A 288,358-nucleotide genomic window follows, 5' to 3' on the forward strand; every position below is an offset into this window, starting at 1 on the left:
AGGAGACAGACACTATCTCTACTTTCAAGATTAGGCTTCAAACTTTCCTTTTTGCTAAAGCATATAGTTAGGGCTGGACCAGGTGACCCTGAATCCTCCCTTAGTTATGCTGCAATAGACGTAGGCTGCCGGGGGATTCCCATAATGCATTGAGTTTTTCCTTTCCAGTCACCTTTCTCACTCACTATGTGTTAATAGACCTCTCTGCATTGAATCATATCTGTTATTAATCTCTGTCTCTCTTCCACAGCATGTCTTTATCCTGTCTTCCTTCTCTCACCCCAACCAATCACAGCAGATGGCCCCGCCCCTCCCTGAGCCTGGTTCTGCTGGAGGTTTCTTCCTGTTAAAAGGGAGTTTTTCCTTCCCACTGTCGCCAAAGTGCTGCTCATAGGGGGTCATATGATTGTTGGGCTTTTCTCTGCATCTACTGTACAATATAAAGTGCCTTGAGGCGACTGTTGTTGTGATTTGGTGCTATATAAATAAAACTGAATTGAATTATTTTGTTGTTGGAATCATTTGTATGCAATTTCTGTTTATAGCTATTGGTTATGATAATGAAGCAACTTGGTAATCAGAAACAGCAAACATCTGGTGATTTATGCACATCTAAAGCCAACAAGAAGTGATTGTTTTAGCATTTTTTGATAAGCAAATGGGTCATTACAACATCTGATATGTACAAGTAACTGTGTCCAATTTATTCTTGATTTGTCCTGGAATTGCATAATGAGATGTTTTCTAATAGCAGTGATATTTTTTCTACTCCATTAGTGTCTGGTTGTGCATACTGTCCAGAGTTTTTCCAAAATAAATAAGAGATGTGTCACGACCTGCGGGATCAGCAAGGCGCTGATCATCATATCCTGCTCCTGGCTCTCTTTTTCTCTCTATCTCTCTCTCCTGTTTTGCCGGGGCGAAACTCATGGTGGGTTCACGCCCTCGGCCCACGCCTTCCTGGATTGGGAACACCTGGGCCTCATCAGACCAGCTGGTAGTTAAGAGGGAGGAGGTCAGCTGTTCGACGCTGGATTGTTGTGAAGACTCTCGTCAGTACAAGTCTAGCCGATAGTTCCCGTGCCGACATACCAGACGTTAACGTGTGTTTCTGTGTCTCTAGATTCCCCGGACCCGTCCCCGTGTTTCCGTGTGGGGTGTGGAGAGAGGTCGGAGTGGACGTTTGTGTGATTTCCCTGTTGCCCTGGAACCCTGCCCTCACGTCTTGTAAATAGCACAATCCCAGCACTGCCAGTAAATACAACCCGTGACAAGATGGCTGAACACAAACACAAGCTCACCAGAACCACCTGAACACTTTTTGTAAATGCTAACGTATTTCTGTGGGGACTGAGCAGATCGTGTATCTGAAGTGGAACTATTGCACCAGGAGCTGGGACTGTTCACTGCACCGAGACTCACATCTTGGTTGGATCTGTTTTTCACTTTAATCCGTGTAAATAAACTCACTGTCACTGTTCAGAAAAGTCCTGCGATTGGGTCCTGTGTTTCTGACATCTAGCAAACCTGACAGAGCAATCCAGCCACTAATGGACCCAGCGGACTCCAGCCTGGGGGATCAGCGAGACGCTGATCGGCCTTTTCTTCCTTTTCTCTCTCTCGCTCTCTCTCCTCTCTGTCACCGGGGCGGAGCTCACTGTGGGTTCACGCCCTCAGCCCACGCCCACGGAAGGGGAACACACCTGATGCCCATCAAGATGAACGGCATTTAAGCCAGGAGGAGACTGCTGGTCTTCGCTGGATCGTTGTCTACCACGCGGCAGAGTCAAGCTACAGCGCAAGCGTCCATTTGTGAATATTGTTATTCATTCTTGTTTGAAGTGTGAAGAGAGGAACTGCAGTCGTGTATGTGGAAAGCTGGAGAGCGAGTGATTTCCCCTTTTGGATTTCCCCGGAGCCCCGTCCCTCACATTATTGTATATAGCACTGCCCTGCACTTCCTGCATATACACCTGGTGAACTCTGTGAATAAATCTTTGTGCTCAGCTGACTCAGGAGTCCCCCGCATTGAACCTTAACAAGGAAGATCAGCTGGATCTGCATGAAGAGGCCCAGGCTTCAATGATTCAGCATGTCACCGACATCAAAGGTATGCTAAGATCTTATAATCCCAATGTCGCCCAGGTTCCATCTCCTCCTTTTCCCCCAAACCCTGCCGCCGCCTTCCCACTTCCTCCTTCGCTGCTGGTAGAGCCTCGGGACCACCCACTACCCACCCCCTCACCCCTGTGGTGAGTTGGATAAAAGCAGGGATTTTCTCACCCAGTCTGCTCATGTTTTCCACCAACAAAGTCAGACCTATTCTACAAACTGTGCTAAAATCTCCTGGATGGTGGAGTTATTGAGAGGGCGTGCTCTAAAGCCGACGTAAGCTGTCCTGAAGACTAACCCCGAGCTGTCTTATGAGGCGTTTTTGGCAAAATCTTGTTGTGTTTTTGGTACGAGATCACATTCTGACACTCACTCTTGCCCTGATTGACTCCAGAGCCGAACAGAGTTTCATCAACCAAACACTAGCTAAGGAACTCGGCCTTCTGCTAATCACCTTGAAGGCAGGCTCTTCTCTCTCCTGCCTCTGCAGCCTGAGCCTTAACGCAGGCTCTTCTCTCTCCTGTCTCAAAACTCAGTCGTTGCAGCTTCTCTGTTCTGTCAGCCATCAGTGGCTCTGCACCATTGCAGCTCTTGCCTCTCGCATTTTTAGCCTTTACAGGCTCTCCGTTCTTTTGGAAATCAGCAGTCTATTCCCAGCTCGTCTCCTCTCTGTATCTTTCAGCATTCTCTGCCTTTTGCTCTCTGGTGGTCATCTATGGCCCCGAGCCTTAAACCAAGCTCTACCTCTCCTGGCCTTTGCCATCCCTCAGCCCTTTGCTGTCTCTGTTTTCATTTCCCAGTTTCTTATCCTTCTCGGTTCTTATGCTTGTTCTGCCTTGCCTATGCCATGCATTACTCCTAACGTGCATGTCGACGTAGGCCAGAACTCCTCTGGTGTAAGATCGTTTTTTTCTTTGGGGTCCTGCTCTAATCCCTTTCACAGCTGTGGTTCAGTTCTGCCAGACAGGCCATCAGAGTCTAACTGCCAAACATCTGTATTCTGTTCATCAATAAATCCTCTTCATGCTTTTTAATGGTCTTTCCTTATTGGAATACAGTTAGCATAATATCAATATAGACCCCCAAATTTTGATGCTACCATCTAAATCTTGTAGCATAATTCTACTTTTCGATCAACACTTTTGACATCAGTGGCAGTCAGTGGTTGGGAGAATGGACACATTTATCATAAATATGATACAAAGTAAAGTTGAACACTAACCCAAAGAGACTTCAAAGTGACTGGTGCTGTGACTCTATTGTAGAAACATGTACAGACAAACATGAAAGCCCCAATGCAGAGCTAGAGTCTCAGCAGGATACATTCATATATACTCAACCCTAACATCACTGTCTTTGCTAGTTTTGTGTTAGCATGCTGTTCAAGCTTGCAAAGAGTCGATGTTGTGTCAGCCTGTCTTGAATGCAGTTTGAACTTCACCATCGCACACTTGTCTTTTTATGCAATCAAATAAAAGTACATGTCTGCATCACCGATGACTGATTCATCAGTGTCCTTGCACTGAGCAAAGCCTCTGACAACACTCATCAAACCTCGTGGCGTCAAATCAAATCTCCTTCTTTTGAGAGCGTCATTAACTGAAATCAGCTGACTGCAGGACACCAGTGCAGGACGAAAAAGTTCATTTGTCAAAACATTTACATGAAACTGTGACGCACAAATTTATGTCTCAGGATGGAGAGTAACAATACTTTTTATCACCTTGATTTTTATTTTAACAGTAGTTACCTGACGGCTGTGTATTTGGCATTTATTTAGGTTTAAGACCATACCTGTAAATCTAATGATTCATTTCAACCTCTTCAGTGTTTTGTGTTGATGCTTTTTTAAAAACTCGCACTAAATGCATAAATGCTCACATACAGCAGACAGATGAAACCTCATATTTAACCCAGTACCACTGAGCTCAGTGCATTGATCTTTCTGGTACATAATTCGGTTTAACTTTCAAATTCTTCAGTTCAAGTAAGAGCATTTTATCACTTAGTTGTTGTGATAATGGACAAACTAGGATAGCTTGTCCTCAGATTTAAGACGTTGTTCCATTTTTGGACTGGACAGACTGCCTGACTCCACTGGCAGATGAGAAAGTGCTGGGTAAGGCTGGGCCACCCCAAACTCTCATCAATAGGCTGTGGTGTGTCAGCCAAGCAGCAGTAAGACAGGATGGCTGTCGCTGCCTCACTGATTAAAACAGAGGATATGCTAAGAGGACAGCAGGATCCCTTACACGGTTCCTCTGTTTCCCTCTGACTTCTCTGTCCTCCGTCTCTCACCCAAATGAAAAAGTGCAGACTGGATGCGATCACATTTCCTATAATATCAATACTATCAGCTTTGTGGCCGTGCTGTGATCCTGTCACACGTGGCCTTGTAACCTTGTTCTACACACAAAGCTCTTACTGGAAACACTGAAGAAGTATAATAACGAATAAATATAATATTTAATCTTATTATAAGCAAGGATCGCTTCTTTCATGCTACATTGGCCGAAGGTTGGAAATCACAGTTCTGATATGGTGTCTAGATCAAGGTTTGAGTGAATGCCCATTGCTTAAGAGCTTCTCGGCAGGCAACAGCTAACTTAATTTTAAAGTATAAGATTCAGAGTAAAGTGCTGTAATGAATATTTGCTATAAAGCTGCATTTCAATGAGTAAAACACTCGAGACTAACTCAGTCGCTCTTGTGTTGTTTCATATCGACTGATGAGGATCTTTAATCTGCACTATAGAAACTGAGCTGTTATTTCAAAAACCAACAATGGGTATGCTTTATTAACTAGTTTCATCATTTTATTATGGAATTAGGTAACATAGTATAAAGCCAAATAAAAATGTTCCAAATTTATTATAAAGTTATCTTATTTGTTTTGTATCTGATCTACAAAGTAAATTATGTTAGTGCTTTGTTTTATGAACATCTCATTGAATCTTTCTGATGTAGATATTACTGGTAACAGGTGATCAAACTTGCAAGAAACTGAATGTCAAAATAACAATTAAATACATCAATAAATCGATACAGATACTCATCAGTTACAGCTGATGTCAACATGCTTAAATGATTGCATCATACATCACTGCAGGACCCTTTTTGATCTCTGGCCCACTTGAGCTCCTGTTTCTTTGAGCTCCTCCCAAAATAGTCCAATCAGAAACTCACCCGTGGGTGGTGGGCCATTTAAAATGACTCATTTTTATCTTTTTAGATACTGGCAGCTACCAGTTAATCAGCCTAATTAGTAGGTTTGTTCAAAAACCCGATAACATAATGTGAAGAATTAAATTTTTTTTCTTAAGAATTGACAATTGGGTCTGTGCATTGTACTATGTAGCATGATTTCAGGAAAGATCACATTGTTGTTGACATGTTTTGGGCATAAGATACACTATGGCAAACCTCATATAACAAAACAAGCGGCCCAGGGCTGATATCAAATAAGTCTGATCCCAAAGGGATTTCTAAGGACTAGTTCAAAATTTAAAGACTATCAAAATCACAAAATAGCTATAAAACTAGTGTTTGTATAATACTGTTGTGATATAATGTGACAGACATAAGCATCAGAGAGCTAGGATTTATTCTTTTTTAGGAACATAAAATTAGCTTGAATCAATAGATTTCAATCAATAGTCTACAACAGCTAACATTCGTCTCTGGAAAGATGTGGGAAGGAAACAGAAACGGGTGAAGCTGGACAAATAGGCATCACTAGGGCACATGTGTACATGGTTACTTTGGGATAAGCACTGTGGAAGCTAAGATTGCTGTCGTAAAAACAACCATAGTGAATTTCAAGGAGATCAAAGCAGCACTGACAGTCAGAGCAATGGGCACAACAGTTAATGTTAATAGCATTAGACTGCTAATACACCACAAGGTCTTTCATGCAACTTGGCAACATTATCTCCAAACCATAGTATATATGTATGAGATCTCACTACTGGCACAGCTGAAACTCATTTCAATTCAATTTTATTTAAATAGCACTAAATCACAACAACAGTCACCTCAAGGTGCTTTATAATGTAAGGTAGATCCTACAATAATACATGCAGAGGAAAACCCAACAATCATATGACCCCCTATGAGCAGCACTTTGGCGACAGTGGGAAGAAAAAACTCCCTTTTAACAGGAAGAAACCTCCGGCAGAACCAGGCTCAGGGAGGGGCGGGGCCATCTGCTGTGATTGGTTGGGGTGAGAGAAGGAAGACAGGATAAAGACATGCTGTGGAAGAGAGACAGATGTTAATAACAGATATGATTCAATGCAGAGAGGTCTGTTAATACATAGTGAGTGAGAAAGGTGACTGGAAAGGAAAAACTCAATGCATCATGGGAATCCCCCGGCAGCCTACGTCTATTGCAGCATAACTAAGGGAGGATTCAGGGTCACCTGGTCCAGCCCTAACTATATGCTTTAGCAAAATGGAAAGTTTGAAGCCTAATCTTGAAAGTAGAGATAGTGTCTGTCTCCTGAATCCAAACTGGAAGCTGGTTCCACAGAAGAGGGGCCTGAAAACTGAAGGCTCTGCCTCCCATTCTACTTTTAAATACTCTAGGAACAACAAGTAGGCCTGCAGAGCGAGAGCGAAGCGCTCTAATAGGGTGGTATGGTACTACAAGGTCATTAAGATAAGATGGGGCCTGATTATTTAAGACCTTGTATGTGAGGAGCAGGATTTTGAATTCTGGATTTAACAGGAAGCCAAAACAGGAGAAATCTGCTCTCTCTTTCTAGTCCCTGTCAGGACTCTTGCTGCAGCATTTTGGATTAGCTGAAGGCTTTTCAGGGAGTTTTTAGGACTTCCCGATAATAATGAATTACAGTCGTCCAGCCTGGAAGTAATAAATGCATGAATTTATGTGCGTTGAAGGACATGTCCTGGTCAAAAATGACTCCAAGGTTCCTCACAGTGTTACTGGAGGCCGAGGTAATGCCATCCAGAGGAAGAATCTGCTCTCTTTCTTTTGTTTGTTTCAAAGTTAGGCAGATACAACTGGAAGCTGTTTGCTGATGAACTCACCAATGTGCAGTTAGCCATCACATATTTGCTTCCTAAGGCTGAATCTCAGTTGTCACTGAATCATTGCACTTACTGCACTAGTGTTGTTCGGCTGCATGTTTTGTGTTGTTTCTCTGGACCACTGGAACATTTTTGCCAAGACTAACAAGTTCTCCTCTGTGCAGACTTCCTCAGCGGGCTCAGAGGATCCCTGTGAGGTAAGGACAAAGTTACGTGACTGTGGATTTATCGGGGTTAAACTCTATGAAAATCTCTCCCAAGCCATCCACTAGCTCTGTTCTTTTACAACTGCCGAACTCATTTCCACTATGAACCTGTTGAACTTTCATTATTGTGCCGGCCTCCTTCAGCACAGCAGCTGTACTTTCACAGTCATCTGGTAACTGTTCTCTCCTACACAGAGCCCGTCTTATCTCCTTCCTCAAGTACTGTATGTCCAACATTCTTCCTTCTTCCACTTGCGCCACTTAATCATTGCCTCTGCCTTCACCTGCTCATCCTTCAGACTGCCGTCAGCTGCTGTTACCTGCACTCTACCCTGCCCCCCTTTGCAGACTCTTCCAGACTGCATTGTAAGCTACCTGTGAGCACCTTCCTCTCCTATTATACATCACCCAATTTTCATTGCTCTTTTATGAAATATGTGTTCTCTATAGCAATTTCCATCCTTGTTGTAAAATCTGCTACCGTCTGGCCTTCTTAATTTCTCACCTACCTAACACTTCATTACCTCTGTTCCTTCAAGTACATTTTTACTGAAATATGTTCCAGTCACTCTCTCTCTCCTGCCTCAGGACGCTCCACCACATCCTCCAGTTTACTCCTCGATTCCTCTCCCTCTCCCTCTCTCTCTGTCTTTCTTCTTCCTAAAAACTAAAAAACTACACGTGTCATAGCTGCAATATTTCTGTAAAACCCTAAAATGTTATGTACATCAAGGGCAAGACAAAATAAAGCATATTACCAGTGTGCAGGTTGTATAGCAAGTGGCAAGTTTCACTTCAGAAATGTCAAATTTCATGTTTTTGCATGCCGTGTTTACTGCCATCATCAGGCTTGTGTCACTCTATGCAATGACTATTCGGCTCTTTAAGTAAAATGGTTATGCACTGGTTCTTTCATAGCACTTTTCTACTCCGATCACTCAAAATACTTTAGACATCTTATTCACCCAAGCCCTTTTGTCTATGTTTCTATGACCTCCTCGACCTTCTACAGCCAACCCATCAAAGAAAGTTTACACACAGCATCATGATTTCTCATCATATTCATATTTATGACTCCACAATTCTTCTAGCAACTTGATATTAAATGTTTTCAGTGCCCATAACGATTAACTATTGAACCCTCTCTTATGGGAATGTTTGAAATGGCAGAAGGTCATATATTCAGATTTCCAGTAAGCATTTTATTTCAGTAAACACTTAATCCATACGTGGATTTGGATTTCTATAGCTCTGGGAAAACTGAGAACTTTAAAATATAACTGTCTCACGCGACGACTACTACAGGCTGGTTCTGGACACAGTTTCTGGAAGTATCCTCACTTGCAGAGCAGACGTTTTACCGACCACTTTAAGACTAAACGTGTCAGAAAAAGAAATACTACCAAGTACCATGGTATTCCTGATTTTAGGTCTTTACTTTTCCTCAACTGAAAATCTTGTATTTGCTCTTTGACTAGAGACAAGCTGGGTGACTTTATTCTGCAGCTGCTCTGATCTCAAATAATAATGAAACCACTTTATGTCATTTGACAGTTAAATGCGTGTCTAATATATGTTAAGATTCCAAATAGATGGAAAAGAGAGTTTCTACTGTTTATAATATTTATAATGCAGAAATAAATTAAAGCTGCTATGAAGTTGAAAATTCCTGCTGCTGCTGAACCTGTAGGTGATAAAATGTGAATCTATCATGTAAAATCTTCTTCAACATCGCCTGTAGGAAGGTCAGGCAGTAATTGTTGATAACCGAAGCAGAGTGTTGATATAAGAAAACAAAATCTCACCTTAGAGGGCCCTTCACTCTTAAAACTTCTGACCCACAGCCAACAATCGAAATGACCAACACACAACATACACACATCCATGTGTGCGTAGATCAGAAAAGGTCAGATGCAGCACTTCCCCAAACCTTTTGTGTGTGGGTGGGTGGGTGGGTGGGTGGGGGGCTGCTTTGCCACTGGGAGAGCTGCATGTTGAGGGACTGACAGAATTATGAGGATTCTGCCAACACAGAGGTGTGTAACCTTTACTCTCTTGGCCTTGAGGAGTACCACCCTTCTCACCTTAACATTGTTTTAAAGGCCATGTGTACTATTTACACGCTACATTTACCCTTTAGGTTACTGTCTTCTCAGCTGGAGCTATGAACAGCATTTTTATAAGCAACCTGAGAGCCCGTATGAAACAGATTAGATGATATATAGTTAAGCATGCTGAAGTACCACAAAGGAGGAAGAAAAAAAACAACCTTTAAATCAATATGGTGTGATTGAGCATTGTGTTATTGTCTGTATCTGAGTAAAGACATGCTTGGCAGACATTGATATTTATTGAGTCAAAACAACTTTCATTCAGTATGAGTTCAGTTCTGCAACTTATCCATTAAACTGCTGCGTGACTTTTATAAACGCACAGCTTATTACAGTACAACGGAGCATCCCACTAGCTTCTCCAATCTACCACTAACCTTGCTGAATTTCTATATGTATAAAAATTCCCCTCTCGCCCCTGCAGACGGTCTATCCTTCAAACTGAGGTCCTCTACCAGAGGCCTGGGAGCTTCAGGATCCTGCAGTATCTTAGCTTTTCCTAGGACCGCGCTCTTCTGTACTAGTACTCCGATTATCACTGGGACCACCGTCACCTTCACCCTCCACATCCTCTCGAGCTCTTCTCTGAGCTCTTGGTGTTTCTCCAGCTTCTCGTGTTCCTTCTTCCTGATGTTGCTGTCATTCGGAACCGCTACATCGATCACTACGGCCGTCTTCTTCTGTTTGTCTACCACCACTATGTCCGGTTGGTTAGCCACCACCATTTTGTCCGTCTGTATCTGGAAGTCCCACAGGATCTTAGCTCGGTCATTCTGAACTCTTCGGTTCATCACACAGGATCTTTGTACACCGTCGAGTAGGTGAAAGTGCCACAGTGTGTGGCATCACCTGTCAAACTTGGAGGAGGAAGTGTGATGGTCTGGGGCTGTTTGCTGGATCCAGGGTCGGTGACTGGTACAGAATGAGAGGCTCCCTAAACCAAAGCAGCTACCACAGCATTCTGCAGCTCCATGCAGGACCCTCTGGTATGGACCTAGTTGGTCAGGGCTTCATCCTACAGCAAGATAATGACCCAAAACATAAGACAAAGCTGTGCCAGAACTACCTCAGGAAAAAAGAACAAGATGGTGAGCTTGAAAACACGGAGTGTCCAGCACAGTCTCCAGACTTAAACCCCATCGAGCTGATTTGGGATGAACTGGACAGAAGAGTGAAAGCAAAGCAACTCCAAGGTCCACATTTATGGAACTTCTGCTACAGGTATGGGAGAGGATTTGATTTCTGTTGTAGACAGAATCCACAGCTGTGTTCAGCTGTTATATCTATGAATTGATTTAAAAAAAAAAGAAATAATGGAATCAATTTATAACTTAGTTGCTGATTTGTAAATACTTTCATTTCAGAGTGCAAAGAGACATAAAGCTGTGTAACTTTCAATAAAAAACTGGAAAGATTGGTGTTCTAAAACTTTTGACAAGGTGTGTGTGTGTGTGTGTGTGTGTGTGTGTCTGTGCGTCTGTGCGTCTGTGTGTCTGTGTGTGTGTGTGTGTGTGTGTGTGTGTGTGTGTCTGATTATCTGATTATTTGTCCCCAGTAGGAAGTATATTTCTTAGCTGTAATGCATATGTTGTCCACACTGGCTTGAATTGGCCTATTTCATGAACTTTGTAACACAGATAAAGGGAATTTCTTTCAATTCAGTTTTATTTCTACAGCACCAAATCACAACAAAGGTCACCTCAAGGCACTTTATATTGTACAGTAGACCCTACAATAATAGATACAGAGAAACCCAACAATCAACTCCCTTTTAACAGGAAGAAACCTCCAGCAGAACCAGGCTCAGGGAGGGGCGGGGCCATCTGCTGTGATTGGTTGGGGTGAGAGAAGGAAGACAGGATAAAGACATGCTGTGGAAGAGAGACAGAGGTTAATAACAGATATGATTCAATGCAGAGAGGTCTGTTAACACATAGTGAGTGAGAAAGGTGACTGGAAAGGAAAAACTCAGTGCATCATGGGAATCCCCGGCAGCATAACTAAGGGAGGATTCAGGGTCACCTGGTCCAGCCCTAACTATATGCTTTAGCAAAAAGGAAAGTTTGAAGCCCATTCTTAACCTCCTAGGACCTGGCGTCCACATATGAAGTTTGAAGCCTAATCTTGAAAGTAGAGATAGTGTCTGTCTCCTGAATCCAAACTGGAAGCTGGTTCCACAGAAGAGGGGCCTGAAAACTGAAGGCTCTGCCTCCCATTCTACTTTTAAATACTCTAGGAACAACAAGTAGGCCTGCAGAGCGAGAGCGAAGTGCTCTAATAGGGTGATATGGTACTACAAGGTCATTAAGATAAGATGGGGCCTGATTATTTAAGACCTTGTATGTGAGGAGCAGGATTTTGAATTCTGGATTTAACAGGAAGCCAAAACAGGAGAAATCTGCTCTCTCTTTCTAGTCCCTGTCAGGACTCTTGCTGCAGCATTTTGGATTAACTGAAGGCTTTTCAGGGAGTTTTTAGGACTTCCTGATAATAATGAATTACAGTCGTCCAGCCTGGAAGTAATAAATGCATGAACTAGTTTTTCAGCGTCACTCTGAGACAGGATATTTCTAACTTTAGAGATGTTGCACAAATGGAAGAACGCAGTCTTACATATTTGTTTAATATGTGCGTTGAAGGACATGTCCTGGTCAAACATGACTCCAAGGTTCCTCACAGTGTTACTGGAGGCCAAGGTAATGCCATCCAGAGTAAGAATCTGGTTAGAGACCATATTTCTAAGCTTTTCAGGGCCGAGTACAATAACCTCAGTTTGATCTGAATTAAGAAGCAGAAAGTTAGCGGCCATCCAGGTCTTTATGTCTTTAGGACAAATGGTAGCTCTGCAACTGCTTCTGGTTATTATGGAGTTCTTTATAAATGTCTTGATTTTGTGTGGGTGTGTGACAAGGGAAATTTACAATCATACATTAAAAGAATTGCCCAAGTACTAAAGGATAAATGAATAATAATACATGAATATTTTTTAAAATAGAAATCATAAAGCTAATTTTGATGCAGTCAGATTGCTTCTGGGTTTGCCCCATGAGAGCATTTCCTTACATGATATCTTCAGTAAATTATCCACTTTACTCGTCATTCCCGCTCTTTCCATGATCTTTAATGAATAGTAAAGCATGTTACATTACATCTTTTACAGACAGGCAAAGTCACGTCATGTCCTATCATACCAGCTCCAGATCAGAATACTTTATTTATCCCAAAGGAAATGATGTTGGTTACAGCTGCTCCAAGACAGTAACTATTTAAATCGTGCAATATGTTACAGAGTTTACAAATTTAAGAAATAGCACTAATATATACAAATCACTCCATTATACATATCAAGATTATGACAGAGATATTACAGATGGTCATTGATGGGCCACTGCTTTAGTTATATTGAAAGGTCCGTATCAGCAGAGTGATGAATGGCTCCAGCTCTAGTTTAGGTGGCCCTGCCGGTGGCTCTTTTGGAAGAGGAGCTGCATACAGAGTCCAATCCCATCTGTCTGCAGCAGAGTTGAGAGTCAATGCTGGTGCCACAAACAGTCATCCGTGACATTTGCAGTCGGCTCTGAGACACAAATCATCCTGTGGGGAATTAGGAGTGTTTTGCATGATTTAATCCATCAAGAGTAGAAAACGAAAAATATCCACAAGGTATAATTATGGGTGTCGTGATTTTCTGTTACCGTATCCAGAATTCACTCAAGTGGGAGAGGGGAGGGGGGTGAACTTAAAGTCTCTCTGCCCACAATGAAACATGAATGATCACGTAGGGTGGTCCCAGCTCACACCGTGCCCCGAGCCAGTGCCATAGGCAAGGCATTCCTCTGCCTGCTTTCTGTACAACATCCCTCCAGCCAAGAGCCTTTGCCTTTTCAAGTGTGTTACACAGAGTGGAAATGTTGAATATGAGCAGGAAGGAGGATTGCACAAACAGATACATGAATCATGGGAGGGGATACGCACACCTAAATTAAGAAAAGCTTGGTATTTCATTCATTGCCGATTTTATACTGAGCATATATCACACGTTAACAATTCAACAAATTCTCCTCTCTGACACATTCGATCCAACACGTAGGGGTACATTTTCACATCCATTTTTTTTCTAAAGTATCTTTGCTAACATTAGATCTCAACTTTCTTTTAGTGCCCTCGGGGCTTTTAATTCATAATTTAATCATTAATTCCTCCAAGGTGACAGAGGACTTACACCAGTCTGCGCTTTGCTTTGGTAATGTAATTAGCCATTAAACAGACACTGAGACATTTTAAAGGTGACATGATCTATCTATGTCAGACTTCATCACATCCACCCTCAAGGCGTTCAATCAAATGAGGATATGTCCAAGTCAAATTATACAGATTACCAGTGTAATCACGGGCAGTGTGGTGGTGGCAGTGCTGTCAATCAGCAGTCTGTAATAAAGGCTGTCATCAGGTGGTTATATTAATCTCCAGTTGCTCTTAGAGCACATGAGAACTGAATAAACAGTGCAGCTGTTAATTAAAGCTGTGACATTATATCATAAATATGAGAAACGTAGTTGGGATGAAATAAGCATCATGTAATTATCACAACTAGATTTAATTTCATGCTTTGCAGAAAATGAATTGAAAATGGTGGAAGGTGTGTGTGTGTGTGTGTGTGTGTGTGTGTGTGTGTGTGTGTGTGTCTGTGTGTGTGTGTGTGTGTGTGTGTGTGTGTCTGTGTGTGTCTGTGTGTGTGTGTGTGTGTGTGTGTGTGGGGTCAGGGCCATTACAGTTTACTGAGCTTGTAGCCATCCTCTACCAGTGCTAACAGACAGAAGCCAAATCCAATTTCACCTCTCGTGTCACACGTCTGTCCACTCAGTCATCCTTCAGACTTTTGTCACCCTCTTCATCATCATCCTCACTGCAAATTTACCCACTGTGAATGAGCGGGGATCTCTAGGATGCCCGGGGAGGCACCTGGCAGGCCAGCATCTCCTGGTTTGTCACTTTACCTACAGATGCTCGATTTATTCACCTACACTTCAACGTCAAGGTCTTTGTCTGTGAGTTTAATACACTTTTTAAATGACCACGAGGGTATGTAAATGTGTCGATATTATAGCTGTTTAAAAAAAAAAAAACTTACCACATTTTGTTTAATTCAGACAAATGATGAGCTTAACCACAAACAGTGAGCAAGAGGAAATGCTAAGATGAAGGCTGATTGCTGATTTGCTTGTGGAGGGGTTAGGCTTCTATGAAGTAGGTTCACAGGTATGAACAAGCCAAACATCTAAGGAGGCTTTGAAGTACTCCTCAAGGAACCCCAATAATGGCAAGTGGGAGAGGACCACATGAAGAACAGACACAGTGGTCACACTGAGCCAAGAGGTGAAATTTCCTTCCTGTATTGCAGGAGCGAATGATTCAATTCAATTTTATTTATACACCAAATCACAACAACAGTCACCTCAAGGTGCTTTATATTGTAAGGTAGACCCTGCAATAATACATGCAGAGAAAAGCCCAACAATCATATGACCCCCTATGAGCAGCACTTTGGTGACAGTGGGAAGGAAAAACTCCCTTTTAACAGGAAGAAACCTCCGACAGAACCAGGCTCAGGGAGGGGCGGGGCCATCTGCTGTGATTGGTTGGGGTGAGAGAGGAAGACAGGATAAAGACATGCTGTGGAAGAGAGACAGAGATTAATAACAGATATGATTCAATGCAGAGAGGTCTGTTAATACATAGTGAGTGAAGAAGAAACACCCAATGCATCATGGGAATCCCCCAGCAGTCCACACCTATTGCAGCATAACTAAGGGAGGATTCAGGGTCACCTGGTCCAGCACTAACTATATGCTTTAGCAAAAAGGAAAGTTTGAAGCCCATTCTTAACCTCCTAGGACCTGCGTCCACATATGAAGACATCACATTTTGGGTTATTTAGACCAAAATACTCAATTTTGCTCTACAAGGGCCTGATATCCACTTACGAGGACTTTATATTGCTACTGTTCTATCAAAATTTTAAATGAATCCTCATATGTGGCTCTCACTTTTCTTAGAAACAAAAATTAAGTAAAAAAAAAATATCTGGTAATTCTTTGTTTTTACATTCATCAGGTCCCAATCAGCCCAAATATCAAAGAGAAATTAAAAATGCCGTGGAAGAGTTCAGGTCTTAGGAGGTTAAAAGTAGAGATAGTGTCTGTCTCCTGAATCCAAACTGGAAGCTGGTTCCACAGAAGAGGGGCCTGAAAACTGAAGCCTCTGCCTCCCATTCTACTTTTAAATACTCTAGGAACAACAAGTATCCTGATCATTGTGCATGGGCTGAACCTTCAGAGAAACAGACTCAGTTAAAAGTCAGTATTTTCTAGCTTGTCTGTTGTGGCTATGATCACCATATAGTCTGATGACCAGGACAGTGACCTAATCTTTATACGTGTTTAATTCCTCGAGTTTTTTATTTTGCTGAATGTCTTCCTGCCAAATGTGCTTCATCACATCAAAAATACATTTATAAAAAGGTGGAACAAGAAGTATGCTGAGTCATTTTTGGCTTTATTTTCAACAATCCTGAATCAAGAGAAAAGGGTGAATGAGAGCACTCATGTATGTAAGTATACTCACTCTTTACCATGACACTCAAAGTTGTGCTCAAGTGCATCCTGTTTCTGACACATCATTGCCAGATGTTTCTACAACTTAACTGGAGTCGACCTGTGAGCACAGTAAATTTATCTGTAAGTGGAAAGTTTGAAACCACCAGGACTCTTCCTACAGCCAACTCTGAGAAGTCGGGATAGAAGGGCCTTTTCATGCTCAACCACCTGTTTGACCCGCTGCCCTGTGGTCGGGGCCTCAAGTGAATCAGGTCCCACACCTCCAGACTCACCAACAGCTTCTTCCTCTAGGCCATTTGGACTATTAGCAAACACTATCCCCCCCACACCCCACCGCTGTCCAACCATCCCACCAATCTGAGCCATGGTCTGAGTAATGGTCAGATGGTCATTCACAGTGGACATATTTCACTCCTCTTTCAAACTATCTGTCTACTCAGTCCAAAATGTGTCCTTGATCCAACACAGCTGATTTAAATGGCTAAACAACCTCCTCAGCGTGTCTTGAAGTTCTCCAGAGGCCTGGTAATGAACTAACCATGTGATTCAGGTGTGTTGACCCAGGGTGAGATCTCAAACCTGCAGGACACTGGCCCTCAAGCCTGGAGTTGGACACCCCGGTACAGCTGAGTCTTGTTTTCTTTCTCCTCAATGTGCACGGCACAGTCCAGGAATGGCAAACAGTTATCCTTTGTGTCTTCCCTGTTGAATGTTTCTATCCACTGAGCTGATGTGAGCAGTGAAGGACTCTACTTCTTGGGTTTCGACTTGTCATTATGGGGATATTGTATGTAAAATTTTCAGGTGAAAAATGAATTTTATCAATTTTTGGATAAGGCTGTTGAAAGGTTCTGAATAAAATGTGGAACAAGGGCTGTGAACACTTTTTGCACTGTATGAATAAGAATTTAATGATGTCAGATCAAATACAGGGAGTGCAGAATTATTAGGCAAATGAGTATTTTGTCCACATCATCCTCTTCATGCATGTTGTCTTACTCCAAGCTGTATAGGCTCGAAAGCCTACTACCAATTAAGCATATTAGGTGATGTGCATCTCTGTAATGAGAAGGGGTGTGGTCTAATGACATCAACACCCTATATCAGGTGTGCATAATTATTAGGCAACGTCCTTTCCTTTGGCAAAATGGGTCAAAAGAAGGACTTGACAGGCTCAGAAAAGTCAAAAATAGTGCGATATCTTGCAGAGGGATGCAGCAGTCTCAAAATTGCAAAGCTTCTGAAGCGTGATCATCGAACAATCAAGCGTTTCATTCAAAGTAGTCAACAGGGTCGCAAGAAGCGTGTGGAAAAACCAAGGCGCAAAATAACTGCCCATGAACTGAGAAAAGTCAAGCGTGCAGCTGCCAAGATGCCACTTGCCACCAGTTTGGCCATATTTCAGAGCTGCAACATCACTGGAGTGCCCAAAAGCACAAGGTGTGCAATACTCAGAGACATGGCCAAGGTAAGAAAGGCTGAAAGACGACCACCACTGAACAAGACACACAAGCTGAAACGTCAAGACTGGGCCAAGAAATATCTCAAGACTGATTTTTCTAAGGTTTTATGGACTGATGAAATGAGAGTGAGTCTTGATGGGCCAGATGGATGGGCCCGTGGCTGGATTGGTAAAGGGCAGAGAGCTCCAGTCCCGACTCAGACGCCAGCAAGGTGGAGGTGGAGTACTGGTTTGGGCTGGTATCATCAAAGATGAGCTTGTGGGGCCTTTTCGGGTTGAGGATGGAGTCAAGCTCAACTGCCAGTCCTACTGCCAGTTTCTGGAAGACACCTTCTTCAAGCAGTGGTACAGGAAGAAGTCTGCATCCTTCAAGAAAAACATGATTTTCATGCAGGACAATGCTCCATCACACGCAGTCCAAGTACTCCACAGCGTGGCTGGCAAGAAAGGGTATAAAAGAAGAAAAACTAATGACATGGCCATCCTTGTTCACCTGATCTGAACCCCATTGAGAACCTGTGGTCCATCATCAAATGTGAGATTTCCAAGGAGGGAAAACAGTACACCTCTCTGAACAGTGTCTGGGAGGCTGTGGTTGCTGCTGCACGCAATGTTGATGGTGAACAGATCAAAACACTGACAGAATCCATGGATGGCAGGCTTTTGAGTGTCCTTGCAAAGAAAGGTGGCTATATTGGTCGCTGATTTGTTTTGTTTTGTTTTGAATGTCAGAGATGTATATTTGTGAATGTGGAGATGTTATATTGGTTTCACTGGTAAAAATAAATAATTGAAATGGGTATATATTTGTTTTTTGTTAAGTTGCCTAATAATTATGCACAGTAATAGTCACCTGCACACACAGATATCCCCCTAAAATAGCTAAAACTAAAAACAGACTACAAACTACTTCCAAAAACATTCAGCTTTGATATTAATGAGTTTTTTGGGTTCATTGAGAACATGGTTGTTGTTCAATAATAACATTATTCCTCAAAAATACAACTTGCCTAATAATTCTGCACTCCCTGTATAATCATTGAGGACAAAGTCTTGTTTTTGTTTGTTTGTTTTCTGTTGAGTTTTTTGTTATTTGCAAAAGTAATGATAAATTAAATTCCCAATATCCATTAAAATCAATCAAAAACTTGTTAATAATTAGAATATTTGTAAAAATGACAATTCATGTTTGTTTTTATTTTCTGTTCTTGCGAGCCTGCAATTTGTTTTTTATTGTGTCGTATTAATTTCCCCTGGAGACGCATTCTCGGAGGAGCCGAACAGATGGAAATCTAGGAGTGTCCTGGAAAAATTCATCGTGAAAAATCCATCCGACACCTGTGTAATTTGCCTAATCATCTTTTCCTAATAAGCTCCCTCTATTAATTATGCACGACTTCTACAATGCAGTCAAGATAAAAGTAAATCTGATGACTTAATACCCTTCAAAATAATTACCCACATCCTTCCTCTTTCACTCTCTCACAGACACCTCCCTCCTCCCATTATCCCACCACACACCCATCTCTGGGACAGCTTTTGATACCCCAACCCCCACCCTGATTAGACCCCCACCCCCCACACCAGCCTTCTCCTTCCTTATTAGACAAAAGGAAATATCACATGTAACGTGTTGTTTGCTTCAGTGTAGAATTCACTACAAAATAAAACTGACTCCAAATCCCAGGATGCTTTAGTCAGCACAAACATCCATCTGCACTTTTGTTTTTTAAATTTGGGATTAAGATGTTCATTTTCCAATTTCTAATTTCTAATGTGTTTTTTGGACTTTTAATTTCTGTTTGTAATTAATAATTAATTACAAATTAATGTGCAGTTTCATTCTTAGTTTTGCTTACTGTGGAGCTGTTTTTTATTCTTTGTATTTATCTCTCTTTTACTGGTGTTGATTGTTTTATATTAGCTTGGAGGTTGTCCTCCCCCAACCAGATCCTCAGGGAGCCACAGGAACAGGGGAGACATGATTAGATGATCGTTATCAGCTGTGCCAAGCAGCCTCCACTGGCTCTGCCCTGAACCCACTGCACTCAACCTGGGAAGGTTGAGGTAGCCATTTCTAAACAACAGCAGATTCCAGATCATCAGTTCAAACAATTGTCCATTTTGCCAGGTTATGTTTTAATTTCCAGTTTTGACCCTCAAATGAGAGGAAACATAAACTTCACAGTAAATAATTACTATTTTTTACAATAAATGACTATGAATTTAAAATAAATTGTAAAATTGTTTATGGGTAATTCATGTGAAAACCACAGACATTCCGTTAACCTGATTAAAGTCTTACTTCGTTAAATATAGTGAAACTGTATCAAATAATACGGTATCATAGTAAAAAGTTGAATATTACAGTAAAATACTGGCAGCTGTGGTTGCCAGAATTTCACCGTGGAAAATATAGTGATAATGTAGAATATATAAATGTAAAATTCACAGTGAACTTTGGTTTTTGTGCAAAAATTACATTGAAATAAAAAACTAATATAAAGTAAACCAGTTAAAATACATTTTTAAGAAGCTTGATTGCCGTCTCCTGTTGACAAAGCACAGAAGAGCTGTATAATACAAAACATGTCTTTTTATTCAAAAGTTCATATTTACAGTAAATTATTGTCAGCTGTTGCAGCCAGAATGTCGTCTAAAACATTAAGGCCCAACAAACGAGGTAATAAACACGACAGGGCTGATTGGCATAAAACTTACATTCTTTGACTTTTTGTCAGAAGAAACTAATCGATTATTAAATACAGTCCCGATCAAAAGCTTTAGACCACTTGAAAAATGGCAAAAAAATCATCTTTTGCATGGTTGGATCTTAACAAGGTTCCAACAACATGCAACAAGCAGAAATGGGAGGTAAACAAAGCATTTAACTTACATTTAACAAACTTAAACTGGGACAGGCTGTTTTACAGCTGATCAAATGTTTAGGACCACTTGCCTTTAAAAGGCCAAATCTGTGCAGAACTGTGCATTCATTGTCATTTTCTGTCAGACTGTCAGGATGTTCTGATGGCAAAAGCAAAAAAGCTTTCCTTTTTGAACATGGTCGGCTTGTTGAACTGCATAAGCAGGGTCTCTCACAGCGCGCCATCACTGCTGAGGTGGGACGCAGTTAAGACTAGGGATGGGTATTGATAAGATTTTCACGATTCCGATTCCATTTTCGATTCTGTTTAACGATTCGATTCTTTATCGATTCTTTTTAAAAAAGGAGAACACTAAGGTCGATTAGCTCAGAAGTTTGTTTTATATCTTCTCTTTGAACAAGATAGAAATTTAGGAGTAACATGGCCTTACAAACCCAGCAGTGAGATCTTACGAGGTCCACAGCCTCTTCAATGGGTCACAGGGTCCCCAGGAAAAACATTGTAAATGTAAAATAATAAAATAAATATTCTTCTGTAGCAATAACAAAGTATAACATAAATTATTCTGTAGCAATTACACAAGAATATCCAGTAATGTCCCTGCCTACAATTAAACACATTCACTTACTGAAAATCATCTGCTGTGGCAAACGGGTGCAAGCCTTTGACCACAAACTGAGTCTCTGCTCGGTGACGTTCGTCTATCCTGGCCTGAAAGGAGACGCTACCGGCAGACTGCAGCGAGAACTGCCAGCATCTGAGCCAGACTCTGTCTGTCTCATCATGGTCACTAAATGCACAGTAATGGCAGGTTTGTAATAAGGCAGATCGCGCTAACATAATATGCACTGTTAGTTGATTATTTACCTGCCGCACTAACGGGAGAGGACGTGCAAACCAGGGGCAATTCTAGGATCAGAGCTTTGGGGGTGCTGAGCACCCAGAGAGCTGCCCAGCCACCCAAGATACACTTTACTCATCACAATGAGACTTCTTCCCTGTCTCTTTCGGTCCCTGCATCCTCCCTGTCCTCATCGTCTGTTGTCTTCATCTCCGTTATCAGTCATCATAATAACTTTTAATGTGTATGTATAATACAATACAGATACATAAAAAACACTCCCGAAACATAATAAATTATTACAAATAAATTATTAAAAAATATTTTAAAAAAAGAATATAAAAATGGAGGACACTTTGCCTGTGGTAGAATATATACAATGCATGAAAAAATCTTTACTGCAGATACTAATTTTGTGTTGTAAGATTTATGAGTTTCATGCTTTCATAGTGGTGCTTAGGAGAGCTTGACATTTTTCTCAGGTGGGACACACTGTAAAAAGTTTGAGAAACACTGATAAGTGTCTGTGTGCTTTTGGAAAACATTTAAAGCTGCAGTACAGAACCTTTGAAACAAGCTTAAAACATTTTTAGAATAGAAACAGAGCTTCTGCATTAATATAAAAAAATACTTTTAAGATCACTAACAAAAAGTCCTCTCAGTGTACTTTCAACCAAAAGGCAAATAACCAAACCACATGAACATCTAATAAAAGATATAAACATTGAAACACTGATCCAACATTATTCTTGATTGACGGATCATTTGATTTTACACTTTTACCTGAATGTGGCTCCTTTTTTTGAAAAAACTTCCTCATATCCATTATGAACCTGGCTGTCTCTGTATACACACACACACACACACACACACACACACACACACACACACACACACACACACACACACACACACACACCGGGAGTTATAAGGTTAATGGGCATCCAGTCAGTTAGCTAGTTAGTATCTATTTCAAACAGGACAGTGGTAACAACAGCAGGCTGCGGACAATTATAAGTTTTAGATTTTAAATAGGCTGTATACATTTCAATGGGAGCAACAGGACGGTCAAATGTTGCTGATTTTACTACAGAGCAGGACGGATTGTAGGGCGGCAAACATCGACGGAAAAGTTTTCAACACTGCAGGTTACCTGGTGTAATGTTTTTCAGCTACAAAGAAACATGGCCTGACTCCTACCAACTATATAAAGAGTAACTGAAGGTTAAATGCAGCCAACATGTCCTGTTTTAAGCCAGGCACTTACACCTCCGCTCAGCTGCGTCTCAGCCACCATCGCTCTGGCAGCAAGGGCGCTAGAGCCAGAGCAGGGGAGAGCTGGAACAAACCATTTTGGGAGGGGAGGAGGTTATCTATACTTTTGTTGCTAAAGTGTTACTCTCAACCAAGTACTGTATGCTTATTATATTTTTAGCGTTTCCTCCCTTAAATGAAATATCTGCTTTTCAAGTATTGCAAGTTGCCCTGTTGTCATCCGTTCTCGTAAAGTAAAACCAAACTTTTGAGCGTTTGAGCTGCTTAGGTACCATGTTTCCTGCCAGGTAAATGACGCTCCGCAACGTGGTGATGTCATTCGGGGCGACTGGAATCGATAAGGGAATCGTTTGTAAAAATGGCAAACAATCCCAAGGAATTGAAACAGTGGGAACCGGTTCTCAAAAAGAACCGGGTTTCGATACCCATCCCTAGTTAAGACGGTCATTTCTTAAATAATCCTGGGGGCTATGGAACAAAAACATGAAGTGGAAGACCTAAAAAATCCTCAACCCTAAATTAAGGCCATCAGTGGTGCCGACTGCACCCCCATAACCATCAAACAGCATCTGAGACTGAAGGGCTTCAAAAACAAATTCTCTGATGAGAAAAAAATATAACCTTTTTTTTTTCTCCTGTAAAAAAATGTAACCTTGATGATCCTGATGGTTTCCAACCTTCCTGGCATGACAAGCAGATCCACCCTGAGATGTTGTCTGTGCTCCACAGTGGAGGGGGCGCCATAATGGTCTGGGGTGCCTTTTCCTTCAGTGGAACTATGGAGCTTCAGGAGGTGCAGGGGCGTCAAACGGCTGCTGGTTATGTCCAGATGTTGCAGAGAGCGTCCCTCATGACTGAGGGCCCTCGTCTGTGTGGTAACGACTGGGTTTTTCAACAGGACAACTCTACAGGGTGGCCAATTATATGGATACACCGTAATAACATGGGAATGGTTGGTGATATTAAAGTCCTGTTTGTGGAACATTAGTTAGAAAGTGGATTGGTCGTCGTGGGCCAGTTGAATGGCCCCCAAGGTCTCCCGATCTGACCCCCTTAGACTTTTATCTTTGGGGTCATCTGAAGGCAACTGTCTATGGTGTGAAGATACGAGATGTGCAGCACCTGAAACTACGGATACTGGATGCCTGTGCTGGCATTTCTCCTGCGGTGTTGCTATCAGTGTGTGAAGAGTGGGAGAAGAGGGTTGCATTGACAATCCAACACAATGGGCAGCACATTGGACACATTTTATAAGTGGTCAGAAACTTGTAAATAACTCATGAAAGAATAAAGTTACATTGAAACCAAGCACACCATTGTTTTTCTTGTGACATTATCAATAAGTCTGATGTGTCACATGACCCTCTTCCTATTGAAAAAACAAAAGTTGTATCCAAGATGGCCGACTTCTAAATGGCCACCATGGTCACCACCCATCTTGAGGAGAATAACATCACTCTTTTGGACCATCCTGATGAGATGATGAGATGAGATAGCCTTTATTTGTCAGTTGCAGGTCTTTTGCCCACAATCGAGATGACAGACCTTGCCCACCGTACATACAATACACAAACATCACATTGGGGAGACAGGTCAGGCTAGGTAGCGAGGAAAAAAACATCGAAATGTGTAACACAGAAGGATAATACAGGAATGCACAGATATCAACAATAAACACAGGCAGCAACATGGGAAAGAGTCCCAGTGTGTACATCTGATCTGGGACCGCTGCAATCTTTGACTGCGCCTCCAACTGACCCGATGTCCACATCATGGGGGAGGTAAGCGTTGGAGGTGGCGTTGGATCCAGGATAGGGAGGGTGATGCGTCAGTGAGTGTTTATCATTATATGTATGTGTGTGCGTGTCCATAGTTCAGCTGAGACAGTGTCCTTCGCCCTGCCAGGCTAAGTAAACAGTCTTCCAGCCAACCCAGGTGGCCTTGCATGGACTAAACACAGTCGTTATCAGGGTGTTGTTGTTCGGCTCCAGCCTTGAGCCCACAGCTGGCGCCGAAAGGGTAGCCGCATTATGATGGTGATTTTTCTTTTGCCACAACTCATGAGAATTTCAATACACTCTTTGACTGCTCTTGACTTTGCAAACTACACCAATTATTTTATTAACATTATTTCATTATTTTTTTGTATTTCATTTTGATCAATTAATTTTAATTTCAGCAGGTGGTATCACACTCAAACAGATCGAACACGGACTGAACAGTGGTAGAGCCATGATTTAAACCTCGCTATGCCACAATTTTTTTTTCATTGGAATTAGCTGCGGTATACTTGGAGAGACTGTAGAACTTAAAGAAATATACATATTTTTTTAATTTTTAGTAATTGATTGTATTTACTGTTAAGATATACTCTTTTATCAAACAGCCTGAGCTTGTTAACATTAAAACAATTTCACCCTAATTTTCACAATAATTCTAACAATGTTTTGACATTTTGTTAAAATTAAAAGTACAGTATGTTTTGAGTAGTCTAAGGAGCTTGGAAAGAAAAGCGTCTGGACTTCTTTAAGTTGCTTGAAGACGTTTCACATTAATATATTTTCAACATATTAGCAGTGTAAAAATAAAAGCAAAGCGCCGTTTTTTAATTTACAGAAATTTAATATACATATTACAATCATTTACTCTTTTTGATTTAATGGTAATTTACCGTTGCCATTTTACAGTTATTTACCGTAAGTGTTTTACGTACATTTCAGCGTTCCTGGAGTCCTGGTTGACAAGCTGATACCAGGGCATAATGCAGTGGGCGAGGACACTTTCTGTGGTGCTGCGGTAAAAAGCTACCAACAGTTTCTTATCAGATAGGTCCTCAGCATCCCTAGGAAGTGGAGTTATACAGTCCAGATCAAAATGGCAACAAATCCTATTTGCATGGTTGGATCTTAACAAGGTTGCAGTAGAGCTTCTATATGCCACAAAAAGAAATGGGAATGACACTAAGCATTTTTTTAGTGTGCAATATTTGAAAACAACGCTTAAACTGAAATATATGGAGCGGGTGTGATGCGCTCTTCAGTTTGCTGAGGAAGTAGAGTCGCTGTTGGGTTTTACTGACCAGTGATGCCGATTCTTTGACCAGGAGAGATTCCTTCTCTCACTGAGCGGGTCGTGGTAAAGGGGAAACATGTAAACAAGAGGAGGAGACGAACACACAGCGAGAGAGAGGGACACGAAGGGAGACAAAGACATCACTGAGACACACAAAGGGCCAGGGAGACTTAAACACAGGGGACATGACAGACTCGCACACTGAAGGCACGACGCTATAACCAATATAGCGAGAAAGACACAGACGTGGGAGGAAGCTAAACAGACAAGAACAAATGGGAAAACATAGAGAACTCAAACAGAACAAATCCAAGCTTAAACCATATAAAGTAGAACATCATGATACAAAAGGGACATGAAACCCAACATGCTGGGTCAAAAGACCCGGAACCATGACACACTTATAGCCAGTTACTTTTGAACAACACTTTGAGGGGTTTTTTTTGTTGTTGTTGTTTTTCTTACTCAAAATAAAATGTGCATAAAGTTCCTGTTTCGTGTGTTCTTGTAGAACCAATAACACACGTCCACATTTGAACAAACTGGAAAAGATTTGCTGGACAAAGCTATGTTAGACTTCTATTCTAAAGAACTGTGTGTTTAAAGAGTTCATCACAGCTCATGAGACTTTACTTTAAAGAGTTATCAGACAATTGCATGAAAGCCCCAAATACAGTACATTTTAATAGCTACAATTATGTACTTGTGAGCTGCCCAGAAGTGTCAACACTTGATGCTATGATTACCGTTTGATAAAAACATTGTTAATTACAACCCAGAAGTTAAGTGAAGAGCTGGCACTGAAGCATTAGGACATAAATTAAGCCTTTGCCCCTCTTCAACAAAGGTAGATAATGGGATTCCACGTCAGTAAACACTAAAGAGATTTTTTTCACATCAAGCACCAGCATCCTGTGGAAAAACTGCTATTGGACAGTAATATCCCTCCAGTTCTCCCTGAAGACATCTCTGTCTAACATTGCTCCTATTTTTATTCAATTTATTTACTTTATGTTGTTGTTGTTTGTTTGTGTTTTCTTTTTGTGCCAGCTCATTTGATATCACTTGGTGTTGCAACCTTGTTTCATATAACGTCTTCCAGCTAAGGTAGCCTTGCCTCCTGTGCGTTGAATAATTCATGACTTGCAATTCAATACTATTGGATTGGGGAGAAGGGGGACTCAAAAGTTGAATTACAAAACATCACCATCTTTCATCTCATAAAGTTTTTTAAAAATATTTTTACAAAGTGCAGAGGTCAATTATGAGTCTATAGGCTACAGCAGCTATGAATAACACAAAAACACTCCAAAACCTTGGGAGAGTTCCTCCACTTGGTAGATTATTGATGCTTTTACTTTTTTCCCCGTCCTCAGGTAAAAACCAGCAGAGCCTTTGTCTGTGGTCTCCTGCACGGTTTATGCCTTCATCGCCTCGAGGCAAAAGAAGCCTAATTTGCCCAGGTCTGTTTTGGAGCCAATTATTATAATACCAAATGTGCTGAAAACACAATATAATTTAAAACAATAAAGAGCCTACCAAAATCATGCATTTTAATAATCTCTCCATTAAAGATGCATTTCATCTGTTCAGCAATTTGAAGCATTTCAGCTCACTATCTTATTTTAAGACCACAGTACCTGCAGAACATGAGCATCCTGCGCAAAGTTGCTGGGAGAAAACCATAAAAACCATGGATTGAATGAAAATGACATGAACAATAATACTACAATAAATCGTTTTCTGACAGTATCCTCTGGTTGTAGTTTTCCAGTCATAAGAGAGACCACACGAGTTCCATCTGGATCCAGTGTAAGTTTGTGGGACCTTGTTGATCAAGTCAGGAGTTTACTTGCATTTTTCCGAGTCACCTTTCGGTGGCCGATGTGTTGAAGTGAGGACCTAAATGCAGACAAACCAGATGAGAACGTGGGACCTCAACGAAAAGCGAGATGATTTATTGGCTGATACGAAAATAAGACACAAAGGTAGGCGGACACTAAAGCAACACTAACATGAACTAAACTGGAAAAACTAGAAACGTTAAACACTAGGGATAAGAAACAAAAAATCTGAAACATGGAAAAACCTGAATATGACGTGATGAGGAAACACAGCGAGTGGGAACACGGCGCCAGAGCTAACATCACAATATAAACACACACACAGAGGGCAGCTACACGAGGGGAACCTAGTAAATACACAGTGAACTAAACAGAGAATACAGGAAACCTAAACTACAAAACTGGACCCTATGGAATAAACTAAGATTAACAAAGAGAACCTGAGACATCAATCATAATACAAAATCCCAAAGACACAAGGAACACAAAACGAGAGACCCGGGATCCTGACTCAGGCTAAAACAGCCCAGCTCAGACACAGCTTGGCTGATAATCATCATGGGTTAGTTCTTCTCTGACAGCTGCTTGTGAATATTTCAACATCACATGAAGTGTCCTGTGACACTTGAAGACAACGTGACAGCTGAAGAACTTTTCTTTACTACAAACGTATGTAGTAATATCCAGCTGTGTGTGAAAAGTGATGTGATTCAATAAAAGCTGTCAACAAAGTGAAACTTTAAAAGTAAATTCAAAACATAAAGGATGCAGTAGTTGTGATGCAGGGAAGAAGTCTGTTGATATTTTTCAATGAGACAGAAACTTCTGTGATAGATAAAAAAAACTATAACTTTTATCTATTACTTAACTGCTTTGGTGTACGGATGGATGGCAAAGCAGATGGAGTCTTTCACTAAAGAACAAGCTATCAAACATGCACAAGCACACCTAACAGCTCAAAATCAAAACCCCCACACTGGCTCATTCTGTGCTTTGGGCCTTATGTTTGACACCCCTAATCTGCAGAGTTTATCTAAACCAGGGGACACGTTTCATATGTCAGCTGTTAGTTGGTATATGGGAGCCAGCCCGCAGGCAGGGGTGGGACTTTATTTTAACGTGCACACCATGCGGCCAATCACATGCAAAGACAGACTGGGATCATACCAGTATGTGAAAGAAGGAAGGGGTCAGACGTCCGAGATCAGCAAGTGTATTGGTACAGGCCAGGTACACAAAGACACGTGGAGACAGATTTAAATGCAAAGCTCAAATGAGCAGCATCTGGCTGGACTTCAATGATGCCGGACACTGAAAAGCTGAATATTGAATTTATAAAATCAGGAGCTGGATAAAGTCATACCTGTTTTGAGTTTTTAGCTATTTTCCACCGTGGAGGACAAACAGCTGTACAGGACCTTAAACATCATGTGTGTTCTCACTAAATGCATAAAAATAAGTTTGTTATGAAAACACTGAATAAAAAAATCGCTAAAAAAGATTCATTTCACAGTTCAGTATTAAACATTACATAAACTGCAAAAGTGTGTTTGAATGGCAGAGATTCACAGTGTTGGGAAGGTTACTTTTAAAATGTATTCAACTACAGATTACAGATTACATGCCCCAAAATGTATTTTGTAACGTATTCCGTTACTCAATGAGAGTAATGTATTCTGAATACTTTGGATTACTTAATATATTATCGTGCTTTTTACAACTACATGAATGAACTATTGCTGTGTGATTCATTACTGAAGGTTACTCTCCACACCAACACCAGCTAGATGTTTAAGTCTTAATATAAATGAGTAACAGTAGGTGGACATTAGGTAAGGCTGCACTTTTTGCACCGATCTTGTATAGAAAGCCTGTAACACTCTGCCTATTGCCTTCATATTAAATCATTTTAAAAAATATTTCTTCACGTCATTATGAGATTGAGACACAGGCATTAGAGCCTCTTAATGCGTGTTTTGTTTGGGTTTCCACCGGAAATTACCAAAAATAGAGAGGGGACAGCCTAACATATGAAACAGGAAAAAACTGTAGTGTAATCCCTTTACTTTAGCAAAGTAACTGTATTCTGAATACCACCTTTTTAAACGGTAACTGTAACGGAATACAGTTACTCATATTTTGTATTTTAAATATGTAACGGTATGCACATGTATTCCGTTACTCCCCAACACTGGAGATGTAGAAATGTGTGCATGTAGCACAGAGTCATGGCTCAGTGTGTAAATGAGTCTCACAGGCCTGATTGTGCTGCTCACCCCAAACAAGCATAAGCAGACATTTTGGACTTATATTAACTACTTATATAGTTTTACAGCTTCCTACTCCTCTTTTATGACCATTCACGCTACATAAAGTAATTGGGAAATAAACAATGAAATGACAGAAAACTTTCTGTTTCTCTTTCTGACACAAAAAAATCTGTTTGTTTGTTTTTTACAACTACAGTTGAGAAAAAACTGGACAGTCTGGGCAATGATGGAGCCTTCTGTGTAACTTCACACATTTATTTCTCACAATTGAAGTCCAAAGAGTTGTGCAGTCAGATTTATTTCTTTGTCACAGCAGCTTTTTCTTCATCATGCAGAAAACCAGTTAAATATGTAACTTCCTCTACACCGACAGAAAGGGTTCCGGCCCACTAAAGGTCACAGTGGGCTGTATGTGTAAAAGCAGTTTGACACTGCTGATGTAAACTGATCTTAGCTGCAATGTTCAGGACAAGCACCATCTTATTTAAACCAAGTGTTAAACTTGACATATGTTAATATATTTATTTAGTACAGCGCTGACGACCTGTTCTGTTTATTTAAACATCTGTTTTATACTGTAAACAGTTGGTTTAACTTTGGAATCGTTAAAACTACTTCCGCTGAGAACGGGGTGCTTCCTGTAGTTCGCTTGTGGAGCAGCCAATCAGCGTGTGGAACAAAGGTCATTGCTCACACAGACCGGAAAGAGGAAGCAGAATCTCCAAAAGAGCGCCTTGATTGAAAATAGAGACGTTACAGAAAGGTAAGCCTAGTGTCGCTTTACCGTCAAACAAACCATAAAAACAAATTAATCTCTGTAAAGTAATTAACTTCTCATTCAAAGACGTTTTGTTGCGACAATAAATTCGCTGAAAAAAAGTTTTGACAAGTTTTTTCGTCCTCATAACCGGTAGAAACGGTCTCGACAGCTGATGTACATCTCGTTCATGAAATGTTCTAGAAACATCTGAAAGACTGAGTGACTCAAATGGAAACAGATGTTGGAGCATTTAGTCTGAAACTGAATGAAACATTTCGACAAATGTCAGTAACATCAAACTCAACGGAAAACTTTGTGTTCTGGGATTCATGTAATAACTGGACAACACGAGAAGTATTTACTTGCTTACGTTGAAATGTTACTTCTTTAAGATGTAGAATGGAACTCGCCTTGAGGTGACTGTTGTGATTTGGTGCTAAAATTGAATTGAATTCGGGTGTTTCCAGTCCCATTTTCTACCTGTCTCAGGTAGGAAGTCAAGCATGCATCTAGTTCTGCAGTCTGCTGATTATTCTAAAGAGCTTACTGAACAGTAATCTCTTTAATGATACTGCAGCAGATGCTACTGTTGCAAACAGTCAATTTGTGAAATGTCTTCCCTCTGAGATAGTCCATGACCAGGCGATGCTGCAAAGTGGAAGCGTTTAGAAACCGTAGCAGCTCAGCTTTGAAATGGTATACCATGTAAGGTTTCAGGGCAGGTTACTGACTGCTGAGGCACATGGTGCATAAAAGTCATAAATCCTCTATTGATTCAATAACCGCAGCCTCCCAAACATCCTCTGGGATTATTCTCAACACAGTGGGAGCTTCATGGAATGGGCTTCAATGGCCAAGCACCACCTGTAGGAGTTCTGTGTTGGTGGCCTAGTAACTTTATCCATGTAGTGTGTTTTGCTTTCATTTATGGTTCAAGATTGGAACTTGATATTTATCAGACAAAACAACAAAGAATTGTAATAATGTGTCATTCTTGTTTTGCACTTAATTTTAAAGATGTTTTTTCCTCCAAAGCTGAACTCTGCAGATGCGTGTTATGCTTGGAAGTTACCGTTTTCTGAGAGGGCAGAAGCACATGCTCCACCATATCAAGCAAATTATTTAGAAACAAACAAAACTCAATTCATCTGTCCACAAATATTCAGTCATTTAGGAAAGCGTTACATCTTTTACCTCTAGTGGTCTGCTTTCCTTTACTGTGGAAGATAATTCACTTTGGTTGTGTTTCTGTTCTGTCCTTGTCACAGTGAGGATGAGTTTCTTGCCTCGCCCTTTGGATCCTCTTGGGTGCAGCAGTGTCCAGGAGCAGAGGGACTTGTGGCAAAGAAAATTCTGTCGAATAGCCAAAGAAATGGTGCAAACAGAACAACGCTACTGCCAAAAGCTGGAACTGGTCACCACCGTATGTACTACAGCATATTTGACCTATTCATGGTCTTAAAATCATACGACATCATATTTCATAATGTAATATGATTTATGTGTCTGAATACTTAAGTGCTAGTACTAATGTCGGTCTTTTGATGCTAGGGTTACCCACATACTGTTTGACTTTTGTCTTTATTGGATAGTTACAGTGCAGTCAGGAAATGTGAATGACATGCAGTAAAGGTTTTATAGGCCGAGAATTGTCTTGAGGGCTCGTCTGAGGTAATCTGTGAATTTTGCTTAAACCGTTTTCCATTAGCTATCCTGGCTATATTTAGGGTCCGAGCACTAAAAGTGGGGTAGCCCTATTGTGTCTCTATTTACTGTATGATGAATGAAGCTTTATCTGCTCCATTTATTATTTTGGCAAATTAATTGCCTAAACGTGGTCAAAAACTCATGAAATTCTGCACACACATCAGGTCTGGTGAAAATGTACAGATCTTATTGGTTTCACGTATGTAAATATAATAATAACCACTGCAGCCAAACATAGTGCCTGACGAGCCCAGCTGTAAGTAAGCTGTTAAGACTCGACTGTACGCTGTGTTCGTGTTTTCCTCTGAAACAATAAGTTTTGTTGCAGCAGCCTTTCAACGCCTCTCTCTGTCTCTCGCTAACAAAGTTGACCCAGACAACAAAGTAAAGCTAGTTTTCGGCTACGAGCCCGACACGAACCAGACGTATTAGCCAGAGGTCCCTTTACTACGGTTCGGCGCCGCGGACCTGTTTTATATACGCGCTGAATAGTTTTCTATACGAGATCACTGCAAAAAGTGCAGCCTTACCTAATGTCCACCTACTGTTACTCATTTATATTAAGATTTAAACATCTAGCTGGTGTTGGTGTGGAGAGTAACCTTCAGTAATAGTAATAAATCACAGCAATAGGACATTCATGTAGTTGTAAAAAGCATGATAATATAATATGTAATCCAAAGTATTCAGAATACGTTACTGTCATTGAGTAACTTAACAGAATACGTTACAAAATACATTTAATCTGTAATCTGTAGTGGAGTACATTTTAAAAGTAACCTTCTAAACACTGCTAATGAAGCAATTGCGAATAGGTAACTAGTATCTTCTTCAAGGGTTTTTAGCAGCTGTAGCTTGAGGTGGGGATAACGTAAGACAAAGACCCTACACTAATACATATAGGACACCCTGATAATAATGAATTACAGTCGTCCAGCCTGGAAGTAATAAATGCATGAACTAGTTTTTCAGCGTCACTCTGAGACAGGATATTTCTAACTTTAGAGATGTTGCACAAGTGGAAGAACGCAGTCTTACATATTTGTTTAATATGTGCGTTGAAGGACATGTCCTGGTCCAAAATGACTCCAAGGTTCCTCACAGTGTTACTGGAGGCCAAGGTAATGCCATCCAGAGTAAGAATCTGGTTAGATACCATATTTCTAAGCTTTTCAGGGCCGAGTACAATAACCTCAGTTTGATCTGAATTAAGAAGCAGAAAGTTAGCGGCCATCCAGGTCTTTATGTCTTTAAGACATTCCTGCAGTTTAACTCATTGGTGTGTGTTATCTGGCTTCATGGACAGATAGAGCTGGGTGTCATCTGCATAGCAGTGTAAATGTATGCTATGTCTTCTAATGATGCTGCCTAAGGGAAGCATGTATAATGTAAACAGAATTGGTCCTAGCACTGGACCCTGTGGAACTCCATAATTAACCTCAGTGTGTGAAGAGGACTCTCCATTTACATGCACAAACTGGAGTCTATTAGATAGATATGATACAAACCACTGCAGCACAGTACCTGTAATACCTACAGCATGTTCTAATCGCTCTAATAGGATATTATGGTCGACAGTATCGAACGCTGCACTGAGGTCTAGCAGGACAAGCACAGAGATGAGTCCACTGTCAGAGGCCATAAGAAGATCATTTGTAACCTTCACTAAAGCTGTTTCTGTGCTGTGATGAGCTCTGAAACCTGACTGAAACTCTTCAAATAAACCATTCCTCTGCAGATGATCTGTTAGCTGTTTGACAACTACTCTTTCAAGGATGTTTGATATGAAAGGAAGGTTGGAGATTGGCCTATAATTAGCTAAGACTGCTGGGTCTAGAGATGCTTTTTGAGTAAAGGTGTAACTACAGCCAGCTTGAAGGCCTGTGCTACATAGCTGATCATTAGAGATAGGTTGATCATATTTAAGATCGAAGCATTAAACTCATCTAACACTTTGAAACTGAACCATCTCCCATTGATTTTGTTATTACCAGAGCAGGGCGATATGACCAAAAATATTTATCACGCTATACATTTTAAAATTTGCGATAACGATATAACTGACGATATAATTGACACGAGACAAAATATTTTACAACTCCTCAACTTTATTAGTGCAAAAAACCCATCAATGTATTTTCACTTAAACAAGCAGCTGTTTTTTAAGTGCATTAAAGTTATATAAAAATGTAACAGTGCAAATTCGTTGGTGACAGTTTAACCAAAAGGCATTTCCAGTGGAAACTGGCCGACATATCCTCAGCATAACCATGTATAATATCCACACAACTTAAAAAGAGGTTATACACACACAATACGGTAACATTATGTTGAAGCACAGCACGTATCACTCCGCGAGGCTCCGCCTACGATAGCCGTAATGCTCTGACAATCCATCAAGCGGTGCGGCTTCGTAGCTTAGTAAAGTCGTACTGAAACATTTGACAGATTTTCGAGCGCCGTGCACATAAAATAGTTTCCAGGTCAGTAAACACAACCAGAGTTCATACATAAGGCACACGGGATTATAAGGGGCTCTGTCGACTTTCAGAAAAATCAAAGGATTGATTTTAAGTGCGCCGTATTTTCCAAACAACACGGTAATAACGACGGCCCGCTAGCATGCGCTACCAAAAATAGTGCTTTGTTGTGTATCTGACGGACGAAAGCCAAACCAGTTCCACACCACTGAAGCTGCAGCATTTTTACAAACCAGTTCAGGTTCATCTGTTTCATTCAACGATCCACTTTCACTCTTCTCATTCTGCGTCGCCGCCATGTGCGTATGTAAACAAAGGCACTGCGCATGTGCGTTTTACCCATATTCTATCGCCATATCGTGTCACTACCCGATCCGTACCGGAAACCCCCTGTGCACGAGAAAATGCTAACTTCCTGGTTTGAGACCGGATGTGGGGTTGTACATTTCCGGTAGCTTTACTTTGCGGTCAATCGCTACTGCGAAGATATACTCCAAAATCATGTCCAAAACTCGAAAACGGAAAGATGGCGTTAAGTTACAAAGAGCAGAAGGTGGGAACACTCACCGCTGTTGTGTCATAAAAAAATCTAATGATCAATTTTGACGTTTAAAGAGTTTAGATCGATCAGTTGTTTACATCACTCAACACAAGCAGAACTGCATCACTGCAGCAGAAGACACATCGTCCACATTCAGAAGCACATCTCTGTATAGTGACTGGTCTCATGATTTAAACAGGCAAATGTTCAGCATTCAAACTACAGGTGAACAACAGTCAAACCAGATGTTTCCCCGTTATGTCGAGATCAGCTAGTCAAGTACGCACCTACACAGCATGTTAACAAACCGTGAAAAAAGCCACACAAAAAATGAATGATTGGTGGTAACGGTTTCTATACATTAGTATTTACGAAGGGTATGTTGTGACTTACCTTCAAAATTACAGCGGTCCCTCACTAATAACGCGGTTCACCTTTCACCTCGCTGTTTCACAGATTGCAAGTTTGCATGCTTATTTTTAACATCACATTGTGTCCTGCGTCCTGATCGCTGCAGACGATCTCCTCCGTGACGTCTCTCCTGTACAGTACAGAATCGCTGCATCGATGCTAGCAGTGTGACTCTGAAGTGCAGCGCTGTATGTCCACGATGTCCACCAAACGTTTTGCACCGTCAAAAAATAAAATTGGCTACTTGATTTCACCTGTCGCCGGTTATTTTTAGAACATAACACCCGCGATAAACGAGGGACAGCTGAGAAATATAACATTTGAATCCCTTTTCTCTTTTGCTCTGAGGCGCGGGGGAAAAATATCGACAAGTCGATGAACATCATTTACAGATATATTGGGTAAATGCCCGAGACATCTATAGAAATGTAAATCGCCGCTTGATTCATTCATTTGCTTAACTTGTTTTGGACCGTAAACCAGGCGCGAATAGGACACCGGAAACAAAGCTCCCCACAGGAGTTTCCGCACCGGAAGTAGCATATGCTAACGTGCACATAGTCTATTTCATTTTCTTATTGTTGTCCAACATTATACCGGTATCACTGTGAACGGTATGATATGGCCCAGCCCTAGTTATTACCAACCAGCTTCTGTTCAGCAGCTGCTGTTGTGTCCTCATGTCTCCATTCTGTCGCTGCCTGCAGGTGAAGGGGAGAGGGACATTTAGTGAGGGAGAGAGGTGGGGCAGAGGCAAATGTGGACAAGAGAGGGGCGAACTAGCAGCTTCACACGTCGAATTGTAATGTAACATAAACTGTATCGATATAAATGTATTTTGACCCCATCTTAATTTATACTTATTTAGAAAATTCTTTAGTTAGGGCAGTTGAAGTAATGTATAATAAAATGTTTAAAAATATTTCCTATAATTGTCATTGTTGGAGTGGAGCTGAATCAGTGTCTTGGGGAACGTGGGCCTCTGCCCGTGTGTTAGTGGTGCAGTGGGTGGTGAAGATCATCCAGGATGCATACGGGTTTGATCAGTCACCTCTGCTCCATCGCGCCTTTGAAAGTTGCTCTCTTAGTAACTTGTCATAATTCAAGGAAACAAGAACACTTTGATAGCATGAGAACCCATCTATAAAGATCTGATCGGCTCGTCTGTGGAGGTTGTTCCAGACCCGAGGTGGAATCATATTTGCCTCAAAGAGAGAACAGACTTTTTCTGCTCACTGCTGCTGCCCAGTTTCTACACAATTATTCACCCCCCCCATCCGTTCACTCCAATTAGGAGTCATTTTAGGCCTAATGCACATTCAATTTGCTAATCCCATTTTCACTTCAAATGACTTGAGACCAGCACAGCTGTCGCTTTATTGTCAGTGCTGTGGTACGACAGTGTCCCTCTGCATTTGTGCTTCAAATGGGCTCTTCCAAAATAATCATAGCAGTCAGAAAGTGGCTGTAGGGCAGCAACACCCCAGCCTTATAGTACCTGCTGCTGTTAAATGTCCTGTTTTTCTGTGTAGCTTTACTTTTAGGGTTGTCAGCAATAAAAGCACCTGCTTATCAAAAAAAATCCAATGGGAGACAACCGAGTAACACAAATGCTGGAAGATAATGTCCCTTTGTCTCTCTCTGCTCTGTTTCTTTGCAGTTCTTTGTGGACATTTTGAAGGCCAAAGGAACCCTGAGGTCGGACATTAGAGAAGACATTTTCTGTTCAATTAAAGCTATTCTATCAGTAAACCAGTAAGTATTCTCTGAATAATTTAAAGAATATCCATGCTCTGGGGATTGTGGTGAGAGCCCGCGTACAGATAGGCATGCTTAGTTTGTCTGTTCTGCAAGAATGCAGCGTAGATAAACTCTTAGTTTACCAAAGCACAGTCCTTATCTTCACATTAGCAAAGGTTAGTGTTATTGTACTGCAGTGCACAGTAGTTCTCTTCCTCAGTAGATGTATATCACAAATGAACAGCATTATTATTATCGCAGAATATTAATGCACTTTCTCGCTAATGACCAATTCTGAGACAAACTGATCTCACCGCATGTCTAGACATCAATTGATTCGTTTGTGTTGATGCTGTAAAATTCAGATCCTGAGTCCGCACGAATGACTTAAAATAAACGGGTTGAGGTTTGAAGTTGGAACATGTGTGCATGTTGAGGCCCTGGACTTAGCTCTGCAATCCATAAATCAATATGGTAGAGAAACGAGCTCAAAATGGGTTTTGGAAGCTGACAGGAAAACTGATATTTTCATTTCAAAGCATTTCAAGCTACGACTGGTCCAAATATGGGTCATTCCTACTGTTCCGTTTCAGATTGTAATATCATTTTTAAAAATTCCAATTTGCCATGATTTTGTCACTACATTTAAAAGAAAAGTTGCTATAAAATATATTGGTGAAGCTCATGATATTATGCTGTAACAATAAGAATATTTTCCACACATGGCACAACTTGTTATAGGACAGGGTCATCTCTGTTACTGTTTTAAATGTTTCAAGAGCTAAACAGTCCCTGCTTTTGATCTGTAAATGTATTTTTAAAGGGTGTTAATATTTTCTAATAAAAAGACCAAGATGGTAAACTGGACAGAAGAGTGAAAGGAAAACAGCCTACATGTGCCACACACTTATGGGAAGAACCAGCTGTTATATCTGCCAAAGGTGGCCACTCTGATGAGTCAGACATTTGGAATATATTTTGGTCCATAAACTAACGCCATGTTTTACTTTTTTAACTCCAGTTGCTTATTTGTACCATGCTTTCATTTCAGAGTGCAGTGAGACATTAAACTGCAACAATTACAGTAGAAAAACGGTCGTATTCTAAAACATTAGAACGATAGTGTAGATGTATATGAAATAAATAAATAATAAGGCATGGCCTTAGCGGTGTGAGTGCGAATGGTTGTCTGTGTCTATGTCTTAGCCCTGCGACAGACTGGTGACCTGTCCAGGGTATACCTGCCTCTTGCCCTAAGACAGCTGGGATAGGCTCCACCCACCCGCGACCCTGACAAGGATAAGCAGAAGAGAATGGATGGATAAACTCAAGTATGCTGATAGCTCTCTTTGAAGTCGTATCTGTAATTCATGTTGGCTTATAAGTCTAAAGTAGGAAGTGTCGGTGTTTTTTCTTATTCATGTGAGAAAGATTGCTCCTAGCCCATAGTTCATTATCAGACTGCACAGAACGGGAAACTGTGGAGCAGGGGCTTCGGAGACCGCTGATTGGGAATTCCATTTCCGAGCTAAATAATGAGTTGTACGAGTTCCCCAAGGCCTCTATCCCCTGCAGACTGACGGGCTTTCTCATTGAGATTGCCGCAATGAAGATTGAGGTATGCATTACACAGTCTGATGTGTTGGATAAATGGTTTTGCAGTTCACATACTGTTTATCTTCATTATGAAGTCCTTATTTAATCAGTGATGTGAATATAACGACAAGCTCTCGAGATAAAACGGGCCATGGAGATCCAGTGCCGCAGTGATTCACCACTAGGAAATGATTCAATATGTATGTGAAACTTCAAGTAATGTAATCATCACTCAGTTCAGCAACAGGAAATAGGAATGCAAATGTTGCTGTTTTCCTCTAATGTGTAATATGCATTTAGATCCATATATATTTGGGCACTGCCACAAATGTAGTTACTATTACTGCTTACCAAAATAAGAGTGTTGGCTTATTAACGTGCAGACTTATTTATAGTATATTTGTGTAAAGTTCCAAGATGGCGCCAGTGTTCACGGCAAGCTGTCTCCTCCGCTGTTGTTTGTCGTCCTTCTGTCTATGTGCTGCCCTGATGTCGCCACGTTACTTGCCTATGATCGCCAAACTCTTGAATCTCCGGCCTTTGGACTACCAGACACAAGATTTTAAATGGAGACCTGAGAATCCTCCTCCGCTTTCGAAGGACTTTCCTGATTATCTCCGCCACTTACCATCTACCTTCTCTCAAAGGAAACGTTCACGGAGACGGGGTAAACGTGTTCGTATCAAGGCCTTTTTAAAGTCCTATGTTGGGACAAATGATCGCTATTCTATAAACATCTTGTCATCTATTCCTGCCCTCTGGGACCATGCTAACTTCAGACTGTTCTGTCATCGCTGGATTCGCCCTGTCGGACCTTATGGTTACCTGGACCTCCCAGCTGATCTTCCACCCGCTCGGTGCTGGGTGCGGTCCTCCAGAGGAGGTGCGAATCTCAACCTTCGCCTGCTGCGCCGTTCTCCTACCAGTAACAGTGTGACCACTCTCCGTATGGCCTTGCTAAATACAAGGTCACTGGCGAATAAGACTTTTATTTTAAATGATCTTATTCTATCGTCGGGACTGGCGGAAACTTGGCTTCGCCCCGGCGAACTTTTTCCCTTCTCGGAGCTGCTCCCACCTGACTACGCTTTTATTAGCTCACCCCGGACCACTGGAAGAGGTGGAGGGCTAGCTTCAGTTTTTAAAGACAAACTTCGATGTCGGCAGCTGCCACCTGTTCTGTACCCCAGTTTCGAGGTGCAGTTATTGGAAGTGAACTGCGTCCCCTCCATCCTCTGCGCTGTGGTGTATCGCCCCCGAAACTTATCAAGGATTTTCTTCCAGAATTTGCTGATCTACTGGGGAGCCTTCTGCTACGTTATGACCGTATACTAATTGTTGGTGACTTCAACATTCATGTTTTCTGTGAGGACAGTTTGCTAGCTAAGGATTTCCTCGCTCTTATTAGCACCCTCAATCTCACCCAGTGGGTAAGTGAACCAACTCACACTAAAGGTCATATACTTGATTTGGTCTTATGGTCTGGATATTTGCATCACGGACATAGAGGACTCTGGGATTTCTGATCACTTCCCGGTTTTGTTTGATACTGTAGCGAGCGATGTGGATGTGAACAGTGATGGTCCTGTGCGGCAAACGTGCACAATTAACTCCCAGTCAATCGCCCACTTCATTGATGCTTTCCTTGACTGTCCCCTCTCTGATGCTAACTGTAATGGGGTTTTATCAGTGGATGAGCTTGCTAACCTCTTTTATACTACATGCGCTGACATTCTTAACTCTGTGGCACCTCTGAGGATTAAACAACCCTGGCTAAATGATGCTACTCGTGCCCTCAGGCGTGAATGTCGTCGTGCTGAAAGAAAATGGAGGAAAGACAAACTCCACGTCTCTCTGGACATCCTCCATAATTGTCTAAGTATCAAAAGTCTGTTAAAGCTGCCAAATCTGCCTTTTTGTCTAGCATTATTATGACTAATAGGCACAACCCCCGAGCTCTTTTTAATACTTTTAACTCTGTGATAAACCCTTGCACTACCACTTATAGGGATGCTTCCCCTGCTCTTTGTGATAAATTCTTAAAGTATTTCTCTGATAAAATCTCAGCTCTAAGGGCTTCTCATCCATCTCATCCATCATCAGTTTTAGACCCAGTTCCAGCCTCTGAATGCTTGACTGTCTTCCAACAGTTTGAGCCAGTGTCTTATTCTGCTTTAAAAGATATAATTGATCATCTCAAAATCTCTGGTTCCCCGCATGATATTCTTCCTTCTCGTTTCTTTAAGGAAGCTTTACATGTTATTGGTCCTTGTATCTTATCTCTGCTGAATGCATCATTGTCATCAGGTTGTGTACCGTCTCTCTAAGCATGCTGTTGTGCAACCTATTATGAAAAAGAAAAATCTTGACCCTAATGGTCTCACTAACTACAGGCCGATCTCCAAACTCCCTTTTATTTCCAAAATATTGGAAAAGGTAGTTTTAAAACAACTTCAGGCCTTTTTAGATGCAAATGGTATTAATGACAAGTTTCAGTCTGGTTTGAAACCTCGCCCCAGCACAGAGACAGCCTTACTTAGAGTTGTTAATGATCTTCTTTTAACTGTTGACTGTGGTTTTAGTTTTACTTGACTTGACTGCTGCTTTTGACACGTTTAACCACAACATTCTTCTATCAAGACTGGAACATGTTGTTGGTCTCAAAGGTACGGTTTAACTTGGTTTAAATCCTACCTCTCAGAGAGGTCGTTCTCTGTTGCTATGGGGCAACACTCCTCAGCTTCTGCCCCTATTTATTGTGGTGTGCCTCAAGGGTCCGCGCTCGGTCCTGCTCTTTTCTCTTTGTACATGTTGCCGTTGGGATTAATTTTTAGAAATTACAACATCTCCTTTCACTGTTATGCTGATGATATCCAGATTTATTCACCTCTGAAATCAGGTGTGTCTGCTTCTTTGCAACCTCTGTTCAACTGTTTGCATGAAGTTAAAATTTGGTTATCACATAATTTTCTTACACTGAACGAGAATAAGACCGAAATCATAGTCTTTGGTAGTCACACTCAGTTAGCTGATGCCCTAGGCCCTCTCACTAGCCATCTCTCGCTCACTGTAAGGAACCTGTGAGTGTTCCTGGATGGCTCTTTTAAACTTCAGAAACAGGTCTCCACTGTGGTAAAAAACAGCTTTTACCAGTTGCGTCAGATATCCAAAGCAAAGCCATTCCTTCCTTTAAAGGACCTTGAAAAGCTTGTCCACGCATTTATCACATCCAGACTGGACTACTGTCTTCTGCCATTCTTCAGTTAATTCAAAATGCAGCTGGGCATCTTTTAACAGGTACGAGAATCTATGAACGCATAACTCCAACTTTAGCCAAACTACATTGGCTCCCTGTCAAATATCGCAAAGATTTTAAAATTCTTTTGTTCACTTTTAAAATTCTGAATAATTGGGCGCCCAGCTATCTTTATGAACTCCTCCACTTATACAATCCCAACAGAGCACTTAGATCGTCCAATCACAGGCTCCTAGCACAACCTAGGTCTCGAATGAAGTTGAGCGGTGACCGGGCCTTTGCATCCGTGGCACCCAGAATAACCTCCCTGTTCATTTTCGTACTGCCGAGCCGATCCAGTCTTTTAAATCACGTCTTAAAACTTATCTTTTTACTTTGGCCTTTGATTCTAACTAGTTGGCTGTTCTAGCTTGTTGTGTTGTTACCTATTGTTTGTTGTCCTGTTTTATTGTTTGTTTTAATTGTCTCATGCTTTTACTGACTGTGAAGCACTATGGTCAACACTGTTGTTTTAATATGTGCTCTATAAATACATTTTGATTTGATTTGTACTCATTCAGGTTAGAGGAATCACTCAGGACTGACGTCTCTATAATATGTAATCCCTGTAATGCCTTTTTAAATGGTCCAAATGTAATTAGACAGTTATAAACAAACTGCTGTGCAATAATTATTTTGTATGTCTTTGTAGATTAAGTAAAATGTTGACATTTGCATTGATTTTATGTCTCTTTCCATTAAATTGAAATGACCATAGCAGTGAGCAGACTTACAAATTCAACAGTGGATCAAATAATGATTTCCCTCACTGTGTAGAGCTGTTACTGCTGGTACTGGTGATGCCAGTCTGGAGTTTTTAAAAATAAACAAGTCAGTAAACTTGTCGGGCCAATAGATGATTCATTTTATTTAATGGCAAAATACTCAGAAACAGCTGAAATAAATGTTAAAGCATAACGAAAGGAAGACAGCTGCTGCTTGGCAATGCCCACATTTGTTTGGTGATGTCCCATCTTCACGTTGTCATTTCCTCCCAGGAATCCATAATAAAATATTTAAAATTATCAGTGGAGAGTAGGCAAATATCTATAAAGGTGGTAATACCTGAGAAGTTTATATGACATTTGGATAAAAGATTTCATTCAACTTAAATGAAGGTGATGGGGCGGTTGGGGAAGGAAGTTAGTGTGCAGCACTGGTCCAGAATGCTGTGTGGACCAAGCACAAAGCAGAGGTGAGGTTGTCATTAAAGAACTGGAGTGTAGGATGGAGCTCAGACACTGTGTGGGTAAAAACGGCTGACATCACATTGTGTTGTTTTTTTGAGAGCAACAAAATGCTGGTTTAATGCTTTAGTGTTAGCGAACTGTTTATTCCATTTATAGTTTCTCATGTTTCATCCTGTGTTTTGAGAGTTGCCGTTCATCTGTTGAGCCTTCTCCAAGTAATGGTGACGTGGCCTGAATTGTTTGGGTTCAGTCGTATCATCCACGATGCCGCAACTGCTTGGAATTAATGCGGATGACACGCATGGAATGCTAATGTCATCTCCACCTTGGTGCTGATGGTCGGACAATTTAATTGCTGTGGAAATTAAAAAAAAAAAAAAATGTAATCCATAATTTCATATTTATCATAATAGTCTCTGTCAGAAAGGGAAAGAAATGGAAATACATTTTTTCCTGCCCTTTGCTCTCGTTAGAACCCTCTCGGCTTCTCCTGCACCTCCCGATTATGAACAGAGCCTACCTTTGCCGGCAACTTCATTAAAATCTATTTAAATCAACTTCAACAGTAAAGTGCTCCTTCTCACAGCTTGTATGAGCAGCAGTCTCTGGGAACATCATTAGAGAATGTGTGTGCGTGAATATGTGGTACTTCCTCCAAGTTCAAATAACAAGCTCCTTCACAAGTGTCAACACCCCCAACCAATTGCTTAAGTTCGGCAGGCGTGTTCTTACTACAAAGTAGCCCTGGGTGCTCTGAAGGTACATCTGTCGTCTGGGTCCCAGTAAATGCGTCACCCATGGGGGAAGAAACACTACAGAACCTTGACTGCTAAATCTCTCATTAACAGGGAAGCAATCCTCTGAACTCTGCTCAGCCTCCTCGCTTTCTCTAAATGTGTATGCCTTTGTTGAAAATGATGCTTCAGATGCGATCTAACCTCACATGAGCTCCTTCTCAGGGAGCGTGGCACTGATGCAAAGAAGCAGTGCCGTCTCAGACAATAATGCACAATAACTCAACTTGAGGCTAAATGTTTGCTAGGAGAGTAAACTTTAACACGAACGTCTCAAAGGCCTGTGATGCACAAAAAATGTGCCACGTATATTAAAATAGTTCTTGATACCATGTCCTGTGGATTTGTTAAGGACGTTGTGACTCAGGAGTAACATGCCACACACATGGCTTACTTGCACTGCCCGTAAAATAAGCGACAATGATCCAGTGAAAGTGACTACCGTAGCATGTTCTAAATATATGTATGGGGTCTTTGATTTAACAGACTGGTTTACAAAACCAAAGAAAAAGACAGAAAAGCAAATATTAATACACATTTTGCTTTGTACTAATGCAGGATTTAATGTTTGCTAAAATTGATACCATTTGTTATTATACATAAATGTTATGGATCATGTTAGCTGATTAATTGATTTAATGAATTTCAAAGCAAAAAGAGACAAAGAGAACTAGGGAAAGTTTTTTTTTTTTTTTTAATAACCTGGCTTTTCAAACATTGGCAACAAAAGCATGCAACACATGGAAAAACAACGTGCAATAGATCATGTTTAAACTTGTGTGTGTGTGTGTGTGTGTGTGTGTGTGTGTGTGTGTGTTTTTCTCCTCTCAGGACTCTACTTGTTCATTTGGAGAATGGCTACTTTGGCAAAGGCCTTGACCAGTTCTCCACCCGTATGCACCATTACTACACATATGTGGATAACATTTATAAAGCCCAGAAAGTGCTTCAGGTATGAACATTATATTTGAACTTGGTTCAGACTGTTAGTCGATCTTTTTTTGTCACTGATGTCAGTTTTTCTGTTTTTATCTATTTACTGATTTCTTGTTACATTGAATAGCAAAGCACAGCAATTTTATCAGATCAAATTTATTATGTAGTTTTACTGTGAACTTCAAGAATGCAAGTTTTTGCAGAATCTAACAATTTTCTACATGTTGATAGATGTAAAGAAACATGCTGCTGCGTCTTCATTCGGCCGCTCTCTTTAGCAGTAGCCAAAGTGGATAATCTGTCTCCATCTTAACCGAACATTTGCATCATACCAAACCTTTGCATATGCTCCTTCATTACATCCATGAGTTTTCTCTCTGGTCTGCTCCATAATCAACTATCTTCATTTTTAATCCTTCAACTCGGCCTTTAGTCTTTTTGTCAGTGATAGCCTTCTAACCATACACACAGTTAGATCCATATATATTTGGACACTGACATAAGTTTTTGTTGTTGTTGTTTTTACCTGTTTACTGAAAAATATTCCAATTATAGTTACAGTGGGGCAAAAAAGTATTTAGTCAGCCACCGATTGTGCAAGTTCCCCCACTTAAAATGATGACAGAGGTCAGTAATTTGCACCAGAGGTACACTTCAACTGTGAGAGACAGAATGTGAAAAAAAATCCATGAATTCACATGGTAGGATTTGTAAAGAATTTATTCGTAAATTAGGGTGGAAAATAAGTATTTGGTCACCTCAAACAAGGAAAATCTCTGGCTCTCACAGACCTGTAACGTCTTCTGTAAGAAGCTTTTCTGTCCCCCACTCGTTACCTGTATGAATGGCACCTGTTTGAACTCATCATCTGTATAAAAGACACCTGTCCACAGCCTCAAACAGTCAGACTCCAAACTCCGCCATGGCCAAGACCAAAGAGCTTTCGAAGGACACCAGGAAAAGTATTGTAGACCTGCACCAGACTGGGAAGAGTGAATCTACAATAGGCAAGCAGCTTGGTGTGAAACAATCAACTGTGGGAGCAATCATCAGAAAATGGAAGACATACAAGACCACTGATAATCTCCCTCGATCTGGGGCTCCACGCAAGATCTCATCCCGTGGGGTCAAAATGATCATGAGAACGGTGAGCAAAGATCCCAGAACCACACGGGGGGACCTGGTGAATGACCTGCAGAGAGCTGGGACCAAAGTAACAAAGGTCACCATCAGTAACACACTACAACGGCAGGGAATCAAATCCCGCAGTGCCAGACGTGTTCCGCTGCTGAAGCCAGTGCATGTCCAGGCCCGTCTGAAGTTTGCCAGAGAGCACATGGATGATACAGCAGAGGATTGGGAGAATGTCATGTGGTCAGATGAAACCAAAGTAGAACTTTTTGGTATAAACTCAACTCGTCGTGTTTGGAGGAAGAAGAATACTGAGTTGCATCCCAAGAACACCATACCTACTGTGAAGCATGGGGGTGGAAACATCATGCTATGGGGCTGTTTTTCTGCCAAGGGGACAGGACGACTGATCCGTGTTAAGGACAGAATGAATGGGGCCATGTATCGTGAGATTTTGAGCCAAAACCTCCTTCCATCAGTGAGAACTTTGAAGATGAAACGAGGCTGGGTCTTCCAACATGACAATGATCCAAAACACACCGCCCGGGCAACAAAGGAGTGGCTCCGTAAGAAGCATTTGAAAGTCCTGGAGTGGCCTAGCCAGTCTCCAGGCCTCAACCCCATAGAAAATCTGTGGCGGGAGTTGAAAGTCCGTGTTGCTCGGCGACAGCCCCAAAACATCACTGCTCTCGAGAAGATCTGCATGGAGGAATGGGCCAAAATACCAGCTACTGTGTGTGCAAACCTGGTAAAGACCTATAGTAAACGTTTGACCTCTGTTATTGCCAACAAAGGTTATGTACAAGTATTGAGCTTATTTTTGTTATGACCATACTATTTCCACCCTGATTTCAAAATTCTTTACAATCCTACCATGTGGTTTATGGATTTTTTTTTTTTTTCACATTCTGCTCTGACATAGTTCCTCTGGTGTTACGACCTTGTCATTTTTTGGGGAACTTGCACTGTGGCGACTAAATCCTTTTTTCCATGTTACAATGGACATAATGTGCAGACTCTCAGCTTTCATTTGAGGGTTGGCTGAAGATTCAATTGGACGAAGGGTTTAAGAGTTTCAGCTTCTTGACATGTGACATCTAGTTACAAAAGTAATTGGACAATTGAGTCAAAGGTTATTTCATGGGCAGATGTGGGCAATTCCTTTGATATTGATAATTAAGTAGCTAAAGGGCCTGGAGTTGATTTGAGGTGTGATGATTGCATTTGGAAGATTTTGCTGTGAACAGACAATATGCAGTCAAAGGAGCTCTCCATGCAGGTGAAACAAGCCATCCGTAAGCTGCAAAAACAGGAACAAAACATCAGAGAAATTGCTGCAGTCTTAGGAGTGGCAAAATCTTTAGTCCATCCTGAGGAAAAAGAAGGCATTGGTGACCTCAGCAATGCAAAACGACCTGGACGTCCACAGGCAACAGTAGTGGATGATCTCAGAATCATGGTGATGAGAAAACCCTTCACACCAGCCAATCGTGAACAACATTCTTGGATAAATATCCAAGTCTACCATAAAGAGAAGACTACTGTTCCACTGAAGGAAAAAGTACCCTAGACCATTATGGCGCCCCTTCCACTGTGGGGTGGAAAACACCTCAGGTGGGATCTGCTTGTCATGCCAGCAACGTTGGAAACCATCAGGACCATCGAGGTTACTTTTGTTCTCCTCAGAGAATTAAACTTTCTTCCACCTTTCAGTGTCCCATGTTTGGTGCTCTGTAGCAAAGTCCAAACGGTCAGTTCTGTGGCGTTCAAGGAGACGAGACGTTTTTTTGTTCTTGAAGACTTTCAGCCTCAAATGGCTTCAGATGGTTATGGGGCTGCAGTCGGCACCAGTAACGGCCTTAATTTGGGTCAAGCATCGTCCAGTGTCTTGACGGACAGCCAGTTGGATCCTCCGACTCAGTGCTGGGGACATTTTTTGGGTCTTCCACTTGAGTTTTTGTTCCATAACCCTCCGGATCATTTAGGAAATATATCAAATGACCGTCTTACTGCGTCCCACCTCAGCAGCGATGGCGTGCTGTGAGAGATCCTGCTTATGCAGTTCAACAACCCGACCACGTTCAGCAAGGGAAGGTTTGTTTTCCTTTGTCAACAGAGCATCATGACAGTGAAATGACAGAAAATGACAATGAATCCACATTTTTGCACAGATTTGGCCTTTCAAAGGCAAGTGGTCCTAAACTTTTGATCAGCTGTAAAACAGCCTGTTTCGGTTTAAGTGTTATTTTCAATAAATTGCTCAAAAAAATGTTTTGTCTCACTCCCATTTCTTCTTGTTGCATGTTGAAGCTCGACTTGGAACCTTGTTAAGCTCCAACCATGTCATTTTTCATCAAGTGGTCTTAAACTTTTGATCAGGATTGTATTAATGATTTTGTTTCTCATCTGTTCCTGAGTGTCTTTAGATTGTGGCGTGATTGCTTTTTGATATGTTTTAGCCCAATTTGCATTGTCAGACAGGTTCCATCTGAGTGAGTTCTTGATTTAAGAGGTCTGGCAGTAATCAGGCCTGGGTGTGGCTAGTGAAAATGAACCTAGCTTTCCGTAAAATGTGTTTAATCACATGACCACTGCAAGTAAGAATGGGCTCAGAGGTCAGAGCTGACCTCTAACCTCTAACCACTCCTGCCTCGACCTTCTCACTCCTACTGGACACCTTGATACTCTCCTGGTGACTTCATACACGTCCTCCACCACCCTCATACTTCTCTGGCACTCAGACTCAGTGAACGCCTTCTGACCTTTTCTATACTGTACATCAATGCTCTGAAAGCAAACCTCACATGTGTAGTACTCTTTCTCAGCATGAAAGCATACTATTACTCGCTGATTGTCATTTCTAGGGATGGGTACCGGTATCCGGTGCCATGATGGCACCGGTTCTGATATAAACGGTAGTAACCAGACCAAAAAGCAGCGCACATTTCGGTGCTTTATTTCGGTGCTTTTTTTTCCCGAGCTGTGATACACTTTAGATTCTAGCCAATCATTTTACGTTTCCGAGGATAGTAGGCGGGTCCAGGTACATACGTTCTTTTAGAGAAGAGCTACAGATTAAAAATGACCAAGGCGAAGCGGTCAAAAGTCTGGCTGTACTTCACAGCAAAAGATGCAAACTCAGCAGCAACAAGTGCTTTAAGGTGATACTGTGATACTGTCAAAGGAGGTAACTCCTCGAATCCGATGAAACACCTGGCGACGTATAGCATTTTGTTAAAGCCAAGAAATGCGCCGTATTTGATAGCTTGCTGCGAGACCTCACACCGAGCACATCTACTGCGGGTGTGGTGCCTGTTATCGGACCCGGAGTTAGCAACATCCCCCAAAAACCCGAAGAGGAGAGTCCTGGCCCCTAGCCCTGCCAGTGTAGCAGAAATGATGAGGATGATGATGGCAGCAGCAGCCGTTCTTCTCTGTGTGAGTAGCTTAATGTTGTTCGTGTGTAATTTACGTTGAGTAGGCTAACCACGTTATTACATTAATGCATGTAAGGTGAACTAGCAAACATCATCATAGCTACATGCGGCTGTCTTCTTGTTTGATGGCAGATGCTCCCTTCACCCTGGCCAAAAAGGCTAAAATGACCAAAGAAAAAGTGGAAAACAGTTAAACATGAGAGGTTTTTGGACATAGTTTGTGTTTTTTTTTTTCCCATTGTTTAAGCACTGCTTCCAGCCAAGAGTGATAACCATATATGCCCCATAGCTGCAGAAAAGGCTAACATTGTTATCTTTTTACAAAAAAACAGCTGAACATGAGGTTTTTGGACCAATTTTGTGTTCTCCATTCTTTAAGCACCGGTTTGAGCACCGTTTAAGCACCGGCACCGTTTCAAAAGTACCGGTTTGGCACCGGTATCGGATAAAACCTAAACGATACCCATCCCTAGTCATTTCTCTTCTTAACATACCTTCAGCAACCCTTTCCTATATCTTCATTTTATTGCTCATCAATGTTATTCCTCTGTAGTTACTACTGCTCTGCACATCACAATCATGAAATCTGGTCCCAGTACACTTCTTATAAATTCAGAAGCTACGTCTTGTAAATGTTTCTGAATAATCTCCCAGTGTCATGTGTCCATTTTCAGATGCAGCTTAAGAAAAACAAGGCCTTCAGACGGTTCAAAAAACTGCAGGAATCCCGCCCAGAATTCAACAACCAGAAGCTGGAGGACTTGCTCCAACTCCCCCTGCAGCGGATTGATCAGTGAGATTATATATTATTATATTATATATGATCTTAATAAGGTTTTAAAAGTGTGGGGACATAGGGCTTCAGCAAATCAGACAAATATGCAGGTGCCAGACCATTTAAGGATTTAAAAACCAATAAAAGAACTTTAAAATGAATCCTAAATTCAATTGGAAGCCAGTGCAGGGAGGCCAGAACCAGAGTAATGTGCTCAAATGTCCTTCTACCAGATAAAAACCGTGTCGCAGCATTCTGGACTAGTTGCAGGCGTGTCAGAGTGCCCAGTCCAACCCCTATTTAAAAGGGAGTTGCAATAATCCAAGCGTGAGGTTATAAAAGCGTGGATACCAGTCTCCAAGTCACGCCTTGAAAGAAAAGGTTTAACCTTCGACAGACGCCTGAGATGATAGAATGATGAATTCACCACCCCATTCATGTGGCCATCAAGAGTAAGTGCAGAGTCGATTTTTAACCCAAGATTGGTAATCGAGCTCTTCAGGTGAGGGGTCAGAGCAGCAAGGTCAACATCAGGGATATCAGAGGAACGATTCGGCCCAAACAGAATTGCTTCCGTTTTACGTTCATTAAAATTTAAAAAGTTTAGAGCCATCCATGACTTAACATCAATAAGGCAATCAAGCAGGAGTCTAAGTGGGGAGCTATCAGAACGACTGAAAGGAAAATAAAGCTGGCAATCATCAGCATATAGATGAAATGAGACTTTGTGTTTACGAAAGATCGCACCCAGTGGCAGGAGATGAAAACAGTAATGGCCCAAGAATAGATCCCTGTGGGACACCCCATGGCAGAGGGGCCACAGAGGACGATGACGAGCCCAACTTAACACAGAAGCTCCTGTTTGACAGATATGATTTTATCCACAGGAGTGCCAAGCCAGAAATGCCCACACAAAGCTGTAATCGAAAGATCAGCAGGTCGTGATCCACTGTGTCGAATGCAGCAGTCATATCTAGTAGTATAAGCACTACATGTTTACCACAGTCTGTCGTTACCAGAATATCGTTCATAACCTTTATGAGAGCTGTCTCTGTGCTATGAAACGGCTTAAAGTCAGAATGAAAAACTTCAAACATCTGAGAGTTGTTTAGATAATCCATCAGCTGAGTGTGAACAACCTTTTCCAAGGTCTTACTCAGAAAAGGAAGTTTAGAGATGGGTCTACAGTTTGACTGAACTGAAATATCCGAGCCTGGCTTCTTAAGTAAGGATGAATAACTGCATGCTTAAACTCGCTTGGTACTTGACCTGACAAGAGGCTGGTATTAATTAGGTTCAGAATATGTGGTCCAACAGTAGGAAACACCTTTTTTAGAAAATGGGGATGAGCGACATCATTCGGAGAACCACACGGGTTAGCAGTTAACACAAGCTTCTCGAGTTCAGGTAGAACAATTGGTTGGAAAGCAATAAGCAAATTTAAACAGGGAACATGCACAGCCGGGTCAACAGAAGATAAAGTGGAGGGTCTCAAACTGGCAACCTTATCCACAAAGAAATTAAGAAACTTATTACACATAACCTCAGAAGACTGCAAAAGAACATGATCCTCTGCATTCAGTACAAAATTTATGGTATTATACAGAACACGAGGGTTATGTGAATTAACAGCAATAAGTTGAGAAAAATAGGAGTTTTTGGCAGTCTTTGCTGCCCTCTGATAAGCTTTCCAGCTCGTCTTAAGAGTTTCCAGAGAGATGTACAGTCTGTCCTTTTTCCATCACCTTTCACATCTCCTACAGTCTCTTCTAATCGCTCAAGTAAAATCGGTTAGCCAAGGACTGGCCTTGGGTTTACACTGCCTGAGTCTTAGAGGTGCAACAACATCAAGGGCAGATTTACAGAGTCCAGATGAGAGAGTAATCCATCTACGGAGGACGACTCAGAGGGACTGGACACAAGTTGTTCAAATAGTGTTGAAAAACGCTCAGGAGTATCTGAGCCGAAGGCTCGATAGCATCGCATAGGTGCAGCCGTTTAACAACAGGACTAAGAGCAACAACGTCAAATACAATGGGCATATGGTCACAGAATACAGCATCCTCCACATGTAAGTTACAGACAGATAACCCATATGATAACACCAAGTCCAATGTGTGACCATGTTCTTGAGTGGCACCTTTAACAGACTGAACAAGATTAAAAGAGTTCACCAGGTCCATGAAGTCCTTAGCCAGTGGCTTTCCTGGGCAACAGACGTGTATATTAAAATCACTGAGCAGCAGGACCTGGTCATACCGGGATGCACAGTCAGTGAGAAACTCTGAAAACTCAGATTAAAACTCCTTGTCATATTTAGGAGGCCAATAAACTATTGCACACAGCAACGAAGGCGAGTGGCCCAGTTCACACAAACAAAGTTCAAAGCTGCTGTGGCGTGTCCATGAGGATAGTTGCTTAAACTCAAAGTGTGCTTTAAAAACAGCTAACCCCCCGCCACGACCAGAAGCTCTCAGAGCGCTAAAATAAGCACAGCCAGCGGGCAGCAGTTCAGAAAAGGCGCTTAACTCACCGGGTGAACTCCAGGTTTCAGTCAAACAGGAAATCCAAAGCATGGGAAGAACAGAAATCCTTCAGGATGAAGGTCTTATTCGCCACCGATCTGGCATTTATTAAACCCAACCTGAGGGGAGCTGGTTCGGAGACCTCCGCGGCAGTGACAACCAGATCCACCGGTCTAAGGTCTGATCGGTCCATTCGCCTCCAACGCAGATGCCAAAGAGGGAAGGATTTCACAGGGCTTCTCCCGATATAGCCGACAACGGGAACCAACCAGGAATCCACAGGATCCAGAGCACGCGGTGGTACCAAGAGTCGTGGAAAAGATTGAAGAACGGAGCGAAGATTGTGAGGAAGGTAAGAAATCTGGATTCTCAGCTTAACGAGGCGACCTCCACGAGTACCCCGTCTCCTGCGTCGCTTCTTCATATCTGGTGGCAGTGGTAGGGGATGCCAGCGCAATGGTACTGCTTCCAGGTAGGGAGGCAGAAAACCCTGGCTTTACCAAACCAAACTGAAACTTTGGTGGATGAGCTGATTTTCAATAAGGTCTGGCGATCATACGACAGTATTGAACTGACATGTTGCACAACGTTACCTAAAAACAATAAAATCAGACAGATAAAAAAGAGCGGTTGACGGCGTGCCAAACACACAGGCACCATCTTGCATCTTGTTTACAACAGCAGGGTGCAAGATGCTAGCAGGCAGGGCATACATGGAACAACATAACCAAGTGGCCGGCATAGTGTACAGGAACATCTGTGCTGTGCATGGCCTGGAAGTCCTTAGGTCAAAGTGGGAGATTCCCCCGAGGGTGGTGGAGAATGACCGAGCTAAGATCCTGTGGGACTTCCAGATACAGACGGACAAAATGGTGGTGGCTAACCAACCGGACATAGTGGTGGTAGAGAAGCAGAAGAAGACGGCCGTAGTGATCGATGTAGCGGTTCCCAATGACAGCAACATCAGGAAGAAGGAACACGAGAAGCTGGAGAAATACCAAGGGCTCAGAGAAGAGCTGGAGAAGATGAGGAGGGTGAAGGTAACAGTGGTCCCAGTGGTAATCGGAGCACTCGGTGCAGTGACTCCCAGGCTCAGCGAGTGGCTCCTGTCAGGCTTGTCTTTATGTTTTAAAGCAAAATCCTCATCCACACATTTAATGGTGTCAGTGGTGTGTCAATGAAGTTCTCCTGGGCCTCCAGTGGAGCCTTGCAGCCAGACAGCTGACTAATCAAAAGTCACCTTATATGACTAGACTTAAGTTTTAACCTATGTGATACCACCTTAGGTATTTCCAGTTTGTCGAATAATAAACTCCATCTGCTGGAGAGAAGGCCATTAAGTGCAGATGAAAGTTTGGTCAAAGACTAACCTGGTTAAGTGGTTTCATCTTGCTGCAAAATGAATTTATAGAATCTGAATAAAGAAGGAAATGGATCTGTGATGAATCACTGAAGGATCTGTTGTTAGAGGAAGAGCAAAAGAATAGAAACACAGTCCACTTCAAATAAAAAAAAAAAAAACAGGCAACAAATTAAATCACTTTCGACGCTCCTCCCCAAATAGACAAAAAGTCCTGTCTTCTTGTCTTTTCTTGTAATAACAAATACATTACAGCCATTATTAGCAATGGTCACTGTTAGCAGGAAGTGGAAATGAAAATCTAATTAAACAAACAGTATAACACAAAGGAAACACTAATGAGCATTATTAGGCACATTTCAAATAATGTAAACCGAACACTCTCATTTAGCCATCTTGTCCTGTTCATTAGCAGCAAACCAAAGAAAATATAATGAGACAACAACATAATCCTGACCATTTTCATAGTTCTGATATTCTAATGAAGAATGGAGCTGTACAAAACATGAAGTGGTAAAGAAGATATGCTTTCTGCTCTTGCAGCAGGAGTTGCAAATGGCTTTGCTGATGATAATACACACTTTTTTCTCACTCTGTTTGGCAGACATACCGGGTCATTTGGGCATTTGCACATCAGTAAATATAGAAGACAAATTAAATTTCTAATTATTTTGCATGCATGCATTAAGGGTTTGAATTTGTAATTAAGAGACGAGGTGTCAGCAGGCGCCTTTCTGGATGAGTGGACATAACACGGACTTATTGGTGATTACTACACTTTAATAGCTTAAAAGAGAAGAAGCGCTGGTAAATATAGAAGTCTAGAGCATGTGCATTGTGTAAATTAGAACTATAAGCGACCTATAATCGACTTTGTCTCATCGTTCCTTTAAAAGGTAACTAACAGTGATTTATTCATAGAGTGAAGAACTTTAAGTGTGAATATTATGAAACCTGTTCGAACTGTCCTCTGAATTATTATTAACTATGTTTCCACAAAGATCTGAGCAGTGGAGACAAGATGAAATGGCAACAAGTGTGAGCCATCAGTGTACTAATAAAGAGAAATGGCCACATGTGAACCTAACCAGGCTAACAAAATCAGTTTCTTTTACTCTAACAAACCAAATTAGTGGTGTATATCCATTTTTTTCTTACTTTGATATTATTCTACTGACATCTAAGTCACCACTGATGACACTAACCCCATGCTACCAAAATATATCATTTTAAGTCTTTTAAAAATATTCTTTCAAGTTGTAGTAATCAGAGGACAAAGAACAATTATTGTAAGTGACATGCATACAAAATAATTTAATATTTTTCAATTGATAAAATTTTAAACATTTTTAAAGATGCATTTCTGACATCAAATAATCTGTCACCTGTGTGGCTTGCAATACAGCCCTCACTCTGACAAGCCCAGTACCTGAACTATAGTTGTGCCATATCATATCATCCACACTGATGCCAGGATAAATTCTTACGTAATATCAACGTGTCGTATTCATTGTTAGAGCAACACTGTGCATTTATGTTCCTTTGTGCATACGAGACACACCCAGAATCTAGCAGCTGGTCATGTGAAACCCCTATGCAAGTAAATGACTCTATCGTTGGAGCGCACTGTAAGATAGGAAAAGCAAATGGTAGATGGAAATTACTGACGTAGTTACATGGTGGAAAAGCAGGATACAGAAAAAGCAAGGTATAGCATCTCAGGCAGAAATAATTCTAATTATATGGAAACATAGTGCAGGCTCCTACTAAGTTACTTTAGTTAATTAAGTGTTAAGTTACATTATGTCAATAACGGACATGATATGGACACCATGTGGTTCGGAGGTAACCCCCGAGCCAGATGGTGGACACCAGAGTTGAAGGGAGCCACCAGGCTGAAGAAGAAGTCCTATCGGGCTTGATTAACCCGTGGGACTTCGGTCGCAGCTGATAGGTACCGACAGGCAAAGTGGAACTTGGGCAAAAACTCGGGCAACTCAGGAGGGCAAAGCAGCGCTTTTTTTGTATAGTGCAGGTGGAGCGCTGCTGACTTCAACTGAGAACATTATCGGGTGGTGGAAGGAGTAGTTCGAGGACCTCCTTAATCCCACTAGCATGTGTTCTATGGAGGAGGCAGAGTCTGCGGACGAGGGGGACAATTCGTCTATCTTCAGGGGTGAGGTCACTGAGGCAGTTAAACAAATCCTTGGTGACAGGGTCACTGGGGTAGAAGGGGTTCGGCCCGAGTTCTCTTTCCCTCCTACCTTCGTCGACATGAGGTCATGCTGAGGTACTTGGTGCACAGAGGTTCCCAACTTTCTGCAGAGTCGATAGCTACAAACCTCCAGACTTAATGTGGCGTTCAGATTACCTCAAAAACGGTGTGTAGAGATCTGCTGCCTGAGATTACCCAGCACAATAGAAAGCATTAGATGCAGCGGTGTAAAGCATGGCGCTACTGGACTCTAGAGAAGTGGAGATTTGTTCTCTGGATTGTCTAATAGACGAGTCTGGGTTTGGCGGTTGTAAGGAAAATAGTACTTTTCTAACTGCACTGCGCCAAGTGTAACGTTTAGGGGAAGGGGGATTACGGTGTTTAGTTGGCCCCTTATTTCCATTGAAAGGAACTCTTAACGCTTCAGCATACCAAGAAGAGTTTGGGGGATGGCCCCTTCCTGATCCAACATGACTGCATAACAGTGTACAAAGCAAGGTGTGGGCTGCACAGAGTCCTAACCTCAACCCATTTAGAAGACCTCGGGGGTGAATTAGAGCACAGACTGTGAGCCAGGCCGTCTTGTCCAACACCAGTGTCTGACCTCACAAATGCTCTTCCAGAAGGATGTTCGAATATTCCCATGAACACATCCCTGTACCTTGTGGAAAGCTTTCCCATAGAGTTGAAGCCCTCTACACTAGATTTCCATGTTTGTTTTCATGTTTCAGTAAATTCCTGAACCCAGTTTTTCAAGCAAAATACTAATAAATGAGGTATGGTGCTATAGTTCTCACAGTGCTGTGTTTTTCAAATAGTACTTGCACTATTACACTGCATCGTTGGTGCTCTGTAACATCCCTTATTAAACTCATTCCACCAAATGGACCAGAAGCAATGATTTGCAGGGTGCTAGCATTACAACTTGCCTCATTCACTGGCACCACTTTGTCTCTATAACAAGCCCAGACTAAAAAAAAAAAGGGAAGACTGCAAAGGCAGAGACGAGCACAGTGGAAATCAATGTCAGCTGTCAATGCACTTCAAGGTCACATCGTCCTAGTAAAAAGGAGCATGGATTTCTCTTCACAACTGTTGTCTTAGGCAGAGGCTTAAACTTGATAGAATCTCTATGAATTTGTGTGGAATTGAATCTGAACATATTTAAACTGAATTTGAACTTTTTTTTTTAAATTTTGCTTTTTGCTATTTTACATTAAGTCAAGTTTAAATAACTTAAAAAAATTCATTTTTTATATATATAGACATAAAACCCAAATTAAAAATGTTTAAGAGATAGTTATACTACTTTATATTGCTGGTGATTTTCCTTTGATTCTGAATAATTTAATCTTTAGCAATCGGGGGAAAACCCCTAAGCATGTGGCTTATTATTACTCATTTGTTTTTAGAGGCATCCTTGACCTATGAGTCAGAATCTGAATCACCTTTATTGCCAAGTTGGTACTCACACAATTTGTTGTTGAATAATTATAATTTTTGTTGGTGTGGTCCTGTGTCAGTTTAGCTTTTTGAAAAAAAGACAACACTCTTAAGTGGTGGACTTGAATTGCACTGGGGTCTCCTATGGTCAGGCACCTACAGTGGAAAGTTGACAGTATTCACCTTTCAGTATTATCTGGGGGTAAACAAAATACAGCTGACGGCAAAAATCTGACCTGCACTCACATGTTCTCTAAAGTGAGCCAGATATCACCATAAATATATACAAATAAGCATCTTGGAATTATTCCGGATTAGCGTCGTGCCACATCATACCATTCTTTATAAAACTGTTAAAATGTTTAGGTGATTCAGAAAGTGTCATGTCATCCTGTTAGTGATCACATACATTAGTTCTGTAGCGCACACAATGAGACCAGGCATGTCTAACAGCCCGCCGGTCTCGATGATGATTTACTACCTAAAAAGTGAGCAGCTTTAACAACCTGCAACAAAGCATAAATACTGTTTTGTATAAAACACAAAATAATTCAATCATTTCTCTCTTTTCTCCACATTGTAGGGTTTTTACCTTTTAATGTAAAGTGCCTTGAGGCAACTGTTGTTATGATTTGGTGCTTTAACCTCCTGAGAACTGAGGATAAAAAGTTTCTTTCAGTTTACCTTTTTTTGTCCACTACAGAGGACATAATGAATAGGCTGGATCTCAAGAGGATATAAATTGAATAAGAACGTCTCCAGGACAGTCTCCAGGAGAGAGGCCATTAACAAGAGGAGAGCTAGACTGGACTGTAGAAAGGGCATCAACCCAGCAGCACGACTCGTATGTGCTCCTGTGTGTGAGGAGAAACCAGGGGTGGCTTTTATAGCCTCAAAATCATATCACATTATTTAAAAAATTGCATTGCTTATATTTATGACAACATAGAAAAATACTGAACATGTTATCTGTGACTGTAGCTTGCACGCACCGACATTTATTACTGCAACCAAAATAAGTAACGTTTATTTATTAAGCGCTCTAATTCTCTATAGGTTTCTTTTGTTCACGTGTGTCTTTAATAAAATTAAAGTTGCAGTGTAAACTGTGCAACTGCATCGACTTATTGTTCCAGGTTTTATTCACACATACAGAAAATGCCATTTAGTTGTTTCTGGGGGGCTTTAATTCAAACATCATTTCTAATCTGCACCTGGAGTAAAAGTCAGGATTTATAGTCAGTATTTCATTTGTTCACTATGAGAAGGATACAATCAAACCAGTGCAGCTCTCCATCTCATCAGGGTACTGCTGTATCTGTCTGTCGTCATCTCGGGCAAAAATACTTCAAAGTAAAACTCGATCTTTCCATCTGAGTTAGTCGGGACAGTTCGCACATTTCTTTGGCTCGTTAGGCTTTTTTGACACTGCTGCTGTTTGAATGTAACCAGTCCACAATTACAGAGCCAAGAGTATCCTGTTCAACAGTGGCTATAACTCTGAGAATGGGGAAACTACGTGACCGTTTCTATTGTCAGGTAATATTGTGACCTTATTTCTTTTCTGTCTTCTCACAGGTATAAACATTTCCTGCAGGATCTGACAGCCAACATCAGTGTAGACCACCCAGAGTATGAACAGCTTTTAAGTAAGTGTCTTTGCTGCCGTCTGTAGTAATTAGAGCAGGGCGATATGACCAAAATATTTATCACCATATACATTTGAAAATTTGCGATAACAATATAACTGACGATATAATTGACACTAGACAAAATACTTTACAACTCCTCAACTTTATTAGTGCAAAAAACCCATCAATGTATTTTCACTTAAACAAGCAGCTGTTTTTTTATCTGCATTAAAGTTATTTAAAAATGTAACAGTGCAAATGCAAATTTCTCGCTGACAGTTTAACCAAAAGGCATTTCCAGTGGAAACTGGGCGACATATCCTCAGCATAACCATGTATAATATCCACAGAACTTAAAAAGAGGTTACACACACACAGTACGGTAACATTATGTTGAAGCACAGCACGTATCACTCCGCGAGGCTCCGCCTACGATAGCCGTAATGCTCCGACAATCCATCAAGCGGTGCGGCTTCGTAGCTTAGCAAAGTCGTACTGAAACATTTGACAGATTTTCGAGCGCCGTGCACATAAAATCATTTCCAGGTCAGTAAACACAACCAGAGTTCATACATAAGGCACACGGGGTTATAAGGGGCTCTGTCGACTTTCAGAAAAATCAAAGGATTGATTTTAAGTGCGCCGTATTTTCCAAACAACACGGTAATAACGACGGCCCGCTAGCATGCGCTACCAAAAATAGTGCTTTGTTGTGTATCTGACGGACGAAAGCTAAACCAGTTCCACACCAGTGAAGCTGCAGCATTTTTACAAACCAGTTCAGATTAATCTGTTTCATTCAACGATCCGCTTTAACTCTTCTCATTCTGCGTCGCCGCCATGCTTTTTCTGCCATGTGCATATGAAAAGAAAGGCACTGCGCATGCGTGTTTTACCCATATTCTATCGCCATATTTCATTTTCTTATCATTGCCCAACATTATACCGGTATCACCGTGAACGGTATGATATGGCCCAGCCCCAGCAGTAATGTTGTCTACAGGTCGACTGTGATTTTTTTTGTTATAGAACGATGTGTACAAGCTGTAGAAGAAGGTTAATATTACTGAAAAATGTCTTTCTGTTTCACAGTGTGAACATCGTTAGTTTGTCAAACACAAAAGCTCACTCTCACTGCGATTTACATGTGACGAAGCACTTTCTAGAATGTAGAGCTAGTTTCCCATCAGCAGGAAAACAGACTGAGGAGAAAAACCCGAAACAAAACAACCTGTTAAAAACCTTCATCATAGCAGACTGGCTCGTATTCAGACAGCCCTCATTATTTTATCTGAGCAAAAATAAGAGCAGTGTTTAGCTTTCATTTGTGTTTCTTTGTCGTAGCGCTCGACTAGAAGAGAAATAAAAGGCAAAGCTTGGTATTTGTGTAAGTTCTAGTTTGATGTGGATTTTGACTTAATTAATTGGGAACGGATCAGAGGATATTAAGGGGCGAGCTTTATTAATAAATAAAATCTTCAACATCAACACGAATCTCGATAATGACTATTTTCAATCGTCAAATAAACAGCAAATCTGACTCAAGTGCGAATATACACAAAGAATTATTTATGTGTATCAATTAAAATCCCATTGCTGGTGTGCTGCCTTTGCTTACAAATTAAAACAGCCTCCGACTCTAAGATGAGGGAACATATCTAACTTTACCTCACCATGACTTTTTCCTCTTCTCATTAGATCTGTTTTTAAACTCTGCTGCTTTTCAGTGTGTGTGTGTGTGAGCGTGTGTGTGTGTGTGTGTGTGAGCGTGTGTGTGTGTGTGAGGTGTGTGTGTGTGTGTGTGTCAGCCTGCCTGGATTGAAAAGGGAATTGTTTAAAAAAAGAATCTCGTATGAAATTAAGCAGACTAACAAATATCACATGAGACTTTGTTGTTCATTTCTTGTGTCCATTTGCTTTTCCTGTTCTTTGTTACTTTTTGCTGTGGTGCTCCAGTGTCTGACTCGTATAGTAACCAAGTCTGACCGGACTAGCAGCAGCTCTCCAATCCTCCTGTTGTGGTCAAACACTATCTAAAGAGAAAATAAGTAGAATAAAGAGCTGTGAGGAGTGTGGATGTCTTTAGAGTGTCTAATTCATGTATTATTAATGCGTCGTCCAGAACTCAGCACAAGAACATGCTAATTAGTAGGTGTTGTTATTGTAAAGCAGGAAATGAAAAAGATTCCAAACATGCACAACAAAGAGAAAACATCTACACGGATGCCTTGTTTGGTTTATACTTTAATTGTTGTGAAGTTAAGTGAGCCAATTAGGCTGTGATTATTTCAGTGTAGACAAGTTGCCCTGAGGATCAGGTTCATCTGCTGAGGTTCAGCGTTCATAATGAAAGCAGCAAAGTTGAGCTTGAAATAAAAATCCATCTGTTTGTTGTTATTTTGGACATGCTAATGATGTGGTTCTAAATGTTTGCAGCAATTATTATAGCTGGCACACAGTAATTGGATGCTTCTGTCTGTTTTGATGATTTGCTTATTTGTTCTGGGGCAAATATTTTAAAGCTTTGCACAAGAAAGTAAAGCAAGTTTTTTTTGTTTCTTTTTAACATGCAAGTCAGTTTGTGATGATTCGCTCATCCTAGTCATGGACATAACTAAGGTTTAGACATGAGGTCCAGTGAGGTCGAGGTTTTTTCTTTCAGTCTATCATATTTAATGTGTATTTCTGTGTTTTAATGAAAAAAAGAAATGGTGATGCTTATGAAAACAGAACAGCTGTTTAATGTTATTGTACACATACAATACAACTGTAGGCGCACCAACGATGTTACCTGCACATATGTAAATAGTAACACAACAGGTTTAAATAACAGACAAGAGGCTGACACGCACGGCAGAGATGTTTGAAGGGGCAGGTTCAAAGTTAAAAAGGTGCACGTAGAACCAGGCTGTGCTCTTTTTAACCCAGCTGTGTGACAGATCCACTGCCTCACACAGCTGCTTCTGTCTGAGGGTGTTCCTGTGTCCAGCCTGTCAAACCTGGCGTAGAAGGTGTTAGGCTGTCTGGGAGGGTGGCATCTCGGTTGTCTGTGGTAGTTGTGGTTCTCCTGTAGTTTGTGAAAGATTTGATTCCCAGACTAGACTTTTGCAACTTCAGGTCAGGTGTAAACACACCTGACTGTGAAGGGCTTTGTCTGGAGCCTTTTGTCATAAACTGAGGCGGATCACTAGGTGATCAGACTTTTCAAAGTGTCTTTGGTTCAGCTGAAAAGGTATTTCTGATGTTGCTGGTAGAGCAGGGCGACCAAAAGTATTTATCACCATATACATTTGAAAATTTGCGATAACGATATGGAAACTGGCCGACATATCCTCAGCATAACCATGTATAATATCCACAAAACTTAAAAAGAGGTTATACACACACAATACGGTAACATTATGTTGAAGCACAGTACGTATCACTCCGCGAGGCTCCGCCTACGATAGCCGTAATGCTCCGACAATCCATCGAGCGGTGCGGCTTCGTAGCTTAGCAAAGTCGTACTGAAACATTTGACAGATTTTCGAGCGCCGTGCACATAAAATCGTTTCCAGGTCAGTAAACACAACCAGAGTTCATACATAAGGCACACGGGATTATAAGGGGCTCTGTCGACTTTCAGACAAATCAAAGGATTGATTTTAAGCGCGCCGTATTTTCCAAACAACACGGTAATAACGACGGCCCGCTAGCACGCGCTACCAAAAATAGTGCTTTGTTGTGTGTCTGACGGACGAAAGCTAAACCAGTTCCACACCAGTGAAGCTGCAGCATTTTTACAAACCAGTTCAGATTCATCTGTTTCATTCAATGATCCGCTTTCGCTCTTCTCATTCTGCGTCGCCGCCATGCTTTTTCCGCCATGCGCGTATGTAAACAAAGGCACTGCGCATGCGTGTTTTGCCCATATTCTATTGTGATATTTCATTTTCTTATCGTTGCCCAACATTACACCGGTATCACTGTGAACGGTATGATATGGCCCAGCTCTGGTTGCTGGAGCAGTGGTCCAGTGTTTATTTCTCCTGGTGGGGAAGGTCACAAACTAATGTGGTTTGAGCATGTTTTTCCCATGATTGCAGTGGTTAAAATCTCCCAGAATGATAACAGCGGCATCAGGATATGTGTTTTCATATTCATTAATCCTGGTGTTGGCCAGAGGGGCCGATAGTGCGATATGGCAGCCTGGCTTCTGTCAGTCTGTCCCAGGGCAGCTGTGGCTGCAACTGTAGCTGCCTCCACCAGTGTGTGAATGTGAGAGTGGATGAATAGTGGAATTGTAAAGCGCTATATAAATGCAATCCATTATTATTATTATTATTAATCATGTCATGTAGCTCCTTTAATGCAGCCTCCTCCTCAGTGCAGGGGGTATGTACACAACACTCACAGTGATGCATTGCAATTCTCTGGGCAGGTACAATGGCGTTAGCTTCAGGGTCAAATGATCTTACAGTGAGTACACCATGATTGTCTGAGGAGGGCAGCAGTTCCTGCACCAGGAGTCTTACCGCTATCCGCAGCACATCGGTCCTTCCTGAAGACTGTGTAGCCGTCTGTTGTTAGTGTCTCGTCAGGTGTCCTTTCCCCCAGCCAGGTTTCGCAGAAACACAATATGGAACAATCCTGAATCTCCTTCTGTGTAGAAATCCAGGCCTGGAGTCGTCCATTTTATTTTCCAGGGACTGAACAGTATGACCGGGAGGGTTAGCCTTTCGTTGCTAACCAAAGGGCGGAGCTTCTGGTCAGCAGCTCCCCGACTGCCTCGCCTCTGCTTCGGCCTGTTGCTAGGAGGGCTCCCAGTCAGGGGCCGGCTTAGCGTCGAGTCAGTACAGCCTGATAGCTCAGGGTAGGATTCCAGCAAGGACTGCGCTCTCTCAGTTGTGATAAGGTCGTCCGATCATAGCGAACTTTTGTATAGTGTGTCTTAACACTATACAAGGGTTGGCAGTTCGTCTTGTAATCGGAAGGTTGCCGGTTCGAGCCCCGGCTCCGACAGTCTCTGTCGTTGTGTCCTTGGGCGAGACACTTCACCCGTTGCCTACTGGTGGTGGTCAGAGGGGCCGATGGCGCCAGTGTCTGGCAGCCTCGCCTCTGTCAGTGCGCCCCAGGGTGGCTGTGGCTACAATGTAGCTGCCATCACCAGTGTGTGGATGTGTGTGTGAATGGGTGGATGACTGGGTGGGTGACTGTAGTGGAAAGCGCTTTGGGGTCCTTAGGGACCAAGTAAAGCGCTTTACAAATACGGGCCATTTACCATTTAACTCTGTACAAAAAAAAGTAACTTGACTCGGAGAGCTCCACAATGTCGCCCTCTGGGGGGCACCACTTTGGTTAATCTATCAAGAACAATGTCTCTCTTCCCCCGCTCTCTCCGATGAGCTGACCACCAAGAGTGGAGTTATACTGGGTGGTTCAATTCCCTGGAATTGTTAGCCTGTTTGCCCATTGATTCACCTTATTGATCCCACTTGAACTACAATCAGCTGATTTCAGTTTGTGTGCCAGAGCACACGCTTTTATTTTCATTGCATAAGATGGATAAGAGCGCAATGTTACACTGGAAGCTGCATCAGGATAGAAACAACTGCATTATACTGCAAGCAAACCTTTGGCTCGTTGCAAGTATCTGCACAGACAGCCTGCTAACACTAAGCTAGCCAAGAATGTTAAAGCTGAGTGCTGAACCCGGCCCAGCAGCCACAGCCTGACCTTCAGCAGCAATGAGCCTCCATCTCTACCTGTTCATATTTTCCCAACAACTGTGGCAATTCTAACAAAATCTACTCGTGCAAATTCTCAAGTCTGGACTGTCAAAATGAAAGTAAGCATTGCTTTATGAACTCATAGTGTTAAATTTGAACATGTCTGTTTTTTTCAGTTGATTTCTTTTTTTGAGAGTATGCAGGTCAGGTGTTATGACTGGGAAATACTTACATTTCTATAGGTGTATTATATATGTGTATTTATTAACAGCCGGCAGTATGTTTTAAAGTGTTACAGTACTGAACATAGCTGTAAATAGTCAAACTCTTGGATGTGCACATTTCTGACAAAATTCATATTCGAACAGGCTCACACGAAATGAGATGTTCAGTAGGAGTTCCCTTTTACTTATTATTTTCTGTGAGGAACCCCACAAATCACCATACTTCATCATCATCATATTATTATTATAATTATTATTGTGCTTTATGAGCCAAAATGGTCACTCTGGTGCACCTGCCACTAAGACTTCCATCTTTTTAAAACACTGTAATAAAAAACATTGTGCTGCAGTCATTTTCACACTAATAGCTTTTATTCGTCACTGTTCTTTACGACCATCATTGTAATATTTGCAAATATACCAATGAATGTTTTTGCTGTTCTTTGTCAGTCTTTAGATTTATTTTCCAGACCATGACACATGCGCTACAAAATAACACGCTGTGACTTTGTTTTTACTTCTTTTAGCCAGACATATTATATTATATAAAGCAGTTACACTGAAAAAACTGTTTGTGTTTTAGGAGCAGTGACTGTCGTGTGTGAGGTGTCCCAGCGTATTGACGACAATACCCGGCACCATGAGAACCACTTGGAGCTTTGCCGTGTGCAGAAACTGCTGAAAGGGAGAAAGATGAAGGTGTTGGCTCCAGGTTAGATCCTCTCATTAAATATTCTTTTGATCTCCTTCAAGAACTACCTCTATACATCTTCTCTGTTGCTGCATCTATTGCATGCATGCATCTATGCCTTCTGGGACACACTGGGGGAGAGAGGAAAACCAGACCAGCACACATAAACTAAAGGGGAAGTGAGGTCATTAAGAAGAAACTCATCCGTATTGTTCAAAATTCATAAATAGCAGAGCATTATTTAGAAGTGTGCAACAAGTCCAATCGTGAGATTTCCTCATTACTAAATATTCTACAGCTGTTTGTGGAAAACTGGGAAAGACGGCAACTCGGCCACAAAGTGGGAGGCCGTGTAAGATCACAGCGTCAGAGAAGGCTGCGGCACATTGAGTAGAGGTCACTAAGTTTCAATAAAGTCAGTCACTACAGACCTCCAAACTCCATGTGACCTCTTGGTTTCCATGGCTGAGCAGCTGCATCCAAGTTTCACTAACCACAATGCAAAGCGTCGTGTGTGGTGGCACGCCGCCACTGGAAGTGGAGATGTGGTCTCTGTGACGGCGTTTCTTTGCCCGGCGATCCGATGGATGAGTCTTGGTTTAGCAGTTGTCAGGGGAATGGTGCTGCTTGCACTGTGCCCAGGATGGTGGAGGTGGGATTTTAGTCTGAGGCCCCTTAGTTCCAGTGACAGGAACTCGTAATGCTGGAGCAAAGACATTTTGGACCATTTCATGCTCCCAACTTTGTGGGAACAATTTTAAGGATGGCCCCTTCCTGAGCTTGGTGTGGAAGATCTTGACCAGCCGGAGTCCTTCCCCACAGCCTCCTTCATCAGTTTTTGACCTCACAAGTGCTTCTGGAATAATGGTCAACCTTCATGGGTCGCATTCACAGAAGAGTTGAAGCTGTGGGCCGGCATATTAAACTCTTTGGATTAAAGCAAATGATCAGTATAGTGTATGCTACACATCATATCAATAATAATTAGTGAATCATCAGGTTCTGTTATTTCCCCACGGCCCTGTGCTTCCAGCCACTCCACGCCCTGCTGGTTTTTGTCCTGGATGTCGCTGCTGCCACTGTCCCCCACGACCAGTCATCTCGTGGACTCGAAGTTAAAAAGGAAGCCAAAATGTGTTGTCTGTGGGAGTGTGTGCTGGATTTGAGGAAATACATGTATGCATGATGTCCTGAGTCTGTGTTTGTGTGCTTGGATATGAAGGCGTGTTTTCTGTGAGTATGTGTGGCTGTTTGTGTTGTACGGGCTGGAAGTGGCGGCTGAATAGCAGCTCTTCTTTCTAATGCCGATGTGGGCATTAGTTTCAAAAGCTTTCTCTCATCCAAGTTCTCAGGCCCTCAAAACTCTGCTGTCAGCTTCCTTTCCAGCCAATAAAGCTCTGGTCCCACCAGGCAGACTTCAGAGCTGCAGGAGTACCACCTCACCCCGCAACCCCACACCGACTCATTCTCCTTCCTCCCCACCAATGCCACCTCTAATGTGGGTAAAAGAAAAGCTGCCTTTGACAGATGAGAAGCATTGGAGCCCCTCAAACATATTAAGTAGCTCTGTAGGAGATGGGGGGGGGTGTTTGTGCGCCACAAAGCCTGAATCAATGGGACATCAGTGCAGCAGGCAGCAGCCTCTTTCCCTGGGAGGCCACAGCTTTATGTCTGCCTGTCTGTTCCTTTATTTTAAAACAAAGATGTCTCACATTTTATATCGTGCTTCACATGGATTCTCCCCTTGTGTCCTTTATGTTATTGATAGTTTCACACAAGTTTCCTTATGCATCATCTACCATTTCTCTGTCTGTTTTTTCTAATCACATTACATTATGATTAATACAAGCTTCAATAAATAGAAAGTAGAAGTTATTCTGTACAAAAATCATACATTTCTTTTATATTGAGTTCAATATAACAGCTATTACGTTATATTATACACAGATATTCTAACAAGAAGAGGATTTCTTAATCTCTCAGTTGATGATTAGTTGAACTCAACGGGGAGTCGAGTCAAAGTTAAATCATTTACGTGAAAAAGTGAACGCTCATCTCTGAACCAAGGAGAAGGCTAGATGACATATTTTAACGTCTTACGATGCTGCAGCCACCCCCCGCTCTCTGTGAACGGGACTTGTGGCTGTTGATCATGGCAGTGACATTTTGCATATTATTGATCATGAAACTGACCTCATGGCTCATTGTTGGTCAGTGTTTTAGGCAGGCAGATATACCGTGTAAAAGGTTAAGACAAACTGCAGCCAGCTGAGACTGACGAAGTCACTTTAAGAGAGTGATGAAATAGTTCTAGCACAGAAAACGCTGTCCATGTATGCATGTGAGCACGAGTGGTTGTCTGTCTCCGTGTTGGACACAAAGAAAATGAGTGGATGGTTGTTAAAAATATGATTTTTCTGCTCATTCTTTATCAATATCCATTGTTATACAAAAATACATGTTATGAGTTATATCTGCGATTTGATTGATTACTTTGATATTTTACTGACTTGACAGCTGTAGTATTGTTCAATCTTTCTACTCTTGCATTCAACAATTCAGTAGATTTCAGTGGAGCTTAGTACAACGCCCCCAACACTGGCCACTCCCAAACAATGAGGATGAAGTACCTGCGGACTCGACACACCCACCAACACTAACCCTGACTTACCCTCAGTCTGCTGGATCTGTTATTCTCCTGGCCTCGGACACGTCCGATGACCAGGATACTAGGGTTGGGCGATTGGACAAATTTATCAGCTATCGATGATAGGCTGAGGCTTTCATCGATCGTTATTACAGGGACGATTTATTTGTTTGCCCATGAGTAAGTTTGCTAATAATGACGGAGCTAATAGAAGCAGTCAACAGAATTTTTTTTAATTTTTTTTTAGTGCTGTCAGCATCAACGCGCCGTCATCAAGACTAACGCGATTAACAATGAACCCATCTGTGCGCAGACTGAGTCAAAATCCCTGAAATGTCTCTCAATGCATTTCAGCAGTTTGTCCAAAGTTTGTTACTCTGCGCTCCAGATGAGTCGGCGCGTTAAAGATTTTAATTGCATTTAAGCTGCATAAACACTGACAGCGTTTTGTTTGTTTGTTTGTTTGTTTTTTGTGGGGAAATTAGTTCGTCCATGTTCGGACTCCTTCTGTGTTGTAATCGCGCAAATCAGTCCGTGCATGATCACATTGCCCCGCCCATCAAAAAGTCTGCGAATGAGCGAGTATACCGCCCATCGTCCATTACTGGACTGACGATTGTCGGCTGGAAAATTTTTACACATCGCCCGACCCTACAGGATACAGTTTCAGCATGAGGGACACTGGTTACACATGACTGCCTAAGCACGAACACTGACATGTTATGCATTTACTAAGTTGTGCTAAAAGCTTCATAACAGGGTGTGACTACGAAATGGCAAAAAGAATAATCTCATGACCAGTTCTAATTTTACGTGAAACAGGTCAACTTCTTCAATTCAATTTTTTAATATAGCGCCAAGCCACAACAACTGTCACCTCAGTGCTTTATGTTTTCAGATCCTACAATAATACTTCGAACACTAAAAGTCAGGCCGAGCCAAGCTGGGCCAAGTGGCTGCTTGTGGAAAAGACGCGTTAGAACAGGTGCGGGAAGGACAACTGCCAGGAAGACTCCACCCCAAGGTGGGGCGAGAATGTCAAGCCAGCCTGGCAGATCGATCCGCGAATGATTATGATTGATGATTATAAGGGACAAAGAAGAAGAACCAAGAACAACAAACCCCAGCCCCAAAATGCCGAACCCTGCCAGTTCTCTGCTTATGGCTGCTGGAAAATAGACCTGTACCGTCCACTTTACCACATGGAGAAAGAGTCCAGCATCTGTGAGTTCATTTATTTTAGAGATCTGAGGCGGAGAATGAGTCTGTTTTGCTGATACACATTAAAGGGATTATTTGCACTAGAACAAATGTTTTGGGAGAAAGACCTGGGCTGGTTTGATATGTGGGTTTTTATTTTTCCCTCCAGAGCACGTTTGTTCTTGTCCTTCTTTGCTCTTTCTTCTTTTTTCTTAGATTGTTTTCTGAGTGAATGCTGCTAAAGTCAGTTATTGTTTTTGTAATCAGCTGTTTCCGTTTGTTATAATTCTGCTGATTTTCTTTGTTAAACTTATTAAAATGATTCTATTGTTTTCAGTTATGTTATGTATAAGATTTTATTTAAATTAGATTTAATCTCCGGGCTTCACACAACACCACAAAGTGTCACAGCATGTGTCTTGACTGTTTTTCTGTTTGAGAGGCATTTTAAAAGCAATTTGATCCCCACTCGGCCCAGCCACTTAATCTCACTGGACTTGTCTGTAGCTGAAAATGTCCTCTCCGAGCCCCAGAGGCACAGCTTCGGCCACTCGGGCTCACTGCAATCACAGGCTATTTGCTCGGGCAATTACAAAAACGCCCTGGACTCAGGATAAATTTTAATCTTATATATCCAAATGTCAGCCCTGCTTGCTTATTAGCTATCAGCATCCTGCTGCCAATCACAGTGAAAGAGATGAGTTTTCCTCAGCGACCACACCGAAATACTAGAAATTACTACTTCTCGTTGTAGAAGGCAAAATATTGTTGTAGTTTTCTTTCTAAGATTACGGGGTCTTTACACTACAATATAAAGTGCCTTGAATTTCAATTTCAGTTTATCTACTTAAGAGGGACAATGCAGTTTAACATGGTTCCAATAGCATGAAATTGATGTGCTGCACAGAGTTTGAGGCTTCAGGTGACGGTTGTTGTGATTGGCACTATATACATGCAATTGAATCGAAATGGGGATAACTTCACAGTGTTCAAAGATCACTAAATGTTTGACAAAGTAGTATTTATTATTATTTTTATTATTAAAAGTAGTCAGAGCAGTCTTAATGGATGTCACAGAGTAAAACCAGTGGTGGGCAATTATTTTTCCAAGTGGCCGTATGAGAAACTGGGCCTGTTATGAACAGCTGCACCAATAAATACTAATAAACTCCTCCTGGTAACACAATGAGCCAATGAAGCTGTGAAAAAGACTCAGTAAAAACATTTATTTTTACTATTTTCAGTGTTTTATCAGGATATAATCAACATTCTGAAAAACAATTGGAAACTAAATGTGGATGTGAGAAGTCTGAAAGTGTTTTTGCTGTCTTGCTTGTAGTTTAACTTCTTCATCAGCAGCTTTTCAGTTTATTTGGTTTTTAGGAAGAAATCTAGTGTGCTTTACCTTTGAGTTTATTACAGGTTCAGTGTCTGAGGTGGAAATAAAGAGGATGACACGAGAGAGGATCTGTATGCGGACTCGTTCACCCCTGAGAATATTTGTGAATCCAAATAGTGCCAACATCTCAGTAACGCTACCACTACTCTACTGCAATAGAGTTCGAAATGCAAAAAATCTGTGATTGTGTGAGCAAGCACTTTGGCGACAGTGGGAAGGAAAAACTCCCTTTTAACAGGAAGAAACCTCCGGCAGAACCAGGCTCAGGGAGGGGCGGGGCCATCTGCTGCGACTGGTTGGGGCCGAGCACATGGCCCCGCCCCTCCCGTCCAACATGTTTTTCCATTACAGATTTGGACGCCCATGATTGTAACACCTTAGTGTATATTAGAATGGCAAAGGCCACCACATTAGGCTCTGATGGAGAGTTTTTAAGAATAGTTTACTGGTTTTTGTTATTTTATGTGAAATCACAAAGTTGGTTTTGACGTCATCGCTGGGTGGTAAGCACATTGGTAAGCAAAGGTTCAGATGTCTGTTCTCGGTCTGCGTTGGTCAGTATTTCGCTGCATGTTTAGTTCATAATGGCGATTCAGATTTCTTGTGCGCTGTCCATCTCTTTAGCTGGTTGACCCAGGTGTTTAAACTGGTCTAGTTTCTCTGCCTCTGTTCTTGCATGCCTGTTGTTAAACCCGTCTCCCCGTTCACACACATATCCTGTCTTGCTGCTTCTGACTTTCATTCCTCTTCTCTTCAGAGCAAACCTCCACATCTTCAGGCGCTCTTCAATCTGCTCCCTACAGTCTCATCTGCAGTTGTCATAGGCCACTAAGACTCCTGCCTGACCTCATCTGCCAATCCGTGCATCGCCACTGCAAACAGACCCAGAGTAGATCCCTGATGTAATCTCGCCCCACGTTGAACCCGGCTGTCTCAACTCCTCCTTGAGCTTTTGCCATTTAATCCTCGACTCCGCCTTCACTTCCTCTTCTTGATTTCTGCAGTCATCCTAAAAACGTCCGGTGCTGTCTACCTGCCACCACTTTCTAGTCTTATATCTCTCTCAGTTTGGCCTTTCTGCATAAGATATAATCCACCTTTGTGCACCTCCCTTTGCTGTTATATGTCACCTATGTTCTTCCCGCTTCTTAAAATGTCTTGACCACAAGTATTTCCATCCTTTTCAAAAATCCATTACCATGTAATCCATGTCCTTGTCCTGCATTTCTCTCCTTAGCACCGTGGCCACCCAACACCTGATTATCACCTCTGTTCCCTTTATCTACATGTCCACTGAAGTCTGCTACTCTGACAGCCAGCCTGAGAGCCACATACACTGACAACATTCAAAATCAGCTTTGATTTCCACCTTCAAAGTGATCCTGACTATTTGCATACTGTTCTTTTAAGATTAACCCTACACGTGCTCTCTGCACCATGCTGGAACAGCTTGAATCCACCTCGCTTCCATCTAGTCTCCTGCATGCACATATATCTGCCTTCTTTCTCTCCGTCTTGTAGGCAGGCTTTAAAGTCCCTACTCGCACCTCCACACTCCTGCCTTTCTTCTCTCCTGCCGCCTCCTGACACACCTTTCCCCCTGCCTCCTTCTTTGTCTTTGGCCAGCGGTAACAAGTTTCAGCACCCTGCTGGCCAACAGCACCCAGGGCCTGACAGATCCACTCATTCTGGATGAATGTGATGTAACCCTCCCAATTTATCCAGCCTTGAGACCTGCACTAAGAGTATGCTGGCATGTGGCCCTCTTATGGCTCCGTTAATGAATACATGTTTATGTTTAAAGTTCGCATTGACCCCGTGCAAACTGGTCATGGACAACCAAAGGGCCAAATGTGACCTGCAGGCTGTCCAGTGTCCACGTCTGGACTAAATACATATTGAGTATCTAATGATGGATGTATATATGTGTATAATATTGTTTTCTGTTTGTTCTTGCTCCTGTCACAGGGAGGTGGTACATCTGCGAGGGCTGGCTGAAGGTGGTCCCACCAAAGGGTGCAGAGGCCAAGCCTAAGATGTTCTTCCTGTTCTCCGACATGCTGCTACAGGTCAAGCGTTGCAGCTCCCTGCATTCCACCAGTGGACAGAAGTTTACTGCCGAGCATGCCTATCCACTGCAGGACTGCACCGTAGAGAAGGTGTTTGGCCACACACGGAGCCAGGGAGGCCTGCTCAGTGTAAGTGTCTGCCAGCTACTAGTCCCTGAAAAACCAGCAGAGAGGGCTCAGCCTCAACCGTTGTATGAACGGTATCTTCTTGCAGTTAGAGCTGTAAGGATTATGGAAAACGACACAACGTTTTTAATGTTGCCTGTTTACATTATTACAATTAAGATGAGATTGAAGTTCAGACTTTCAGCTTTAATTCAAGGCTTTAACAAAAACTACAACCTTACCTGTTCAGGTGTTACAGTCATCACATATCACAGATACAGTCCCCATTTCTCAAAACACTAGTTTTTTACAAGGTGTAAAGTGATGATGTTAATATGAACCACTCCCCCATTACTATGTAAATCCTCACTGTCATCATGATGGTGGCTGTGAGCGTTATGGAAACATCGTTCTTATTGTAGAGTTGAGCTCTGTGTGTTTCTTCTCTGTGTGTTTCTTCTCTGTGTGTGTGCTCTGCACTGTTTCCATCTTCCAAATGTTGGGAAAAGCTGAACTTGGAAAGAAAACTGTCTGTTTTCTTGGGCAGGTGGGGAGACATCTGTTCACTGATTTCAGGGTACACATGAGTGACTCTTGAGCGGAGCATTATTTAATTTCCACTTTTGACGCATGTAGCTTTGATTTGTCTTACTTAAAGTTCCTCGATGATGAGTGGTATAACGTGTAAAAATAAGAAGTTTGCTGAATGTTTTCAAGCCTCGCTCCGTTAAATGTCATTTAGTCCTGCGTGTTGGAGGAGACCTGTGCTCCTCTTCCTCTCCTCACTAATCACCTCTAATCCTTGTTGAAGTGGCCCAAAAGTTGAACTTTGAATGTGTTTCTCCGCTCGGTCCATCCATCGTGCAGGTCTCTGTACAGCTGCTTGCTGACAAATTGTGTCTAAATGATGTAGCTGCTGTCATGAAACATTCAAAGGAAGGAGTTGCGCGTCATTGAGCAAGGAACCAAAGCGTTTATGCAGCGAGTGTTTAGTGCCAGTGCTGCATGGTATCAATATTCATTTCAGCTGATAGGCTCTGGCTCAAAGAGCTCTTTATGCAGCGCTGCTAATGTGCTTCCCTGTGATCCAGAGCAGCCACGTCTGATGATGGTGCTGTCCACTGCTGTCTGCTCAGCTTGTCAGAAGCATCTTTGCATGTTTTCTGTCAGTAAAGCTCATTTGTCACAGAACTGGTAGCATACAGTTGGCTGATAGATCTACAACATAGAAACCAATAAAACCCGACCGGGGACGTCAAACGTAAGTCCACGGGCTGGATGTGGATACGGTTATATCCGCCCGCGAGATGATTTCACACAGCAGTTATTAATGGGCCGTCGGTACGTGGAAGTCAAACCTTCAGCCCTGTGGGACTTTATTTTAATGGTCACGCCACGCGGCCAATCGCAGACTGGGATCGTACCATTATGTCAAAGAAGGAAAGGGGTCAGACGTTCCAAAGACAGCAGGTGCAGTGGTACGGGCCAGGTACGCAGAGAGACGCCGAGCCGGATTTAAATGCAAACCTCAAACGAGCAGCGTCTGGCTGCATTTCAATGATACTGGAGACTGAAAGGATGAGTGCAGAATGTATAAAAGTAGGAGCTGGATAAACCCGTGATACACGTTTTAGTTTTAGCCATTTTCCACCGCGGAGGACAAAAAGTTCCACATCTGTACAGACCTCATGTGTTCTCCACAGTAGAAGTAACACGAACAAAAAATCACCTTCTTGAAAGAGACTCAAGTGTACAGTTTAGTACTGAAAATTACAGAAAATAAACTAAATACAGTTTCAACTACAGTTTAAAAAACCTGTAACTTTCTGTCATTTCACACTTTTATTTCTCACGTCCAAAGAGTCGTGCAGACAGATTCTCTCTGTGTCACGGCAGCTGTTTCTTCATCATCAGTGTGTGACTTCATCTGCACAGAAAGCATCAGTGGTCCAGCGGGCTGTTTGTTTCCCACGGTGGAAAATGAGTTTGACACTCCTGAGCCAGACAAAAAAGATAACCAGTTTACTTCTTTATGGGGGGGGGGGATCCTCTTTGGTTACCTTTGTTATCTGTTATCATGTGATCATGTGATCATCCACCTAACACACTGTTTACTGCAACAGCTACACCCTTCTTGCACATGTTCTCTTTCAGCTACTTATTAATAAGTGACTTTTATGAAAAATCATTTCCCCTGGGGATCAATAAAGTATTCTGATCGTATCAGTAAAGGTGCGGGCATCTCAGGTTTCATTTGTTTTTCATTTATTTATAGAGTCATTGGAGCTGTTGTCAGGGCTCAGCCAACAGGCCATCAGGTTTTAAACTGAGTGTATCAAATGTTAAAAATGGGAAAACATCCGTCAAACACAACAAGACGGGCAAAAAGTCTGTACAGATGATTAACTGTGAGATATGTCCGCACCTTTCATGCTTCATTTATCACGTGGATCATCATGGACATTTTCATAGGTTGGTTAAAAAATGCATTTACTTTTATTAATAAACGTTTACGTTTTAAAATGATTAATAAACACTTATTTTACATCCAAGAGGTCTGGCAAACGAGTTTATATCATAAACACGATCCAATGAAAAATAAAGAGGAAAATAACCAGTCGGGTGATTCTGATCAATATCACGTATTGATTCTCGCTGCGTTCTCATTGGCTCCTCTCTGAGAGTCACCAGCATAGCAGGACACACAGTAACTGGTTACGTTTGTGCACGTTGGAGCTGTTTTTACAGAGAAACCTTTTCTTAAAAGTAATGCAGTAGAAAGTAATGAGTTACACTACTTTTACCTAAAATACGTTGTCTAATAATTACAGTTTTTATGTAACAGTTCAGCTTTTCAGTGAAGCCTGCAGCTTTAGAACAATCTGAACCTGTAGGCTACAGAATCCGTGTCCTAATGAGGACACGCGTGATCTTTTTCTCAGTCTTTAGCTGTGAACACAAAGCCGACCGCACACAGAGGCTTTAAAGTGATGCCACAGTGATGCTACTTGAGCAATAAGAACAGGTGGACAGGGAGGCTGCAGCCTGACTGCTCGCCTGTTTCACTGTTGGAGGTCTGCATTCAGCTTCAACATCACTCTGGATTCTCGGTTTGTGCAAAGCACTGAAGTTGTGTTCGTTGTGTGTTGTGTGTTCGTTGTGTGTGCAATAAAAATAAAAGTTTGGTCCATATTCACGCTGCCATATTTTAGACTGCGTGACTATTTTCTTCCAGCAAACAAACTGAAATCAGCACAAGTGCAGCTGGAATCAATGAGCTAAATTGATAGGCTAAGGCGAGCAGGCTAACGATTCCAACTTGATGGCCTACTGGGAACCAGTTCTCAGTTCCATCCCGACTAACCAGACTGTGTACAAGTACACAGCAGCGCTCAGTTAGTCGGCAGTATGAAGCCTTATATTTGGATGTGTTGTTTGAGCACGTTGAGCCAGTTCATTCGTCTTCTCAGAAATCCTGATTCAGTGACGTCTAGAAAGAAAACAGCATTTTTTCTAAATACTACTTTAATGCTCGTTACTTGTAGTTTTTTATATTTTGTGAAAGTGTGCAGTGGAAATGATCAAATATGCACACAGAGCAGAGTTGCAGTGATGTGACGGCTGTGTGACGGATTGTCGTGACCAGGCCAGACTTCAGTTAAAAGCCCTGAGAATGAAAACCATCCTTCAACAGACTGATGAAAAGGAAACTGATGGAGAGATTACACTCACAGCTGTGTTACAGGGAGTGCGTGTGTGTTTTAAGGACTGAGGAGTGCAGTGATGGGCGCCTGCTGTTACCTCAGTTGCTGGATCAGATTAAGCTACAGATCCATCTCCTCTGGGCCTCCAGTAAATACGTCTTCCTCCAGCCTGTCGCCGCTCTGTGACCGTCCCGTTGCATGTTATCTAATGGCAGAAATGGCATTTCATTAGCCTCTTATACCACGGAGGCCCAAGCGCATACTCGATAGCGTTACGCGTAATTCCTCATAAGGACACATTATTGATCCCTGCGTGAACTCGAGGAAAAAGACTGTCAGCACACCGCGGCCCTCCTTATACGGGGCCATGAAGTATTAAAGTCAAATTAAATTTGACAGCTGTAAATGTCATGGCAATCTATATGCTAAGTATTGGAAAAAACAAAAAAACCTCAAACGTTTTATTAAAATTTCCAGTGCCCCCTCCCCCGTTGGGTCTTATTTGTGGCTCGACGTCCATTTTTCTCTTCGTTTTGTGTCTTTTCCTTCCTGAATACGTCGGCTTTCTGTATCCTCTCGCCTCTGCTCCCTTCCTGCTGCTAATATCCTCTCATTACTTGAATATTTCCCACATCCCTGACAGATTCTCTTTGATGTATAAATAATCAAGCTAAATTATGTGCAGTGATGAGGCGCTGCTGTATTATACAAAGTCATTTCTACCTAAGAGGGTCAGATTTCCTGACAAATTCCTAATTACGACATCTCAACAGAAGTGGAATCTATTTGTGCAGAAGCAACCACCCCTCCCTAAGCAGCGAGTGCCTAATATCATGCAGCACTTAGTCCGGCCCCTTTCACTGAACTTGGTGCTTTTGATGATGGTGCGTTTGAAGTCTTAATGTCTAATAAGAGACTATCGTCATTGTCTGATGAGCTGTAATCTCCTCCGTACTGGCTGAAGTTGGATATATCAGAGCTCAACAAGCTACTAGTCTGTGCAGATAAACGTTAAAGGCTCTTTAAGGTGTAATTGTGATCTTTAAGCAGTTTTCCTGATGTAACTGTGCTGCTCTGAAAGCACCTTTTGTTTGGGCTTAGATTTGTTCAGCATGTACATCCTGAAGCTGGACTGAGTAACGTGAACAAGAGAACTGATAACTGACTCATATAAAGTCCTGTCAGAACAGAGAAGCCCAAAAGAGATATGAAGACACCGTCCAGCACAATGCAGTTTTCTCTAAATCGGTTGTTAGATTTTGTTAGTTTAATTGATGCCTGGATTTTATACTCAGTCAGGATTTAAAAGCAGCAGCAGTTTTCTTTGTGTGGAGCTGATCTGGAGACAGTTTTAGCTGGTTTGTGTTGACCCCTATAGCTTTTATTGTGCAACTGCAGCCCAGTGTGCAGCTTTTATGGTTCATCTGCCCGCAGCAAGTCTGTAATGCAGGAACTGCTGTGATTGTACACAGTGCTGTGGAGTGACATCACTCTCTGATTTGTTCCAGAAAAGATTTGAATCATCAATTTTAATAAAGTTGGTGAAATCGAAGAAGGTTTCCCAAAAACACCAGCACAGTTTTTCTTGTAGTGCGTTATTGTTCCATTGTTTTGCATTTCAGGGTTTTTTGCTGTAAACTGGTTCTGATTGGCCGCACTTACAACTTATTACATCATGACTGAGAAGAAGTTCTTATCACATGCAGCTCGTCTTCATCAAGTATTAGAACCAGCTGGCAGCACATTAGGACCAACAGCTACTGTAAACCCATGCCTTGCTCAACAGCACAGTGACGGGCAGCGGTTCGTCCTTCTTCCCATTTCATCGGGATCTGATTTAGTTTTATCTGAACTGGTTCCCAGTCAGATTTTGAAATCCTAGTTGGATTTGAGGCTCGTAGTTGGTGTATTGTAAAGACTAAAGCCACCGAGGTAGAGGAGGTCGCCTGCTGATTGGCAGGTTGGCGGTTCGATCCCCGTCTGGTTCAGTCTGCATAGCATTAACCCCACGTTGCTCTCTGAAAAAAAGTGCCTATGTGAACGGGTGAATGAGGCGAGTTGTACAATTGCTTGTGTAGAGGAGAAAAGCACCATATAAGAACCCGTCCATTTACCATGTTTCATCTCTTCACAGCTGACCTTCCCCAGAGCCAATCTGCTGCTGATGTCCAGCAACCAGGAGAACCTCAACGACTGGTACCAAAGCCTGAGTTCAGCTATCAGGTAAACTGTGACAGATATCTGCTCTGTTTGTGCGTCTGACCTGCAAGAATCCTCATGGACCTGCAAGTTACCCTGATATAAGTAACGTTAACCATGACAGCCCTGCTCTAGAGTGAAGCGAAACCCGGCTCTTACATTTAACACAAAGTCTTGCAGTCTGTCCTTTGAATGTCTGTTTAAAAATATGAGTAGTTTTCATAACTGCTCCTAGTCACAGTTTATCAGAGGAACTTAGCACAGTTGCACTTCGGTATATAATGAGCAGATAACATTTGATTGTACAGGTGTGGAACGATTCTTTAACACAGGCTGTTTTGGTACCTCAGGCCTGCCCGGCTCTCAGACAGCGTCTTGGCATTAATCAGTCAGACCTTAGTAATTCTACTCCCAGCCTACCTGGCCCCAGCTCCCTGGAGGAGGACTTGGGTCAGCCCTGCTATGTGGAGCCACTGGATATGGTGAGGGCCCTGACCTCGGTGTGCCCAGCCAGGCTAATTAGTTTATCACTTTGTCAGTTAGGAGAGAGGGGAGGCTGTCAAAGAGCTCAGACCAGGCAGCAGATGGGGGCCTAGACAGGCTGTCAGCTCTAAACTCCAGGCAGTGTAATTAGCTGTGGGGGAAGACGGAGGAGAGGACCGGCTGAGAGGACCAGGGGTCAACAGCACTCACACCACTGGGGAGCAGTGTAAGGCTGAAGGGTGTGTGTGCTTGTCCGTACGTAACTGAATTATTGATTTAATAAAGACTGCAGGGTATCGTGACTGACATCTCCGAGGCTTTTGGATATCGCTCTAAGTGATGACCAAAAAAGTGTTTAATGCTGTTAAGTTTCATTAGTTTTGTGTTTATTTTTAATTAATTCATTTTCATTTTCTCTGTGTTTCTGATGGAAAACACCACATTTCCACTCATACTGCTTAGCTGTGGTTTCATGATTTTAATCACTAGTAGCTGTAGAAAAGATTTTTTTGTGTGTATCTAATTTTTCTTTTTATCAACAGCTAATAAAACACCAAAACCATGTTTTGCTGTCCTGATGGCTGTTACACACCTAGCCCCTTAATGCTAACCATGACAAATAGTTAGTAGTTTAGAGTTTTGACCTACAGTGCAGCCAAGGTTAATGTCCTCACTACGTATCTAAAACCTGACCAAGCACACAGTCACATTTGTGTAGCTTCTTAGAAGGCTTAACCTAAAACACTGTGACAAAGTGCGTAATCCTTAGGCTGATGTCACAACTGGAAAGATTTGCTTGCCCATAGGGATGTATAATGCATCATCCCAAGGGTGAACTCAATTACTACCATTACTACTAATTGCAAGGTCAGTGGTTCAGTCACTGGCTGCTCCACTTCACATGTTGAAGTGTCCTAGAACACTTTAGGTGTGAATGTGTGTGATGAATGGGTATGTAAAGCGCTTTGGGGTCCTTAGGGACTAGTAAAGCGCTATATAAATACAGGCCATTTTAAAGCGAGATACTTGAGCCTAAGTTGGCCCTGAGACGTCTGTTTGGAGTGTGTGCTGCAACGTGAGGGACAGTGTAACAGAGACTTTGTCCATGCAGCGATGCTGATGGATGTCAGTGTTCCTGATCACGCTTTATAAGAAACTTGATTATGTTTGTGGTCTGAGGCATATTTAGTAACCACTGATCCTGTTTTTTATATTTACAACATGAGTTCCCGGTGGTGATTTCACAAGGTCATTTTACGTATTTTAAAGTTTGAAGTGAAATCAGCTGAGAGGAGACGGCCTTCTTTCAGAGTTCTGTACGAACTGATAACGTTCTGAGACCAAAGACTACGACTAAAATATTTATGTCGTTTTCAGCTCTTTGTTTACAGGAAACAACGGCACATTACTACCAGTGCTGAATCCTTTGGCTCAGACCTGCTAGTAATGTGTCATTGTTACCTGTTAATCTGATGAGTAAGAGGGCAGCAAACCACTAGTTACAGATAAAATGATACCAATGAGGACCAGTCAGCCAGAGAATATAAGGTACAATGGTGTGGTGATGGTTTCCAGTTGGTAATAAATCTTGGTGTCCTGTGATGAACAGAATCCAGACGATGGAGCGAATGAGCAGAAGCGTTCATTTAATTACATCCAGGATTCACCTCAAAGACAAACACGATTGATTTCAGAAAAAGAAGCCCAACTTCAGTCACTGTGTGGCTTAAAGGAAAGTTTACCATCAATCACAATACCTGAATATCTGGATGAGGCCACAGTTTCAATAGAAAGAGAAGGAAGTGCTGCCGACACCCTCTTCCTGTTTGAGACCAACGTGACCTTTTATTTTTTTCTGCATTTAAAATCACGTTGAGCTGACCCAGCTGTGACTGTATGCAATCAAAAGCTAGCTGTTGGAAAACCACGTCAGTTGTACGAGCACCACAGTAAATAATCGTGTCATCTGTGTGATAATGGAGAGATGCTTTTAGATTTTGTCCTAAGCCATGAAGATAAATAGTGTAGGCCCCAGGAGAGAACCCTGCAGCACTCCGTCGGTGTTACTGAGTTAAATAAGAAGAAGAAACAACAAAACATTTGTTGAAACAATGAGCGTTTCACTTTCGTCTGACACAGGACTCTTTGTCTTCTTCTTTGATTCCTAGCTGGCGTTAGGCCTGGATCGGCTCCTAAGCCCATGCGCCGCAGTGGGTGCCAATGGTCGTTGAATTTCCTTCACAACTCGTTTCCATGCGTGGAGATCGTTGGCGATTGTCCTGGCCTTGTCGAGATTTATTCTGCGATTTCTGATGTTACCTTCGACCTGTTTTAGCCATGTTTTTCGCCATTCGTTGGATTCTCCGCTGTGTGGGACGTTTATGCCAGAGAAGTTGGTGTCGTAGTCGGCTCGCGTCCATTCGACACACATGGCCAAACCATCGCAATCGGCGTTTTTGAATTCCTCGATTGGCAGTTGGTTGTCACGTCTCCGTCAGATGTCCTCATATCGAAGGCGGTCTCGAAGTGATTCTCGTAATATCTGCCGAAGGCAACGCATCTGGAAAACTTCGAGCTTGTTGAGGTCTGCTTTAAGCAATGTCCACGTTTCTGATCCATAGAGTAGAATCGGCAGGATCAACGTCTGGAAAAGGCGGATTTTGGTCGAGATGGAAATATTGGTTCACTTCCACAAGCACCACTTTAAAAAAGCGGAAGTTGACCTATTCGAGTGTGCATCTCCGCCATGGACGCGACTTTCTTCTGCGCGATCAGTGAGCCCAGCTATTTGAACGGCTAAACTTCCTCTATCTGGATGTCGTCAGGTGGACAATGAAAACATAGTCAGTCGGTGCTGGATACAGACTTTCTCACCTGGTCCTTTTCATGTCGGGCTTCTTAGTGAGGGGGGACAAATCATCAGAACCAGAGTGTTGCATGGAAAAAAGACCACAGTGTCAAACTGGTTGTAAACTGTTTACTGGATGCCATTAAATGGTGCAATTAAAAAATTAAATTAGTAAGTTGCTGCCTGTTTTGTTTTGTACAGGAAGCAGAATTCTAAGCAGACGGCGATCTATCAAAGAGACGAGCTGTGCCGCAGACCTCTGCGCTCTGCCGCCGATAGCCACAACACTGCCAACGCCGCCAGCAGAAAGAGAAACATGGTGAGTGTGTCTTTAAGCTACCAAACTGATTTTTAGGTCACTTTAACTGTTGTTGATCTTTGTGGTGGGAGAGCATTGATCATGTGTTCTGCTGCTCGGCCTTAGATAGTAGTTCTGTCTTTACTTTCCATGAATGTTACTTGAAGAAAGTCAAACGCCATCATTTTAATTTCTGTGGTTGACCAGCAGTGGATACTTGGTGGTAACATGCTTGTATACTGAGAGCACAACTGGTGGATTGGTCCCGGTCCCCACAGCATTATCATCACAGGCTCAAGACAGCCTCGCATCAAGTCTTTGTTGTTGGTCTCTGTGCTTAACGGTTTTTGTGTCCAGCTTGGATTCGCAGTCTTCCTGCCGTGTCAGATACAGCCTCAGACGGGGCTGAGACGTTTATACGTGGCTGAGTCTAAATGAACGAGTCTTAAATCTTTTCTGAATTTTACCAACAGTTTACACATTTATGACAACCAGATAGAAATGTTGATGAAGCTCACATCGCGTCCACGCCCACACGGCGTTTTGAAGCAAGTGTAACACTGCCAGCTTCTCACAGATGTGAGTCCACTATGGAAAAGAATGAAAGAGAAGGAACGTGAAACTATAAAAGTCAACGTTTTTGCGAAGGAGGGGCCGTCTCTTGGTGACACGCTGCAACTGAGTGTAAGCGCCGTGTATACAGTGGAAACGCCCAGCGGCTGGGAGCTGGCCCACAGCTGGCCCACAGCTGGCCCACAGCTGGCCCACAGCTGGCCCACAGCTGACCCACAGCTGGCCCACAGCTGGCCCACAGCTGGCAGGAGCGGCAGCTCTAAGTGGACGTATACGAAGCAGAATTTCTTTGATGTTTAGTCTCTTAACTCGTCTACCTCGTCCAGCTTCTACTGAGCTCTGCCGACTGCCACATCATCATCATCATCATCATCATTGATTATTATGTGAATTCATTTTACGTTTAACAATGACAAACCACAGCATCCCCGTATCACGATGTTTTCACTAATATGTTTTTGGTTAAATGTGTTGTTCAAAATAAAACATGAATGAAATGTGACTACTTTCAAAGTTTAAATATTAATCCTGATATTTTCAAATGGTGATGATTAATTAATAAATGAGTGATATTTCATTTTAAGCTCAAATCTTGATTGCTGCCTGTTTAGTCATTTTTACATCACACAAGTTTGCAGCTACAAATTTAAGCTCCTGTCTTCTGTTTGTTCCTCTGCTGCTTATTTCAGCTCACTGCTGAGATCAGTGAGCTTCCTCAGGAGCCTCCAGTTGAGCAGGAGTACAGCGCCCCCAAGAGGATGAAGCCGTCTGATGCTTCAGAGCAGAGGTGGGATGGTTTTTTTCAGTAGTACACGGACGACGACGACGACACTTTTATCTGTACACACCGCCTCAGTAGCTTTTACAACAAAATATCAATATGATTGAAAAGCAGACTTTCAGTTTTATTTCAGTGTTTTGAACAAAAGTGTAATTACACTAATTTAGTATTTACAGACTGATGGAAAGGCGGGGCCTGTTCCCTTGTTATTCCATGAGAAGTGACGTGGATGTGAGGCAGGCCATGACCGCTGAAAACTCCAAATAAATCCAGAGAAAGGAAAAATGTTACAAATCTGTTACATTCATGAACAGAAGCACACAAAGGACCCGATGCACACGGCTTCCAGTTTTACAACCATTCATTTTCAATGTTTTACTTCGTTCAGTTCAGTTTTATTTATATAGATATATATTGCCTCAATGTGCTGTATATTATAACGTAAAGACCCCACAATAATACAAAGAAAACAGAGAAAAACCCCAACAACCCTATGACACCATGTGAGCCCGCGCTCCATACTCTGTCTTAACAGCGAGAAACCTTCAGCAGCTCCGGCTCCTGATGTTTTTTAGTAAAGGTTTAACTACAGCCAGCTTGGAGGCCTGTGGTACACAGCTGATTATCACAGATGGGTGGATCATATTTAAGATTGTTATATAGAAGTCAAATAATGTCATTATGTGTGACTGAATGTGACTTGAAAACGTTTGTGTGTTGAGCAGTGCAGAGACTTCCAGCTGTGTGATCCTCTGATGGGCTGGAAGATGAACCCAACCCTGACTGGGAGTTTCAATAAGGACCTTTGCTGTTTTGACACGCCTGCGCTCCATAGCACCGTTTTTTCCTTTATCATGAAATCAGAAGAGCTTTATATTATTACTAAAGAGCAGCTTCTGCTACTACCCATCTCGTGCAATACAGACTATAATGACCTGCTGCTATCGGGCTACAGCAAACATTCATCGCTTTGCAGAATGATATTGCAGCAACTTTTCTCCTGTATGTTTTACTCTTTTATGTCTGATTCAGCCTGAACGTCAGCTTGACCGGGACGAACCTCCATCAGTGTGCGCTGTCGTCAGGCAGATTATTGTTACTGCATCTAAGCTGTGATTTGCATGAAACTATGAAATGGCCAATGTGAAATCAATCAATCAGATAACAGCGCCAAAGGGAGACAATGACAGTTTAAATATTTAGCAGTTTATTAGTCATTTGTGGATTTTTGTTAATTATAATAATGAATGATGTTACTTCTTGTTTTATTTGAAAGTGTCCATTGCTTCATAATTATGTGCACATATGCATGTCTGGAGCTCGAGTCCATAATCTTAGTGAAGCCTTAGTTATAAGATTCAGTCAACACACCGATGCATTACACACTGAGGTTACTTCATTTGCTTCTCATGATACTTGTTGATTGAATCAATCAATCAATCGACTGATTCACATATATGTAGTGGATATTTAAATGATTTGCATATTGGATGAATTGCTTTGATTGTAAACTGAATATTTGCATTTAATGATGTTGTGTAACTGTTTTCATCCAGTGTCCAAAAACGTATCCAGGGACAGTCCCTGTGATGTTGGCTACAGGAAATGTGAGGACGGTAACTGCCTCCCACTTCTAAACTAAACTGTTTCCAACCTGCTTACACATCTATACAACAAGTTAACTGTCTTTTATTTTGTAATTACGTTGTGTTATATGTATTCTCTGTTACGCCATTTAATCATCTCATAACAACAAATCAAAAAGTATGAATTTATAGTTGGACTTTTTTAACACTGCCTCACGTTTTAGACTTTTAATGCGTTTGCTTTAAAATTTAAAGATGTTTGTAGAAGTGGATCATTTCACAATAAAACACTGAAAGACATTTTTGTGTTTGCTGTCGTGATCTTCATCGTCAACATCACAAAAATGAAGGTAATGATTATGGAGAATGGCGAGCAAAGTCTTGCACGGTGCAGGACATCACTCCCCTCTGCTGGATAGAATTGGTACTGCATGTATTAGACAGTAAACTCTGGCTTGAAGAGCAGCGGATCACTTTGTGTGAGCTAGAAGTCAAATGTAACCCTCTCAAAGGGTTTGTAATCCTTCATCATTCATCCTTTGCTGATGAAGCACTCAGCACAGTCCTGACTGTGCGATTGAGCCTTTCCCACCATAACGCAGAGCAGCAGGAGTATCTGTTGTCTAACCTGAAGTGGGATACTTGGTCTCTTCTAGCAATCAGTCTGCACAGTGCATGGATACAAGAACTGGTATTCAATGAATAAGTGCGTTCGAATGCTCTGCTTTACTGGACATACAAGTGAAAATAACTCGATGACCTTTAACAAACCTGCAACTCATCTTTACCTCAAATGGGCCAAAGACATCAACAGCCACATCTGTAGACAGGGAGAGATCTGTTTACAGATGTGGACCATCTACAAGTAACACAGGGAGGAATCATTTTCCTGGCAGCAGAATTTGCACTAATGAGCCAATAATGTTGGCAAAGTGGAGACAAAGTGGTTCCTCCCACAGCGTCCTAATTGCACAATAGATGCACTGAAGTCATGAATGTAATGCTTCACCCACAATTCTATGTGAGCAACAGAGATTTGGTCAACTCTAATGGTGGGGTCACTGGTCCCCAGTTCATAGCCTTCTCATAGTGGTCCATGAGTGATCGGGCCCCTCACCATTGCTCCTGTGGTTTTATTACCTACAGATATAAATATCCAAGACAAACACCTTTCTCCTTCAGTCGGGCTTTTCTCTGTGCAGTTTCCAGTTTGAGACGTGTGTCCAGTTTATTTCACTTACTTGGCTTCTCAGGCAGGAGTGGAAACTGTACACTTTCTTTCAATGAAATCAACAACATCATCGAAACGTGTTTGACGATGATATTTTCCTGTATCTCTCACACAGTGTTTCACCATTTCTTCCATACTGGAGCAATATTCATTTCTGACAGGAAACCAGTGTCCTCAGTGACATTACAGCAAACACATCCTCAGCCTTACCTGTCAGCTGGCCTGTCTGTTGTGGCACAACTCACCCCAACTTATGAATACTTTATTATTACATATTATTAGAAATAGAAATAGACCATCATGCCATGGAGTTATAACAGTGAGGACAGGCAGGGCTGCCGCTCACTCGGACAGAGCAGTGAAGAAGGGGAAGTCCGCTGGTCAGGTGCGAGGAAGATGAACATGTGCAGGATGACGTGAAAATGACAGACGGAGGAAAAAAAGAAACGAGGATCTCAGAGATCTGGACCTGCCAATCAAAGAGCTGACAGCACATTTAAAGGCACCAGCATCCTTTATGTGTTCATCACTTTGAGCAAACTCAAAAGCCAGTTTATGGTATTTAAGCACATACAAAGGAATGACACTGATGTCTCTGCAAGCTGGATCAAAGAGGCACATGCAGGCTGGGTTAAGTGTGCATTTATTAAGAAGAAGTAATAGGAAACATTAATAAATATTTCAGTGGGATGTTATGAACTAGGTCACATCTGTGAAGACAATTACAGCTAATTTCATTTTCTTTAGAATTTAAATTTGTTCTGAACGTGTGCTCATGTGGCGCACAAGGCTTGTATCAAATTACCTTTGATGTTGTAAATGATCTTTAAACCTTAGAGAAGCAATTTTGGATTCAGTTTGTCCAGCTTTTATACAGCATTACAGTTTATGACATCAAAATATACGGTTTTACTTTAATAATCAATTGTACAGTTTAGCCAAAGGTATTCTCTCCAAAGCGTTAAATTAGTTAAATACTGTGTTTCACATCCAAACTGATCGTTCCCACAGATTCCTGAATATATGAACATATTTTAGTTGGAAGCATTACTGTCATGTTCTGGCTTTAAAGTAAAACTGGCACATGTCACTCCTCTCTCCCCTACTGGCCTCCTTACACTAGCTTCCGGTCTCTTTCAGGATCCAGTTTGAAATGGTATTATCTGTTTTTAAGAGTATCAATGATTTGATGCCAGAACTTTTGAAACCCTATAATCCTACCAGAGCACCGCGGACTATGAACCAGCTGCTCCCGCAGACTCTGAGATCCAGGCTTAAAAGCAGAGGCGATGGAGTCTTTTCAGTGGAGGCTCCAGATTTAATTTGAAGCTGTTCCAAAGATCTGCCCAGTCTCCTAAAAAACCCTGTTTGTTCTTGCTCTCAGGTCTGGTTGAGACCTCGGCTTTTATTATGCTGTTTATAGTGTATATTTTGTACAACTTGTACAAAGTTCATTTAAAAACGTGCTAAATAAAGGAACCTTGATCCAGCTCTGGTGGTGAAAGTACCCCAGCGCAGCTGACCGATGACGAACATCATTGAGGGGACCGTCAGCCCACCCTGGGAGTCGGTTCACTGTTCAGCTGATTACTAACTTGTTCCCGTTAGATTGCTCCCGTGGCAGGATGTGTAAACACGGCCCTGCGGGATTTAATTATTGTGGCATCTGCGTCAAAAACTTTGCGTAAGCCTATTTCTCTCGGCTGTGCGGATCAGTTCACGATTTAATTCTGGCTGTTTGTTCTCGTCTGCTGTGAGCAGCCGACATAATACTGAGTTACATTCACATGTGACGGTGCACGTTACACCTTCGTGTTCCCGCCCCCGACACCGCGAACTTCAAGGCCCTTCCCACGACGCTGCTTTGAGCCTTTGTGAGTAACGACAGTAACGAAGTAACGAAGCCTCAGAACGAGGAAGAGGACGGAAAATTGATGTTTCGTTCACTGTCAGTGAGAAAAATGGGAGAACCAGGTACCCTTTGTGGGAGGCTGAATTCTTTACACTAGAAACATCTATGAACGTTGCGCACTGAGGCTGTTCCATCATTTACTGCTGTCTCTGTATTGCACAGTGTTAATGTGCAAGTTCAAGTTTAATGTAAATGTTGAGGCGTTTCTTAAAATTGAACGAGCGTGATGGGCTCAGTCATTTAAAAATCCCGACCATAGCCTCGGCTCATCGTTCACCGTGCGTGATTCGGAAAAACGAATAGACGAATCATCTGAAGTGCTTCTTGAATTATCCATCCATCCATTATTTCATATTCAATCTCGTCAGAGTCAACAGAATAGTAGTCTAAATTCCCACGGGTCCTGAAGGCAGCATTTAGTAACTTACTGTAAATTGAGCAGGTTGTGTCACATCGAGCAGGAAGTTTTCCAGCCCAGCGCCAGTTACACCCTGTCGGGGGTTTTCCTTCACTGTCGACAGAGCAGTGTGTCTCTGAATGAGCGGACTGTTGTTCATTTGAAAGGTGAAAATGAGCCTCCATCGAGCGCTGCTGCTGTTAACGTGTGTGTCGCTGTCGACCACGCTCAGGATTTTATCCGGACGTCTCAAGTGCTCTCGACAGGTGAGAAAGGTTTTACAGTAGAGCGGCTCCAAGTTTGCCGAACACAACAGATACTTCCTGTTCCTGTTCCAGTTTGTGTACGTTATGAAAATAATTTTAGACAAACTTGAAAAGAAACTTTGAGTTTTCCTGGTAGCGAAAGAAAGTTTGTCCTTTTAAAGAATTCGATATTTTTGACTTCTTTACATAAGATTATTGTTCCTTACATAGTTTTGAGCTACATTTTGTTTAAGGCCAGTTTTTCTCTAAACAAGGATTTTAAAATAAAACTATGAGCACTGTTCGTAATTCATTTAACTGAGTGTCTTACTTGGAGTGTAGTCCTCGCACCTGTATTTGATTCTATAAGGAGTGAAGGCGCAGTCACAGGACTGAGCTATGTAATGATCAATGTTTAAGTAACGTCGTGTTTAAACTTGCGGATCTTTTTTTCTTTTCTTTAGTGTTTGTGTAGCGAAGAACAATGTTACAGTTTATCTGGTTACAGTTTATCTGGTTACAGTTTATCTGATTACAGTTTATCTGGTTACAGTTTATCTGATTACAGTTTATCTGGTTACAGTTTATCTGGTTACAGTTTAGCTGGTTACAGTTTATCTGGTTACAGTTTAGCTGGTAACAGCCCACAATGCTAATGATTGACAGCTGTTCAACGTTCTGGTTGAGCGCTGTTTATCAGATAAGCAGTGTTCCTGTGTCGTGTATGAGGCACAGCGTTGTACAGCTCTAATATCTATCAACTTGAAATAGAACATCCGGGCATTCAAACTGCTGTTTGCTGAATAATTTTGTAACAGTTGTTGTAAACATTACGTTCACGTGACTCCTCTTCAAATAAAAAAAAGAAAGAGAGTAAAGTCCCTACAGGTGCACTGATAGGACCTTAAATAGGCTCCTACAGAGGAGCCGATGGAAAGCATTTTATAATACTGAATACTACACGTCTCCTTACTGATGTTCTCTTTTTGTCCATCTTTTCCTCTCCAGGATTTGAATTGTGAAGTTCGTGAAAGTGAGTGGATGCTTCAGTCTTCCTCTCGCTGCTGTTGCTCAGATTTCTTGGTTTGACCCTGGTTCAGACAGCGCAGCCACTGCTGACAGAGGAAGACAACAAGAATTTGGAAAACAATCAAACAAAAAGATATTCTTTAAATGCACCGATATTACATTTGGGAAGAGTCATTTGTGATGTCGTGCTGTAATATACCAGGAAGTAACAAACACAGTGTTGAAACACAGCAACAAAACGAGAGACGAACAATGAACACAATCGCTTAAACTAAAAACCTTTGCTAATGGGACAATGACACTGGCTGTTCTCTGTGTGCGTGTGTGTTTGCAGCTAACTGTCTGGACAAGCGGTGGCTGAAAGTTCATGATTACACTCCCAGCAATCCAGAGGACCTGCAGGTGTCAGTGAACGTCAGGCCAGACGAGGCAGGACTCCTGCAGCCAGTGCTAGAGGCTAGTTGGAAGTTAAAGGATGATGGTGAGTAAGTCTGCGGGGATGGTCATGTACAACAGTACATACATGAAAACCAACACATCAGAGACATGAAAACACTCAGATCCATCAGTTTTTCAACAATCCCTGATTTTAAAACTGATGATGATGATGATTGAAGTCAGGACAGTTACTTATAACGTGGCTGTTTTCCATCTTTATTTATAAAGCACTTTAACATAAAACCAGAGTTCACAAAGTGCTGTACACATACAAATAGCATAAACAACAACAAAATAAATAAATAAATAAATAAAATAAAACGTGTTAAAAAGTCAAATTGAGTCAACCCCTTGAAAGATTTTTATCACACTTTGTTTCACAAATAGTAAAAACAAATCTGATAAGATATTAGGAAACAAACTTAAAGTAAAACTATTTGGAAAAGAAAAAGAAGATTAATGATAAAAATGCGCGTTTGCACGCTCTTGGCGTTTACTCCAGGTTAAGATAATGTGGGCGTGTTTTTGTTTGTTTCTCACCGCCTCGTGTTTCTCGGCCTTACCTGAATATTTTCTGCTATACTCACCTCCAGGTAGCATCCATTTCCTAAAGGCCACCGAGCTTCATGTTCTGGTGGAATCCACCAATCAGAACCTGTGTGTTCGATATTCGTTCAAAAAAGAACTCGCGATGAGGAGTCCATCAGGAGAAAAGGTGAGTGTGGTTTTCAGTGTTGTTATTTGTAGATGTAACTGGATCCCTGCAGTTAGCAACATTTCATGCAGACAAAGCTTCAGCTTCAATGAAGCTGGATCCTCTGTCCTCCACTATCATAACAACACATTTGCTCGGTTGCAATGATGGAGAAAATTTACCAAAGTTTAGCAAAGCTCTCAGCTAAAGTTCATTAAACTGAACATGTCTTTTTTCATCATTACAAATAATACAAAAAATATCCAATAAATCGATATTATTAAAAATGAGCGAGGATTTCTGTACTGTGAAGTACTGCGTTGTTTCAAGCAGCCATTGGCAGAAAACTACTACATAGGTCCATATACATTTTTTTCATGTCACCGATTATACCCATCACGCTCAGAACGTCCCACTGTGTGAGTGAGGTTCGATCAAACATGCACCAGCGTGTCCAGCAGTGGCATTCATACTGGTGCAAAGGTTTCACATGTGTGCTCCTGACGCTCAGCGTTGTTCTTGGCTTTCAGTGGTCATTCTCAGCTGATATGCTGGTGCTGGATCCGGGGCAGAGCTACCAGGTCTCTGTCTTCAACATACCCAAACCAGAACTGCACCACAGCAGCTACGACATCAGGAAAAACCTCCTAGTTCCTCGTGAGTTGAATTCAGAACCAGTGTTTGGTTGTTCCTGTTTGTTTTTCTCGGAGTAGTTTGGGATTATCTGTTTATTCATTGTTGTTCAGATGTTTTCTTGTTGTTATTTTGTGAACCTATACAATCATTCGAATGATTAGCTGGACTAAATACTTATCAGAGGCCCAGCTGTGTGTGCAGACACACCCTCTCCTTTCCATAAATTACATATAGACTGGTTGGGAAACTCACAGCCGCAGATATCCTGAAGACACTTGAATGTACAAGGTGTTTGAGACAAAGGGATGTGATCCTTTTTCGTTTTCATCATGAAGATCTTTTCAAATACAGAATTCATACAGAAGTATGTCCCAGGGCAGGTTTAGACTCGTGAAGCTCTTAGACGATCTTCTATAATTGATTTTATGAAACTGTTTTTGGTTTACTCAGATTGTGAAGATCCAGAAATGACGAACACACAGTTCTGCATAGAGAGAGGTACGTCGCTGACAGAACCTCTAAATGCCCGTGAGAGTAAGTAAATCTTATAAAGCACGTCTGTCCTGTCGTCTGCTAACAGGAAGTCTGTGGCAGCCTAACATCAGTCTGAGTCAGGTCACTGTAGCTGATGGAAACTCTGCTCTGGCTGTCAGCTTCAGCCCTGACAACCTGTGTGAGAAGTACATGGTTATTGTCAATGGCTGCTCTTCTCAACAGGATAAACACAGTTTAAATAAGGTAAGGATTAATAATGTGGATTATGAAATATCAGGTCTCTCTCCTCCAAGTCTCTGTTAGTACATGACTTAATAATTGATCAACAAATCGATACAGAAACCTGGTATAAATAAAACTGAACCATCCTACATATTCAAATCTTTTTTGTATTCAAAGAGTTCGTGTGCAGTTAGCAGTTTCATTTCAACAGTACTGTCATCACAGTGGCCTATATTTTGTACCTTAACCTAGTTTTTACACATTTTTGTCAGTACAGGAAACTCTCTGCAATTTATTTTTCTTTTTTTTTGCGTCACTTGTAGAAAAGGCTGCTTATCGTGTGTAAACCACAGTCACATATAGATGTTACCTTGTAAAGCACGACTGATGAAATAATTGCCAGACAATTATAATTTATTGTAAACTGGAGTATTTATTGAATCATGTACCATTTATTACAAAAGAAATTTAAGATGAATTTGCATATGTAGGTTTTAGGTTGATGTCTGTATCAAATGTGCGCTCCAGACTTGGCGTTACGAGGTTCATGCACATGCACTTCCAAAAAGACGAAGCTGAACATGAACATATAACAGAATTTTATTTGGTGAATCAAACATCTAAATCTTCAAATGTCTAGAACATCGTTCTTACTGTGTTGTTTGTTAAATGTTGGTCAAACTCGTTTTCAGGTGAATCAGACCCTGAGTGTAACATTCAGCCTGGATAGTTGGCCGAGATCGTGCTGCCAGTTTGATGTTCAGGTAAAACCTTTCAAGCCTGTTCTGCACAGTGATGCTAGTTTAATCATATTTATTATTATTTTAATTCTGATAATACTTCACCATGCTGTAGGATCCCACTTCACCTGGGTGCACAAGTTCATTTTGTCTTTATTGCAGATTAAACCTTATTTCTCACAATGTGGTGAAGACTGTACCCGTCGAAGGAAAACTCAGAATATTTGCCCCAGTGTGACGAAAGGTCCTGCAGGTCAGTATCACGTTTGAGTCAGAGGGTGGCTGAACGCTCTGTCAGATCAACACTTTATAAAGTAATGATAAAGTCGGTGGTTTGATTCCCAGCATTTTCCTGTGCTCGTACACTAGTGAACATTACGACACCGTAAACATAGTTTCGTTTCGGCCCACATGAGGGTTCAGCTTCTGCGCGTATCCACCCCGCACACATGTGGAGTGCCATTTAGGCTGCTTTAGCTTGCCCACAGTTGCTCACTCTACAGCCCACCTCCTCCTCTCATGATGTGCTGCATCTGTTCTCACTGATGCTTGCTCTGGTCTTGCTACTGTTGCTACTATTATAACTCAAACCAGCTGTGTATCTACGAGGGAAAGTGGGTTTAACAGCCATTTAATTTTGACTTAAATGTAACCAAATAGTTTGGTTTTGGAACAAAGTAACTGCGAAAATTGCTCAGCTACCCAAAATAAAGTTTCTAGGTGGAGCAGATCATTGACTAATTGGAAGGGTTTTGGTTCCAGCCTGGCTGCTCCAGGCAGTTGCATCTTCTGCATCTGTCGGAGTACGAATGTTACATGGAAAGCACTTAAACGCAGAAAAAAGTGCTTGTATGAAGAGGTGAATGAGGCAAGATGTGTAAAGGTATTGAGAGCTAGGGCAGGGTAAAAAAGTGCTACGTAAGAAGCAGTCATCATCACACCAGGTAGTGGGTGGGATCTATTTGGGGGACAAGTGAAGAGTTTGTCCTCATAGTTGTTAGCAGCAGGAAACATTGGCAAGTATAATGATGTGAGTTCCAGGGTGGCCGAGGCTCACTGAAGCACATGGGGAGCGAAGGCTAGCCTGTGTAGTCCGATCTAACAGAGCAGTTACTGCAGCTCGGGTATCTGTTCACTCTGTTGGTGTCACGTTGAATTATTTCTGCTTCTTACAGCATTCCCAGCAGATAATGCCCCTCACTACGGGTTCGTTTCCCTGGGAGTGGTGTTCATGTGTATACTGATGGCAGCTGTTATGTTTACCATCTGCAGGAAGCCAGGTTAGTCTCCTTTAAGTTCTATATCAAGTTCTAACTTCAAAGGTTTTGATTGGAGACGTGGCTCTCCATCGATTTGTGCACGAATGTTATGGTTTAACTTTGCTCTTCGGTTGCTGATGATCCTCTCGTGTTCTCTTCTACTTTCAGGGAAAACTAATGTCAGTGCAGGACCAAAGGGAGTTCAGGAAGTGCAGCCAGTCAAACAAAAGCCCAAAGTATTGGTCATCTACTCACAAGACCACCATCTGTACAGGGACATCGTGCTGAAACTCTGCACCTTCCTCCAGACAAAGTGTGGCACTAAGGTGCTAGTAGACCTGCTCGACTCCACCTCGGTAGGCATGGTGGGTCGTCTGCGCTGGCTCGAGTGGCAGCGGCAGCAGCTGAAAGATCCCTCGGACAAAATTCTCGTGCTGTGCTCACGAGGCGTCCAGGCAAAGTGGAAGGCCATGTGCGGTCAGGGACGAGTGACTCTGAAGGAAGACCTCCTATCGCCCACAGACGACATGCTCACTCCTTTTCTCAACCTCTTTCTGCCAGAAATGCACCAGGCAGGCACGCTGGGCAAGTACATGGTAGCTTATTTTGATGACATCAGCAGCGAGAAAGACGTGCCGTCGGTTTTCGACATTGCGGTGAAATACAGGCTGATGAAGCACTTTGAAGAGCTGTTCTTCCGCATCTTAGACATCGAAAAGTATCAGCCGGGGCAGGTGAAGCACATTGAGGGAATCGGTGCAGATGAATATTTCAACTGTCCCTCTGGTAGAGCTCTGAGGACGGCCATTGAAACCTTCCAGGCCTACCAGTTTGAAAATCCCGACTGGTTCGAGAAGCAGTGTGTGGTTAGTGAAGAGGAGGTCCTAAACGACACCAACATGCTTATTGAACAGCTGCATATTCCTCCCGTCCTTGAATGTGTCCCTCTAATCAGAGATGAGTTTCCTGTCTATGTTCGTGACGTGGAAATCAATGAAAACAGCAGCAGCATTCACATTCTCACCCCTGAACTGAACCCGGAGAGTCAGCCGTCCTCAGTAATAGAACTTATACCTGCAGTCAATCCATCAGAGGGACATCAGCATTCATCCGGCCTGGAGAACGTGCTGACGGAGTCTGTCTACGTAGCTGAGCCAGCTTTAAACAATCCACCGCCACCCAGACAGAACTGGGTCTCCCTTGTGGATGAACCGTTTAGTCACATTCCCACTGAAGATAATGAGGAGGATTCCTTGATATCTCTGAACCAAGCTTCTGCTTATTTGGACCAAAGAAGCCAAGCTCCGCCGAACTCCTTGGACTTTAATTCTCCAGAATCGTCGTGTACAAGTGTTCCCGGGCAGCATTCCCCCCCCTCTGGGATGGATAACTCTGAGCATGTGCAGATAGAGGAGAACGAGGCTCAGGAGCCAAAAGGACCAAGCAGTGGCTCCGATCAAGGCTACAGCTCAAAAAACTCCTCCCAGCACGAATGTCCATCTAAAGACGAGTCACTGGTGGCTTTGGCAAAGCTGCAGAAGGAGCTGTTTGAAGAATTTGACATTACAGTGTGACATATATTTGATGATATTTCTTACTGGCAACATGATGTTGCTGTGGCAGACTGTTCATTCTTCTTTGGTGTTAATCATTCACAGGGGAGTTTGCAAACCAGTGACTGCCCAGGAGCAGCTGATCCCAGGGAACGCCAGAAAGTTCCACATTTAAAAGTTGGCAATAAGCAAAAGACCCTTGACCAGTAATGTGCTTGTGTAATATGTGTAGGAGTTGTGTCTTTTTCAAAGATAAAGAACACTGATTACTGAGAGTTTGGTTCCTGCAAAGAAAAATCCAAAATGCATTTAATGTGATGTTTTTAAAGCTGTACTGCAGCTGAAAACAGCAGCGTCATTAATCATTACAGCATTGTAGCGTGACTGTTAGCGATCACGGTGTATTTGTGTTACTCTGAAACTTGTGTTGTTAATTGTTGACAAGCCAGTCAGCTGTCGTGGGGACATGAGCGGGTGATATTGTAGAAAACAGTTACAGCATGAGTTTAACAAAATATTTGCATTTGGTTTAAATGAATTTGTAATAGCTTTTTTTGCTCTCTATACAGGTGTGATTGTTGCTTACAGGAAGTAGACTGTTTCATTCCCCTGCCTGCACAGACTCTTTGTTTGTCAGCTTGTCTCCTCGCTGCATGTTGAAAAGGCCAGAGAGGAAGCAGGGGCACATTTAAGAGCCTCTGGAAAATCACTAAACATGTATATATGCCTATATATGTGTGAATGTGAGTGCGAATGGTTGTCTGTGTGTTGGCCCTGCGACACACTGGCGACCTGTCCAGGGTGGACCCCGCCTCCCACCCTAAGACAGCTGGGATAGGCTCCAGCACCCCCACGACCCTGAAAAGGATCAGGGATGGAGGGATGGATGCATACAAGAATAAAAGTTTAATGGCGAATCAGTGTGTGAGGGAGGGGCTTGGATAAGCTCCCTCTCAGGCCTAACTGAACACACGCCTGCCTGACGCCTAAACCAGGCAAACAAGAAGTGATTTAAGTTGGAGGCAAATCGATATTATCAATGAATATTTTCAGATGATCAGAGTCTTGTATTTGTTCCCTTGAGAAAGGGTCATTTTCCATTTCCAGCCTGAGGGTGAGTGCACTGATGTACAGTAGTTAACTGTAATGTGACGTGATGCTGCTCAGCTAGTGTTCACGTGTACAGCACAGCTATGAATGACGAGCACGTTTCATCATGAAGCTTCAGTCTTTGTTCTGAAGGACCTGAAAATTAAATCTGATGTTTTTTCCTCCTGTTTGCTGTACAGATGTTATTTTATGCTTGATGCTTTGTTGTGTTACATTTTCAATCACCATCTTCTGAACATAATCCACAATAAAAAAACACTCTGTTTTTAATTGAAAGTCCTCTGATTTATTTCAGGTTTCGACCGCGTGACTCTTCTTACACATAGAGTTGGCTACATAGATTGGATTATATCAGTACAGATATACAGCACACAATTTTATAGTACAGGTAAGGTCCCCTCTGTAAAACTCATCAACATCTGTGTAAACGAAGAAAAGGAAAGCTTGTATATTCTGATACAGGAGTGTTAAAATCACACTCTGTTTTTCACACGGGCTAAAGAAGAAGAAGAAATCATTTCGATTTGTGTAGCATGAGCGGCTCCTCTGAATCCCCATGTCTGTTAAAGCCTTTGGTAGTTTCAGTAAAACTGTGCACTGTGCTTGTTCATGCAGGTAAAGACCCACTGCACGTCAGCTTAGTTTAATCTAGATATGGTCCTGCTAAGTATTAGTCTCAAGCTTCATGTGCAAATCCCCTCAAACACTGTGAGGGAGCGTTTCCAACAACACCGTATACATATGCAAGTGTTTCAGAGATTACTGGCACAAGGAAACAATACAAAAATAGTATAAAATATATCATTTAGAGTACTATGGTAAACTATGATAAGCAGCAAACAAATAAAAGAAACAAAGCCAAGGCAACAACATGTCTGTCATTTTATGGATACCTATAAACACCAATGAACACTCATTAAAAAGCAATAATATTGAAAAGAAAAAATCAACGATTTGAGCAAAAGTTTCTTTTCTCTGCTAAACATGAAACTTCTCTCAGTTGCAGATAGCTGAATGTGTGTCTCAGCCAACAGCTGTGCAGACGCAGCAATCACAGACTGGTCCTGGTACAGTGCAGCCAGTTTCTGCTCCATTTACACTCGTGTGTTTAACTGGAATCAGTTTAACGGGATGCATGTCCTCTCCTCACAGAACGATTGGTTACATTGTAACCCAAGTTCCCTTAGTAAAGAGACTATCGCTCCACCTTCTTTATCCCACATACATGTATGTATAAGATGCAGCTTAAGTCAGTGCAGCTGTAGTGTAGTGGTGAGACTGCAGGGGGCTGGGAAGCTCATCTTGGAACCGGAAGGTTGCCGGTTCGATCCCCAGCTCTGTCTGTCCTGGTCGTTGTGTCCTTGGGGAAGACACTTCACCTACTGGTGTTGATGGCGCAATATGGCAGCTTCACTTCTGTGGCTACAACTGTAGCTGCCTCCACCAGTGTGTGGATGAATAGTGGAATTGTAAAGTGCTTTGAGGGTCTTGCTATATAAATGCAATCCATTATTATTATTACACACCTTTGCAGTGGGAGTTGCAAGCTTGATTCCCACCTGGTACCCAGTAAGGGATTTCTACCTCATCTTCACAGACCTGAATGGTTCGTGGTTGTGGGCCTGGGACCAAGAAGGTTTACCCTCACAACAGTGGTCCACTAGCCTTTGCTTCATTATTTTATGGAAGGCAGAGGGGCAATACACTGGCTGGCACAAAGACGCCACCATTTACAGGTGCTAAAATGGCTCATGGAAGGCCATCGGCACTGTCCAAATCCCACAGAGGGCCAGCTGGTCACCAGATGGTGTAGGGAACATGGTAAAGCGTGACCCTATGAGGTCCCTTAAGTGTGACAAGAATCCTGTGGCAGTTTTTGTAGGGAGCAACACAGACTGCCTTGGCTGCCACTAGTACCGAGCTGAAGGGAACCTACAACCCTAACTAGCATTTCCTGCAGAAACAAAGGATTGTCACAGGCCATGACGTCCCATCCTTCTTGGGGTGGGAAGCTCCGAGAGCACTGAGTAGAATTCAGTGTGGTGATTGCGTATCAGCCTTGCTTGCCAGGGGAGAATGCTGTCTTTTAAAGGACAGGCTTTAAGGTGACCCCAAACCCTGCTGCAATAGGCCAAGGCTGCTGGGGCTTCCCATGATGCAATGTTTCTTTTTAGCTCATGTTTAATACACCACTCTGCGTTTAATCATTAGTTATTTTTCATCTCTGCCTCTCTTCCACGTGGGTGTATCTGTTTTCCTGTGCACCTCCCTCACCCTGGTTCTGCTGGAGGGTTAGTCCCCTTTAACTTGTTGTGTATTATTGGTCTTTATCTTACAATATAAAGAACATGCTAAGGCAACATTTGTTGTTAATTTGGCGCCATATAAATGCAGTTGAACTCAATTAGATGTGTCAGATCCAGCCTGTCTTATTCCTTCACGGGGGAGGAGTAAGAGAGACCCTGAGTGGAGATAAATTCAGAGCTGGAGTGGAGGCCTGGTAAGTCTGTACCCTACTCTCTCTGGATGCTCTGCCTTAGACAATGTCATACCATATACCACATATAATATAATAACAGCCTCAACATCAGCATCTGGAATATGTAAGGCAGAGAGACAGTCTCGACACAAACACAACAGAAAACTGCTTTTAAGGGTTCGTGCAACAACAGTTTCAGTTTAAATCACTTCCTAACAGCAGAGCTGAGACACCGAGAAGAACGAGCCAAATAATGTGGACATTTCCTGCACTTTTTTGCATATTTAACACATTTTAAAGTGTTTGTCAGTAAAACCATCTTTTTAGCAAAGTGCACATTTTGAACTTCCTCCAGACGATCAGTGCTGCAAGTGAAAGTTCAAAGGCTTTAAACTCCTTCATACAGCTTTAGCTTTAACAGTGAGCACACCATCGTTTGTGACGGGTACATGACAGGTATCATTATCAGTCTGCTTTGCAATATGTTCTTTGTCCTTCAGCCCGTAAAGAGTTGGACAGCGCTGAGGTAACACGCTGCTGGACATGCAGACGTGTCAGTATTGTTTCACTCAAATTTCCTTCAGCTGCTGTGAGAAGGTTCAATAAAATCTTTTGTTCTCAATGAAACTAAAAATCTTAAATATAGTAAACATATAAATATATTTAACCAAAGTGCATTAGAAACAAGCATTTCTTGACAAAACATTTTTCTAATCTGTACTGAAATTATGAAAAAAAGCAAAGCATGTTTGCTGCCTGCCAAATGAAACAAACAGGTCATAATTCTGTTACGTCGCCGCCGCCGTCTTTCCTCTACAATCATCTACGCTGCACACACTGGTCACGGACACACCGACACTCGTCGTCATTAAAGTTCACTCATCTCCAAAGCAATAGGCACTAAATCATGTTCAGATTACTCAGACTTGGATATTGCACACATAATAAATACTTTACCAGACGTGATTGCAAAATACAGAACAACGAGCTCATAAAGGAGGAGAGAGACAAAGTCAGTCAGTAATGCCACCTGATGTAAAAGTGTCCTATTAATGTGAAGTCCTATTATTAGGGTTATTATCATCATCATCATCATTATTATTATTAGTATTATTATTATTATTATATTATTATTATTATCATTATTATTAGTATTATTATTAGCAGAGTTAACACACTTAAATGTTTCAGATCATTAAACAAATCTTAATATTAGATAAAGATCACCTGAGTAAATACAAAATGCAGTTTTTAAAGATAATTTCACTGATTAAGTGAAAAGAGAATTAAAGGTCCTCCTCTGCCCCCCAAATAAGTGATTGTTTCACCCTCAGCAGCAACAACTGCAATCGTGTAATTGGAATAAAACAAAGGCTGATGTTACGTTTATCTAAAGCATAAATAAAATAAAGACTTTGGAGATAATATTCTGTGAAGCTGTGAGACATTTGAAGCTTCTCCTTAAATTTGGCCGAACATTAACACACTTGTTTAAAAGAAATGCAGCAGCCAGACGTGCTGGAGGTAGTGTGCTGTTCTGGGTTTCAGCACCTGGATGACTTCAGATAATTCAACCCAGCAAAGAGTGTAACAGACACACTGCTCCACCCTGTGGATGCCGTCAAAGACTTTCAATGTGGCTGAAACAAACTTCTTCAAACCGTGGGCGCTGTCGCAAACACCTGATTGCAGTTTTTGCTGCCAAGGGCGGCACAACGAGTTATTAGGTTGTATTTACTCTGATTATCTTTATCTAATATTACAATCTGCTTAATGGTCTGAAATTTTTAAGTGTGATAAATATGCCAAAACCAATGAAGATATCAGGAAGGGGGTAATTACTTTATCGTGATACCTGTGCCCTCCCCAGCATCACCTGGATGCCGACTGTCTCCCACCTCAGGTCTCATCTATGTAAAATGATATATACACTCTGAAAACCATGAATTTTTCATACAAATTCAGTTCATTTATATACACATACGTGTTCGTGTTGTTTAAAGCTTCTTACCGACTCTGTGTATCAGGTACAGAAGCCTTTGAACAGAGAGCAAAGGAAACGCTGACGTCCAGAACATTTTTCTTTTCTCAGGTTCTGGAATCTTCCAGGCAGAGAATAATTTAACAAACAGAGCTAGAAATTCAAAAATGACCAAACATGTGTTTAGCCTTCACATAGAAAGCTGAAGGCTAAACTCCAACCACTGCATTCTGGTTTTTAGCTGTCGCCTGCTGTTTCGTAACGCACTGAGAGGCACTTACACCAAAATGCACCACAGCTGATAGTGAGACAAGCTGAAATCAGATCGAAGGAATATTGATGAGCACCGCCAAAGCTGTAATAATGTGGCTAAATTCGATATTACTGCTATATACTGAAAAAAAATCATAATTTTCTCCTTTAATTGGATTTTGTGGAGAAACCAGTTTCAGTATGTTAGAAACAGACGTGCTCAGAGTGCTGAGCTTTCTGGGCTGAAACTTTAAATGATGTCGCCATTGATTTGATGGGTTTTTGTTTACTTAGTTTTGTTTGTTTATTGGAGAACTTGAACTCTGCCCGTTTGTGACCAAGAGAACTGCAGAGTCAGAACTCAGAGTGAAAGAAAATACTGACAGAAGCCTCGGGGGGGTCGTGGCACTGTAGGGATGGGGGTCGTGGCACTGCTGGTTTGTAAGCAACTTACACACAAGTCTACTCTACTTTCAGTACGATTAACGACCAGCAGACATCACTGTCATTGATAGAAAACACTAATGTACATTAGGTGGAGCAGAGCCCGGCGTTAGGAATTAAATCTGGAGTTTTCAAATTGCAGTTTGATCTCAGCACAGTCCAGCTGCTGTCCCTCGGAGGTCGTAGGCTGAACACACACAGCAGTGTTGTGAGTCCCCTGCAGGTGTCTGACTGTAGCACCTGTTGGCTGGTCTGAAGAGGGCTCGTTGTAAGGCTGGTACAGGTGACACCAGGCATGTCCAGAAACTGGAAAATCCGTTTACCTCTTACGTTGAGCGCCGTCTGCCCCAAACGCAGAAAGCTCATCGAGTTTAGCTGCTGTCACAGGCAGGTACGCGACATCATTTCCACTTTCCAACATAAATGGGAACGCGCTGCTCTGAAAATAACGTCATCCTGTCAAGTAATAAGTCATTTGTGTAAAACGGGCCGTTTCTTATATCGTGTTTTTCTCCTCCGTCTGAGCAACATGTGTGACATCACCACCACCTGCAATATGGCCGCGGATTCAACAGAACTGCTCACACTTGTATTGAAAGCAGACAAACCTTCGTGTACAGCAGTGTGAAAAAGTATTCGTTAAAGTGTTTCCTTGTTTCTTTTTTGTTTGCATATTTGTCACGTTTACCTGTTTCAGGTCAGACCTGTTCAATCAAAAACTCCATTACACAGAACGCGTCTGACAAAGTGACGCAGGCTACAAGGAAAGCATCAGGACACAGGTGAAAGAAGGACGCTTGACAGGGTTACAATGTCAAAGGCTTTGGGAAACCATAACGCCGTCCACCAAGAAAACCTGGAACAGTGGTGAACCTTCCCGGGAACGCTCAGCTCTACAGTGGTTTTATGCAGCAGGACACCAGCAAGTCCACCTCTAAATGGTAAAAAACATGAAGGTTTTTTGACTGGCCGATGTAAGTCCTGATGGAAAAGTTGCTCCACAGTGAAGTTAAACTCACTGGCAGTTATTGCAAACACTTGATTTCAGTTGTTGCTGCCAAGAGTGGCACAGCCAGTTATTAGCTTTAGGGGGGCAGTCCCCTTTTCACACAGGTCCAGGTAGGTTTGACGTTTTCCAACAATAAATAAAATCATCATTCCTCATATAAAAGTACATTTTGTATTCAGACGGGTTATTTTTAAATCATATTAGAATCAGAAAGTCTGATGATCTGAAACAGAGAAGTGACAAACATGCGAACAGCGACAAAAAAGAAATCAGGGTCAGATACTGTTTCACAGCTCTGCATGTGATTAATCACAAAGTCGTTTGGTAGTAAGCATCATCGATTGATAACAAAGGCCAAATGTGGTCCCTGCGGTTTAATTAGCGAGTCGAGCCTGGCTTGTAGTCTGACAGCGCTTGGTGACCCTGGAGCTGCTTTGGAAATAAAGATTTCAAATCACAGTCACTGAAATAATGAGATCATCACGTAGCTGCCTTTGGGCCCACTAACACAGAAAGACCTGAATTAGCACATTAGGCCTCCACAGCCTCCAGTTGATGGAATTTCTGCCTTTACCCCGTTTTTTTATTTTATGCTGAACGTTTGTCTTCCCACGAATGACACCTCTGTTAGTGGTAACACAGAGGCGGAGCCTCTTCAAGGCCCTTTAATAATACTTTATGTTGAGATGCAGCTGGGAGGCCCAACAGGAGCTCACCACGGGAGATAAGATTTCGTTTTTTCAGTCTGATTAGAAAATTGGTTTTGTTTTTTGTCTATTATTTAGCAGCTAAATGCCATCATCTGCACTGCTTATTTTATTGTTGCCTGCGTGTCTGATACCTGCTTTGCTTATCGCGTGGACGTGAATCCAAAAGCCAGCATCCCGAGGCGGACACTCGGTGGTATTTGGGATTTTCCAGGTTCCAGCTATGTCTGTCCTGCCGTCACAGGCAGAGACGGCCGCCACGGCTCTAGGACTGAGCCACAGCCAGAGTATTGACATACCCGTGCGGACACATGTCGTTCTCGGACACGCAGTGGGAGAACTGGGCCGGGTTGCTGCCGCCAGCCAGCCTGCGGACCCCCCGGAACGCCACACACTGCTCCAGCAGCTCCAGTAGCTTACAGGCCAAGAAGAAGATGTTTTTGAACATGAACACCGACACCGGCATCTTGTAGATGTAGACCTGGAAACACCTGACCACCAGCAGGGGCGCATTAACCACCAGGCCCGTGGAGAAACGGGCCCAAAGCCACCTGCAGCGCAGCTCGGACGCCGTGAGCTCGTACAGCCAGACCACCGGCACGGCCAGGGCCACAAAGTACACCGAGATCACGGTGTATTTAAGATAAAGCGTGGGGATCTCGTTCCTTAGCAGCATCTCCACAAGCGTGAAGCTGTCCAGCAGGTCCAGGCAGGTGCCCATGAAGCAGCTCTGGGAGTGGTGCCGCGTCGAACCGTTCAGGTCCTCGATGATGGAGTTGATGAGGCAGAAGAGCAGCGGCGCAGACAGCAGCATGACGATTTTGAAGCCGGTCGCTCCGAACGGGACCTTTAACGTGATCAGCTCCAGGATGGAGGTCTCCAGGATGAGCACCACCTTAGGGGTGCAGGCGATGACGTAGATGAGCCATGCAAGGTAGGCGTAGGTGAACTCTCCGAGGTTGCAGCCGAAAATGGAGCTTTTCTGGTGAAAGCCGCAGGCCCGCTCCCTCTTACTCCGCGCGTTCTTCATGAAGAAAATCCCCCAGCCCGAAATCACCACGAGGTCCGTGGCTATCCACGAGCACCAGTACAGGTCCGTGAAGATGATGAGGTAGAAATCCAGAACGCCGCCCTGGAAGATGAGGAGGAGGAAGCACAGCGCCTTGTACAGCATGCTCCTCTTGGATTTGTGCGCCAGCAGGGGAGCGGACTGCACGAACTCCCCTGATGTCATGATGCTGGCGGCGGCTGCGGATGAGGTGACCAGGGCCTGGATGCTGCCGCTGTCCTCCGGGATGATGCTGCCGCTGGTGGTCTGGGTGTCGCGCCTCCTGCTTAGCTGGCCGTCTTCGGAGGAAAATGAGATGGGAGAGTTGGGGCAATCGCTCGCTTCGGGTGGGAAATAATCGGCCTTCGGATTGTCTTTTGCAGTTTCAGTGACCATTGTATTTGCGCTGTCGCCTCCCTCTCGACTGTTTTCTTCCCTCTAGCTGCTTTAAAGGTGGAGAGAACCAGCCAGGCGCAAAGAAAGGCACGGACTAGTGGAACGGATTCCACCTCCCTCTGCTTTTGCGCTCATTTCCATTCGTTTCTCACACACGTTCACGTCTAAGAATGTAACAATAGTGGTTTGCTGTTGAAAAGGCTTTGATTGCGGTGTAGTTGCTGTTAGTTTCGGTTTCTTAGATCATGTGCTGCCGTTGGGTCAGATCAGGCTTCAATGTTCGCCCAGTCCCCTCTCCATCAGGTGCACGCGCGTAAGAGCAAAACTGAAAATGAGTCCTTTTTAAAGACCAGAGACCTCTTTAATCCGAAAGGAGGATTTCAGATCACACCTACATTTTGGAGCATTAACAAACAGACATATTCCGAGCAAACAGGACTGGAGTTCCTCCTAAAGCAACAGTCTGTGTCAAGCCGCCCATCACGGCCGGACTGGCCATCTGGCGTACGGGAGCTGTCATAAATGACCACAGACAGTACAGGGCACTGGCCCAGTCCGCTCCTCCCTCCCTCCTTTTAACCGAGATGATCACATTTTACCTTTTAATCCGAGCTGCAGAAGACGAACCAAAGAAGCGCAAAGGAGCCGAAATGTTAATGAAGAAGGACGTGTGTCACAGCTCTTTCTTTACTGGTTTATGGTCTCCTGTGAATAAACAGTATATCTCATAAAACCCTCAAAAGACTCTCCAGCAGCATTTCTTTGACTCCACTTTCACTTCACGGTGGGGTTGTGACACTGTGGATGAATCCCTGACAGCAGATCAGTTCTTTGGTTTCTCTCTTCCTTGTATACAAAATATATTAAATTGTGAACAAACGGAGTTAAATTCAGATCTAAACATTCATGTAAAGATGCAAAAAACCCAGATATTTTTTTTTTACTGTTGATATTAGATTTCACTTTAAATTTTCATCAGCTTAGTTTTTTCTTCCGTTCAAATATGAAGTTGATTGGACTTAAATCAACCAAATGTTCGTTCGTCTGATTCCTCTTTCAGGTGTTCATTAAGGGGAAATAAATCCAGACCTACCTGGCCCTGTGTGGAAAACCTAAACCTATTAACTGGTTGTGCCACTCTCTGCAGCACCAATTCGTGGCTCCATTTCCCACAGAACAGCATGTTGGCTGATCCATGGCATGATCTTCCTCTGCTGAAATGTTATTTTTACGCCAGATGTAACAGGACACACCTTCCAAAAAGTTGAACTGTTGTCTGTCAGCCCACAGAGCATCTCGGGGGTCATCAGGATGACCTTTACGTTCCTGTTGCTCAGCAGTGGTTTTTATCTTGGGGCTCTGCCATGCAGGACACTCTGTCCAGTTTCTTATGATGGAGCCATGAACACTGACTTTAACTGAGGCCGGCAGTTCTGTGGATGTTGTTCTGGGGACTTTTCTGACCTCTTGGATGAGTCGATGCTGCGCGCTGTAATTTTGGTCAGCCAGCCAAAAAGTAAAAATAAAAAAAAAGCTTTCCTAAATAAAGGTTTGTAGGACTTTGGGTGGCAAGGAGGTTACGAAACGATCGATACGCAACCGTAAACCGCCTGTTATTTGGGACAAATTCATTACAACAGCACATGAAAAGAAGTCCGTGGACACCCCCAGTTTGAATCTCCACACAAAAAGGGCCATACGAGTTTGACCAGCAGCTGGTTTACACATTTAGCACCATCGGAAATATTCATTAGAATTTCAAGAACATTTTTAAATGTCTCGCAACTGAAGGAATTCTGCACCGAAGGCTGTTCAAGAACTCCAGCAAGCAGAGACGTCAGGCACAGGCCGGAGGACAATTATCCAAAACACATTCAAGTAAAGCTAAATGAGAGTTGTTGTTTTATATCGCACAAAAGTGACAAAGGCTGAAATTTGTTCTTAAAAACAGCTACTAATCAGAATCAGAGTAAAGCTGATCCATGAACGAAGTCGACACAGCAGGAAGATTTTTAAACTTTAATGTCAAGTTAAGATGGATGGCTGTGGAACATTGAAAACACTCATTTCAGTATAAACATATGCATTCCAGTGGCATTCAACAAGTCAGCACCAGCTGTCAGGAGTGTGGGTCAGCGTCTCAGCTTCAAGGCTTACTGAAGTCCGTTTGAGCTCAAGCAGTGACTTTGGAGCTGGTTCTGGGAGGGCTTGCTCTGCGCTACCTCGAGGCCCCGGGGTTGGGGTTAGAGGCTGGTAGTTTTCAAAAGTGTCCATGCTTACATCATTTATCTGACTGATACTGCAGCTGGCACGTACGGGGCAAATACTCTCCTCATGTCCAAATACAGGTGATCACCCACAGACCGCTCCGTCGGGTGCACGGGGTTAGCAGACGCTTCGGTTATTGAGCAGCTCACGGACTCTGTCCACTAGTGGCTTCGACACACTTGCGTTTTGTTCAGTAGTACTAACAGTAACAGTGAGAATCACACTGATGTGTCAGAGAGATCTGAGCTCAACGTCTCAGGTGAGAAACAGGCGACACGCAGCCTCAGGAGGGTTTCCTGAAGAACGCCCGACGCCCAAACCTTTGTTCAGCTGCCATCAGTCACAATGTGGACCTAATTTGTTCCAAACAACAAACTCCTTTGTTTGCTCTGAGTTTTTGGAGCTGTTCAATAAGTGAAGCCTGACGGTAACAAAGACGCCCGTCCTGCATCAGGGCACTTTAGTCCATCGATTGGATTTTCTACAGTTTATGTTGAGGTATAAAATGCTTCAATGGCGTGAACTGTAGGAAATATGTGGCGGTGGAAGATGTCGTCATTACAGCTAATTTATTAACCATCTGCACAATATATTTGCTGTCATCAGCGTTCATAAAGAAAAAGATTGGGATCTTCAAAAACCATCTATAAAATCTTACAACACGGCCTCACGATTACAGTAAATGGTGCCGAGTAAGCTCGAGTGTAAAGTCTCAGGATTATGTACAAACACCTGGCTAGATAAGAAGTCAAACCCTCGCCCACAAATAAACTTGACAATTTTTATTATTTGAAGAAAGTTATAAGCTTTGTTAAATTTTATACCGAGTTCTTTTATCGTTTCTTTTTAACATGAACCACACGAGAAAGACTCACAAGAATAAATGTCTAGAAAATGTTTAGCACGAGTGCACCGACTTGTTGGTTTTTCCTTTTTTTTGTTTTTTAAATATTTTAGAAGTTCATTATTAATGGCCTGCTTAAAGGCACTGCCACAATACAGGGGTGGAGGGAAAGCTACTGTCCATCACTCGCACAAGACAGTCCATTCTAGTGTCTAGTATATACGGGGAGGTGAGGGGTGGATGTAGGGCGCCGGCGGTCGGGGCTGCTATAGGTAAATCTCATAGAAATCGTCCAGCTCCTCGTGAAACAAGTCCCACTCGTCCTCTGAATCGGTCACCTCGTCGTCGGTTCCCGCGGCGAGCAGCATGAGGAGCATGTCGCTCAGCTCGAACGTTACCATCTCCTCGTCCTCGTTGTCGAAGGAGTCGGTGCTTTCCCGCTCGTCGAGGATGTCCCACAGCGGCGTTCGCCTCGAGTTCTGAAAGGAACCGCAAGAAAACTCACAAACGAAACACATTTGTGCTTTTAACCATGTGGACACAGTGTAGCCACGTTTTCCTGTTTTTATTTCACGGCTGCTTCTAATGTTTCCTGCACCATCGTCGCCTTCCAGCTACCCTTCCTTTGTACCCTTCCTTTGTACCCTTCCTTCCTTCCTTCCTTCCTTTTAAGACAGTGGTTGCAGCGTATGAACACTGAGTCGGTGCATCTTATAGCTGTGACGGTGTTCTGTGTCACTCTTGGCCGTCTCGTGACCTTTCACACTCCTACGAGCTGAAATTGAGCTGGGAGGAGTTGCTAATCCAATGCTGAAGGTTTTTCTTCCCTCTACAACACACCTACTGCTCGTGCCCCACCTCCCCCACCCCCCCACACCACTCCCTTGCAGTGGGTGTCCAGAGCAGAAGATAAACACACTCTCCTGTCCAGCTATGATATGAAAGAGTTCAGAAAAAGTTACCCGGTTCCTGCTGTTGGATCCAGTCTGTCTTCGCTGAGGCTGAGCTTCCTCCAGCCGCCCGTCAGGAAAGGCGTGCTTGTAGAAGCAGTTTGAGCCAAAGGGGCACGTTCCACGACCCTCGTCAAAGTATCGGCATGGTTTACTTCTGGAGAAGGCAAAGAGGAAACCAGAGAATAAAGATGCCGTCTCGACAGCTCACACCAGGACAGCTAATCCTCGTGTGTTTCAGTTTCCGATCACGACTCCCCACACTGTGCGCTCACCATCCCACTGCTGTGACTCTGATCACAGCTTCCTATTCAAAAATCTGCTTCTTCTTCCTGCAGAGTTAACTTGCTGTCGTCGGCCAGCTGCAGAGTTATAAAACCTGCCTTAAAGCTTCAGCTTCAGTCCTGCTCCTACTGCATTCTCGTTTAGTTTAGTCAAACTAAAGATGAACAACAACTCTGTGTCACCGTTTCCCACACTACACAATATGTTGTGTATACATGAGATGGTGCGACGCCTCGTTGCAGCAGCGATGCTCTTTAGTGAGTGTGGGCGTGTCATGCAAACCCTACCCCATGCCGTCTTTGTATTTCTGGATGAGTTTCTGCTTGTCGTCCTTATCTTCCACCCAGTACTCACTTGGGATGACAAAATTGGATGTGATTCGACACTCTGGACAAGACCTGCCCCAAAAAAGAAAAAGAAAGATTATTTTTGTTTTGACCCAGTCTCATTATCTGACAATATAAAATGGCTTTGTGATTAATATTTATATAAATAAAATGGACCTGAATAAAGCACAGCAAGCATGCACTCACACTAGAACAGCTGGGGATCAAACCATCATCCTGTTGGTTCAGACAACCTGCTCCACCCTGAGAGCAGGGTTAGCAGCCACAGACCTCGGCTAGTGTCGTACTGAAAGAGCTGACATGTGTTTTCTTGACAGATCTGCGATGAACCTGATGTTTTCTATAAGCATCGTTCTGCCTATAAGCATTTTTGCATTCCACTTTCTGCAGCTACATATTCAAAGAGCCTTTACAGAGTGGACACTCGGGTGTGTGAGCTGGCTGTAGCTCAGGAGGTGGAGCAGCTCATCTCGGTTTGATCCCTGGCTGCTGTCAAAAATCCTCACGCTCCCGTCCTTGCTAGTATGAATGAGTGAACGAGGCGAGTTGTATAAATGCTTTGAGCGCTCAGGTAGAGGAGAAAAGCGCCTAAAGAACCCTTTACAAAGGCTGGAACTGTCCACCCTGACCAGCCGTGAAACAACAAGCTCTGATGTCCTGCAGACTCTTACTCCACACCCACACCTGTCACTTCCACTTTGTCCACAACAGACTGAAGCACTTACTTGATGATTTTGCTCTCAAACTGCTTGGCACTCCTCCACTTGCGAATGCACTTCAGACAGTAGCAGTGGTTGCAGTTGGAGAGGATGCCAAAGCGGCGCTCGCTAAGGTTGACCTTCTCAAACACCACCTCCATGCACACGCCGCACATCATGTCCTTGCTGCGCTGGATGGCAAATGATATCTCCATGTCTTTCTCATGGGCTTCAATGCACGCCTACAACAGGGAATGACCTTCAGTAAGCTGAGGAATCAACACAGAGGCCTTCACTGCATGCAGAACATTTCTGGCTTTAATCAGCTTCTTGTAAGTTGGGCGGTGTTTTGTCAGACTGCATTCAGGCAGGAGTAACACTGACAGATCCAGAGGACGGGTTGAAGAATCTTAAAAAGAAATCCACGGCTGCATTTACACGCACTCATGGGCACGAATGTGCGAGTCTGGGATTTTAATGATTTCTCTGAATTGTTGGTTTTCCAGGGTGGAGGGGACCAACTGGAAACACAAGCTCACATACATATACACCCACCTACAGTTAGTGAAATGTCCCCTTTGAAGCCCACCACAACCAGAGCTTATCTATGTTTTTACATGCCGCCATTATGTCCCAGATTTTAATAATATGTTTGCATTAAGCCCATAGTAACGACATAAATTGCAAAAAAAAAAGTGCAATAAACTACAAAAACATTGAAAATCTTTTTTTTGCACATATTTCTAGTTAGAGAAACGTCAGAGGGACGTCCCTCATGACTGTTACGCAAAAAAGTCGCACAAAATAGTTTCCAAGCGCAGGAAATTTATTGTGTCGTCATAGTTTCATTTTTGGGATACACTAATTTTTATCAACTGCAGGAAAAACAAACAAAAAAACCCAAAAAACAAAACCAGCATAAAAAAAAAACCGTTTCCCACGAAAAATGACACTTCCAGTTTCTGCACGTAAGGGCAGACGTGTGATAGTTCGCGCTGACATTTATTCTAAAGTAGGAAGTGCTACGAACAGCTGATCAGATCAGATGTTTCTGGATTATAATGTTTTTGTTGTTGTCAGCGCTTTTTACATGATTTTTGCAAAACCGTTTGTGGAAGGAAACTGCGACCCGGGACAAGCTGAATCCATCTTACACAAGTACAACTGCTCCAGTTTCACATGCAAAAACAACAACAACAACAATAACAATAATAATAATTGCACTAGCCTATGTGGTTGCAATTCCACCAGGATTTTAAAATCGTTGCGTAAAATGGGGCGTGCACGCGCCGATGGCCTTAAAGGTTTAAGTAAGGTGCGTCTCAAAGGTTTCTGGTTTCCATCATCGAGTTTGTGCAATAAAACGATTGCAGAAAGACTGTGATGGAATTTGTGCACCACCAGCAGGCCGTGCTGTAACGGTTACCTTGGTATGCTCTGAGCGCTGAGTGTTGTCAGAGGGGTGGAGCACCTGGAGGCCACACATGTCACACACATCGCCATGGAGATAAGCACAGTTGATTCCATAGCGGCACTCTCCGACAGCAGCATACGGACAGAGCTGCTTCCTCAAATCTTCGTTGTCCAGCGCAGGATCACGGTCAAGCTCCTCAATGAGAGGGACTGTGCTCTCCACAGTCGCTGGCTCAGCTGCACACACACACACACACAGACACACACACACACACACACACACACACACACACACACACACTTAACTGAAGTTCCTCTGCGTTTTCAGATGGAGCACAGCATCATTAAAGTGGAGCATTTTGAGCTTCACATTCTTTGCTCATGCAGTTTTGCATGTTCATAGTTGTTCCTGGAGCTCAACCCTCGCGGGCTGGCAGGCTGGGCGCCGCACACATTATTTGGGTTTAAATGTCAGGAAAACAAAACACCGATGTGACAGCATGTGTGCATAATTAAGTTGTTTCCGCCATAACAGCAAAAGCATCAGCATTAGTAAACATCGTGATGTTATCAATCCTGACTGCTCACCACGTCCACAGTAGGGCTGTCCTGGAACAAACTCTGCAGCATTGACCCAGTCAGGCACCACTGGTCCAGGCGTCGGCCCACTGGGCTCAGGATCTGCTGGACTGGGCAGCGAGACGGAGGCGAGCGGCAGCGTCTGGGAGGCTGGCAGTTCCTCGTTCTTTACTGGTTTAGAGTGTTCAAACCTGAAGAACGACAACGTCACACCAGGACTGTTACAGTGTAGCAGTAAACAAACAACACATCGCTTCTTGTTACATTAATCAGAAGGTTGGTTCAGTCCTGGCTCCTCGTAGTAGGGACAAGACTAAACTCCAACTTGTTTCTGATGCATTTAAGGGTGGAGCACCCACTCTGAGTCTGGGACAAGTCGCTGCCCCAAGTGGAGGAGCTTAATAACAATACACCAGGTTTAGTCATTCACATAATTACATTCAGGTGTTCCATCACTGGAGTCACAGGTGTATAAAATCAAGCAGCCAGGCCTGCAAACTGCTCCCACAGACATCTGTGAAAGAACGCGTCGCTTTCAGGAGCTCCGTGAATTCTAGCATGGTACCGTGATGGGAGGTCACCTGTGCAAGAGTCTAATCGGCAAGTTTCCTCATTACTACAGTGGTATTATTACCACGTGGACGCGATTGGGAATGACAGCAACTCAGCCACAAAGTGGTCAGTAGGGCTACAACTAAAATGATTTTGGTTGCCGACTAATCTGCCGGTTTGTCTTTGATTAGTCAATGATTATTTTATTCTCTCTCATCTCCGCTTCCTGTGGACAAACCTGCTGTTCTAGGATCCAGTACCTCACCTGCTCCGCCCACCTGTGAGGATCAGCCTCTCGTCCCGCAGCAAATTAGATAATCATCCAGGAAACATCAATTTGAAAATAACCGAATGTATTTTAAATATTACTTAATGTGATAGTCAGAATAAAAAAAATATCAAGTTATACAAATTAAAGTGCTAGTAATATGAATAAAAAAGGCGCAAACAGGAACTAAAACGGCTTCTGTCCAAAAGTTTTTTCAGTCCAAAACAACAAGTTTCCAAAGTTCAGGAATCTCGATTGCAGTGGAGAAGCTCTGGAGGGAGGCTCGCTCTTATCTTTGATGTTCCCAGCTGCTGCTGATAAAGATGCTCTGTCACGACTTCAGCCATTGGAGAGCTGCATGAGCCTCTTTACAGGACAAACTCATCTAGAGCAGGGCGATATGACCAAAAATATTTATCTCGATATACATTTGAAAATTTGCGATAACGATATAACTGATGATATAAGTGACACGAGACAAAATACTTTACAACTCCTCAACTTTATTAGTGCAAAAAAAACAAAAAAAAAAAAAAACAATGTATTTTCACTTAAACAAGCAGCTGTTTAAGTGCATTAAAGTTATATAAAAAATTAACAGTGCAAATGCAAATTCCTTGCTGACAGAAATTGGCCGACATATCCTCAGCAAATCAAATCACTTTTATTGTCACATCACATGTGCAGGTACATTGGTACAGCACATGTGAGTGAAATTCTTGTGTGCGAGCTTCACAAGCAACAGAGTTGTGCAAAAATACAATAACGTAAAACAAGCAAAATATAAGAATGGCTACATCTGAGACTAATAAATATATGTACAATATATAATAGTATATGCATACTGATGTATACTAAATGTGTTTTTCTACGTGTGTGTGTGTGTGTGTGTGTGTGTGTGTGTGTGTGTGTGTGTGTGTGTGTGTACACATATTTTACAAATTAAATAGAGTAAACAATAAATAAAATATATAAAAATATACAGAGTTGAGACATGTGCAAAACAGTGGCATTACTGTACAGTATGGAGTGCATAATGTTGAAGTTCCAGTGGTGAAGCTGAGGTGTCTATGACGTGTTCAGCAGTCTGATGGCCTGGTGGAAGAAGCTGTCTCTCAGTCTGCTGGTTCGGGACCGGATGCTGCAGAACCTCCTTCCTGATGGAAGTAGTCTGAACAGTTTATGGCTGGGGTGACTGGAGTCCTTGATGATCCTCCCCGCTTTCCTCAGGCACCGCTTCCTGTAGATGTCCTGGAGGGAGGGAAGCTCACCTCCAATTATCCGTTCAGAGCACCGCACTACTCGCTGGAGAGCTTTGCAGTTGTAGGCGGTGCTGTTGCCGTACCAGGTGGTGATGCATCCAGTGAGGATGCTCTCAATGGCACAGCGATAGAAGGTCCTGAGGATGCGGGGGCTCATGCTGAATCTTTTCAGTCTCCTGAGGAAGAAGAGGCACTGCTGCGCCTTCTTCACTGTTTTGTTTGTGTGTACTGACCACGTAAGATCCTCAGCCAGATGTACACCAAGGAACAGGAACAGCCGGGGCCACAGCAGCGCCGTTGATGGTGATGGGGGTGTGTGCTTCTCTGCACCTCTGGAAGTCCACTATCAACTCCTTTGTCTTTGCGACGTTGAGGGTGAGATGGTTGTCTTGACACCAGTGGGTCAGGGCACTGACCTCCTCCCTGTAAGCCGTCTCATCACCGTTGGTGATAAGACCCACCACTGTGGTGTCGTCCGCAAACTTCACAATGATGTTGGAGCTGTTAGTGGCTGTGCAGTCGTAGGTGTAGAGTGAGTACAGGAGAGGGCTCAGTACACACTCCTGTGGAGCACCAGTGTTCAGTGTGATGGGGGATGAGGTGATGCTGCCCAGTCTGACCACCTGGCGTCTGTCAGACAGGAAGCTAAGGATCCAGCTGCAGAGGGAGCTGCTCAGTCCTAGATCCTGCAGTTTCCTGTCCAGCTTCGAGGGAACGATGGTATTGAATGCTGAGCTGTAATCTACAAACAGCATTCTCACATACGTGTCTCTCTTCTCCAGGTGTGACAGGGCAGTGTGTAGTGTCAGGGCTATGGCATCATCAGTGGACCTGTTGTGGCGGTATGCAAACTGTAGAGGGTCCAGTGAGTCGGGTAGTGCAGAGCAGATGAAGTCCCTGACCAGCTTCTCGAAGCATTTGCTCACGATGGGGGTCAGGGCTACAGGTCGCCAGTCGTTCAATGAGGAGATGGTGGAGGATTTGGGTACAGGGACGATGGTGGCCATTTTGAAGCAGGCTGGGACTACAGACAGAGAGAGGGAAAGGTTGAAGATGTGCGTGAACACTCCAGCCAGCTGAGCCGCGCATGACTTGAGGACGCGGCCGGGAATCCCGTCCGGACCAGTAGCTTTGCGTGCGTTCACCTTCCTGAAGCACTTCCGCACATCCTCCTCAGACACAGTGTGCGCACTGACGTCATCCGCGGTGCGCACACTGTCCGGTCTCATGGTGTTCGCTGTGTCGAATCTAGCGTAGAATACGTTTAGATCCTCACACAGAGAGGCCGTGGTCTGCGGTGTGCTGGTTTTCCCTCTAAAGTCTGCGATCGTGTTTAGTCCCTGCCACATACTCCGAGGGTTGTCAAACTGTTGCTCCACCCTGTCCCTGTACTCACGTTTGGCTGCTTTGATCGTCTTCCGGAGTTGGTAATGTGCGTGTTTGTAGTCCGATGTGTTCGCGGAGGCAAAGGCGGTGCTCCGTGCCGCCAGTGCCGCGCGAACATCTCCGTTAATCCAGGGTTTTTGATTTGGGAAGGATTTAACTGTTCTGGCTGGGACGACATCTTCCACGCATTTCCTGATAAATCCGCAGACTGAGTCTGTGTTCTCGTCGATGTCTCTAGCAGCCACGTGAAACATTTCCCAGTCCGCGTGATCAAAACAGTCCCGCAGCGCAGACTCCGATTGGTCCGTCCAACAGTGCACCGCCCTCCGGGTCGGAGCTTCCTGTTTCAGCTTCTGCCTGTAGGCAGGCAGGATCAGGATGGAGCGGTGATCTGATTGGCCGATCACCGCATCCCGGAAAGAGGTGTAGCAGTGGTCAAGTAGCCGGTCTCCACGAGTGTTGAAATGGATGTGTTGGTGGCGTTTTGGTGAAACTTTCTTCAGGTTTCCTTTGTTAAAGTCCCCGGTCGTGATAAACGCCGCCTCTGGGTGTGCGGTTTCCTCGCTGCTGATCGCGCTGTACAGTTCCCTGAGTGCTCGGTCAGTGTCGGCTTGTGAGGGAATGTAAACAGCCGTAATAATCACTGCTGTGAATTACCTCGGTAGCCAGAATGGCCGGCACTTAATCAGGTACTCCAGGTCCGGTGAGCAGAAGGATTAGACCGGGTGCACGTTTGCATAATCACACCAGCTGTTGTTGATCATGAAACACACACCACCGCCTCTGCTTTTCCCAGTAAGATCCTGTGACCTGTCCGCGCGATGCACGGAGAACCCCGGCAGTTGTATTGCGGAGTCCGGTACCTTGTCTGATAGCCAGGTTTCTGTGAGGCAGATCACGCAGCAGTCCCGCATCTCTCACTGGAATGAGATCCGTGCCCGAAGCTCGCACAGCTTGTTCTCCAGAGACTGCATATTAGCCAGTAATAAACTGGGTAACGGTGGTCTGTTAGTGCGCCGTCTCAGTCGAACCAGAACGCCAGATCTTCTCCCTCTGCGTCGGCGTTTGCGGCCTCCAGGGCCAGAGAACAAAGGCGTCTCAGGTGAGATGAATTGGGGGGGGGGGGTCTGCAAACGGAGGGTCCGTGTTGCAAAACTTGAACTCCGGAAAGTGATGGGAAAGTCCGTCTTTTATGTCCAGTAAGGTTTGTCGGTCGTACACAAGGAGACATGTGCTACTCGTGAAAAAATAAAGGAAAAGTAAAATTAAACACAAAAAAACAGCTGTTGCTTGGGGGAGCTCGCGACGAGGCTGCCATACTCGGCGCCATGCATTATATGCATGTATGCAGCATAACCATGTATAATATCCACAAAACTTAAGAGGTTATACACACGCAATACAGTAATATTATGTTGAAGCACAGTACGTATCACTCCGCGAGGCTCCGCCTACGATAGCCGTAATGCTCCGACAATCCATCAAGCGGTGCGGCTTCGTAGCTTAGCAAAGTCGTACTGAAACATTTGACAGATTTTCGAGCGCCGTGCACATAAAATCGTTTCCAGGTCAGTAAACACAACCAGAGTTCATACATAAGGCACACGGGATTATAAGGGGCTCTGTCGACTTTCAGAAAAATCAAAGGATTGATTTTAAGTGCGCCGTATTTTCCAAACAACACGGTAGGGATGGGTATTGATAAGATTTTCATGATTCCGATTCCATTTTTGATTCTGTTTAACGATTTGATTCTTTATCGATTCTTTTTAAAAAAAGGAGAACACTAAGGTCGATTAGCTTAGAACTTTGTTTTATATCTTCTCTTTGAACAAGATAGAAATTTAAGAGTAACATGGCCTTACAAACCCAACAGTGAGATCTTAAGAGATCCACAGCCTACGGCTCTTCAATGGGGTGTCACAGGGTCCCCAGGAAAAAACATTGTAAATGTAAAATAATAAAATAAATATTCTTCTGTAGCAATAACAAAGTACAACATCAATTATTCTGTAGCAATTACACAAGAATATCCAGTGATGTCCCTGCCTACAATTAAACACATTCACTTACTGAAAATCATCTGCTGTGGCAAACGGGTGCAAACCTTTGACCACAAACTGAGTCACTGCTCGGTGACATTCGTCTATCCTGGCCTGAAAGGAGACGCTACCGGCAGACTGCAGCGAGAACTGCCAGCATCTGAGCCAGACTCTGTCTGTCTCATCATGGTCACTAAATGCACAGTAATGGCAGGTTTGTAATAAGGCAGATCGCGCTAACATAATATGCACTGTTAGTTGGTTATTTACCTGCCGCATTAACGGGAGAGGACGTGCAAACGTTACCGCTGCTGCTGGTTGAGATTCACGAGTCCGGAGCGGAATTAAAAACACGACATTCATTTAAGGTCATCGCGTGTTTTGTGAGCAAATGCTTTTGCATGTTCGTAGTGTTTCCTCCCTTAAATGAAGCATCTACTTAGCAAGTATTGCAAGTTTCCCCGTTGTCATCCGTTCTCGTAAAGTATAACCAAAGTTTTGAGCGTTTGAGCCGCCATGTTTCCTGCCAGGTAACTGACGCTCCGCAACGTGGTGATGTCATTCGGGGAAACTGGAATCGATAAGGGAATCGTTTGTAAAAATGGCAAACGATTCCAAGGAACTGAAACAGTGGGAACCGGTTCTCAACAAGAACCGGGTTTCGATACCCATCCCTACAACACTGTAATAACGACGGCCCGCTAGCATGCGCTACCAAAAATAGTGCTTTGTTGTGTATCTGACGGACGAAAGCTAAACCAGTTCCACACCAGTTGAAGTTGCAGCATTTTTACAAACCAGTTCTGGTTCATCTGTTTCATTCAACGATCCGCTTTCGCTCTTCTCATTCTGCGTCGCTGCCGTGTGCGTATGTAAACAAAGGCACTGCACATGCGCGTTTTACCCATATTCTATCGCCATATTTCCTTTTTGTTATCGTTGCCCAACGTTACACCGGTATCACCGTGAACGGTATGATATGGCCCAGCCCTAAACTCATCCATACGCCTGTGCTTCATACTAACAGAACAGAATAAGAAAAGACTGTTACTGATCACATCATGGTTTCTCAGACGGTGTAGTGTTCAATTAAACTGTCTAATAAGTAAACAGCTGATTTAATTAATGAAATACATAACTAAATACTTCATTAATTTAAACCTTTTTTGAAATTATTGATAAGGTTCAACCCACAGATTACTCGTGGCGTTAGCCCTGGTGGTAGGCCACATTTAAAAGGGGAATAAATAAATAAATAAATAAATAAATAAATAAATAAATAAGCGGCGTCGGGGCACGCTGGGGAAAATAGGGTGCAGAGGTCACAAACCTCCTGCTGAGTCAGTCACTGCAGACCTCCAAACTTCTTATGGTCTTCAGATTAACCCAAGAACCGTGCGCAGAGAGTTTCATGGAAAGGGGCTGATAGGGCGAGCAACAGCATCAAGCCTCACATTACAAGTGCAATGCAGTGGTGTAAAACACGTGCTTCCACGTGTGGAGATGTGTTCTCCGCAGTGAGGAATGGTAAGGGGTTGTTTTTCAAGGTCCCTTAGTGACAGGAACTCTGGACAATGTCATGCTCCTAACTTTGCAGGAACAGTTTGGAGATGAGCCCTTTATGTTCCAACATGACTGTGCACGAAGAACGCTCCATAAAGACATGGATGAACGAGTTTGGTGCAGAAGAACTTCATACAACATCCCACACAAGCATTTTCTTCTATGCTTTAAGTGCTTTCTAGCTAACATTCACACTCTGATGGAGGCAACGGAGAGCAACTTGGGGTTAATATCTAACAAAGGCTATTTGGCATATAGACTGGGGGAGCCAGGGATTGAACCACCAACCTTCCATCAGTAGATGACCTGCTCTACCTCCTTAGATGCAGTGGCAGCAGCTGGCTGGTAAACACATACAATTCTATTTTGCACTAGTCCCCATTATTGCAAACACCAACGGAGTAAACACTGTACATAAAAGGTTAAATTGGATATGACTGTCTTTAACTTAGCAGCATCCAGGATGGTGATGGCTGAGGGACAAGAGCTCTCATGAAGGATTTCATTGTTCTTGAGATAATCTGAGCTTTGTGGTTCTTTAACCTCCTGGCGTCCACATATGTGGACATCACATTTTGGGTTGTCTAGACCAAAACACTAAATTTTGCTCTGCAAGGGCCTGGTATGCACTTACATACTGCCACTGTTCTATCGAAGTTTTAAACGAATATGAGGCTCTCATTTTTCTTATATACAAAAAAAAAAAAAAAAAAAAAATCTGGTAATTCTTTGTTTTTACATTCATCGGGTCCCAATATGTCCAAATATCAAAGAGAAATTTAAAATGTATGCCATGGAAGAGCTCAGGTCTTAGGAGGTTAAGTAAGGGGAGCCAGCAGCCAGCTATCCACTGGGCGACATATGTAAGCCCGTGGAGCCCTTTCTCCTGTGCAGCTGGAGCTCCGTGCACAGAGACAGTAGGTATACTCTACTGTGCACCCAAAGATTTGCCTCCCTGTAACATCATCTAGCCTTTGCAAGAGCAAGAAGTAAAACTGCAGAGAGCGACTTCTACAGCGAGATCTAAAACTCTTCATTACATTATTGCTTCATTATAACTGGGACAGAGATCACATGGTAAACATGACTTTGAATGAAAGCAGCCAAATTTCAGGTAAGGCTATTTGTAAGCCTTTAGATCTCACACACACTTTCCATTCCATAATTTGTTGGCGTTAAAACGTCCCTGTGGCTCTCCTTTTACCTGTGTTCAGAATTGCATAAACTCAGTCCTGCCTGTGCTATCTCTGAACAACTGCATGCATCAGGTACAAATCGTGTACCGTGACTCAATGTGAGCTCAATATGGCATCATCGTGCTTTTCTGGTGCTTTCTTTAGTCATTTACTGAGTAAATCTTAATTACCAGCACATTTGCTGCTTTTGTTACTTTATGCATCTTTTTCTCCCCTTGATGGTTTTTTCTCCTTTCTGTTAGACTAGCTCAGAGCACAACCAGACTATTCCTAGACTGTGGAGTGTTGAATAAGTGGGGAGGGGAGGGCGCTGTGCTGAGGCAATGCATAAAGAAATGAGAGGAGGGAGCTGCAGCACAGTGAACCTGGGGAACCCAGCAACAGAGAGAAACAGAGACACAGAGATGGAGCATTATGCAATTGCCATGCAGGCTGCAGTGCACCCTGTCTGGCCCTGGGGGCCGCAGAAGAGAAAGCAGCAGAGAGACAGACAGTGAAAGAACAAAACAGAGTGCATCACAATAGATAGAGCCCAGGGAATTCAACCTTAATAAACCCCCACAGCGAGAGTCTTTCTCTGGACTCTCAATGCAGGGTGCGAAGGCCTGTGGAGCCTCCAAAATAACGAGAGCACCTCCATGGTGCAGCTCAGTCACAGGTATGGATGAATGTGACTTAACAACAACAACACACACAACAGTAACTCAGTACTACATAGCAAACTGAGGATTTCATAAAGGCAAAAATGCTATTAAAGAAAGATGCGAGTATGTGTGAAACCGCTGTGTCCCTGCTGCTGCTGGGGTCCTCACACTGACTCACCAGCTCAGAGGATCTAACTGGAGCAGACACCGGCTCTACGAGGCGGCTGGGAGCCTAATCCACTTTTCAAAAACACCTCTGCATGTTTGAGCCTCGTTAGTATGTATACATGTTGTTGTTTATTAATATAATACAAACATGCTGTGTACTAAAACAAAGCAGGGCTGAAACAATCTTCATCTTGTTAACAAAGGTTTTGATCTGTACAACTGTATTTTCATTAAAACTGAGAAGAACAGAAGAAAAGTGCCTGGAAACATATTGTTGTACATTTTGTTTATATTTAGCTGCTCACCTCTTTCATTCTTTCTGCAGCAGTAACAATAAATAATAACTTATTCAATCTAAAGCAATCAGAACGCTGGGAATTGGAAAATTCACCATCTTCAATGGTCAATATAAATAATCGAATGCTTGTACGTACTTGTGTATAAATAAAAAAATATTCACTAACATTTAAATTAAAACAGAACCGCCACAAGTCCTTCTACAAGATAAACTCCAAACAAGTCATACTCTGTCAGATTTTAATTAGATTTGTCCATGCATGTTCTGCAACTGTCATCCTACTAATCTGGGCCTCTGCAGACAGAGTCCCACCGTGTAAAATACACAGCACGACCCAGGCAGTCATTTTAAATACAAGAGTTCATGCAGTAAAACAGCAGGTCCTCATGTGTGATTCTGACCCACATAAAGCTGCCACACACACAGACCAACAACATGTTGACATTAAGGCGCAGTCTCGGGTGTCACATCTACTTGAGGGGGACACTTCTGAGAAGCCCTGCTAGCAAACCCGCTATGCTGCCACTTTTAGAAAGCAGCTCAGCTCTCAGCTGAAAACACGTTGCAGGGCCGCTGCGTCGCAGCACGAACATGCAAGCTCAGTTTCGCTCAGGTGCACATTCCTGCTCTGGTGTCAGTTCAGTCTTTACCTGCAACGGTCCCCAAACGCGCAGTTTCCCTTCTGAAAGAATTTGCAAATCATGCTGGCAGGTTTGCTGCTGGTCAGGTCATGGGAATAACGACAGTTCTCCCCTTCTTTGCACAGACCGTGCATGAAATATCTGGAAATACAAAAGGAAATCAAAGTTTACTTAACACATGAAACAGCGTGTTTCCTTTTAGAGCCCAATGTCAGCGTTAAAAAGCAGCCAGCCCGTCACTTGGATGTAGGCGAATCAAATGCGTGTCGATGTCATCTTGTACTTTCATACTCATAACGCCATCGCGGTCATGTTTAAGGGACCGCGGCGCTAGCTTGGTCCGGATGTGAACCTAGCAGATGATATGACACCGAAAGGCAACAACTAGTTAAAGCCGCTGGTTTAAACGCAGATTAGTTTGTTGGTTTTAATGTGAAACTAGTGAGAACTGCTAGCTGAGACTAGCTTCAGAGCTTTCGTCGAGGGGCTGCTGTGTGACACTAGCTTTACAGTTCAGCGTTGCCGATCCGATTGTCGAAAGCGTAGCTAGCAGGACGGCGGCTAAACTAGCACAGCAGGCTCTGTGTGACCACAACACAGCGAACATGACAACATTACAGCTAGCTCCGCGAACAGCTGAGCGGACCCTTGAAAGACATTCCCGTCAATCACTCACAAGCTGCCCTGGCAGCGTTATTCTGGCGTCAAACGGCACGGTGTGCGATCGCCGTCTGAATGTGCTAGTTCTATTGTCTTGTCCTACCTGCAGGTTACGTGTTTTGTCCAACCGCCTGTTACTGCTGAAGCCGCCGTTGACGCTGCTGCTGCCTCCGCCATTGCTGTTTATGTTGAGAAGCTACAGCCGGATGTTCCGGACAGTTTCGCTCGAGCTCGGCATCTTTCGACTGTGGACAATTTAAGCCGAAGTTCACCGAAAACCCGTCTCCGTGCAGACCGCCGTCCACTACGCGGCACCGTTGGCAGGTTAGATGTTCGACCTTATAAATAATCAGGATCAGTCGAAGCAAGCGTCATTTCTATTAATTATGAAGACGAACCAGGCTCGCAAAGTTCCATCAAATATTTGTATCTGTCTCATAGCATTTAATTTAACTGCAAAAGTTTTAGAAGTTTTTTATTGAAAATTATGCAGAAAATTATGCAGTTTAATGTCTCATTGCCCTCTGAAATGAAAGCATGGTACAAACACGCAAAAAAAAAAAAGAAATCATGAAATCAACTTATGGACCAAAATATCTTCTAAGCTTTTGACTCATCAAAGTAGCCCCCTTTGGCAGATACCAGAATCGACACTCCACATCAGTTGGTGGCGCTAATGCACCATTTTGCTGTTTGCTAACCACCAATAAACAATATAAAGAAGAAGAAACCTCATTAATCCCAGAGGGAAATTTAGTTGTCATAGCAGGAAATATACAACGAACATCAAGCGCTCACATAAAATGAGAGTAGAAACAGATTTATTGATAGATAAATAGATAAATATAGAGATATAGGTATGCATGTAAATATAAAAGGACAAATAAATGTTGTGGTGTACAAAGTGACAGGATGCACTGAGGTGTGATTCATTCTGTTCCACGTGTGTGGACTGGTGGGAGGGTCATGGTCCATTGTTCACAGCAGATCTCACAGCTGAACACACCCGTGGATCTTTCTACAACAGAAATCACCTTTGTCACAGCTTTCATGATCAAAATGCTCACGTGTTGGTCACAATTAGCTTCACTGAAAAAAAAAGCTGAAGAACACAAGTTCAGATTTCTTCATGTTGTCATGGTCTTTTTTAAACTTGGACATAGATGTAAATCATTTAGATGTTAACACAGCACGGCACGTCCAGCACGGCACGCTGCCACGACCGCCCAGCACGGCCGCCACGACCGCCCAGCACACCGTGACAGTAGTAAAGGATAATAAACATCACTCTCCTCATATTCTGATTCTGTCTTCATTGTGTTTTAATAAAGAGAAATTTGTTTTGCTGATTTGTGTTAGTTTTGCCAGACAACTGAAAGTGTGTGGACTCATCACATAGCAGGGCTCTAGAGTGCGACCAACTTGGTCACAAATGCCACCAAATTTTTCAATGGTGCGACCAAATGTTCGAGTGTAGTAAAAAAAAGAAGTATGCAACTCTGAAAGTCTCCGTGTGGTCAACAGCAGACACACATTATGCCCCTATCGTGGTCTAAACCAATCAAAGATGGTCTCTGATTGGCTGTGGTCCAGTTGAAAGTGCAGGCAGATAGAGAAGTGAGGAGCTTGAATGAAGCCATATCGATTCATTAAATCCTGACTTTTAAATATAAATGTGTTTGGCCAGAAACGCCAGAATCTCAGGTTAAAGCTCACAAAAGTATTTCAACAAACGGTAAATGAGAGCAGGTACACGGATTCTGCACAAAGACGTAAACACACAGTGCTGACCCGACGCATCAGAATCAGCTTTCTCTTTCTCGGCTTTCTCACGACGGCCGTACACGGACACGCCGTCGGGGCTGAAAGCCGACAGCTCGCTGATTCTGATGCGTCGGGTCCGCGCTGTCTTTACGTCTTTTTGTTTCTGAGCAGCAGGTTTTGTCTCTCTCCAACCAAAATTCACTGAACCAGCAGCAAACTAGCTTCACATTTGATAAACGTCGTCATGAATTCCCTCTGACTTTTGCATTTTTGTCTGTGAAGGTTCTCAGTCATCCAGGTCATCGTAGTCTAAGGAGTGTCTGGACTTCTTTCCAAGAGGTCCAGACACTTTTTTGCTTCCACCACGATAAAGATCACACTTCATGCACAGCTCTCTCTATCTCTCTCTGTACTTCAAGAACAGTTTCACATCTCAAATCTCTGTTTTCTGTATTATTCATGTGCTTATTACCGACCAGAGGTTGATGGGAACAGCACGAGTCTGCATGCATTTGGCTACAAACCACTTCATAGGACAAATTAAGGATTTGGCTCAGTTTATTTTTATAGAGTCAATTCAAAACAGTCATCGCCTCGAGACATTTGATATGTGGAGGTGATACGCAGGACTAAAATACTGCTCACGTAAATGCAAAATGTGTCGTTGTGTCTAATAATTATGGACAAAATTACTCCTTAATTGTCAGGAACCGAACAGTACACAAGTACACAGGTGTTTAATACAAAAATATGAAAGATTATTAACGAAGCCAAAAACTTAAACTGCCAGACCAATAAAAGAGGTCGACTCAATAAACTAAACTCAAGATAACAACTAAGAAAACCTCAAACAAACACGAGGCAGACTGACCTGCGACACATGAGGGAACTTAAATACTGGCTTAGCAAAACCAAATGACACACAAGGAGGAAAAAAATGGCTGCGATATAACCAAACACCCCTGAGGCAGCGAAGCACGTGGTTCAGTCCAAAGAGGCTGTCAGCAGCACTTCAGGCCAAAACCACACGTTTGCCAACCAGGAAGGAGAAGCCGAAGCCCGAGGTAACTCAAACAAAGAAAGCTGAACCAATACAACACAAAAGTGCTAATGTGTGTGTGCACCATGTAAACACTGTAAGGTGCAAAAACACATTTAATAATTAAACTGTATTAAGTAGCGACTGCAAAGTAAACTAAAGTGAAACAACTAATGGTGAGCTGTGGATTTTAACATGTGTGGCTCGCCACCACATTTATCCTAATTTAAGGAAGTGACATTGGAAACTCCCACACCGTGCTATGATTACCCAAGGACACACTGAGTGTTTGGGGGAGGGGGGGTCATCATATTTCCCAGAATTACAGGTTGAATTTTAAAACACTATAAATTACTTATAACAGATATTTTTTATCATTTTTATAACAGATAAGAAGCTGAGCTCACATGGTGTGCAATATGATGACAAAGGTGAAGCAACACGTGTCTGAAAACTTTATGTAACTTTATTGCATTGTTGCTCTGCTATTCTCAGCTGTTTCTATGAACGGTTTTCACAGTCAGTCAAATCTGCACCATATTCCAGTGAAAATGTACTCAGAGGGATTTTTAAGCAACAGAGTTTGATGACATGTTGCTTAGATCCCAGGCATCAGTGCACTGTAAACACACCTCAGCCCGTACAATGCAGATCTAAAGATAAAACAGAGTAAACAGAGCAGCTGGTCTTTCCTCCGTCTCACTCTTCGACTACGTCCACACCGGCCCGGATAGATTTGAAAACAGTGTTTGCGTCTGAAAACGCTCTGCGTCCACACTAGCGTTTCCAGTCGTTTTCACAGAGTTGTGCGTCCACATTGAAACGGCCGAAACTTCACCCTTCACTGTTTGCAATTTTTATTGAACCACTAGCAGCAGCAATTAGACAGAATTCAGTAATTAAGGGCATAAAATGCAAGAACGTGGAACATAAAATCAGCCTTTATGCGGATGATGTGTTACTCTTTCTCCAAAACTCACAAACCAATATCTCTGGGGTGATTGCATTGATAAACTCTTTTGCAAGAATATCAGATTACTCAATTAACTGGTCAAAATCTACAATCCTTCCGATTAATTGCTCCTTCCATTATTCTTCTTCTACACCACTGCAATCTGGAAATATTAAATATTTAGGTATTAATGTTTCTCCCAAGCTTGCAGATCTACCTAAATTAAACCATATCCCACTTTTAAAGAAGGTAGAAGATGATCTGACTAGATGGAAATGTCTACCCATATCACTCATGGGAAGGGTCGCTGCTATAAAAATGATGGTCTTACCAAAAATAAATTATTTATTCTCAATGATCCCAACTAAACCGCCACAAGATTGGTTCAGATCTCTAGATTCATGTATGTCCAAATTCCTTTGGAAAGATAAACCCCCACGTATAAGCTTAAAAACACTACAAAAGACCAAGGATAAAGGAGGATTAGAACTGCCTAACTTTCAGCACTACTTCTTAGCCAACAGGCTTCAGTTTATCTCAGGATGGCTAAAACATACCCTCTTTGATGAACCTTGGCTAGATGTAGAACAAGCACTTTACAATAATCTAGAGATTTCAGACCTACCATTTATCAGCTCAAACCTCCAACGACATGAATGCTTTAAAAGCATCAACATCAGCTCTTCTCTGACAGCATGGTGGGAGTTTCTAAAAATGACAGAGTCTTCATTAATCCCATGCAAACGTACACCTATCTGGAACAACCCTGACATATTACAAAACAATAATATGATAAACTTTCCAGATTGGAGTGGTAAACAGTGTTGGGACTAACGTGTTATTAAGTAACGCGTTACAGTAACTACGTTATTATTGTGGTAACGAGCACGGTAACTAGTTATTATGCCAAAACCAGGAACGCGTTACTCGTTACTGGGATTTAGATAGGCTTGTTATTCGTTACTTCGTGTGGTGGCATCGCGGAGCTGCCACAGTTTCAGTAACATTAGCAAGTGGTGGAGGCCAGCAGGTGGAGGAGGGAAAGTGTCAGGTGAACTGAACTTCAGGTAAGAAGTTATGACCTGCAGTGTATCTGGGTCAGATATAAACCAAGTTTAGGTGGAGTTTATTTTCGTTGTGCTGACTTTTTCCTACTGCGTGCTAGCTAGCATGACGGAGTTTCTGTACAGCTGGGTGGTGCTGTGATGTTAATGATGTTGAACTTTATTTTGTTCATAAGGTTAGTTAGTAGAGTTGCCAACCGTCCCGTAAAAAACAGAATCGTCTGGTATTCAGAGAAAATATTACGCGTTTCGTGTTGAGGTGAAAAGGAACAGTTTGTCCCGGACTTCAGCTACAATGAAAAAGACACAAAGCTGGAGTTATTCTGTGTTTACGTTGCACAGCTGCCTCCTCTCATTCTCTCCCCTCTCTCTCCTGTTTCTACTTCAATCGTGAAACTGATCAGTGATCAGCTGATCGTCTCTCTTGTTTGTTTATCGCCCACTTTGCGCCAGAAAGAGGAAACCAGCGGATGTCGCGCTAAACAACAGCAGCACGTTTAAGCTTGATCAGCTGTTGTTAGAATTTATTTAATATTAATTTCTAGTATCAGCTGATGTTTGCTGGAGCCACAGCTGTAAAGCTGCTGGTCATGATGTCGGTTTGGATATGTGGTGAGAGGGAAACATGAAGATGAAACCAGGAGATGTCCTTACTGAATCATCAGAGCTGTGATGGAGAAACAGGTTTACCTTTTAGGTGACATGAATGAGTTGAAGTTATGAACTGTTTCTGAGAGACAAATAACACCAGGATCCTTTTCTAAGTAGCTGACAGCTGGTAACTGTGCAGGGGCGGGTCTAGCAAAGTGTTGCCAGGGGTCCATGTAGGGCATTAACAGGGAAAGGGGGGCACAAAGATATACTTTTCTTTCTTATTCTCATTTAAAATGTTTCACTTTTAAAAAAATAATTATCTAAATCTTACAACAAACAATTGATACATATATACCATCAGAACAGTGTACATCACTGTCACAACAGTGTTTATTTTCATTCAAAGGCTTTATGATTTTTCCTATAATGGCGGCCGGTCTCTAGTCAAAATCCCCATGATTTTCTGTCCCAGTCCAGCCCTGTATGCAGCTCATCTGCAGTCTGGTGTTACACATCTTCCTATTCAGGAGGCAGAATTTCCGAGTTCTGAGTACAATCAAAGCACCATGACTGCAGTTTTTGTGTTGGATGTAAAAAGCAGGCTAGGATAGAATCAGGCGTGGGATTTCTCTCGTGGAAATGTGCACATTATTTTTTCCTTTCTATTGGTAGGTGGCACAGTGCACTTGTGGCAAGTAAGCAAGCTAGAAGACTGGCAGTCTTTCTGGGTATCCAGTTACGGAAGCAACACATTAACAAGAGAACTCTGAGTAAAACCAAAGTTACTTTCCCTAGTAACTAGTTACTCTGAAAGTAACGAGTAACTTGAAGTAACTGAATTACTTTTGATAGAAGTAACTAGTAATGTAACTAAGTTACTAATTTAAAGTAACTTACCCAACACTGGTGGTAAAGGAATCAAATATTTAGAACATATACTAAAAGGAACAGGATTTATTTCATTTGACAGACTAGTTACACAATATGGGATCAATGAGAAAAGATTTTTAGAATATCAACAAATTAAATCCATATTAAAAAAAGAAATTTAAACCGGGTCAAGTTGAACTACAAACACCACCAAGTGTGGTTCAATTACTCTTAAAACCCCCAAATTACTTTCCAAAATATACAGAATGCTTTCTAAAACAGATGAATCAATATCACTTCCTATTGCAAAATGTGAAGTGGATTTATCAGTTAACTTAGACCTAAACTTCTGGTCTCAAATATGCTTAAAAACCTTTGATTTAATTATAAATCCCAGTGTTGGGTCTGCGCTTCCACAGGCCCCGCTGGTTTAGAGACAGGAGGCCAAAACGGAGTGAAAACGAAGTGTTTTTAAACGAAAACGCATTAGTGTGGACGTAGCCTTTATCTCTCTGTGTGTGTGTGTGTGTGTGTGTGTGTGTGTGTGTGTGTGTGTGTGTGAACAGAGAGAGAGAGGTGAAAACACAGCGTCCCTGCAGTGTGAGCCGTAACACTGTCCCTGATGTTGTTGATACTGCTGTGTTTGACACACCTGAGCAGACTTCCTGTGTTGTGTCTCCATGAGAGCAGCACATCTTAATTCACAAAGATCTCATGTTAAACACTTAATCATATGTCCACAGTGGACAATGTAAGTATATGTGATTATACGGTGAAGCTTCGAGTGGCTAACCTGTTTGTGTCACGCAGGCGAAAACAGACTCAGGCGCAGACCAGCTGAACTAGAATAGCAATCACAAGTTTTTTTACAAAACACCACGTGAAAGTATATAAAGTGTACAGGGCAGTGATATTCAATGGTCCAAGGGAAAAGGGGAGAAAGTCCAAAACATGCTGCGCTCGTTCGCTCCTTTTGTATTTGTTTCCAGCACACTCACTCTCACTCCACTCCACTCCATGCCACGCAGGGAAACAGATCAGGATTATGGACGAGTCCGAGAATCTATGCACAGGAGAACTGCGTTTAGCATAAACAGAGAAATCACACGAGAAACAGGGTTGGAGCTGTACTGACAGAGTAACTCGAGTAACTCGTCAGCTGCTATTTAAGCTGAGCCCTCAGCTTAAATAGCCCAGAAGTCCAGGTAAACAGGTAGATTCACGGCAGGTGCGTGGGCCAAGGGCGGGAGCCCAGCTGAGCTCATGAGCAAAGGATAGGCTAAGAAGTCACCACAGCTGACTGGTACAGTGCCAGTATCACTGCTGATCAACCTCCTGTTTCACTCTGCATACTCGTAGAAGAAGGCCAGAAAATTACAGGTAATGATTCATTGCAGAGTGGTTTAAACATATGGTGAGTGAAAAAGAAACACTCAGAGCATCAAACGGCCCCAAGTACCTCGGTCTATCGTCGCGTAGCTGAGGGAGGATCCAGGGTCACCTGACCCACTGCAACTATCTGCTTTATCATAAAGGAAAGCAGTCTGTTGCTGAAGACTGACGAGTATAAAATAGCATTTTTGCACCAACAAGGTGATTCTCAAAGTGCTGTTGGCCAAAAACTTGGTAGATCTCGGCGTGGTGTGCAGTGTGCTGGTAATAAACTGGGGAAACAGGACAAGTAAACGTCTAAAGAAGAAGTGGAGGGCTTTAAAAAATATCTGCAGCATTTAAAAACTGTGTCCATAAGAAATAGAAAAAAAACGGAAGAAGTGAAGAGTTAAAACATCTTAAAGAAGTCCAGTCACTTTCTCTCCAAGCTCCTTAGACTGTAATGTATGTACGGAGGTAGTCTATGGCTGTCTATGGCTGTTTGTACAGCACAGTGCTTTTCAGCCAGCAGTGTTGGGTATTTTGTCAAAATGTGAGGAATTGTAGATGCAGAGAAGTCAGATTTTGACCGACTACACAATACTGTCTATAAACCATTGGTTGGCAACAGCTTCTTCTTTCAACATGACAATGATCGGAATCAAAGCTGTATAGGAAACCACACAGTGGAACTAATCAAGGACTCTTCCCAGAGTCCAGAGCTCAAAAGTATGTAAGCGGTGTAGGACGTGGAACAAAATGCATCCAGCATCTAAAGAAGAGCTTAGACGTGTCCTTTCAGAAGGCTGGAGAACTGTTCTCAAAGAAATTACAAAAAGATTTCAGGCTGTATTGAAGAATAAAGGGAGTTATATCAAATATGACTTTAAATATATCAAATAATGTCAAGTTCATAAGAATTGTAAAAAGTCCGTTTTTGCCTTTTAAACTGTGCTTCCATATATGGTTGGACATGTTGTAATAAACTGTTGCACCCATTTTTCATTTTCCTAGCAAAATATGAGGAAATGAAATTATACTTGAGACTTTTGCATAGTATTGGAAAGACCCTCTGAGGAAATACTTTTTTCTCCTGTCAGTTGCGTAAGCTTTAGACATAACATTTGCTTTCTCAGTGGAAAGTCACGGAAAGGAACCAGAGAGAAAGAGGAATTTAAAAGAGGAAAAAGAGGAACAGTTTCTTTTAAGAGCAGGATAAAAGTACTCACACAGCTCAGACCTGAATTTGTCATAGTCGAAGCTGAAGCTATGTCTCCACGAAGGTAACGTACATGTTCATCTCTGGTACATCTATTTCTCTATTTTATTGTACAGCTTTGAAACTGAATGCAATGATTTTCAGATCAGTCAAATTCTCTGTTTGATGCTGGAATCATATTCAAAATATTTTATGATGTCCGTATACTTTACTGTGAACTTTAAATGGTGTGCATTCTACTTTTATTTACATTTCAGGCGGTGCTATTTTTTGGAAACATAGTTGTGCTAAGATATTCCTGCACAGTAAATGGTCGTGTCTTTGAATGACCTCTCTTATGTTGGTGTTTTCAGCACGTCTGTGGCTGTTTTGATTGGGACCGTAGTCATCGTGTCCCTAATGAGACCGGACTGCACAGCTATTAAGGAAAAGAACGAAGGATTCAAACTATGCGTCACATCAATGCGAGGTGTCAAAGACCTCTCACATCAAAACATCACCAGTGTTCCATCAAGTCTTTCCAACGAAACACAGTATTTGGACATCTCCTACAACGTCATCCAAACGCTGGAAGGAACTGAGTTTTCTGGACTATCCCAGCTTTGTTTTTTGAAAGCAGCTCACTGTGGACTTCGGGAGATTTCAGCCACAGTGTTCACCCACACACCAGCACTCAAAATTCTCAACATATCTAACAATGACTTAGCGTTCATCCCTGACATTTCCTTGAAACAGCTGAAAATTCTTGATCTGGCCAACAACCTGTATACCAGCTATGAATTACCGGCATCCTTTCAGAACTTCACAAAGCTAGACTTCCTGTCACTGGGTAGTACAGCTGCTCTGTCAGTGAGCTACGGTGACTTTGATGCCCTGATGAATGCTTCTGTTCAGCATCTGGCTTTGGGAGCAGGAACTCACTGGCAAAAGTATGAATCTGGTTCTCTTGCAAAAATCAAGTCTCTCAAAAAACTGTCCCTATTTGCATCTTTTTGTGGAACCTTTGGGATGTTTGAGAACCTCCTTGCGGACTTGAATGTGACACAAGCAAAAATGTTGCGATTCATCTCTCTATTTCCAGACAGCTGCAATGTGAGCGACAACCCCTTTAAGAACCTGAGAACAATGCCTTTTATACAGAATCTCACCTTAGAAAACACCTGGATAAACAGCACGTTTATGGTGGTGTTCATAAAGAACGTGTGGCTTTCCCCTCTCCACGAGCTCTCATTTGTCAACATCACTTACAATGAGGATACACCAGATGGCTTTAATTTACCACCCATTAATCACACAATCAGTCTTTCCTCAGTTATCTTTAATGGTGTGAATCATTATCAATACAGATATCCCACGATAAACATGAGCTTTGAGGCCTTCTCCAGACTGACCTATTTAAAGTTCTCTGGGACTGGAATGAATATTTTACCCTGCGGAGTCATGACTGCCCTGCCATCACTGGAGATTCTTGATCTGTCAGATAACCTGCTGACAGAGTCGGGCTTCTGGTGGACTCCGTGTTCAAACAGCTCTGTTTTTCCCAAACTGCGGAAGCTGTCTTTAAGCGGGAACCGCTTCAGCAGTCTTTCCTTTATCTCTCAGAAGACACATCAGATGAACTCACTAGAGTCTCTGGATCTCAGCTTCAACTCCATCCACTTGGATGGGGACTGCTATTGGCCTGCTCAGCTGACTGAGCTTAGCCTTGGAAACAACAACCTGGGCAACAGTGTCTTTGCATATCTGTCATCAGACTTTGAGAAGATTGACTTGTCAAAGACAGGAATAACGTCCATAATGCAAAAGGACCTGACTCGCTTTTCCAAGCTGACACATCTTACACTTAGCTCCAACAGCATCCAGGTTATCCCGGTAGATCTTAGTGTCCCAGCTCTGCTAAGTCTTCACATAGACCAGAATGCTATCACATCTATATCGAGAGAGGTCTTGGCAGGGCTTCCCAGGCTTCAGAAACTCAAAGTTGGAGGCAATCCGTTTGTCTGCTCATGTGACTCCTATTGGTTCATCACTGCTTTCAACAAGTCCTTGTTAATGGACTGGCCCTTAGATTATACATGTAACACACCACTGTCATTTGCAGGTCTGCCATTGTCAGAGTACAAACCCAGTAAGCTGTCATGTGAGATGTGGCTTCAAGCTGCAGTTGCGCTGCCCGTGCTAATAGTTATATCTGCAGCCGTAGGTCTGGTTTTTCATAAATGTGATGGAGCATGGTATACAAAGATGTTATGGGTCTGGATCAGGATGAAAAGGAGAGGCAAGAAACGTTCCAATATTTTGAACAATGCATCATTTAGTTATCATGCGTTCATTTCCTACAGTAATCAAGATTCTGACTGGGTGGACACCCACCTGGTTCCCACTTTGGAAGGTGCTGGATTTTCCCTGTGTGTCCACGAGAGAGACTTTGTCCCTGGAGAGTGGATCATAGACAACATCATCAACTGTGTTGAGTCCAGCTACAAGACACTGTTTGTCCTCTCCAAACACTTTGTGCAAAGCGAATGGTGCAACTACGAGCTCTTCTTCGCTCAGCACCGAGCCATCAGTGTCCATCGGGACTCACTGGTCTTCATATTATTGGAGCCCATTCCAACAGACTCTCTTCCTAAGAAGTATTTGAGACTCAGAAGTTTGCTGAGGCAGCAGACATACCTTGAGTGGCCAAAAGATGACAGGAAGCAGCAGACTTTCTGGGCAAGCCTGAAATCCACGCTGCATATTGCAGACAAATCTGTTGTTCTGAAAGACATTGCACTGGCCATTTCAGATACAGTACCTCTGGTTGCAGACCAAATGTAAGTCACGAAACTATTTTATTCAAGCATGAAATGTGCACATATGTGCACAATGAAACAGGTTTGGGTTGATGATAAAAAATGATTTTTGTCAATGAAAAAAATGAAAACTGTTACTGTCCCCCACCCTCATCGCCTAGCTTTTAAGTGGGGACGTAACAACCATTATAAATATAATCAATAACTGGTCAATATTAAATCTGAAATATTTCAGTATTTCGATGATCATTTGTATTTTGCATGCAGAGAAATGTGGTGTCTGTTCTGATGTGGCTTTGTCTTTGTGCCTCCATCCACTGTTTTTAATGACACTTTGCAACACACAGCAAGGAATGATGATGCTGTACAGCACAGGTGACGTATTTGTCCATATAGCACCAAATCACAGTCATCTCAAGATGGTTTGTATTCTAAAGTAGAGACACTACAATAATACAAAGAAAACCCAAGAAAACAATTGGTGACAGTGGGAAGGAAAAACTCCCTTTTAACAGGAAGAACCCTTTAGCAAAAACAGGCTCTGGGAGGGGCAAATATCGGGGTTAGGAGAGGAAGACAGGACAAAGACGCAGTGTGAAAGAGAGGCAGAGATTAATAATCACTAATGATTAAATGCAGAGAGGCGTGTAAATACACAGTGAGTGAAAAAGAAACGAGGGCTATTTCTGTATCATGTCTTTGCTCTCAGTTTACGTTGGCAGTCGTTACTCATCATTGCCATTGTAGAAACGACTGTAACCACAATGACTTTAGAAGACCGAATTTTGTCCGTGTGAATAAATATATGTTCTTTCCACTTTTTGATTGGTTATATAATGCTAGGTACAACTGCTGTTATGTAGTCATAACTAGGTGTTTTATAGAAACTGATATCAGTAGATTATTATTTTATCTTTTCTATCTTTTACTTTGTTTGTTTGTTAAATAAACATTTTATTAAAAATGTATGAGTTTTCATATTTCCTCTGAGAGCTCAATACTATTCTTTTGATGCATGCTGTGTAAAATAGTGTTTTGGGACATAAGTTAAGATAAGATAAGACTTTATTGATCCCACGACGGGGAAATGTTTGCATTACCTAAGCTCAGGTACAGATATCAGAAGGAAATACAAAAATACAAATAAGTACAACCAATGAAAAAAAGTAAGATAATGCACTATATACAACGGTAACATACTGGTTGTCAGTATCTTATAAAGGTGAGAAAAAACAAACATCTATTCCCTAAAGACAACTGCGCTTGAGCCCCAGCAGCTCAGCAGCTGTGTGTTGCAAAGTGAACACTGAGACATCTGTAGAGAAATCTTCATGTACAGCAGGGTCTGCCCTCAACTGTTTGGATTTGGTATTCTTACAACACTGCCACAAAATAACCTAACAGCGTAAAATTACAGTAGGCAATAAAGATGCACGATTGTTCAGCCGAAGCAACATCCAGAACTGCATGAACATCTAATAGACCAGCATGTGAGGGAACACGAGCTACGCTGTGACAGACTGCTCCGGAGCACAAAGGTTACAGGCTACCCTCTGCTGACTTCAGGCAGGGCTGACAGTAGCCAGCGGCTTTCCAGGATGGAAGCTATTTGGAACAGCTGCCTTAAAAGCTGCATTTACTTATCACCCATGTTGAGACTTTTTTTTAGAGTCATCCTCCTCAACAGAGAGGTGTCCACAGGCAAGCCTCAGTGATGCTTTTTCTGGCCAACGTGGCCTTAAAGTTTTCCAATTTGTTCAGTTTCTTAGTACAGTGTTTAAGGAGTTCATTAATTTAATTATAAAAAATAAAAATCCTCTCTCGCCCCTGTGGGCGGTCAATCCTTCCAGCTCGGGTCCTCTACCAGAGGCCTGGGAGCTTGAGGGTCCTGCAGTATCTTAGCTGTTCCCAGGACTGCGCTCTTCTGGACAGAGATCTCCGATGTTGTTCCCGGGATCTGCTGGAGCCACTCGCCTAGTTTGGGAGTTACTGCACCGAGCACTGGGACCGCCATTACCTTCACCCTCCACATCCTCTCGAGCTCTTCTCTGAGCCCTTGGTATTTCTCCAGCTTCTCGTGTTCCTTCTTCCTGATATTGCTGTCATTGGGAACCGCTACATCGATCACTACGGCCGTCTCCTTCTGTTTGTCTACCACCACTATGTCCGGTTGGTTAGCCACCACCATTTTGTCCGTCTGTATCTGGAAGTCCCACAGGATCTTAGCTCGGTCGTTCTCCATCACCCTCGGGGGCGTCTCCCATTTTGACCTCGGGACTTCCAGGTTATACTCGGCACAGATGTTCCTGTACACTATGCCGGCCACTTGGTTATGGCGTTCCATGTATGCCCTGCTGCTAGGATCTTGGTAGGGTACCTGATCACGGACAGGGCGTAGGTGTTGATAGCCTGGATCTTGTTCTTACCATTCAGCTAACTTCTCAGGACTTGCCTGACCCTCTGCAGGTACTTGGTGGTTGCAGCTTTTCTAGCGGCCTGTCTTGATAAACTGAGCAGATATTTGAAGTTTACACAGCTACATTCTCGCCTGAAAATATGTTAAACATTTATTTTGTGACCCAGAAAGAATAATAAGAGTAACATTAAAACTAACTAGCTGCCGCCATTGTTGGAAACTGAGCTGGACCACGCTATGAATTCTGGGATAGGTTGGGCCACGAAGGACACACCCGACCCATCCTTCAAATCTGGGGAAAATGAAGGACGCATTTGTTGGAGTCTTTGAATTTGGACAGCCTTCGTCGTGTCGCTGTAACGTAATCGGCCTACAAATGCGACCACAGGAGGATACGGTTCGCGAATTTGGACACAGCTACGATACCGGACACAGTTTCTTCGTCTTCGGGGTTAACGGCAGCTGGCATCCTTGTACATGCAGTGCTGCCATCTTCTGTTTCAGTCCGTTATTACACTCTTAAATCCTGCTACTTATTCCTGCGTCTTTTGGGATCTTACAAAGCTTCAAACGACGCGTCGACTATTAAATCAGTCGTCGACGATTTTGATAGTCGACGTAATCGTGACTAGTCGACTAATCGTGGCAGCCCTACTCTCATCCGTCTTCATAGCAGTCAAAGCATGCGACTGAAGTTCCCACTCTGGTGAAAAATAATGCGCTGTTACCCCCAAGGTAGCTGCGATTACTTAGAGAAATCCAATAGTCTCCGGTGAGTGCAACCGTGTTGGTCTGCCCCAAAAGCCTCCTCGACTTTGGCTTTCTCATTTTCATACAAGTTGTGTATCTTGGTTACAGTGGTGGCTCTTTGAGGCAATTTATACATGCAGTCGTTGGATTCTATGCAAATGATTTCAAGTAGCCCCAAATCCTCCACAATGTTAATCAGCCTGCCAGCTGTAGCCACCCATTTTGCTATGGCTGTTGAAAGTTTGTTGGTTGTAGAGTTGTCCAGACGTCTCCTTTGAAAGCTATCCAGCGTGGTCTGCCTTTGGCGAGAGGGAGGAGGACTCTCAGCGTTAGCTGTGTGCTTGACTAGCAAGTGGTATTTGAGACTGGACGTACTACGATGATAACTCAGTTCACGTCAACAGTAAATGCAAATTACTTTGATCTTGAGAGAATCATCCGGCATTGCTTTAAAATGGAACTTGCTGTTCAAAAGACCTGTTTCTTTATCCATTTCTGCTCACATCTACAACTGCCGCATCGCTTCCTGATTTCTGACAAAACGGGGCGGGCCAAAGGTCACAGTCTGGAAGTGTGTGAGTGCGTTAATTCCACATCAAAAAAAAATAAAAAAAAAAAAAAAATTGTTATATATATATATATATATATATATAATAAAATAAAAAAAATCCCCTGCTCGCACTCAACAATCCTTCTCCTGTCACACTTGGGGCTTGGTACCCAATCTCGGGTGGGGGTGATGATATCCCCCCCTGACCTGGCGTCCTGGCTCCCCCTTGCTGTAGCATACACACATACACATAGAATAGAACTCAAATTTATTGTCATTGCACATGTCACAAGTACAAGGCAACGACATGCAGTTTGCATCCATCCAGAAGTGCTTTAGCCATGATATAGATATATTACAAAAATATATATTAGCAATAATATAGATATGTAAGTATATTACAGAAATGGGTCTGTTATAGGTATGTTACAATGTACACGGTATGAAGGTATGTGTCACGGACCCAGTTCCGGGGATTCGGGGTCCGTGAGCAGTCTGGACTACTATTGTAGTTATTATCATTATTATTGTGGTTATGGTTATTATGGTTGTGTCTGCTGTCCTGTTTTCCGTGTTGGTGTACTGTCAGGTGTTTATGGGTGTGTGCATGTGTGTGAGGGTGCAGTCGTGGCAGGCACTTCTAGGCCTGGTGGGTGTGGCCCTGCCAGCTGACCGGTCCCACCCAGGAATCCACACACACCTGGCGCCGATCAAGCCTCGTCAGAGGAGCTTCAAAACAGTGTGGCTGAGAGCTCCTCGACGCTGGATTGTTGAGTGACTTCCCGTCAGTCTTGAGTGTGTTGTGCAAGGTTGGTGCAAGTCTACAGTTGGGTTTTGTACTCACGGCTGCCTTTGGTATATGTGTTTCCTCAGGAGGAATTGTGGCGACCAGGAGGCAGCACACGGAGAGTACACAGGGAACGGAGACAGAGCACGGAGCACGGGATAAAGGAGAAGACACGGAACGGGAGTTGGGATCGCACGGGGGATTTATTGTTGTTCGGATTGTCACCACTGTTAATAAACACTGTTGCACTGTAGAGTCCTGCATTTTGGGTCCTCCTTTCCCCACATCCCCACGGTCTGCCAGCCAGACCGTGACAGAATGTTATGAATATGCTATAACTATAAGTATGTACAGGCTATGAACCGGATATAATTATGAAAACTATACAGAAATATGAACTATAAATATGAAATCTAATGGATTCTAATTGTTGTTACGCTTTACAGGTGAGACAGATAGTGTCACGACTGGGGCAGCAGCCGTGTGATGTGTGGAAAAGGACTCGAATGCAGCACTACTTGAAATGCAGGGTGATTATTATAGAAGACAGAACACAAAGTGGGGATGACAAAACAGAGCTAAGGATAAACTAAACTACAGAACGGCAAACCTGAAACACGAGAGGAGGACTGCAGGGAGAGCACACGGTGGAGTCACCGAGAGGTTCACGGAGCAATGCAGAGTACGCAATAACACAGGGTGACACAGAGGATGAATACAGACGACGCGACAAAGAACACAGGCAGACACACACTATAAATACACAGAGGGACACTGGGAAATCACACACAGGTGGGAGACACAGCTGGGCCTGATTAGCCTGACGAGACACTAACACCAGGGACCAACAGAGGGAGCACCAACCCAGAAACCCAGCATTCAAAACCCCAAAACACAAATAATAATAACAATAAACTCAAAACACTGGGTCAACGACCCAGGACCATGACAGACAGAGCACTGCCATGAAACTAATAAAACTCAATTCATAATTCTTGACTTCATTACATGATGTTTTACATTTCTTTGTGGACATATGCTCATTTGGACCACTTGGTGGCAGCACTGCATGCAGGAACACCATCATATAAACGTCCAGTCTCTTTTTTACCACTTGGTGCACTCTGCTGTGAAGAAGTGGAAATAATCTGTTTGTAAATCCTATGATGAATAATTATTTTACTTATTAAAAACACCTCCATAAATGATCTCACTCCGGTCCACATCGCATCAGATAAGACCCTCATGCTGCTTTAAACTTTTCAGTTCATTACAGATACCGTGTTGCCCAATTAAACCACCAGCTCTTCCCGTACCTTCTCTGTGCACTCACACAGGTTGTAGAACAGAGTTTAGTGCAGATGAAGTGGTGAAAAGCTGAGGCAGAGAAATAAAAATACACTGAAAATAAAAGCAGCAAAATGAGTCAAAATTAACAGACAAGTTAGTTGTTGCAGCTGCTGTTGCTGCACAGTCAACAGTAGTAACAGCTAGTAACGAGTCCTCACGGGCACAGGAGGCTGTGACTCCATAGAGAAGTGCAGGAGGAGCAAAAGTGAAAGGTGAAATTAACAAGGTAAGAAAAATAGATGGAGGGACGACCACGTCCATGAGCCACTGCTCAAAGATAAAGTGTATTTTTTGCCACATGCTGCAGTGCAGTGCAACTAAGAATTACTAAGAACTAACCCAATAACAACTGTACAAACCTGATTAAAAAAGAAAAACTATTTCAAAACATTCCCCACTCGCCCCTGCAGGCGGCCTTCATTCTTCCAGCTCGGGTCCTCTACCAGAGGCCTGGGAGCTTGAGGGTCCTGCCGTATCTTAGCTGTTCCCAGGACTGCGCTCTTCTGGACAGAGATCTCCGATGTTATTCCCGGGATCTGCTGGAGCCACTCGCCTAGTTTGGGAGTTACTGCACCGAGTACTCCGATTACCACGGGGACCACCGTTACCTTCACCCTCCACATCTTCTCCAGCTCTTCTCTGAGCCCTTGGTGTTTCTCCAGCTTCTCGTGTTCCTTCTTCCTGATGTTGCTGTCATTGGGAACCGCTACATCGATCACTACGGCCGTCTTCTTCTGCTTCTCTACCACCACTATGTCCGGTTGGTTAGCCACCACCATTTTGTCCGTCTGTATCTGGAAGTCCCACAGGATCTTAGCTCGGTCATTCTCCACCACCCTTGGGGGCATCTCCCATTTTGACCTCGGGACTTCCAGGTTATACTCGGCACAGATGTTCCTGTACACTATGCCGGCCACTTGGTTATGGCGTTCCATGTATGCCTTGCCTGCTAGCATCTTGCACCCTGCTGTTATGTGCTGGATTGTCTCTGGGGCATCTTTACACAGCCTGGGGTCTGGCCTGCTGTGATGGACTCCAGCCTCTATGGATCTGTGCTCATATTTCTCTTTAAATCTTAAAAAAAGATTTAGAAAGAATGTTAGGAAAGCCTTGCATTACACATGGTCTTGAACACCCCACGCCCACCTTTTAAACTCACCCCTGCTTGCTGCAGTATAATATATACTCAACTGAATTAATTTGTATTTATATAGATCTAAGCGGCAATCACCTAAAGGTGCTTTATATTTAAGATAAAGACTCTAAAATAAAGAGAACCGAGTGAGCACTTGGTGACAGTGGGAGGGAAAAACTCTTTTTTAACAGGTAGAAACCTCTGAAAGAACCAAGTTTAGGGAGCCGCCGCCATCTCTTGTGACTAGTTGGGGGTGAGAGTATAAGGGTATATTTGGAATATATTCCTCAAACTGTACACAACAGTATGGCGATTACATCACACTTCCCAAGAATAATGTGATCTGAGTAAGACCTGAGATCTGATTTGTATCCTGAGTCCAGGATTATACTCACCATTTGCAATGCACTCAGTCTTGTTCTTATTACATTATTTCATAGTCTGTTCCTTGGAGGACACACCCAGAATGTGCTGCACAGTCTGGGACTCTACTGTAGTGACTGCTTGTAGGCTGCAGGCACGTCGACTTCCAAACAAAATTGTTTACCCACTAATGACACAATCTGCATGACCTGGATGCAAGTGCACCCTCACATAATTGCAAAAAGTACAACACTGGCATGAGCCTGGAGTGCATGCACCTTTGGGCAAATTGTACAGCTGGTATATTTTCTGCTGTGGCTCAAAAGTAGATCCGTGGTTAAGAGCTGAAATCATTGAGGTCTGAGACACTGCAGAGAGCAGACCTCACGAGAGCCTGTTTCCATGGCTCTATGCATAATAAATACTCACAGTATGATTCATTAACCTCCATAACTACAACATCACCGAGGAACAGAACAGGCTATGGAAATCATTTACTACAACATGTGAAGAGACGTCTTTACCGTGTAGATTTTGTCTAAGAGAGCTTCTACTTACATTCAGCTTTTTAATTAATAACCCCAAAAATGAGCAATACAAAGCAATCCTCCATCAGTATTCCCCTGTTATCCTCACTTAGCCCTCATCAAGGCCCTTTCTTCGTTTTACTCAGGCTGTCATTCAGAGATGCATCACTGGCATTAACATCACCACCTATGTTGCCATTTGCATCCACAGACAAACAAGAGCCACGATGTTTAATTCATGAGACTTCAAAATCACTCGTAAGTTGTCAAATGCCACTCCTTTTATAGGAATGAATTATTCAGCACCGCATTAGGTGATGTGTTTTATGAGTGATGATTGGAAGAATGAGACTCATCTTCTTTAACTAACATCCTATAACAATTATATAAACATTATATAAGACCACGGGCTGCAAACGAGATCGCTGCAGAGATGTGGACAGCTACAAACTGGGAGAGCAGAGCTGCATGGTCCGAATCATTTCTGTATGATCCATGAGAAAGCAGAGTCCTCTGTTTGCAAGCCGATACCGTAGCCTTATTTAGATTTTACAGCATTTCTAGTAGATAATTGCCGAAGGAATAAGTTACGGTTTGGGACGGCCTCGGAGGCCAGGCAGATCCTCGTGTACTAATGAGAGGTTAATGAATTGAAAAAGGCAGAGCGGGGCACGAAAACGAGAACAAACTGATTTTAGTGCAGGGGGTTTATATAACCAGAGAACCTGTGAGGTCTGATCCAACTCCTGAAGTTTACATGAATAATCTCCAATTCACAAGCTGAGACCACACACTCGTTTAGACTCGACAGCACTTCTGGTAGATAATGGATGAATTGAGGCTGCAGCTGGGGAAGTAGTGCACGACTGTTCATTTGTTCAACGGCCCTCCGGTTGTGAATCAGAGTAAACAGAGTATCACTGGTATTTAAGGTTAACTGTGTTTTACTTTGACTTGATCAGTTTACATGTTCCACTTTCTGTGGTTCAGATATTTCATCTGCAGATTAACTATTTTCACAGAATAGTCAGCTGTTCAGCATCTGCTGCTGATTTAAGAAACACACCCAGGTTAACCCGTGAAAGTCACAGTTTAATATAACATAATGCCATTGCTATATTCTGCAAAAAGATAAGCAAATTCATCATGTTTGCTCAGCTCAGAGCTCAGTGAAGGATTCCCCTTCTTGGGTTTTCCTTTTGACCCAGGTGTCATCACTGTACGTGGCCAGGTGCTGTCCCTGGGCCTCACAGTGGGTTGACCCGACACTGTGGCTGATTGTGACACACACCCGTTTTAACACCTTGGCTTGTGTGATTAGGTAGAGGATCAATAGGGGGTCCATGACCCTCTTGGGGGGACACTCCCATAGGACGTCAAATCTGGGACTCGCCACCACTCACCGCTCTTAGAACTGAAGAAGCTTCTCAGATGAAACGTCTTCGAGGAGTCCAGACGCTTTTCTTTTCCAGCTCCTTAGACAATTCTGGAGAAGGTATAATCAGATACCATCTCTCCTATGGACTTTTCAATGTCTACAGTCTCAGATGAACACTGAGACTCAGACTAAGGAACATGAACTTGACACTGGGACTTGGACTCAACAGACATGGAGACATGACAGACTGGGGGAAGAAAGGGACAAAACACAGGAAGATGAATACGGGAACAGGAAGGGAGAGAACAGACGGACAGGACTGCTAACGTATTCACAGAGGCAGAACATGACCGGGGCAAAGAAGGTAAACACGGGGACACTGATGACAGGACACCGAGACGAGAAAGAGAAAGACTGGACCCTAAAGGGAACTAACATAAAAAAGAAGAAATCAAGAAGAAACTCAGAGGCACGAGAGGGAACCAGACTAATGGATTGGATTTATATAGCGCTTTTCAAGGCACCCAAAGCGCTTGACAATGCCACTATTCATTCACTCTCACATTCACACACTGGTGGGCATTCTCAGTCCACGAGGGCCGGTGTCCCTGCAGGTTTTAGATCTCACCTTGGGTCAACACACCTGAATCACATGATTAGTTGGTTACCAGGCCTCTGGAGAACTGCAGGAGCTAATTTAGCCATTTAAATCAGCTGTGCTGGTTTGAGGACACGTCTAAAACCTGCAGGTTTAGTGAAAATAATAAATTCATTAGGAGTTCTCTGTTTGTGGCATAAAGTTCAGTCACAGATCTTTCTGTTCACTTGCTGAAGGATTTACAGAACTTTAAAACTAGCGTGGATCTCTTTAATCTCCTGATTTTATTCTCATCCCAAACATTCATGACAACCAAGAGCATTAGTAAACACACTAATGAATTTTATTTTGTTATGATTTGACATTAATTGCAGTACTTAAACATTTACCCTTTTCTCCTTTTTCGGATTTACTCAGCAGACACATTATCTCATAATGCTCCAGCCCTTCTGTCTTCATTAACTAGCTCAGACACTGTAAGGTGGTCGGTTGATGCTGATTCTGGTGTGTCCTTTGATTGGTGGAGGTAGTCAAAGTTAACATTGTCGGTCCGTGTCCTCGTGTGTCTCTGCAGACGTTGCTTATATCACTTTGACCAAACAAGAAGCTGCTTCTTTACCTGCAGCGTACAATGGGAAGCCACACATTTTTGTTTTCTATTGCAGTGCGTGGAGCAAGACTGACAGACTGCAATACTGAAGATGCAATCAAGAAGGAGTCCAATGAATGAAAAAATACAAAAGCTGCACGTGCTGCCCACCTTTCTCATAAGCATCAGTTTTTACTGGGCTTTATTTGATGAACTGACCGAGCCCACATCCCCTCACATGTTCAGCCGTGTACACAAAGGCTGTGTAGAAAATCAGCTTCACAAAATCAAACTTGACACTCAACAAAAATGCCAGTTTGAAATAAAGACGTCAGTGGTCAGAAACAGGATTACATAGATTACTGTGCAAATGTTTAATGTACTAAAAGTAATGTGACGATTCTTTCTCAGTTAACGTTAGTCACAGCACAGTGGGAGAAAAGTACACTCACAGTCAAGTTACCTGGACGTCAAGCTGTTCGGTGCTTCAAGAACTTTTATCAGCGTCTCTTTCTTTTCACGGACTCTTATATTGGTTTTGTCATATTGAGATCAGCGACCTATAAGGACCTCACTGTCTATTTTCTGGCAGCTAAAGCAGTTGTTTATAAGTAAATGTTGTTTTGCCAAAGTGTGTCGGCGGGTGCTCAGATTCCTCTCTGATGCTACTGCAAGAGCAAATAAAAACAATTCTCAAACCCTGTGCACAGTATTGTTTATGGCCAGGTCACAAATGTTTCCTAGTTTTTCTCTTAAAATTGGAAAAATATACGGTGACTGAAAACTGTGGCTCGTGTTAGCTGCATTAAAAATGCATAGAACATTAATTTGGATTATAAAAATCTAAGATCGGGGAAACCTGCAGTCAGCTGAGACTGAAGACGTCACCTGGATGATGATGAAACGTTTCTCCCACTGAAAACATCCAGATGAACAGAATCACAGAAAAACTACTTTATTTGCAGTATTTGATCATAATTTCATTTGTTGGCCCATCCTCTTTGGACGACTGTCTTTTTAATGTTGACTGACACTGAATTATTTAATAAAACAGTTTATATGTGATGATGACGTCTGCCTAAACATGTCTTACTTTTGCTTTTGCCGTGTGTCGGACATCATGAGGAAACCGACATGGATGGAGCATGAAACTGTCTCCACACATGCATTAGATTTATAATATCATATGTTGTATATATTGTCAAACCGCCCATCCATACACACACAGAGAAAACCAAAAAATCAGACGGTCATAATTCATATAGAGGAAGTGAAAATAGCCATCGTGACATCACCCATTGATTTGATACGATCAGTCAGAAGCTTGAGTTTGGAACCTTCATCATTAACATCTCAGTTTATTGGAGCAAGAAGCTTATTTGAACCATTGTACACATATTTGTTTATGATGTTTCAAATCTGAGTTACATAAGGTTGTTTTAAACCAGCAATGATGAGACTTACAGTTAGGATTAGGGTTCGGAGTAATCCTAATTCATAACGGCTTCATTTCACGACAGAAGTTTACTTTCCTTTGTATTTGTTAAAACATTGGTCCATTGGAGCCAAAGACACTGGAGAGTCATTGGCTATAGCAGCCTTCAGTGATATTGCACTTTAAGGCCTCATTGATCCAGCTTGATGGCGAGGTTCATCTCACACGCACAGCTCAGACGGCGTCTGACACTTTACGTGTGAATTCAATGTGGAGACAAAATATTTGTATCTGGAACATTGTTGAATTTACAGCCTCACAGTTTCATCTGCTATGCTGTGTCTGAAATGATTCCCTTTTAGCCTAATCAGCTGTGACCCACCTTTGATAAGGATATTATGTGAGGCAGCTTTGATATGATGAAGCAACAAGCATACCAAAGGTTTTCTGCTATCAAAGGTTAATTCTGTTTGTATCTGTGAAGGTTCTCGGACATCCAGGTCGTTGTAATCTGAGGGGGAAAGAAAAGCAACGAGTGAAAGAAGCCATCTATACGTCCACTGTGAACAGCCATCCGTGACGAGAGGGAGTGGCTTATGACACCAACTGTCTGCCACCTATAATCTGGTCGTGAGATCCCTCCACACGTGTGAGCTCCTGTCACAGATAATCCTCCATTTGGAGCCGTGGTATAACCAAGATTTACAAAAGAGACCTTTTTAGTCAATATGACCCAAAATGAGTGACTGAGCCAATAAACTCAGTATTTACAGTAAACTCAGTAAACAGTATTTACAGGGGTCACGTCAGGAAGCCTTTCCCATAGACTTCTATAGGACTGCAAGTCTGTTTGCAACCACAGCTGTTGCCATCTGGTGGCAGATGAATGCAGGTTTTCATGAACTTAGCTTTATTTTTCTGACACATAAGCTACACCCATGTTTTCTACTGGGTATGTTTTTAAGTAATATATTTACTTACTGTACATGACATATGTGGGATTGTACGTATTGTTGGAATTGTTGTTATTTTTATCATAAAGGTCCCAAATTTCCGGAAACACTAAAAAACGTCTTTCAGGTAACTTTGGAACTCAAAATGTGTCCCAGCTCATGAGCAGGATTAAAGGAACGCTGCCAGCACGGGTGCCAAACATGATAATCTTATAAAACTGGGACTTGGGAATATCAGACACTACATCCTCATGTTTTATTTACACTCCTGAAAACCATTCATGATGCTGAATTCATTTGTTACAGGACAAAAAATAAATAATAAAATAAAATTAATGAAGAAAGTCTAAAAAGAAACAACAAGCTTCTTTCTGAGGATGATACACATCTGCTGTCACTGCTATGAAAACAGACAAAGAACATTTTAACAGAGCTCCTGCCTTCTAGAGAAATATTCCCATACAAGTAAACGACTTTCTCAATTCTAATATTTTCATTTTAGATTTTGTCACAGACAGTCTCATCTATTTTTGCTCCTCTACTGACTGTGATGGATTGCCTTTGCCACTTGGTTCCCATACGATGTGGATCTTTGAAACTCTGAGATACACTATGTGCACAAAAGTATTGGGCCACGGATACCATGAAGATCTGATGCATAGTTTTTGTCCTGATGATTCCACAGGACGTTGTTAGATCAGCAGACTGGTGGTGACTTAACTACGAGCATCAGCACTCAGTTACTCTGCTTTGCCACTTTATATGATCTGCTGTCTCATGGTTGAGTCACTTTAGTTCCTAAGAGGTTCCACTTTGCAATAATACCACTTATAGCTGACTGTCGAATGTCTAAGATGGAAGAACAAAAACTGACTTAGGGTGGTTTAGTATGAAAGCACCACGCTCAAATTCTGTGAGCACGGTGCTCAAACTCTTTAGGATGACCCACTCTTTTACAAATGTCTGTGACCACAGACCAGGTGAACAGGTGTTGGAGTTGATAGATCTGAGTTCATGATTGTGGCAGTCTGTGACTTACTGTGGCGCAGTGTTTGTCCATAAAATAATGTATTTCATATTTTCTCACATTTTTCATTTTTTCTCATAAAGAGCATTTTGTCTCGAGATAAAAAGATGTTTCTTTAGAAATATCAGTTTACTTGTATGTGAGTATAAGTGTTATAAGACATGTTTGACCAGCTGACCATCAGTGCTGAAAGAAAAAGGCAGTTCGATAATGATGTTAATTCAAACTAAGCAGTTTCTGACAGTAGCTGCTAATCCACACAGTAACCTGGTGTCAGAGAACTCCATCATGTTTCTTAAGCAACACATAGACAAAACTATAAACAAGAACAAAAACAACACAGTATCAGTAATGACCAATTGATGTCCAAAGCTAGAAAAACATGATCCAAGTTGTAATTAACCTAAATTATTCTGAACAGATCCCAGTACAGTGTTTGCTTTAAGTCTTGGCTGGATACATTGTAACATTTCAGTAGATTGATCCAGTGGGAAATGAAATCGTCGACTGCCTCTCAGTGGTCCCGTCTCATCTTCAACACGTCATAGTTCTGTATCACCCCGATATAACACACCCGCTCGACTTTAGACTTACAGTGAGGGCTGGATCAACTGGCTGAATCCTCCTTTAACTAATCAATCACAGCAGATGGCCCCGCCCCTCCCTGAGCCCGGTTCTGTCGGAGGTTTCTTCCTGTTAAAAGGGAGCTTTTCCTTCCCACTGTCGCCAAAGTGCTTGCTCACAGGGGGTCATATGATTGTTGGGCTTTCTCTGTATGTATTATTGTAGGGTCTACCTTACAGTATAAAGCACTTTGACGTGACTGTTGTGATTTGAACTATATTGAATTGAACTGTCTGTCCCTGGTACGGGACTGTGGTATTTAGAGTCTCCGCTTTCACAAACTGGATGTTGTCAACAACTGCCTGCTGGATTCAGTGTTGGTGAATTGATGATGTGAGTAAATTCAAGCCCATGTGTTTGTGATTCATGGTTCGTGGCTGAGATCTTTCTTCCTTCTTCTAAGATGAGACCTTTCAAACCTTATGCCTAGATACTGTTTCGAGAAGGCCCTGCAGATAACCTGCTGGCTCTGCTGATCTCCAGGGACAAAAAGTGTTCTCATTAGATGTAATTACTTAAATGTTCCCTAGATGTTCAGCAGAGCTAAACGTGCTGTCCCCTTTTAAAGCGACTTCTTTATCTGCCGGGTCAACTGGGGCTCTCCAGAAAAGACGAGGCAGATGTCAGTTTGGTTAAACGGGATACTGCAGCTTCCTGTTTCATCTCACTGCTGATCAAAGCTTCTGTTTCCCTACATACTCAGGCTGAGGCGCTGCTTTGTCAAGTTGATCACTCTTTTGTAAAGACTTGAAAATAACTCGTCTCAACATGTCTGCACGTAAACACACACACACACACACACACACACACACACATTTAGCCTTATGACTAGAATGAAAAAATTAAACACATTTGCATTGAGCGAGTCAACAGTTCATTCACAACATGAAGGTTCAGTAAAAAGCAAAACAGTTTCAGTAAAAGAGGAATGCATGTATGAAACGTTAGATTAGGATCATTCGCTGGAATGTGCTGCACCGACACAAAGATGAAAATAGTCCAACGTGACAATGCCTGGTTGTCATTTCTCTTGAATATTCTGTACAATAATGTACATCAGTGGAAGTCCTGGATCGTCTCTTCTGGATCTTGCCTGTTACTAGTAACTGGAAGGACCCCAGAAGTTGGAGAATTCATGTGATCCCACTCCTGCTAGTCACATGGTTTCATGTTTGATCCACTGGCTTGTGAAATATTCCACAAAAAGCTTTAAAAGATCATAAGAAGATCTTTACTTGATCTTCTGAACAATCTGTTAATCCATTAGCGTCTCCACAATCACAGCAGACCAGTAAACAGAAACGGTCCTCAGGCTGGACGTCACTATTTTTCCACAAGCACTCACTCGTTACAATTTAGTCTTTCGTGGTCTATCATTTCTTTCACGTCTTTCCTGGTCACGATCCATTTCTGCATCTACTCCACAAAATAAAAATAAACACAACTTTTAATTTTTGATATTTCTTCAGTTCTTCAGGTTTTTTTCTTGTATTTTCAAGATATCATCAAGACACCCATGTTAAACACACACACACACAAAATCTGTAACCAGGATAGAGTGGATATGAGCTGACACATGGAAACATGGAATAGCTTGTTTGTTTTGTCTGTCTGTGGGTTCAGCTGGCCTGGCGCAGCCAGCTTTAGCACACGGTGCCGTTCTCCTGTCGAGATTTGGGACAGGTAGACCTCGGTATTGGTTGAACAGAGGGCGCGAGAGTGCAGAAGAAGCCAGAGATAAGTGTGAGGCCGAGGCCTCCCCAGGCGCAGAACATGGACCAGCCGTAGCCGTGGCCGATATCATCGGGCAAGCTGTACAGGTACCGCGGGTAACGGGAAAGCTCGAAGTTGATGCCAGCGACGCAGGTACAGAGGGAGATGATACAGAAGGTTCCTGCAAAAACAACAAGATGTTGAAAGATGTGACATCCGTGGTGAGCACCAGCAGCAGGAACTGAACAGGTCACATCATGCAAAATTTAAAATACAATTGCAGCTGCTTTAATACTTTTAATGCCGATTATCTTTGAATAGATCCCAAACACACTGTAACTTTTTCCCTGCGTTGTGTTCACTGGAAATGCTTCACCTAATGCATTAAGTGTTATTATTATTAAGCATCCATGAAGTATTTGTGAGAATTCACAGTGAAAATGTCACAGTGGGCTGTGGTAGAGCAGCAAAATTACCTTAATATTAATCTCAAATGCAATTATGATTTTGACTTCCCACAATAAAATGAGCATGACTGAGCAAAGTTTCAAATCCAAAGCTAAAGCACATCACACACTCCCTAAATCAGTGCCTGCGTGTTAGTCACAGCCTAGTGCAGCCCTGGATGATGCAAACACAACAATGACATACGATTTGGGATAAGGCCACGGATCATTAAACTGTTGAAGCACTTGGTTATGAACATTTTCCATCCTTCACTTTTCATCGCTTCAGTTTTTCACATAGTTCTTCTATGTCATGTTTTCTTTCTGAAATTCTCTCTCACACAGTTGAATGAAAAGATCAGAAACTGAGTAAAATGACAGATTCAGCAGGCGAACGAATAGTTATTTCCCCATCTTCACAGATCCTCCGTCAGACACATGTACAAGACCATATACTGTGCACGTTGCTGTTGATCAATGAGCCGACCTCCCAGCCCACTGTTCCTTCAGTGCTGCTGGTTTCAGTCATTGTGCAAATGTCCTGTTTATAAGGTTGAAACCTGCAGTCAGCTGATGATGATGAAACGTTTCTCCCACTGAAAATGTCCAGATGAGCAGAATCAGCCTTTTGGAATCTGGTCGAAGGCTTTGCTTTCTCTTTGTGTCTCCCTGTCCTCTCTCTGTGCTTGTGTGTCTGTGTCGATGTTGATGAATCAGTTACCTTTTCCCAATGATTTCGTCAAGAGGCACTACTTAGATGGTGGCTGAGGTTCAGTCTTTGCTGGATCATTGAGCGACGCTGTTAATAAAGCTCCGGTTCTTTAGTCTGGTGTGTTTTCCTTGCAACTAATGTCACCGTTCTTCCTCTTGTGTACAGACCTTCCCTGGATTGTCCCGTCCTCTGAGTGCTTGGAGAGACTGTTGTGCATAGATTATAAGAACCCACCAAAGGTGTTTAAGAGCAACAGGGCCAAGTTAGTGCCAGCAGCAAGTCAGTGGAGAAGACTGCAGTTCTAAAATGCATCAAACCCACTGGAGAGCAAAGTGGGAGTGAGGGGAAAACACCAGGGTTTGTAGCCGTGGTTCATTTTGTGTAAGAAAATATAGACTTTGAATCATTTGAATGATGATACTTTGCTGCCCCCGTCAGACGTGTGTGTGTGTGTGTGTGTGTGTGTGTGTGTGTGTGTGTGTGTGTGTGTGTGTGTGTGTGTGTGTGTGTGTGTGTGTGTGTGTGTGTTTCTGAGACTCACCTCCCATTAGGAAGAGGAGGCCGGCCACATATTGCATGAGGCCTCGGTCCCAGCAGCAGCCCAGCAAACCAATGACCCAGCCGAACAGGATGATGGCCACAGCCATGCCCATGAAACCAGCTGTCATTCGCCGCAAGTCTGAGGAAAGAGAGAAATTGAGTGTTAAGGTCATCATCAGAATAAATGCTGCAGCTTATTTATTCTGTTTGAGTGACGAGAAATCAGAATATAGTGGTCATGACAGAAACAACACGTGAATAGTTCATGACCTTGTTTTATTGTTGTTGCAAATGAACACTTTGTTTTTTTAATGTGTTATTTTAAATAGACACGTGCTTCATTTAACTTACACACTAGCAACATCTTCGGGAAAAGTTAGAAAAGAGGCAACAAAATACTGTGAAGATTATTGAAACATGTCAGTAACATTTCAAAGACCACACCCTGCATATATTCCAAAGGCATGGATCTGTTGTAAAGAGTGAAATCCAGTACGTTCTGGACCTGAGAGGAAAGCTACTCGTGTTCGGGATGTTATCACCAGAGAATCTGCCTCGGGCACAGCAACGTCAGCTGTACAGCCGAGGAGCTCGACTCAGGCAGTTTTCATCAGGAGGTAAAGGGCTTGTACTGCTTTCTTTATCCAGCTCAAAGTTACTCGCCAAGTGACGAGGACCCACGTGGTCACACGGCGAGTGGGGTGGGCGGACGGGGTGGAGCCAAACAGATATATCACTCTTAAAAGCATGGAGAGAAGCTCTGCTGCAAATGACCAGCTACAAACCAAAACAGAGAGACAGGATGACACAGAGTACCCTCTGGAGGTAGCAACAGGGCAACCTGATCTGGAACTAGATTCAATTCTATTCTATTCTATTTCTACAGCGCCAAATCACAACAACAGTCGCCTCAATGTGCTTTATACTGTAAGGTAGGCCCTACAATAATACAGAGAAAAGCCCAACAATCATATGACCCCCTATGAGCAGCACTTTGGTGACAGTGGGAAGGAAAAACTCCCTTTTAACAGGAAGAAACCTCCGGCAGAACCAGGCTCAGGGAGGGGCGGGGCCATCTGCTGTGATTGGTTGGGGTGAGAGAAGGAGGACAGGATAAAGACATGCTGTGGAAGAGAGACAGAGATTAATAACAGGTATGTAATTAAGATAACTGAGGCGGCAGAACAAAACAAGGACTATCAGCTGCAGCTGAAGATGGAGGAGTAACAGCATCCTCTCATCCAGCATTTCTAAGCTCTTTTGCCAGCTTCAATGGGTAGCAAAACCTGTGTCCCATGACCAGGGTGATGAGGCCTGCACATCAGTGTCAACTACGATCAAGGATAAAGTGAGTAAAATGAGCATCTTTGCTAAATGAATTCATATTTTAAATTACTGATGGTTGAAAGCAGAGAAAGAAACCTGCTGGAAAAAAGGGACATGATCCAGTTTGGTGCCTGGATGTCATTTCTATCTTCTGCCAAGCAGGACGGCATTTTTGTCTTCCAATGTACAACACGAGTCTGTGTGTGAAAGGCCATGAAACTAAGCGAGGCCAAATGCAGCAGATTGCACAGAGGCGCTGACAGACAATGGCTGCGCAGCATTATTACGGCAGAACTGTCTTATTGGCTGCTGTGTGTCCCTTTGATAGGCCACACTTCTGGCACTGCTGATAAAACCAGACTTGTCTGACTCAGCAATTTTTGACACAAGATTTTCTTAATCTTTTCAGGTCCATTGCCAAGTTGCTAAGTGAGCGACTCTCCAGACTGGAGCCAGAAACCCATTTGAATGAGTCAAAGGCAGGAGAGGAAGTGAGGGGGAGGCAGAGAGCACTTAAAGGTAGAGCTCAAAGACAGTTTGATAGTAAAGCTCTAGATGTTGAGCGTGGAAGAGAGCGTGACTCATTTGGAAGTCGCGTGTGGTCGTCAGAGCTTGTTTAAGAAGTTAACATACACACAGATTCCTAATTTTAGTAGATTAAGTCATCCTGTTACACATGAAAACTAAAACAAAGACCTCAGTTCACTGTAATGGTGCATTGAGCAAAACTAAAGATATTATTTACAGCTTCAAACCATTTAGAAATTCTGCTTATGAAAAGGTGGCACTGAATACTCTGGTGCTTGGGTGAAGATCACAGCAATCAGGCTTAATCGCCTGGTGTACATCGCTACACACCAGAGGTGCTAATGATGAGTCTTTCTTTTTGAATGGACCTTTGTCAAAGTCCAGCTGGACACAGAAGGCAATAAAAATGCTGGTTGTCTGGACATGATATGGACACCAAAGCAAAGTGCTTCAACATGCTGCTTCTGTGTGGCTTGAACTGTTAGGTCAGTTTCATGCCTGGAAAATAAAACACAAGATGAACACAGGCGTGTGTTTCTATGCCCTTTAAAACACATTTGAGCCCAGCTCAACGTTTCACTGGCAGCCAAGTGTGAGAGTGTTTTTATATCCAGTGCTTCTGTCACTCTGTGAACGTGGTAAAAAATGGATGCATTTTAATGCACTTTACATGATCCTGTTTCTGGGAACAACCGAAATATTGATTTGTTAATGAAATTAGCGCTCTACCTAGACAGAGTGGAGTTTTTAAAGATTCAACTCTGTATTCATAACGTGTCACTCAAGAGTTCGACAACATTTGGTCATGGTTAAGGTTTATAGAGATGCATAAGGCCATAACAGAAGGCTCTGGGTGAGGTGTTATGGGCACCTCGCCATCCACACTGAACCTGCTGTATCTCTTTCACTGCTCGGATCCACGACCTCGTTCAACAGTTGATGTGAAAGATGACGGTAGCAACGTTCCCTCTAATGTTTCACGTGTCTGAGCGAACACACAAACTCCCTGAGCGTCCCTTGGACCACTGTGAGCAACAGCAGACGTGTGCACTGTGGTCACGCCAGCATCCAATCCATCCAAGTTACATGTTTATTAAAATAGTCAAATTACAGCGTTTACATTTATGTTAGACTACTTTTAATTAACTGCTTTAGCCCACTTACAGTGAAAAATTGAAAAAGTCTTGTTCATGACCTGCAGCATGTTAACACTATTGGAAGGAAAAATAACTTTAACTCCAATTTTGAAAACACAACTTTCTTTTTTCTTTTTTTTTATAAAGCTCTGACTTGTATTCTGAGTCTGTGGTCTGGGAGAGAGTCTGTAACTCTGTCTGCAAATACAGTAAATAATGACCAGAGTTGGGCAGTTAATTATATAGTTACTTCTTCAAAAAAGTAACTGAGTTTTGCAAACAACAAAGTTTTTTGCAGCTGTTTACCTAAAAATGCAGCCAAGGCGTTTTTTTAAACAAACATTTCAAACTATTTACAGAACAATCAGCTGTTCTGCATCAAATCTGATGCCACACAAATTATTTGTGTCACAAAAAATAATTCCTGTCCACTATGAGATGAAGGAGAACAACAGCCTGATACCTGCAGGCCTGACAGCAGCAGATGTATCACTGCTGTAACACCTGTAACACTCAGCAGTCGCCTCATTGTTCTGACACACACAACACTATTGACTACACTACACACTAACTACACACTAACTACACACTAACTGCACACTAACTACACACTAACTACACACTAACTACACACTAACTACACAAGATTTACGCTGAATGTCCCAAATCTCTCACATCTCAAACACGCCGTCACTCCTAAAACTTCCCCCCTTCCTAAACAACTAAATGCCATGTTGCCATTTTTTGATTGGTCCACATGGTACATTTTTCCACCAATAGGAAAGGCTGGTGGGTGTTTTTTTTTTGGGGGGGGGGGGGGGGGGGGGGTTTGGCTCACAGGCTTTCGAGTGTTTTCCTTATAAAACGCCGTTTTTACCGTTTCTTCCTGCAGTAAATATAAACAACGACAGTATTCAGGAAGAAAAACAAACATTGCAGATATTTTTATCATAACTCTGGTTTTACGCGGCCGATCAACACAATTTACAAACTGGTATAAAGTCCACACTTTTTCCGTCAGTTGTTCCGTCTGTCCTGCTCACATCTCCAATGGTTGTACACGTTGTCGTTAACGTGGCTTCACTCCACATCAGCCGCTTTGCTAAAACACCGGTGTCGGCACATAAGGACGCTGTCAGTCAACCACGTTGATTAGCTGCGTATATACGAATGTGAATCGCATCATTGGCTGGACTATGGGATAAGGAGGCATCGTTGTAATCCCTTACGGGAGCAGCCAGTCACTGACTAACACTGCAGAACAGAATTGTTAAAGTTTTCATTTTAATTTCAATTCAGGTAGATTTTTTGTGCGCAGAGACGCCAGCAGTGTGAAATTGCACACGCGCGCAGCTTAGAGGGAACATTGCACGGTAGGGATGTGGATCGAAAGGTCAATCGACAGCTCAGTTATCACTTCACTCAATCAGACCTCGGCTGTACTAAGAGCATCTGGCTGGATGATCTCAGCGCTCTTATATATGTTGAGGAGTTTGCTTGAGTAACTGGGCGCTGTACCAATTAAAACTTTGAGAGTAAGTAAAAGAATCTTAACTTCAATATGATAATGATAATAATAAAACTGGAGTGATGTATTCATACCTTCTAACACCTGTTAAAAGATGTGCAGCAGCATTTTGGACTAAGTGCAAGTGACGGAGAGACGAGTGCTGGAGACCCAAACAGAAAGCATTGCAGTCTAGAAGGGATGAAGGCATGAACACGTTTTTCTAGGTCTTTAGGAGGAAGATAAGGCTTTGCTTTGGCCATTTGGAAGCTGGAGGACACCACCCGATGAAGTCAACAGAACTGCATCGTCAGCGAAAGAGATTAATTACGCTTCTACTTCTACCTCTAACAACTGTAATTCTACCGAGTCTATCACCATCTGTCTCCAGGTGCCTGAGGCATTCTTGGAGCCGCTCAGGGACCCATTTTCCTGATGTTCCGTGTTTCATCCTATTTTATGGCCGTGGCACTCGCTGGTCCTCCTCCCCTTTCTGTTGCTCACAGAGCCTTAGGTGCTGGACTTCAGACAGAGGCCTCCTCCGTGCACTGTGAGGAGTTTTTGCGTCGTGACTTGACGTGTCTCGACATCAGTGGCATCTGTCTCGTCTGGAGGCCAGTTTATTATTCCAGCTGAGTATCTGATGACCAGTAGGGCGTACGCATCGATGCCTTGGATATTATTCCTTACATTTAGCTGGTTTTTCAGCACCTGTCTCTGGTGGTATTTGGCCGTGGACGACCTTTGTCACGGTTCCTGTTGGTCTGTGGGCTGTTCAGGTCCTTGCAGGTGTCCTGTGTGTCTGCTATTCTGCTCTGCTCTGGTAGCGCTGGGCAGACCTCCAGTCCAAACGACATCCTAATCAGAGTTATTATAGTTTTGTATTTTCTAATTAGTTTTTATTTTCATTTCATTTTGACTTTGTGTTTTTAATTTAGTTTCACTGAGTTTCCACAGTGGATTGTCTTGTTTCAGTTTAGATTTTATTGTATGAAAATGTTTAGTTTTTTTAGTCTTTTCCAGAATGGATAGAAATTCCATCTGTTTTTCCTCCTGTGCAGGGAAACCATTGAAATTGAATGTGAAGTTCTGACAAATGTAATAAACCTGTTTATTTGCTTTTTTCAGCATCTAGCAGTTAGTCTTTGGCAGTGCAGGCTGCATCTGAGCAGTACTGTTTCTGTTCGCCACAGAGGGAGATGACCTTGGTTTCCCAGACTGCAGAGCTATCCTGCTGCCCATGTGCACTGGGGAGATAAGCGACAGTGCTGAGAAGCCAACTTGACAAACCTGATGCCACACAGCTTTAAAGCTCAACACAGTTTTTCCATTACACTGAGGTCCTGGCTCAGTGATGCTTGTATTCAAGACGTGCAAACCCACACACAAACGCATCCTATCTGTCACATTTTAAAGCAACTTTAAATGCAGCTGCATGGTAGTAAACAATGGAGCTCAAAACAACAAATTCTGGAGCTGTTTGATCTGTGTGCACATTTTACATTGTCTGTTCATTCAGTTTAACCCCTGATGGAAGATGCAGGTGTGGAAATAAGTGATCAGGGCATGCATAAGGTTTAATGTAGCTCACAACAGGAAGCACTTCCACCTCCACTGTGAAAGGAAAACAACAGACATTTTCTGTCCGGTATGTTTGTATCCCGTGACAGACGTTTAGCGTGCAAAATGGGTGGGATCATTATAACCAGTAAACTAGTTTCATACTGCTTTGGTAATATGTAATTCACCTTACTGAGAAAAGCCATGCAAAGTGATTGCATTAACGCGCAGTATATCATATCTGATACATGCAGTTTTTGTTAATTTTGAGACTTTTACAGAATCAGTGTGATATTTTTCCCCCTGATGAACAAAACAAATTGCACAATACAATTTGTTGCTTAACCTTAAGTCATATGTACTCTTGATTTAGTCTTGAAAGGAGGCAAATGGATGTTTTTTGAAGATGTTTCACTTCCCAGTTTCAGATCATGTCTATATTGGGTCCGTCGGCCAGTGACTTATTCTGGACATCCATACGACGACCAAACTAGGTCCACAATTGGACATCCAATCATCACCCAACTTGGATGTCAACATGACGCTCGACATTTGAACTTTGGGTCATTTTTTTTGGACGTCGTGACTCATCTGGACGTCTATTACAGGTGCAGGAAATTTACACGATTAATATATGTAATAATTTTTTACAAATACCAACATTGTTGATGAATGTCAACAATGTTGGTATCAGCAGGAGACATGTTTGTGTGGGTTCCCCCCACCGTCCAAAGACATGCAGTTAGTGAGGTTTGGTGAAGTGCTGATTCTAAATTGGCCGTATGTGTGAATGTGAGTGTGAATGCTTGTCTGTGTGTGAGCCCTGCGACAGACTGACGACCTGTCCAGGGTGGACCCCGCCTCTTGGCTCCACCCCCCCATGAACCTGAAAAGGATAAGAGAATATATGGATGGATATTATATGTTAGTCTGCTGATTTATTGTGTACATGTGTTTAAAAAATAATAATTTTACATGTTCCTGTTTGTATTAATTGGTTTATTCATTTCAATTAAGTTATTTATTTGTAACCAGGTTAAAACTGCCAGTTATTAAAATGTGTTGAAATATGAAAGCCTTTGAAATCCATGTTTAAATGGTTAAAGTATTTTTCCCTTTTAGAAGGAGTGCAGTGAGTTTAATGAGGTTAAAAGATTATATATTGTTCATTTTTACAAGTTTCCTGTTTTGCTGCTGATTGTAGGAGGAAATGAACGTGGCTGTGATCGTCGATGGACTGAGAGAAGTTGTGAAGCAGTTTGCTCGACAGTCTTTGTCAATGCGCACGTTTTGCCACCTGCCTGTGAGAAGCATCCCCCGGCGAGCTGCTCACGTTTGTTTTAGCTCATGTCAGGGACCAGAGTCTCATGTTCATGCTTCCTGTTTTACTCTGGAGAGTCTGGCATCCTGTGCTTCAGTGTAATCGGGTTTCCTTCCTCCCGGCCTTGTCTGATTAGTGTCAGCTGTGTCTCCCTCCTGTGTGCAATTTCCTCGTTTCCCTCTGTGTTTATATATTGTGTGTGTTCACCCCTGTTCCTCTTTGGATTGTCTGTGTACCTCTGTATCTCCCTGCTGATCGTTCTGCAGTTCCTCACACATGCCCACATTGCAAAACTGGTATGGCATGAAGAACATCTGTTCGCACAGTGAATGGACTGATTCTTATTTAGCGCTTTTCTACTCTCACAGATTACTCAAAGTGCTCTAGACAACATGCCACTTTCACCCAATCGCACACTTTCTCTAAACTGAGTGCTTCCTAACTACAGTCACACACATTCATACTCAGACATGCAAACTGCCCCACCTCCTGAGCTTCAGCCACCCAGTGGTAAACATGAGTAAACCTGTGACAGCAGAGCTGACAGAAGCAATATTAAAAAGTCTGGCATTGAAAAGACGTCCACAACTTTCACTGGGCAACTTCAAAACCTTCATTTTGGTTTTGAGCCATTCACAGCTGGACTTACTGATGCGTTTTGGATTCTGTGTGTTTGAGCTTCAGGAGATGAACTCATCGCCACACGTGGTTCCATCAATGATCTAACACCACCACCGTGTTTGGCTGTTGCTAAATGTTCTTCATATGAAACGCTGTGCTAATCTGATTTCACATGTATACCACTAATAAAACTGTAGCAGGGTTTAATGTATTTGATGAGCTTCCTCCAGCGTTCTGTTCACCACATGCTTTACTGTGTATAGAGAGCAACGATGCTGCGCTTTAGGTGGCTAACTTGGAGGTAATTACAGTATACTAAGAACATCGTGCGACACTGTGAAATCTTCTGTGGCAGCTGGTAATAGTAAGCTAAGCTCTGTCTCTCTCTCCTCTTCTTCCCTACTTAAGTCACCATAAATGACTCGAGGATTTCTGGGCTGGTGGATACAGAAGCTCTGTGATGTGACTAACCGGATTAACGAATAGGAAGCAGTAAGGGAAGAAAATGCAGCACGGACTCATCATCTTTCTGCTGCTATGGCAACACATAAAATGTAAGGAAAGTACAGCAATGCACTGACACAACACACATCAAAGTAAGGATGAAATAAACTTTGTTCTGCTTTTAAACTGGAATTTTCCACTAAATCACAGTTTTAGTGAAGCTCATTGGTTATCTACCAGGTACGACTATCGTGTAAATATCGCAGAGAACAACAGAATCTGCTTATTTAAAGAAGAATATCAGTGTTTATTTCTGCTGCGTGATTCCTTTTGACTGCGACCTGGTCTCTTCTGTTATTTGGGCGACGCTCTACCTGCCTTCATACCCAGACTATCACTGCATACCTGATCAGTGACGTGTTGTCGGATTAGCCTTTGCATAGGTTCATCTTCATTCTGCTGTTGAAAAGATGGATTCATGTGTTTTTGTTTGTTGGTTTCTTAATGTTTTGGTAACCTTTCGACCTTTTCTTTGGAAGCATGGTCAGATCCCCAGTCATTAAAATCGAAGGAAGATGTTAAACATTTCTTCACTGAGCTGTATTTTTCAAACATTTTCCATCCTGACGTGTTTTTCTGTTTCTGACTAAATGCAAAATATCAATAAGGGACAACTCCCACTAGGGTTTAAACACCTGGGACTCCATCCTTTGGGTTTAGAACTGAAGAAGGTTCTCAGATGAGAGGTAAACGTCTTCAAGAAACTTAAGAAGTCCAGACGATTTTCTTTCCAAGCTCCTTAGACTACCATGGCCTGGATGACTGAGAACCTTCACAGACATTTCTCTCTCACAGAAAATGATGCTTTTGTTTGATCAGCCAGTCTTATAGCTGCCAATTTTCTTTACGACACCAACAGTTTTTCTTTCATGCTGGGGCCGACCCAGGCTCCTAAGCATTCACAGTCAGTTCAGTATTTGACTCGATCTAGGTATTTTTGTACATTGTATGAACACGGAGGAGGACTGGAGCTTGTGCTTTCACAAACATGAGCGTGAGAATCGCACCAGTGAATCGGCTTTCCATGTGAGCTGTCTTTATTAGACAGTTGTTGATCTGCTGCACTGAGATGGTTTAGAGCTCTTCCCCCCAGACGAAGGGTTTGTATTCATGAGCAGGGATGAATCACTTGTCCTGCAGGGGTTGTGGTCACGTGGCTGAATACAACTGAACCAATAATCGCGAGTGCCTGAAACATAAAATTTTAATGAGGTCATCCAGGACTGACAGCGCTGCGTCTCTCTGAGGTTTCAGCCTCGTTAATAATGCTTAATTATTTTTCCTATTGGTCACAAGAAAGCATGAGTCCATAGCAATATTAGATGATGCTCAAGCCTGAAACCTGCAGGTACACTGCATGCTTATGTGTTTGTGTGTTTGTGAGTAATGTTTGTCTTGTCGGTCAGAAACCGTTTTCATTAGGTTTAAATATGGTGATTTCTGTGCCAGTTGTTATCATCATAAAGTGTAATTCATTTAACTCAGCAACAGTGCATGCAGGATATTTTTAAAGCTTGAATCCCTGTCACAACACAAGATGACTGTTGGCACAGAATATGATGATCCTAGACTGACAGAAGGGGAAAGGACAGAAAAGACCAACAGCACTGATGTAAGGGGATGCCCTCGTACCTGCAGCTCGATGAGTCTTGGACCTCGTAAATAAATACTGCATGTATCGGCCCTTCTCTCATCAGCTTTGAACATATGGTAGACTGAAAGGGCAAGTTTGAAAATGATCATTTTCTGCAAGAAGAAATGAACTCAATGCATCTGGCAGCTGTTCAAAAGGAGCCTGAATGCTGCTTCAGTTTGGCTGATGTTATTGGACAGTTTGTTCCAGATACAGTAACAAGACGTTTAGCTCTAAGAAAGCCGGTTTGGTTTGAAGCAACACTGAGAGCAAAGATTACAAATGAAGATTAGAGACGACTGGCACAGATTTGTTTATAATAGATCACTTCCTACTTGCAAGATCCAGTGTTCACTGGCAGCGTTGGTCAAGTTACTGAAAATAGTATTTAGTTACCAATTACTTCTCCAAGAAAGACTGACTACTTATTTTCAAAAGTAATCGGTTACTTTATTACTTAGTTACTTTTGAAAAACACGATACACAACCTGAATACGTAATAAAGCAACAGACATTTCAACCCAATTCTATTTTTTCTCCGTAATCCATCCAATGGAATCACATGAAAAAGTCTCTTTTTAAAAATGTCTTTTCTTAGTTTTAATCTTTTAACTTTATGCACATTGCATCAAGCAAAAATTATATGCAAAATCATGGTTTAGTGACGCAGTAATGCAGCGAGAAAATATCAGTGATCTAATTACTTTTTTGCAATAGCAATCCCTTACTTTACTCCTTACTTGAAAAAAGTAATGGGATTACAGTAATTGGGATTCCTGTTCACTGGCGCAAACCCATTTTATCTCAGTAGTGACAAACAAGTCTCTTACTTTCCCGTTCTGTTACAAATCTGTGATTTTTCTAAACTGAGGTTTCACAAATACACCAAAGTTTTACAGCATCACATAAAACTGCCACGGTCCGGGGTCCCGCTCTTTAATGTTCTCTGCGCCTCCCTCCTGGTGGTCTCTGTGTTTCTTAGTTGCGCTGTCTGCCTGTCAGCTGTATCCCAAAGTCAAGTCCGCGTCTCAGTGTTACGTTTCCTGTTTTACTTTGAAGGTCTGCGTCCTGGTGAATGTATTGACTTTTGCTTCCCGTCTCGTCATGTCTGATGTCTCCCAGCTGTGCTCTCCTTCTGTGTCTCATTCCCCTCGTTATTCCCACAGTGTATTTAAGCCCTGTGTTTCTCTGTGTCACTGTCACATCCTCCCTCATTGCTGTGTTTCCTCATGACCTTAGCTTTCCCAGTGTAGTTTTGTTTTTCCCCTGCCAGCAAACAAAGTTGAGTTTTTTTAGTTTAACCCTTGTGTCTGAGAGTCTGCGTTTGGGTCCTTCTGACTTGAGTCCTGTTGCTCACTGTCTCTGTAAACAGTGTGGATCACGACAAATAATATATATATATATATATATGCTCCTTTTGAATTGGACTCAAAGTAAAGTGAGTACAATACAATAAAAGAGCACTGGATGTGGAATACTAAATTAAACAGTTTTGTGGCTGCCGTCGGCAGCAGTTATGCAATTTGAGACAATTTTATGGTTCAAGTTACAATGAATAAGTGAAATACCTTATTGTTAATATATGTGCGATGTAATGTATGTTGTTGGTGTAAATACATTTACAAGGGTTTACAGAATGTTTCCGGGGTGGAACCAATGTTTAGTCTGTTTTTTGAGGTCGACGGTATATTCTGGTACACGCTACACTCGGTAGAGCGCAGCGTGCTTTTCGTCTCTCTCTGGTGGTGGTAGAGACATGTAGACGCATGCAACGGAGTGTTCGACTATGGGAAAGAGTGACACTACAAGAAGCGTTTCATTTAACCCCTGCAAGTTAATGCGGCCAATGAGGTATGCAATTTGTATATGTTGTGATAGAAAATAAGATGTTTGTTTGTGATGGAGCGAGCGAGTTTATGGTAACCACGTGTATATGTTAGCATTTTGTGAAGGTAAATTGTAAGCATTTGTGTTGTTTAATGATGTACCTTATTGTTTATTCTCTATGAGAACAATGTACGGTGGAAATTGATTATTTTATGTTGTTGTACAGTTCTCACGGCATCGTTACGGCATCTCTGGTGGCATCGTTGGTGGCGCCCGTGTGCAATAAATGCCAGTAAATCAAGAACGCCTTGTGTTCGTTTTTCAACTTGGAGGGAGTTACAGTGAGAACTCAGTCTGCTCGGCATGAGGCGAGGAGACGAGTAGCGGTGTCGTCATCCACTGAGCAAGAAGAAATTCATCGCACGCTAGCATCAGACAGATAAGACTATGCATATGCCAGTAACCTAAGCAGCAAGCAGTTGAAGTTTACATGGACGATCCTTTAAGTGATGCATTTAAAACAAGTTAAATGTTAAGAAGTGGGTCAACTTTGTCAACTGCTTTAAAGGAACACTGTAAGAACTGAAAGTAATCTGGTGTTCTGCATATTTCCTTTCTAAGTTCATGGTTCTGTCTAAATAAGATTTTTTTTCTTTATAGGTGAAGTCATTTTACCTATTTGTGTTATTTTGATGCTAGAAGTGTTGTAGAATTAAGTGCTGCGTCGTATGTGTTGTTGGTTTAGGAACAAAGTTCACCATATTTATACGACTCAAGATGGTATTCGTTCAGATATTTTATTAAGGTTTAAGGTGTTAAAATCTTGAAGGTATTATCCATTCTTGATGTTTTGGACAAGTTCACCTAAAGACAAGGTTAAGCTTGTAGCTATTAATATTTCAGGCAATTGAGCTGGTCTGTTGTTAAACCGCATGTCTGTTAAAGGTATAGCTAGAATTTATTTTGTGCCAAGTAATAAGTAAACATCGCAGAATGGATCAAACAACTGAATATGAAACTAAGAATGGCGACTTACTTGAGGATAGTAGTGCCACAAATGTACAGCAGTCACGTGAAGAAGAGCCACGAAGAAGTCAAAGACCTCGACAGCTTACTGAAAAGGCTCAGCAACTGCATGATGATAAGTCAAAAAAACTTCAGCATCGTTTCACTACAATTTATGATAAATGGAAAGCAAACGCCAAGCAAGCTAAGAAAATGATAAAGGGAGCCCCCTCTGTTGAGGTTGCGAAGGATTTGATGTGTAAGTTAAGTTGTGCATCAGCAGATGTGAAACACGCATATGAAGATTTGCGCAAATGTACTTCCCCAGACAGTGAGATCCGTCGTAGGGCAGACACCTGTGACGCGGTATCCAAAATAATCTTGGACAATGCAACCACTTACCTCCAGAAGAAAGATAACGAAGACGTTCAGATAGAGGATTTAGTCTGGCCTGAGTCTAGTTCAGTGTTTTCATCTTCAGCTTCTCAAGGCACAAGTAAGGGCTCTCAAAGAAGTCTAAGCTCTGCAAGCAGTTCCAGCATAAAGTCACAAAGGTCAAGCCTTTCCTCCATTAAGAGACAAGAGGCCGTAGCAGAGCTAGCTGCTACACAAGCTGCACTAAAGGTCCTGCAAGAGATAGAATGTGAGCAACAAGAACTTGAAAGTCTTGAAGAAGAAAATCGAAAGAAGATTGCTTTACAAGAGGAAGAAAATGTGGCAAGAAAGAAAGCACTGGAAGAGAAACGCAGACAAATAGAGCGCTTACAGACTGTTAAGGAGCTAAGTGCGGCGAAGGCACGACTCCAAGTTTATGAACAAGACATAAGCTCGGATGAGGAAATAACAGAGTTACTTCATAACCACGCAGCTCAACAACATAGATCTCCAGGAGTTGTAAGGAGTCCACGTGAGCATCCCGTGATACACCAAGCAGATAGTATCACAGTCCTCGCTGAAGCAATAGCAGAGTCTATTAATGTAAGCCGTCTCCCAACACCTGAACCATCTATCTTCATGGGTGATCCACTAAGGTATAGCGATTGGAAGATGTCATTTCAAACCCTGATAGGTAGGAAAAACATTCCAGTAGGGGAAAGAGTCTATTACCTTCGTAAATATGTTGGCGGACCTGCAAAAAAGGCCATTGAAAGCTACTTCCTATTAGGAACGGATACAGCTTACAACTCAGCATGGGACATCCTGGAAGAAAGGTTTGGAAGTTCATTCGTGATAGCTAAAGCCTTCAAGGATAAGCTCGCAGCATGGCCAAAAATCGGACACAAAGACAGTGTTGAGCTGAGGGATTTTTCAGACTTCCTTAGAGGCTGCCAGGCTGCAATGTCCCAGATTAAGGGTCTGGAAGTATTGAACGACTGTGATGAAAATCAAAAACTTCTAACAAAACTGCCAGATTGGCTGGTGGCCAGTTGGAACAGGAAGGTGACCGAGGTAGAAGAAACTTACAATGTGTTTCCTACTTTCAGTCAGTTCGTGGAATTCATCACAAAGGAAGCAAAAATAGCTTGCAACCCAGTGACTTCTCTTCATGCCCTGAAGTTTAATGATGGTGAAAAGGTAAAGATAACAAAGGCACGAAACATTGGTGCAAAGGTGCTTGCGAGCAACTCTGAAGAGAATGCAGAACGTAAGAAATGCACCTTTTGTGAAAGATGCAATCATGGCATACAGACATGCTGGAAGTTCAGGGAAAGACCAGTTGAGGAACGCGTTAAGTTTGTTCAGACAAAGAAGTTGTGCTTTGGATGTTTACAACCAGGACATCTCTCAAGGACCTGCAAAAGAAGGAGTCTTTGTGAGACATGTAAGGAAAAGCACCCAACATGTTTACATGAAGACCGTGAAAGAGCAACCAGAAGAGAGAAAAGCAGTGATGAGCATGGGGAGAGTGTAAAAAACTCGAAATATGCTAAGTCAATGGAAGGAACAGAGAGCAAACATACTCCTGAACCATCAAATGAAGCCACGTCAAACAGAGTAGTGCAAGGTATGGACAGCATGTACTCCTCTACGGTTGTCCCAGTTTGGCTATCTACATCAAGTAACCCAGAGAATGAAATTCTTGTATATGCACTACTTGACAACCAGAGCGATACCACATTCATTATGCAAGATAAGGCAGAAGCTCTGGAAATGAAAGGGGAGGCTGTGCAGTTAAAACTCTCCACACTTTCATCCAGAAATACAATCATCCCAAGTCAAAGGTTAGTTGGACTGCAGGTGAGAGGTTTCTACTCATCGAAGAAAATTTCTCTCCCTGTAACCTATTCAAGAGAGTTCATCCCTGCCAATCCAAGTCACATTCCTACACCAAGAACGGCAAGAGCTTGGACACACCTAGAGCATCTTGCAGAGGAGATCGCTCCATTGATTGAGTGCGATGTAGGGCTTCTCATAGGATACAACTGTCCACAGGCTTTGCTGCCCCGAGAGGTCGTCCCAGGTAAAGACAATGAGCCATTTGCTCAAAGGACAGATCTTGGATGGAGCATAGTCGGTTGTGTTAGCCCATGTGTCGACTATGGTGATGCTATAGGAAGCAGTCACAAGATTGTCATGAAGTCAGTGAAATCTCACCTCCAGACATCTAAGAAGCTCACAAACGAAGTGAAATATATATGTCGAACCCAAGTCAAGGAGTTCATTTCACCGCCAGATGTGCTGAGGATGCTTGAGTCTGACTTCAGTGAGAGAAGAGTAGAGGATGCTAATCTATCGCAGGAAGACTTGCGTTTCCTAACCATCATGGAAGAAGGAATCAAAATCAAGGCGGATGGTCACTGTGAAATGCCGCTCCCCTTCAAGAAAGATCGACCAAATCTCCCAGACAATAAGGCATGTGCAGTTCACAGGCTTCGATGCTTGAAAGGAAGATTTGAAAAGAACAAACAATATCAAAGGGACTACACGACCTTTATGAGTGAAATCATAACGAATGGGGATGCAGAAAAGGTCCCAAGAGGAGAAATTAACAACAGTCCTGTGTGGTACATTCCTCATCACGGGGTGTATCACCCACACAAGCCAGGAAAAATACGGGTTGTATTCGACTGCTCAGCAAGATTTGAAGGTGTGTCACTAAATGATCACCTTCTTACCGGACCAGAATTAACGAACAGCCTGATAGGTGTTCTCTGTCGCTTTCGCAAGGGACAAGTTGCCATAATGTGCGATATCGAGCGTATGTTCCATCAGTTTCACGTCAAAGCAGAGGACCAGGACTACTTGAGATTTCTCTGGTGGGACGATGGAAACTTCCAGGCTCAACCATCAGTCTATCGCATGCGAGTGCATCTATTTGGAGCTGCCTCTTCCCCTGGTTGTGCAAACTTTGGGTTGAAACATGTTGCTGCCCAAGGACATGGTCACTACAGTGAAACGACCATTCAGTTCATTGAACGAAACTTTTACGTGGACGATGGGCTCACAAGTGTCGCAACCAAGGATGAAGCCATTAAGTTGGTAAAGGAAGCAAGACAACTATGCAACGCCGGCAAACTGCGAATTCACAAGTTCATTTCTAACAATCATGAGGTACTTGCATCCATTTCAGAGAGTGAACGTGCAGATTCAGTACGAAATCGTGACTTGGTTCTTGGTGAGTCCCAAATTGAGAGAGCTCTGGGAATCAAATGGTGCATTGTTGCAGACCAGTTCCATTTCAGAGTGATTGTGGATGAACGCCCACTTTCCAGAAGAGGAGTCTTATCAACTGTGGCATCCATCTATGACCCTCTTGGCTTTGTGGCACCATTTGTTCTGGTTGGAAAGCAAATACTCCAGCAGATGTGTCAAGGCAAGGTTGGATGGGATGAACCACTGTCAGAAGAGCTCAAACCACGGTGGGAGTCTTGGCTATTGGATTTAAGGAACCTGGCTAATGAATTCTGGACCAGATGGAAAGGGGAATACTTGCTGAATCTTCAGCAGAGAGGAAAATGGTACAAAGCACGGAGAAATGCCAAGATCAACGACATTGTGGTGCTGATGGACAATAGTCTACCCAGAAATGAGTGGAAGTTGGCCAAGGTAACCAAGGTGTACCCTAGTGAGGATGGAATCATTAGGAAACTCGAGCTGCTAATCAATGATGCGACATTGGATGACCAAGGAAAAAGAGTTAACAAGCCAGTGTATCTTGAAAGACCTATCCACAAAACAGTTACCCTACTTGAAGCTGAATAGTTCAGAATTCTTGTCTCTGTGATTTATGTGACTAAGTGACTGTATACACTTGCCTTTACAACGAGGTTCAGTTGAAAAATCATTAATGATTTGGTGGGAGTGTGGCTGCCGTCGGCAGCAGTTATGCAATTTGAGACAATTTTATGGTTCAAGTTACAATGAATAAGTGAAATACCTTATTGTTAATATATGTGCGATGTAATGTATGTTGTTGGTGTAAATACATTTACAAGGGTTTACAGAATGTTTCCGGGGTGGAACCAATGTTTAGTCTGTTTTTTGAGGTCGACGGTATATTCTGGTACACGCTACACTCGGTAGAGCGCAGCGTGCTTTTCGTCTCTCTCTGGTGGTGGTAGAGACATGTAGACGCATGCAACGGAGTGTTCGACTATGGGAAAGAGTGACACTACAAGAAGCGTTTCATTTAACCCCTGCAAGTTAATGCGGCCAATGAGGTATGCAATTTGTATATGTTGTGATAGAAAATAAGATGTTTGTTTGTGATGGAGCGAGCGAGTTTATGGTAACCACGTGTATATGTTAGCATTTTGTGAAGGTAAATTGTAAGCATTTGTGTTGTTTAATGATGTACCTTATTGTTTATTCTCTATGAGAACAATGTACGGTGGAAATTGATTATTTTATGTTGTTGTACAGTTCTCACGGCATCGTTACGGCATCTCTGGTGGCATCGTTGGTGGCGCCCGTGTGCAATAAATGCCAGTAAATCAAGAACGCCTTGTGTTCGTTTTTCAACTTGGAGGGAGTTACACGTTTTCTGTATTTCCTGAAGTTTTGACTAGTCTGGATTTACATGAATGTGAACTAGGAATGTGTCCCAATCCTAATCTGGGTTTAATATGATGTCGGCCCACCCTGTGCAGCCATAACAGGAAGGCTTTCCACGAGGTTTAGGAGTGTTTATGGGAATTTTTGACCATTCTTCCACAAGCACCATTGTGAGGTCAGCCACTCAATGCTAATTCATTCCAGCGGGATTCTACTGGATTGAGACCAGGACTCTTTGCACGTCTTTGCAAGGACGTATCTTCATGAGCTTTGCTTTGTGCACTGGTGCACAGTCGTGGATGGTTGAGCACGCATCAAGACACTTTTTGCAATATAATGCTTAAAAAAAGCAGCCCAGAGAGGCTGGGTCTGCTAATCGTGATAATAGATGGAAAAACTGCAGAGTTCAGAATTGCTGTAATAATGCTTCTCGTGTGGGGGTTTCATCATGTACCCATCATGTATAATGAACATTTAGAAAACATGCTTTTCTGCTCTGAGCATTTAAAGCACTTTACACAACTTCCCTCATTCACACCTATTCCTAACCCCACACTGCAGCAAAACTTGAGACTCTGAAGACCGGGTGTATTTCAACTCTCTATTGTCCAGTTTTAGTTTGCTAGTATGAATTACAGCCTCATTTCCTGGTCTCAGGTGGTCTCAGGTAATCTTCAGGTGTGGTCTTCTGCTAGCTCATCAGTAAAAAGGATGGATGTGGTGTGCATGTATGCTCTTCTGCAAGCTGTGGGGTGGCTACATCTCCGGTGGTCGAGCACGTCACCTACTAATGGGAAGGTTGGTGGTTGGCGCAGACAAGATGCTGACCCCAAGCTGCTTTCCAGTGCGTACACGTTGTGTAAAGCGCTTTGAGTGCTGAGAGTAGAAAAGTGCTATATAAGAACCAGTCCATTTACCATTTACTTGATTATAATTCTCATCTCATTCTCACATTTCCATATCCTCGGGATCCCTTCTGACCTAATCTCTGATCATAATCCTTCATTTGTTTAACAGTTTTAGGAGCTAGTGTTAGCCTGTTATCACATTTCTACCACCAGAGTAATGGGCAAACACGGTGGACAAGCCGGGAGTTGGAGGCTGTTCCATCTCCTCAAATCCCTCCTCTTGGTCCTTGGAGCTGGCCTGGATCAAACATGCACACAGGGAATATTAGCCTGCAGCCTCCTGAGTTGTAGACCACCCCTGTTCCTGCTCTAGGAAGAGGAGATTGTGGTTCTCCCTGTCAGTCACCTGGTAATCTTCCCTCCCACCCAGAGTCTGTCTCATCTAATCTCTGAACTCTTTGCAGCATCATTGGCCTGTGCCCTCACAGATTACCATCCAATGCTTCCTAGCTGCACTTTTCCTGACGTCACCTTGTAGTGTCCCATCTCTTTCACTTTCCACTTTCTGTATAGGATATTTTAAGAAGACGGAGTGCTCCTCGTCTTCTTCAAATATGTATTCACCACTGTCATTTCCATCCTGTTCACATCTGTTGTTTTGCATCCATCCAACACCGTCCCCACCCTACACCTCCTTATTGTCTCTATTCCCTTATGTCCACTGAAGTCTGCACCAATCTCTGCTGCGTCCTCTCTGGAGACACTCTCTACAACTTCATCCAACTTACCCTAGAATTCCTCGTTCCCTTCTAGACGTACACAGTGACAACAATCAACATTATCCTTTCAGTTTCCATCTTCAAACTTGTTATCCCCTCAAACACTATTAACACCTTCTTTTTTGTTCAAGATTACCTCTATTAGCTCTTTATTACTACATCATGATTGACTCCACCTCATGTGATCTTGGCCTTTTTACCTTCCACCTGGTCTGCCTTCATTCTCTCCTCCATATCAGCTAGCTCCCTCCCTTTATCCCTAACTTATACCTTCAAACATAATTTTATTATTACTTGGAAAAGCAGCGAGTGCAGCCAAGCCTGACATTGACCCAGATGGGAAACCTTTCAGCAGGTGAATTTAATTCATCGAGAAGGCTCACCGATCACAGCGTAAACAGTAAAAGACCAGGAAGCAAAGGGAATTTCATTTACATGCTTAGAAACACCAACATATTATGGACAGTGACGTCAACAGCTGGCAGAGAGACAGATACCTAACTCTACCAGCCTGTCTACATAGATAAACATAACCTGATATCAGATGGTGTGTACTGGTTTCCACTAATACTGGGAAGCATATATGAGATTCAACATCCAAGCACAGAGTCACAGAGTCCTGTGGATGACTTAATTTCCTGTATAAGCCAAATGCTGAGGGAGGCAATCTCTGTTTGTTTATGTGGGAGTGGTGACGAAGTGCAGGGGTGCAGGTTACTCCTCCTCAGCTTACAAGTCCAAAAGCAGTGACCTGCATGTTTTAAATAGCAGTAAACCAAAGCTTCTGAATGTGTAAAGCCCCTGTCATCTTTTCGCAGGGCTTCCACCGCATAATTACCAACTGCAGCTGCGATATCAGTGCAATAAGACTGAGTGGGAGCGGCTGCCTGGGGAACAATTAGCTTCAGCCACAACCTTTAGCCGCTGCCTCGGATGATACACTGTCACTCACTGGCAGCTTTCTGCAGCTTGTTATTCTTTTTGAAGAAACAAAATCCCTGAGCTCCAGTATGAAAACACGTCCCAGCACTGACGGGCTGGAAGTGGGATATTCTGTTCTCTCTGCTGCTGCTTTGATGTTCAGCAACAACAGAAAAGCCTTTTTGGTTCTCAGCTGCACGAGTTCTGCTGCGAGTCGCTGCAGCTTTGTTTGACTGACAGAAACAAATGAGTAACATGTTCATCTGTGAGTCTTTGAAGCGCTGTCAGTGTCACCCCACTGTTTCCTTAAATCTGTGTAATAGGAGTGAGAGAAATTGTCAGCCCAGCCTGGGCTCATTTTCACACACTTGATGAAAGTCAAGACTACGTTGTCATTCTTACTTAATCCATACAAGGCCTCGGGCAGTGTGGGTGGATGTGGTTGTTGACATCTGTGAAGATGAACAGCAAACTATTAAACTTTGCCTGCTGACCAAACAGCCTAGAAAGTCTGAGATGAAGTGGGGTCACTCAGCTGTTAAGAGCAGGAGCTGGTCTTTCACTTCCAGAGACAGGCTGCAGATAGATGTGTCAGCTCGGGCCAAACAAAGATTGGCTCATCAACAAATAGAATTTGTTTAACTTCAAGCTGTTTATTGTTCATGACGATGTTAGAAAGGTGCAAACACGCCCATCTGTCTAATTCACACACATACTTTACTCCTACCAAGACTAGCCAGTATTAAGAATCTCATGGTGAAAGCAAAGCTGCTACAAATACTCATTAGAGAACTCGGCTGCTGGACAGCAGGTAACGCCTGTCACAGCTCCCCAAGACCTCTGACCTGAGGCCGTCCGTCCCAGTGACAAAGGAAAAGGGAGGACCCACACGGAGCCCCGATGGCCAATGGCAAGAGCTGCAGAGGACTAAAGGCAACGGGCAGCCAAGACCAGCACTCCCACCACAAGCCAAGGACCCCAGGTGACTAAGAATCACCCAGCAACTGAGCTGCAGTAGTTTTGCACATAGAGCTAAAGAGAAAAGCTACAAGAAATGTCTGTAAACATGGTAAATGGCCTGCATTCGTATAGCGCTTTTCTAGTCCATAGGACCCCAAAGCGCTTCACACTACATTCAGTCATTCACACACTGGTGATGGCAGCTACATTGTAGCCACAGCTGCCCTGGGGCGCACTGACAGAGGCGAGGCTGCCGGACACTGGCGCCACCGGGCCCTCTGACCACCACCAGCAGGCAAACATGGGGTTAGTATCTTGCCCAAGGATATTTGGCATGCAGTCAGGAGGCAGCCTGGGATCGAACCACCGACCTTCTGATTAGTGGCTGACCTGCTCTGCCACCTGAGCTACAGCCACCCCATGGATTACTTTGTGCCTGACAGTACTGACAAAACTGGGCATGTCTGAGTTGAAGATGTGGAGTACAACAGCTGCACGAGAGGCAGTGCTGCTTTCATTCTTCTTCACTTTGTACACCTCGAACTTTCATGGCTCTGGCTCAACATGAAGAAATGCTCCATTAATTCTGCAGTGGTTGAAAGTATTAGTGGGGAACAGGAGGAGCAGGAGGAGCAGGAGGAGCTAGTGGATGATTTTAGGGAGTCGTCTGCAAGAAATCGTCTGCTTCTGAAAGTATATAAGATGATGATCAACTTCAGAAGGAAGACAACAATTACACGGCCTGTCTGTATCCTGGGACCGGATGCTGACGTGATGGAGGAGTACAGGTACCAGGGTGAACCCCCAAATCACAGCAACAGTTACCTCAACGTGCTTCTACATCTACATCGATTGCACTGCAAGACCCAGTCTGCACAAGGCATGAGCAGGCTCCTCCTCGGTAACCTCAGATCCTTCAACATGTGAAGCAAAGTGTCGAAGATTAGCTGTGGCAAGTGGAGTGTGCTGCAGTCTGCTGGGGAGGCAGAATCAAAGCTGGTGACATCAACAAACTGAATAAACAGATCAGAGAAGCTGGTCTGTGATTGGCTGCTAACTGGACACCTTTGAAGCTGTGGTGAAGAAGAAGTCCTTAAACAAACTCCATCATGGACTATCCTTACTAACCTCAGCATCACTCGCTGGCAGTGCTGGGCTTCTGTAGTGCTGGGCATTTTTCAGTAATGCAGTAAAGTATTGCTGTACTAAAATTACATTACAGCTACAATTATGTGATTACTTGAGTTAGAAACGTTCTTCAGTTCTCTGCATGTCAGGCAGATAGAAAGAAATAAAATATGTTTTTTCCTTCTGTGCAGGTTTCAGTTTGTGTGCAGGCGTGTTAAAGACATAGCTTTCAGTAGCAGACATATGGAGATGACTTTTATTTTTATTGCACAAAAGGACAAGAGCATGTTAGTAAAGTGGAAAGTGCGCACAGGAAACAATCACCTTATACTTTGGATCTGTACAGGCATCTGCAGAGACGGCACGTTATGATTGTCGACACACAAAACGAAGGAAAACGGATAAAACTTCAGGCACCTGCACGCAGTAGCAACAAGAAATATGGCGGATGGGGAGGAGGAATAGCCAGTTAGCAAACTTCTCAATGCTATCAAGGAAACTAAAGAGGACCTCACGAACCACACTGACAAAAAAACGGCCGACATACAAACAACCCTGACGAAAATTGAATCCTCTCTCAATGTGCTTTCGGAGCAGGTTGAGGAGATGGAGGCGCGAGTGAGCGCAAACGAAGACGACATTAAAGATGCACGCAACCGTGTCGACAAAATGGAGAAATTGACAACGCAAATCAAAGATAAAATTGACGAACCGCAGCAGGAGGTCCAACCTTAGGATACTGAACATCCCTGAGCAAGCAGAAGGCCGCGACGCTGTTGGATTTTTGGAGAAATTCATACCACAAATCCTGGGGAATGATAACTTCACCTCACACATCACCCTTGAAAGAGCGCACCACGTCGGGAAGAAGTCGGACAGACCGCGGCCCTCATCGCTAAGTTCCTGAACTTCAGAGACAAAGAGAAAGTCCTCCGACTGGCCAGAAGTAGGGGAGAGATGACATACGAGAATAAGAAGATATTTTTCTTTCCGGATTACAGCGCAGACCTGCAACGCAGACGAGACGAGTTCCATGAAACAGAGGCTGCAAGAAAAGGAGATCGAATATGCGCTGATGTACCCAGCCCAGCTTCACATCAGGCACCAGGGATCCATCAAAGTTTTCTCCACTCCTGCCGAAGCACAACGTTCTCTGAAAGATCTGCCGAGTGGGTAGACTAAAGTGATCTAATGCGATTTCAACAAACAAGCAGTTGGCTCCTATACTCTCAGATGAGAAGGCCTCCATTGTTAACTTTGGGGTGGGAGCGACATGAAGGAAGAAAAGACTATAACATCAAGCAGTGACATAGAAACTCACCACCCTCAAGTATACAGACTAATTTGAGATACGACTTATGATAATCTGGTATTTGGTTCCTAATAGAGACAATTGTTCATTAGTCAGTTAAGATAATGTGTACGAATTCATAAAAGCACAGATCTTGTGAGCATTTATGATCATGACATTAACCCCCTACTGGGTGATTGTGATCACATCTTGATCAACCAGTTTATCTCTTATACAGTTTTGTTCTATGTCTGACTGTAAAATTCAGTGCTTAGCTGTAAATATTTCACTGAGAGTGGCTAAAGTTTCAACCTTAGCAGCTGCCTGGGCCTCCACTACTGTCACCTACCTAATGTGGTTTTGTTACAGGGGTTTTTATTTTAACGTTTTGGGGTTATGTTTGGTCTCTTACCAAACATTTTACTCACACTTACACAACTGTTCACACAGCTCCCTGGTCTAGGCTGTATCTTACTATTATACCCATGTGCAGAGCTTCACCACATCGAAACTCAGGAAAGCAGGGATGTGTTCAGAAATCCCCAGAGTTGAATACTATGACACTTACCTGTCCAGGATATTCATATAAAAAATTACGGTTCATCTAACTTGTATATCTTGGAATATTAGAGGATCAATTCACCCATTAAGAGGAAGAAAATGCTGACATCCTTAAAGAGGCAGAGTGTAGATGTCGCGTTTATCCAGGAGAGTCACCTCACAGACGCTGAACATTTAAAATTACGTAGACCTGGGTGGGCAATGTTTTTTACTCGTCATATACTTCCAAAGCAAGAGGCGTCTCCCTGCTTATTAATAAACACCTGAACTTTCAGCTAAACTCAGTTGAAAAGGACAAAAATGGCAGATTCTTACTTGTAGATTCTAAAATAAACAGAAATAAGATAACTTTGGTAAATATATATGGGCCGAACTACGACGACCCTTTATTCTTTAACAACTTAATTATGAAACTGGCTACAATTGAGGGCCAGTATATTGTGGGTGGAGACTTGGATCGGTCCTCACACAAAACAGCTTCACTCTCCAAGGCAGCAACAGCACTGAACCAAAGTATGAAGGATATAGGCATAACTGATGTGTGGCGAAACCTTCATCCAGACCAGAGGAACTTCTCCTTTTTCACCAGTACATAACACACACTCTAGAATTGATGTTTCTCGTACCACATGATGGTGACGGTGATAGATTGCTCCTGCTTAGCAGCTACTTTTTCAGACCATAATCCCATCAAACTCTCCTGGGCTACCAACATGTCACAACCTACAACCCACAGGTGGAGGTTTAAAAGTTACATGCTACGAGACTCTGACTTTATTTCATATATGAACACTAATATTGAAATATTCCTAGATGCCAATTCAAATTCCTCTTCACATGCCAATGTCTGGGAAGCTCTCAAAGCCTCTATGAGAGGTTTGGTTATGTCATAAAAAAATTAGAGTGAAGATAACCAAATTGGAGGTTGACATTAAAAACCTGGAGCAGGAAAATACGCCACCAAAAAGGAAGAATACCTCAATACATTAACACAAACAAGGATGCAATATGATCATTTATGCACCAGCAGAGCGGAAGCAGCCATGGCAGGAACTAGATATCACTACTACGAATATGGAAACAAGACAAGTAAACTACTGTCCTGGCAAAGTAAGGAAGAAACATCTGATAAATTTATACGGACAATATTAACAGAAGATGATAAACTTCTTGATGCAGAGTTTAAACGGTTCTATGAAGATTTGTATAAATCTGAGCGAGGGGCCGACAGTACTGCTGCAAAAAGATTTATAGATGGAATAACTCTTCCTAAATTACATAATGAGGACAAAGAACTGCTTGATGCAGATATGTCTGAGATGGAGGTGCTCCGAGCCCTCAAGTGTTTACAAATTAATAAGACCCCTGGACCAGACGGCTTCTCAGTCGATTATTATAAGGCTTTCTCTAATAAATTACTGACACCACTCACGAATATGATCAAAGAAGCTTTAAAAAATAATAAATTACCAGAGTCACTGGAAATCGCAACAATCACATTAATCCTGAAAGGACAAACAGATGTGACTCTTACAGACCCCTCAGCCTCTTAAATGCAGATTATAAAATATTATCAAAAATAATTGCACTCAGATTGGAAGACATCATGCCTAAGATAATACACGCTGACCAAACAGGCTTCATTAAAAACAGACACGGAGCAGATAATGTGCGACGTTTGCTCCATATACTGAACACTGCTCAAAAAAACCAAGACCCCCTGCTAACAATCTCCATGGACGCTAATGAAGCATGTGACAGGATTGAGCCAAACTTTCTATTTCAGGCGATGGAAGCTATGGGCTTCGGAGAGAAGTTCACCTGTTATGTTAGGACACTTTTTAATGCCCCCAGAGCCAATATCACAACAAATGATGTGCTCTCAGGCACTTTCTCTTTAACCAGAGGCTGCACACAAGCTTGTCCAAGCTCCCCTTGCTCTTCGCGATTGCGATCGAACCACTAGCCGCTGCCATTCGTACTAGTGCCTCCATATCTGCAATCAAATTTGGTACAAGTGAACATAAACTTTCTCTATACGCAGATGACCTCCTACTATTCTCTTCTGCATGGTCTCCCCCAAAAATCCCTCCATAAGCTTCAACTGGTTCAGAACTCTGCTGCTCGCATTATCAGCAGAACCCCTCCTACCAGCACATCACCTGTTCTTCAGGAACTTCACTGGCTAATAATATTCAAACTCCTTCTGCTCACCTTCAAGGCCCTTCATAACCTCGCTCCTCCTTGCCTTTCTGACCTGTTAACCACCACCTGTTCTGCCCGTTCTTCTTCTATCCAGCTTGCTGTACCTTCCTTCCGCCTCACCAACATGGGAAGCAGAGCTTTCAGCTGCTCTGCTCCCAGGCTGTGGAGCTCTCTGCCCCCAGAAATAAGAAACATTGGTTCTCCCCCAGTTTAAATCCCATCTGTTCAAATCTGCATATTCACTGTGAATCCACAGTTTGTTAATTTTATCTTGTGCTTTTGTTTTATTGTTCTTATTCTGCCATTGTTTTACTAAGTGTTTTATCCTATTGTAAAGTGTCCTTGGGTGACTTGAAAGGTGCTCATAAATAAAATTTCTTCTTATTATTATTAATATACATAACAGACCCTCTTAAATCAATTCCCTCCTTAATGAAGTGTCTCGAAGAATACAGCACAGCCTCAGGATACAAGTTAAACTACACCAAAAGTGAGATTGTGCCATTAAATATACAAGACAGCCGTATTAGAGCTCTGACTGACCCATTACAGTGGCGTAATAATGGCTTCACGTACTTTGGTATACAAATTGGTAAATCCGAGGATCAAATATTCAAACAAAATTATATCAAACTGTTGGAGCAAACCAAACTTAATATTCAGAGATGGATGGATTTTCCATTATCTCTCATAAGCAGAATAAATGCTATTAAAATTAATACTTTGCCTAAATTCATTTACTTATTTCAACGTCTCCCTACAAATGTTCCTAAAAGTTTCTCCAAAGAGCCTCATAAACTTATAACTTCTTTTATATGGCAAAAGAAAAATCCAAGAGTCAAACTCACCTCTCTGCAGGCCCCATATTCAAGGGCAGGACTTAATTCACCAAACTTTAGGAACTATTATCTTGCCTCCCAGTACCAATCAGTTTGGATCTGGCTACATGCAGAGAGCAGTGAGGTTCGATGGGTCCCAATAGAACAACATGAGGTGAACCCCCATTAAAAGATGTTCTATTTTTAGGTACAAAAAAATGTCCAAGCTCACAAACTATTTGATAATATTAAACACCTTCTGCATCTGGCAGGAATCCCACTCACTTCTGAAAATAAATATCTCCTTTCTTAGAAGGACACCCCTATGGGGCAACCCTGACCTCTCTCATCATATTCCTGACCCAATACTGCAGGGATGGAAGGACAGAAATATTGGAACTGTTGCTGACTTATACAATAATGACACATTTATTGACTTTCAACTGCTAAAGGAAAAATTCAAACTTCCAGGACAAAGTTTCTTCAAATTTCTACAAATAAGAGAGCAAGAAATAAGATAAGAGTCACGGAGAAATCCAAAGGGTATATTCCCCGAGATACCAAAAGAAACTCCTCTTGAAACCCATCTTTGTACCAAACCATGGAGGCTATTATCAGTGAAAGTTACCTGATCACAACAAAGCGTCCATAAAAAGAAAATGGGACCTGGGCCATGTCTATGAAGAGGTAGAATGACACCACTTATTGGAACAGGCACAGACTGTGTTAATTTCTACAAAACAGGCAAGTGCAATTTAACATACTTCATAGGATATATTACACCCCTTACAGGCTACATAAAATTGATAGTAATTACCCCCCCCAGATGCTTGAGATGTAAGGTGACAGATCTCCTGCACATGCTGTGGAATTGCCCAGTGATAGAAGAGTTCTGGAGACGGCCATTGAAACAATCTCAATGGATTCTAGGTGACACAGGCTCTATCAACATGAATTATCATAAGAAATATTTTATTCTACTTGCGAGTACAGCAGTGAAAAAACGTATTCTGCTACATTGGGAAGCTGAAAATCTTCGTATGACGTGTTCTGTGCTTTTTGTTTTGCCGACTTTTTTGAGTTCTTGTTTTTGTTTTGATTTTTGTTCTAATTCTTTTTGTAATTACAAATGTTATTATGTTATTATTATTGTTTTCATTATGTTATTAGTTTTTGTGTTTGGTTTTCGGGTGTCTGAGGTTGTCCTTGAATGGCATGGATACAAGCGTGTGCACCTAAGAGTGCTCCTGTGGTCACAATGGCCTGCCACGTTGTGGTTAGTTGTAGATGTTTGCTGTGTGCCATAGTTGTGATATTTTTGTTTGTTTGTTTGTTTTTCAATTTAAAATGAAAATAAATCTTATGAAAACAAAAGTTGAGCCACTGTCTGTCCGTCTGTTGAATCGGACGACACTCATATTTCACCGACTCACTAACCTGCCACTGAAGTGAAGATATTAAACATCTTGGACTGGAGAGTTTTGACCTTCCTGTCATAACTATGAGCTGCGTGTTTCTTTGACTTTGCCACGATAATGGAGATGAGATGCATCCATCCCTTTTCTATGCGTTTTAGTCAAACCTACAGTGCATTTTATAGATGTTGGATCCACTATTTCCCTTATTGAGACCAATGTGTTGGCTTTTGTCCTCGGCTACAGCTAAAAAGCCTGATATGATTTGGGGTCAATAATGTCCTTTTAAAACTTGATAGAGTTGAGTCTGCAGAATGTAAAACCATGAACTGCCAAAGACATGGAAAACAGAGGATTTGCTGCTGACTGCAGGAAATATGACCAAGTGCAACACAGAACTATAATGTAAATGAATGTTTGTTACATTGTAGCTAAATGTGTTCACACAGAGCTGATTAATTGCAACTTTAGCCTCTCTTGTTGTAAAGCTAACGTCTGTGGTAACACTGACGTTAGCTTTAGTGCATCAACCAGCAATGAAAACAACCACAGAGGAAGACACATGGGGCCACACCAACAGAACCAGGATTTTTATCATTGCAGGGAAAATAAAACATACACTGCAAAGTAACAGAGAATATACTAAACACAGCAAATTAAATATTACAGAAAAACATTTAAAATAACACCAAGAACAGTTTGATGTTTTCTGTGAGTGGTGTCCCATGTGCCCTGTGTCCTGGAGCCTCGTGTCCATGCCTTGGTGTTCACAGCTGTGTTGGTGGCACGAGACACCTTTACATAATATAACCTCAGAGCTTTCAATGCTGTCAGTGATTGTGTGAGTCTTCAAAAGGCCCGATCCTGAACCTGGGAACACGTAATCCCTTCCCCTGACACCAGTGTGTTATGACTGTAAAGCAAAAACTGTGTCAACATATTTAGAGAAGATTAAGCATTAAACTGGAACTTTCCTGTCAACAATCCTTCTGCAGTGTTGGCCTCGCCAGAACAACTGAAGTTTTCAGTGTGACGTCTAAGCACTAGCTTTAGAAAGAGCAGCTCTTTCCTTTTCTTTTGTTACTAATATTTGTTTGATTTATCTTTCTGTGTGATGTTGTCATTCATACCAATATTATGCTAAAGCATAATTTAGCTTAAAATGCCAAATATACAGCAAGCCCTGTAGCACAGTGTATAAGCTGTTTGTCTTTAATGCCGCCCTGTGTCCAGTGTTTTTAGCTGCCTGGCCGTCATCAGGATGCCGTCTGAGGCTGTTTCTTCTTCTTTCTTTCACATTCACACTGGACTGAATCAGTGGGTGAACTTCCAGTTTCTACATGCAAACTTTGCAATTTCTTATAAAATTCTTTCATTTATGGTGCGAGTCTAAGAACCTGGTGCACACTAAATATTTATTCAGATAACATAAACAGAAAATTGCAAATTTCAAGTTTCAAGTTTTATTGTCGTGTACAGACAAACATTTATCCATAATGAAATTCTTTGGCACCTCAGCTTTACAGCAGCATATAGAGAGTGTGCAGTTATATTGAGAAGAAAATAAGAGAAAATGGCAGCGGTAGTAATAAAATAATAATAATAATAATAACAACAATAAAAAGGAGAGGAACAAGTATTTAATATTAGAGAATTTAGTTGGTATTTACAAATACATCCATGGCTTCAACCTTCAATATATTGTAGAAAGATGTGAAGGTCAAAGTTGTGAAGATGACACGTGTGGTTTTAGAGCAGAGCTTTTCTGTCACCTGACAGTTAAAGACTATTCAGACTGATGGTTTGAGTGTTTCCATTTAACTCAGTGACTTAGTTTCTGACTCTACAAGCCACCACACTGCTGTCAGAGACGCTGAAGATGGTTTCTAGTATTTCAGTTAATTTTAACTTTATTTATATAGTTCCAAATCACAACAGCAATCACCTCAGCATGTTTTATATTTTAAAGAAAAGACCCTACAATAATAGACAGAACCCCCTGAAAATACCCCAGAATCAGATGACCGCTCTTTGAGCAGATTTCAATCCTTAATTATTGGATTATTGTCAAAAGTGGAAGAAATTTCTTGTTCCAAAACAAAGTGGTGAACAGATGAACGGAAGAAGTGAGCGCGCTGTGGTGGAGCTCCTGCTCTGACTCAACTACAGCCATCTTTGTCCCACAGAAGTGAATTTCAGAAAAACTTAGTCAACAGCAGAACAGCAGAGAGGAGCCTGTGTTGATGAATTAAAGGAAAAATAATAATGCACTGATTGATTTAATTAAGGTTTAATTGTAGTGTAAGTTTCCTGCCTTTTTACCACCTTTTCCTTTGAATATTATTAATGGCTGAAACTGTAATTTGAAGGGAGGAAAGTCAGTAAAGTCATTATTGAGACGGAGGAATTCTGAATCTGTTCATAGATAGATATGATATGAACATGTAACTGCGTAGAGACAGAAAACAAATGTACTCAACCCAGATCATCTCTACTTAAAATGAAAGGGTTTTACGTGACAGAAGGAGAAACAGCAGCAGACTTACGGAGGGCGTGCCATTCGTCCTGCCTTATTGTCTTGGTGATGTTGTAGGAGAGGTTTTTGGGTATCGTAGCTGAGGAATAGTGATACTTGATGTAGGAGCACCGAGTAATGGAACCTGCAAAGGAACAAAAGGTTTTTGTTTGTTTGTTTTTATAAACAGAATATTTACACAAACATTCCCTCTAACGATACACAGACTGAACAGAAGCTTCAGTTCAGACGTGATTCAGCTGGAGAGGCTGCGTCTGCACTGGACGCACAATCAGCTTCCTGCGTCAGTGGTGAAGAAACTCTTTTAACATCTCTACAAACCACAGCAGGAACACAATGGCTGCGTGAAAAATTGTGTTCCTCTAAAACTATTAACTAATGAATCAGGAGAGCTTTCAGTGTGCACTCCTGACAGTACAGCGTTGGCTAGAGCATCTATCATAAAACAAGAAAGCACAAATAATTTAGAAATCTGTCAAATACTTGGTCAAAACTAAAAATTATATCATTACTTATGACGAAAATAGCAAATTAAATTCATGTTCAGGAAGGCAAGTATGTATAATAACTAAATATAATACTGTAATGCACTGCTGCAGCATTGCACATAGGTTCATAATGAGGCTGTAACTTCCTCCGTTTCCTTTTGACACCATTGCTGCTTGTCTCTGGCATTATTAGAGTCTTTGGAGGTTTGAATTACACAGACAAGACAATCATACCACCACATGCATTTCCTCAGTCCTGAAAGCAAACACACACACACACACACACACACACACACACACACACTGCTACACTGTGGTTTATGTGAGCGTAACATAAGGGTTAACAAACAGGTGCTCCCCAAAACCAGACAAGCAAAAGCCGACACACAGACAAAGGTGACGTTTATTGCTCTGCCTATAACACCGAAAGCATGAACTCCAGGGTGGACCGAGGCCCAAATAACAGACAAGACAAGCAAACCCAAGTCGTACCCCTAACTCTAGTTCCCACTTTCTGCTTCAATGCTATTTACAAATGGGCAAAGTTATTGGCAGCATTAATCACTATTAATCACTTAGAGGCTGAGGAAATACGCTTGGACAGGGCCAGCACTGGTTGGCCAAGAATCTCCTAGATTTTTATTTTTTTAACTTTTCTTCATCATTAATGTAATCCAGTGATATCTACCAGTATTTCCAATCACAGAGAGCACAGCTAAGACTAAATAAAACGCTCAAATACTACATCTCACAGAAAACATTTAATATTATCCAGAGATTATTAAAATAAACTTTAAATAAAAGAATGCAGAGCAAATTTTTCATTTCACCTTTGTAAAGCAGAAAACAGGTAAACAGGTAAATAATGTCTTGAGCTTTGTACCCAAGGAAAGTAAAGAGGGTTAGTTAAAGGGTCTTTCTCTATAATGAACAATTCAAGCTACATTAAATGCATCACAGCCAAGTATTTGGCCGACATCGTAAACATCGAGCTTGACTCTTCTGTTGCAATGATGTGTCCATGTCTTGTGTGGAAAGTACATAAGCAGGTCGTACTTCCACATACGTCCCCTACAGAGCTACTCTGGAGAACTGATGGGGCACCGTCACGCAGCTCCTCCCTGCTGAAGTGCAGTCAGTTCTCTGCGGCTGTTTTTGTTTGTTTGTGCATCCATTCACTTCCACTTATCCTTTTCAGGGTCGTGGGGGGCGCTGGAGCTTATCCCAGAGGCGAGAGGCGGGGTACACCCTGAACAGGTCGCCCGCCTGTCGCGGGTCTAATACGTGGACACAGACATTTGCACTCATATTCATTCACACTTGTGGCGAAATCCCACGCAAACACGGGGAGAACATGCAAACTCCACACAGGAAGACGCCAGCCTGATGGTGGAATTGAACCCAGGACCTGTTTGCTGTGAGGCAACAGTGCTGACCACTGTGCTGCCTTGTTTGTTTGTTTGTTTTTTGTTGACACACTGCAAAGTGACAACATTTTGTAATTTTAGCAGAGAGCAGCTGTGATCAACTATAACAAACTACATTACAAAGATCTGCTTGGCTAAATACAAAGGAGAGCTCACTGTACTGTTTTAATGTGGAAAGGCTGTTCAGTGAGAGCATTTCACGCAGGCCTTTGCCGTGTGCACCTCATGATTAACGGGCTTATACACTGAACCACCTTTAGCATCAGTAACTTGGTGTAATAATCTTCTGTATCACATGATCATTATGGAGGAGTTATGGCCAACTTTGCTTCAGTTCACTGAGGTTTCTGTCACAGGAGTTTAAGGTCTGCACGTTGGGCCACTGCAGCAGCTAAAGTTAGCACCTGCAGGTGGCGCTATATAAATAAAACTGAATTCAGTTCAGTTCACTTGAATTCAATGCTGCCTGCTACGCAGACATCATACACTCTACACTACTGTGTGTTCTTAGTGTATAAATGTGATAACAGAGATTGCACTACTGTCAGTTTGCTCCATCAACAAACTCCCATAGAGCTGCTTGCATTATTAGACACAGTGCATATAAGGGCTATAATGTGACACCGAGCTGAAAACACAGCAACACACAAAACAAAGAGAAACTGAATAAATATGACACTGGAATAGAAGGAATAATAAAAAACAAGTTTCTTCATTGAGATCTTTAGAAGCCGTCAAAAGTATAGAAGGCAAATAAAAATCGAGTGTTAATGTCTCCTCCTCTTCTTGGAGTTGTGCGTCCTCGATGCCACATTCTGACACTTTTCACTGTGGAAACTGTGAGGAGTTGATGTCAGTGGATTCTATGTCCTCCTGCGACCGGCTGCTAGCAGCTGTGGGGCACATATAACAATGGCTTGACTCTTATTCATACTGTTCAGCTGGCTTCTCGTGTCGTACCTGCAGGAGGTTTTTGGCTATAGCTGGTTCCCGTTTGGTGTGTAGGTTCTTGTTGCTTCTTGTATGTCTGCTAATCTGCCTTCTGGCAGCTCCACCCCTTCAGTCAGGGTCACCTTTCCTCTCTTTGCAGCTGTTTGGTCACACTTATCCAAACGAGCCCACTCATGTCCTGATGAATGACTCAATGTCTCGCTTACTTCTGACATGTACCTTGATATCATCCACGTACAGGAGGTGGCTGACGGTAACAACACTCTTGAATCGTTATCCATATCCACTGTTAGTGATGAGCTTGTTCGGGGCAACACCAAGGCGTTCCCAGGCCAGCCAAGAGATATAATCCCTCCAGGTTGTCCTGGGTCTGCCCGGGGCCTCCTCCCGGTGAGACATGCCTGGAATACCTCACCCATTAGGCATCCAGGAGGCATCCTTGTCCTTTCAATGTGAAGGAGCAGCGGCTCTACTCTGAGCCCCTCCCGGATGGCTGAACTTCTCACCCTCTCTAAGGGAGAGGACAGCCACCCTTCGGAGGAAGCTCATTTTTGCTGCTTGTATTCGCGATTTCATTCTTTGAGTCATTACCCACAGCTCTGACCATAGGTGAGGGACGTAGATCGACCGGTATATTGAAAGCTTTGCTTTTATACTCAACTCTCTCTTCACGGCGGACGGTACAGCATCGCTGCAGTCGCAGCAGCGCTCCATCATATGGTAAATATAAATGATTCTATCTGCAACTCTCAGACAGGATTCAAAAGTCTGGTCTCTGTCCAAAACGTGTTTGGTTTCAACTGAATTTCACTGCAACTTTAAGAGCACTTGCACTATTTTCTTGATCCTTAAAAAGTCACTTAAATTCAACCATAGTTACTGATGGGGGCAGTATATTCAAAACCTATAAGCTCTGTTTGACTTATTATTTAAATAACTTGTGTTTCACTAACACAAAATAATTTGGAGACAATCTGCTTTTGCTAAATCCGGTTAGGCAGGTTATGTTTTGAGTAATGGGGAGAAGTCCCATTAGTCGAGTCCATGTTTGAAGTGGGGGAAGGGAGGTTTGTATGAAACATTCGTCATCCTTCTGCTCTCCCCTTGGCCTGAAGCTGCCTGTGTTTCCACATTTGATTTCCTGAGAAGTGCTAACCTCTCCGGTGCTTGTCTCTGTGGACAGAAATGCTTAAGCAAGCCAAACTCCGACCCTTTGGCATATTTGTGAGCTGGCAAACACATTACATCCTTTCACTGAGGTATCCTCCTTCCAGCAGTTAGACTCAGGCACACTGCTCTCACAAACCCAAATGGATTTCTATCTCAGTCATTTTAGTTAAATTGCCCTTCAGCCTTCTGCAAACGTCTCTGAGCCAGACACCATTTCCTCTCCATTACTGATAGTGACTGGAAGTGATACTGAACGAGTGGGGCTGTGTGCATTTCTATACACATCCACTCATGTGAGTGCTTTTCTGTTCTCAGTCTCTGGATGTTTAAAGCTTTATTTTTGGGCTCAAAGGCCTTAGAATAAAGAAGGCCAAAGGTCAAACACCATTGCATCACATTAAAGGTTCGTTGGAAGGTTATTGTTACTCACTTGAATATGATAATGAAGAGCTGTTATGTGAACATACAGTTAATAGGACTCCGGCTTGCTGCTACTTTCTGCAGGAGAGGCTGGATCTTTCGTTACCTGAAATATCCTTTACACTCCTGTGTGAATCTAATGTATTCATATGTATTATTCTTTCATACTGGAGGGGCTCGAAGCCGAGTGTGAAGCGGTGGGAATGAGAATCAGCGCTTCCAAATCTGAGGCCGTGGTCCTCAGCTGGGAAAAGGCTTTGAGTGCCCACGCCCACAAGTGAGCGGAGAAAGGAGCTGGAGACGGGTCGGTGCTGCGGCTGCAGTCCAGAGCTGAGCGTTCCTGCTTATCACGACTATTCTTCAACTTTGTTTTAAAAGGTCCTCTGCCTACTGACAAATCTGAAATATTGCATCAAAATTCTTGGAAGATCTGGGGTGGCTGTGGCTCTAGAGGTAGAACAGGTCATGTACCAATCTGAAGGTTGGTGGTTTGACTGGCTGCTCCAGTCTGCATGCAAATATCCTTGGGCGAGATACTGAGTGCAGGGCGCTCTCTGATTCATCCATCAGTGTAAATGTGGGTGTGTTTCCCAGATGAGCATCAGTGTGTGGTCTGTAAGGTCTTAGATACAAATTTGTTCCTGGATTTTCTCGTTTTGGCTGCAAACAATTTTAAAACAACTTTATTGTTTCATAAGCATTAAACATGATCCTAGAACAGAGCAGCTTCCTGTGCCTGATGATCTTATGTCATTTTTGAATGTAGCTTAAGCCTGAACCCGAGTTCTGTGCTTATATTTATTCCTGACTCTCAGACTTAAACACCTCAGAGTCAGGCGAAATGTTAAAAACTAAAATCGTCCTTTAAACATTAATTTAGTGAAATACTGGATTATCCTATCAGATTATTATGAAGGACCAAACATATTCACTCATCCATTCAAATCATTGAATTCAGGTGTTCCAGTCACTTCCACGATCACAGATGTATAAAATCAATCACCCAGGCCTGCAGACTGCTTCTACAGACATCTGTGAAAGAATGGGTCGCTCATTTCTTCAATACTGAGACTTCCACAGTTAACTGTGAGTGGTATTATAACAAAGTGGAAGTGACAGCAGCTCAGACACAAAGTGCTGGCCCACAGGAAATCACAGAGCGGGTTCGGCGGACGCACAGAGGTCATTCCCAGAGAACATTGGGGAACGGGATTCCACGGTTCTACAGCGGCATCCACGCCTTACATCACCAAAAGCAAAGCATCAGACACACTGCTGTAAACCATGCTGGACATCAGAGCAGAGGACATGTGTTCTCTGGGCTGAGGAGTCGCACTCCTCTGTCTGCCAATCCGACTGACAAGTATGGTTTTGCCAGTTGCTGGTTTTATGTAGACTGCGAAACATTCCCAGTGGAAACCTGAGCTTTTACTTTTTCTTTGTTCTTTGGTGGTCATGGTAGAAAGGTTTGACAGTCCTCTGCCAGATGGAAGGTCATGCTATCCGGTTGTTCAGTGATGACACGACGAATCCTGCTTCCGGGCCTAAAGTAGTCTGCGTTTAATATGGCTTTTGTGTTGTTAACATGTTTAATGTTTTGTATTTTCTTCTATTTGATCTCAAAAAGCTCCTAAAACAGTCAGTGATCCCTGTTGACCTTCCTCGGCTTTTATTACCACTAATCATTTATTTAAGCTCAGTTTTTAAAACCTTAGGATGTAACTACAGCCCAGCCCATGCCGCAGTATATGAATGACTAACCTCGTATTGTGGATGGATTATCTCAGTTGTTCTCCTGGCTGAAGTTTGGTCCTTTTACAGCATCCTGCCATGCGATTACATTTGTTCCTGACCACCGAGAACACTCACGTTAACTTTTATCGAGTGGAAAAAAAGTTAGCTTGTTTATATTATGCTAACATAGCTGTGTCGCTAGCGGTCACGTAGCACATCATTATATAGCAGCTAGCCCAACTTCAGTAACCCTACAAATGTCACTGCTGTTTAGTTTTCTGTCTTCATTTATGTTGGAAGTGATAACAGAGCTGTACGTTTGAATTTGTTTCCAAAACCCCGCAGTCAGGACATGCTATATTGTATTTAGATAGAAGCTAGCGAGCTAACTCCCTGCTAACTTCTAACTCCGTTAAATGTCATAAATTTCGTTTTCATGGATGCCTGGATGTTAAACTCAATTGTTACACCTGGTAGAGCAGAACGCTGATCATTTTATTAAAGATGAAAGACTTTAGACAGTTTTTCAACTCTGAGTAATGCCATAGTGATCGTTTGATATATGGACCTGCAGCGGAGTTTAGGCCCAGACACGGCTAGTGACGTCAGACTGAACAATCGGATAGTTCAAGCTCTGCATGGACTCATTTTTGCATGACACACTTCATCTCTCCCTCTGTCCATCCTCCCTCCTCCTGCCAGTAGGATCAGAAGGGGAAGCAGACAGCCATCCCTGATGCTGTGTTTTCCCAGTTGGGAGACACAGAGACACAGATGGGTGTTGGAGGCTTCATCACGTGAGGGGGGAGCTTGTTCATGTCAGTGGCACAATTACAACCTTTAAGGAAGTGACTCCTTCAAGGCCAACTTGAACTACCTAAACTTTCCTCACACAGAAGCTGATTAATGGATGAGTTCTGATACAGCACTCAAAGCACTTTATGCAATATTACCATTAAAATTTTGATTTTTTTGGAGCCTTTATTTAACCTGACAGTGGAACTCGTAGCTAACATGGTTAGTGAGCATGTGTTTCAATGGAAGGAGAAATCTGATCTCTGAAAATGTGCCCAAGCGTGAACAGAACATGGTTTAAACCTAGGACACGGTCAATGATTGCTTTACTTAAAAAGCCAATAATCCAGCTGATTACAGACTGATTTCAATCTTCCTTCATTTCAACATTTTTCTCTAAAGAATCATTAAAAGAGAGATAGACATCATCTGTTTCACCATCTGCAGAGCAGTGGTTGCTTGATTGACTGTAATCTGAATGCTACATGGACTCACAGCCAGTCTGCAAGAGACATTTACAGATATATCATTATTTCCATCACTGGTTGTTTGCAGCTACAGGTGCTTTTGACTTCAAATTCTCATCAAATGTCAATAACAACCCGTCCAAACCACACGCGCACTAAAATCAAACTAACTTGACAATACGAATTGCCCAAAAGCAGAATGGATTCTGCGGATCAAGTTCGGGCAGTGATGGCAAAACAACAAACCTGTTAGGTCCCATGAACAATCCATCCAGTTTTTGATAACTCAGTATAAAGCTATTAGTGACAGGCAAGAGAAGATTCTTGCATCTCTTCAAGGACCGCAACCGGCTTGGTACCTGTTCCTTCCGAGCCTGCTCTGTTTTCTGCCCCCAAAAGCTCCACAACCCCAGATGTCATTTCTAGTGAGCCCCAGGAAGCTCTGTTGTTTCGTGATGCTTCAACCCCAGACCCTGAGCTGTTCACTGGGGAGCAAGGTCACTGCGGAGGATTCTTACTACAGTGCTCCCCACGCTCTTTCCCTAATCACCCCTAATTGGGAGATTGAGAGGTAAGGCTTTGAGTTAGGCTGAAGCATATTTGTCCTCCTGATCAATACAGTCCTGCTCCTATGATGAGTCTCTCTCTCTCTCTCTCACTCGCTCTCCCTCTCCAATGATAATCACTTCAAGAAGAGAGAGGCTGAAAGCAGCTACAGATCCCACAGACCACCCTGCAGTTCTCTTGCAGTTTCTGCTCCCACGTCTTCAGCTCCAGTATCAACATCCGCTCATGTCACTGCATCTTCCTCTGTACAGGCTGCTACCGAGCCTATGGAGATTGGACCATTTCCTTGCTGTCTGTCCCAAAAGGCTCCGCCCACCATCCAGGACGTCACCCGATCCCACTCAGCCATCCCCTCCCGAGACACTCTCCAACGGTCTGCGAAGTACGTCTCATCAGATCAGATAGTTTAATCTGTCCTCGGTCCGCAGATAATCTTTCTCTCCCTGTATTTCAGAGCTCCCCACTCGAGTTACCCCAGTGTAGTTAGCACCTGTGATATTCCACGAGCTAACTCCACCTGTGCTCTTGTAAATAAAGTCAGTGTTAGCATCATTCCTGTTGGTTCTGCATGTTTAGGTCCACGTTCACGTACTGGCCTTGACAGCATGCTGAAGTGCATTTAAAGTTTGCTGAACAGCATTTAGACAATCCTGAAAGATACTGGTCAATCCAAATGTAAACTCTTTGGATGCCACAATAAACACCATATTTGGAGAGCAAAAGATAAAACACCATACCAACAGTGAGGTTTGGAGGCAGGAAGCTGTCATCACTAACAAATGCCTCTGTACAAAGTATTAAATACATTTCAGTAAAAGTATAATACTTTTCCCTGTGTCATTTCTTACACATAACTTAACTTACGGACATCTATGGTCCCATTTGTGATCGGATGTGTTGTTACCAACATCTGGTGAGAATTTACAAATATATTTTGTAAAGGTGCCTGAAGTGTCCTGCTGCTATCACGGGACCTGAAGTAGGCCACCTGAAATCTTTTGTTATAGTTATCGGCCGCCTGAGACTGTTTTATGGGGATTTTTCCTTTTTTTGCACCACTGCTGGATGCACGGCCTGACTTTGGGACTGTGACCTAGGAGGGTTTGTTGTTTTTGCTTTTGGTTCTGGCCCTCCGTCCAGGACCCCCTGCTGCCCACACTGTGGTGTTTTGTTTTGTTTTAGGGTCGTCGGGAGCCGACCCTTAGAGGGGGGGTTGGCCAGTGTCAACCGTGACAGTACATGCTATCAACCTTTTATAATTCAAGTGCTGTAATGGCTGTATTTAAAAAAAAATAGTATTAATCACCCTAATTATCATTATCACCACCTCATCTCATAGTGATTGAACAGAGTTTCAGTCCTGAATGGGTAAGTCCAGTTATAGTGACACTGGCATGGGACTTGGCATTACAACATAAGGACAGAGGGGAGTGGAAAGGTGAATTTGTCAACAATGGGTTTGGCCTCGTTTTTAACATTCAATTCAATTTTATTTCTACAGCGCCAAATCACAACAACAGTCGCCTCAAGGCGCTTTATATTGTACAGTAGATCGTACACTATAACAATCATATGACCCCCTATGAGCAGCACTTTGGTGACAGTGGGAAGGAAAAACTCCCTTTTAACAGGAAGAAACCTCCAGCAGAACCAGGCTCAGAAGGGGCGGGGCCATCTGCTGTGATTGGTTGGGGTGAGAGAAGGAAGACAGGATAAAGACATGCTGTGGAAGAGAGACAGAGGTTAATAACAGATATGATTCAATGCAGAGAGGTCTGTTAACACATAGTGAGTGAGAAAGGTGACTGGAAAGGAAAAACTCAATGCATCATGGGAATCCCCCGGCAGCCTACGTCTATTGTAGCATAACTAAGGGAGGATCCAGGGTCACCTGGTCCAGCCCTAACTATATGCTTTAGCTAAAAGGAAAGTTTGAAGCCTAATCTTGAAAGTAGAGATAGTGTCTGTCTCCTGAATCCAAACTGGAAGCTGGTTCCACAGAAGAGGGGCCTGAAAACTGAAGGCTCTGCCTCCCATTCTACTTTTAAATACTCTAGGAACAACAAGTAGGCCTGCAGAGCGAGAGCGAAGTGCTCTAATAGGGTGATATGGTACTACAAGGTCATTAAGATAAGATGGGGCCTGATTATTTAAGACCTTGTATGTGAGGAGCAGGATTTTGAATCCTGGATTTAACAGGAAGCCACTACAGTCCCTGTCAGTACATGAGGCCAGCTCTGTCACTGGGACAGTCTTGATTGGTTTCATCCTCTCTTTATGTGCTTAGCTTATTGCTCTCCATCATATTGTCCCTGCCTTGATGCAAAGTCCCATTTCCAATCAGTTGAAAGTGTGAAATTTGCATCAGATTTGCATAATGATGACAGCCTTCCTCAAGAACTGCTGCAGACTGCGCTCCCTGTCTGCCTCTTCTCTCCTTCTGTCTTTCCTGTTCCATGATTTTTTTTTGTGTGTCCGCTAAGCTCTCCGCCTCTCCGATCCTCTTTGTGCCCTGCCTATTCATACAATGAGAGAGCGGTCTGGCAGGCCTCGAGTCTAAGCTTGTTGCTATAATTAAACCTGTGGTGTCAACGTCCACCACTCCAAATCCAGGAAGCAACCAGCAGATACAGACACATCGTTACAATCACGTACCTGACACCAAAATCTGAGTGTGCTCGTGTTCCTCCTGTCAACATATGCACATGTGCATCTGTGTGCCCTCTGTGGTCTGGAACCATCAGCTTGTTATTACAAATGATATTTTTCATTTTCAACAACTTGGCTCTGTGATATAAATAAAACTGCCACACAAACCACACTGTCTTAAAAGTCATTTAATGTTGTTAGTGTCGCTCAAGGTCAAACAAAAGTGAGGGACAAGAATGCTTCTTGCTTACATGGATGGTAAATGGTAAACAGACTGGTTCAGGTAGCACTTTTCTACTCTGAGCACTCAAAGCTATCATTCACACACATCCATACTCCGATGGATGCATCAGAGAACAACTCGGGCTTCGTATTGCCCGAGGATGTTTGGCATTGTAACAACCCTTATTATGGCATAGCACCACTAGGGGGCGTGTCCCATTATTGTAGCAGTTGAAGAGTCTCCTAATGCAGCTGCAGCCATTACAGCAGAGCATGCTGCTCTCCGTGCATCTGTTTAGAGAAACTGTACCATTGCAAGGGGCTGCAGCGGCGACTACCTGACCCCGCCACATGTATGTGTGACCTTGTATGGTCTTGTTCTGTTAACACCAAATAAAGGTCTGTTGTTCTATTTAACTGACTGACCTCCGAGTTTTCTGGCTAACACACCACATGCCTGCTGGACCTGCTAGCCGCTCCTTCCTCGCCAGACCGCTGTTGCTAACTGGAGAACCACCAAATTCATGTTGATTGTATGGATGACGGCACATACAAGAACCAGATTATGTTTGTATGTAATGATAAGTCATTTAGTTATCAGACCACACTGAGTGATAGTCTGATGGTTTCCATCAGACTATAGGAAGACCAACCTGTTTCAAAATCAAATGCTCTGTTACGAAGACACTTCTCTTTGTAACACGAATGCACTGCTGGACAGAATTATAGTGTCGGAGCAGTTTACCATATGTGCTTACTCTTTTTATATTGCATCAATTTATTTCTTGGTAACATAATGGGCCCGTGCAGTCACAGCAGGCTATCCTAGTGAGACAGCAGCTGTGGGCAGGCCCTACAGCAGGTAGATGAGTTCAGTGAGGGGGAACATTAGCATTCTTCTTGGGTCATCACTGACTATCACACTATATGAATCTTAAAATAGTGTCTTCTTACAAATTTGAGGTGTCCATGAAAATGTGATTTCTAAGAACAACTAATAGTATGTAGAGCTTTTGAAGCCAGGACCACTGACAAACTCTAATAAATGAGACTGGTGGGGGAATTTAGTCCAGTTCAGCTGGGTTTGTATGTCTAACTGGTCTTCATAAAGTTAAACATATAGTTCAAGTACATGCAACAAATACACATCTAACAGTACTGAGCTTCTCAAAAGGTAACGAGGCAAGAGGCTGCCTGGCATCAGCGTGATGGTCGGAGCCCACAGATCATCATTTCTTGCCTTTCGCTGTGATGCCGGCTGCAGTTTAAAAGGAGGGCATCTAAAATGTCACAGCAAGCTGCAGAAGGCTGTCTGCTAAACCACAGATTCACCTCAACAGGACAGCATGACACCCATGATGGACGGCATCCCTCTAAATCTCTCTGCACTGCCTCATCCTGCAATCAAACTTTAAAGGAACTCTTAATTCCCAATGCTGCTTTTTGCTGTCATGTTGTTGGAGTTTGTAGGGCCTTTACTTTTTCTTTAGAACATCTTTGATCTCAGACATTCCTGATTACAGAAGAAATTAAATATTCAGCAGACAGAACACAAAAGAATAAAATCAAGCAAAGAACCATTTAAAAATCTACTGGATAAATAATTTTTCAAAGCCTAGCATAATAAACTCAATGATATCAAAGGGTTTGTTACAGTTTAGAGTTCATTCCATTTCAAAGGTACGTAGAATTCCAAGATGGCGCCGAGTATGGCAGCCTCGTCGCGAGCTCCCCCAAGCAACGGCTTTCTTCTGTGTTTAATTTTACTTTTCCTTTATTTTTTCACGAGCAGCACTTGTCTCCTTGTGTACGACCGACAAACCTTACTGGACATAAAAGACGGTCTTTCTTATAACTTTCCGGAGTTCAAGTTTTGCAACACGGACGCTCCGTTTGCAGACCCCTCATTCATCTCACCTGAGACGCCTTTGTTCTCTGGCCCTGGAGGCCGCAAACGCCGACGCAGAGGGAGAAGATCTGGCGTTCTGGTTCGACTGAGACAGCGCACTTACAGACCACCGTTACCCAGTTTATTACTGGCTAATATGCAGTCTCTGGAGAACAAGCTGTGCGAGCTTCGGGCACGGATCTCATTCCAGCGAGAGATGCGGGACTGCTGCGTGATCTGCCTCACAGAAACCTGGCTATCGGACAAAGTACCGGACTCCGCAATACAACTGCCGGGGTTCTCTGTGCACCGCGCGGACAGGTCACAGGATCTTACTGGGAAAAGCAGAGGCGGTGGTGTGTGTTTCATGATCAACAACAGCTGGTGTGATTATGCGAACGTGCACCCGGTCAAATCCTTCTGCTCACCGGACCTGGAGTACCTGATGATTAAGTGCCGGCCATTCTGGCTACCGAGGGAATTTACAGCAGTGATTATTATGGCTGTTTACATTCCCCCACAAGCCGACACTGACCGAGCACTCAGGGAACTGTACAGCACGATCAGCAGCGAGGAAACCGCACACCCAGAGGCAGCGTTTATCACAGCCGGAGACTTTAATAAGGGAAACCTGAAGAAAGTCTCACCAAAACTCCATCAACACATCCTTTTTAACACACGTGGAGATCGGCTACTCGACCACTGTTACACCTCTTTCCGGGATGCGTACAAAGCCCTCCCCCGCGCCCCATTCGGCCAATCAGATCAATGCTCCATCCTGCTCCTGCCCGCCTACAGGCAGAAGCTGAAACAGGAAGCTCCAACCTGGAGGGCGGTGCACTGTTGGACGGACCAATCGGAGTCTGCGCTGCGGGACTGTTTTGATCACGCGGACTGGGAAATGTTTCACGTGGCCGCCAGAGACATTGATGAATACACAGACTCAGTCTGTGGATTTATCAGGAAATGCGTGGAAGATGTCGTCCCATCCAGAACAGTCAAATCCTTCCCAAATCAAAAACCCTGGATTAACGGAGATGTTCGCGCGGCACTGGCGGCACGGAACACCGCCTTTGCCTCCGCGAACACATCGGACTACAAACACGTACATTACCAACTCCGGAAGACGATCAAAGCAGCCAAACGTGAGTACAGGGACAGGGTGGAGCAACAGTTTGACAACCCTCGGAGTATGTGGCAGGGACTAAAGACGATCACAGACTTTAGAGGGAAAACCAGCACACCGCAGACCACGGCCTCTCTGTGTGAGGATCTAAACGTATTCTACGCTAGATTCGACGCAGCGAACACCATGAGACCGGACAGTGTGCGCACCGCGGATGACGTCAGTGCGCACACTGTGTCTGAGGAGGATGTGCGGAAGTGCTTCAGGAAGGTGAACGCACGCAAAGCTACTGGTCCGGACGGGATTCCCGGCCGCGTCCTCAGGTCATGCGCGGCTCAGCTGGCTGGAGTGTTCACGCACATCTTCAACCTTTCCCTCTCTCTGTCTGTAGTCCCAGCCTGCTTCAAAATGGCCACCATCGTCCCTGTACCCAAATCCTCCACCATCTCCTCATTGAACGACTGGCGACCTGTAGCCCTGACCCCCATCGTAAGCAAATGCTTCGAGAAGCTGGTCAGGGACTTCATCTGCTCTGCACTACCCGACTCACTGGATCCTCTACAGTTTGCATACCGCCACAACAGGTCCACTGATGATGCCATAGCCCTGACACTACACACTGCCCTGTCACACCTGGAGAAGAGAGACACATATGTGAGGATGCTGTTTGTAGATTACAGCTCAGCATTCAATACCATCGTTCCCTCGAAGCTGGACAGGAAACTGCAGGATCTAGGACTGAGCAGCTCCCTCTGCAGCTGGATCCTTAGCTTCCTGTCTGACAGACGCCAGGTGGTCAGACTGGGCAGCATCACCTCATCCCCCGTCACACTGAACACTGGTGCTCCACAGGGGTGTGTACTGAGCCCTCTCCTATACTCACTCTACACCTACGACTGCACAGCCACTAACAGCTCCAACATCATCGTGAAGTTTGCGGACGACACTACAGTGGTGGGTCTTATCACCAACGGTGATGAGACGGCTTACAGGGAGGAGGTCAGCGCCCTGACCCACTGGTGTCAAGACAACCATCTCACCCTCAACGTCGCAAAGACAAAGGAGTTGATAGTGGACTTCCGGAGGTGCAGAGAAGTACACACCCCCATCACCATCAACGGTGCTGCTGTGGAGAGAGTGAGCAGCTTCCGGTTCCTTGGTGTACATCTGGCTGAGGATCTTACGTGGTCAGTACACACAAACAAAACAGTGAAGAAGGCGCAGCAGTGCCTCTTCTTCCTCAGGAGACTGAAAAGATTTGGCATGAGCCCCCGCATCCTCAGGACCTTCTATCGCTGTGCCATTGAGAGCATCCTCACTGGATGCATCACCACCTGGTACGGCAACAGCACCACCTACAACTGCAAAGCTCTCCAGCGAGTAGTGCGGTGCTCTGAACGGATAATTGGAGGTGAGCTTCCCTCCCTCCAAGACATCTACAGGAAGCGCTGCCTGAGGAAAGCGGGGAGGATCATCAAGGACTCCAGTCACCCCAGCCATAAACTGTTCAGACTGCTTCCATCAGGAAGGAGGTTCTGCAGCATCCGGTCCCGTACCAGCAGACTGAGAGACAGCTTCTTCCACCAGGCCATCAGACTGCTGAACACGTCATAGACACCTCAGCTTCACTACTGGAACTTCAACATTATGCACTCCACACTGTATATAAATGCCACTTGTTTTGCACATATTCAACTCTGTATATTTTATATATTTTATTATTATTATTATTATTATTATTATTGTTTGTTTTGTTTTTTTTTACTATTTAATTTGTAAAAATGTGTATACACACACACACACACACACACACACACACACACACACACGAAAATATTTAGTATACACATCCAGAAATGCATACACTATTATATATTGTACATATATTTATTAGTTTCAGGTCGGCCATTCTTGTATTTTGCTCGTTTGTGTTGTTGTGTTTGCACATCTCTGTTGCTTGTGGGGCTCGCACACAAGAATTTCACTCGCATGTGCTGTGCCAGTGTGCCTGCACATGTGATGTGACAATAAAAGTGATTTGATTTTGATTTGATAGTACTTCAGATCAGCAACAAGGTTAGTGCACTCGTGGAGAATGCATCGTAGCATACGCAAGACTGCGATGACTAAACAATAAAAACGGTAGAAGGTTATATGAAAAAAATCCAAAACATCTTCATCTTACAAACTAACATTTCACAAGATTGGCTGTAGGATGTGTTTTGATCAACCCAGACCAGACGCGTAACATACCGACGACTGTGACAGATCCTCGGTATGTGGGAGGCATGAGAGCGGGTTGGCATGAATCTATACATGTGTTTTACGTGTCATGTGAAAATCAGCCTAACAAAGCATTGTGTATGGTAATCACTTTGGAAAACACATCTGATAGGGTTAAGTTAGGGATGGCTGGACTCCGCCTAGGGGCGTGGCAAATCTTTGGTATGTTACACGTTGGGAATGATAATGAGCATGGAAGTGTTACTACTGCTACTACTACCAATACTAGTACTAGTAGTAGTAATATATGAAGTACTATATGTACTATTGAATATAGTAGTGTATTTCAGTTTCATAATACATGTGAAGCTCACAAGAAACTAGATGATTCACAGACAGCAGAGCATCTGTAAAAACAGTTACTGGGATTAAAAAGGACATTGATGATGCAAGAAGACTACCAAGCAACCTTCATCTTCTCTTCAGGCTTTCTTACGAGCGTTGTGTTGACTCACATACTAAATAGAAAACATTTAACCCGCATAGTTTATGTGAGAAACTTCAGAAAAGAGAAATGAAGTTATTAATCAAGCAGGATTTAGAGACTACACTAAAGTTCTGTTTTGGAAGTCAAACTTCACGGACCTCCTAAAACAAAAACCTGATAATCTGTTACCATTCAAGGGGACCCTAACCAGAAGGGAAAATTAAAATGAAGAACTCTTAGTTCACAAACGACCCTTAAAACCTTTTTTATTTCCATTTGTGGAGTAAAACTGTGGAACAGTTTCCAGTTTTATTCATTTGAAAAAAATATTTTGAAACCTGCTTTTGGAAGATTTCAAACTTGATGAAATTGATGACTAATGGTACATATAATTGTGCAAATTTATATCTAAACACATCAACCGATAGAGTGTTGAGGATGTGGTAGCGATTAATAAGTACATAATCTTCCTCCTCCATTTCTCACTTCATGATTGTATCGTTACTGTATGCCATGCAGATTTTTGGTGATATGATTTGCACACATGTGTGTGTTTATTTGTGTGCGAAAGTATTTTTGCATCAGTACTGTGTCCCATACAAACATTTTCTTGCTCTGTTTTTACTTAGTTGGGATCGGGTCACCCTAGCAACAAGGGTCCACAGTACAAAATGTATTTGTTCTACAGTAACCGTCATGTTTCTGTGAATTTTCTGTTTGACTTTGCAGATTGTAGATTGTTTGGAGCCGATCCCAGCTGCCATAGAGGGGGTGTATACCCTGGACACTCTGTCACAGGGCTACTGGTCATCACACACAGTTCATATATCTTTTGCTTTTATTCTTAAGGTTCTGTTTTTGGGTTAATGTTCAGACACTTGAAGTATTTCTGTGGCTGACCTTGCTGATTTTATGTGTCTAATGGAAGACGCAAATAAAAATTTTAATCCTGTTTAGAAATGCTTCCAGGCCTACAGAGTGAGCCGTGTGTGTGAAGCTAAAGCCCAAGCACCTGGCAGGGCTCAGACTGACATTAGTAAACTGCAGCTGTTTGATTTTCTGATTCATGCCTGTTCCAGGGAAACACCGGCATCTACAGACAAGGTGAGACAAAACAGCCCTGCATATTATCTGTGCTATCCTGTAGCATATAGTGCAGTATGTAGCTATGCAACTATGAAATAAAAAATAATTCACCGTGACAACCACGAAAAAGATCCACACAGAACTTCTCAAACTGGCTCCTTCAGCTTTCAGTCGATAAATATGATGAAAAATAAATATTCCTCAAGTAACGCGATTCAAATGAACTTTAAACATTTTGTTGTACATGTACAATGACAATAAAGGACTATTCTATTCTGTTCTATTCTGTTCTATTGTTAACAAATGTAAACTTTATCAGTAAAAGCAAACATTCGTTCATTTTTCATCTTCCTCATCATGGGGTGCACCCCAGACGAGGCACCCATCTATCACCGGCCTAACAAAGAGACATACAACTATTCACGCTCACATCCACACCTATGGCCAGTTAAAGTGACCCGTGCATGTCTTTGGACTGCAGGTGGTGGACGACCACTGCACACCCAGGATCTTGGCTCTCACTGCAGTATTGCATCACTTCCTCCTGCTGCTGCAGCACACAGTGCTGATTTCTGTAGCATAATCTGTGTAGCTCAGTTAAGTACAAGGTTTTACACAGCAGGTTCTCTCACCTCAGTTGAATTCAATTCAATTTTATTCATATTGTGATGGTTGTGGCACTTTTTGTGGAGTTTCATGTCTTTTATATTATTATGTTCTAACTTGTATAGTTTAGGCTTCGGTTAGCTCTGTTTATATTGTCCGTCCAGGTTCCTTCCGTGTCCGTCTTCCCCACTATGTTGGTTTTGGTGTGTTAGTGTGAGAGTCAGGTCCACTGTGTCTACGTCCTTTGTGCGTCTCAGTGGTGTCTCCTCTGTGTCTTGTCTCCTCTTGGTTACATGTTTCCCCTCGTGTCATTCTTTCTGTCATGTGTGTTCTCCCGGCCGTCTTGTTCTTTGTATTTGTTTCTAAGTTATGTCTATTTCTCTGATGTTATGTCAAGCTCGTGTGTCTTGGGTCTGCATCTCTGTACTTCCTGTTTTATGTTGACAGTCTTGCATCCCATGTTCAGGTTGCTTCCTGTCCTTATGTTTATTCGTCTCAGCTGTGTTTCCCGTGTGTTTCCTTTTCCCTCGTCACCCTCTTGTGTATTTAGGTGTTTAGCCGTCTTTCAGTCCGTTTCCTTCCCATGTCTCCCCATGCTCTCAGTACCTCGTGTTTACTGAGCTTAATGTTAGCGTTCCCGGTTTAGATTATTGTTTAGTTTCATGTTGTTTCACCTTTGCCCTTTGTTTTGGATTGTTTCACCAACCCTTATTAAGCAGCTCGCTTTTTATTAATATCCAGTTCTGTCCTCATGTTTAATTTGTCTGCATTTGGATCCACAACTCTCCACTCCTCACGGTCTCGCTAGCGCAGTCCTTACACATATAGCACCAAATCACAAGAACAGTTAACTAAAGGTGCTTTCTATTGTAAGGTAGAGACCCCACAATAATACAGAGCAAGCTGAGAAAACCCCAAGAATCACAGGACCTGATAAACCTGCTTCCTGAAATAGGGCCCTGGTTTATCTGAAAACTGCTTTTGCAACGCAATTTTGAAAATATTTCTATTATTAGTTAAATATATTTTTAAAATGTGGTTCCCCAATCAGCCACACAAGAGTAGCTGTGTTAGCTGCTTGTGGCAGTCCAAGTTTGTGTTCTCAATCTCGTGCTGTTATCACGTCAGTTGGAGATGGCAGCATGGTGAGGAGTGACCCTGAACACCGCAGGCCAAGACCCACGAGCCAGCCTGACACAGAGACTCTGACAATGCTTTGCACAAGTCAAACTCACAACAACTCACACTGGAGTGCACCACAACACTAACATGCATGTGTTCATTGTATGCAGAAGTTCTCTTCCTGTGTGGTTGTAGGTGAAATGAACTTCAGAGTGGTTTGGATGTGATTTCACTAGGCTTCTCAAACTGGAACAAAGTAACATAACAAACACGCTTACAGTACTGGTCCTATGACCCAGGGTTTTTCAGGGTTTTCAGGAAACACTGTTAAATGTTCAGTTTCTATGCCATATGTTAAAACAATTTCTAGAGTGTGATTAAAGTGGTGGGTGGGTTCTTTTACAGTTTGAGAGAAGCCAGTTGAGTCTAATAACAGATTAAATGCCATGCTGAGGCTGTCATTTTTAGCATCTACATGGATGTTAAAATCACCCACAATAATTATTTTATCTGAGCTGAGAATCAGATATAAAGTCTGAGAAATCAGAGAGAAACTCTGTGTAAGGCCCAGGTGGACCATAGATTATCACAAATTAGACTGGTTTTTAACTTTTTACAGGCTAAGCATCAGGCTTCTATCTGGGTCTTTGGTTGATTAATAAGCTGGTGTGAAGCTCATGTACCTTTAGTACCTCTTCTAAATAATAATTGGACTGGTATTTTCCCACTCTACTTAAATACTCAAAGCACTTTACACAGTATGTCTAACTCACCCAAGCACTTTCTTTCTACACCCAAGTATTTTCTCTCTAACATTCAGGACACTTCAGCATGCAGGCTGAACCACTAACCTTCCAGTTAGGAGCTGACCTGCTCTACCTCCTGAACAGCAGCCAGTGTTACACCGGTCACTAATCAGTTCTACTGGTAATAGGCCAATTGGCCAAGTCTGTAGTGATTTTCCTAAACTCAGTGCAGCCTGCAATACTGCTGTCCACAGTATATTTTACTTAATAGACTTCAGCTCTTGGCTGTCGACCATAATATCCTATTAGAGCGATTAGAACATGCTGTAGGTATTACAGGTACTGCTGCTGCAGTGGTTTGTATCATATCTATCTAATAGACTCCAGTTTGTGCATGTAAATGGAGAGTCCTCTTCACACACTGAGGTTAATTATGGAGTTCCACAGGGTTCAGTGCTAGGACCAGTTCTGTTTACACTTCTTCATGCCCCTCTTCTATGGAACCAGCTTCCAGTTTGGATTCAGGAGACAGACACCCATCAATCCTAAAACTTTTTTTTTGTTTTGTTTTGTTTTTTAAAGCTTATAGTTAGGCCTGGAACAGTTGACCCTGAATGCTCCCAGTAGGCTGGGATTCCCATGATGCACTGTTTGTTTTTCACTCATTATGTGTTTATACATGACTCTGCATTTAATCATTACTTATTATTAATTCCTGGTTCTCTACCACAGTGTGTCTTTGTCTTTGCCCCCTCACCACCAACTGCTCACAGCAGAACATCTAGCATCACAACTTAACCCGCTGCTAATGGATGAGATCCCCCCAGAATGGCTAACTGAAAGATGGATAGTCCCAATCCCCCAAGGATTCCCAGAAGGGACCAATGTCATCCGACTGCAGGCCAATAACCTGCCTGTCGCAACCACCAAATACCTAAAGAGAGTAAGACAAGTCCTGAGGAGTCAGCTGAATGACAAGAACAATATCTGGACAATTAACACATGAACCCTGCTGGTCATCAGATACCATGATGTCATAATAATCTGTCTAACGAAGGAAACAGAAGTTACTGACATCAAAACAAGAAAGCGCTCAACCATGCATGTCGGGTTTCCTCCAAGTGAAGCATCCTGAGATTGTACACTAAGCAGAAGGAAGGAGGCCGTGAACGAGTCACTGGATAGTGTCAGAACCACTATCCAAGATGAAATAACAAAGATCCATGAGTACATTAGGAAGATGGGATCTGCTGGAGCCCCTCCAACAGGAGCCCAGTTTGGGGATGACTGCTCCCTTCACCCTCCACAACTTCTCTAGCTTCTGTCTTAGTCCTCGGTATTTCTTCAGATTCTCATGTTCCTTTTTCCTGATGTTGATGTACCTACATCTATCACTATGGTTGTAGTCATGTATATTACACACACACACACACACACACACACACACACACACACACACACACACACACACATGCATGGTCATCAATCTGATCAATGCATTTACATTACCACTGCATTGGAACCACTGAACCAACATGTGCATGACCTATATTTATATGTGTTACTGATTATAACAAGCTGCACCTGTCCTGTCAGTAAATTACCTGCAGCTGGATATCATCTCTTAGTTGGTACCTTGCTCTAAATTGCCTGGCTCTTGGCAGGTTGGCCGTGTTATATTTGAAAGCATGTTTCAAGCTCACTGCATCATATTAAGGTTGAAAATGAAATCATCAAGATGTCATCTAGCAGGTGGGTATTAGGATGATTTCTACAAGCTCCCCGGGTCCATATGGATGCAGAACTGAGCTGCAGAACTCTAAAGTCTACTGAAGTCGACTTAAGTCTGAAATGCATTGCTTTCCTTAACTGTTTTAAAAGCATTTGATTAGCCATTAGGAACACACAAGTTTCTGCTGGTTTAGATAAATGCATAACCGCCTGAATAAACAAAGACATAGAACAAAAGCAAGTATACTGTAGAATCAAATAATGGAGTGAAGATGCAAGGGAAACAAAGCGGCACGTTGCGAGCCGGTAAGAAGACTGACCGTCATGCATGTGTGTGCATGCGCATTTTCTGTATCTGCTTAGAAGATCCCAGTAATGAAAATGCAGCTTTACTGAGCTCAACACCTATCTCCACCTGTCAGCACACGGGCCTCAGCCAATTACTCACAGAGAAATGGATGTCATTCAAATGTCAGAGTCATTCCAGTGGCACGGGTTGCCTGAGCCATGTGTCAGGGTGTTAATTAAATGCATCTCACAGGCTGCGTGGATCAAACCTGAGTTAAACACAACAAAAGCAAACACCTGCTGAAATGTGCAGGTGTGCCTGAACAACGGGAATTGAGAGAATTGGTGACCAGTGATGGACATTAGACCAACTGTAAAAATTGGATGCAGCTGTTCACACTAAACCCAAACATTCACCATCTTCACTCATGCAGCTATCCCACTGGCGCCAGCTGAAGGCTGCCAAGGTCGAAGCTGACTGCAGCAACAAGATTCTCCATGATAACAGGATTGTTGTCAGAACTCTATTTATGGACAAAACTGTATATGTTATGATTCTCAGTGATCCGAACCTTGTCTCTCGTTTTTTTACTGACATTTCTCTTGGTATAATGAACACCAAAATACTTTTGTTTGCTGTAATAGTTTCTTGTGTCCATACTGATCCTTAATCCACAAAGCTCTTCTAATGGAAGGAGCTGAGACAGCTGGAATAAATCCAAATCTTCTGCCATTTAATTCATATAAGTCAAACCAATCTTATCTCTAGTACAACTGTTAATTAACAATTAATTAATTGCAAATTAACAGTTTGTGCTAAATTGTGTTTTTGTGTTTCGTTGGTAGAAGGATAGTTGCTACGATTAGGTAAGTATGTACTCACACTCGTGGTTTTTCATCGTCACTGTACCGTGACAGCAGTGATGAAAAGTTAATATACTGTTAATACGGTGCAAGTGGTCAAACATGTATATCTATACACCACCGATCGAACGTTTGGACACACATTCTCACTTAATGGTTTTTCTTTATTTTTGCTACTTTCTACATTGTAGATACAAACTGAAGACATCAAATATATGAAGCAACAATCCTGCACTGTAAACATGTATAAGAAATTCCAGATTCATGTAAGCAACAAATGGCTATGCTAAATTAAGCTGTATTTACAAGTAAAATAATCACTTAGAAAGTTGGAAGCGTCGTTCGTGTCTGTATTGGAAGCCATGACATCTGCTTAATGAGCCTCCCTGCTCCTAAGAGTGCTGGCTATTCTCACGCGGACCTCTTTCTGAAAAGCGCATTCAATGTTGATTTAAAGCTACAGATACAGAAAACCATAGGTTATACATGCAAGGTACCGAACATGAGCTGTGGGGTATTTGGGGGCTGAAATCTACATTCTGGGCACATGTGAACTAACCTTGATGATACTTAAAGTGGAGGAATATGAGGCGTTTAAATAACTCATTATAAATGGAGCTTGATCAAACTTTCACTTCTGTTAATCTTCTCTAAGGAGCAGGCGTTTGTGTATTTGTTTAATGATTGTTGCTGATGCTCACTAATGAAGGTGCTGACACTTGTGTAGGAGCTTTAGCTGAACTCACCGCAGATTTACTTAGAAAGAGAAATAATTTTCATCTTTTTTGCAGGAGTCACCTGGCTTCTCTGCTCTGAGCAAACTGCCCAGAAAACCCCCATCCCGCCAGCAGTGACGCTGTCGTCGTGGGAACGGCATTTTTCTTTCCACGTCTGTCGTCACCCGGAGCAGGAAGATTTGTTGTCTAACCTCCTGACGTTCAGAGAAACATTCATCCTGACCTGCTCTCATCAGCTCAGCTCAGCTCAGCCGCCGGCTCAATCTGCCTGCATAACATCTGTCAAACAGTCAATGCGTGTTACCATGACAACACAAACTAGAAGGGGGGGGGGGCGTTCTTGGTTGGTACAAAGCACACGATAATGAGGCCCTTGTTTAGTCCCCCTTGTGTTAATCAGCAGTTGCAAATTAACAGTCTGTGGTTAGTGTGAGACGATGTTATGAGCAAACAGGGAGCACAAAGCTGATAACTATTGCCTTTCACTGAACACCCTGCCTGGATCCTGCTCCTGCACAATAATGCTCCCTTCATAGGACATAATTCTTGTGCTGTCCTGCAGTCCTGAGCAGTGAAAAGGACTTTCTTGTGTGGCGGGCAGCTGTGGCTACAGAGCTCCCTTCATCAGCTCTCCCTCCACACAGGCAGCAATTCTTCGGGGCAGGCAGAATAAGGGCCTGATTGATGTGGGCTCTTCCTAGAGGCCCACAGCACTCTGTTGACTTGATAAGCCATTGATTAAATGGGCAGAGGAAGATGAGGCTGGAGAGACACCGCGGGAGAGAGAGCTGCCTTCTAAAGAATGGAACTGTCCACTGATGTGAAATCAAACATGGTTTTTATGCTGAATGCTTCAGGAAGTCTAAGCAGTGCATCCCAGCTCGCTGTAAGTGCACTCTGTTTTGTGAGTTGTGTGGATTTGCTTTGCTTCTTTTATCTTGTATTTTATGTTTCAGCTGAACTGCACTGTTTCATTTGTTAGGGTGCATTTACACCACGCTGCATGCTAAAGTGCATGAGCGAGGTGGCCTAAAGATAAAAGTAACAACGTACAAAATGTAACTACTTTTTACATTGTAGACACAAACTGAAGAGATCACATATATGAATGAAGATATATGAAAGTATGTGGCAATGGAAAAACTGATAAATATTTTTTATATTTTAGATTCCTCAAAGTAGCCGCCCTTTGCTTTGTTGACAGCGCTGCAAACCCTCAGCCTTCTTTCACTGAGCTTCATGATGTAGTCACCTGAAATGGTTTCACCTTATCAGGTAAATATGTTTAGAAAATTAGTTTCTTTCCTGGCACCCATTATTCTTGTTGATCTGTGGTTAAACACACACAACAAGCTCTGTATTGCTGGATGGAGCCTGTCGTGCCATGAGAACTGTCTACGGTCTGCCACACCCAGAGTCTCATCCTCCGCTCCATCTGAATTTGTCAAGTTACTCAAGTTCCGGTGGTCTATCATGACCTCGCTATGGTCTTTAGCAAAGACAGCTCTCTCCCTCCCTCCACATCGCCAATCCGGTCGTTCAGTCTGACGTCACTAGTCATGTCTGGACCTAAACTCCGCTGCAGGTCCATATATCAAACGATCACTATGGCATTACTGAGAGTTGAAAAACTGTCTAAAGTCTTTCATCTTTAATAAAATGATCAGCGTTCTGCTCTACCAGGTGTAACAATTGAGTTTAGCATCCAGGCATCCATGAAAACGGAATTTATGACATTTAATGGAGTTAGAAGTTAGCAGGAAGTTAGCTCGCTAGCTTCTATCTAAATACAATATAGCATGTCCTGACTGCGGGGTTTTGGAAACAAATTAAAACGTACAGCTCTGTTATCACTTCCAACATAAATGAAGACAGGAAACTAAACAGCAGTGACGTTTGTAGGGTTACTGAAGTTGGGCTAGCTGGTATATAATGATGTGCTACGTGACCGCTAGCGACACAGCTATGTTAGCATAATATAAACAAGCTAACTTTTTTTCCACTCGATAAAAGTTAACGTGAGTGTTCTCGGTGGTCAGGAACAAATGTAATCGCATGGCAGGATGCTGTAAAAGGACCAAACTTCAGCCAGGAGAACAACTGAGATAATCCATCCACAATACGAGGTTAGTCATTCATATACTGCTGCATGGGCTGGGCTGTAGTTACATCCTAAGGTTTTAAAAACTGAGCGTAAATAAATGATTAGTGGTAATAAAAGCCGAGGAAGGTCAACAGTGATCACTGACTGTTTTAGGAGCTTTTTGAGATTAAATAGAAGAAAATACAAAACATTAAACATGTTAACAACACAAAAGCCATATTAAACGCAGACTACTTTAGGCCCGGAAGTAGGATTCGTCACGTCATCACTTAATGACCGGATACCACTGTGGGATAGATCTGCTCCTTGGTGCTCTACTTCCCACTAGTCGCCTGTACAGCCTTGGCAAACCTAAAAGTGAGGCCATGGAGCGGCATAGCACAGACTCATTAGGAGCCGGAATAATCTATCCATCCACATCGCTGCCTGAGCTGCGTTTTTTTTCTTCGTGAAGACGAATGATAAGTCTCTGTCTGTGCATACACTTTCAAGGATTAAACAAAATCACCATTAAGTATCCTCTTCCACAGCTGTGTTCCGCCTTTGAACTTCTCCAGGGGGCTACTATGTTCAGTAAGGTGGATTTAAGGAATGCTTAACATTTGATCAGGATAAGGGAGGGAGACAGCTTTCAGTACTCACCTCGGACATTTCGAGTGCTTGGTCATGCCCTTCGGTCTCACCAACGCCCCAGCAGTTTTCAGGCATTGGTCAATGATGTATTGAAGGATTTCATTAACCACAGTGTTTTCATGTACCTAGACAACATTCAGATTTTTTCAAAGTCTTTGGAAGAACACGAGAATCATTCTTGCAGACCTGCCAGACCAATCTTGTTAGAGAACCGGATGTTCGTCTCTCATTTTTTGGGTTTATTGTGGAGCAAGGTCAGCTTCGGGCTGATCCAGCCAAGATTAAGGCCGTGGTGGAACGGCCGGAGCCCCAGACTCGGAAGCAACTGAAGGTTTCTTGGTTTCGCCAACTTCTACGGACGTTTTATTCCAGACTTTAGTGGAATTGCTCTGCCTCTGACATGCTTGACCTCTCCCAAGGTTTCATTTCAGTGGTTTCCGGCGCCACAACAGGATCGGGAGTTGTTGGCCATAAAGCTCACACGAGAGTCTGACTGGAGGGGACGGAACAGCCCCTTAATAACTTATCATGTACACATTGGTAAGTTGTCTTGGTAAGGTTATTATTAATACATGCATTCATTGGGATGTGTGCATTTTGTACAGTGCATCTTTCTATGCAGCCATTGTGTACGTTATCTCTTAGTGTACAAAGGTTGCTGTCCCACAGTACAGCTGCACATGCTCTGTATGTATCCATACAGCGATGGTCTGTGGGAGAAACCATGAGGTCATCAAACATTAATGTTGGCTTTGTAACGACGGGGAAACAAACCACATCTTGATTCTTCCCCCTCATCACTCTCGCTTTCTCACCGTGTCCATCTACGCTGCCTGTGGTTATAGGAGTCACACTGGATGAGTAAGTCTCCCAGCCGATCAGAGCTGCTGTCTGCTTCTGGACTCGCACGTTGTTAAAGGCAAAAGAGAAATCGGGTTTGTGTGCTGAGCTGCCGTCATCATTTGTATTGCATTTATATTCTCATTTTCCATGAAAAGACACAAAATGATCATAATATAATGGATCCATTTGACTGGATGTATTTGGAGTGATTTTCAGTTGCTTCTCTTATGCAGTAGTTTAATATAATGAGGCGAGAGAGCGAAAGCCCCCTAGTGGAGGATGGAGCCACTACCAATCGATCCCAGAAAAGGCTTACAAGCCGATTAGTAACGTACAGATCGCAGTTCACTGAAAAATAATGAAAATTAATAACTTTTTAACAGTTTTCATACCGTATTTACATTGTTTTTCATACTTATGTCAACTTATATGAATTCATATTAACCTTTTTACTGTCAAATCTTGTGAATAACAGCTGCATGGAGTCTTTTGGTGCTGCCTAGGGGGGTCATAGCAGTAGTCTTCCAACCTATCACAATTATTCAAAGTTTAAGGTTAACAGTTGGCAGAATGTAAGAAAGAGTCATTGCTCTGTTGTGTGTGTGAACTTCACAGGTTCCTTAATAAACATTATTCTGTAACCCAGTGGTTCCCAAACCTTTTTTGCTAGGCCCCCCTTTGTTTTACAAGAAAAATCTTCGCAGATAGAGACAAAATACTGTTAATCTGACTATCTTCAGGTTTTACACGCTTACATTTATACAGGCAGTTACTGTCCCTCCATTTAATAATAATAATAGATTGGATTTATATAGCGCTTTTCAAGGCACCCAAAGCGCTTTACAATACCACTATTCATTCACTCTCACATTCATACACTGGTGGAGGCAAGCTACAGTTGTAGCCACAGCTGCCCTGGGGCAGACTGACAGAAGCGAGGCTGCCATATCGCGCCATTGGCCCCTCTGGCCAACACCAGTAGGCAAGTAGGGTAAAGTGTCTTGCCCAAGGACACAACGACCAGGCCAGAGAGCCCAGGGATCGAACCGGCGACCTTCTGGTTACAGATGCGATTCCCAACCCCCTGAGCCACGGTCGGCATTTAGAAAGGCAGAGGCGTCACGGTGTGATTATTTTACGTGTAGTTGTTTTTTTTCCTGTGTAATAATGTTCAACATTGCTATCATTACCTTTTCAAAAAATGCCTCTCTGTGCAAAATGGGTTCAAAAATATAAACAGCTGTGGGATGCTGTTTGATTTGGAGAGCCCAGCGCTGCTCCCGACGCAGGGAAAACCAATCCTGCAGGGAGACCTACCTTGGCACCTGTGCAGGTGAAGCCAAAGGGAAGATTTGCTTCATTATATTTTCTAGTCTTTGGCTTAGAATGAAGTTGGTTTGGAAACATATTCAGCGATGCTTCATCTCCTGCTTTGCGTTTGTGTGGGAGCCCCGTCAAAAAACCTGTCCATGATGCTAGCAGTGTCCAAGCATTCTTTTTTTTTTCTTTTCATACCGCGCCCCCCCCCTGCAATGGCTCTGCGCCCCCCCAGGGAGCGGGCCCCACACTGAACCTCTGCTGTAACCAGTTGTCTGGTGCTATGTGTTAATGCTCAGTATTCAGAAAAATGCAGGACAGATTTTGCTGTCCATGAATCTCATATTCTGAATATGATGAAAACCTGGATACACATATTCACAGAGAAACACTGAGTGCAATGGTTTGGCCCATAAATTCCCTTTTCTGTTTATTAAATAAATATTGATCTTTCCTTGGAACTGATTGTGAATTGAAACATGCTGAGTTAACTCCTGATCTTTACTATTTTACAAAACTCTACTGGGATTTCTGTAACGCAGTCAAAGAGCTTCCTGTATTAGTAACAGAGAACATGTACACACAAAGCTCTTTAAAGGAGAAACAGAGTTAGTTTGTGTCTGTCAAAATGAGTGAAGCAGCAGAAACCAGGTCACTCGCTTGAAGTCAAACCTTATGTTTAACCTTTGTGCAACAAAACTAGCAAGAGTCTCCTCACCTCACAGCCACTGAGGCTGTAGACTCAACCCGACTCCATCTCTGAAATATTACACAGAGACAGCAAAGGCATAAAGGAGCATTCAGTACACTGGCACTGAAGCTTCTGTCAAATCTCATTACATCTGTTCATCAGGATCATTCTCTGCTAAATAGCACAGAAACCTCAGATTAGCTTTGTAGCGCTGAAAGTCAAACCTCTCCTGGTGCCTGACTACAGTTCTGATAATTTGACATGTTTGTGTGACATTACTGCAGAGTGACACACAAAATAAAGGGTTACCTTATACTGCTCAGGGAAATATTTTTGTCTATGTTTCATTACTCTTGGGGTGTGATGGCTGCACCTAACATGAAGTGAGTGAGTTTGCTCAGCCTGTCTTCAGTCTGCGGGTGCACTAATGAGCACAGAGTGCAGCCACATGTGAATAATTTAACTGTTTCCAGGAGGATGAGAGAACTCCTGGCTGTGTTTCCGTGGCCACAAGAAAACATGTTTCACATAAATAAGCTAAATAAAACCTGGATTCTTAAAACGATGGAGGCTATAATAACCTGACACACAGACGCGCGTATGGTCTGGTTACGACCCGGTTTAAATGAGGCAGAAGCTGAATCTGAGACCATCGTTTGTCATCTGCTTGGATATTTTTTACAGTAGTATCATCAAGAACTGATACTGATCTAGTACTTCATTGGAAGGTAACACAATCAAAACCACTAAAATATATGTATTTGTCATGTCCACCTTCAGAAGGCTTCCTGAGGAAACCCAAACCAGCACTAAGCTCCTCACCTTTACTCACATGGCTACCTCTTTCCTGAATTAGTAAAAACAACGTTTTGCTTCCTGAGTTTAATCAAAAGAGGGCGTGTCACTCTAGTACTGGCCAATGACGGACCAGGAGGGGGGGGGGCTTTCACTTTCTCATAACATTGAAGGTATGAGAATGGGTGGATGGATGGAGTACTTGTTGAAATGTTACCAGCGTCACTGACTTTCAGGTGTGCTCCTCTTTTATCTTCCTCTAATTGCAGAAATCATTTTGACGTTACAGTTTCAGTTTTTGACACCAAGCAGGTCTGTAATGTCAAGTTTAAATAGGAAACTTGTTATTTTATTGTCATTAAAATTAGACCTCATAGACAGCTGTCCATCGTAAAAGTGCCACACCCACCTGCCAAACCCTCCATGTGTCTATCAAATGAGTAGTTCAGCCAGTGGGCTCATTTACAGGGAACCTGTGAGATACCTTTAACCTCCCGTAGTATCTAATTTAACCCTCCCCGGGTCTCCTGGGGAATCGAGTAATCCAATCCGAGGCCTTTCCCTGCTGTTTCTGCTTGGACGGGACTGTGAATGTCTTTATGAGGAACTGAAAGGCCTTTTCCTCACAGGGTGACGGCAGATGGTACAGGAAACCTCACTCCCCCACCCCCACCACACTCTCTCTGTAATCCTCCCCTCCCTGTTCATCCTGTTCTCCACAGCCATCATTGGTTTTCTCTTTCTTCTCATTTTCTGTCTCATACCACTTTTTAGCTTATGTTTGTCCATTGTTGTTTTATCTGTCCCTTCCTTGGGACGGACACAGCAGCAGAGTGAGCTGCTTCCATAGCAGTACATCTCCAGCAGATCGCACACCATGCCCATTCACTGTAACCAAGATCATACAACACATATTTGGATTATCAACATCACACACACACACACACACACACACACACACACACACACACACACACACACACACACACACACACACACCGTGTTTTCACGTCCTTGTGGGGACATGTAGTTGACATAATACTTTCCCTAGCCGCTTACCCTAACCATCAAAAATAAATGCCTGACCCTGACCCTAACCCACAACCTAAACCATAACCTAACTGTAACCCTGACACTAAAACCACATTTTGTACCTTTAAACTCGTGAGGACGGATTTTGTCCCCATAAGGGTTGTTGGTCCCCACAAGCATAGTAAATTTCCAATTGTTGGTCCCCACAAAGATATGTAAACACGTACAAACACACACACACTCTTTTATGTGTGTGTTCTTTGATACAGACTTACAGACTGTGTCATTCAGACTCCACCTGAATATGCTTTGTGAGGTTTGTTGTAAAGAAATAATTTATAATCACTTGATAAGTCATCCTCTTACTGTAGCCGTTGACCTCATACCTCATCTTCTCTGCCCTCTTTCCATAAATCTGCATAATGATGCAGCATGTTATTATGGAAGATACTGGAAAATGAGGAGATGAAGGGATGTTGCTGATCTGGCTAAACACTGAACGCTGGAGCAATATTAGAGCACATGCCAGAGAGATGAATGAGGACCAAAACATTAGTCTCAGATCTGTTAAGTTTGAAATTAAATGTGGATGGGAATCAGATTTGACCGTGCAAAGTGATGGGCGGGTAATGATTCATGTCTTACATTTAACAAGTTCTATATTTATTTTTTTTCAAAAACAGCATAATCTATTTAAAATGGTCAGGACACGATTCATCAGTGTTTCGATGTGTGTCCAATAGCAAGGATGCAGAGCAATGAAGAAGCAGCAGTATGTGGTCAGTTTGTGTATTTAGTGTCTTGTCCAGAGACATGTGGACCGAAGGAAGCAGGGTTTGAGGTTAAGATGGAAAAAGTGTGTGTGTGTGTGTGTGTGTGTGTGTGTGTGTGTGTGTGTGTGTGTGTGTGTGTGTGTGTGTGTGTGTGTGTGTGTGTGTGTGTGTGTGTGTACACGCTCACTGGGAGCAGCTGGGTGACCCTTAGCACAAGTTTATGCAACAAAGCAAACACAGAGGAGACCTCATCAAAGGGCTGCTGGCGTTTCAATCTCTCGCCTGGTAATTGTGAAAAAACTTTAGATATTAGCACTATAAAATAACTTGAGCTCTTTGTTTTTTCCATATGCAGGAGAATATGGGGAGGCAAGCACATATTAAAATATCCAGGTTCATATCTGGTTATTCAGCTAATTTACTGTTAGACCAACAACACAATACTAGTTAATCTTCATAAATGTGGAGAAAGATTCTCCTAAAAGTCGATCATGAATTAACTGAGGTTAACCACATTTGTTGGAAAGCTCAGTTCAGTTAATAGAACCTCTCTGACAAAGTAAAGCAGGCTAAAAGATCTCATACAGCTACATATGATTTCATGCTTTAAAGAAAAAGCTGTAAAACAAAGTGACAGCTTTCAGTCTGGAAAGAGTTACAAAAACATTTCTAAGGCTCTGGGACTCCAGTGAACCAGGATGAGAGCCATTATCCACACATGAACCTTCCCAGGAGCGACCAGCCTACCAAAGGTACTCCAAGGGTTTATCAACAACTCATCCAGGAGGTCACAGGAGAACCCAGAACAACATCTAAAAATGTCTCACTTGCCTCATTTACAGTCAGAGGTCGTGATTCAACGATAACAAAGAGCCTGGGCAAAATGGCATCTGTGGGAGAGTTCCAAGGAGAAAACCACTGTTGACCAAAGAGAACACAAAGACTCGTCTCACATTTGCAAAAAATTAAAAAAAAAACATGTTGATGATCCCCAGGACTTTTGAGAAAATATTCTGTAGATTCGTGAGGCAAAGGTTGAGCTTTGTGGAAGGTTTGAGTCCCGTTACATCTGCCTTCAAACTAACACCATTTCAGAAAAGGACATCAAACTAACAGTCGGACATGATGTGTGGTCGTGTGATCGTCTGGCACTGCTTTGCTGCTTCAGGGCCGGATGACCTGCTACAATTAATGGAGCCATGAACTCTGGTGTCTAACAGAACATCCTGAAGGCAAATGTCCAGCCATCAGTTTCTGCCCTGAAGCTCAAGAGGACTTGGGTTATGCAGCAGGTCCACCTCTGGATGACAACAAAAACCAACTGGAGATTTTTGAGTGGCCGAGTTTAAATTTCAAATGTAAATGATTGAGATACTTTGGAATGACCTTAAACAGGTCATCCATGATGGAAAACCATCAGTGTGGCTGAATTAAGACAATTTTGCAAAGCAGAGAGGGTCAAATGTCCCCCACGAGGAAGTGAAACTCATTGCTAGTTACTGCAACACTTGAGTTACAGTTGTTGCTGCCAAGGGTGGCACAGCCAGTTATTAGGTTGTATTGATGCACGCTCAGTCATCCAGGTAAGTAATCCCAAAAGGTGGATGCTGTTCATCTGGACGTTTTCAGTGGGAGAAACATTTCGTCATCATCAGGTGACGTCTTCAGTCTCAGCTGACTGCAGGTTTCCAACCTTATAATCAGGACATTTGCACAATGACTGAAACCAGCACCACTGAATGAACACTGGGCTGGGAGGTCAGTTCCTTCATCATTAATATCCAAATTGTCGTGATGATTGATCAATAACCATGAGAGAGTTGGGGAATGGCTGCAATCACAGCATTATTAGATGGTGACAGATGTACCCTTAGGCCCCCTCCTCCATTCAGAGATGGTCTTTCCCTTTTCACATAAATTGCCTCCTTGACTCCGTGTCCAGGACGTGTACGTCCTCATCATTGAAAGAGTGATCAACAAACTGACCTCACAGCCCATCGTTCATTCAGTGCTGCTGGTTTCAGTCATTGAGCAAATGTCCTGATTATAAGGTTGAAACCTGCAGTCGGCTGAGACTGAAGACGTCACCTGATGATGATGAAACGTTTCTCCCACTGAAAACGTCCAGATGGACAGAATCCACCTTTTGGGAACTACTTACTAGGTTTAGGGGCAATTACTGTTTTTACATTTTGAATACTCATTTGTTAATATGATTTATGTTTTCTTATTTCTTAACATCACAAAAATGACATTTAAACAGGCATTTGTACACAGCCATAAAAGGCTGATGGGGTATTGGTGCCTGTCTGGTGTTCCCACTCAACTTTTATACTTTGAACAGTAGTATTAGTAATACCAGTATCACTAAAAGAATTGGCAGCAATTGTATTTGTGGTGTAGTTGCAGCAGTAATTTGGTAAAATATGGTTCTAATAGGTTGCTGCTTGTAGGTGTCACTGCTGACTGTGTTGTTGTAAAGCAGCTGCATGTAGCTACAGGAGTTGTTAGATGATCACACAACTGTACATGCATCGTGCATGGATTTAAGTGTTTATGCCCACAGCTACGTCCTTATCGATCCATTACTGTGAGGTGACACGCAGAGGCATCATGGAGACAAACCACACATAGTTTTCCAAGCTGATGGAGATGGAACAGATCAGCGCTCTCTATGGAGGCATTCATCTGATCACTGAGTGCTCTGACTGTGGGCTGCCCATTACTGCAGATGGTAGGCCATCAAGGCCATTCAGGCATCGTCAAAGGAAGGCACAGCTGCAGCTCACACACACATATGCACATATCACCACACACACACACACACACACAGTCTTGTTCCATTTTTGACTCGAGCCAGTAACTTCCATCAGAAAGCTCATCCTCCTTGCCTTAACACGCAGCTCGCCTGTGAAGCACAGTCAGAGGCAGAAGGACGGACCTGGACTTTGAATATACAAATCATGGTGGGTGTTTGTTTAAATGCAGGAATTAACATTTGCATAAGCAGTACTAAAACTACCATGTCTCATATGGTCCTCATAGGTTTCGCCTGACTCTATTTTGATAGATAAGCTACACTTTATAATAGCAAACAAAGGTGACGTGACTCCATAGTGCAGCAGTTTACACATTCTTCTAACGAGCAAAAGATCCCAGGATCACAAACAAATCCCTCATATGTGAAGCTACGCTGTGTCAGTGAGGGAGTAACTTGGCTCCCGTTCCTGTTGATGAAGTAATATGGACAGTACCACAGTCTGTACTGTCCTGATCATCTGCACATACTTGTTGTACTATAGCACAGTTAACATTTTTGATTTGCAATGCTGCATTACTCATTCACAGAGTGTCACAAACTGCTCTTTAGCTCCTTCCTTAACAAGCAACTCTTCCTGTTTCACGCTGAGTGCTTGGCGAGCCCATGCACATCCTGAAACGATTATGTCATATTTTGCAGGAGCAGGTTCACACACACTGCTGCTCGGCGTCGTCGTCAACATGCAAATAGCATGACAACAGGCCCTAACCCTGAGCCATGCCCGTGGAGCAACATGAGCTTCCAGAACAGGATGATTTATATTGTGCGATCAGTGACCACAGAGCAGCCTGCATCCTTTCCTGCGACTCATGTTCCAGCACATCCATCGTGTTTCTGTCACTCTAACGTAGCGTCTGTGTCATTCTTGTCTTACCTTTCCGGATGCTCTCTTCGATTTCGTGGTCGAAGGCCAGCCGATGGCATTTCCTCCACAGCCCCATGTTGGTGGAGTTATACTGCCTACTACATTCATCTGCGGCGCTCATGGCGAACAGCTGCCGTCTGTTCCGGGCCAAAAGCAGCTTCTCTTGCCATCGGGACACGCTGCTCCGGCTGGCCCGCAGCGGTAGGCTGTTGTTGGGGATGTAGATGAAGCCCGGGTCCTTGCGGCGGCTGGAAAAGCTTCGGCACCGCTCCCTGTACCGTCTGGCGTCTGTCTCGTACCAGTGGTCGGAGCACATCGCCACGGCCAGCATGCCCAGGGCGCAAAGAGAAAGAGAGAGGCCGGCGTAGAGCAGTAACTTCCCCGCAGCCATGCTCGGTTCTGTCACAGCCGCATCAGCACCTCGACAGACGGACAGCTCCTCTGCGGCTTCCCCACCGCTTCAACTCACATCACCTCTGGAGAGCAGCGTCGGGACCATCCTCCGGGTGACCTTTATGTACAAACGGAAGGCGAACCTTTCCGGCGGCACAGTCTGCAGACAAATACGTTTAATCCCCGGACGCGGAGGTTTTCGGTGATAAAGTGCCCACGTCCGTCCTGCGTGCGCGGCGCTGCAGCACCTCGGCGGAGAGAAAAAAGACGCTTATCTCATTTCAGCTCCCAGCCACGGATCCGTCTGTCTGAGTAGGGCGACACCATCAAGCACAAAACACATCAGCACGCCGCTAAGGGTTTAGTTAAACATGTAGTAGGCCATACGTGACACGAACCACTGCATAACCCACCCACTGACAGTAACGATGAACGAGGAAGAGTGCAAACATGCAACGAGTGATTTATACAGCCGTATTTACCGAATGTAAGGGTGCGATTGAACGAGCACGAACATGCACCACCTATAACGTGCAGCTCATAGTTTAGAGAACCAACCTGATGTGTCCACAGAGCCCACGCAGACCGCAGCCCACCAGCCAGAGCACAGCGCAGGGGTATCAGCGCCACGGTCAGCATCCCCAGCACGTCTGAGGGGATGACGGCAGCTGCTACACAGCAGGCCTGTGCGCTGACCAATCAGCACCAGTCTGTCTGGAGCAGCGCCGTCAGCTCACGGGCTACATGACTACAGCTGCCCGCGTGAAATCTCCAGTCAGGTTTGATTTTTGATTCGGATTCAACTTTATTGTCATTACAGTTTGAATCTAATCACACGTGCAAGAGCAGTAAGAGCAATAGGAGCAGATTATATACCAATAAGGGTAGGAATAAAGGTGGGAATAGTTATGAACAGGTTATGTACAAATAAGTTAAGTATACAGATGTTTATATTGCTATACAGACGGGCAGATTTACAGGTATTGTATGAACAAATATACAGATGTGCTACAGATGTATCGATCTGTGGTAACCAGATCTACAGAGTGCTGCACTGACATTCACTTAAACGGAAAAATCCAACGAAGCAGCGACGGAGGCGGAATGGATTCCTCACAGTGTTAGAACATTCTGCTTGAAACACTGAAAGCTGAGCCGTTCCCTTCAAACTAATGGGGGGGGGGGCAAAACAGGAATTTCTGCTGTGAAGTTTCCAAATGTGATCATATGAAATAGGTTTTCAGTTGTTTCTAGTGTTTTGCCTCAATAAGTGCTTCCTGCAGGAATACAACATATGTTTGACACAGTCACGTGACCACGCATCGCTTCAGCTCCTGAACAGGCTGCCGTCAGTCATAGTGTATAAAGCACATGTTGGTGGACTGACCAGCAGCAGCTGGTATTACTGTTCTTCTGAGTGTTTATTGGTGGAGACATTTACCTCAAAGGTGGTTTTGATAACTATGGTCCATGTTCATGTCTGTGTGGCTCAAACATTTTGGGTCACATTAAAATGAAGGGACAGCTGAAACCATGTTTCCCTGAATTCAAGTAGTGTTGGTTCTTAAACTTTTCATCACCCATAAAGAATATGCCATATTCTGCAGAAACCGGCTATTTTAGGACCCAGAAGAGCTGCTTTTCAGTTAATGTAGGCAATATTGATATTAGTATGTTGAATGCTGTTTATTTAGCCTGACACATTTGTTTTGGAGGTGCTTGAGCACTGCAGCACAAAAAGACATTGAGTCACATATTTAGAAGGAAGCTAAAGGAATTTATGATTGGTCATAATTATGCTCATCAAAGCTGCTTAAATAATTCACTGAGGTACATAAAAAAATGCACATTTTAAAAATTTGGACTGAAAACATCCAGAACAATCTTCGGCTTCTACTTTCTGTTTCTTCATATCTGGCGCCATCTTCTGTTATTAAAGAGCAATAGACTCCGGGTGCCACCTAGAGCTGCAATCAATTCAGTGACGATTCAAAAGATCCATTCAACTTCTCAAAGTAGCTTCGGCTTAAATGAAAATTGGGACAAAACTGAACAGAATGAAAAATTATAAATGGTAAAGTATTGATCGAGAGTGAAAGCGCAGTCAAAACACAGAGCAGTGTTTGCAGGAAGCTGGCAGGAAACGCTGTGTGTGGCAGGCACATTTGCAGACCCAAATTTCAGACAGCAGACGGGACTGTGCTCGGAAACTGGAACTGGCAAATACCAATGGACAGGTTCAAACAGAGAACTGACACTTAGACAGGACACACAGTAAGAGGGAGACAGACACTAAATACAAGAGGGAATCAGGACAAAGAGGAAACACCTGGAGAACACGGCTGGCAACAGTCTAAGAGGTGAGACGGGGACAAGTGGCTGCAGAATAAAACAGGACACACAAACTGAGGCGCAGACTGACTAAAATACAGGGAACAAAGGGAGAGGGCCAAGAGAGGTGAGAGAAAGCAGACAGACACATAGAAACATGACTGGGAAACAGGCAACTACACCTGGAGAAGAGGAAGACTTCACAGGGAAGGACACAGAGACGAGACCAGGACATGAAAAGGGGCCTAATAACAAACAACACAACCTAAACTAGAAATACAGAGAACAAGGAAAAATAGTCACACAGGGAGCCCAACAATATTAAACAAGACCCTAACACAGGGGTGTCAAACTCAAATACACAGTGGGCCAAAATTCAAAACTGGAACAAAGTCGCGGGCTAACGTTAATATTTATTGAAATATATATATTCCTCCAGATATAAGAATGAATTTTTCTTATGGACTCAAACACGTTTTGCTGAAAAACTGAATATGGAACAAGCAAAGCTTAATACTAAACAATATATATATTAGCTGTATAATACCAGTAGACCAGCTCTGATAGTAATTTGGTATGGCTTCACGGGCCAAATGTAAGTAGGCTGCGGGCCAAATTTGGCCCGCAGGCCAGAGTTTGACACCTATGCCCTAACAGAACCCTGCTGGAACGGCTCTACATTTAAAATCTTCAGTTGGTAAAAAACAAAATGAAAATGTAATTCTAATGAGCTAAGTCGAAAAAGAAAGAAACACTGACAAAATACAAATAAAGGAAGAACTTCACAGCCTTTAGGTTTACTCAACAAACGAATTAGCTTTGCTGTGTCGACTTAGTTTAAGAAATTCATCCGACGTTTGTCAGAGTAAACATTACTCATCTTTCACATGTACTCAGTGGTTTAACATAAGAATCCTCAAACTGTCTTCCTTCACTACACCTTTTTACCATGATAAAGTGGTAGGGTGCATACCATTAGTGTTGCCTGTATGCACTCTACATGAGCATCTTCACCGTTCTGCTATCCTGTTCAACTTGGTCAGAGCCATCGTCCCCCTCTCCATCATGCTAATGCTCATGCTAACTGAATTATTAAAAACTTTTTCAAACTCCATCTTCTCGACGTCACACTTGTTGCCCAAGGCTGTTAGCAAGAGAATCCCATTTATTATGATGCTAAATTACTGAAGCTCGTTTACTGGCTAATGCTACAGTTGAGGCCAAAAATATTATCCCTATGTGAATGTTTGCTTTCAAAACTCCTTGATCAATTCACCAATCAGCTTTGAAACCACAGGTGTGCAGAACTGGCTTCCTAACAACATTCAATCAGCATAGAAAGGGTGCAAGGAACAGGGACTTGAACACATGAGAGTTACTGTTACTGACCATTGCCAAAGACAAAGGAAATAATTCTGGAGCTCAGAAAAAAGATAGTAGAGGCTCGTTATAAAGGGCAAGGCTACATTGCCATTTCCAAGCAATTCACAGTGTCTAGAAATGCTGTATGTTGCATCATTGCCAAGTACAAGGAGACGAATTCTGTAAGAAACAAACCTGGCCGTGGCCGTAAGCACAAGATTTCAAGAACTCTGGAGAGGAAAATAGTCAAAGATGTCAGCAAGGAACCCCGGACATCTGCATCTGGAGTTGATGTTTCAAGGAACACAGTTGTGACGGCTCTTCATTGACTTCAGCAGCATCGTCCCAGAACATCCCCTTTACTCAAAGAGCAGCACATCGTAGCCCGACTGAGGTTTGCCCATGAACATTTGAAAGGTAAAGATGAGTTTTGGTAGTCTGTGCTTTGATCTGATGAGACTAAACTGGAACTGTCTCAGCACAGTTGTTGCTTATGTTTGGCGAAGAAAGGCACAGGCCTTCAACCCCAGGAACACAGTTGGGAACATCATGCTGTGAGGCTGTTTTGGCGCCTCGGGCACAGGAAGCCTTGTTTGGTTGCATGACATCATGGAAAAAAGAAATTATGTTGACATTTTGAAGGAGAATTTGCAGAAATCTGCTCATAGTCTAGGCTTAGGTCATCGCTGGGTCTTCCAGCAAGACAATGACCCAAAGCATGCATCAAAATTAGTCCAACAGTTCCTCAAGGATACCAAAACCAAGATCCTGGAGTGGACCATTCAATTTGGAGCAGCTAGAACAGTTTGCAATGGAGGAATAGGCCAAAATCCCTCAGGAGACCTGTGCCAACCTGGTAAAGACCTACTCTAAGAGACTGTTGTCAGTTGTGGCTCAGAAAGGGTACAGTATTGACTATTAATGGCCATGGGGCTAATAATTTTGGATGTTTCATTTTTGCCCTTTTTTCAGTTTGGTGTATCAATAAAATATTGTAATTAAACTGAGTGGACATTGTTATTTTGGAAGCAGACACACTATACAAAACAACGACTTGTTGTTAATGGTCATTTTCACACTGAAATCAAGAGTGCTGTCTAATTTCATAACGGGGGCTAATAATATTGCCATCAACTGTAGCTGGTCTAACTGATCTCAGAACAGTAGGCACCATACCTTCCATCAGTTCAGTCACAGAGTGGCAGTTTATCCACAACGAGCATGCACAAACCACCAGAAACAAGCTGCTGGCCCCTCAGCTTGCTCATCTGCAGTCTTTGTTAACATGAGACGAAAATGCCTTCAGACAGAGATAAATACACTTTGCCATGAGATGAAACAAGCACAGCTTTCTTCAGCCACAAGATGCCTGTAATGTAACATATTATTTGACAGGTGAGTAGCTTTATGACAGAGCTGTCTGACATGAAAGCCTTGCTTTACTTTGGTACATTTTAATTTAAGTCTATTTTCAGACGTGAAAACGCTTCAGGTCACCAAGACTTTTACAGTCGAACATCAAAACCATGATGCTGGTACTGTAGATGAGCTTTTTATTCAATAACTCATATTCAACCACAGTAAATAAAAAAAGGTTCTGTGTAACGCACGGCTCTTAGACAAACGTTTGCAAAAGCATCTTTTCCAAGTGTGCTACTGATGACACTGTCTCATGCATTCTTACACTACTATACACTGCACTATTGCTGGTTGTGCTCCACTCTGGACTGGCTGAGTGAATGTGACTACAGTAAAGCGACTCTGTTGGCAGGTTCAAGCACACGTGTGCACTGTGGTCCCATAGAGCACTGAGCCATGGGTCCCATGCACCTACCTTAAACGTCTCATGATACGTTGCGTGGACCAGGCAGGTTAGGACCCAAATACAGGACTCTCAAGCTGGACTGAACTTAACAACAGCTTTATTGCTGGAGAAAATACAAATAACTAAATACAAGGAACTTAACTGTCAGGAACACAAACACTCGAGATTGTGTGAAAAGGAATGACAGAAAGAAAGTAAATAGCAAAGATATGTTGAATAGAAAGGTATTAATGAAATGTCACAAAACAATGTTATTAAAATATCATTATGAATTTACAGTTTTTTATTTATACAGGCGCAAATTAAACCCAATTTGTGCCTGTGTGTGTGTGTGTGTGTGTGTGTGTGTGTGTGTGTGTGTGTGTGTGTGTGTGTGTGTCAGAAAAAGTGTTAAGCATAGATAAAAGTGCTGCAAAATGAGACTTTTAGAAAGCACCTTTAGTGTTCGACATGAGTAGAGGTTTGCTACAGTATGTTGTCAGAAGTATTCATTCATCTGTCTGCACATGAATATAAACTTGAGCCCATTCTTAATCCACAGGATATTTAATATGATGCTAGTGCGCCCTTACCAGCTATACCAGCTTTACTAATATTTTATTTTTTTATTAAGTTTATATGTTGTGTTTTTTGTTGTTTGGTTTTTTTAACGATGGACGTAAAGTGTGTCAGTAAAGAGTAATTGATTGAATTGAATTATGTGCTGCAGAACACGTGGGCTAAATGTTGTTTTGAAATGCTTCCGTCTCATTATTATTATTATTTTTTTATTGAAAGAAATTTTCATATACAAAACAAGTCAAGGAAACAGACCAGAATTGTAACAATTTACATTATAAAGATGGTGAAGCAAGTCATCATAACTTTACAGTGAGAAAATAAAAGTTTCTAGGGTAAAGTAATAAGGAACACAGACCTTTTGACACAGGCAGGAAAACTAGAATAGCAAGTATTTTGTGATTTTACAGCATAGTACAGCAGTTTTTTTGTTCATATTTGAAATAAGCTTAAGTGACTTAAAATATTGACAAAAGTAATTCAAGAAGACGGTAAACATAGGAGAGGCATTCTTCCACTTACATAAATGAATAAAAAACTTACATAGCACTATTACAGAATTGACAACATCTGAGATTTCAGAATCCAGATTGTCCATAAAGTAAAGAATATCCTTAGATGTGGAGGCAGGTATATTGGAAATTCTGAGTGAAACCCAACAGTGTATTTCAAACCAATTCCGTCTCATTATTACCAAGCCGAATTAAAAATCAGCGCCTCCTGCACTTATAAGCGAACAGCTGCATTTAAGCGGAACTTTGCCTATACCTGTCACATCCACGGAACTATTAACAGGGACGGACTTCCTCTTTGATTGCGTAAACGCATTGGTGTATGCGTAGATAAATTAGAATATATCGACTAGGATACTGTTTTCTAGGATGGTGTTTTCGAGAATTTAATGACGGCTAACGGGTACACATATGTGTAATAAAAACTACTAATTGTTCCAACGATAGATATGCGTAATTCACACAGAGTCGCACAAACAGGAAGTAAGAGGAACAAGCCAATCAGCTCCACGGAGCATGTGTCACGCGTGATGCACCGTCTCTGGTGAAGGTTACGGTTAGTTGAACGTGTGCACTGTTACCTGTTACCTGACGCAGAGGCTACAGACAGATTCGGGAAACAACGCCGTGCGCAGCTGCGGTAAGAATTAATTTCACTGTCATGAAGCTGTTCGTCTGCTCACAGCAGCCCACAGACACGAGCTGCTTCCTCCTGTTCAAACACAGAACAGTGTTAACAGATCGTCCTGTGACTGCAGCATCAGAAACCCTACTTCTCATATTCACCTGCTGTTCAGTGATCCAGTCTAACTCACTTCGTCGGCCTCCCGGTATAATTTATCCCAGCTGACCCAAAGTAACTAAAAACGTGCTAATATATAATTACTAATAGTTCTAAATCTGCAATACAACGAACCTTGCTAACTGAATTATACGGACCCACGAACGCACTTTGATAAATTAACATAGTTTATAATCTGGATTTAGCGAGTTTATGTAAATCTACGCTGCCGGACTCCTGGGTTTACCGGTGTTCCAGATTAACTGGCGCTTAGATTAACTGGTGTTGGTCGAACAGATGTGTGGCAGACTTGCGTTTCAGGAGCTGCTACCGACAAACCAGTGTATGCGTGTACTCCACTGTGCTCTGAGTGACGTGACCTGCAGTTAAATATTTGAAATGATAAGCAATGGTGCTTCAATCAGAATTCTTTATTCATTTCTATGGAAATGATGCCGTTTCTCCAAGACCAGAACAGGCTGGACTAAATTAAATAATACAGCATATTATACAGTTTATAAACTATAAGAAACAGCTCTAACATATGTTTCCTTTATTAGCTCCTTTAGCAGAGAGAGGAAAAATTGTACTTTCTCATAATTTACAGCAATAATCAACACGACCGACTCAGATCATTTAGATGCTAACGCTGCATTTTCCAGTTCAGGCCAAAACCTGCTGATCTTTATTAACCCTTGAAGCTAGTTATTACATTAGCATCAGGGAGAAGGCTCGCTATACTACAGCACATGGTATGTTAAATGTTTTTGGAGGAATGTTCACTGTGCTTTTTATTGTTTCCTTTACGTATTGTGTATTAGTGCGAGGAAAATAAACCAGTTCTTGCTGTATGCATTCCAGTCATATGCAGCTATATGTCTCAATAAGTACATATTAGAGACGCCCAGAGCTCCATCTCTTCAGCCACCTTCTCTAGCTATCCTGGGGGGACACCAAGGTATTTCCAAAAAATCTGAGAAATCTACTCTTCTGTGTATCCTGGGTCTGCCCTGAGATCTACTTCCAGTGAAACATACCCAGAACACCTTACCTAGGAGGTGTCAGGGAGGCATCCTAGTCAGATACTCGAACCACCTCAACTGACTCCTTTCAGTGTGGTGGAGTAACAGCTCTACTCCAAGCGCCTCCTGAATAACAAAGCTTTTCACCCTGTCTCTAAGGCGAAGCCAAACCATCGTGTAGAGCAGGGGTGGGGGAACTCTAGGCCTCTAAGGCCGGTGTCCTGCAGGTTTTAGACGTGTCCTTGATCCAACACAGCTGATTTAAATGGCTAAACGACCTCCTCAACATGCCTTCAACTTCTCCAGACGCCTGGTAATGAACTAGACTCTCACCATTACCCCTTGAGTGCAAACTAGAACTTCTGTCCATAAATATTATGAGCAGAACAGCAGAGTCCAAAACCCACTGAAGATGAGTCTGACTTTTTGCTTGCAGCGCAGACTAAGCTTTCACGGGAACTGGACCCTGCAACAACAGGCTCGATCTACTCTGGAAGCCGAGGGACACGGTCAAATGCTTGCTCCAAATCCACAAAACACACACAGGCTAGTTGGGCAAACACCCAGACGCCCTTGAATGTTTTGAGTGGATGCAGAGCTGGTCCAGTGTTCCCTGACAAGCACGAGCATCTCATTGTTCCTCCAAATAAAAGCCCAAAATTTTCAGTCCTTTCTTACCATGAAGATGAATCACCAGCTCTTTTAAAATCATAGAAAAACTTACGTAGAATACTTTTACACATGCTACGTTCATGTAACTTTCATGCTGATTAAACAGATAAGTTGTACCACAAAGAAACCCAAAAACTGTACATTGCGATATGACGTGTTTAGAGTTATTTTTCACATTTTTCTTTGCTACGTAACTCCATATATCCTGTTTGACTTATTTGATGTCTTCAGTTTGTATCTACCATGTAGAAAGTAGTAAAATAAAGAAAAACATTAAATGAGAAGGCGTGTCCAAACGCGTCACATGTCAAACTCTATGTTTCTTGTGCTCATCAGTGATGGCAGGCCTGTCCAGCTATGCATTGCGGATGGCCAGACTGAGCTCACAGATCTTTGGAGAAGTTGTGCATCCAACTGACCCGAAATCTATGAAGGTGGTCCAGCTATTCCAGGAGCCCCCTACGGCCAAGAGGAAGGAGGTGTATGACTGGTACCCACACCACAAGATTTACTACGCTGTGACCCAGAAGCTCAGGTTCATGGGTCTGTTCAGGTACAGTAGAATACACCCGTGATACGATGACAGTATTTACCTTTGTAAAAGCAAACATGGCTTCATTTATTTTTACACAGTTGTGCTGCTGAAACACATTTTTAAGAGTTTGAAAGTTCATGACTTCTGATATTAACATTTATTTTCATTTTTTGTGTGATTTACAAAAAAAATGTAAAACAAATCCCACTGTTGTCATTTTCTCCCTTTAAAAATGTAATTACATTACAGTGTAGCTGTGATAATGAACTGATTACTGAGGATCATCCTGATTAAACAACAAACAAATATGAATATGCACGCTAAAATGTTTTGTTTGAAATACATTTTATAAATAATTGAAATTGACACTTCAGCATGAAACACTGTAACATACAATAAGTATGTCAGTGCAGGAGCAGTTACATTGTTTCCAAAACCAAAAAAGATAACCAGGAAGTGAAGGCCGGAATCCGAGAGAGATCCAAGCTCCGCCCTCTGCCTCTGTCGGTGCCTCTGAAGTTTATCAGCCACTATTTATTACTTCAGAAAGAATTTGAAGTGACTTATAAATGGGGGAAATGTGAACTGCAGTTGCTTCAGAAAGTACTCTGACTGCTTTGCCTTTTTGTTAAAAACTGAAATGACTCATTTACAAAGTATAAGACGCTGAATGCAATATTTTAAAGGTCATCATGGGTAAGTCTGAAGAAGAGGGGTTTTTGCTTTCTTTGATTTTGGCATATTGGACGGCATCTTCGATTCTATCCATAAATGTTAATAATGTAAAGTGTGGTTCACGTCTGGACTGTAACTCGACGACAGTTCTTGTTTCTCAGCGTCGGCGTGGCCTCGTGCTGACCCACTGCTCACTGGAGCAGGCTTTCCTACCATGGAGCTGTGCAGCCTGACAACATCCTGCCACTCCCACACTTCCCACTAGTTTTTAATCACTTAATTATTCTTAATTACTAATTACCTTGTTACTAGATATGCATTTTTTTTATTTATTCTGTTTTGTGATGAAATGTTTCTGTGGCCCAGATATTGAACTGATTGTATCCAAATGATTTGCTGTATTATTCATCAGGGGTTTTGTTTCTTTGTGTGCATTCAAAGATCATGTGATGTGGAGGTGTCATCATTTATCCTATTATGGAAAATGTCTCACGGTTACCAGTGGGGATTTTAACCACGCCTCACTGGACAACAATAAGTTGAGTGTGCACTAGAACAGAGAACGAGACATGCTGTGTGGTGATGCTGCTAAAGCGTACAGTGTCACTGGAGTTATTAGGCTGGCTATTTGAAGCTGCTGAGGCACTGCAGGGGTCCACGTGCTGGAATAAACTTTGTAAACCACATTGAGAGGACATTAATAAGCTGTATGACAGAGTATATCACATTTGTGTGTAACTACACCATCTTACCATCTCAGGGCTGTATGTTGCTCTGTGAACAAGAAGCTTTGGCTCATTACTTCCCTTAAAGACATGTTTAACTGCTCAGATCAGGGGTGTCCAACTGATGTGTCAGCTGATTTTAAACGGCTAAATGACCTCCTCAGCATGTCTTGAAGGTCTCCAGAGGCCTGGTAATGAACTCATCATTTGATTCAGGTGTGATATCTAGATCCCATCCCTGGCTTAAAGCTTCCAGGTCAGGCTCCCACTGAGGAGGGTCCAGCATGAGCTGAAGGCGAAGCTGAAGAAATACAAGGACTACTAGCTAACAGCACAAGATGTGTGGAGAAGAGTGAAGAACATCATTGTGTTTAAGTGACTGGTTGTGGCTCAGTGATGGGAGAGTGGGTCATTTACCAGTTGGGAGGTCGAGGAAACGATCCCCAGCTCCTCATGTCCATGTGTCACACCCCGATCCGTCCATCAGAGTGTGAATGTTAGATAAACCTACTTCACTGTATGATTGTGTGTCCATTTAATGTCCACCAGTCCATTGAATGTGACAGATGACCAGTGAGCAGCCTGGAGGGAGCAAATTAGCTGCACCACTCCTCCACCAGGTTTAGCTCACAGCCCTCTGCTGCCTCCACACCCTTACTGCCTTTAGTGATCACCCCCAGTGGGAAAGAAAAAGTTCAAATGGGTCACAGATATACTCGGGTAGCTGTTATGTTACATACCTGTGCAGGTAAAGTCTGCAGAGATGTCCTGTACCCTTATTCAAAGTGGCTTTCTTCTGCTTCACCAGAAAGTCCCGAGTGATGGTTTGATAACTTTCTGAAGAGATCTCATATGAAAAACAGTGAAACCCATAAGATGAAGTGCATGTAAGTATGGCAGAAGTAAAAACTGTGTCTAATCAAATCCTTAATTTGTTTTAGAGATGAGCATGAAGACTTCAAGGAGGAGATGCGTCGTCTGAGGAAACTGAGAGGAAAAGGGACGCCAAAAAAAGGAGAGGGGAAGAGAGCAGGCAAGAAGAAGTGAACTGCGGCACGTCTGCTCCCCGAGGCTGCACAGGACTCGTTCTTCGGTTTCTGTGCAGGCTGCGCTGGCTGCTGTGCACCGTGGTGGGATGCTGGTCCTGAGAGCGTTCCACTGGTCGGGACTGTCCTGTGTTTCTGTGCTGACAGGACGCTCTGAGTCGGGCGTATCCCACTTCTGTTAAATTGTGTGTGTCACTGAACGTGTGTGTGGCAGTAAGAGGGCTGTGCTTATATCTTATTACCACATAATAATGCCTTTCTGTCGAACAGCCCAGGAGGAAGCGTTAGCTGCTGACAGCTTGACTGTGGATGGAACGGCTCAAATGTATAGAAGTAGACACCCTTATTTTTCACAATAAAGTCAATGTGATAAATCTGCAGAGTGGTGCAAAACTTTGTTTTATTGCCTTTAAAGAGGAAAAATCAAGAAGAGGGAGATAAAATCCCTCCATGTAGGAAACGCTCAGCATATGCTGCTATCCACAGTCTGTTTTTCTGGGTCGACCTGCGGACGTGAGCACATGTGGGCATTAAACAATTTGTGAAATACTGAGGCTGGTGGAGTCATCGACCAATCGGGATGATTGCCAGCTCCTACTGTCCAAGAGTTGAAGTATCATTGGGCAACATACTGAACCCTGAGAGACTCCGATGGATGCACTGTGTGTGTGTGTGTGTGTCGGACAGTACTTGGGCACAGATAAAAGCACTATGAGTGTGTGCGACTGGGTGAATGAGGCGTCTCATTGTAGGAGAAAGTGCTTCGAGTGCTCACATTGAGTATTAAGGTGTTCTTTAAGTAGCAGCCCATCCATTTACTGCATTCTGACTTCCGTGACATTAAGAAAAAGGTTTGCTATTGCAGGTAGTTACTAAACCAGGGGTGGGGAACTCCAGGCCTCGTGTCCTGCAGGTCTTAGATGTGTCCTTGATCCAACACAGCTGATTTAAATGTCTTGAAGTTCTCCAGAGGTCTGGTTATGAACTAATCATTTGATTCAGGTATCTAGAACCTGCAGGACACCGGCCCTGGACACTTGGAGTTCCACTTGTGATCTATAAGAAGGCTGCTAAATAAGTGGACTTGATGTGAATAAAAGTTTTAATTCAGATGTTGTTAATGTTCGAGTCTCACTGCATTGCCATCTTTGTGCGGACTTGTTTCACTTTGGCTGAGCGCACACTCATAATCAGCCACGGTTCGCTCATGCTAAGCCCGCGTTTCCTACCACGCTGAGTACTGAGGGGCTGAATCCTGGCACTCGGCACGCTTCAGGTCATCCAGGGTTGCTACCTTGCAGCACTCCTGCGTGTTCAGCGTCCCGGGCACCTGAAGCTCCCAGCGGCAGGTGGACGCAGGAAGGCTGTAAGAAGCTCTCCGTGGTCGTTTCAAACGGCTGCTTTTTCCGGTTTTACTCAATCGAAAGAGGTCCGGAGCTCTGGCCCGTGCCTCTGTCTCCCCCTCCTGTCCTCAGCACCGGGTTGCGTTTTCCTCGATTATTTTCCACTCACTTTCTCGCAGTTTAAAATGGCGGCGTTGAGCAGCGCCGAGTCCCCACCGCCCGTCTTTAACGGAGACACTACGGAGCTGGAGCCGGGCAGGGAGCGGGGCCTGGACGAGCTGGGCGCCGGACTGGACTCGTCCTGCTCGTCGGGGATCCCGGGAGGTCCGCAGGATGAGGAGGTAAGCCCCACGGCAGCGGGTCGAAGCTGGGCAGGGGACACGGGCTCCGAGCGGAGGTAATTGGATGGAAAGGTTCGGGAAACGGCGGCTGGAGCCCGGGCGGTGGGCTGCGGCGCAGGGCTGGAAATGCGAGCGGCCCCGGCTCACCCCGCTCGCGGGCCGGGCTCCGTGGCGGGGGAAGCTCCGGCTGCGGAGCTGTGTTTGTGTCGGGCCTGCTCGCCTCTCTCTCCAGCCTCACAGCATCTGCAGCCTGCTGCGACAACAGCACGCGCACACACGCGCGCGCGCACACACCGCTGTTCAAAGCACAAAGACGCAGTTTAGCGCTTCGTGCTGTGTCGTGCGGAATTGTGGTGCGGACAAAGTTTGACGGCGAGCGGTGCTGCGAGGCCTGCGCTCAGAGGGCTGCTGCCGGGGATGCTGATGGTGGACCTGGAGGCTAGCCCGAGTCGTGCTTGTGGTGTTTGAGGTGTGCTTTAGCCACACATGCTACTTTTATTAATGTGACACAAGATGACTAGCATCTCCGCAACTCCTCCACACGCAGAAAGCATCAGGCTGTGTCCTCAGCGGTGTCTGCACTGACCACGTAGCCTAGCCTTGATTCTGCAGGTCACAGGCCTCCCTGCTGGACCACGACAGCAGCCTGAAGCACACAGCAGGATAGCTTTGTGTCAAAGTTTGGAGCAAACAACACTGCAGCTCATGTCTGACGTGAACACATTTCCCTGCTATGTCATACAGAACATGAGAAATCCGCCACAGGCTTTGGCAGCACCCATCTTAGGGTCCAGAACTCCTGCGTGAACATTTGGAGAGTTCCTGTGTCCACGTCTCTGTCACTGCAGCTCTGTAGTGAGAGCTCCGGGGGCCTGAGCTCACCAGAGACTAAAAATAAAAGCATTTAAAGACTGCGCTGACTCTGGATTTTAGTCTCTGGAGCATCTGCGGTGTGTCGGCTACAGGCGCATCTGCTGGTTTCTCTTCAAATGTCTATAATCACAAATCTGAGCTCAGGTATGACTCTGAGGCCTCTTCATAAAATGGTTTAGTGTGTATTTTAGACGGGCTTTTTTCATGTGCCATTCAAACTCCAGATAACATCTGGTGCAGGACGTGTTGAGCCCTGGTCCACGCACACAGCGCTGTTTTATATGAAAAACTGCAGATGAAGTCTCACCTGTCCCTGCTGCACCGTTCTCCAGCAGCTGGTTTGAGTCGTTTCTGGATCATCTCTCTCACTGCGTCTCACTGAGAATATTCCATGTTTGGTTAAAATTATTTTATGGCTCTAACTACAGATTTAAAGGGAAACCCGGGATGAATAATTTGGTGCCTCAGTTTGGACATCACCCTGAGAGGATTAAACGTCGTCCCAGAACACTGGGATAATTCAAGGCTGCTAACTGTACAGTACAGTTAGCAAACTGTGATCCATCGGTTATCCAGCTCTGCTGCTGTGCAGCTGGATAGATAATCAGTCTTTATTCCCTAACACGACCTTCATGTTGCATTTCCCAGCATGTCTCAAGCTGTGTAAACATAAACAATCAGTAAACCGTAGCTTTTCTGACCCTATTTAAAAATAATCATTTCTAAATTCTGTAAGTTTGTGTTTGGCTGGTTATTGAATTAGCTTCACTCTGATTATTTTCAGGACTTTGTAGGACGGAGAAACTATTTGAACCTGCTGTGCATTGGAAACTTGGATAAAGCTCCAAAGTGACTGAAGTAATGAGAGCTGAGCTTGAGCTGCGACTGTGTTTGATGGTGCTTTTCAGTTGCATTCTGTTCATCCAAAATTGGACATGTCAGTAATGGATTGCATTTATAAAGCGCTTTTCTAGGCACCCAAATTCCACTATTCATTCACTCTCACATTCACACACTGGTGGAGGCAGCTACAGTTGTAGCCACAGCTGCCCTGGGGCAGACTGACAGAAGCGAGGCTGCCATATCGCGCCATCGGCCCCTCTGGCCAACACCAGTAGGCGGTAGGTGAAGTGTCTTGCCCAAGGACACAACGACCAGGACAGAGAGAGCAGGGGATCGAACTGGCGACCTTCCGGTTACAGATGAGCTTTCCAACCCCCTGAACCGCGGTCGCCCCCTGAACCAACTGTCACAAATGTCCATATTTAGAGGATGTGGTCATTAATGTGTGACCAGAGTCCAGGTGTGGAAATCCCAGGAAGCTGATTCTGTTCATCTGGACCATGAACACAATCAAAAGTTGATTCATGTCCAGATGAACAGAATCATGGAGACTTTTGAGAGCTGGGTCTGTCTGTTTGCAGCAGAGCTCGACACTGAGAGGAAAAGTCAAAGATGGTGAGGATGGATTATTGATTAACGCTGGGGAACCGTTGTTTTAACATTAGTATAAAAAGCTTTGCTTTTAAAAACTCTCCCTTTTTTCTAAAAGTGCAATTCACATCACTTAGTGTGTGCACAGAGCACCACATCCAAACAGTACTGGTTTCCAGGTATGAGGAGTTGGACCATAAAACATTATCAGTGGAAACCAGCTGTCCAGTGATCAGCTGTGAGCCACACACGGAGGTCAGATGACAGGTGGGGGGAAGCAAAGTGCAGAGATGACCAGCAAAATGCGATGAAGCACAGGAGAGCAAAGATGTGGAGTAGTGGCATAAAAAGCTTGAAGGAGTGGAAGAGAGGAGGCCAGAGGAGGCATCGCTTCAGTTTCCCAAATGATTGATCCTCAGCAACAGAGCAGCTGTTCATGGGCAGCGTTAGGACAGTGATACGTTTTTAAGAAAGCCAAACTTTTGTTTCAGAGACAGATCAAACGGCTAACTGCAGGCTGGAAGGGAAATCTCGCTCTAGCATCTCCTGACTCGAAGCGATTAGCCGCCTCCTAACGCTAAAGAGTGTAAAGCAGTCAAAGTGCATCGCTGTGGTGGAGAATCGTCAGTGAGATCAGAGAAGACATAGAAATGTCCGCTTTCCTTCCCAGAGATCAACATCATGTTGTCTCCTCTGCCTGTCTTCTTTGACAATGAGACGATGCCATGTATTTATTTGTTATCTGTTTATTAGAGATTTGAGCCTCTTTTATTTCCCCAAGTTAATTAGTATTGTTGTACATTTATACATTTGTTTTACACGCATGAAGTCAAGTGTATAGAGCGTAGCATGATGACCGCTGCATGACCCTGCGGCTAAACTGAATGCCTCACATTACACTTCCACTATAATAAAAACAGTTTTGTCTGAGAGGGCCATGAGATATGAGGAAAATCTGATATCACGATATTTTATCTGATATCACAATATTTTTTTTTACCTGATATCACGATATTTTACCTGATATCACGACATTTTACCTGATATCACGATATGTGTAAATAACCTTAAATGTTATTTTTAACCATGTAGTGCCGAACACTGCGCTGGTTTACTCATTCAAATAGACATGAAAACAAAAAGTCTGAATGAATTGAAACGTTTGATTTTACCCACAGTTGCACACAGAGGTTTTCCACAAATGACTGTGACAGTAAGTCTGTGGTCAACACTAAAAAGGTGCTCTGTTTTATTTATAACATATAAAAATGAGAAAATAAAAAAATGTGATGACCTCAGATTACAGACACAAGTCTGGATAGCGACTATAAAACGACTAACCGTCACAGGTAGTTTATTTAACTTGTTCTTTGGTGCGTAGAGAGACGGTCACATGCAGAGTTGTAAACATTCATTTTGCAGGTAATGACTTTTCAGCTGGTGGAAGACATTTGTGGCGCTGCTGCCTTTTAGCGACAATAGTTTTACAGCATGTTTGTCAAATTACCGCATTTTGCAAACAGCTTATGATAAAGCGATTTCAGCCATGGAAAAACCAGCGATACATCGAGTAAGTTCGATATATCGCCAGCCCCTACTTCACAAACATAAAAATAGACTAGTGTTATACTAATACTTGAACTGATTACCGCTATAAACAAAATAACTGCATTTATTTTGCTAGTACTAGCTACGAACAGGCAATGACAGAACAGCAGTGTAAATGTATGCTATGTCTTCTAATGATGCTGCCTAAGGGAAGCTTGTATAATGTAAACAGAATTGGTCCTAGCACTGAACCCTGTGGAACTCCATAATTAACCTCAGTGTGTGAAGAGGACTCTCCATTTACATGCACAAACTGGAGTCTATTAGATAGATATGATACAAACCACTGCAGCACAGTACCTGTAATACCTACAGCATGTTCTAATCGCTCTAATAGGATATTATGGTCGACAGTATCGAACGCTGCACTGAGGTCTAGCAGGACAAGCACAGAGATGAGTCCACTGTCAGAGGCCATAAGAAGATCATTTGTAACCTTCACTAAAGCTGTTTCTGTGCTGTGATGAGCTCTGAAACCTGACTGAAACTCTTCAAATAAACCTCTGCAGATGATCTGTTAGCTGTTTGACAGCTACTCTTTCAAGGATGTTTGATATGAAAGGAAGGTTGGAGATTGGCCTATAATTAGCTAAGACTGCTGGGTCTAGAGATGCTTTTTGAGTAAAGGTTTAACTACAGCCAGCTTGAAGGCCTGTGGTACATAGCCGATCATTAGAGATAGGTTGATCATATTTAAGATCGAAGCATTAATTAATGACGGGACTTGTTTGAGCAGTTTTGTAGGAATGGGGTCTAAAAGACACGTTGATGGTTTGGAGGAAGTAATTATTGAAGTTAACTCAGAAAGATCAACTGGAGAAAAAGAGTCTAACTTAACATCAATGGTACTAAGAGTAGCTGTAGATAATATTACATCTGTGGGATGATTACTGGTAATTTTTCCTCTAATGATAAAAATGTTATTTGTGAAGAAGTTCATGAAGTCATTACTAGTTAACGTTAAAGGGATGGTTGGCTCAACAGAGCTCTGACTGTTTGTCAGCCTGGCTACAGTGCTGAAGAGAAACCTGGGGTTGTTCTTATTTTCTTCAATCAGTGATGAATAGTAAGATGTTCTGGCTTTGCGGAGGGCTTTCTTATAAAGCAGCAAACTATTTCTCCAGGCTAAATGATGATCCTCTAAATTTGTGACACGCCATTTCCTCTCCAGATTACGAGTCGTCTGCTTTAGGGTACGTGTTTGAGAATTATACCACGGAGTCAGGTACTTCTGATTAGAGACCTTAGTTTTCACAGGAGCTACAGTATCCAGAGTCGTACGTAGTGAGGAGGTGAAATTATTAACAAGATGATCGACCTCTGTTGGAGCAGCGTTCAGGTAGCTGCTCTGCTCTGTGTTGGTACAGGGCATTGAAGAAGGAAGTGACTTGTGAAGTCACTTCCTAGCACTCGCTTGAGTCAGCCCTCTGCTTTGTGCTCTGCTCAGCTGTCTGTCCTCCAGGTTCCCTGTCCTACTTCAGTAGGGGAGGCATAATTGGCTGTTGTGGCGTCAGCCTCTCCTTCACCACAGCCGGAACCCACTGCTCCATCCCTGCTCTGCAGCTCAGCCACAAACAACACCCAGCCATGCATATAGCAAGTCTCATTACCATCTTATAACCGTCTGCTTCCCTCTTGCTGCTATCCTACTTTGACGCTTCACCCCTGCACTCACCTCCACTCTGCCTGCACTCTTTTCTTCACCCCTCGTGTGCACTGTTCACGTCTTTCGATGGTTGACCCCAGCTACTGAAGCTCTTCTACCATCACTGTCTCTACTCCTTGCGTCTGCACTGTCCCACCTGCCCGACTCGTATTTATACTTATGCTTCTATTGATTTTCATCTCTTCTCTCCAGAGCATTCCTCCACCTCATAGGATATTGGATTTCTACTCTCACTACAGATGAGTGTCGTCTGCAAACAGGTGCTTCTCTGGCCTCACCTGTGACTCTGCCCATTAGCACTGCACACCAGAGTGGGCTCAGAGCAGATCCCTGATGTAATCTCGCCATCCTTACGCCCGTCCTGCACCACCCTCACATACTTCTCTGCCACTCTTGATTTCTTCATGCAGAACCACAGCTCCTCTCTTGGCACTGTATCATCTGCTTTCTCTGATCCATAAAGACTCGGTGAAGCGTCACATCTGTAGTGCTCTTCCACTCGGTGCATGAAGCCATACTGCCACGCACTGATTGACACCTCTCTTCTTAACCTGGCTTCAACTCTTTCCCATGTCTTCATGGTATGCCTCATCAGCTTTGTCCCTCTGTTTTGTTCTGCAGCTCTGCACATCACCCTTGTTCCTGACACTTGGTCGAGTAAACGAGGAAAAGTAAACTGGACTAAACGACTAATCTCAAATCAAGAAACACTCGGATATTAAGTGACGTTTGAGAACCGTTTAATGGAAAATGTCAAAAACTAATAAGGTGTTTTAAACCATTATTCACGTTCTTCAATCATGAATGATGCCGCATAAATGTGTAGCACTTCACATCGTTAAACATTTTCTTTCACTTACTGACCTCCTCACCCAACGCTAAGGCATAGACCAGGGGTGGGCAACTCCAGGCCTCGAGGGCCGGTGTCCTGCAGGCTTTAGATGTGTCCTTGATCCAACACAGCTGATTCAAATGGCTAAATTACTTCCTTAACATGTCTTGTAGTTCTGCAGAGGCCTGGTAATGAACTAATCATTTGGTGTGCTGACCCAGGGTGAGATCCTGCAGGACACCGGCCCGCGAGGCCTGGATCGCTCACCCCTGGCATAGACCATCTACCTTTCAGCGAAAGCTAATTTCTGCTTCCTGTCGCCTGCATTGTAGATGATGACTTTGCGTCCACAGAATAATGATACAGTCGGGACAACAGTGAGAAAGAAACGTAGGGCTGAGCTGTCCTTCCTTTAGCTCTAAGCTCTCTTTTCCTTTCCTGTGCTGTCTGTCTTGGGGGAATTAGCTCTCACTTCTCTCTATGCGAGTAATACAGTAGCATTAGCATTAGCTGACACACTGAAGCACTTTGTGTATTTACTGTGTGTTTTACACGTTACTGTCTCCATCCTCGCTCCGCTCCAACACTCGCTGAAGTGCCTCAAACAACAACTTGTAGATATTACAGTAATCAGTAACAGAGTACTGTTTCAGTAATTGTAGTTACAATTGTGTTGCTACTTGTGTTAACAAAATTCTCGCTTATCTGCACACTGGGTGGGTAGAAAGAGGGAAAAACAAAAACATCGAGCTTGCTGCTTTTCGTCCCGCTACAGGCCCGATGTCAAAGTAAGTGTAGATATGGTCACTACGTTAGTGCTTTAGAGCAATTAAAAATAAGAGTGCAACAGTAAAACTGCACCCAGGACAGAAGCGGCTACATCGTGCTGAACTTCATCAGGTAACAAAGGCAGCGGCGCAGCATCCATGTCAACCTGTTCGTGTTTGTGAAGGAGAATCGCTGTAACGGTCGCTCTGGTGTTCATCTTCACTGTGTGTGTTTGGTTTGAGTTCATGAACAAACTGAAAGAAAAATGAAGTATCATTGGGCAACATACTGAACCCTGAGATACTCCGATGGATGCAGTGTGTGTGTGTGTGTGTGTGTGTGTGTGTGTGTTAGCATAAGGATTTTTGTTGGTGTGAGTCTGTAGTCTCAGATTTATATTGCGAGCTGGTAATTATGCAATATTTCAGATCATTTTACAGAGAAAGACAAAAGTAATGTAACAGGTGTACTCTGGTAGAAACTAAGTAACATTTGGTTTAAAGAAAAGTAATGAGTAATGTGTAAACATTACTTTTTTTGAGTAATGAACCTAATGCTGGTTCTGGCCCACCTTTAACCCCTGAGCACTATAAATGATGCATAAATTATTTGGTTTTGCTCGTTTCATCTCTCGGCATGTGATAAGCCCGGTGATGGAGGGTTGGCTCTTGTGTTGTTCTTTCCTACCCCCGTGACAAAAATGTGCCACAGGTGTCTCCACCAAACACCCAGCGATCGAACACCAACCTGTTAGTAAAGCAGCTACAGCCCCAGTGTCCCCAGCTACTTCACAGAGGTCCTAAAAGTAGAAAGAAAGAACCAATTAAATACTTTATTTTTTATTGTTTTTTACTGATTACATCTGTACATCTCCAGGGGTGTCCATGTTATCTGATCCTGGTAAAGCTGCTATGATAATGTGTTTTTTAGTCGTGCAGGTATTTACGTTTTACCGTGTTTCCTTGCAGATCTGGAACATCAAACAGATGATCAAGTTAACACAAGAACATCTGGAGGCTCTCCTGGACAAGTTTGGTGGAGAACACAACCCTCCCTCCATTTATCTAGAGGTAAGATCGTTTCGGCTTATGTGAACAGAACTTGCTGTGACCCTCGTAAATGTCACCGGAGGTGTTGAAGCTGTCGAGTTCGTTCCTCACGGTTCTTCTTTGGCAGGCCTATGAGGAGTACACCAGCAAACTGGACGCTCTGCAGCAGAGGGAGCAGCAGCTGCTGGAGGCCATCGGGAACAGCGCAGACTTCTCCTGCTCTCAGTCTGCTATACCAGCCCTTCTGGAAGTCAAGATAGGAGGTTGTGGGGTTGGTGCAGGGCCTCAGGCTTTCCACTCGGCCCCAAACACTTTGGCTGTCCTGCAGACCCCCACTGACACAAGCCGAGCCAACCCTCGCTCTCCCCAGAAACCCATTGTCAGGGTCTTCCTGCCCAACAAACAGCGAACAGTGGTAAGTGTGAGCCGCTCTCTCGGGATGCTTATGTGGATTTTAAGGCACGAAAGTCTGACTGACGAGGCTCCTGAGAGCCAGCGCTTCATTTGCAGCAGCAGATATTAGATGTTCAGTTAATACATCCTCTTGGTGATCTTTGCATCTGGTCTTTCACAAACTGCTTTTTCATGTTGACTTAGTTTTTGCTGAGTTAATGATGATACAGTGTAACATGTAACGTGTTGCTGAGGAACACGTGATTATTATTTTGTCATAAAACCTCAGAGATGAAAGACGGCGTGCAGCCTTTTTGACTTTAGGTTGCACAAAGTGCTCGGTCTCACTCGCTGTCAGATGCTCACAGCAATACAAATCTAGTTCAAAATAAAACGTGGTTTTACATTAAGGCATAAATATTATAAGTCCCTTTATGTATTTGTATTTCCATTCAATTGACAGTCGAGCATTGGGCAGATACTAACCCAGAATCTCAGAGTTAGTATGACTGTTGGATAAAAAGCACGTGGGTGTAGAAAAAAAGTGCTTGTGTGAATGGCTGAATGAGGCAAGTTGTCTAAAGTGGTTGGAGTAGAAAAGCGCTGTATCAGAACCAGTCCATTTACTGTTCAACATCTTAATCCCTCACCAGAGAAATGCACTCGTGAAGCAGCAAAAAGGGTCAGACAGAAAATGATTGATGCACGTTGTTCAGTCCGACTCCTGCAGCTCATCCTGCACCGTGGCTGTAACAGCTGTGGTCGGAGGAGCGAGAGGTGGTGTCCGTCATGGACATCAGCTTGGCTCTTCCTCTGAATTATTGTTGCACATTTGAGGAAACATCAGGCTTGATTTAAACATTGCATTCTTAACTTTGAAAAGTAAAATGTGACTAAAGATTATAGCCAAGAAGATGTACTGACTTGGTATTTATTACTAAGACAAACTCTTTGCTTATTATAAAAAAAAAGTCCCGCAGATCGACTCAGACATGTACAGGACGGCTGCTTCTCTTTTCCGTCTCTGGCTAAACGTAGTTCTGTGTGACAGCGTCTGGCTCAGCTTGGGAGTAATTCGGAGCCTCTGTGACGGACTTGTGTGGTGATTTCTGCATAAATCTGCACAAAACTTCAGTTTGTCATTAACCTCCTAGGACCTGCGTCCACATGTGTGGACATCACATTTTGGTTTATTTAGACCAAAATACTCAATTTTGCTCTACAAGGGCCTGGTATCCACTTACGAGGACTTTATGCTGCTACTGTTCTGTCGAAATTTCAAACGAATATCTTCATATGTGGCTCTGATTTTTCTTAGAAACAAAAATCAGGTAATTCTTTGTTTTTACGTTCATCAGGTCCCAATCAGCCCAAATATCACAGAGAGATTAAAAATGCTGCTGTGGAAGAGTTCAGGTCTTAGCAGGTTGAAGTGCATTCACAGGTCTGCTGTGGATTAATGCAGACGAAGGCTGAGAGCATTAGTCTGACCCATAAAGTCAGAGTAAAGCTTCCAGCGAGGCCCAGCCCTGCACGTCAGCTGGATCGTCGGTGTTCTGGTTCTCTGAATGTTGACGATCGGCGGATGTCGGGCGAGATGACTGAATGTAATACTACTGTACTGCCAGCCTTCCCTGAAACGATGACCTGTGGCTGCTGGCTGAGAGATGTAAAACCCAAACCTGGTTACGTCCTGTCATTTCTGTGTCAGTTCAGTGAGTGTCGTTGTGCTGCCTTCAGGTGCCGGCACGCTGTGGGATGACTGTGAGGGACTCCCTGAAGAAAGCCTTGATGATGCGAGGACTCATTCCAGAGTGCTGTGCGGTCTATAGGATACAGGATGGGTAGGTGTCTCACAGACTTATCAGTCGCTGTTTCGTGTCACTGCGTCTCCTCGCGTCTTCACGTCTTGACTCCTCCCAGCGAGGATGTTTGAGAAAGATGTGAAGAAGCTGCCAGATGAGAGGACTGTGCTAGTGATTTAATTCTTAGCATAAAACCTGAATTCACCAAGTTATTACAGTTTGTGTTTAAAGGGTCAACTTCACTGTGACATTATGTTAATTTTACCTCTGCTGCCTCGTTACAGATATTATAAGAATGGACTGATGTCGATGTCACGTGCAGATTCGCTGTCTGGCAGTCAGGATACTTCCAATTTAATGTTTAGCCAGTTTTTTGCTCCAGGCCTTTATCTGCAGACATAAGAACTGTAGTATGAAAATGAGTTTGGTAACAGCTGGGAATCTCTGTTTACTGCTTCTGAATGATAAAGAGAGCAAATAGCAGCTAACGGCTACTTCATGAAATGTGGTGAGTGTGAGCGCCTCTGTGAAAGCAGAAGTTTGAGTAGTTGGCTGCTCTGGTTCAGATGTGTGTGGCACAATGACCCACAGGATCGGACACCTCAGCGAATTTACCCCGAGGTCTGAATGTGCACCACTTTAAAACAAACCCAAGAACTACAGCTTAGACCAGCGGTCCCAACCTTTTTTAAGGTGTGGTGGATAAATACGACAGAAAAATGATACGACCGAGACAAAAACGGGGCTCTTATTGAAATATAATAAGTGCGAATTCACTGTGTAGTTGTGTAACTTTATTCGCAGCGTCCTCCTGAAATGCGCCAACAACATTGAGAGCAACGTCCTCCTCTCTGCCCCTTAATGCCCTCTGGTCGCTATGGTAACGCGTAACTATTTCTTTCAAAATAAGATGCACAACTACAACACGGGAAAAGACCCAGGGAAACGGAGTTGACGATAAAAACCCTGAAAACCGTAAATTTCACACCCGAGCCTCAACTCTCGCGACCCGGCACCAAACGACTCACAGACCGGCGCCGGGTTGGGGACCGCTGGCTTACACTGTCAGCCTCAGTTAGCACTTTAAAGTTAACGTTCATAACAGTCTAACTAGAACAAGTGTGGCACGTTTGGAGGGGCTGCGAGGGAAAGCTTCTCTCTAAAAAGAACACGATCGCACGTCGCAGGTTTTTAAAGCTACATGTGCTTCTCTGATTAGGCTGCTGCCCCACGATCCGCCCCGGATATACGTGGGTGGATGGATGTATGGATGGAATGGCACATCGCTGCAAAATTAACGTCCGTAAACTTTAACTCAAACTAAAACAACGGCGTAAAGATAGGAGGGCCAAACTTTCTCCAGCACGATGTGACACACCGATAACACCATACACAAAATGCTGACGTCAGGTTATTGCTTCTGAAGGTTTTCATAGGCCTATGTGTTGGGACCGCCATATGGCCATCGGGTATTTTTGATGTAGGCAGTCTCGTGTCATGTACAACAGTGCGGTGCACGTCCCACACTGTGGGGAGGGTTATACAGTGCGCACAGTATCATGAGTCCTGCTGTATGAAAGTGGAGCAGTAGGATGTTTGGGTTTTATGCTGGAAACCATCATGGTTAGTTTTGCACCGCTCTTGGTGCTGTGGCTAAACCAACGGCTGGCTGAGGTGTAGACAGTTTCCGATACTCCCCACTTCCTGTTTCAGAGAGAAGAAGCCTATTGGCTGGGACACAGACATCTCGTGGCTGACGGGGGAGGAGCTGCATGTAGAAGTGTTGGAAAACGTGCCGCTCACCACACACAACTTTGTAAGTACTTTCAGAAAACCAAGTGTCCCGTAGTGAGAAGTGCTCAGTGCAGCCGGGGTGACTCTGGTCTGTATGTCTCTGTTTGATCCACAGGTGAGGAAGACTTTCTTTACACTGGCCTTCTGTGACTTCTGCAGAAAGTTGTTGTTCCAGGGTTTCCGCTGTCAGACCTGTGGCTACAAGTTCCACCAGCGGTGCAGCACTGAGGTTCCTCTCATGTGCGTCAACTACGACCAGCTCGAGTAAGTTCAGTGCAGGAAGGCGCACACTGCTGTGAGCAGTTTGGGACGATATAAGGATGTTATGGCTCCACGGGCTCGGCTCAGTGACCTCTGCTCGTGACACTGAGAACCCGCAGTTACGCGCTGACAGGCAGCTACGCTTGTATCTTTGTACATGTGCGACTGCCACGGGGAAGCAGGGATCAGGACGGTACCGGCAGTAAAAATGCGAGCAGAACGAAGCTGTCGTCTGCACAGATCCTGATTCATCTTTATGGTAACAAAGAGCAGTGACATATTCAGGCTTTTAGCTTCAGTGGGTTCAAACAATGCCTCAGATTTTAAAGTGCAACAAAAAAGAGAGAAATGTCATGACTACATAAAAACGAGTTACTGTAAGCTCCAAAATTCACCGTTGGTTCCTGTGGTAGGCAAATGAAACAAGTGTGCTCGGTGTGAAAGGATGTGTGTTAGTGCTTGTTTGGCCTGTTTAAGGTTACAGTTCCAACTGTGCCTGAATCGTATGTTCTCGGCGTGTCCTCTGCAGCTTGCTACTAGTGTCCAAGTTCTTTGAGCACCACCCGTTCACCCAGGAGGAGGTCTCCTCAGAGGGAACCACGCCTGTGTCTGAGGCCTGTCCGTCACTTCCCCCATCCGACTCCACTGGGTGAGTCCTCCAGCCTCATACCGAAAAGGAGACGTTTTCCTTCTGTTTCCTCAGCAGAACATTTAGTCTGAAGTTTGAAGTACTAACCAGCGGCTTTCTGTCCAGATCAATATGCCACGCCACTGTGTCGCCGTCCAAATCCATACCCATCCCGCCCAGTTTCCGGCCCAACGAGGAGGACCACCGCAACCAGTTTGGCCAGCGGGACCGTTCATCCTCTGCCCCCAATGTGCACATCAACACCATCGAACCGGTCAACATCGATGTGAGTCCGCTGGACTCGCTGACACATGAGAATTTTCTTTCATTCTATGTTTTTCATCACCTCACACAGCGCCCTATGGTTTCACGTCAACGTCCAGCACGTGTTACAGACGTGTTACAGACGTTACAGACGTGTTACAGACGTTACAGACGTGTTACAGACGTTACAGACGTTACAGACGTGTTACAGTTGTGTTACAGATGTGTTACAGTTGTGTTACAGATGTGTTACAGTTGACCAGAATGATGTAGTCTCTTATTTCTTTTGTGCTCTTGACATTAAAATAACAGTTAATACACTTCCTTAAGTTGACAACAGAAGCTCTCGATCGTCCACAGACGGTGGAGCCGCTCTGATGGACAAACTCTTCCATAACACTTTGATAACACTTTATTATTTACTTTCTTTATTAGCAGTATTTTACTTCCCTGAACAACAGCCCATCCAATCCACACATGCAAAGAAATCAAACCATAGATGTCCAAATATTATATGTAATGAGGAGAAATGACACAGGGAAGAATTATTGAACATGCTCGCTGAAATTTATTTAATACAAATGTAAAAACTGTCGCCGATGACAACGACAGCTTCTGTACAGAGAGACGAATCGCACGCATTGCTCAGGTGGGATTTCGACCCAGTCTTTAACACCAACAGTCTCCACATCCTCGGGGCTCCGTGGGCCCCGTCTTTAGTTCTTTCCGTGGAGTTTCAGTGGGATCGGGTCACGTGATTGGCTGGACAATGCTAACATTTCTCTGAACCCGATTAAGTTTCCTCGGCTGTTTTCGGGGGATCGTCGTCTTGCTGAAATGTCCACCCTTATTTCATCTTCCTCATGCCGGTGGATGGCTGCAGATTTTTATCAAGATGTATTCAACTTTCAATTCAATTCAGTTTTATTTCTACAGCGCTAAATCCCAACAACAGTCGCCTCAAGGCACTTTATATTGTAAGGTAGACCGTACAATAATACACACAGAGAAAACCCAACAATCATATGACCCCCTATGAGCAAGCACTTTGGCGACAGTGGGGAGGAAAAACTCCCTTTTAACAGGAAGAAACCTCCAGCAGCACCAGGCTCAGGGAGGGGCGGGGCCATCTGCTGTGATTGGTTGAGCAGAGAGAAGGTTATGTATTTGTACTATTTGTAACTGGAACCATCAGTATGTTTGGCAACACTTGAGCAGTTTTTACCCACCGTGAGATGTTTCTTGGGCGACTCGTTGGTAATGAGACACATTTTACGGGCCATCAGTTGTAAATGAACCAGCTGACATTAATTTGCTTTAATTGGCAGGACTTTTAATTACTGATAGATCTCAGCTGCTGTTCCAGGTCTTTTCTTCATGTGTTCAATCGTTTCTCATTATTACACATAACTTAATTGTTGGACACCTGTGCTTTGATTTCTGTGCACGTGAGGATTGGATGGATTGTTACCAACATCTGGTGAGGATTTCATGTCATTTACACATTTAATTCAAAAGTGGGTGACGTGTTCAATACTTTACCCTCTGTAAATACCATCAGTTTGCACTCGGAGCAAATCCTCATGTATTTATGTTAAGTGTGTTTTTCACCCTCTGCAGCTGCTGAAATCACCGTGTTCATGTTGGTTTTGCTTTCTTTATTTCAGGACCTGATTCGAGATCAGGGCTTACCGAGGTCAGATGGAGGTGAGCATCCAAGAGGGAAACTTCACACTCAACTTTTTCCCCATCATCTCACATCTCTGTGCTCTTGAATTTTTTTTATCTGTGTGCGTGTGTGTGCGTTCAGTCCTGTGCCTTGCCAGTCACAGAGCCGTGAGCTGAAGGTCAGGGGTTTTCGAGGATGAGCGGTCTGAGTGCTCCTCCAGGCTCGGCTCCTCCTCACGTGAAACTAAAACATTTGACAAATTTTCCAAAAGTTCCAACAAAGCAGCTCTGCAGCAAAGCATCGCAATACATGCACAGTGTTGAACAATGTTTCCAGTGTAGTCTGGGTGTGCAGTAAGATACAGGGGGGACACCTGTGACACGTGTGTGGACTGTTTTACATTCAGTGTGGCAGTTTTAGATCCCGAAACTAATCTTGCAATTCAATTCAGTTTAATTTATACAGCTCGAAATCACAACAGTCGCTATGAGCAAGCACTTTGGCGACAGCGGGAAGGAAAAACTCCCTGTTAACATGGGCGGGGCCATCTGCTGCGACCGGTTTGGGTGAGAGAAGGAAGACCGGATAAAGACGTGCTGGGGAATGAGTGGTGTTCAGTTATTAGTCGACTACAAAGTGCAGCCAAAGGCTGTATCCCAATTCAGTGTCTGTAGCCTTAAAGTACGCAGCCTCAACGATCCTCGAGGGCCGCGTACTCAAAGACCGCTAAGGCCGGAAGTGCGAGGCTTGTGAAATGGGACGGTCTAGCCTCCATTGCGCTGCCCAGGTTGCCTAGCAACCATGATACTAACAGCTGGAAACGTGTCATACAGCTTTGTTTGACAGAAATGAAGGAGAAAATCTTTTGTTCATTTGTTTGTTTCTACATTAGCTTTGATCATTCTCTGATTAAGCTCAGCTATTGAACGGCGTATATTTTAAAGTAAAGGCTTTAAAACCAAGTTAGTACAAACGTCACTAATGTCACATGACTTTGGCCAACAGTAATGTTTAATGTTCTTCGTTATTAAACATTTGCACATAAATAAGTGACATCATATTCAGTACTTACTTAAAGTTTACTCTTCGGGCACCCCTCATCTGCCGTTTTTTTTCCCGGCAAAGTTATCCACACCCACCGCCGCGCTATGCATTCTGGGATATGTTGGGCCACGAAGTCTACACTGCCACAGCCTTAAAATTCAGGGAAATGAAGGACGCATTTGAGGGCCGCATTTCGAGCAGCCTTTGAATTGGGACAGCCTTCGTCGCGGTGACGTAATCGGCCTTAAAATGCGGCCTTTAAGGCTGCAGACCCTGAGTTGGGATACGGCCGATGTCTTAAGTTGTCAGAGTAAGCAGTCATGTGAAGCTAGCTACAAACATCATAAGCTAACCCAGTGTTTCAGCTACACATGGACACGAAAGCTGGAAAAAAAAAATTCTGTGATAAAAGAAACGATACACGAAATATATGCTGGAAGTGACACACAGCTGCAGACAGTGTGTGTCAGAGCGCTGTGCAGTAGTTTAGTATTAAAAACCTGTGTGTGAGTGTGTGTGCGCGCGTGTGTGCGTGTGTGTACATGATCATATAATCCTTGCGGTGATTTTATTGTGTTCATTACTTCTGACTGCAGACAGGTTTTGGTTTTGCTGCATGAGAGCAAACATCTGCTGACGTTTACTGCAGGTGTACACGTCATCCAAAAACTCCACAACAGTCGATCTCTAACCTGGACCCTCACAGTGTGAGTTACCATGGAGATGGACTTCATGGCAGAGGACGCCCAGAGCAAACCCTGGAGTCACCCTGACTGACAGCTTATAGCTCTGACTGTGTAGCCATAGTTAGAGCCTAGTTAGTGACAGGGGCGTGTTGAGTAGCAGTGATGGTCTGTCTGTCTCTCTTTGCCCTGCAGCCCCCCCGACCCACCCCGCCTGCTGCTTGAGGAAGCACCGAACACGGACCTCAAGCCCCCTCCTATACTCCTATCCCAATGACATAGTGTTTGATTTTGAGCCCGAGCCCGTTTTCCGAGGTAGTTAGGCCTCTGTGTTCCTGTGTTGTTCTTCCATTCACATACACACCCCACCCACCCACATCTCCACCTCAGCCCCGTCTCCCTCCGCACTCTCTCTGTTCTTTGCCTTTATGCCCTCACATGCTCCTTCAGCCATACACCTCACGGCGCAGTACCACACGCTGCCTGCTCGATGGATAGCGGTTTCTTTGATGGAGGCGCTCTTGTGTTCAGTCATTGGTTAAAAAGAATGACATGTTAATCAGAAAGCCCGCCTCTTGATGTTCACTGCAGCATCTTGTTAGCAGGCTGTTAAAATCAGTTTGTAACTGTTACATAATAACAAAGAGTCGTGTTTTTCTTTTAATATGTCGTCTTTGTAAGATTTCCAAAGCCTCCCAGCTTCATAACTGAATCATGATTTTGGTCGACATGAACGATCCATTGATTCGTTTGCAGGATTTTGTTTTTTCCATTTCTATTCAGACATCACAGCTAACTGTAGCATCTGTAGCTATTGGATATGAAGCCATTGCCTGAACTGGCAGCTGTTTGAAATCAAAAAGGTGTTTGCTAGTGTCACAAACATAAAACGCCTCCATGCTGCAGAGTACGGCGTAGTCTGTGCACTCTGACTGACCAAACAGGTCTGCACACTGATTGGCTCGGATTAGGAGTAGCAGCTTTTTTGCTTTTACTGTGAAGTCTGTTTTCAAACGAGCCGGCTGAAAATGTCGGGACGACATTTTTGTAGTTCTTTCAGGACCTCTGAATCTTAACTTCAGGACCCGTTCAGAGAAAAAAAGATGATTACGTATTCGAACCTTTGTTTTGGAAGAATCAGTGACCAAAAATATCAAATCTGTGACACAAACAGCTGCCATCCAGCCAAGCACGCCCTCACCTGTCCTGTACATGTGAACACACACACACACACACACACACACACACACACACACACACACACACACACACACACACACACACACACACACACACACACACACACTGATGCTGAAGCCTCAGTCTCTCTCTCTCTTTTTCCCTTCCTGCCTTCTCTGTTTTTGACAAGTCCCTCACTTCCAGACCTTTACCTTTCACTACTCTTTATCTTCTTCTCTAGGTTCGACCACAGGTCTGTCGGCCACGCCTCCCGCCTCTCTGCCTGGCTCTCTGACCAACGTCAAGGTCCCACAGAAGTCGCCGTGCCCGCAGAGGGAGCGCAAATCGTCCTCCTCGTCCGAGGACCGCAATAAGATGGTGAGTGGCGTCCGCAGATGCTAGCGTTGTGCTGCGTCTCATTGTGTGCTCGTGCTGATCAAGTGTCCTGTATGACAGAAAACCCTGGGGAGGCGGGACTCCAGTGATGACTGGGAAATCCCGGAAGGTCAGATTACTCTGGGTCAGAGGATAGGCTCTGGATCTTTTGGAACTGTCTTCAAGGGAAAGTGGCACGGTAAGACTGCGCCGCGCCGTCACACCCCACGCAAAGACACTTACAGAGCGCCGTCTACATGCCGCAGCCTGCCTGCTGATCGTGTTCAAGCTTTGATGAGCAGCGTGTACACGCCGCTTCCTGCATCAGTTAGTCCTGCAGGACCAGCAAGCGGGTTAAGGTCAGGGACGAGCTTGAGTCGGCGCTCTTTCTGGGATAGAACAGTTTCCATCAGCTCGGGGTGAACAAACTGGATAAACCTGCTCGCCACAGACAAAAATGAAATTAGTTTTAATTGAAAAAGATTTGGAATAAATAAAGCAGATTAGAGCTTCGTGCGTTAGCTTTTCCTTGTTAAATCTCAGCAGTTAGTAAATTAGCGTCATCTTTAATCATTTTGTCCCCGGGCTCTCAGGTGATGTGGCAGTGAAGATGCTGAATGTCACCGCTCCCACGCCACAGCAGCTTCAGGCATTCAAGAATGAAGTGGGAGTCCTCAGGTAAGCCCCGCCTTCTCCTTTGTGCACCAGCGCGCTGCTGCACGCTGCAGAACGTCGCCTTACTGATGCATCCTGCGTCATCAGTGTAAACCTGCTGTAATTTGAACACGTTGTGTGTTTGCACCAGGAAAACGCGTCACGTGAACATCTTGCTCTTCATGGGCTACACCACCAAGCCCCAGCTGGCCATCGTGACCCAGTGGTGTGAAGGCTCCAGTCTGTACCACCACCTGCACATCATCGAGACCAAGTTCGAGATGATCAAACTGATCGACATAGCCCGACAGACCGCTCAGGGCATGGAGTGAGTAACCTTTCAAACATCGAGCGCTGTCAAATTCCACAACGAGCGCCGTCGCTCTAATGACGCTTTGCTCTTCACCTTCAGTTACCTGCATGCCAAGTCCATCATACACAGAGATCTGAAGAGCAACAGTATCCTTTTGAATCAAAGTCATCGGGTGATAAGCTGGACTTGGTGCTACAGGAGCGTAAGCAGGACCAAGAAATGCTTCGTTTCAGGGGAGAATAAGAAGAGCACACCTTACAGCAGGTATGGACCTTCCCACGACCCCGGCCCAGACAGAGGCACCAATATATCAAATATGATATTATTACCGTTCATCCACCAAAGTGATGGGATCAGAATGCAGTGATTCTCCAATACTGCGTAATACTACAACACTGCAAGACACACGATACAGAACATCTGGAACTGAAGAAGAAACGCTGCTTATTGATTCGCTGGATTGTAGCATCCAGCATGTGTGTGTCGTTATTGTCACGTCAGTGTTTTGGTTTTTTGTCATTTCATGAAGGATGAAAATGGAAAATCCATACTTGGAATATGAAGGAGCTCAGAGAGTTTCCTTGACCCGTTGTCCCAGATATTTTCCTCCATGAGGACCTAACAGTGAAGATCGGGGACTTTGGTCTGGCTACGGTGAAGTCCCGCTGGAGTGGCTCCCACCAGTTTGAACAGCTTTCAGGCTCTATTCTTTGGATGGTCGGTGTTCGTGTCCTACGAGACACTTTTTGTTTTCCTGTCATTCTTTCCATCTGATGTGTGCTCTCTAAATGTGCTCATGCGTTAAACCAGGCGTGCTGAGGCTAATACAGCAGGAGTGAGAACGCAGAAGTGATCAGAAATGCAGATCAGCCCATTCTCACCCTGTTTGGGGGGACAGAGTATTGCAGAGAATATGAAAAAGAAGCGCCCCCCTTTCATTGCCATAATATTGATTTGAGTCTTTGTAGACGTTTCCTTTCAGTTCGACTGAACAAGCAGTGAATTATTGACGGTCGGTGTAACTTGTGCTTCGTCAGGCTCCAGAGGTAATCCGGCTGCAGGACAAGAACCCCTACAGCTTCCAGTCGGACGTGTACGCCTTTGGCATCGTACTCTACGAGCTGATGTCAGGAGCGCTGCCCTACTCCAACATCAACAACAGAGACCAGGTGAGTGGATGTGATCGCGGCCCCACTGCTGCACTCGCTCTAACAGATACTCCAGACTCCGCCCCGTTTTACCTCTGGTTCAGCAGTCAGACTGAACCATGTTTTTGCTGCTTTAACAGGTGCATTTCCCCCAGTGTGGCATTAACATGTTAAATGGCTCTTCTGTCGGGTTTTCTACTCTGAGCACGTTACACACTATGCCTCATTCATCCATTGATAAAAGTACTTTTCTCTCTATGCGTGTGCTTTCTACTTGGGGTTGTTATCTTGCCCGAGGATATTGGGCGTGCAGAAGGAGGGATTGAACCCCAGATGTTTCATGTTTTATACAAAGTTTCCATTTTCAGAGGCTGAAAATAAATTGGACTGAACATCATTTTAATAATGTTTGGAATATAAATGGTGTTTGCTGTTGAATGGGTGAGATGCTCTGCCAGGCCTTTAGCTGGGTTTGTCTTTGGTTCACTATCCATCCACTGTGAGGCGCTGTTTGACTGGTCTCACATTCGGCTGAAGCTGAGCAGAGTAAAGTCCTGTGCACTTCACACTTCATGTGCATGCACGTACCGTCACATGGTCTCAGCAGGTGATGTGTTACGCGTTGAATCGTGAGCTGTTGCTTTCTTTCTCCATATTTGTTTCCCATCTTTCTGCTGCAGAGTTCTGTGATCCTCTTTAGCTGTGTCGATGTTGCAGAGCTGGCTGACACATTTTGTCTTTGGACCTCATATTTAAAGTTTGAGACCAAATTTGAACAAATGCCAAAAACACTTGGAATGAGCTGCAGATCTTTGATTTGTCATTAATGATGAGGGAGCAGAGCTCAGAAGTTTGTTTCACGACTCGTTCTTTCTGTTCCATAGATCATATTCATGGTGGGACGAGGTTACCTGTCCCCTGACCTCAGCAAGGTCCGCAGCAACTGTCCAAAGGCCATGAAGAGGCTGATGGCTGACTGCCTGAAGAAGAAGAGAGAGGAGCGGCCTCTCTTCCCTCAGGTGAGAGCCCACGCTGACGCTTTTATACATTGAGAGGAAATAATATTTACAGTAAACTCTTTTTCTTTTTTTTTCCCAAACCCTTTCAAAAATCGCTGAGACACGGAGACAAGAGACTCTCACACTCATCACATCCCAGCTTCTCTTTAAACTCTAATGGTCTTAATATTTGTTATTTAACAACAGTTTAGTGACGTTTCTCTCCATCAAATCCGACTCTTGCTGTCCTGGTGTTCACCTCCAAAGCCCGTCAGCTAGTGGCAGCAAACAGACATGGATCGTTTCAGGGTGGAAGCTCTGAGTTTGGTGCAGAGTGAGCGTTCGCCCTTACTCCCTACTTTGCAGCATTTTGGATTTCTTTACTTCCTTCTTTCTGACAGTTGTTGCGTTGCCACCGATGGCCTCAGCAAGCAGCTGCAACCACAGAAAGCAGCTGAGCTGATGTAGTCGCTCGTTTCTTGTGTTGTGAGGGAATGGTGATCATACGATCCTGACTAACGACCCCTGTGGCTGTGTTGTGTATTTCTTCAGATTTTGGCATCCATTGAGCTGCTGGCTCGCTCGTTACCCAAAATCCACCGCAGCGCCTCGGAGCCTTCGTTAAACCGAGCTGGTTTTCAGACAGAGGACTTCAGTTTGTATGCCTGCGCCTCACCTAAAACCCCCATCCAGGCCGGCGGTTACGGTGAGTTATTTTTCTTGGGAACATCGCGTCTCAGCATCTGGAGCGGTGAAATCTGGAGCTCACAGTGACAGTAACAGGAAGTGGTAGTGTAGCTTTTTCATCACATACACCATAACTACCTCTAATGAATGTGCCTTATCCCCAAACCATGCTTAGTGCATCACATCTCATCTTTCAGTGTGTTGGCTTGCAGAATATTTTTTGGAACTGAATTTCCACTTACCGTATTCTCCGCACTATGAGGTGCACTTAAAATCCTTTAATTTCTCAAAAATCGACAGTGTGCCTTATGTATGAATTCTGGTTGTGTTTACTGACCTCGAACCGATTTTATGAGGTACACGGCGCTCAAAAATCTGTCAAAATGTTTTAGTACGACTTTGGTAGCTACGAAGCCGCAGCGCCTGATGGGTTGTTGGAGCATTATGGCTACTGTAGTCAGGAACCTCGCAGAGGAATCTGGGTCCTAAACTCCGTCTGGTTCAGGTCCCAAAGTCAAACGAACACTGCGGCATCACTGAGAGTTAAAAACTATGGAAGCCCGTTTCCGCCACTAAAAAAAAAAAAAAAAAAGCTAGTATCCATAACTCGAAATTTCGAGTTACTTTTCTCAAAATTTCGAGTTAGCTCTGCCAATCAAAAATATACGTGAATGAGGTCGCTTTCTTGTTACCCGGAAGCATATGGCGCAGGACCGCGCACTCAAAAACGGATCCCAACAAATTAAAGTATGTTTGCTGATAGTAACACCATGTGATTCAGCTAATAACACAGGGATTTAATCATTTGTGAAGCCAGGCTGAAAACACTCAGCAATCTGTGCATTCATGACTGGATGTAATACCGGTAGCTTAGCTGTAGCATTTGTAGCTGAGGGCTTCAGCTTCCGGGTAACATGGAAATGACGTCATTCACGTAGATTACTGATTGGCAGCGCTAACTCGAAATTTCGAGTTGCTTTTCTCAAAATTTTGAGTTAATATGTCGAAATTTCGAGAAAATAACTCGAAATTTTGAGTTATGGATCCTTTTTTTTTTTTTTTTTTTTTTTTTTTAGTGGCGGAAACGGGCTTCCATAAAAAACTGTCTAAATTCTTTCATCTTTAATAAAATGATCAGTGTTGCTGCTTTACCAGGTGTATTAAGTTTAACATCCAGGCATCCATGAAAACAGGATTTATTACATTTAACAGATTGTGGATGGATTATCTCAGTTGTTCTCCTGGCTGAAGTTTGGTCCTTTTACAGCATCCTGCCATGCGATTACATTTGTTCCTGACCACCGAGAACACTCACGTTAACTTTTATCGATTGGAAAAAAGTTAGCTTGTTTATATTATGCTAACATAGCTGTGTCGCTAGCGATCACGTAGCACATCATTATATACCAGCTAGCCAAACTTCAGTAACCCTACAAACGTCACTGCTGTTTAGTTTTCTGTCTTCATTTATGCTGGAAGTGATAACAGAGCTGTACGTTTGAATTTGTTTCCAAAACCCCGCAGTCAGGACATGCTATATTGTATTTAGATAGAAGCTAGCGAGCTAACTTCCTGCTAACTTCTAACTCCGTTAAATGTCATAAATTCCGTTTTCATGGATGTTAAACTCAACTGTTACACCTGGTAGAGCAGAACACTGATCATTTTATTAAAGATGAAAGACTTTAGACAGTTTTTCAACTCTCCGTGATGCCGCAGTGATCGTTTGACTTTGGGACCTGCAGCGGAGTTTAGACCCAAACACAGCTAGTGACGTCAGACTTAAAGACCAGATCAGGTGTTGTTATTTGTGTGACGGAGTGTCAGGAGTTATTTTCCCTTTGAGTGTTAAAGTTGTTGGATATTCTCAGATTTGTGCATAAAAACAAATAAAAAGAATAGAAGGTTTTCTTGAGGCCCTCGCTCGTGGTACTTGCATCGGTGCAGTAGTCCTTATATTTCCCACACTTGTATCGGGCCTTTGTCGCTGGGTGAGTGTTGTTTCATAAAGTAAACTTCACTGGAAACGCGCTAACTTCATATTTCCACCTGAAACTTGACACTGCTGTCCACACACCGTCTGTCTTTGTTTCTTTATCTTTTCAGGGGAGTTCTCAGCATTTAAATAAATGGCGGCAGATACCAGCAGTCCATCCCTCGTCACTCCTCAACAGTCTTGTGTCCCTGCGGTGGATTCATTCATTACTGGGAAAAAAAAGAAAAAGGAAAAAACCAATGCGCCGTTTTCTTCCTCCGTCACCTCGAAGAAGGCAGCCTCACTAACAAGAAGCCGTCCATTGGGCAGACGGCAGCAACACACACAAACTAATCAGGAACGACGGAACAACAACAAAGCGAAGACAAAGATATCCGTACCAAACCGCTTTGAGGAAGACTTGGAAGTAATCGCCTTGCCTGATGGATCCAAGTTGACCCACAGAGGAAAACCATTTAAAGGAGAGCTTTGGATGCGAGTTGTCCGGTCGCTGTTGTGCCGGTGAGGAGGAGCCGGGCGTTAGCCGTGCTGCTGAGCAGAGAAGGGGCCTGCGGACCGAGAGGAGGCTTCACGCCGTCAGCTGCTGGAAGGCGTTGGCGCTTCCCTGGGATGGGCTGGAGGAGAAGGATTCTGAAGGACGATGACTTGAAAGAGAAATCTGTTTGTATTTTTTCCATTTGTGTTTTCCATTTTAGCTAGCAGCTGCTGGGAATACTTTCTGTCTTGGATCTTTTAGCCGTCTTTTGTTTTCCGTGTTTATGGAGTTTGTCTCCAACATGGCAGCTGCTCTCTGCCAGCGAGGTTCTCTCTGGGTTTAATGGCAGGACAGCAAAAGATCTGCACCTCAACCATGTTCTCCACTTTAAAAGCTTTCCCCCTTTCAAAGGATATTGTGGTCATGTGACAAGCAGCAGAAATGATTGTCTCCAAGGTAACATCAGGTCACAGACAGCCGAAGGTTTCAGCTGGACCTGCTCGTGGGGTTTCTTTGCTTCTCATCGTTTTCACAGATTGATTTTCACACTGCGTGCACGTTGTGGCGTTGCTTTCTTCTCTTCCTGTGGGACCACAAAGCTTTAACGTTGCACTCACACAGACGTGTTACCGGTTGTTGATCAAGAGTTCTGCGGCTTTGACAGTTCTGGAAATGTCCTTTAATCCCGCCTTTTACATTCTCTGTACTTTCATGCTATTCCAGGTTTAGATCTGTTCTGCTCTTTGTTTGCCTTCTTCCTGTACAGGCAGGCCTGCACATACTGACTTATTTATGTGACTTTTTTATGGGTTTATTTTCAGGCTTTTATTTTTTTTACAACCCTTGTTTTAGTCATGTGACTCATATTTGCACTTTGATGGATTGAAGCGAACGAGCGACTCGCCTTTTTGTTTTTGTTTCGTTGTTTCTAATTGAAGAAGCGAGCAGATGGCTCAGACTTCCAGTGAAGCTGCCCTCCGCAGGTGCAGGACTGTAAATACTCATTCGAGGACCGCGTGACGAGCCTGCAGACCTGCCGGCGTACCGCCGTGACGAGGCTCCTGGCCTCACCTCGTGGACTGAGAGCCCGCAGCTAGTTGACGTGTCAGACCGAGCGCCGACAGGGCGGGTCTTCGCATCCACGTGTGTCTTTCTGTTACGAATGATGGAAACGGACGTTCCCCGTCACCTCCATGGCTTCCTTTCCAGTGAGTTTGTATTTTTAACGTTGTTTCAGTCGCCGCATCGTGAGATGATCAGCTTTAGAAAATCGAACTAAACCGGCGCTGTCACGTAGCCAACAAACGTTAGATTCAAAGTATCTGCAGAAAAAGAGAACCTGCCAGGCTTCAGCCCACAGCTGGGGTCTTACTCCACGTGAGTGGCACACAGAGCCGAGGGGGTCGTGGAGTCTGCGAGAGTATAAATGTCCACCGGCTGTCGGCGTCGCGATCTGCTGTCTGTTTTTGTACGGCTGCACGCGTGGGCTTTGTTTGTTTCCCAGTTTATTACAGAGAGAGCGCGTTGTTGTCACCACTTCAACTAGCTGGACGCTGCCTTTAGTAAAGTCGGGCACGGACTAAACGTGAGCGAAGAGCCGGTGACGGCAGACGAATTGAAAGACTTGATCTGATAAAAGTGAAAGCTTTTCTTGCCTGGTTACCCTGGACGTGGCTGTTTGCTAACACGTCAGCCAAAGCTGCAGGGACAGGATGCATCGCTGCACGCAGCATTTGTCTGTTGTAGTTACGTCATCAATTCAAGGATTACAGAATTCTTCTGACAGCTCTGCGCATGCACAGTGTCGTCCAGCGTCACATCTCGGAGCGAGAAACTGTTCGATTGAAAGGTTCGAATTCAGTGTCCGGCGCTCAAAACTTCCAGAAGCCCAGAACCAATCGTCGATCAGTAACGAGCGTTTATTTACCCGCCTCCGTCTGCCGCTTTCACAGATGATATGTAGAGGTCATGTTGGCCTTTTTAATAAATGACATATCGTCCTGTCACTGGGGAGGTTTTGCTGCTACCCACGGCTCCCTCAAGCTTTGCCCACAGCTGCCATTTTCTCCAGAGGACTCTTTAAAGTGTCCTGTGCAGGTGATTGTGTCACCAGAGCGATCACTGCTGACAGAGTCGTGAAGATGATGAAGAAGCTCTGCTGTCAGTGAAACCAAACTCGGGTACCCACAGAGCAGGACGAGGTCCGTCTGAATGCTCCAGTTATCAGTTTGAAGCTTCGTCACGCTGCACAGAGACGTGGACGGGTAGAGTCAGCAGTGGTTGCCTTTGAGTCTCGTGCGTCGCGTTACATAAGCTAAAGAGTTACTTCGCTTCCACAGTCCTACATTTCTTAAAGAGGCACTAAAATCCCAACATCAGACTTTTTACAACTTTCCACTCGTCTTGTTCACATGATGCACAGGAGCTGCGTCTCACGGTCTTATTCGGTCACACAGAAGTGAAACTGTCCAAAGTTTGGATGGAAAAGTTCTGAGTTCACGACTTAAAGCACCAGAGACATCGGGCCATGGAGATGCTGATGAAGACCGAGTGATGCAGCACCTGAGCTTAGCCTCACCGCACCGAGCACACGGCCGCCTTCCACAGGCAGTGTTAACATCCTCCTTCCTGCCGCCTGCAGAGCTGGGATCGGCTCACGTGATTGAATTCAAGGAAGGAAATTGACGTGTTTTTCAAGAGTGCTCCGTTGGTTTTCCTTGGAGATGGTTATTTTCTATAGGAACACCATGTACATCTGCTCTAGCTTCATAGATCCTGCAGGAGCAAACACTGGACTCTGCGTCTCGTGCAGCGCTTTCCGTTAGCCGCCTTCTTCTACTTTCACGTTCCTTTCTTCTTAAACATTCCCTCCCTCACTCCTTGCCTGCACCTTAGACCCAACAATTCCTTTCAACCGAGTACTATCATGTAAAACTTTAGATTTGTTTGGTTTTTTTCACCTGTAAATATTGTACAAAGGAAATACTGTCAGTTTGCTAGGAGGCATGGAGACAACAACTGTACAAACAAAGTACAACACGTTCAAAATAAAGTCACAAAGATTAAAAGACATTTTCATAGGCAAACAAATGTTTGAGTGTAAAAATATTTAAGGGTGTATCATACAGAGAAAGAGCTTAATGTATTTGTTGTGAATATAAAAAACTGATATATTAAAGAAATGCATGAAAACTTTACCTGGTTTTCTGTGTGTGATGTGCTGTGACATCCACAAGGTGGCAGCGTGACCATGACTGTACATCCCACAGAGATCAATACCAAATCATAATAAGCTTTCATCAATGCGTTACTTGACCTGTGAAGTCCATAAATGCACATGAATGAAAGCTTGGAGCCTCAGCCAGCAGCTGCATCTCTGAGAAATCACTTGTTCAAAATGATTCAACCCTTTTCCTAAAGCTCCGCCTTCATTTTCAGTTAATATTTTTAATACACAATAAATATGGGCAGTGAGCGCGGTTCTCAGAAGGCCACGACTCTACGATGCATCCCTGTGCCTGAGCTCGACCTTAAACTTCTGCATCACTAACATGGATCCATAAAACCCTGATGAACATTTTTCTGCAGAATAATTACTTCTACGTTTTGATGCTTTGAGCAAAAAAAAAAAACACCGTCTGTGTGCTGTGGTGTGTTTTACAAAAGGAACGGTGCTGAAAAATCTCCGTCTCATTACTCAACATTGTGAGTAATGCTACATCTTTTCATGAATGTAGAATTAATATTATGTTGCAGTTCTTCAGGCAGAGAGGAGTGCAACCAGGTGACGGTGTTCATGCAGAGTGCAGCCGGTTCCAGGTTTAACCTCCTTTTGTTGTTCCACCACATCCCAGTGACTGCTGGTGACCGTGAGGGCCGTCTGAGTACAGTGACCTCACGGTCATGTTAATGAAACAAGTTTGAGATCATTTGAGATTTCGATTGTTTTGCTGATAGACTCATTAGATCAACTCCAGGCCTCGAGGGCCGGTGTCCTGCAGGGTTTAGATGTGTCAGCTGATTCAAATGGCTACATGACCTCCTCAACATGTCCTGATGTTCTCCAGAGGCCTGGGAATGTGTGTGTGTTGAGATCTAAAACCTGCAGGAGTTGGACACCCCTGCTGTAGATACTTGCATTAACAGGTGTACATAACAAATCTGTTGGTGAGTGTATAAAAAAAAAAAGAACAAAAGACAAAGCACAAAATGATGAAAATGGTTCGTTTCAGTCAGTTCAGCTCTGGAGGAAAGTTCATGGATCCAGTGACATGTTGGTGGGACAGCGGAGGATACTGGGACTCATACTGGGACAGTGAGCGCTCATGATGTGCTGTGGTGAGCCTCAGTGGCAGCAGTCGAAAGAAGAAATGTGTCAACAGAGTTAGGAGTGACTGCAGTTCAGGAGGAAGAACAGGGCGTTAATAATTGGAAGGTTGGGGGTTTGATTCCAGTCTGCATGCCTTATCCTTGTGTGAATGTTAGAAAAGATGGAGGGAGGGGTTCGAGCTGATGGGGTATTCTCCGATTGCCTTTCTTGTAAACGTCGTAGAACAACAGTGTGTCGCACACCGCCGGCCAGTGACCACGACTCGTATCTGTGTCCATAAAAGTGATTCTCTTCCCTCCAACCCCCTGCACGTCCACTTCACTCTTCCCTTCATAAACCTCTGAGATCTTCCCCATTTCCTCCCAGTACCTCCATAATACATATCTTCTTATCCACCTTACCTCCTGTCACATGTCAGAACCACCTCAGCCTAACTTTGTCTGCTGCCTGCCCAGCCTGAGCTGTTCCTTTGACGTACTCATTTCTAATCCTGCCCATCCTGCTCACTCTTAATATCTTCAGCTCCGCCTCCTGTCCTTTTGTCAGTGTTTCCAAACTGTCGCTAACACTGACTGAAGACAAACCACCACCTTCAGTAGTGACAGCAGTTGAGAGGAGCTCATTACCTCCAGACGTGTGGTGCCACAGAGCAGGAACCCAAGTCAAGTCCTGCCCCTGAGAAGTACAGATAGCTGACAACTAAGGGAAGCTGCTGATTGGGTGGTGAAATTCCAAAACTGCATGGCTGCATCACCGATGACTAATCCCGGCGCTCTTCTGAACAAACTTGTCCCGGACATCAAGTTGTTCAATGATGAATCAGCTGCAAAAGTGAAGCCGTTCCTCTGTTTCAGAGACTTTGAGAGATGCCTTCATTTCATCTCTCCTCGACTTTTGTCTTTACTCTGTCATCAGTTAGCCGACTGCAGCTGGTCCAAAACGCTGCAGCACAGTTACTGACTGGCCACATCTCCTGCACCAGCATCCTCACACTGGCTGCCAGTTAGTTTTCAAATTGATTTTAAGATTTTGTTATTCATTTTTAAGGCGCTGCAACCTCATACCTTTCTGATCTTTTGAATTGGCACACTCCTGAGGTCACTGAGGTCTGCAGATCAAATGCTCCTAGCTGTCCCGAGGTCCAGATTAAAGCACAGAGGAGCCTTTGCTGTGACCTCAGGACCTCCCCAACATTGGACGCTTTCACAGCCCGTCTGAAAACCCACTTTTATTTTTCAGCTTTTCAATCAGAATGAGTTTGTTCTACTTTTATTTGCCTTATTTCTTACTCAAATCTTCTCATTTTATGCTTCTTTTCTTAAATTTCGTCATGTCTTCCTTTGTTTTTATCTCTTTTGATTATCTTAAATGTACAGACCTTTGGTCAAACGTTGTTGTTTTAAATGTGCTGTATAAATAAATTTGACTTTGACTAACAAAGTCAAACCTAAGCTAACAAACACAAAGTGAGTGAAGAAGAAACACTTGTGGGAATCCCCCCGCAGCCTCGACCCACTGAAGCATAACTAAGGGAGGATTCAGGGTCAGCTGACCCAGCCTAATGCTTTAACCCTGATCTTTAAACTAGAGAAGTCTTTGTGTTTATCGAATCCAAACTACGAGCTGGTTTCGAGACGAGGCCCCTGAAAGCTGAAGGCTCTGCCTCCCATTCTACTTTTGAACACTAGAAACCACCGGTAAGCCCACAGTCTGCGAAATGCTTCCAGTTTCATTTCTGGCGGCAGACTGCTTCTCACATCTGTACTTCACATCTGTCCACAGCGACATCTGCGACAACTGCTCACGCTCCCTCATCTGTCTGGACCAGGAGGTAAGACTGGAAGTAACAAAGAGCTGCGGCCGTTTTTTAAATTTGCATGTAAGATTTTGAATGTTTGTTTGTTTTTTCTTTATTGCAAAACAAAAAACAACAACAAAAACCAGAGAACTGTAAGAAAGTTTAGTTAGTGTAAGTTAATCTAACGGAGACGTCGTTTCGATAATAAAATGCCACATAAATCTGTTAAATCACATTTGGTGCAGTTAGTGAGCTGGGTGTGGTTCACTCTTGTCAGGAAATCAGCCATGTGACGCCACTGTGGTGTTCGCCTGGTTTCTTTTTTCAGTCTTTCTCTAAATCGATCATCTTCTCCAAAGTGACCATTCAGATTTGCTTGTTTAACAAACTAAAGCAAAAATGTATTTTCACATGTTTGAACTTTCGGAATCAACATCACAGAAACGAGTGAGCGATGTTTTTGTTTTTTCAGCTCCGGTGTTGCGCCAAAAACTGATTTCCAAGGTCTCCGTGTGTTTTCATGTGTAACATCTTTACGTATGTTGGTCAATGAGCAGAGTTTACAAAGGGTTATATATAAAATTTTAAAAATTACCTGTTTTTCAAGCGTCTTTATAACTCTGTGTTATTGTACCTACATGATAACCAATCCGGTCCTTTGTGTCCGCTTAAAGTATGTTTACCGGACCACTGTAATATTTGTGTTTCTGCTGTCCTCGTGGCCAGATGACCTTTTTTAAAAAGACATTTTTAATGTCAACGAGGTTTTTTCTTTTACTGGATAAATAAAGGAAACATTAAAGTCACGGCCAAAAACTTTACCTTGTTACAGGAATGTTGTTTGTGGCTCAAGATGACTTGAGCCGCGTTTCACATATTATACACCAACAAGTTATTTATAGCAGTTTAAATACAAGCGATCAGTTTTGGCAAAATAAACTTTAGTCTGACTTTGATCGAAAGAACCGATAAGAGTTGGACACATGTGCTGTAACCATGGCGGTATTTTGTGCCTCTATTCCGAGCGCACGTTAAAAAAAAATGCAAGTGCAAATGTTGCATTTTGAGAAGAAATTTATTTTAGTTTAATTTGAGAGAACAAAATTCATTCCTGCGTGAGAGAAATGCATTTCACTGTTTGCTATTATCCACATCCACGCACAATAACAGCCGCTCTCGCTCAGATCTCTGTGCTCACAGACATCTGCAGACCTGCTCAGTGTGTCTCAGCTCTCTGTACACCCTTAGAAGTGTGCCACAAAACCCACCAATCACAGACTTGGATGCAATAATTCTGATTGGCTGTTACGGTCTCCAATCAGCTCGCTAGCTACTGCATTCCGGAAGCACGGTCCAGAATGTAGCTAAAGCCAGTGGAGTGGTTTGGTTTAAACTAGATTAAAAACCAATAACAGTCTCAAAAATATATATTTAAAATAAAATAATGAAACATAATAACCGAAAATGGATTCTTGAAGTGTGAAATTATCAAACAATTTTGATGATAAAGACAAAATGCAGATAATTAAAAGTCTTTGTGTGTGAATTTGATTCAGTGCACTACACTGAGAGCTAAGAAGGACATTATTAAATAGCTCTGAGGCAAATGAACTGTTGTGGTGCTATTTACAAGGAATGAGGCAAAGAAACTGCACTTTGTTTTTAATTATGGAAATACGACTCGATGCAGTAACTGTGGATGTGTTTTCATTGACCCCACAGATTAAACAGTATAACTGACTCAGCTCAGAAGATCATTTTCCCATCATGAATGCCAAGCTAACCAAAAGCAGGCAGAGAGCCATCTGCTCTGAGCTGGGGAGAGTCAGGCTGCAGCTGCTGTACAAGGCCAGCGTCCACGGCTTCACCGGTGCAGCATTTCACCAACAATGTGACCACCGCTCTCCCACTGTGTCCGTGGGCTACAACAACTCTGGTTTTGTGTTTGGAGGCTACACCAAACAACCCTTTAATCAGTCTGGAGGGTTTGTGAATGATGATAAAGCTTTTCTTTTTACCTTCACTGGAGAGCAGCTCCTCAAGTATCCCGTCACTGGTCCTGGAAATGCAGTGAAAATGATCGGAAACTCTGGACCTCATTTTGGAGAAGCACTGGTTCTTGTCCATGAAAGCAATCCAGTAGCGTACAGCAGTCCAGGAAATTATTACAACTTCACTGCTGCAGAGATGCATGGCAATGATCTCAACCTGACGGAGTGTGAAGTCTACCAAGTGGAGGGTAGGTCCACTAGGTTACCGGCTGTCTGCATAATTTATCCCAAACATAAAATAACTTTTAGTTATAATAATAATAATAACAATAACAGGTATCACACGTTATATTCTTGCCCTCTAACAGGGCTTTAATCATTCCCTCCACCCCCTCCACCCTAAATTGAACACATGGTTAAGAAAATAGATTTCATCACAAGCTCATCCAACCAAAATACTGATGAGTTTATTGCACAGCAGTGGGGTCCATCTTTGATCTGTCCACAATATTCAAGAGTATCAGTTGAATTTTAAGGAAACCTGCAAACATTTGCCCCAAACTGCATTCAAGGTCAAGGTCACATTTACGGTTCTGTGATGGATCGTGAGCCGGGTGAGCGACTGCAGCACTGATGTCCTGCTGTGTTTTTGCTCTTGAACAGAAAGCTCTGAACTTGAGAGGCCATGGAGGACGATAGTGTGGGAGTCTGAGTAAGTGTGACGGAGCCACAGTCCTGACTCTTGTACAGCACGCTGATCTACAAACAGCTGGAGGAATATGTTAATCAGTTGGCTGCAATGATATGATATTATATTTACTGACACATATTACAGTTGCTGCAAAAGTTCTCCATCTCCTCGTTTGTGCAGGAAGAGGGCGGGGCTGATTGAGAGCATTAAGAGCTACAAACCCACAGTCAGCTCTGTGACCCAGGCTCGGGTTTTGCTCATCGGACCAGTCGGAGCTGGAAAGTCCAGCTTCTTTAACTCTGTCAACTCTGTATTCAGAGGCCACGTCACCAGCCAGGCCATATCTGGCTCCTCCTCCACCAGCCTCACCACACAGGTGATTGATTATTGTGACTGGTTTCAGCGGTCCCCTTTCTGTGCGCTGTGCTCTAATCGCTTTGTGTCCAACAGTTTCGCTCGTACTCTGTGAAAGCCGGGCGTGAAGGGAAACCTCTGCCGATAATCTTGTGCGATACCATGGGGCTGGAGGAGAGCAAAGGGGCGGGGCTTGACATCGATGACCTGAACAGCATCCTCAAAGGTCACCTGCCAGACTGTTATCAGGTGCTGCATTACATCAGCAGGACACTGAATGTATGAAACAGAGATTTGTCAGCCGTCGGCTCTAACCGTGTCTCCGTTGCTCCTCTAGTTCAACCCTTCAGCTCCTCTGCATCCTGAGGCCCACGGCTATCACAAGTCTCCTAGACTCAAAGACAAGATCCACTGCGTGGTTTATGTCATTGATAGCTGTAAGATCTCCATCATGCCCACGGGGCTGGAGGAGAAACTGGACGCCATCCGCAGAAAGGTCAACTTAATGGGTCAGTAGAGCCGAGTGCAGTCATTACAGCTGTTTTCCTTCTGAATCTCAACACAACACAGATACAGCCACTCAAAGCTGCTACTTTCAGCCAGAGGTCAGCAGGCCGACTGTCAGCCACCAATCAGCCGCTGGGAGTCCCGCCTCCTTTCTGCCATAAACACGCCCCTTTCACGCAGAGATGGTGCTTTCTTCAAATAAACTTTGACTTGGATAGTTAGGTATAGGATGAGTCTTTACCTTATAATATAGATTAAATAATAAATACATAAACAAGACTGAATTGAAATTCAACCCTTTTTATAGCTTTCGTTGTAAACCTAAACCAGATATTTTACACTGAAAATCACCAAAACTGTTTCCAGTAAACAGATTTTCATTCATCCATTTCAATCTAATTTAATAAATCGAAACAATTTTAAAGGAAATGAAATACAGAAAAATAATATTCTTGCTCACAGGTCCCAGACCAGATGTGGAGGGCATTTCTGTGACTGGCAGAGCTTCATTTGCTCATTTATTCTGTTGTTTGCGGGCTTGCTACTTCTTCAGACCTCGGTTTGATTATAAGCATGTTCTTCATTATTTCTGTCAGGCTGCAACTTAATATTTTTAATTTATTCTTTAAATTCTTAAATTGTGTAAAGCTCTCGAGCAACTCATAATTTCTCTATATTTTGAGTGTATTATGAGTTTCATGAAGACTGGGACGATATCTTTGGAATGTGGGACAGGACTGAGCAAACAGAAGTAACCTCATGGTGCCTTCCCAAAATTCGACATTAGCAGACTACCAGATAAATGCAGTCTATACTAGTATGTGAACTCCATAAATGTAAGGTTTTCCTAATTAATATTCAGTTTCTGTTGTTTCTGTTGAAACCTTCCATTTGTTTCAACGAGGAGAATAAATGGTCTCACAGTTACATCAAGATTTTAAAAAGACCAGTATTCGGATGTCCGATTGTTTATGAACGCAGCTCTGCGCTGAGACTGTCGAGCAAACCTTGATAAATTAAACGGCATGTTCCGGCTTGTCAGATCTTCCCACCCAGTAGAAATTAGTCCTGCATATTTTTAAGTTACACTCTGTTATAAAGGGTTAGTTAATAATAGTGTTAACATGCTGCACAGGTCATGAACAAGACTTTATTTTTAATTTTCATTGTAAGTGGGCTAAAGCAGTTAATTAAAAGTAGTCTAACATAAACGCTGTAATTTGATTATTTTAATAAACATGTAACTTGGATGCTGGCGTGACCACAGTGCACACGTCTGCTGTTGCTCACAGTGGTACCGCTCAGGGAGTTTGTGTGTTCGCTCAGACACGTGAAACATTAGAGGGAACGTTGGTGCCAAGTACCGTAGGAATAACTCTTATTAACCCGTATTTGTTATGGACAAACTATGATTAGTATAGAAGTCCTATAGCAGAGCACTCTTTGGGTTCAGATCTGGAAGGTCACATTTCCCCCCAGATGAGAGCGTTCCCATCCAAAGACTCCAGGTCCTGTGAACTGTCATTAAGCACACAACCATGAACACGTATACCCACAGTGCGCACACTGGTGCATCCTCACTCCTCACCAGAGAGATGAGATCCTATTATAATGATACTGTGATAACTCACTGTGTCAGAATCTGTGGCATTTTGGAAATGACCTTCCTGCTCATTTGTTTCCAGGTATTCCTCAGCTGGTGCTCCTCACTAAAGTAGATGAAGCCTGCCCACTGGTGAAAGAGGACGTGAGAAACATTTACAAGAGTGGCTACATTAAGGAGATGGTGAGGATGGTTCTACAGGGAAAACAAACGTTTTTTAGTAAATACAAATAACGTTGAACGTGGTAGGATGAGCCTTTCTTGTACACTGTGATACAGATGCAGGAGGTCAGCTCCCGGCTCGGCGTGCCGTTGTCCTGCATCATTCCGGTGAAGAATTACAGCGAGGAGTTGGAGGTGGACACTGACTGTGACATCTTGTTGCTCAACGCCGTCATTCAGATGCTTCGCTTTGTTGATAATTACTTTGACGAGCTCAGTGACCGAATGAGCAACATGCAAACCAAAGAGTAAGAAGAATTTAAGATGGTTCATTCACCTCCAGGTGACCCTGCACAGTGCTAGTTTACTGTGTTACCAGGGTTACCGGGAAGGCGGGAAAGCTTCTTGCTATTTTTGTTTTTCATGAAGAAATCTTTTTGATTAAACTAACATAAAAACATCAAACAAGTATTTACTTAAATACTTAGAGCGATTCTATCAGCTGATTCTAAACCAATCAAGTAAATTTCATCTCACCAGATTCCACTAAATATTTTACATTTACATTGTACTTGTGTGACAAAATTACACAGAAAATCAGAAGAAAACAATGACATCAAGGGTGTAGTTACAATATGCATTCCTGTTTGGAAGAAGACAAAGTTGCTTGGCTTATTTAGTGCGACGCTGACAGATCTGACAATTTAAAATGTTATTTTGTGATTTTTCAGTCAAGAAAATAACATTATTACGCTTTTAAAACATGTCTTATCAGAACAGTGGTACTTTGCTGTTGACTTGTACATATTGTTCTGGTGTTAACATATAACTTTCCAGCACTCCCTTCAGTTTTTGCCTGCTGCGCTATACAAACACACGTGTTGGACCAAAGCTCTTAATCTTTGAACTCAGGTGTGTAAAATCAAGCATCTGCAGCCTGCCTCTACGAGCATCTGTGGAAGAGTGAGTTACAGTCTAAGGCGAAAGAGCTCGAGTGTGATACTGTGTGTGACGTTTCACACTTTACTGTGTAATATAATTATATTAAAAAAATGTGTTTGCAAAAATGACACAAACCTGTTCACAGACCTGCAGCAAACTCTGGTTTCTGATCCTGATGTTTGTCGCAGAGTTTGCGGCTTGTTGTTTGTAATCAAACTTCGACGTTTTACAATGAAGCACAAAATTACTGTAAATCAGATACACAAAGTCCAATCTGGCCTAGACTTCTTGGTTGATGAGAGTCCTGAACACATGCCTGGACACTTAGAGCGCCACCTATTGGTATATTTGATGTACTCCTCCTCACACGTTGACGCATCAACTGAGTTTTTATTCAGCAGCGCACTCTGGTGGCAACGCAACAAAAGTTGTCGCTTTGGTCCACAAAAAGCTTAAAAGGCAATGAAACGTGTCACACATCTCAAATGTGATGAATGCAGTTGTTAAGAGGCCGAGTCTTGGTACGTGCATATCTGCATTGGCAGTTGAACCGGGGGTTCAATTTCCCGACAGGGCGCCACGAGTTGCTGGATAGCGTAGTGATAAGACTACACGCCTCTGGAGCAGGAGGTGTAAGTTCAAGTCCCACCTGGGTGTCTGTATCCAGTAACTATGTACAACACACATGCTACGGCAAGGGGGAGCCAGGACGCCAGGTCAGGGGGAGATATCATCCCCCCCACGCGACATCGGGTACCAAGGTACGGATTCATGGAAGGACGAGACGGCAGATAGTTTTTATTCAGCAGCCTGTTGTTATAACTGCACCCCAATGCTGTCATGTATATGAGTGCAAAATCATACCTACTGGCAACAGATCAAGTCATGATATTAATCTGTGGTTCCACCAGGGCGTGCCCCGCCTCTCGCCCCATGACAGCTGGACCGGACCCGAACCTCCTGAAATGGATGATGGCGGATGGAGCCTCCGGCCGGACAGGTCCACAATGACACGTCACTACGTGGTGATCGTGGGAACTCTTTCGATTCGATGTTCAAAAAGCCAGGATGATGGTGTCACATGTAAATGCAGCGTCGTCATTTTGTTTACGCTTTGTTTTGTTTCCTATTTCTACTTCATGGTTGTTCGTGTGGTTTAGATGCTTCAGTTTTGCACTGTTCTGGTTCATTATAGTCATGTTGCTGCTGTATGCCTCCAGCTATGCCTTTCGGATCTGCAACAATAAAGGTTGTTGAGCATTTTGGCTTCGTTGTCGTGAATCCGAGTCACACAGTTTCCCCGTGAACTCTGTGGTGATACACTCGTTTTTTTAAATAGAAATTTCATTAAGTTTATATTCGGTTAGGTTTTATATGTTCTCTGACCGGTAACTGACCATTTATGACTTACAAGGACAAAGTTACATCATTTTAAATTTGAGGATCATTTGAATAAACCAGTACCTGCCTAAAGTCTAAAACCCACGGCCATCAAATGTTGCATTTGGGCTTCAGACTTTCTCTGCTGAGTGTGACCTGTAAACTCTCTTCATCCATTGTTTGTGATGTTTTTCTAAATCATGGAAATAATTCTGTCATCAAACCCACTTTTTGCATCAGGGTCTTTTTGGGTGTCATAGAAGGAAAAGCAGTGAAAAGGCACCAAACAGATATTTTGTCTGTTTAATTTGTCAGGAGATCACAAAGATAAAAATGGCTGCAATTTATAAACAGTCAGTTTTGTAAAATTCCTTAAATTTCAGCTGAAAGTCTGATTTGATGATTTCAAATCCTCGGAGGTGAAATCTGTGTCATTGTCTGAACACTGATCGGTGCAAATGCCAAAAGTTTAGTTTGAATAAGTGAGCCAGCATGCACCGTGTTTGGGAATACACAAGTAGTTGCTCACATGACTTTGGAACAATACGAAGTTTTGTGAGTCTACATTACTTATAACGGGAAAACGTTGCATGTCTGCATTTACCTGCTAATACCTGCACATGTGTGTGTGTGCACGTGGTGTCAGTGTCAGTATTCTCCTTTTCTATAAAATCTCAAAGTGCACAAACAAAGAGAAAAACTGAAATTTATTAATGCAGCTCAGACAGTTACTGTACAGCAAACGGCGCTGGAGTCCCTCCCTCCCAGTGTAACAGGACTGTGGCGCTACAGCCACCTGTAAACTACACACCTGTAACCCGACTCAGCGCCTGCTTGTGCAACAGCATCAATAATCATCAGCTACACACGTTCAAACAAACACACGTTGAAATAGTGTTTCAAATATCAGTGTTGCGTTAGTGCACATAATAGACGGGGAGCTCTCTCCGACATTAAACCGCTTTGTACAACAAGAATGACGCAGTGAAGAGGAATGTCCTGGAAAAGCACAACACCTGGAACTCAGTGATGATCAGTCGGCTTCTGTTTTCTCCCGTTTCATGATTTTGAAGCGTTCCCTCCAGCGAGAGGACGGCCCTCGATTCGTGAGGCTCCTGGAGGAAATGTGTGAAGTGCGGAGCTGAAAATGAAGTCCAGCAAAAAGGTTGTTCAGCGATATGGGCAGAGATCGTTAGGACGACTACAAGAAGGGAGCAGAGGAGAGGCTCTTATGGCACAGCTGACGCTGTCGGACAGTTCAAACAGTCGATCGCTTCAGTCATTAACAGAAAAGGCAGCCACGTGAACGAGGAACATCGACTTGAACCACTTGAATAACAGTGCAGAACACACACATTCACACACATAAAGTACACGTGGGATTGGTCCGAGTCCAAAGGCTGATGTTAGTGTCAACCAAAGAGTAAAGCAGGGGAGTTGGCACCGCACCGCAGCTTATATCTGCTAAACGAGCACCAACACGCAAAACATTTTGTTTTGGCTAATTTCACAGCAATTTTTATTTCTGTCCTCTGAAATCAAAGCAGCAGCTCGTTTGAATTTGGCGCCATCTGCTGTTCGTCTCATAAAGTAGACGCACATGACTATTTAAACATACGTGAACGGCTCACAGTGGAGCGTTACCGTGGAACGTTACCGTGGAGCGTTACCGTGGAGCGTCAGAGCCAACACTCATTTATGGACTAAAGGATCAACATGGCGATGATGTGTAAAAATAATGATCCAACAACAAAGGACGAGGGCGTTGGCACCTTTGTGCAACTGGTCTATTTAACCGTAGTGGAGCAATACTGCAATAAGTACGCATTAATCCTACTTATTAATGTTGGAGGTTAAAGATTTTCATAAGAACGCAGCCTGTGACATCTCCAGCTAAAAACATGCAGCTAATATGTCTCAAACGCGTCGTATTATCAGTTTTATATTTATAAAATAACAGAATCAGAGGCCACTGCTGTCACCATCACAGATATCTAAAAAAAGCCTTTATCTGCAAACACGAGAAAATAAAACTCGATTCAGAAATTAAAACCAAGAAAGATTACAAAGTCTTGACTATAAAAACAGTTAGAGGGGAAGAGAAACTGGCGGCTGTCACTTTGGCCCGTCAGCGTTTGGACTCCACCACATCGATCACACACTGTGCTTACCTCAACATCTGAAGAGATGACATTCAAAGAGTAGAAAAGAAATTTAAGAACTTTGCCTCGTGTGTTTTTTCTGTACAAGATTATTAAAAAAAAAATTACTAATCAGTTATACATATTTATAAGACAACATTGTTTACGTTACATTAATATAAAGAAACACAAGTTTCGTATTATCTCACTTGTATGCAGTATTCCTTTCTCAGAGCACGCGTGGGCTATTTCTGCACTGAGGATTAAACGTATGAGACGCCTGTGATCACAACACAGGTGTTGAACTCCGCTTTACTTTCAAGCTACCAGGAAACTTCACACAATATTGCTGCAATATTGCCATCTGGCCACAAGGTGGAGCGAAGAGACCCAACCAGGTTCCAGCACTGAACTTCTTCGCCCCGTCTGCTCTGATCCACTGTGAAGTGGAGAAGGTTCATATTTCCCTCAAACTCAGGCAGATGGTTCATTCAGCCCCCCCGCCTGGTTCTTCCCACAGTTTTGGGCTATTTGCGGTCCAGGAAGCTCCCTGTTTCCGCCTACTGAAAAAGGAATACTGCATTTTTGCGCTTCTTGCTTCTTCGGCTTGTGTTCCTCAGCTCTAGTGTGCATCCTGCGGGGAGAGGGAGGGCGAAGGAGCTTGATCTAGGCAGTGCCTTCCTTCGGAGAGGACGGGGTCTGGGATGTGGAGCTGGAGGAAGAGGACGCAGAGCTCTTCAGGGACCCCAGAGTCTTGCTGAACCAAGAGTTCTTATTGGCTTGAATCTCGGTCATCAGAACTCCCCGCTGATGCTCGAGCTCCTGCAGAGCCACAGAAGGATTCAGTCATTAATGAGAGCACGAGCAGGTTTATCACTGTGTCACATCGCTGTGCTTTAATACTCTACAACGCTTCACTCCTTACAAAGGGTCACATGGTGGCCTGCGGTGGGCTCCATGCTTCTGTACGTGCTGTTGTTTTATGTTATTAAGCTGACAGTCGTTATTTGTCACAGCAGAGACAGAAAACAGATGCAGGAAGTTGAAGTGCATACGGTAAATTTCCTGCTGCTGCTGGTCAGCGTTCTGTGCACGTGATCCAACAGCCAATCAGATCATCAGCAACACGTGTGTTTTAGCTAAATGTCTTTACAGCCTTTGGTTGGATCACGTGCTTGGCATGCCTCCCTGAAAACACTAGATGCCGTTAACACCTGCTGACCTGAATGCGGCACTTTGCCTCCACCAGCTGCAGTTTGGTCTGCGCCAGCTCCAGCTCCAGCTGTCTCAGCTGCTCCTTCAGTCCGTCCTTCTCCTCGTCGTGTGGCTCTGAAGACGTCTTGTCACCACCAGGAGACGAAGTCTGGAGGGACCCGACTGAGCTAAACAGGTCCCTGCAGTTCTGACAGCCCATCACTTTGTTCTGCACGGGGGGGGATAAAAACACACAGGGTTACCACGACAACCTTAAAATTATGGTTAAAAAAAGGAGGTGAGGCCGAGTCTATGTGAAGAAAGGCCTGCTGCTCTATGTCCCGTACAGCATCCCGAGTACCACGATGTGATGTTGCACCGTATCATTTATCCAGGCCCGAGGCGGTACCCTGCTAGACCCACAGAGCGCCACACCAGCATCACGCCCATTAAGGACTTGATTGTGCAAACCTGAAGCGCAAAGGTCTTTTGTTCTCTCACGCAACCGTGGTTTTCCTTCGGACTCAGCAAGTGTCCTAATTTGCATCTGAAGCACACTTTGCATTAAAAGGACCGTCTCACCCTGACGATGTCCAGCTCCTCTTTTGTTGCCGCCTGTTGTTTTTCTAGCCTGGTGCTCAGCTGGGAGCAGATCTGAAACCCAGAGAGGAAACCTGGTTATGTTTGACTTGAACAAGATAACAATGCATACATCAATGTGTGCAGTTCACAGGCTGTAAATGAGGAGACGCCAGCAGACCTGTTTGTATTCAGCTATGATTGCTGTGGTTTTCTTGATTTCCAGCTCTGCTTTTTCCAGCTCCCTCCTGAACACCTCCTTCAGCTGGGACAGCAAGAACAAGATGTCAAAATTATTCTTTTAAAATGACAAACTAATGAGAAAGATGTGCTGACTGTGCATAACAACACAACTGAGGCGTTCAACTCAGCAACTTGACCTGGATTCGCTCTTTTAGAGCCTGCTAGCAACCACCGACTGGTGACCCATATGTGATCTCTCACTGCTACCAAACTGGGATTTTTTATTTACTGGGTGTGTTGATGTGTAACTGGTTCACTATTACCAATTACACAGAAAGAAAATCAGCCCTAGATCAATGCGCGAGCTGGGGCCTCCTGGTGGGCTGCACCGGTACTACAGGTGGGCCACAGTAACAACAGAAATTCAGTTCAACTTATTTATATAAAAAGTGAATATTATTATTGTGATATTACTGAAATGTAATGCTCTGTGTTGACCTTTGTGTCCCAGTGGCAGGGTTAGGACATACAGGGCTTTCTCTTGTATTTTGCTCGGAGCAGAAGCGGGGCAACTCCAGGCCTCGAGGGCCGGTGTCCTGCAGGCTTTAGATGCATCCTTGATCCGACGGTAATGAACTCACCATCTGATTCAGGTGTTGACCCAGGGTGAGATCTGAAAGCTGCAGCACATCGGCCCTCGAGGCCTGGAGTTCCCCACTCCTGCCTTAGAGCGAAGATTTAAGACTGGTTGGCTGATTGTTGGGGGCCGCAGCACTCGACTTTGGGAATGGCCGATTTAGATTAGTGATACAGGGCCTGCGTTATTTGATCACTGCTGTAATTGCACAGCTTACTCCGGTGTTTTCTGGTCACTGATGTAACCTGTTAAGCGTCGTTCATCGCAGCGGCGTGGATGTTACCTGAGCCGTCTCCTCCTCGTGTCGTTTCTTCTCCTCCTCCGTCTCCACCAGACGTTGCTTGGTGGTCAGCAACTCTTTGTTCAGAACATCGGCCTTGTCTTCTACCTGAGTGCACGTACACACACACACACACACATCGTGTAGTAAACAACGTTCACACAAGCGGCAGACTACACAAACACCTGCTTCTTTACAGGATCGTTTACTACGCTCATCAATCTGGTCGCTTGGTCGTTTTCACGCCGCGCAGCTCGTCCGAGCTCTACCTGGAATACTTTCTCTGCTACGTGAGGCCTGAGCCACGTTCCTTTTACTGGAAATTCACCAGACTTACATGGATACAGAAACCAGGAGTCGGCAGGTTAAGACCGATTCTGACCGAGTCCAGTGTTTGCATTCTCACGTGTGCTCATTTGTGTAAAGATGCTCACGGCTAAAGCACGAGTGTAAACAGCTCCGGTTTCAGAGTGTTTGGAGGTTTCGTAGACTTTTTATTACCTGGTCAAGGTCGTTCCGAAGGGCGATTTTACTGGTGACCAGTTCGTGTGCCAGGTCATCGTTCTCCTGTTCAAGTCGCATGCTGGCCTCCTGCAGGCGACGGTTCTCTCTCTGCAGACATCAAACGCACACAATCGCAAACACTTGCAAAGCAGGGGTGTCAAACACAAGGCTCGAGGGCCAGAATCGAGCCAGAAGAATACTCCAGTCTGGCCCCAGAAGGAAACTGCATTTCCACATTTTTACAGCTTTCGCTACATTGATACCAAAGTCATTAAATATTAGAAAAACGATTTATATTTATTTCCATTTGTGTTTTAATTTATAAAAATAAATCTGTATTTCTTACAACTTAATCCCAAAGACTCATGACGACAGATTTATAGTAATAATAATAATCATCCATTTTATTTATAGGTGACTTTACATCAGTGCAACAAAATAAAAACAGCAGCTAAATGAAAAATGATGAAGGGTATGCAGTCCTGAGTGGATGGGTTTGAAGACGCGATTTAAAAGTGGAGACAGAGTTCGTAGTCTGGAGATCAGCTGGAGGTGCGTCCAAAGTCTCGGGCAGAAGGACTGAAGGCTCAGAGTCCCGAAGAAGTCAGGCGAGCAGGTGGGACAGAAGAAGAGCGGCGTGTACGAGTGGGCGTGTACGAGTGGGCGTGTACGAGTGGGCGTGTACGTATGGAGGAGATCAGATCAATATGGAGGAGCGAGGTTATGAAGCGCTTTGGAGGTAAGAAGCAGGAGGTGAACTAACGGAGCTGTTTAAGCACAGAGTTCATATGTTCAGTCGATCTAAGTCCTGATGCAATACGAGCAGCTGCTTTTTGAACGAACTGCAGTTTATGGAGAGACTCATGAGCAGGTCACAGAGAAGAGAATGACAGTAACCTAAACGAGATGTGACAAGAGGTTAATATTACGAAGAAGAAAATATTTCTGTGTGCTGTGAAGGAAAGAGAGCCGGGATGACCCCAGGACTCTTACCTGAGGGGAAGGTGTGACAGAGTTATCAAAGCGTTTCTTAAATGCAGAAAAAAAAGCAGGTCTTTTTTATATGACGATCTCTCAGCTGTGATTTGATGCTGCATAAATGAAGTGAAACTGGATTGGCTGACAGACATCTCTGCTGTACAGGCTGTGAGGTTCATCCAGGCTTGGTGTTAATATAATCATCACATGACCACAGTTTAACTCAAACAAAAGGTGTTATTGTGACATTACAGTTATAGGTGGCCGTGTCAGGCTCAAGTCCTCACTGCAGACCATGAGCCGAGTCTCATGACTGCATGCCGCCTTTAAACAGGCTCACATGACGACCATGAACGGGACCAAACTGTTGTGATGGTTGTGAGCAGTCATCTGACCTGATATCCCGTCACTCTTACCCTGCCTGAGTCTGCGCACGCAAACAAGTGGTTCATCTGAAAGCTCTGAAAACCTTATCTGTTATTTACAAACAGCAGCAGGAACTTCAAAGACAAAGAGGAAAAAACACGTCTGATTGTTGTGAGATCAGCTGTTACCCACACACGTGTCATCATTTAGAACGATGACACAGCCGATAGTTTACAACAAGACCCTGAACTACTTTAGTCAGCGCGGTCACATCATAGCAGTGTAAAAGTACATAAACACATGAAGGAAGTCACAGATTCAGGACACATAAATATAGATGAAGTGATCGTTGTTGGGGCAGAAGCTTACCGAGCGTTTTCAAATCGAGCCTCAGGCGCACGCTTTAACACATGATCCTGACACAGACTTCCCTTCTCTGCTTGACACTGCCCAGCCCGACTTACCCTCCCTCACATTTATCTGCTTTTAGTAATAATTCAGTTTGTACTGCAGATACAAAAGCACATCTGCTCGGACACAAAGGAAGCCAGCACACACTTAAACTGGGGTCTGAAGCCTTATAGAAACACTGAACTGTTACATTAGCCACAAAATAACTACATAGAAATAATTACATTTTACAAGCAGCATCACTTGTGCGTTTGTGTTGTTGTTGTGGAGGAGAGCAGCTTCAGCAGCTTATCTGTGATAAACTTCCTCTAAAAGCAGCAGCTTACACACCAACGTGGCACTTTTGCCTCTAACAAGCAGATTCAGATGTAATTTGTTTTTGGTTTTTTTTGGGGGGGGGGGGGCTGTCATGGGTGTTTGTGTCTTGTGATCAAATGCTGCGTCCATAATATTACTTGGAAAGATGAAGGAGCTGCTTCAGACGCCACCTCTCTGTTCAGGCACTGCAGTGAAGTCACATTTACTTTGTTCTGCACTCGTCTCCTTCCTGTCAGCGTCTTTAACTATTTCAGTGTTAACGGCGCTGTCATGCATCATATACTGTGCACATTTACTGACTACAGAAAAACTGCCTGATGTGCTTAACTGAGCAAAGGCAGGTTTACTACGACGCACTTGTGCATCTCGGTTTGGCCTAATTGTGGGTAGAAACATGAAGCCAAGTGGAGGTAATTCTTCATCATCACATGACGCTTACATGTAACATCCACTCTTTACTGTGACGCCTTACTTTCCTTAAACGATTCAGGTTCATCTTACTGAGTCACACAGTAACACTGTCCTCCTCAGCTGGACAGTCTCTTTGTGAGCTTCCAAAAATAAAACTCGTCAGAATCATCAAATATCTGCCTCAGTGTGTTTTACCTCAGGACGAACAGAGAAAGATAAACCCAGTGGAGACAAACCTTTGCAACCACAACAACCCAGCAGCTCAGCCCAAAAATACGTTTTATTAATAGCAGGGTCGACGATGATGAAAGTCAGCGCAGCAAGAAAAGTCGCACTTCACGTCAGAACAGTTTTAAAAACAGACCAAACAGCGACGTGCTCATTTCTAATCTTGGAATCACGGCTAATTTTATCTATTTCAGCTCCTTCATCAGAAACGTGAAGAGCCGAGTGCTCAACACTTTAGCTCGGGGGGCTGCTTTCATGCGACGTGATTGTGTAAAAAACAGATTTAAATCCCACACCTGGTGGGTGAATCTTATCTATACGTGGGTGCGTACCTGGTAGCGTTCGATGGGGTCTTCTTGTTGCAGCTGGCTCTCTCTCAGAGTCTGATATTCCTTCTCAAACTTCTTCAGCTTTTTGGTCGGGACCTGAAAACAACAGCAAAGTTAATTAAATCATCATTTTACTGTTGACTTTGTTTACTTGGCCTGATAAAAATCTCAGCCCATCCCAGTTGTTCGTGAGCTGGGGGGGGGGGGGAGCGTGGGAATAGGGAATTGGATAAAACAGTCAGTGGCTCTCAGCTCTTGCATCATCTTCCTGTGTCGTGGGAACCATCAGCTACTTCTCTCTGCACCAACGCTGCTCTCATGCCTTCGTTCCACGACAGGATTAAGCAGAAGAGGTCAAAGGTCAGAGTTAGGTGTCACGTTGAGAAACAAACCAACGGGGCTTCAGGAAACAACATCCACGTGATGCGTCACGTGACATCAAAGCGATCGAACTCTGAACATCGCTGCCGAGCCGGTGCGGTGTTGTGGCTCGTGCTGCACGGTTTCTACTCTCTGTTGCTCCGTCTGCCTTTATCAGCGTTAATATCTGCTGCACATCTGCGTGTTGTTCTGCGACTTTCCCATGAGACCTCATTAGAAACAGGAAAAACAAACCAAACAAGCACCCGCTCGGCTCACAAGCTTTACAATGTACTGCTATAAATCAGCAAGCGGTAACCGCGGATCAGAAACGTCCAGTTCACGCTGCACGCTGGGCACGTCACAGGGGAGCTGTGCTGTCACTGCACGTGCTCAGGCCTCACTATGTGAAATCATTTCAGCAGTTTTGTTCTGCAAAACCAGTCACAGCAACTTGTAAAAAGCACCAAATCCATCATGAAATGGTTTCGATTCATTATCAGACTGAAGGTTTTAACCTGCGATCAGTGAAGCTTCGAAGCATTACCAAAGTCCTCGACACCAAGAGACGGCAAACACCACAGCTTTACTCACATAATTCACTACATTAGGTGTGTGTGTGTTTAGGTGGGTGGTAACAGCGTTGCCATAGCGCCAACTACTAGGGCTGGGGGGTCACAGTCACATGACCCCCTCCTCTGACACGCCTGTGTGTTTGTAGTCGTTGTGTATCCTCCACTGCTGCCTGTTTCACACACTGTGTTACACTGAAGCAGAATGAATGAAGCTAGCAGCGCTCACAGCCTCTGTAGGAATACTGTCAACTCCAGAAACAACCAGAAAGATAAAAGACTTCCTTATTTGTACTGGAGGACGTTGTTTAGTACAGGGAGTACAGAAGCTATCTGGAGCACTGACGAGAATGCACTGTACATTTAAGATTGAATATCAGAAATGATAATACAGATAAAAAGAACAGCATCCAGTATTCTCTCTTCAGCTTCAACACTGCAAAATGTTTCTCCTGTAATACCGAAGCTGAGGTACAAGCGTTACGAGGAGCTCAGTGTTTGAACTACACTGTAAGTGCCCACGTCACAGGTTACATCCTGGAAAATGAGCCAACACAGCGCAGCAGCTTAAGACAGGGATAAGAATCCCGCTGCACATTTCCATTAGGATTAAAAGCCAGAGGACGAGTTATTAAGACCGCCCACCTGGGCAGTCATTACCTGTCCTTGCCAGTGACCTGCGAGTTGGCCCTCGACTTTACGACTCGGGCATCGGCGAACGAGCGTCACGCTGTTATCTATGGGACATTCAATTCCCGAGCAGATAACGAGAAAACGAGTCCGAGAGCTGTTATCTGTGTGGGAAGAAAGAGCAGCCTGGCCTCTGCAGGCGGGTTAATAATCGCTTTATTGTAACAAAACAATGCAGATGTGCTGTTCTCCTGCAGGGCTGCCAGATCCAGTTCAACTACAGAGTCACTGCGTGGCGTTTTGGACGCCGCCACGCTGTCCAGTGTTTCTCGTTATGGAGTTTGACCCTGCGGGTCTGTGTGCGTTGGGCGAGTGGGCAACGATGAGCTGCTGCACGTGCATTTTTAAACAGCTGACGCTTCAGTGCAGCAGCTGCAGTTAGCTCCTCGGACGCGGAGTTTAAAACAATATTTAAAAAGAGCCAGCTTCCATCTCAGCTGATCTATACGTAAACCTCCCGATACGCAGCAGCCATAAATTATTGTACAAACACAATCTGTGAGAGAGAGAGAGGGTTTCAGCGAGGGAATGACTCATGCTTCCTGAGGTTTGCTGTTTTAAATAAACCTCCCTCTCTGCTGTGTCGCATTCACTTTCCTTTATCGTCTCATGTCATCCATCCAGCCGTGCTCTATAACCTAATCTAACCAGTAACAAGCTGCACACACTCCAGGCTTCCTGCGTGCGATGGCGCCACACACATTTCTGCAGGATGACTGAAGTTAGACGGGCGCATTTATTCAGTCTTTACTGCAGTTTCTGCTCGTGTAACTATTCTGCATTTCCCTCTGCTCTCCTCATCTCACAGCGAGCCAGCTTCACTGTTAATAACGACTTCTGTTTCTTAACATGATCACTGAGTCAGCCAAACTATCATTGAAGAAATGCGTCTTACACTGCTGCTGTTACACACCCGCAAACACCCGTAAAACACACAAACATTACAACACACCTGTGTAATGAAAGCGCAGGCTTTGTTAGGAGCAGCAAGGCTTTCTTTAAACATCCAATCCTGCTGCAGCTACTATCAGCACCGCCGCCTCCATAACCTTTCAGCTTTCCTCGAATTCGTTTTATTATCATAAAAAGACGACATTCACGTACATGCTCCTTTTTTTCAGAGAAACAATTGAAACCATATTGTCCTTCACAGTGAGCAAAGTGTGTAAAAGAACCCGTAAATCTTTCATCGCTCGCAGTATTAAAGTTTTACACTCCGTCATACACACGACGCAGCACTTCGGCTTATCAGCAGCTCTGTGCATATTCTCTGGCTTCTCAGGTGATATGCATGTGTGCAGTTATGCGTCACGCTCTATATTATGTGTTGTGTAAAACGGGCCAGAAGAGACATTTTTCACTGGCTGGAAACCTTTTCAGATGCAAAGAGCTCGACCACACGAGCGTGAGCGCAGGATGAGCCGAGCTCTTTCTCAAAGATCACAGGGACACAAAACACAGATTAACCTGGGAGACACTGAGACACAGGGACACAGGGACACAGAGACACAGGGACAAAGAGACACAGGGACACAGGGACACAGAGACACAGAGACAAAGAGACACAGAGACACAGAGACACAGAGACACAGAGACACAGAGACACAGAGACACAGAGACACAGAGACAAAGAGACACAGGGACAAAGAGACACAGAGACAAAGAGACACAGAGACAAAGAGACACAGGGACACAGGGACAAAGAGACACAGAGACAAAGAGACACAAGGACACAGGGACACAGAGACACAGGGACACAGGGACAAAGAGACACAGAGACAAAGAGACACAAGGACACAGGGACACAGAGACACAGGGACACAGGGACAAAGAGACACAGGGACACAGGGACAAAGAGACACAGGGACACAGGGACAAAGAGACACCGAGACAAAGAGACACAAGGACACAGGGACACAGAGACAAAGAGACACAGAGACACAGGGACACAGAGACACAGGGACAAAGAGACACAGGGACAAAGAGACACAGGGACACAGATTAACCTGGGAGACACAGAGACACAGGGACACAGAGACACAGGGACACAGGGACAAAGAGACACAGGGACAAAGAGACACAGAGACACGAGCGCTGAGAAAGACGAGCAGGCCGAAGGAGGACCACGTGGGCGGGGCAAGCAGGACGAGACTGGTGTGTGTGGTGACACTGGGATGAAAATAACCTCCCCGTCCTAGCACCACACAGCAAGGAGTAAACTGACCTGTATGCCAGACAATACTCCATTACACGTAACACAAGTACTCCATTACATGGTCAGCTGGGCCCTGGCCTCACCCTCACGTCGGTTCAATTCTGCTCACATGTTTGTGCAACAGCACTTTGAAATATAGCCGACTGAAACATAAAGACAAAACAAATGATTTGTAATTATTACTGTTCCATAACTGAGTGCAGGCTTACATGCTGGCATTCCCAGTGAAACATGCCTCCTGTTTTTTATTATTTAAGGAATTTCAGGGACGGGTCTGTTTAGCAAGCTCGCAGGAGCTGCATCACCTTGCTGAGTAACACACACTGTACCCACTGGACTCCAAGGTGAATCATCAAACTGTAGATATTAGAGGGTCGACTCCAGTCAAGGGAAAAGCAATTTAAGATTCCTGCGCTGCAGCAAAATGGTCCCAGGCCCACTTTTAGATTCCTGACCTGAATCGCTGCTGCAGAAAATGGAATTGGTCCCAAACCTCGGACTAAAAGAACGGAAGAAGGGTGAAGTCCACTTACAAGAAGGAGCAGCCGAGGAAATGAGGACGACAGCAGCTGGACATTTGAGCCACAGAGAAAAAAATAGGGCACGTAATTCAATTAAGCGCGTGAAGGAAACACACACACGTCTCATTGATTCCAAATTAAGATCAGTAATTGAAACAAAGTGACTGTCACGAAGCAGCACTGACTGACAAACCTCAAATATCTGACACACTTTCAGAGGAACAAACACCCACATGTTCACACACGTGTTTACACCATTTAACGCACGGAAAGAAAAAGGCATTTTCAGTAATAGCGGCATTTTCCTCCTCTGTACATGACGCAGGACGGTTAAAAAATAAAATAAAGATAAGAAAGCGACAACAAAAGAAAAACAGCTACAGCAGCAGGTGACTTCAAACGTTCCTGTTCTAAAAACTGCAGTAACCAACAGTCATTAGAAACATGAGGTCAAACTGTTGTAGAGGTTTTAAAAACTACAAGACATCAGAACAGACCTACCACTGGTCTGGGAGCTCGGCGAGGTCTGGAATGGGCAACCAAGCACGCCAAGGCGTCCTCCTCACCCGGTCGGTCGACTACGTGAGCATCGTACGCCACCATGATAGACACTTCCTGCATCATCTTGACTCCCGCTTGCTCCCGGCAGCAAGGAGGAGGAAAAGCGGGAGAGTGCAGCCGACAGGTTTTGTTCCTGGCAGTGAGGAGGCGGCGAGCGGCTGCCTGCGAGTCCCTCAGGAGCCGAGCCCCGCCCAGTGAGAGGAGGAGAGGTGGGGGCAGCGAGAGAGCAGTACAACACACCTGTTTGTTTCTCTCTGTAACGCTAGAAGTGTGTGACAGAGGACGATGAGTTTGCTTTTTCTTCCCCTCCACTGAGTGAGTACTTCCCTGTTGCTGCCTCCTCTCTTCTCTCATTTGTGCCTCTCTCGCTATCGCTGCCTGTCCTCATCTATCTGCAGCTCTTTTCAAGCTGCACATTTCTGTTTCCTGCAGCTGGTAACAAAAATACAGATAAAGGCTCGTTCACACATCTGCACCGTTTACGTGAGAGGTTAGGGGACATAGGAAGGAAGTTGTCAGATCAACCACAGTGACATGACGGTCTGTGTTGCACATCGCTCCAACAGCACAACCCAGGAAGTGAAGTGACAGCAAATACAGAGCTGTCCTGGAAGACGCCCGAACACGCTTAATGTTCTCTGAAAGGACCCAGAGCTGAACTCTGCACGAGAAACCCACATAGGCACGAACAAGCTCCTGCTTTTCTTTTTCTTTAAGCGTCTTTGGAGCTTCAGAGTCTACAGTTTGCCTTCTATCAGTTATTCTCTCAGTCTTATCCACTCAATGAAGCAATAGCCAGAGCTAAACGGTTACTTTTACTGAAAAACACTCATTTAAATCCTGGTGTCAAATTACTCTTTCACTCCTTTATAAGTCAACAAAGTTAAAGTTTAAGTGAAATGAAGTAGTTAAAAGTTAATATTTACTAGCTAACCAGCCAGGACTACAGACGGGTCTGCGTTTCACTCCAACTGAATAAGTAACCGACGCCAAGGCACTGAGGATGAGACCGAACAGAGCTGACCAATGGGAACGATGGGTTTGGCTGGTCCAGTGACCGGACTGCTGTGGTGCAGATGTTTCCATTTTCCCGAGAAAACCATCCCGAGTCTGTCTGATTACATAACCAGCGGTCCCCAGCCCCCGGTACTGGTCTGCGAGTCGTTTGGTACCGG

At 43.3% G+C, this 288,358-nt stretch overlaps 12 protein-coding genes and 1 long non-coding RNA gene across 24 annotated transcripts in view; 9 read left to right on the top strand and 4 right to left on the bottom strand.

Annotated features, from left to right (window-relative positions):
* Positions 1-30,430: 30,430 nt before the first annotated feature.
* On the top strand, positions 30,431-86,532 carry arhgef39 (Rho guanine nucleotide exchange factor (GEF) 39). Of its 2 annotated transcripts, none has more exons than XM_040015015.1 (12): positions 30,431-30,513; positions 31,779-31,933; positions 37,310-37,404; positions 45,096-45,216; positions 50,443-50,561; positions 59,665-59,735; positions 66,233-66,361; positions 73,555-73,784; positions 79,599-79,687; positions 83,196-83,313; positions 84,555-84,652; positions 85,372-86,532. In XM_040015015.1, the coding sequence occupies exons 2-12, from the start codon at positions 31,784-31,786 to the stop codon at positions 85,400-85,402; spliced, it is 1,251 nt and encodes a 416-aa protein (XP_039870949.1). In that variant the 5' UTR covers positions 30,431-30,513; positions 31,779-31,783; the 3' UTR covers positions 85,403-86,532. The 2 variants fall into 2 exon arrangements, with proteins under 2 accessions (XP_039870949.1, XP_039870948.1); XM_040015014.1 differs by lacking the exon at positions 30,431-30,513 and adding an exon at positions 30,771-30,794.
* Positions 38,613-43,840, top strand: LOC120723533. Its single transcript, XM_040015016.1, has 2 exons — positions 38,613-40,111; positions 40,601-43,840. Exons 1-2 carry the CDS (start codon positions 39,403-39,405, stop codon positions 40,918-40,920), a joined length of 1,029 nt encoding a protein of 342 aa, XP_039870950.1. The 5' UTR covers positions 38,613-39,402; the 3' UTR covers positions 40,921-43,840.
* A 2,601-nt stretch (positions 86,533-89,133) lies between the features above and the next one.
* On the top strand, positions 89,134-98,469 carry il17ra1a (interleukin 17 receptor A1a). The gene is made up of 11 exons (XM_040015013.1): positions 89,134-90,038; positions 91,026-91,050; positions 91,381-91,527; positions 92,078-92,199; positions 92,709-92,835; positions 93,265-93,312; positions 93,395-93,552; positions 94,224-94,295; positions 94,434-94,524; positions 95,447-95,551; positions 95,699-98,469. The coding sequence occupies exons 1-11, from the start codon at positions 89,946-89,948 to the stop codon at positions 97,102-97,104; spliced, it is 2,394 nt and encodes a 797-aa protein (XP_039870947.1). The 5' UTR covers positions 89,134-89,945; the 3' UTR covers positions 97,105-98,469.
* Positions 98,470-104,015: 5,546 nt separating this feature from the next.
* tmem121b (transmembrane protein 121B) lies at positions 104,016-108,399 on the bottom strand. The gene has a single exon (XM_040015018.1). It carries the CDS (start codon positions 106,507-106,509, stop codon positions 105,331-105,333), a length of 1,179 nt encoding a protein of 392 aa, XP_039870952.1. The 5' UTR covers positions 106,510-108,399; the 3' UTR covers positions 104,016-105,330.
* A 115-nt stretch (positions 108,400-108,514) lies between these two features.
* Positions 108,515-124,799, bottom strand: mkrn1 (makorin, ring finger protein, 1). Its single transcript, XM_040015017.1, has 8 exons — positions 124,677-124,799; positions 123,923-124,054; positions 113,903-114,084; positions 113,328-113,551; positions 111,929-112,143; positions 111,144-111,254; positions 110,584-110,728; positions 108,515-110,100 (listed from the first exon to the last, which is right to left on the bottom strand). The coding sequence occupies exons 1-8, from the start codon at positions 124,748-124,750 to the stop codon at positions 109,888-109,890; spliced, it is 1,296 nt and encodes a 431-aa protein (XP_039870951.1). The 5' UTR covers positions 124,751-124,799; the 3' UTR covers positions 108,515-109,887.
* Positions 124,800-133,266: 8,467 nt separating this feature from the next.
* On the top strand, positions 133,267-142,134 carry LOC120723577 (toll-like receptor 1). 3 transcript variants are annotated; one of them, XM_040015112.1, is made up of 2 exons: positions 133,267-133,510; positions 133,800-137,210. In XM_040015112.1, the coding sequence occupies exons 1-2, from the start codon at positions 133,497-133,499 to the stop codon at positions 136,267-136,269; spliced, it is 2,484 nt and encodes an 827-aa protein (XP_039871046.1). In that variant the 5' UTR covers positions 133,267-133,496; the 3' UTR covers positions 136,270-137,210. The 3 variants fall into 3 exon arrangements, with proteins under 3 accessions (XP_039871046.1, XP_039871047.1, XP_039871045.1); XM_040015113.1 differs by having other exon boundaries at positions 133,451-133,532; XM_040015111.1 differs by lacking the exon at positions 133,267-133,510 and adding an exon at positions 141,194-142,134 and having other exon boundaries at positions 133,539-136,265.
* On the top strand, positions 140,412-141,063 carry LOC120723578. The gene is made up of 2 exons (XR_005693779.1): positions 140,412-140,744; positions 140,834-141,063. It is a non-coding gene; the product is annotated as an uncharacterized LOC120723578 (long non-coding RNA).
* Positions 142,135-152,330: 10,196 nt separating the features above from the next.
* On the bottom strand, positions 152,331-222,426 carry tmem178b (transmembrane protein 178B). 2 transcript variants are annotated; one of them, XM_040015067.1, is made up of 5 exons: positions 222,182-222,426; positions 221,240-221,931; positions 185,573-185,686; positions 154,139-154,276; positions 152,331-152,620 (listed from the first exon to the last, which is right to left on the bottom strand). In XM_040015067.1, exons 2-5 carry the CDS (start codon positions 221,619-221,621, stop codon positions 152,370-152,372), a joined length of 885 nt encoding a protein of 294 aa, XP_039871001.1. In that variant the 5' UTR covers positions 221,622-221,931; positions 222,182-222,426; the 3' UTR covers positions 152,331-152,369. The 2 variants fall into 2 exon arrangements, with proteins under 2 accessions (XP_039871001.1, XP_039871002.1); XM_040015068.1 differs by lacking the exon at positions 222,182-222,426 and having other exon boundaries at positions 221,240-222,139.
* LOC120723557 lies at positions 165,778-172,043 on the top strand. 2 transcript variants are annotated; one of them, XR_005693775.1, is made up of 2 exons: positions 165,778-171,766; positions 171,969-172,043. XR_005693775.1 is itself a non-coding variant. In XM_040015065.1 (2 exons), the coding sequence occupies exon 2, from the start codon at positions 167,094-167,096 to the stop codon at positions 171,306-171,308; it is 4,215 nt and encodes a 1,404-aa protein (XP_039870999.1). In that variant the 5' UTR covers positions 165,778-166,124; positions 166,327-167,093; the 3' UTR covers positions 171,309-172,043. The 2 variants fall into 2 exon arrangements, 1 of the variants encoding a protein (XP_039870999.1); XM_040015065.1 differs by having other exon boundaries at positions 165,778-166,124; positions 166,327-172,043.
* Positions 222,427-228,489: 6,063 nt separating the features above from the next.
* On the top strand, positions 228,490-234,047 carry mrps33 (mitochondrial ribosomal protein S33). Its single transcript, XM_040015064.1, has 3 exons — positions 228,490-228,851; positions 231,023-231,239; positions 233,563-234,047. Exons 2-3 carry the CDS (start codon positions 231,025-231,027, stop codon positions 233,666-233,668), a joined length of 321 nt encoding a protein of 106 aa, XP_039870998.1. The 5' UTR covers positions 228,490-228,851; positions 231,023-231,024; the 3' UTR covers positions 233,669-234,047.
* Positions 234,048-234,680: 633 nt separating this feature from the next.
* On the top strand, positions 234,681-263,144 carry braf (B-Raf proto-oncogene, serine/threonine kinase). 2 transcript variants are annotated; one of them, XM_040015056.1, is made up of 20 exons: positions 234,681-235,351; positions 243,501-243,602; positions 243,709-243,996; positions 245,715-245,818; positions 247,493-247,595; positions 247,689-247,837; positions 248,364-248,483; positions 248,589-248,748; positions 250,394-250,433; positions 252,318-252,437; positions 253,543-253,679; positions 253,758-253,875; positions 254,270-254,354; positions 254,482-254,658; positions 254,743-254,789; positions 255,242-255,360; positions 255,681-255,812; positions 256,676-256,810; positions 257,342-257,495; positions 259,583-263,144. In XM_040015056.1, exons 1-20 carry the CDS (start codon positions 235,196-235,198, stop codon positions 259,603-259,605), a joined length of 2,469 nt encoding a protein of 822 aa, XP_039870990.1. In that variant the 5' UTR covers positions 234,681-235,195; the 3' UTR covers positions 259,606-263,144. The 2 variants fall into 2 exon arrangements, with proteins under 2 accessions (XP_039870990.1, XP_039870991.1); XM_040015057.1 differs by lacking the exon at positions 252,318-252,437 and having other exon boundaries at positions 234,684-235,351.
* An 870-nt stretch (positions 263,145-264,014) lies between these two features.
* On the top strand, positions 264,015-273,590 carry LOC120723554 (interferon-induced protein 44-like). 4 transcript variants are annotated; one of them, XM_040015060.1, is made up of 10 exons: positions 264,015-265,974; positions 266,060-266,108; positions 267,798-268,314; positions 268,730-268,778; positions 268,938-269,133; positions 269,208-269,360; positions 269,449-269,620; positions 271,304-271,404; positions 271,501-271,691; positions 273,237-273,590. In XM_040015060.1, the coding sequence occupies exons 3-10, from the start codon at positions 267,843-267,845 to the stop codon at positions 273,334-273,336; spliced, it is 1,434 nt and encodes a 477-aa protein (XP_039870994.1). In that variant the 5' UTR covers positions 264,015-265,974; positions 266,060-266,108; positions 267,798-267,842; the 3' UTR covers positions 273,337-273,590. The 4 variants fall into 4 exon arrangements, with proteins under 4 accessions (XP_039870994.1, XP_039870995.1, XP_039870993.1 ...); XM_040015061.1 differs by having other exon boundaries at positions 264,015-266,156; XM_040015059.1 differs by having other exon boundaries at positions 264,015-266,108.
* An 804-nt stretch (positions 273,591-274,394) lies between these two features.
* rabgap1l (RAB GTPase activating protein 1-like) overlaps positions 274,395-288,358 on the bottom strand; it is a 90,072-nt gene continuing 76,108 nt past the window's right edge. For 2 of the 3 annotated variants that reach the window (XM_040015054.1, XM_040015053.1), the window contains exons 20-26: positions 282,268-282,360; positions 279,221-279,331; positions 278,723-278,827; positions 277,801-277,884; positions 277,623-277,694; positions 277,069-277,269; positions 274,395-276,668 (exon numbers count right to left, since the gene is read on the bottom strand). In XM_040015054.1, coding sequence (XP_039870988.1) covers positions 276,513-276,668; positions 277,069-277,269; positions 277,623-277,694; positions 277,801-277,884; positions 278,723-278,827; positions 279,221-279,331; positions 282,268-282,360 — 822 coding nt within the window. In that variant the 3' untranslated portion in view covers positions 274,395-276,512. Of the gene's footprint in view, positions 276,669-277,068; positions 277,270-277,622; positions 277,695-277,800; positions 277,885-278,722; positions 278,828-279,220; positions 279,332-282,267; positions 282,361-287,123; positions 287,784-288,358 lie in introns of those variants that run through there. The other variant, XM_040015055.1, reaches the window with a different exon arrangement.

The sequence above is a fragment of the Simochromis diagramma genome, unplaced genomic scaffold (assembly GCF_900408965.1).
Source record: "Simochromis diagramma unplaced genomic scaffold, fSimDia1.1 OVJJ01000453.1, whole genome shotgun sequence".
NCBI lineage: Eukaryota > Metazoa > Chordata > Actinopteri > Cichliformes > Cichlidae > Simochromis > Simochromis diagramma.

What these genes read in the sequence shown, in the direction of transcription:
- arhgef39 (XM_040015014.1), top strand. An exon ending in CCCCTGCAGCGGATTGATCA is followed by an intron (nt 50,562 to 59,664) that starts GTGAGATTATAT and finishes GTCTTCTCACAG; the next exon opens with GTATAAACATTTCCTGCAGG. An exon ending in AGAGTATGAACAGCTTTTAA is followed by an intron (nt 59,736 to 66,232) that starts GTAAGTGTCTTT and finishes TTTGTGTTTTAG; the next exon opens with GAGCAGTGACTGTCGTGTGT.
- LOC120723533 (XM_040015016.1), top strand. Translation starts at nt 39,403, where the DNA reads ATGGCGCCAGTGTTCACGGCAAGCTGTCTCCTCCGCTGTTGTTTGTCG. An exon ending in GACCACTGGAAGAGGTGGAG is followed by an intron (nt 40,112 to 40,600) that starts GGCTAGCTTCAG and finishes CAATTAACTCCC; the next exon opens with AGTCAATCGCCCACTTCATT.
- il17ra1a (XM_040015013.1), top strand. Translation starts at nt 89,946, where the DNA reads ATGAGCCTCCATCGAGCGCTGCTGCTGTTAACGTGTGTGTCGCTGTCG. An exon ending in GTCTCAAGTGCTCTCGACAG is followed by an intron (nt 90,039 to 91,025) that starts GTGAGAAAGGTT and finishes TTTCCTCTCCAG; the next exon opens with GATTTGAATTGTGAAGTTCG. An exon ending in TACCATCTGCAGGAAGCCAG is followed by an intron (nt 95,552 to 95,698) that starts GTTAGTCTCCTT and finishes TTCTACTTTCAG; the next exon opens with GGAAAACTAATGTCAGTGCA.
- tmem121b (XM_040015018.1), bottom strand. Translation starts at nt 106,509, where the DNA reads ATGGTCACTGAAACTGCAAAAGACAATCCGAAGGCCGATTATTTCCCA.
- mkrn1 (XM_040015017.1), bottom strand. Translation starts at nt 124,750, where the DNA reads ATGGCGGAGGCAGCAGCAGCGTCAACGGCGGCTTCAGCAGTAACAGGC. An exon ending in AAATACAAAGACGGCATGGG is followed by an intron (nt 110,729 to 111,143) that starts GTAGGGTTTGCA and finishes TGCCTTCTCCAG; the next exon opens with AAGTAAACCATGCCGATACT. An exon ending in GATCCAACAGCAGGAACCGG is followed by an intron (nt 110,101 to 110,583) that starts GTAACTTTTTCT and finishes GGTTCCTTTCAG; the next exon opens with AACTCGAGGCGAACGCCGCT.
- LOC120723577 (XM_040015111.1), top strand. Translation starts at nt 133,756, where the DNA reads ATGGTCGTGTCTTTGAATGACCTCTCTTATGTTGGTGTTTTCAGCACG.
- LOC120723557 (XM_040015065.1), top strand. Translation starts at nt 167,094, where the DNA reads ATGGATCAAACAACTGAATATGAAACTAAGAATGGCGACTTACTTGAG.
- tmem178b (XM_040015067.1), bottom strand. Translation starts at nt 221,621, where the DNA reads ATGGCTGCGGGGAAGTTACTGCTCTACGCCGGCCTCTCTCTTTCTCTT. An exon ending in CGAAGAGAGCATCCGGAAAG is followed by an intron (nt 185,687 to 221,239) that starts GTAAGACAAGAA and finishes GTTCCTTTGCAG; the next exon opens with GTTCCATTACTCGGTGCTCC. An exon ending in GGACGAATGGCACGCCCTCC is followed by an intron (nt 154,277 to 185,572) that starts GTAAGTCTGCTG and finishes CTCTTTCCTCAG; the next exon opens with ACTTGCGGCGAATGACAGCT.
- mrps33 (XM_040015064.1), top strand. Translation starts at nt 231,025, where the DNA reads ATGGCAGGCCTGTCCAGCTATGCATTGCGGATGGCCAGACTGAGCTCA. An exon ending in AGGTTCATGGGTCTGTTCAG is followed by an intron (nt 231,240 to 233,562) that starts GTACAGTAGAAT and finishes AATTTGTTTTAG; the next exon opens with AGATGAGCATGAAGACTTCA.
- braf (XM_040015056.1), top strand. Translation starts at nt 235,196, where the DNA reads ATGGCGGCGTTGAGCAGCGCCGAGTCCCCACCGCCCGTCTTTAACGGA. An exon ending in CGCTCACCACACACAACTTT is followed by an intron (nt 247,596 to 247,688) that starts GTAAGTACTTTC and finishes TTTGATCCACAG; the next exon opens with GTGAGGAAGACTTTCTTTAC. An exon ending in GTCAACTACGACCAGCTCGA is followed by an intron (nt 247,838 to 248,363) that starts GTAAGTTCAGTG and finishes TGTCCTCTGCAG; the next exon opens with CTTGCTACTAGTGTCCAAGT.
- LOC120723554 (XM_040015061.1), top strand. Translation starts at nt 267,843, where the DNA reads ATGAATGCCAAGCTAACCAAAAGCAGGCAGAGAGCCATCTGCTCTGAG. An exon ending in CCACCAGCCTCACCACACAG is followed by an intron (nt 269,134 to 269,207) that starts GTGATTGATTAT and finishes TGTGTCCAACAG; the next exon opens with TTTCGCTCGTACTCTGTGAA. An exon ending in GTGGCTACATTAAGGAGATG is followed by an intron (nt 271,405 to 271,500) that starts GTGAGGATGGTT and finishes ACTGTGATACAG; the next exon opens with ATGCAGGAGGTCAGCTCCCG.